The sequence below is a fragment of the Lygodium microphyllum genome, chromosome 23 (genome assembly GCF_053477565.2).
Source record: "Lygodium microphyllum isolate KBCC chromosome 23, Lygodium_microphyllum_v1.1.10, whole genome shotgun sequence".
NCBI classification, from domain to species: Eukaryota; Viridiplantae; Streptophyta; class Polypodiopsida; order Schizaeales; family Lygodiaceae; genus Lygodium; species Lygodium microphyllum.
Window position 1 is genome coordinate 10,425,076 of NC_141157.1, and position 288,358 is coordinate 10,713,433.

The following is a 288,358-nucleotide window of genomic DNA, read 5'->3' on the forward strand; positions in this document are numbered from 1 at the left end:
TTATTGATTTTGTATGTTGATCAATTGATTTGGAAGTATTTGGGAGTGTTTTGAATAAGATTTATTAGGTTTGAGAATCTCATGATAGTTTTTAGAGGAGATATGATGTTCTGATATGTCCTGTTGATGTCGTGATAGTGTTTGATAGGTTCTGATTGGTTCTGTTGAGCTTCTATTTTGTTCTAATTTCTTTCTATATGAGGTTAGAATAATGATTGATAGAGTTTGAGAATGTCTGGAAGATTATTTAATGATTTTTTATGGTTTTGAATGGTTGTAGTTAAGCCAAATGCTTTCTGTATAGTACTGGAGACCCTCTGTTGAGCTTCTGTAGAGACTCTATCTCTATTCTATTTATGTTCTATATGCCTCTGTAACTGTTTTGTTAGATGAGGGTGTAGCTTGGGAAAGTTTTCTGACCTTGGAAAAAGATGAATACAAGTTCAAAATAGCTCAAAGAAGTGGAAAAAGTAACTATTGAAGACTCAAGTAAAGTTTAAAGTGGCACTGACACTATTGAGCTACGAAAGGACATTGTAGTGGCTCTGGTGACATTTCATATCAGACATACCTCTTGGGAGGGGTATCCACAACCAAAGAGGGGTTATGGATGAGTATTCTTGATTATTCCCATGTATCATTGAGAGAGATCATGTATGAGAGAGATGAAGAGTGAGAGATCATGAGAGAGACTATGCAGACTATGACACTATTGAAGATGAATATTATGTGATGATTTTCATTCAAAGTGGAGAATTCCTTTGTGTTATGTTGTTCTTTTGATGGTTTCTATGAATAATATGAAGAATGTATTGAAGTTTTGTTGTGATAAATCAGTGGGAGAATTGTTATATGAAGCTACGTGAAGATTTGAGAATATTGGTGTTGTTTTTCCTGTTGTGGTTGATTAAATTATGTAGAACATGCTTGTAAATGAGACAAGGACAAGGACAAGGAGAAAGAGAAGGGGAAGGGGAAGGGGAAGGGGAAGGAGAAGAAGAGAAGAGAATCAACTCAAAAATAACTCTTAATTTTTATGTCAAACCTAATTGTCATCACCCAACCACCCATAGTTATTGCTTGGAGAGTGAGAAGATTGAATAGGGGGACAATGTGAGATAGATTTCTCCCAATTACCTATAAAAATTTTATTTTAACTGAGTACTTTGAGTTAGCTCACACCGAGTAACATGAGCTTGATTCAAACATTTTCCCATACAATGTTTTTTTCACCAACTATTAACCACTTCTTGCAAATTAAATTAACTTAAACACTCATAATATTCAAGGGGGGTCTTGAAGCAATGAAGTAATCCTTCGTCCTATCAATCCATTCTTCTAGTTTCTTAGAAACATCATTTCATTCACCATTAAAAATTTTGGGCTTGCATTTACATAAGAAGGTTCTTGATGAGTTCCTATTGGAGGATAAGAACATTTTCCATGACTTCTAATTGTTGGCCTTGTCATGTCATTCCTAATTGTGGGAAAATATTTGACAAAGATGGCATCTCTTTCACCCATGTGTGTTATTATTTTCAATCTCTAAATGCTCACAAAAATTGTTAATTGACTCATAAGAGGTCTTAAAGAAGCTAAAGGTGGCTGCCATAAATGTATTTTTTGAAGCTAGTATGCTTCTCAAAACCACCAAGTTTTGAGAAACTTTGGAGGGATAATAATCCATTTACTAGATTTCAAATGAATTTTTGCTTTTAAAAAACTCAAATCACTCTTTCAAAGAAAGACCATAGTCCAAAATGCATCCAAATATCTAAAAACTTCACCCTTCTTGATGAATTGAAATCTATACTAACTAATCCAATCCTATACATCACCAAGTCCCAAGCTACCTCTCACATAGCCAAGTCATAGCTCCAAATCTTCTACACCTCTCAACCCAATTCCCATGAATCAATAAAAATACAAATGTTTCAAAGGCTATATTGGTCTCACCAAACTCACTTTCTTGTTGGAGTCTCACCACCAAAAGAAAGCTCACTAGTCTCACAATTCGAATATGGATCTTGAACCTCTCGATCGATTGGCAAATTTTATTTGCTTCCTTCCAATGTGGCCAAGAAAGAAGAGAAAAAATAGAGGAGAATAAGATTGTATTGTTTCTCTTCACACTCTCTTTTCGCTCCCTCACATTCTCTCTTTTTCTAATCAAGCAAGGGAAGCTTCCCACATCACATGGTATGTGAAGAAATAGAAGAAGAAGAGAAGGGAATTGACTAAAAAATATCTCTTAATTTTTATGCCAAACCTGGTTATCATCACCCACCCACCCATCATTATTGTGGAGCATGACCACAACCTCAAGTTCCATGCCTCTTCAAAGCCATAGACATAGTCTTTGGGATACAGCTTTCACAAGCATGCATGAATGGTCATTAACTCTATCTCTCTCTCTCTCTCTCTCTCTCTCTCTCTCTCTCTCTCTCTCTCTCTCTCTCTCTCTCTCTCTCTCTCTCTCTCTCTCTCTCTCTCTCTCTCTCTCTCTCTCTCTCTCTCTCTCTCTCTCTCTCTCTCTCTCTCTCTCTCTCTCTCTCTCTCTCTCTCTCTCTCTCTCTCTCTCTCTCTCTCTCTCTCTCTCTCTCTCTCTCTCTCTCTCTCTCTCTCTCTCTCTTTGGATATTGTGGAAGAAAAAGGAAGAGATGGAATCAAGAGCTCAAAATTGTGCACACAAGAATGATAAATTATATTAGATAAACATGCATGCATGCATGCGCACATATGCATGTAGGTGTGAAGGGGTGTGCACACACACACACACATTGGTTATGGTGGACGCAAGAAGGAAGATACACGATAAAAAGCTCAAAATTTTGCACACAAAAGAATGAAATTCTATTGTTTTACCTATTATATTCATAGGGATTCCCAAGTGATTACTTTTGATTATCATTTGCCTTTAAATAAGGGATTGTGGAAGAAACGGATGAGAAAAACATGCGGAGAAAATGTATAAGCACCAAAAGTAAACTAACTCTTGGCCATATGCTCTAGTATCTCTGGGAAATATGTTGGTAGAAAGGTGGCACATAGTATGAGAGTAGCCATGGCGTAGCGAGATCAAGTTCTACATTCATGTCAAACAGTAAGGTTGGTAGTCATTCCTCAAACATTGTGGGCTTTTATTTTCATTGAAGGTTGAGTAATCACAAGTAGCTACACGTGATTAAAAATAAAATATCAAAGAAGTTTTTAAATGTCATGATAAAAATTAAAAATGATGGCAACAAATCCTTGGGCTAGAAAAGATAGGTAGTTTCAAATATGTATAAATTGGAGGGCTATTTTTGTTGTGAGTAATTTCTTGTTTAGACTCTTGACATCCTCCTCTTTAGTTGGGTCTATGGCACCTTATATTTTCTTTGAGTACATGTCTTGCTATTTGAATAAGATATGGCTAGTACCACATCTTGCTCCTTGGGCAAGTCCCTTTCTAAAGTCACTTGGTTGAGTTCAAGACTTGCTTATGAACAAATGCATTGCTCTTTTCTTACACTTGTCTAGTCTCTTTCTCTAAGCGTCTTTATGCTATGTAGTAAACTCTCTAAGGGTTCCCTAGAGACTCTAATTGTTTGTGAGACTATTTGTGGTGTTTATAAGTTAGTGGTGAGCATTCCAATTTTAGCCTTTTCTTATGCTAAACACTTACACTTGGAGTCTCGTAGCTTGCTTTCCTAATCCTAGTTGACTTTCTCGTAATTCTAATTGACTTTTCCATCAAGCTTGTGATTCCTTTGTGTTGAGTCCTAACCATATTTCTGTGCTCCTCTAAAGTTCTTTGAGTGTCTTGAGCCTCAAGGATCACTAAAGTTTCTTTCTTCCTATTTTCTTGATGTAAGACTTTCTCCTAAGCAACCTATATGCCTTCTTGTATTGCTCCTTGATAACCCTATCCTTATTGTTGTGCAACTCTTGATGGAGATATTCAAGATTGGTGGTAGAAACATGTAGTTTCGGTACTTAGTATCGCAACTAGGTCCATCTCAATATCAATGGGTCCTTTTGAGGTGAAGACCAATGTGGTATTACCATTTGATCTTTTCTCCAAGAAATCCACCTTTGTAGTTATTGCTTCACTACTACTCTCATGCCCTATAGGAAGTCAAGGATCTCTTAAGGCATGCTACAATCAAACTATGGTGTTCCTACATATGCTTTTCCTTTTCCCTTTCTTATACTTGTTGCCTCTTGCCTTTGGCCTCTTATCGATGATCATTCCTCTATTTTGTTCTTATCTATCCCAAGAAATTTTTAATTTGTTCTTGTATGGAGATAGAGCTCTAGTTTACTAGAGATGGGACATGTGGGTCGTTGAGAGCTCCCTTAATGATCTCTGTAAGTGCACCACCAAATCTAATTGTGCCAACCCTAGTATCCACCCCCTTTCTCTTCTGTAAAGCATTGTCTTTGTCTACCAAATACTCCTATAGTTTAATAGTTGCCTCATGTGCAATCTCCACTAAGCAATGATTAGGATTTTCTCCACAATCATCTCAATCATTATATCTTCCATTAGATTCTTTAGAATTCTAGTCATCTAATTGTAGCACTATATACCTAAGAACATTACGTGGAGCATCTGGGCTTCAATTATTTGATCTTCATCCTATATGGCTACAAACTACATACATCTTGATTCAATGTGAAAGGGTGTATCCATCTCATGGTAACTTCAATAGCCTTATGGCTCTTGTCATATTGTGTCTCCATCTCATGATTACTTCAACAGTTGATGGTTGTTGTCAAGAGGCTTGCACTTTCTTGAGCTCTCTCTTGATTCCTAGTGCTTCCTCCTCCATCATTCTACTTGTCAACATTAAAACATGCTCTAGTACAGGACCCTGAGATGTTTCCACCATCACAGTTTTAGTCTTGGTAGAGATTCTATAAGATTCAAAAAATCAACACACATTCACTTATCAATATCACCCCATGATCTATACATAGATTTTCTTGCAGTAGATTTCCTAATTTCTTGGTGTTTCTCTTGGGCCTCCACACAGGTATTAGAACATTGGTTTGAGGTGCTTGTCTTTCAGTTTGCTTTAGCCTGTATCAATACCTACAACTCACTATTTCAAGGTAGTCATGGTTTCCCCTTCTTAAGATATGATGTGATCTATGCTTGCTCCAAGGTGGTTTAATTGTACTTGAACTTCTAAGGGTCACATTCAGCATTGGTCCCATTGGATACCAACCCAACCAACATACAATCCAGCCCATCAAGCATAGCTTGCATGTTTTTCAGCACCTTATTGTGGACTCCTAGGAGCTGCACACACTCTTGTATAGCCTCCAACATTTGGACAACACTCTTGGGCATTGGGTAAAGGCTCCCACATTACAAACTTGGATTTGAGCACCACATTGAAGTGATATTCTTCAACCATTCCTTGTATGAATAGGGTAGAATGCTATCATAAACCAAGGACAGCCATGTCTCTATATATAAGTGCTCATCAATGATGCTATTATAGCCTATGTAGTGATGTTGGATCATTGGAGTATGCTTGGATGATGATTTGAGGTGCTCTTGCTTGACTTTGAGCTTGCATTGCCTCAATTTAGTCATTTTCATTGTTGTATATAGTTTTTGGACAGCAAACTTTGACAGGGAACACTTTATGCCTATCATGTAGTGATGTCATTCGGCTATGCTACATGATTATATGATGCTAATCTAGTATTGGATTATTGTTGGATGCTTGGCACATGAATGAGGTGATCATTGGGCTGATTTGACATGCATTAACTCCACTTTAGTAGACCTATTATTACTATACACAATATTGGACAGCTACCCTCTACAAAAGTGCTTTGTAACTAGTGATACTTTGGTGCCAATCGAGCATGCCATTGAATTCATTGATGCATGACATTGATGTTTCACATTGAGATACACCTAGATATGCTTACGGTTTTCCTTGGCCATCGACTTTGAGATTGGTTACATGTATTTGAGCATTGACCTTATGCTTTGGGTTCAACTTATGAGCTTGAAGAAGATATTGGGTCTTATGCTCCCAAATGTATGTCACATATCTTGGATGTTTTTATTCTATACACATGATGTATTGAGCTTTTTTTTTCTCATATGTCATTCACTCTTTGTTCTAGCGGGAGATTTCATGACATTTGGATGTGGCATAGAGCTTTAGCTATTCGTAGTTTAGTTTGAACTTGTTTCAATGACACTGTGGGACTTGATTGAGTTATATAAATGCTCTTTGACTGCAACTATTTCCTAGGATGATTTGATCTTTGCACTAAGCCCACAACATCTACCTCTATCAGGTTGTTGTCAGTGATACATACAGCTCATTTGATTACATATTGAGCTTTTGTTACACTTGCTCAGTGAGTTGTGTATCTTGTAGTTCTCTTCTATTATCTTTAGACCTACTATTTGCATGATAATTATGCCTATTGGATGTATCTCACTCTAACACAGAGTTGCATGCTCAGTGATTGCTAGTTATTTGTAGATACCTCGCCTCTTGTAGGATATACCTAGTAGTTGTTGCATATTGCCTTCTATTAGTTGATTGGTCACACCTGGCTTTGGTTTTATTTCTTTAATGATTTTTATCATGCTATAATTATCAATTCATGCATCATTCATAAATGGAGATTCTTTGACTTGACCATCACTCATTGATAGTTAATGGGGACAACCATACTCTTTGCGATTTTTTCTCACTATATTGGCTGTGATTTTGAACTATTTATAGTAGCCTTTTTGTCTTGGACTATGCTTTCATTTACTACATTATGGTTGTGGATCAATGATAGTGCTATCTTCAACATTGACAAGTTGGATTGCGCAAACTACAACTATCAAAAGGAACAAATCTAGCAAGTTCTAGTGCGAAAATTATAGATTAAGCCATTGAATCAATGACATTATAATCTTCTACTTCCATTACCTTTCTTATGTTTCTTTTTCATTTGCTTTCCAAAGAGATAATGCTCATAGAAGCTAAGCTAAGAAAAAGATAGCTCAAATGACATAAATCTTTCATTCCAATGAGTGTTATGTGGCCCAAATGATACCATAACGAAATAGATGGCTACTCATCAATGACAACTACAACTGTGAGGTGCATCCTCCAACAGACCCAGAGGAGTCCTCTTAGTAGTCAATCGAAATTCATATCCATGCACATCACCATCTAGTCTCCCCATGGGAAACCTAGGACTTAGTTAAACATGGGAATCTCAGCTCTACTTCATAGGGGAAGCATGGACAAGTCACCTCTTATAGCAATCTAACGCCCACCTAAGAAAGACCACTTTGTAATCAATCAAAGGTAGGCCCTAGGCACAATCGTTGTGCATTAACCCATATCATTGACTTCATAATCCACATGTATGCTTGACCATATCACAATGCTAATTTCATTGCACACTAGCATATGCATGTGCTAGTCCTGTGCATATGTGTAGTTGTGCACTACAATAATGCGCTAGCAACCTGCACATGTGCACACACCTTGTGCACTACTATGCCACTTCCACATACCGTTCTTTGTATTCTTCTTGCATACATAAAATAGTGCACACTCGATGTGCAATTAACCATCACAACACACCCACGTGCAATTAACCATCTAGTATTTTTGGACCATTCATGCCACTCACACTAGTACTAATGACTCAGATCACATTGACTCTCTTGATCAATAAGAAAGTCGGATGATGATGCATTCCATGCTTTTTCACACTATGTCCGCATAGCATCACGACAACGGAAGTGAATATGTTCAAGCCAAAGACTTTGGAGGATGCGATTTCTTTAGCACATGATGTTGAGGATAAAATTCGTGGACGAGAAAAGCGACCGCAACTTTCTTCTTCTTCTTCACATACCATATGGTGTGGGAAGCTTCCCTTGCTTGCTTGAAAGAAATAGAGCGAGAGTGTGAGGGAGCAGAAAGAGAGTGTGAAGAAAAACAATAGAATCTTCTTCTCCTCTATTGTTTCTCTTCTTTCTTGGCCACATTGGAAGGAAGCAAATCAATTTTGCCAATTGATGGTTGAGAGGTTGAGAATATATATTCAAATTGTGAAACTAATGAGCTTCCTTTTGGTGTTGATACTGCAACGAGAAAGGTGAGTTTGGTGAGTCCAATATAGGCTTTGAGACATTTGTATTTTTATTGAATCATGAGAATTGGGTGGAGAATGTAGAAGATTTGGACCTACAATTTGGCTATGTGAGAGGTAGCTTGGGACTTGGTGATACAGAGGTTTGAATTCGTTGGTATATATTTAAATTCATTAACAAGGGTGAAGTTTTCAAATACTTGGATGCAATTTAGACTATGGATCTTTCTTTGAAGGAGTGCTTTGAGTTTTTCGAAAGCAAAAAGTCATTTGAAATCTAGTAAATGGAGGGTTATCCCCCAATTCTTCTCAAAACTTGGTGGTTTTGAAAAGCATATTAACTTCAAAAAATACATTTTTGGCAATCACCTTTAGCTTTTTTAAGACCTCTTGTGAGTCAATTAAGAATTGTTGTTGTGGGGGTTTAGAGATTGTCAATAATAAGACACTTGGGTGAAATAGATGCCATGCTTTTGACTTTGTTCTTTGTTAAATATTTTCCCATAGTTAGAACTAACATAATAAGGAAAGTGATTAGAAGCCGTGGAAAATGTTCTTATCTTCCAATAGGAACTCAAGGACCTTCTTGTGAAAATGGTTGTCTAGAATTTTAATTGTGAATGCAAGGATGTTTCCAAGGAACTAAAGAATGAATTGATAAAACAAATGATTACTTCATTGCTTCAAGATCCCCCTTGAATATCATGAGTCTTTAAGTTAGTTTAATTTGCAAGAAGTGGGTAATAGTCGGTGAAAAACGCATTGTAGGGAAAAAGGTTTGAATCAAGCTCACTTTACTTAGTGTGAGATAACTCAAAGTACTAATTTAACTTTAACGTCTTATAAGTGATTGGAAGAAATTTATCCAAAATTGTCCCCCTAGTCAATCTTCTAGGCCTCCACACAATAATGATGGATGGTTGGGTGATGATAATCAGGTTTCACATAAAAATTAAGAGCCATTTTTGAGTTGATTATCTTCTCTTCTTCTTTTCCACATACCACATGGTGTGGGAAGCCTCCCTTACTTGCTTGATAGAAAAAGAGTGAGAGTGTGAGGAAGCAAAAAGAGAGTGTGAAGAGAACGATATCATCTTCTTCTCCTCTATTTTTTCTCTTCTTTCTTGGCCACATTGGAAGGAAGCGAATCAATTTTGTTGATCGATTATTGAGAGGTTAAGGATCCATATTTGAACTATGAGACGACTAACAAGCTTCCTTTTGGTGGTGAGATTCTAATGAGAAAGGTGAGTTTGGTTGTAGAATGTTGAAATGACCTTTTTTTTTAAATTGAATGGTTGATTTTACATGATGATTGATTGGTTTGGAAGTTCTTTGAGAGTGTTTTGGATAGGGTGGAATGGTTTTGATAAGCTCATGATGTTTTTCAGTAGAGATATGAGGTTCTATGGTGTTTTGTTATGTTTTATTGATGTCCTCATAGTGTCTGATTGGTTCTGATAGCTTCTGTTTTGTTTTGTTTTGTTTTGTTTTTCTTCTATATGGAAGGATGGATTAATGATTGATGAAGTTTGAGGTTGTTTGAAAGCTCATTGAATGGTTTTTGATGGTTTTGATTGGTTTTAGTTGAGCCGGATGCTTTCTGTTGACCTTTTGTAACCCTCTGTTGAGCCTCTGTTCCTATTCTAATCTATTTTATATGCCTCTATAAGTGTTCTATTGGATGAGGGTGTAGTATGGAAAAGTTTTCTAGCTTGGAAAGAGATAAATGCAAGTTCAAAAGATCTCAAAGAAATTGAATAAGTAGCTAACTGAAGACTTAAGTGAAGACTGGAGTGAAGTGATAGTAGTGAGCTATGAAGAGTCACTGTAGTGGCTCTGGTGACCTTTCATATCAGGCATACAAGGATATTCACAACCAAAGAAGGGTTATCTTGAGTGATTATTAAGTATTCTAGTGAGGAGATTATGTACTATTGAGAGAGAGAGAGAGAGAGAGAGAGAGAGAGAGAGAGAGAGTGTGTGTGTGTGTGTGTGTGTGTGTGTGTGTGTGTGTATGTGATAGCCAATTCTATGAAAGGCAATGTATCTACTATGAGAGATTGTGAGAGAAAGCTATGGAATTTAATGCAACAAGCTTGAAATTTGGTGGAAGAAGTGCCTGCAAAAATAGGAAACTCATTAAACTAAAGGGTGAATCAAGAGTGGAAGCACAAGCAGAAGCAAGACCTATGGAGGTCTAAGAAAGAGAGAGCAAGACCATATGTGGAGACTCCAATAGTCACAATGTGTGACCTACCTTTCCTTATAGTATTTTCATGTAAAGAATAAAGAATAAAGTGATAGCAATGGGTGTCTTCCACCTACAATGTACAAGTGTGTGGATAGTAAGTAGAAGTAAATGTAGACGACTAGGCACAAGTAAGTAGCCTTTAATCCCCAAAAACCTCCCACTTAAAGGCAAATGTGCCTAAGTGTAGAGAAAACAAGAAAAAACTGACAAAGTACAATGTGTACATATAAGTACAACAGGATGAGAAATAAATATCATCTCATCCTAGGGCCATCATCTTCCTAAGGAAGGCATAATGTTCCAATGGGAGACTTTTAGTGAGTAGATTTGCAAGATTCTCATTAATCAATATCTTGATAAGCTTTATTAGCTTGTCCTCAATCACCTCTTTGGTGGAGTGATAAAGGGCAGCAATGTGCTTGGTATTCACATAAAAGACTAGATTATATGCCAACTAAATGGTACTCATAGAGTCTAAATGTAATGTAGGAGAGGCATAGTCATACCCAAATCATGAAACAACCTAACCATAGGCCCTCCTTGCAAATCTTAGTGGTGAGAAGGTAATGGGTAGTCAATAGACTCACCGCCCTACATATGGAACTACTCAAGGACTTTATGAATGTACTCTTTCTATGAAAAGTAAAGGAGTCTCTTAGAGCAAGTGCGTATAATGTGCATACTAAATATGTGAGAGGCATGCCCCATATCATTCATATCAAAGCTCTTCTTAAGCAAAGTCTTCAAAGCATCCAACTCATCATGAATACTCCCAACAAAGCCACCATATCATCAATATATAGTGCCAAAATGATAAGGCTACCATCACGGGCTTTCTTGTGTAAAGGCCCATATCACTCTAGGAATAGCCATGTAAATGCATAAAAATATCAAACTTATGATACCATTTCCTAGGTGCATGCTTAAGTCCATAAAGACTCTTCCTCAACCTACATTCTAGGGGTTCCTTAGAACATTGTATATCAATGTCCTCATGCAAGTCCCCATGAGGAAAATTTGTTTTCACATCCATCTAGTACAAGTCTAGATCCATCTGCACAATTAAGGCCAATACTAAGCATACAGCAATCATTTTGACCAGATGAGATAATATCTCATAAAAAGCAACTCCCTTCTTCTGAAACCCTTAGCAACTAATCTAGCCCTATATACTAGCTTAGGGTGACCAGGGATACTCTTCAACTAATCATTTTGACCAGATGAGATAATATCTCATAAAAAGCAACTCCCTTCTTCTTTCTTGAAACCCTTAGCAACTAATCTGGACCTATATACTAGCTTAGGGTGACCAGGGATACTCTTCAACTTATACACCCGCTTGTATGGCAATGCATGTATTCCATTGGAAAAATGAACCAAATCCCATATACAATTATTCTAAACTCAAACAAAAACAAGACTATCATGAGTAATCTTTCATGTAAAATCACCAAAAGAGTCATGGTGCATGTCATCATTCAATTGTCTAGTGCAAATAAAGCTTTTAGTCAATGCCAAGACATGATGTACATCATGAAGCAAAAATGGAGCACCATTACCAAACTACAATCTTACATCACCTATGCTAATAACATCACATACATGATCATCACCAAGTCTAATTAAATGTATAACAGTGTAATAGGTATGAAACCACTAATGATGCAAGGTAACATAGATGAAACCCCCTGGATCAAGAAGCCAATACTAAGCATAAGTAAATTGAACATCAAGTAATTAAATAGCATCAAGTGATGAAGCAACAAGTATATAATCATCTAAGCTGTATTCCAAGGCATTTATCTCTTCTATCTTAACACTAGATTTAGGAACAATGCTGTGATTATCAAGAGATTTGGCATTATCATGCACCTTTTGTTTGCTACTTTTGTGCCTATCATTGTATATTTTATGGCATTTCCCATAATAATGGCAAGTAAGCAAGGACTTAGAACCACGAGACTTGCTATGTGATTGCCCATAAGATTTACACTTGCCCATGTTGGACTATGAGTCTCTACCATGATTATTATTCCCATTACCACCTTGCTTGCCTCTCACTGCAAGTGCATGAGAAGTACATGATGCATCAACATTCTTCTTGTTCAACTTTTTTTGCCAATGAAGTACCCCCTCTACATCCTTGACCTGAAAGCCATCTTCAAGAGGGTTTGTACTCACAGCAATCTGAAAGGCATCCCAAGACTCATGCACTAGTGTGACAAGCAAGAAAAGAGACTTAACATTCTCGTGAAACTTCAGCCCCTCTGAAGTAAGCTGTGTAAAAATTAAATGAAACTCATTTAAGTGAGAAGTCATAGATATCATCCCTTCCTTCATATGAAGGTCTGTGAGTTTTTTAAGCCAACACAACTGTGTTGCAGGACTCTACTTATCATAGCGATCACAAATCTTTTTCCATAATGCATAAGCACCACTCTCAGTCTCAATGACATTGAAGTATACCTACTTTCACAATCATAGAATGATGGTAGACTTACATAGCTCATCAAGCTCTTCCCAATCATCTACATCATAATTTTTTTTACTTTATTCCCTCTAACTTCAATGTCTTGACTCGCTTCTTTTGTCCCAATACCTAGCAATGAATATGGGATGCTATAAAAATAGTAAATCAGCCCCAAAACCAAGCCATAGTATCTGAGTGCCCAAAATACATCATACAAGTGAATGTAGGCAGCTATGCATAGGTGGCCTTTAACCCCCAACAAGAACTTTTCCATCTTTGAGATGCACACTATTTTTCAAGTAATGGGAGCTAAATGACCACTCAATAGATAACTTTACCATCTTTGGTACTCACTTTCTCATACAAAAGTAAGAGACAAGACCACTCTCACAAGCACAAGTTTCACATGCAAAACCAATATATCGTAGGCTATTTCTTTCTTAACATGTTTGTTAAACTATAGAAATATAGAGGTTAAAATATTAGTTAAATATATATTTTGCAAATAACAATGGTTGTCATAGAAATCATAATAAAATTTGGCAAATCATCCTCTTGTTATAGATCAATCACATCAAATAAGGCATGCTCTATAAGCAATGGTTTTAAGATGTGAGATGTTGGGAGCATCTAAGCCCAATAAAAATCACAAATCTTTTTTATTGTAGTTTCAAGGTTTCTTGTGTGCTTGTTCTTTCACTTGGATACCACGTCTTCTTTTTAATCTCCACACTATCACTTTCCTTCATTATTCTCTATCTCAAGTCTTTAAAGCCCCTCCTTCCTTCATCTTACTCTCCTTCCTTCCATTTTTCTCCATCTCAAGGGTTGAGGGCTCTCTTCTTTCTTCCCTTCCCTCCATTTTCCTCCACCTCAAGTTGGAAGGCCCCTTCTTCTTTCACAAGCTTTCAAGGTATGGCCTCCCCAATGAAGGTTGCATGCTGTGGTCTTCTTTCATTTCACCATGGCATGCCCTCTTTCTCTATCTCACCATGGTGCCCTATGACACCCATAGTAGGGCCTACCAAGTAAGGAGCTACAATGGTAACCAATTGAAGATCCCCCTAAGCTCATCACAAGAATGTGCCCTAACACCTTGTGGGAGGCATATAATAAGGTACTACAATGGTATCCCATTGAAAGGCCTATAGAGGAGTCCATTGGGGGCACCTCTAAAAGCCCCTACTCATCCACAACCATGCAAATGGCCAAAAGGGGACCATCTTGCAAGTCTTTACCCACATTGATAGACTTGTAGGCCTTATAGAGGTCTAAACCCCTATGTAGCCCCACTATAGCTAACAACGGTGCCTAGGGTAGCCCCAACAATTGGCATCTCCACCGTTTGTGCAACTTGAGATGCTTTGGATGGCATATTTTTTTCTCTAATTTTTTAAACTTGTTTAGTAATATCACTTTAATTTTTCTATTAATTTAAATATTTTTGAAATTTTATTTTAAATTTTAAGCAATATTTTTTGTAATAAATACTAGTTATAACATCCTTTAAGATTTTGAGTTTTCTTGTAGATCTAAAATTTTTGTTTTCTTATATGTTCAAACTTGAAGGTTACCACTATGAATTTTACTAGAACTATTAAAGACCTTGTACACTTTTTTCGAGATTTTAAGCTACGACTTTACATGTCTTAGCTTTTAGTTTTCAAAATAAGTTTTAGTTTTACATTACAACTATTTTAATTGGAAAAATGTGTTGTGCCATGGTTTAAGGGGACCTCCCCAATGAAGCCCACATATAGCACCTCCTCCATCTCACCATGACAACCTCTTGGCCACCAAGCCTGATGCCCAAAGATTGTGTCTCATCCTTGGGACCAATTTGTGCTCATGAAAACGGGCTTAAGGGGGCATATAGAAGGGTCATCAAGGGCCATTTATAAGCTCCCACCCATTCACATGTCATGTTCGCATCCATCGAAACAAGACTAGGGGCCTATAAAGGGGGGTCCTAATGGCAAGGTCCCCACATGAATTAGTGAATGAGTGAGAGGGAAATCTCCTATCATCAATGCAAGTGCAAACAAGTAGGAGGGAAACCTTTAGTTTCTGGATCAGCCTTGAGAGCTTATGTAGGGGCCACAATGGCCCCTCTATAAACACCCACCATGATCGAGTGGGCATAATCTTAGGCCCTCCATGTGGCCTTTCTTCGTCCACACATGCAAAGGAAGCTCGTCTAAGACACCCCCGTAGGGTCTCCTCTAAGAGCTTGCATAAGACACCCCCATAACATTAGGGTCTTATAGGGAGGACCTAATGGGGTGCCTGGCTTATAAGGGGATCCCCGTAAGAGCCCCATATATGAGCCTCCATGCCTATTTGCACCCACACAAAGGAGCCTATGAGGCTCTAATCAGAGGCCCTAATGGCCCTCCAAATGCACTCTTCCATGCACCAAGGAGCATCCTACCTATTTTATTCTAGACTCTACATAGACTAGATTGGAGGCAGAAAGATGAGGTGGGAGGGGGATACTTTGGTGTTTCTTCCTTGTCTATGTGAGCACATATGGTTGGCAAGTAATAGCTTTAAATGGCTTTTGTAAGTCTAAAAGAGCTTGAAATATCTTTGAATGGGTGCAACATCCAACTGTGACAATTAAGAGACCTAAACTCCACATCCATTCCAATTAAGATGTCTCACATACACATTCATGACCCTTGAGGACCTTTCTATAAGCCACTTAAGCTCGTCTACACAAGCATGGAAAGGTGGAAGACTTCCTTTTCCACGTATTTGCACCCAATGTCCATGCACAAAGGGGCTTACAGAGAGACCTCAAAGGGCCTATTTGTAAACCCTACATACCCACAAATATAGTGCAAAATATAGGAGGCTTGTGGGAGCCCCATAACCTTGTGGGAGATTTTGATGGGCTCCTATAGGCTGCCATGACAATGAAAGCATGCCATTGCTATAAGGGTGGTTATGAGCTTATGGAGGCCTCCAAAGGTAGTGAGTGCTTTTCAAGGGGCCATTGCATGGGGTGTTAGGGGGCTTTTAGAGCTTCTACACATGCCCTTGGGAGCCTCAACATAACCTCCCTCATTGTTTATGTGCCAACACGAAAAAGAAGTGGTCATTTCAAGGATGAGTGTGTTTCAATTGGGCATTTAACTTGTATAATACTTTTTTATTATGTTTGCATAAAACATTGGGCATTTAGCTTTAATACTTTTATAGTACTTTTGGATTGGGTTTCCATTTAAGAATTTTGATAGAATTTTCTAAATTAAGTTGGATTGTTTGGTTGGTTAGTCAATTTATTGATGTGCAAACGTCGAAGAGGTAGTGGAAGGAGAGGCCAAGGAAAAGGGGGTATAAAGGTGCCCTTTTTAACATAGATTGTGTGCATGAATTTGATGGCAATTTTTAAAGAGTGAATAATTTTTATAAGCTAATATTATTAAACATAAATGCTTATAATGTCTTTCATTGCGGCATCTTTTAACAGTGTAGTTTTACTTCAACCATGAGGATGAGTGTGTTTCAATTGGGCATTTAACTTTTATAATACTTTTCAATTGGGTTTCCATTAAAAATTGGGCATTTAACAATTACAATATTTGTGGATTGGGTTTCCATTAAAAAACTTTTATAACTTTTTCTAAATCAAGTTGGATTGTTTGGTTGTTTAGTCAATTTATTGATGGCTAGAGGTTGAAGAGATGGTGAAAGGAGAGGCCAAGGCAAAGGGGGGTATCAAGGTGCCCTTTTCAACATAAATTGTGTGCATGAATACAATAGCAATTTTTAAAGATTAAATAATTTTTCTAATCTAACATAATTAGGTTAATAATTTATTTGATTGTGGCATCCTTTAGTATTGTAGATACTTCAATTATGAGTTCTTACTCAAGCGTTTGTAGACAACTTAGATATCCCAATCAACAGACCTTATTGTAGGCAATTTTAGAGTCACCTCTTGGAAAGAGTGACTATCCCAAAAAAAAAAAGGTGTGTCTTTTTGGATGACGAGACTATGGAGGACACAAAAAAGAAGCCAAAAATGACATATTCCTAAAGAGCCATAATGAAAAGATAAGTATCACTCAAAGTGGTCAAACAATTGAAGAGGTCTTAGTGGATTTGCAAAATTATTCTAGAGGAGAAAAGGTGCTTGTTCATGATGAGAAAGAAGACAAGGAGTAGGTGCAATATGTGAGACACCTTGGTGAGCAAGTAAAATTTGGTGTGGTGTCTAGCATTCTTGGTTTTCTTTTGTTAGAATGACAATAAAGCCTCCTATTTTTCCTTTTTGTAGACTTGTTACATTTGTTCTGCTATTTAGTCCTACTACCAATAGTGTCCCTTGGATTGATTCCTTTATTTGATAGTGTTTCCTACATGGTTTGATAATAGAGCCTCCTATTTTTCCTTTTGTAGATTTGTTACATTTTTTAGGCTATTTAGTCTTATTACCAAGAATGTCCCTTGGACTAATTCCTTTATCTGATAGTGTTTCCTACATGGAAAATGGGAAAGTTTCTAATGTCTCTAAAAAGTCCTATTTGGGGGGGTTTAAACATTACTACTCAAAATTAGGAGAACTCGATGCCTCTTTGGAGAGAGAGCAACAAGAGATTTGAAGAGGACTAGACTGAAGAATGGGTTGACTGGAAGTGCAATAAGCTTGGAATGGCAACCATCGATTGAAGAGATGGATGAAGCATATCAAGGATGGTATGCAAAAAAAATTTAATGTGTGGTATTTTTTAAAGTTTTTTATATTAAAGATATTTGATTTGCCTCTGTTATTATAGTTTATAAATGACATATGAGGGATGTACGAGTAAACTTTCAAAAAAATTATCCACTCTCTTTTGTCCTTTAATTTTGTCTCGCCATTTGGATGGCATTGTATTTAATTTCTTGCAATATTTTCACGGTTCTTTCTATATTCTTTACTTTAGTTCTTTGTATCACTGCACATATAATGGTATCTATTTCATGGCCATGTGACTCTTTAATATACAAGACCATTGTGTCAGATGTACATAGCAGGAAACAAAATGCAAAGGGAAAGAGAAAGATAGAGATAGCCATGCAAGAGTCCACACTTTCACATCATTTCTCTTAATGTTCCTATTATCAATCTTTAAAACCAAGGAGAAAACTCCCTAGTCTATGCATCAGACACAATGTGGATTTCTAAAGGGGTGATTTAATAATGAAAATAAGATAGGTGAGTCTTTGAAATGTTGTACATGGCTCCCTCTCTCTATATATAGAGATCAAGGGAAAGGTTAGGTATACAAGAAACACTACAAGGGAAGGGGGGGAATAGCGACGCCGATTTTTGATGAAAATTAGCGGGGTCACTATTTGAGTCATTATTTGCATCGCAAATCCAACTCAAATAGCGACAGTACTCAGACAAAAAACACGGCCGAAACCCGAGCGCAGCGTCTTGCGAAAGAGTTTGCAAAAGAGAGACCGAAAGAGGGTGGGAGAGGGAGAGAAAGAGAGAAACAGAAGGAGGGAGAGCTTCTCCCCGCCACTGCCGTCACCGTCATCATGCCACTATTCGTGAAGAAGAGGAGGAAGTGTATGAAGGGCGAAGAGGAGCCGTTGCGAAGAGGAGACAAAGAATCCATCTTCAAGCCTTTGCAGTGAGTACATTGCTCCCTCTTGCTTTGTTCTTATTCTTTCTCCTTTCCTTTTGTTATTTTTTGTTGGGATTAATGAGATGCATTGAGGGAGAAAGAGAGGAAATGAAAGAGGGAGAAGAAGAAAGGAAAGAGAAAAAAGAACGAGAGAGAGAGGGAATAAATATGAAACATAATAAAGAAAGAGAGAAAGAGAGAGGGAGGGAGGGAGGGAGGGAGAGAGGAGAATGAACGAGAAAATATGAGGAGGTAGAGAAAAACAAAGAGAGACCATAGTCATGCAAGAGGACATTTCATGGTTAAAAGCTTTTTGAAAGAAACTTCCTTTACCTTGACACGTTACAAGGGCCATTGCACTTGACAAGGAGTAACCAAGTCTTTACTAACGGGAAGCTCAACTCAACTCACTTGTTTAGACACCTTTAGGAGTGTTTTCAGAGTGCTAGATAGAGGCAAAAGAGATTATGCCAACACTTCTAATACGCTCATTTCCAAAGTAAGTGCTAAAGGCCCCCTTCATACATCGAGAAAAGTGAACTTGAGTAGTCAACCTAAAACTATTCTTAAGCTCACCTGGAACCATTTGGTGAGAACAACTTAAGTGGAGGTAGCACTAATAGTGATAGTCAAGCCCTTGGACCTCATGCAGCTAGGTCATCAAAAATGACTAGATCTAAGAGATGATAACCCTAAGAAGACTAGGATCTCACCTTAATTAGCCTACAAAATCACTCATAAGTGGTTGGATCATCCAAAAACGGAGTTCACGCATTGTGTAGTATTGTCAAAATTGTGATTAAATGCTTGTTTTCATATGTCATAATTGAATTGGAAGTTTGAGCACCATTATCATGAAGATACTTGCATTTATATTGAATCACATTGATTGTGGAAAACAAAAGCCTAGTTGTGCATGGTGCAACTACATACACTTGCAAGTTAGTAAAATTGGAAATTTCTAACAAAGGAACACAATATACATAAAGAAATAAATCAAAAAAATGAAATCACAAAATACATAAAGAGATTTGAGAAATAGAGGGACCAAATATTGACCGACTCTAGAAACCCCTACAATCATAGCTTAGACAAAGAGAAGAGATTGTGAAAAATGGGCCTTATCATTAAAAATATTCTTAATCTTACACAACATGCAACAGAGACCACATCACTAAATGAGCCTTACTAGCCAACAATGACAAATTAGACAACAAAGCCTTTTAGCACCTAGCATATGACACATTGAACATATGACAAATTTGGAGAGCGAGAAGTGTCTTCCTTAGAAGCCACCACTTCCTTGCCTAAACTTAGACAAATTGTTTACCGTAACGTAGACAAAATGGAAAACGATGAAGGTCGTGATGTTCAAGATCGCGAGGTATATCTTAATCAGTATGTCCCATGTCCTTACTCTCAATGCAAGCTAGCAATCAGGCGAAAGCATTATCTGTCTATAGAATACGTACAATGCTTCTGCAAGTTTCAATCGAAGATCATTGATCAGGCGATCTTAGACTTTGAGCAAACGATAAGAAAAGTGTGTATCAATCATGCATTATATTTACAAACTAATTGAATATCATATACAACAACAGTGGATGTGATCGTAAAATTTATATAGGGAGATGACGTTTCATCCCAAGGAGGAGTGTACCTATTGCGACCAATTAGAAGAGTTCATGGGCGTGCGATGGATGGAGTGCCTGAGCCAATCCATCACTTGGAAGGCACTACCCAGTCTATACCGTCAATACTAGAGGAGACATGCAACCTTTCAAACTTTTCTACAATCTTGGAGCCTAAGATGGAGGCAATGATCGATGCATTCATGCCTATGGATACTGAGATATCTAATCCACTTAGAGAGGAAGCATCCATACCATTATATGATGGGTGTCGAGTATCTCGCTTGAAGACGCTACTTACACTCCTAAGTGTGCAAGCAAAATATGGGTGGAGCGATACGAGTATGACCGAGTTGTTTAGGTACCTTCTACGTATGCTTCGTTGATTTCTTTTCGACACCATTATAAAAAACAATTATGAAATTTCAAGGCGTTTTATGATTTCTTTTCAGATTGCTAAAGTATTATATATTACCACTTGGAAATACCATGCCTGAGTCTCGTGATGATGTGCAACATGTCTTACAAAAGCTTGGCATGGACCACAACAACATCCATGCATGTGTCAACGATTGCGTGTTGTTTCGAGGAGAGTATGAGACTATGGAGACATGTCCAAAGTGTGGTGCTCACAGGTATCAATAGGACTTGCAAGGGCAAACCATCCGTAAGAAAGTTCTTAGAAACTTTCCACTCATCCCTATATACATCACATGTTTCGTACATTGGGCTTAGCGAGCTTGACAATGTCGCATGCGCAGAATAGATCCACAAATGGAGTCCAATGAATATCAACGAATTCGTGCGCATGGAGCCACATTGACTCTACCTTTCCATGCTTTGCACAAGAGCCAAGGAATCTTTGACTTGGTCTTGCTATGGATGGCGTGAACCCATTCGATCTCTACTCAACATCTTACAGTGTGTGGCCTATAGTACTTGTTAACTATAACATCTCGCCATGGTTTTCTACAAAGAAAGAACACCTAATCCTTAGCTTGCTCATTCCTGGTCACTACAAAGTCAAGAATATGGATGTCATCGATGAGCTTAAGATTTTGTGGAAGGAGGGGTCGTTGTGGAAGATATGAGCAAGCGTGATGGTCACAATATACAAGCTACTCTCATGTAGACTCTGCATGACTTTCCGTGATTCAGGGAGTGCTCAGGTAAGCAGGCTTTCGTTCTCATTGTTCATATCTATCATAGCTTGTTCAAGTTTGTGTTCACTAAATAGAGGTGTTGGGACAGGTCTGGTTACCTCAGGTTATCATGCATATCTAGTGTGTGGGCCACAGTTAGACTCTCGAAGGTCACAAACCATGAATAAGATGGTATATCAAGGACACGTCGGTTTCTTGCCGAAGGGTCATGAACTAAGGGAAAGTTTTCTTGGACGACCTCTAGCACAAATGAATGCCCAAAGCTGGTACGAGCTGAAAATGGTCCACATGAAGTTGCATCCAAACAAAATGCGATGATTCTCAGTTTTCTATGAGTTGTCGCATTGGACCCACTTACAGATCAACCACTTGCTGGATCCCATGCATATTTTCAAGAATGTGGACAACTTACTTTGGGACCACATCATAGGAAAGAGAGACACTGCAAGGGCACAAATGGATTTAAAGGAGGTAGGCAAGATGGAAGCGCTTTGGCTGTAGTCGAGTGCTAATGATAACTGGCAACTATCTCGTGCTCCCTGGGTTTTGTCCACTAAAGAAGAGCACTTTGTGAAGCATATTATCATATCTATCCACACTTCGACGAGTATGATATGTTCTCTCAAATCCGCGTTTTCTAAAGACGACCAATTATCAAGGCTAAAATCCCATGATGGCATAAGATATGTCAGGTTTATACTACGAATGGATTGTAAGTGGCCTGCATATTTTTCTATTTGGAGTGTAGTCGTTGTTTGTAATGCTTCTTCATTTGTGGCAGTTTATACTAGCGATCACAATCACAAGATGCCTCACTCCAAAAATACGCAAGGCAATTTACGAGTTGTCAAATTTAGTGCAATGGATCTCACAGAAGGAGATCAAGGCGTCCTTTATTGAATCCGCAAGGCAAGGAGCAATTGAGACGGTCTGTCTCTTTAAAAAGTACCTACCCACTAGCATGCTCACGATACAAACCCACCTCATGGTGCATCTTGTAGAAGAAGTAGACATTGTGGGACCTATCCATATGCAATGGATGTTCTTCTTGGAGCTCTTCATGAAAACCCTAAAAGGCTTTGTGTGACAATGAGCTCAGCCAAAAGGTAGCATGGCTAAAGGCTGGTTGGTGTCCAAGGTGTTAGTGCATATCGCACAGTGGACCAACAGTGGATTCAGACAACAGTATGCTATGGTCACTGAAGGATGATAATAGACTGATCAGAGATGTGATGGTTGGAAATGGGGTAGAAAAAAGGATGGATGCTGCAATGGAGGAAAAAGTGAATCGCTTTTGTATGTTGCACCATGCCTCCATGGAGATGTGGCTCGCTAGGTATGAGCAAGCCAAGAAAGATCGGGAAGAAGCGCGATCCGAATTTTGATGTAGTACATGCCACCGACCGATTCGATATCCCGAGGGCATGGAGGAGATGCCACGACTTATATTTATACGATGGTTGCATGGAGCTTTGATCGCAACCTCTTGCGAAGGGGTGGAGGTCTCCACTAAGGAGTGGAAATTCTCAAGGGGATGCAATCCAAAGGTGACCACATGTTTTATAAGCTATCATATCTAGATTTTATATGTGACAACTAATTAACTGTTTCAATGTACAATACAAAATATACAGTGTGGCATGGTCACGTGGATGACATTTTCGTATGGAGTGTATCAACAAAATGGGCTCCAACGGATTGTGGTATCATGGCAAAGTTCGAGCAAGATAGCCAATGGCGAGCCACAGATCCAAACACCGTTGTAGAAGAGATGGAGTATTTTGGAACTTGCAAAGTATTATCACAGTGGATTACCATAGCTTCTCCATGATCCTATTTGATGTGCAGTGGTTCAAAGTGGTACTAAAAGAAGCCAGGTCGCAAAATTATGAATAGTTTCACTAAGACAACTATTTGACAAGGTCCATTTGGATTTCTCGAAATAGATTCTGAAAAAAGATGGACAGATTTGGGTGACACGTTTGTATTACCGATCCATTGTGAACAGGTGCATGAACTCATGTTTTTTAAACTTTTATTACGACATAGTATATGTCATGAAAGTTAAATTCCTCTTGTATGTGATTTTGAATAGGTATGTTGTACCTTCAGCTCCCCAAACCCCCGACAACTTTGATGGTGGTATGTTGTACCTTCAGCTCCCCAAAGTGTGAGAGTACATAATGAAAGCAATGTTCCCAGCATAGATGAGGACAGTATATAGATAGAGGGGTCGTCGATATTGCAAGGGATAGAGGCCGCCCAAAGCCTAGAGCATGTAGAGGAGGTAGAATCGAGTAACAATGATGGAAAGACAAGAGACCAAGAATTCTTTGAGAACAAGGTGGACTCATCCTTTTATGGTGACCTTTCTATCGACATTCGCGAAGTTGTGTCAGGAGATTGACATGGGACCATAGGCTATGTCATACTTGGAGCATCCACCTACTCAATTTGTTGATGAATCACTTATAAGGGTACTCTATAATATGCATTTGAAATAAGATTAATTTTTTTAGCGTTATATTACCGTGCTTCGCTTGAATCTTTATATTGATTATGCTAACATCAATTTTTGTCTATGTAGGTAACCTTTGTGGATATTTGGACAGCACGATGAGTCAAGGGATGAACAACGAGGAGCTACAAGAGATCTTCACACATATGTCTCCAGATCAGATGGCTTGATTTAGAGATATGGCAAACCAAGAGCTATCTTGGACACCATCATGCCATTCTATTCAATCCACTTCAATAGGCTCTAATGCATCGGTTTCAAGTAGATGAAGTCAACGCTCCAGACTTGGGATAGAGAGAGTGGTTCTAGGGGATGTTGCGGAGACGTGGATGCAATGAGTCCATGGTCAACAGCTTGAGATACAGGTGCTACTCCTCACTCTCGTGCAAGTTTGAGAGAGTGTGGCTCACGTGGTTGTTGTGGAGGTACCGACGCAATGTCTCTGCCTCGTCATTCTACTAGATTTGCATCACTTGTGGGATTTGTCACACCTGTGAGGATGTCTACTCCAGTCACTCCAACTTTTGCTTAGCTGTTCTCCACAGGTGGCACCCCTATGGGTGCTACTCCAAGAGATACCACCCCCATAGGTACACCAAATGTACATGGGTCTCTTGGATATGCCCAGGAGCATGGCCAGGTGGGAGAGGACATGTCTTAGGCATATCCCAGAGGGGTATGGATACCTTGTAGATGATAGGACAGGAGCCGTCATCATGAATGATGAGGGGAGGAGGGTGATGGCTCGTATGAGAGAGTTGTGCCAACAAGTTTTTCAGCACAATGTCTTGGATCATTGGAAGAACATACCGGAGGGAAGAAAGGACTATATAGTAGCATCCTTGCATGAGGAGTTTTCGGTACCCACCGCAGTAGATAGGTTCTCCATAGGCTAGATGATGGAGTGCATGCGTGCATACATGTCACACAAACGATCAGACGCACGCAAGGCACTTGAGACTAGGTCCTCAAAGCCCGAGTGGTTAGACATAGATGACTGGCGCCGACTCAAGGAGAAGGCTATAGATTCTCGAGGATGTTGGACACAGCAGCGTGAGGCAGCGAGGGCATGACTAGAGGCAGGAGTGGTCCATCATCTTGGGAGTGGCGACCATATCTATGACTTATCTGGAGGACTTCGTAAGTTTTCCTTTTGTTCTTTTTGCTGAAGATGGAATGATAAAGGGGGCTCCAATTACTTCTATGTCTTGAGCATAGAAAAAAGTCAGTTGCATCTGGATGACATTTAGGGTAGAAGAGGTAGACACAGACTCCACTAGCTTTCGGCAATGAAGGCATTGTAAGCCATTTGTGGTCTTCTAGAGATCTTCATGTGTGCAGATAGGAAGCCTAGTATGAAGCTTCTGCATTTTTTTGCAATATCGCTTGTACTTACAATCGTATTTCTAACACTAATAATTTGTTTTCTTTGCAGCACTCCATTATAAATCTGATCCCACCGGCCTGGAGACTCGATATACAGAGAGACACGGTCTCACTGCATTGATTGGTAGATTATATGCACCTGGCGGCCCATTAAGTTACTCATCTTTCTTGTCCGTAGTTACTAATTTTAATTAAAATGCATTATTGTATGATGGACTGATATATAGTTATTTCTTTTTGTGCAAAGTTCGTTCGATGCTCCTTTGCGGTGGGACGAGCTTTCGGATAGTGAGGATCTATAGCTCGCACTTGGATCCGTGGAGTGCACATCCTCTTTTTTTTTTGTCCTATGATTTATGTAGACATTTTCTATGCATTATGTTATTATCATTCTTTTGTATCTTGCCATGATTCCATTAGTGCTTTCATTAAGTGATCTTGTGTCTATTTTATGTATCAGTCTAGTTGTGTATTCAAGTACACTTTGCCTTCATTTTGATGACCATTATACACCTTATTGTAACTCTTTTGTACAACCCAAATACAGCACATAGTGCTACATGTGGCAAGCAGCTTGTTGCCCTACCACCAAAAAAAAAAACTATGTAACCATCGCTATCAACGTCGCAAATCTACTGCATGTGTCGCTAACGACGGTTCTATAGCATCGCTAATACCAACGTGTTTAGCGACAACGGGGACAATTTTTTTTATGAACAATTTCGTCGCTTTAAACGTTGGTATGAGGCCTGTATCTTCTAGTGAAATAAAGATCGGTTTTGAAGTATAATATGATTATGAAAAGAGAAAATATAAGCCTTTGAATAGTTATTTTAAAGTTAGATTTTCTTGGGTGACTCCCGGACCAAGGAGAAGACCCCTAGCCTATGTTGGCATAAGGAGAAGATATTTGTTATTCAAGAAATAAAGTTGATTTTTAAAGGATGATTTAATAATGAATAGGAAAAAGGTGAGTCATTGAAATGTTGTACATGGCTCTCTCTCTCTCTCTCTCTCTCTCTCTCTCTCTCTCTCTCTCTCTCTCTCTCTCTCTCTCTCTCTCTCTCTCTCTCTCTCTCTCTCTCTCTCTCTCTCTCTCTCTCTCTCTCTTCTCTATATATATATATATATATATATATATATATATATATATATATATATATATATATATATATATATATATATATAGTGAATTGGAGTCTTTTCCAGGAGACCATGTCCTTATATAGGAATATATATTGGAAAAGACTCCAATTCACTATACACACACACACATGCATGCAATGTGTGCGTACTCTAAAAATACTCACAAATGCACATACATTATAAAAAGAGATATAAATTTCCTCGATAAAATGATATTTTAATGGTTGAACACGTGCATATAATATATGCATATTTGAAAACATCCAAAAAATGTACATATACTATAAAAACACACAAATAAAATATATACACATGTACACATATATTCATGCACACACATGTGCAAACCTGTATACTCATGTATACACATATGCACACATGTCTATTCAAATGTAAACATATGAGCAAGAGAAAAAATGGAGAGAGGAGGGGAGGAAGAGGGGGACAAGAAAATTTGATGAGAAAGAGATAAAACTATGAAAGAGAGAAAATAGAAAATAAATGAGAGGAGAGAAAATAGATACAAACTTATAGAACATACATGCATACACACACATGTAGACACATACATCCATGCACAAACATATACCTGCACACATACATGTATACATACACACATGCATACATAACATGCACACATACAAGGTGAAAAAAGATGAGAGACATGGAACTCAAGAAAAAAAGAAAGAAAGGAGATGAGATAAAAATGATAAGAGGAAGAGAGGACACACACACTTATGAGATCATACAAATGAAAACACATTTATTAAACACACACATTTATGAGATCACAATGAAGAGAGGACACACACACTTATGAGATCACACAAATGAAAACACACTTATTAAACACACACATACATGTATACATACACACATGTGCATGTATTGCATACACATGCACACACATGCATACACAACATGTACACATATGAGGTGAAAAAAGATAAGAGACATGGAACTTGAGAAAAAAAGAAAGGAGATGAGAGAAAATTGATGAGGGAGAGAGAGGCAACACACACACACTTATGAGACCACACAAATGGAAACACACACAATACACACACACACACACATATAGATATAGGGAGGAGAGAGGAGGAGGAGGAGAGAGAAGGGACATGAGAGTGAAAAAGGAAGGAGAGACAAGAGAGAGAGAGAGAGAGAGAGAGAGAGAGAGAGAGAGGAGAGAAATATGATGAGCTTATAAGACTAGATAAACATAGACATGCATATAAATCACACATATACATATGTACACAGTTAGCTTCTTTATGATTCAACCACTCATAAACCTTCCTGCCACATGAAACATGCATTAGAACATGCAAAGTCCCCAACTATTATTGACATTAGTCCTCCAAACCTCAATGCTAAGAAGCAAATGAACATCAATGCAAAGCATCTAGAGAATCTACATGCACAAAGTGCATAGTACCTTTTGATGTGTCTAATAAGTGTTGTTCCAAGCCCAAAAGAGGTTTGAAAATGTTTTAATGAGATGTTTTCTCATATGCCACATTGCCATCATACAAAATTGGGATCTCCTCCACTCTCTCTATAATGCTTGTATTCTGAAGCAAACGATGTAACACTCGATATTGGCCCCCCGAAGACATCATGTACTCAACCACACTTGTAGCATAAGAGGATGGATGTATCCTGTCCTCTTCCACATCAAGCATGATTAGGATGATTTTGATTTTTGCAATATCCAAGAGGAGGGGTGGTGAGGCTTCCACAGTGATTGCTATTTTCTCAATGCTGCAAGGGCTTTGGGTGAGGTCTATAGTGGGGGAAGGTTGCAACATAGGCCCATTTTCGTATTTGACAAGATAGTCTTGCGAGACTAAGGTGTCTAGAACATACACCTAGCCAATCTCATGGTCATTGTTGCAATGGGAGAGCCAATGTAAATAGCTTAATGGTAAAGTACAACCTTGCCAAGGCTGGGGTTAAGGGCTTGAATCCCTTTTTTCGCTATAGAAGCCACAAGTAACACATCTACTTTTGAGGCTTATCAATTTGTTATTTCAAAGGTGAGCTTTGTGTGTGTGTGTGTGTGTGTGTGTGTGTGTGTGATGTAGAAAGGGAGACTGAGAGACATGTGCCACATGAAGAGAGAGCCGCAAGGAGAGGGGGGAGAAGGGACAAGTGTTTGACATATATTTATCTTCACCAAATATAGGAGCATCCGCAACCCCTTCTTTGATGAGAATGATCCCATCCCACATGCACTCTCTCTCTTCAACCATCCTGACCCACATGCACTCTCTTTCCCTGGGGGGTCCACTAGGGTTTACCGTATGGTACCACATGAGTGTAAGGGAGGGGATCATTAAGGGAAGGAATGTACATTTTATAAGGTAAGGTCCCATAAATAGGGGGTAGATAAGGGGTATTTTCATATATTTCTTGCACACAGGTGATGTCTCCTTATTACTACTAGTGAATCCCCTGTGTCTCTTTCACATACCCTAAACCCTAAATCCAAATAACTAACATAGATGCGTACGTCAGTGACGCCTTTCTTGGCAGCAAAACAATCCCAACTCACACACACACACACACACGCACACACACATACACACAGAGTCTCTTCATCCCCTCACTGGGAAGTCCACCTTATAGAACATGTACGATACCATGTGAGTTCAAAAGAAATGATATTATATTTAGTAAAATTTACAGGATTATATTTACAAAAAGGGTTTTTAAGTTATAATTTGAAAAAAATACATAAGTTTAGTAAAGTAAAAGGGATCATTTTTAAGGCCCTATAGCTTTGAAGAAATGGTATTTCTTAATATCCTTTGAACACACATCATATACATGATTTCTTATAGGTGGACCCCCCGAGATCCCCTCCAATAAAACCCATATAACTAACATACTAATATATTGTCATATTAATTATTAGATTGATTAATTAATATTACTATACAAATATATTATTTTATATAAAAAGATTAAATTTAAGATATTAATCAATATATAAATCACTTAATATTCATATACTAAGATATCACTTCATACTAATTGATGAATATACTAATATATTGATCAATATACTTATCAATTAATATATTAATATCTAATAAATAGTAGTACTTATTATAATTAAAATAATTAATTATTAATAATTAATATAAAGTAGGTATTATGAATAAATAAATTAAAATACTATTAATTTAAAATAAAAGATATTAATGAATTAATTACTTATAATAAATTAATTAATATTCATGAACTATTAATATTGATATATAATAATATATTAAATAATAAACTAAGTAATATTAATATCAACTAATGGACAAGTGAATTAACATCAATTAAATAGTTAATTAGTGATATAATTGATATTACCTAATTGATAAATTAATTAACTAATTAATAATTTAATTAATATTATGTAAATATTAATTCATTTATACATGTATTAATTTATTTTAGTATTAATTTAAAATTTAAGTAATACTTTAATATTAATAAATAAAATAATTTATTTTCATTATTTAAATATTAATTAATTTATGCTACTATTAATATATACTAATTATTATTATTTTATATTAATCACCTAGATAATTTATACGTATATTAGTTTATTTTAATTGATTTATACATGGAATATTTTATTTAAATATTAAGCAATTAGTTAATTAATAATTTAATGTGTTTATTAATTAATAAATTAATTAGGTAACAAGGTAATATTAATCAATAAAGTAGTTACTCATATTAATTACTAATTAACATGTTTAATAATTAAAATATTAACTAAGTAATATTATTTACTATTAATTAACTAATCGTTAAGTAATAAACCAATTACTAATTGATATCAATGATTTTAATCAACCATTTTTAACAAATGTATTAACTTAATTTAATGTTAGTTAATAAGGTAAATAATAAGTCACTTTAACTAATCAATTAATAAATTATTTTATTAACTATTAATTAATTAACTTAAGTAAATAAAATACTACCAATATAAAGTAAGTGATACTAAGGAAATAATTTGCTATAATAAACAATATTAATTAATAAAGTAATTTTTAATATTAACTAATTAATATATGTAATAATTAAGTTATGATTTTATTAATGTAATTAACTATTAATAAACTAATTACTAAATTATTTCAATCAACTAATGTATTAACTAATTTAAGTATTAGTTAATAAGTTAAGTAAGAAGTTGTTTTAACTAATAATTTAATTGATTATTTTATTAATAAGTTATTTTAATTAATATATTATTTTGATTAATAAGCTAACTAATAAAGTATTCTAATTAATTGGTTAATTAGCTATTTTACTAATAAATTATTTTTATTAATAAGAAATTTAAACTAATTAATTAATTAATAACTAATTAACCAATTAATAAATTATTTATAAAAATATTTTACTACCTAATAATTAATTTTCAAAGAAGTAAAAAACACTCACACTTTGAGAGTGAGAGAGTGTGTGTGTGTGTGTGTGCGCGTGCGCGGGGGGGGGGGGGGGGGGGGGGGGGGACACTACAACATATAGACCCAATAGCGACGTTTAAAGCGACGGAATTATTCATGGAAAACATTACCCCCGTCATCGCTATTCGCGTCGCTATTAGCGACGCGATCGATTCGTCGCTATTAGCATCGCTATATGAATCGCTATTAGCGTCACTAATTGGATTACCGACGCTAATAGCGACACATATAGCGACGGTTGCATAGCAAATTTTCGAAGCAAATAGCGACAGTTATAAAGGGGGGGAAAATTAGGTGGCAGGGCTGCATAATTCATTTGCCAATGTCAACTACACCTAATGTCTAAAAATTGTGTATCAGATTATCAAAAAAAAAATGAATCCTTTGATTGCAAAAGCAAGATATAATTAATTCGAAAATGTATTTTACAAGGAGCTTTTTCATCACTTGCTTAGGCTCGAGAAGAAAAAGAGCTTATGATTGCCCAAGAAGAAGAGCTTCACTTCAAGCTTTCATTATAGTCAGGACCCTGAGGTATGAATAAGTCCCATTGATATTCTGCTCACTCCAGCTTATTCCAAACTTGTTCAAGTCTTTTTGGGGGAGCATTTGGACATCTGTAAGAGTTATACCATGGTGTTGGAGCCAGAAACACTTATATAGGGAGTGGTAGTGTCTCTAAGCTCTACTTCTTCCTTTTTGTTTTTACCTACGTCTAAGTCATCTTCTATCTCTTCTTTCTTGTCTTCACCCTCAATCTCAATGGATGGAGGTGTTTTAAGATCAAAAGAATCAAGCTCATCCTCCCCCTTCTCAAACTCCATTTCTTGAGCTCATACTAGTTACTGTACTCCAAGTAGATCCATGAAACAAACGAATTTCTCTTTACCAAGTGATTTGGTAAAGATATCGGCTACCTGGTCTTCTGTCTTCACATGAAGTAGATCAATTTGTCCTGCAAGTACCATTTCTCTTATGAAATTGTAATGAATCTCTATGTGTTTGGATCTAGCATGATAGACGGGGTTGCTAGCTAGCATTCATATACACCTCAGGTTGTGTACATAACCCTCACGCTACTCTATATATACCTCTTCAAGCAAGTCACCATTCAGGAATGCATTTTTGACATCCATTTTTCATAATTTTCAGCCCTTAGAAGCCACTAATGCAATGACTATTCTCACCATTTCCATCTTGGCAACCGAGCTGAAAGTCTCCTCATAATCTAGGCAGTATTGCTGTGCATATCCCTTTGCAACGAGCCGGGCTTTATACCTTTCCAACGAACCATCTGACTTGCATTTCTCTTTATAAACCCATTTGCTTAAAGACATCGAGTACCTCATCCTTGTACTTCCGAATGTACAGCCATGTGTATCAGTTGAAATCATCTATCCAACCGACACTAGATTCTTGCAAATTTTGTTCTGCCATCTGTCCAATCGACAATAGATTCTTGGTAATAGAAGGTACATGTAGTACATCATGTAGGCTCTTCTTTCTATTGTCATAGCTGCAGCAGTCTACCTTCCTACACTTGTGGGCTATCTCGCACTCGTGCCCAAAATCTTTCCATCCCTTTCAATTCCAAGTCTTGCATGACTTCCCGAACAACGTCCCTATGAAAAGATCTTTTTAGGATGAGAAGCTCGTATCCGCACCGCATTCTCCTTATCTCCCGAAGGGCGATAGTGCTCAATTTCTATCTCCTCTTCTTCTCTGGTGGTCGTTGTGCTCTATGGGGAGCACCTGTTGTTGCACTAGAGGAGGCTCCACCTTGTACTCCAAGTAGCGGGCTTTGGCATGAGGCCTTCCCATGGCCGAGAAACGGGGACATGCTTGCTTGGTGCTTGCCATGCAAACTTGAGGAGGGCAAGATGGAGAAGAGACAAAGATTGGGGTTTCCCTCCTTCTCCTTTGTAGTTGTCCCCTCTCTTTTAGTGGATGCGGTGGCAATGGTAGTGGCAATGGCAGCTTCTCTCTCTCTCTCTCCCTCTCTCTCAATCTCCCTTGTGTTGATCTGTCTCCCTTCTTCTCTCTATACATCTCTTCATCACGCGCTTCTCTCCTTCTTCTTCTTCTCCTTCACGCGTTCTCTCATTCTTCTTTGCAGTTGTCCCCTCTATTTTTGGGGTGGATTGGTGGTGGCAGCTCTCTCTCTCTCTCTCTCTCTCTCTCTCTCTCTCTCTCTCTCTCTCTCTTGCACACATTGATCTCTCTCACTTCTCTCTATACACTCTTCATCAACAAAAAGAAAGAGAGAAGTAAAGAAAAGAGAAAAACAAAGAGAGAAGAGATAATACACTTACCTCAAAGCTTGAAGAAGAATCCTTTCGCGCTTCTCTCCTTCTTCTTCTTCTCCTTCACAGGTTCCCTCCTTCTTCTTTGTAGTTGTCCCCTCTCTTTTTGTGGTGGATTGGTGGTGGCAACGACTTCTCTCTCTCTCTCTCTCTCTCTCTCTCTCTCTCTCTCTCTCTCTCTCTCTCTCTCTCTCAATCTCCCTTGCGTACGTTGATCTCTCTTACTTCTTCTCTCTATACACTCTTCATCAACAAAAAGAAAGAGAGAAGTAAAGAAAAGAGAAAAACAAAGAGAGAAGAGATAATGCACTTACCTCAAAGCTTGAAGAAGAATTCTTTCACGCTTCTCTCCTTCTTCTTCTCCTTCACGGGTTCCCTCCTTCTTCTTTGCAATCCCTCTCTTTTTGTGGTGGATTGTTGATGGCAGCAACCTCTCTCTCTCTCTCTCTCTCTCTCTCTCTCTCTCTCTCTCTCTCAATTTCCCTTGCACATGTTGATCTCTCTCACTTCTTTTCTCTATACACTCTTCATCAACAAAAAGAAAGAGAGAAGTAAAGAAAAGAGAAAAACAAAGAGAGAAGAGATAATGCACTTACCTCAAAGCTTAAAGAAGAATCCCTTCATACTTCTCTTATTTTTTTCTCCTTCGGGAGTTCATTCCTTCTCCTTTACACTTGTCTCCTCCCTCTTCATGGATGGCAGCTGTGGCGGCGGCCTCTCTCTCTCTCTCTCTTGCTTGTTTACAAACCTGTAAAATGCCATGCTCGAGTTTTGACACTTTTTTATGAAGCCCCTCTCTCTCTTGTTTTTTATTTCTCTCCATCTCTCTCTTCCTTCCCCTCCCTTCTTCTCTCTATTTCTCTCCCTCCTTCCCTCCCCACTCTCACTCAACTCATCTCATTGCAAAGACAATCAAAGATAGAAAATAAAAAGCTTAAGAAACAAAGATATTGAAAGAAATCTCACCCCACCTCTCTTTATCTCTCTCTCCCCCCTCTCCCTTTACTTTTCTTTATTAACCTTCTCTCTCATTCTCTCATTGTTTTCCTATTTCTCTCTCCCTCGCTCTCGCTCTCTATTTTTTCTCTCTATCTCTCTTTCTCCCTCTCTCTCTCTCTCTTCTTTTCACTCTCCTTTCTCTCTTTTACCTCACCCTTCTTTTCTACCTCCTCCTCCTCTTTTCCTTCCCTCTCCCTCTCTCTATTTCTCTCCCCCTCTCTTTATCTCTCTATTTCCCTTTCTTTGTTTCCTCTCTCTTTGTTTCTCCCCCCTCTCTCTCTCGTTATTTCTCTCACTCATCCTCTCTCCCTCCCTTCATCTCTCATTTCTCTCTTCCTCTTTCTCTTTGTTTCCTTTCTCTCCCTTTTTCTCTCTTCCTCTCCCTTCATTCTTCTCCCTCCCTCTCTTTCCATGTATCTCTTTGCAAAGAAAAATAAAAAAGAAAACAAGAGAACACAAAAATAAAGCAAGAAGAGGTAATGTACCTACCTCAAAGGCCTGAAGATGAAACCCTTTGTACCTTCTCTTTGCACCTTCCCTCCCTTCTCCGTTGCACACTTCTCTTTCTTCTTCATATATAGTGGCGGCGGCGATGATAATGGTGATGAGCTCCTTCTCTCTCTCTCTCTCTCTCTCTCTCTCTCTCTCTCTCTCTCTCTCTCTCTCAAAGCTTTAAGCTTTCTCGCTCTCTCTTTCATTCTTTTTTGCAAATGTTTTCTCGACAAATGTTACGCTCGGGTTTTTGAAACTTTTTCCTCAGACCGGCGTCGCTATATGCGTCGCTAATTATAGCAACGCTTTTAACAACACCGCTTTTTTGTGTCGCAAATGGCCGTCGCTATTGCCCCATTCCCTTGTAGGGGGGGTGTATTCGTGTAGGGGATCAAATTTCTTTTCCCTCATAAGGGGGTGCTACTTAGTTACAAAGGGAGAAAATTTTAATTCCCGCTCCCCTCCCCCACAATTAGAAGGTTGTTAATTGTTACTTAGTAAACTAGCTAATTAGCTTATTAGTTAGTTAATTACTTATTAAGTAATTAGTAATTTAGTTTATTAGTTACTTTATAATAGCATGTTAATTTATAATTCACTTGATTAATTTATAATCACTACTTATTTACTTTTTTAATTAGCAATTAGTAATAATTAATTGGTTATTAATTGAATAATATTAATAATACTAATCTAATAATTAAGTAATTGTAATTAATTTTAATACTTATAATTACTAAAAATTAAATAATAAATCAATTGATATTAATAATTAATTAAATAATCATTATAGCTAATTAACTATTTAATTAATAATTAATATTAATTAAGTGAATAATATTTTTAATTAATTGATCATTTAGTTATTAATTAGTACTAATTAATTAATTAGTCATTATAATTATTTATTTATTTAATCAATAATTAGTAATAAGTATTCAAATATTAATTAAATAATAGTAATTAATACTAATATTTCAACTTTTAAATGATTGAATATTTAAGTAATTAACAATGAAAATTAGTTATATTTAGTACTAATTATGATTATTTATTAATCTAATAATTAAATAATAAATATAATTAGTAATTTATTTAATTAATAATTAGTAATTATTATTCAATTATTAATTAACTAATAGTAATTATTAATAATATTTATAATTTCTAAAAATTAAATGATCAAGTAATTAATAGTAAATACATAATTATAATTAGTACTAATTATGATTATTTATTAATATAATAATTAAATCTAATTAATTAAATAATACTAATTTACTAACAATTAACATGAGATACCAATACTAGTAATTAAATAAATAATATTCATACTTAAATTAAAATAATATTATCGTTTACTAATGATCAATTTATTGATATGAAAAATTAGTGAATATAAATAATTACTTCTAATGAATATATTAATGTTGTTAACAATTAAATTTAAAATTTTACTTAACCCCATCAATTACTAATAATTAATACCATGTAACCTAATTAATACAATTGTAAATCATTATATTTAAAAATAAATATAAATTATTATTAATAATTAATTAATTAATACTTATCTAATTGAATGAAGTATTAATATCAATAATTAATTAATATTAATTTATTTAATATTAATTGGGATAATTTAAAAATAGTAATCTAATTAATACGAGGGTATTTAATTAATACCATCTAAATTATTACTCTCTAAGAAAATTATGTATTATTTGTCAATTAAGTAATTAATATATTATTTATTAACTAAGTGACAATTTAATACTAATAAAATATAGATAGAGAGAGAGAGTGAGAGAGAGAGAGAGAGAGAGCGGGGGGGGGGAGGGAGGGAGGGAGGGAGGGGAAGGGAGGGAGGGAGGGAGAGAGAGAGAGCGTGGGACTTGTGGAATTTCTCCACTCTCAGAAGGTGGTGAAAGGGACTCATGGATTTTTCCTTCGCGGAGAAGAGGTGTCGGCATCTCCTTCTTGGGCGAAAAATAAAACCACAAATCCACTTGTGTCTCTTTTTACACTCGAGAAGGGAATGTCGTGCTAGCAACACCTTTTTGGGAATTTAAAAAAGCCACGTGGACTTCTAGCTTTCTTTTTTAGTCCAAGAAGGAGTTGTTTTGGCGCGACTTCTTCTTAGCAAGAAAAAAGGCATTATATTGCATGCTCTCTCTCTCCTCCTCTCTCTCATCACTCTTTCACTCTCTCTCCCCCCCATTATCTCTATTCTCAAACTTATGGATTTTTTTTTCGCCCAAAGAGGGTCATCAACATCCCCTTTTCGGACAAAAAGTAAAGCCACAAGGAGACTTGTGACTTTTTTCTCCACCCAAGAAAGGGCTGCTAGTAACCCCTTCTCGAGAAAAAACTAAAGCCACAAGTGGACATGTGGCTTTATTTTTCGCCCAATAAGAGGCTGTCAATGATCCATTCTTAGTGAGAGAAAACTACACATATCGCATGCTCTCTCTATCTCTATCACTCCAAGAAGGGATCGTCAACAATGATGAGAGAGATAAAGAGTGATGAGAGAGAGGGAGTAGAGAACGACAGCATGCAATATATGCAGTTTACTCTCGCCAACAATGGGTTGTCCGGAGCCCCTTATCGGGCTTGGAACTTGTGATTTTAATTTCCATGCAATAAGGGGCTGCCAACGATCCCTTCTTGGCGAGAAAGAATTACACATATCACATGTTGTCTCTCCCTCCCTCCCCCTCTCTCTCATCACTCTTTCTCTCTTTCCCTCATTCTCTCTCTCCTTTGCCTATAAAAGAACCCTTTCTCCCCTTGTTCACATTGTGAATCATTTCTATGACTCTCAATGTGTGGCTCTCTCTCTCTCTATCTCTCCCCTTTCTCTCTCATTTTTCTATAAAAGAACTCCCCCCTTGTAATTCAAGTTCGTGGTTTCTGCCCTCTCTCTCTCTCTCTCTCTCTCTCTCTCTCTCTCTCTCTCTCTCTCTCTCTCTCTCTCTCTCTCTCTCTCTCTCTCTCTCTCTCTCTCTCTCTCTCTCTCTCTCTCTCTCTCTAGGAGAGTCTGTACATGGATTTGTTCCTATTACCACAATTGGTATTTGATGGCAAGAAATCAAGCAAGCAATATAGCTGCAAGAAGTAAATATAAACCCATCCATCATGGCCAGATCTAATTTCAAAAGACAAGACCATATCACCCTTTTTTAGGGTGATGAAAGCATAGGAGAAGGTTTAGTCCGTCAGATGTTTCCCTCGCTGGGGTTGCTTCTTGGAAGAGTGGGAGTTCTTGTCACCGTCATGCATCAGAGAGGTGTGAAGACCCATGGCATAGGCAATACTCAGATTGACTTTGAGGAACACACAATTGTGCAATGACCAATGGAACAGAAAATAAGTAGCCCCTCTCTTGAGTTTTGTTATGGCTGCTTTATCTCGCCCTCTTATCTTATTTTGGATCATTGTTTGTAGGAAAGAGAACGATGATCAGATGAGTCTCCCGAGGACTTTGACTTGCCTCCACAACCTAGAGCAGGATAGGCTTTGTCACTGGCAACAGGCAATCGCAAGGGGGGAGTTGCCTTCCAAGACCAAGGAAGAGAGGAACACAAATGTGATCATTGACATCCACCATCATAGCATCAGAGAGTGATACTGGATGAGAAGAGCAACGACCATCAAAGCATCGAGTCCTTTAGTACACAATAAGGGTATAGCCACATGCAAAAATCAAAAGAAGCGAACGCAAAGAACTGAAATGGAGCAGAAGACAAAGGTCGTGGATACGACTAGTAAGACTACTCTCATAATCACTTGCGATAAACGTATTGTGCAAGCTTGCATGGAAAACCAGTTGGAAATATTAACAGTGAGTGCTTATAAGAGATGGTGACATGATATTATGGTTTTTATTTCTTTACATTGATACGGGTATTACTTCATTGTTTTATACAAATGCACACATCCATCCCTTTGCCAACCATCCCATTATGTTGTTTGGCTTACATGCTTATAATAAGACAAGTCAATCAAGGTACAAGCAACTCTTAAAGAACTTTTTTTAGCAATGGGTACATTAGAGGGATGGGTATATTCATAATATCATTGAAGACTCCAAGACACCAATGTAAGGGGGTTGATGATACAATTAGAAACGAGTGGGACCCCCATTGGCTAAAGAAGCATGAGGACTTTGAGGCAAAAATCAATGGTACCGATTGGGCCTTTTTGCCAAATTGCATGTTTTATGTTTGGGATGGTAACCATCGGCTCATAACATGGATGAATGAGATACACACATTTGAGTGGCCCTAGACCATAGGAACTTAACATTTTCCAATGTCTTTGTTGCTTACATCATTATTAACACAATTGATTATTTGTAACAGCCTTTTCAGATAATGCGAGGCAACATGTGCGCATTGATTGTCGCCTTATGAAAGTGATAAGTGTGGCAAAGGGGGAGATTTTGACAGCTATATCTCATACAAACAGGTATGCAATGAACCATTTTCTCATATGCTTGGAATGCCTTTATTCACTAAAGGCCATGTGAATGAAGAAATATGCATGAAACCCTAATGTACAATGTATGCAGGCTGGCACAAAGGGGGTTGTCCATACCTCGTATCCAGGCCTTGTCTGCAAAGCAAGAATACTAGGGTAGGCTAACCATGCAACTATCTATGACTAGTTGATGATGTAAAGGCATAGGTGCAAATACACGAAAAGCCAACGCCCATTCCCACATGGTACAAGATACCATTGATTGCACTCGCCCACATCATGTGGAAGATAAGTAGTTCTTCAAGGCTAACTTAACTATTCATTTCACTCTTACGTGTTTTTCTCCAATGCAATAACATTGTCCTTAGTTACCAAGTGCATGACAAGTATGTTATGGCAGTATGACCAATTGAATAGAAACGGACACAACTCTTTGACTCTAAGTTTAGAACCAAGTGGGATGACGTATACTACAATGTTAATAATGAAAAGCTCATCAATATACTCAACATTTGCTAAGAGTTGCAGATCCCAGTCAAACAAAAGTGGTATTAGTAAGTTGCTATCTCGCTACACTTGCCATTGATATGTACTCAAACTACATTGATCTGAAGTAACAATGTTTTTCCCAATGTAGGATTGTCTCATGCTTGGAGTGGGGCTCCAAGATCGGGGGTGTGTTGAACAAGGAGAGAGTATACACATTGGAATCCTCAAAGCTAAATGAGGCAGATCACATAAGGATATTGAAGGCCATGGAGAGTTCTGATTGGAAAATTTGAACATTGATGGGTATACTTGAACGCAGGTTATTCTCGTTCATCTATATTATCTGCATTGTAAATCCAACGAATTAATATTAAATAACATAACTTTTATTTGAGCAAATGAAAATGGATTGTTTCAAAGTTAGGTGAGACAAGAGACCTTTTGGGCTATGTTGTAAGATGGCGAAAGGGGACTGCTTTTGAGTTGGGAGGACTATTATAACATTCGAGTGGAGCATGATTTGTTCTTCCAATACACACATGAGATAAAGAGAAAACATAGAGAGCAAATGTTTCACACCATCTTCTATGATTTCAAGTCGAATGAACATATAGAGTCACAAAAGTTATCAAAGCTGTCAACATGGAGGCTTTTGTACAAGTAGTTCACAATATCATTCTCTTATAGCATGTTTGCGATGCTATCTTGCCATTCCATTCCAAAAATGTAATGGTGCCTTTGTTTGTCAAGTTCATGTACGAACAAATATAGACAGGGGCTATAAAAACTCTATTGAGAGAATGTGAGGAAACTGGGTGGACCTGTAGGATGATCGATGCACATATGAGTATTACTAGATAGAGCAAGAGTGGGATGAGGACATATATCAAAGATGCCCTATCTTCCTCGACTACCCAAAAAGTGAATACCCCTCCAATGAGAAAGGTTTATACCAAAAATATTCAAGGAAAAAACAAACACAAGAGACACAAGGTTCTAGAGGCATGGTAAGTAAAATGAGTTGCATTCTTAAGAGTAAATTGAACTTTGTTTTCTCCTAATAAAGAGGCTATGATTGGTTTACATGAAACTAATTAGTAGTGCAGTCATTAAAAAGAAAACAGAAGAGCAAGTGCACACCTAATATCGTCGAAGAAAGGCCAACAGGTAGAGATCGGCCCTCATCACCAACTAATTTGGTTTCTCCACACTCAAAAGGTTTGATGTTTTAAAGTACTATAGCCTAGACATCTCTTGTATTTCTATAGTGAAAATATTTTACTAAACGTGAATCATAACCACTAGCCAAAGCATGGTCTTGATGATTAATAGCACTGAAGAGCATATCACAATCTCAACGATGCAATAAACAACTCACTCAAGCAATAGAGGTAAAACAACTAAAAGTTGCAAATTTGTCATTTATTACATGTTCGTTCATATTGTTCCAAAGCATCTATATTGTTCCATGCCTTAATGTGTTTCCAATGGACCTGATCTGTAGTGGAAGACACCACCGAGGAGGTTCATGTCGTTGGCATGGATAGAAGGATAGAGAAAGTTCTTCCAGATCTTATAGCGGAGAGGACTACCTTACACATCACTATAGAGAGACGCACAATAGCGACGAAAAGTGGTGAGGCAATAACTAAGGATACGCCCTCATGTCCCACTAACATGCGTATTACAGAGCACCGAGATGGTAAGCTTGCTTATGTAGAAAACTCATTATGTGAAAGCATGTAAACTTTCTTCATCATCGAAGTAATAACAAGAATGTTTTGTACTCTGTAGAGGGTGAAAGAACTGAAGGTCTTGGATTTGCAGTGATAGTGGATGTGGCTCGTGCACAGAGAGGTAAAGAAACGATGCTCATGAATTTCACATGCCATGATAAGATGACGTGAGAACTTAAAAGCATTCTATCATTATACTATATTAATAGTGATGTGTTGCCCTCTGTAGGGCAGGAAAGAATGCATGAACATGGACTAGCCATGCTAGGGGGATGTGGTAGCTACCAGTAAACAAGCGTGACTCATAATGTCAACAGGAATGGTCTGTCTTCTTGTAGGCAGGAGATACAATTCAAGATTATGAACCTATAATGGTGGAGGACATGCCAACCATAGATACGGGTGAACTAATGTGCCTCAAGAATATTATCTATAGTAATATTTTGAAAGAGAAATATGTTGTTAATTGTGCGGTCATCGTGGAAGCCCCCTCTGCAAGACATTGTCTCCCACGAAGCTACAATGGTACAGGGTGTGCGAGCCTTTCACACAAGTAAACAAACGTGTCTCAATAATATTATCTATAGTAACATTTAGTAAGAAGAATATGTTGTTAATCTCAAAGTCAATATGCAAAGATCCATACTAAAAGCCGCTTGAAAGACCCCTTGCAAGTCGTTGTCTCCCATGCAGCTACAATGGCAAAGGTGGAGTGGCATACTGTTCTTTTTGAACCATTCAAGACAGGAAATGCATTACGAAGTGATTAGCCAAGTAAGGTGTTCTCTCGATTGGCAAAGGCATTGCACAAGGTCAACCAACACAAGAGGATTGAGATTGACAAAGAAACCACAAACACAGCATGTGATATCATGGTGGTTTGTCTCCCTGAAGATAGTGTCGTGTATGGATTGGGGGATGGAATCCCATCATAGATCTCCTATACTGAGGTAGAGTTAGTAGATGCCATGCATCTAGCTAATCGTGTGCTCAAGAACACATGGATGTTACTTTTCCTTGCCACAACACATTCCATAGTAGAGCTCATTGAGCAGCTTATGGAGATTGGACATCAACGAATGGAGTGAAGGGAGAAGTGTTGGCCCTTACGCATGGCGTAAGTTGTTCATTGTGAGACAACGAATGGAGTGAAGGGAGAAGTGTTGGCCCTTACGCATCACACTTACTAGCTCCATTCAATGAATGCAATTGCTAAAATTTGTATTTCTTCATGCTTTAAATGCTGGTACATGTGATTTATATTCTAGCGTACATGCATTTGGATATCACTTACAATAGAGTTATCTCTCTAGAGTTTGCAAAAGATGACATTACTATGAATAAGTGGATGCGAGATATATCAAGATCCATAGTGAGAAGTCAGTATGAGATCCAATGTTGTTGAACCATTGCAAAGATGTTTTGTAGACATTTAGTAGATTCATAATCCCTTATATGAATATCACATACTGTAGGTGGCATGCAACACAGTAGGGCTTTTTGGAGCTCGTTGTTACAAACGTACACAAAAGAAGGGAACACCAGTTTAGATTGCAATGCGGAATTTGGTGACCGACAAATTGCATGTCTATGTCACTTTGCCAAAGATAGAAGATTTCTAAGAGAAAGGGTAACATGTTTACATAAACTTATACAATATTTGACTATAATCTAGTGCTCTTTTTTGTCATACCAATGCATGGATGCTCACCTTTCGACATACGCATATATAGTTACCTCCCACTAATTGTGTTTCATGTGAATGGGGTGCTTCTATATAGACAGCCAAAGCAAAAGGGATCGTTATCGATAAAGCTCCTAGAAGTGGATAGGTATTGGGTGATTTTGTGGTCAAGGCTCGCAAAGTTTTTTAAGGAAATATCCACATTGTTTGACATTGCCATTTGGAGCTCAATGAAGGAAGGCAACTTAAGCGAGCTATTCCAACTATTTAGAAGTGAATGTGTGAAGCCGTCAAAGCAAGCACCAATCTTTTTATTTTAATATGGACAAGGCAAGTACGTAGCAACTTCCACAACCACTTTTTTCGAAAGGAGTTACACAAAACCCCCCTTTTTTTTAATGTTTTCATAACACTGATTGGCTACACTTCAGCCCAACAACTATACTATTTGTGGATGATAGCATAGAGAAGATGCAAAGGAACCCACCCAATACTTTTATATACCCACCCCATTTGAGAGAAATCCCATGGACACAATCCTCCTAGAGCACATACTTGCCTACTTGACTGAGCTAGCATGCTTCCATGGTTGAGTCATAGACTTTGTTAGCAATCATCCATTCCACCCTCCAGCAATGAAACTCAATTGACATTTGATGTGGATGATGAGTATGTACTTTCAGAATTATTTGATTGTATTGGTTTATAAGCGCAATGAAATGAGGATGAGAGAGAAGAGGATAAAGGGAGAGGAATGTGCAAGTAAAGGAGATTGTACATACCACCTTCACTCAATTGCAGTACTATTATATGTGTTAAAAAAGTATGTGCAAAATATCTAGGGAAGGGTGGAGTGTGGATACATGTGTGCATGTGAATGTATATGTGCACAATGGATTGTGTAACAATGAGGTTGTCCCAATATTAACTATTTGAAATTTTTGAAAAACAAGAGATATCACACATTATTACAATAAGTGTGACAAGCGGTTTAATATTGTATCCTCTTGTAGTAAGTCCACAAAATAATGCTCAATTGAATGTAGCGAAAACATGTGCAATATTGTTTCACTTATGTGTACACAATGGAAGTGAGATGATATATAGGGATATAATAGCAAATCACACACTTAAAAGAGAGAGATACGTGAATGTATATATGCACGTGGGAGTAACAATGTTATATTCCTTTCGCCTTAATCTTAATTACTAAAAGTGTCTAAGACAATGGATCTCATGCAAACCCTTGATTCTTGCAAAATTAAGAGGGTTGTGAAAAATGGATGCATAAACCTTGCAAAATTAAGAGGATGAGAAAGAGAGAAGTTGTTAATTTTGTGTGTGTGTGTGTGTGTATGTGTGTGTGTGTGTGTGTGTGTGTGTGTGTGTGTGTGTGTGTGTGTGTGTGTGTGTGTGTGTGTGCGTGTGGAAAGAAGTCAGGCGGTACCCAAATACAATGTCCAATACAAATTTTGTGTGTGTGTGTGTGTTGAGAAAGAGAGAATAAAATTAAGAGGATGAGAAAGAGAGAAGTTGTTAATTTTGCACACGCTACATGTTATTGGGAGAGATAGAGAGAGAACGAGAGAGATTGGGAGGAGGGACAATGGAGAGAATAATTGATGGGAGATGGGGGAGAGAGAGGGTGTGTGTGTGTGTGTGTGTGTGTGTGTGTGCGTGCGTGCGTGCGTGCGTGTGTACTTGAGGTACTTAACATTTGGGGGAGGGGAGGGAATATGGAAAGAAGATGAGAGAATATGAACACACACAGAATTATAAAGAGAGGAAAGATAAATTTTACGTGAGAGAGAGAGAGAGAGAGAGAGAGAGAGAGAGAGAGAATAAGAATAAGAATAAGAAAAGAGAAAAGAGGAGGCAAAGAGAGAAGGAAAAAGAGGAGAGAAAAAAGCAATCATGAAAGTGGGGAGAGAAGAATAGAGAGGGGGAGAGAGAGAACAAGAAAGAGGAAAATAGAGGGAGTAAAAGGAAAGAGAAATGTCTTTTTTAAATTTAAACCTTTTTTGACACAATTTTTTACTTGAGAGAGAGACACAAAGACAAACGTAGAGAGAGAGAGAGAGAGGAAATATAAAAATTGAGAGAGAGAGAGAGAGAGAAAATAGAAAAAATAGGGAGAGAAGAAAAAATATATAAAGAGAGAAAAGAGAGCAAGAGAACAAAAAACCGAGAGAGATACATGCAGAGAAGAAAAGAAAAAAGAGAAGAGAGAGAGAGAGAGAGGAAATAAAAATAGAGAGAGAGAAAATAAAAATATGAGAGAGGAAGATAGAAAGAAAAAAGAAATTTAAAAAAAGAAGAGGAAGAAAGAAGAAAAAGAGAGGAGAGAGAAAAGTAATGATCAAAGTGAGGAGAGAGGGCGGAGAAGAAAAGAAGAGAGAGAAAGAAAAAGAAGAAAAAAGAGGAAAAAAGAGAGAGAAGAGGGGAAGAGGAAGAGAAAAACCTTTTTTTAATTTAGACATTTTTTGACATAGGTTTTTACTTGATATAAATGGTGCACAGATCGGTCGTCGTATGCGTGCGTAGTGAGCTTCAGAAGGTCCCCAAGAACAAAAGAACTCTACTTTTTGCACAAAAATCAATGAAGAAAGCTTGCACGACATGAACAAGAGACCAATTGGGTGCAATCTCCCCCCATGCCTTGTGTGAGTGCTCCACAAAGCATGTATTTTATATATTATTCATCGTCAAGCTCAAGAAATAGCCCAATTTACAAAATAGCACGCTTTAGCTTTTGTGTTTGCTTTTGTGCCACTAAAGAATTAAAGCTATTGGGCGCCCAAGAAGTCAGGCGGTACCCAAATACAATGTCCAATACAAATATTTAAATCGTGCGCCCATGCGCATACAGAAATAATAAATAAATATCAAGCGCTTTAATAAATAAGCGCGACAAAATATAGGTGTCATGCCTAAGATACGCACCCATCAAAAATTGATTATAATTTGAATACACGCTAGCCTCCAATGCTTTTCCCACTGCCACCACTGCTTGCTCTATATATCAACTGAAGGATTCACAATTGTTAGAAAAACAATACAATTAAACCAACAAAAGTGAATACCTAGCAGTCTTCAGCTACAAAAATAAATTGGTTAGAAATCAATCCTAACCTTAATTTATTACGAGTGCGCACCCAAAACTCATAAACGTTTATTAATTTAAATATGTATTTTACGGAATCACCTGCTATGGAATCACCCATTACACATTAAATTAATAAAACGCCCGAAAAGGATAGATGTCCCCATCGACTTCTTGCACAAAGAATCCACTTTGTGTATAAGTCCTAGTAATAAAATTATACGGAATTCATTGCAAAACCTCACGAAATCCACCGTGGAATATGCCTCCTGGCATCATACCCCCGGGGTGGGATAGCAATTGTCCTCAATTGCTATTAGCTCAATGTGGAGCTAACAATGTGGGGAAAGTACTTAGGTCTCTAGCGTGCATTCATTGGGCCTCTTCAATAGGATGATTTTTAAACTTGACCAAATATCTAGAATATCTACGGCCAGTTCTAGTGGTCATAAAGTCAGTATCTATAATAGTTTCAGGCTCAAGGATTTCAGTTTCATCATCTAACAAAGGAGGCTTTTCATAGATAAGGTGTACAAGTAATTGTCCTTTAAAAGTTAGTAATAAACTGATGTGGAAGGTGTTGTGGATTTTCCAATGTTGTGGTAATTCTAGTTTAAATGCATTGTCATTGATTTTGTGTATAATCTTGAATGGTCCATAAAATCTAGGTGCTAATTTGACAACGGGGTGTTTATCTACACTTTGTAATATGCGTTTTTCAATTCATAACCAAACATAATCATCAACTTTAAAACTCATAGCCTGTCTTTTCTTGTTTGCTTGTTTTGTGTATGATTGCTGGGCTTTGGCAATCATATCTTTAACTTCATCAAAAATAGTAGCATGCATATTAGTAATATCATCAGTAGTTTGAATTTTGTTTGATAATGATGTAACAAGTGTAGGCAATCGATATCCATAAATAACTTCAAATGGTGCTTTCTTTGTAGTTGTATGTGGTGTGTTATTATATGCAAATTGAAGTAAATGTAGATATGTATCCCATGTGTGTGATTTTGAAATGGTGTAAGCACGCAAAAGATCTAAAATAGTACTGTTACTAGCTTCTGTTTGACCATTTGTTTCAGGATAAAATACACATGAAAAATCAATCTTTGTTCCTAAGTTAGCAAACAAGGTAATCCAAAAATTATTGCAGAATCTAGAATCATGATCAGAAATAATGACTTTTGGTAAACCATGGTTAGTGAAAACAGTTTTCAAAAACAATTGAACAGCTTGAGATGCAGTTAAAGTTTTCTTGCATGGAATAAAATATGCTTGTTTGCTAAACATGTCTACAACAGTCCAAATCATATCATGATTAGCTTTAGTGTTAGGTAGACCAATGATAAAATCCATTGAAACCTGTTCCCATGGTCGTGATGGAATGGATAATGGCATTAGTAAACCATATTGTTTACCATGGTATCTTTTAACTAGTTGACAAATTAAGCATTCAGATACAAAGTTAGATACATCAATGTCCATATATGGCCAATAAAAATCTTCAATCAATGTATGCAAAGTAGATATAATTCCTCTATGACCTTGATATGGAGGATAATGAATTTCATGCAAAACAAATGATCGAAATGGAACAATCACATATAATCTTTTTTCATAAAACATAAATCCATTAGTGTAAGACAATGAATCAATAGGAATCCAATTATTTGCAACTAATTGATTTCAATCAGCTTGAAAAGTAGGATCCTGATGATAAGTATCTTTCATAGGAATGAGGGAATCAAATGATATCATAGAAACATTTTGAATTATCGGTCTTCTACTCAAAGCATCAACAACAATATTCTCTTTTCCAGGTTGGTATTGTATAAGGGGATGAAAACTTTGAATAAAACCGGCCCATTTAATGTGTCGGTCAGATATTTGCGGTTGACTAAGGAGATGTCTAATGCTTTGTTAGTTAGTTTTGATCATGAATTCAGATCCCATTAAATAATGAGTTGGCATACTTGGCAAAGTATCCAAAGTAGTACCAATGTCGTCATCGTCTTTCGTAAAGTCCGACATTTCCTCACGTTCTTCATCTTCAATTGCTCCCAGACAATTGGTATGGACGGATGGCTTTTTAGATTGACAATTGGTTGCTAGATGTCCAGGTTGATGACATTTGTAACAAACTATGGGTTTTGCTTTGGATACATTATTGGTAATGGCAAGAAGTTTAGGAATGTTGGGATTTGACTGAAGAGATGGCTTAGGGTTTGGATTTGTGTTTGATAGTAAGGCAGGTGGTCGTGTCCAAGATTTGAAGATGGAAGGAAACGACTTTGATTGAATCTTCAAAAATTTGAATTGAATTGTTTGGAACCATAATTACCATTAGTTGGGAATTGTTGTGGTCGCTTGTCTCGTCCACGAATTTTGTCTTCAGTGTCATGGGCCAAGAAAATTGCATCTTCAAGGGTTGTTGGCTTGAACATATTGACTTCTGCATAAAAATGTCCAAGTAGGCCAAACATAAACTTGCGTTTATGAGTTGCTTCAGGTACATCTTCGAGCATATGTAGTTGCAATAGGGCATTCCAGAAACGTTCAGTGTATTGGGAAATAGGTTCAGGATCCCTTTGTTGTAGAAGATCCCATTGCTTAATGGCTTTTTCATGGAATTGGGGAGGAAGAAAATTCTGCAAAATTTTCTTTTGGAAAGTCTCCCAAGTAGTGGGACAATCAACGCTTTTACGAACCACAGTCCACCATAAGGATGCTCGGTCAACTAAACGGTTAGTGACACATTTAATTTTGTCTTTCTCGGCATATGTTTCTTCATGGAAATAATCATCAAATTGACTGATAAAAGCAAGAACAGCCTTTCCATCTCATGATCCATTGAAATGACAAAATTTAAAGTTTCTTTTACTTATCTTTGTTTCTTTCCGAATAGATTGGGCTTCAAGTGTTGCATCAATGGTACGTCGTATAAGATCTTCAGGTTGCGATCCATCTTGGTCAGTGGTAGATCGTTGCAGATTGGCCAATTGAGCTTGCAAAGCTTGGTGTGCTCTTCGTTCCTCTTGTAGCTACATCATAATCAAATCCAACTTTTGCTCCATTGTTGGTTCGGGTAAATCTCCTTCAGCCATAAGATCATCCATGTTTTGTTCAGTTATCCTGCAAAATTCCAAAAGACCTCACACACTCGAAACCTTGTTAGCGGGATGAGCATAGCTCAAAGGCGGGTTTACAAGGCTTGTATATTTTTTTTTAGTTTGGCTTTTGTAGTATCTCTCCTTTACGATTGCGGAATTCGTTGTCACAACCGTCTTCCAAGAAAAGAATTGTGCGTATAGACTGCGTATAGTCTGCGTATTGATGATTGATTGCTGTAATCTGCTTCTGTCAGTTCACAGGTGTGAACAGGGGCTTTCAGAGATTGTATGTATATTTAGTGTTTTATGTTACAAATTTTATAAATTACTTTTAGTTTTAAGTTTGATGAGAGAGAAAGAGAATAAAGAGATGAGAGAAAATAAACTTTAATAAAAGGTGAACAAAGAAAGAGAGAAAAAATTAACATAGGGAATGGGAGGAGAGAGAAAGAGGGAGGGAGAGGAAAAAAAATTTTAAATAGAGGGAAAGGAGAGAGAGAGGAGAAATTGATTGTTAAGCTATCTCACAGCAACTTCGTTTGCCACTTTGTAGCAGCTTATTACAAGAGATAAAAAGTTAATATTATAAAGGCTTTGAATTCAAAAAATCTTTTGGATTTATTCCAAGACCCATATGATATATAGAGTTTCCTTTCTAATTTCTCTCTATACATATATAGAGTTCTCTCGTATTATAAAAAGCACCTTATTGCATTGTCACAACTAATATAAAGCATCCTTTCGGCCATGTGTCCCAATTCAATTGAGAATTAATAAAACACAAGATTCACTACAAGATATAGGCCTTATACCGACGTTAAAAGCAACGAAAATGTTCATAATGAAATTTGCCCCCGTCGTCGCAAAAAATAGTGTTATTGGCGATGCCATAGAACAGTCGATATTAGCGTCATTATCATCGTCGATATTTGCATCACAGATATCGACACAAATAGCGACGCTGATAACGACGCTTTGCGACGCATTTTGCGACACTAATAGCGACGTGTGCAGTAAATTTGTGACGCTAATAGCGACGATAACAGAGGAAAAAAAGTATGGTAGGGCAACAAGCTGCCCTTCCACATATAGCACTATATGCTTTATTTAGGCCATACAAAATAGTTTCAATAATGTGTACAATGCTCATGTAAATAAAGGCAAAGTATACTTAAATCATAATACTAATACATGAAATAAATACATGAAATCGACCAGTACAATCATGGCAAGATACTACTACTATATAGAAAATGTTTACACAGATCGCGTGACCCAAAAACAAGAGTATGTGAGCTCCAAGGATCCAAAGGCGAGCTATAGATCCTCGCCATCCAAAACCTTGTCCCGCCGCAAAGAAGCATAGAACAAACTCTGTAAAAAAAGAAACTACACATTAGTCCACTATACGATAATATATTTTAATTAAACTTAGTAACTACGGACAAGAAAGATGAGTGACTTACAGGGCCGTTGCATCCATACAATCAATCAATCAATGCAGTGAGACCGTGCCTCTCTGCATATCGAGTTTCAAGGTCGGTGGGATAGCGGTTTGTAATGGAGTGCTGCAAAGAAAACAAAATACAATTGTTAGAAACGCGATTGTCAGTACAAAGGATATTACAAAAAAATAAGCAAGTAGAATAAAAGAAAAACTTACAAAGTCCTCTAGATATGTCTTATGGCCACGCCACTCCCAAGATGATGGACCACTCCGGCCTCTAATCGTGCCCTCGCCGCCTCGCGCTGCTGTCTCCAACGTCCTAGAGAATCTGTAGCCTCCTCCCTAAGCTAGCGCCAGTCGTCCACATCTAGCCACTCGGGCTTTGAAGCCCCACTCTTAAGTGCCTTGCATGCATCCGATCATCTATATGGCATGAATGCACGCATACACTCCATCATCCAACCCATAGAAAACCTATCTCACTACAACAAAAAGGCTCCATAGACGCGCTTGTAGACGCAATATTTGAATTATGTTTAAAAATATCGGGCGCGTCTACTTACACGTCTACGTGTCTACAAGCACGCTTATAGTGAAAACTACACGTGCATATAGACGCGCATATACACCCGAAGATAGACGCAATTATAGATACGCATATACACGCGCATATACCCCCGAAGATAGACGCAATTATACCCAAAGATAGACGCAATTATCGATGCGTATATACACACGTATATACATGCGCATATACACGCGCACATACATGCGCATATACATGCGCACATAGATGCGATTATAGACGCGGAAAACAATGTATGAAAAAAAAACCTCAAAGGAGATGTGGTTGTTTAATGCGAGTACATCTACATGCACGTCTACTCTGTGGATCAGACGCACTCTTACACGCGCCAGGTCCACAAAACTCAAAAAAACCTATGAGGTTTTATGGATCTTCAACACTTGCGCGTCTACGAGAGCGTCTACTCTATATATCAGACGCGCTTGTAGACACGAATTAGCAATGAAGCACAAAATAAAACTAGGAAAAGCAAGCAACAACTAACATACCCAAAGCTAAGAATGAACCAAAATACAACTCAGAGTAAACACAAAGAGAGAGAGAGAGAGAGAGAGAGAGAGAGAGAGAGAGAGAGAGAGAGAGAGAGAGAAGAAGGACTCACCTTGAATATTTGTTGTAATGGGCAGCAGCACAACTACAAACTCCTTCTTCTCCTCCATCTCCTTACTCTTTGGCTGTTCTCCTCGTCGCAACAAACATACCAAAAGCTAAGAATGTAGCAAAATATAACTCAAAGCAAAGATAGAGAGAAAAAGAGAGAGAGAGGGAGGGAGGGAGGGAGGGAGGGAGGGAGAGAGAGAGTGAGTGAGAGAGTGAGTGAGAGACAAGAAGAAGGACTCACCTTGAATCGGTGTTGTGATGGGCGGCGACAGGGCTACAGACTCCTTCTCCTCCCTCTCCTTTCTCTTTGCCTCTTACTTCCTCCTCTCTTTACCCTTTCTTCTTTGCCTCTTCCTTTCTCCTCTCTTTGTGTCGTGTGCCTATCAAAAAAACCCAAAAGAAATGCAAGACGGGACTACTTTGAAAAGAATGGCACACCATCAATATTTTTTAAAATTTTTTAAAATTTTAGTGCGTATCTGTGCGCACGTCTATAAGCGCGTGTATATAAAGCACGAATTGCTTATAGACGCGCTTATATACGCACAGCTAAACGCACTTATAGATGCGCATATACACGCGCTTATAGATGCGCATATACATGCGCACATAGATGCGATTTCACTGTAAATTAGACGCAAATATAGACGCGCAATTACGTCTATATTTTTTTAAAAAATTAAAATTTTAATGGGCATCTGTGCGCGCGTCTGTAACTGATAGACGTAAAATTCGTGTCTATTTACACACTCTTTTACACGCGCATACAAACGCGATAATAGACACGCCCGACTTTGCGCGTCTAACATGCGTGTCTATGCCTCGTTTCTATTGTAATGTCTACTGCGGCTAGTACCAGAAACTCCTCATGCAAGGATATTACAATGTAGTCCTTGCTCCCCTCTGGTATGTTCTTCCAATGATCCAAGAGGTTGTGCCGAAAAACTTGTTGACACAACTCTCTCATGCGAGTTTATACGTGCTAGAGGTGGTCCAAGAAAATCTTTCCTGAGTTCATGACCCTCTAGCAAAAAAGCAGTATGTCCTTGATATACCATCTTCTTCATGGTGCGTGACCTTCGAGAGTCTAACTGTGGCCCACACAATGGATATGCATGATAACCTGAGGTAACCAAACCTATCCCAATACATCTATCTAGTGAATACAAACTTGAACGAGCTATGATAGATATTACCAACGAGAATGGAAGCCTACTTACCTGAGCACTCTCCGAATCCCAAAAAGTCATGCATGGTCCACATGAGAACGACTCGAATATTGGAGGACTGTCGACCATCGCGCTTGCTCATATCTTGCATGGTGATCCCCTCCTCCCACAAGATCTTAAGCTCATCGACTAATGGACGAAGATACATGTCCATATTTTTCACTTTATAGCAGCCGAGAACGAGCAAGCTAAGGATGAGATGTCCTTTCTTCGTAGAAAGCCATGGAGGGATATTGTAGTTGACAAGGACTATAGACCACACATTGTAAAAAGTTGAGCGCAGACTGAATGGGTTCATGTCATCCATAGCAAGACCAAGCCGAAGATTCCTTGGCTCTCAAGCAAAGCCTGGGAAGGTAAAGTCAATGTGGCTCCATACGCGTGAATCCGCTGATATTCGTTGAACTCCATGTGTGGACCTATTCTGCGCACTTCACGTTGTCAAGCTCGCCATATTGGATGTACGAAACATGTGGTTTATGCAGGGGATAAGCGAAAAGTGTCTAAGAACTTTTTGAGGGATGGTTTGGCCTTGCAAGTCCTATCGATACCTATGAGCACCACACTTTGGCCATGTCTCCATAGTCTCGTATTCTCCTCGAAACAGTATGCAATCGTTGATACATACCTGGATGTTGTTGTAGTCCATGCCAAGCTTTCGTAAAATATGTCGCATGTCATCATGAGACTTAGACATTATATTTACAAGTGGTAATATATGATACTTTAATAACCTTAAAAAAATCATAAAACACCTTGAAAAAGTATAAATTTTTTTAATGATAGTACCGAAAAAAAATCAATGAAGCATACATACAGGGTACCTGAACAACTCGGTCACACTCGCATCGCTCCACCCGTATTTTGTTTGCACACTTAGCAATATAAGCAGTGTCTTTAAGCGAGATACTCGGCACCCATCATATAATGGTATGGATGCTTCCTCTCTAAGCATATTAGAAGTCTCGACATCCATGGACATCAATGCATAGATCATTGCCTCCATCTCAAGCTCCAAGATTGTAGGTAAGTCTGAAAGGCTGCCTGTCTCCTCTAGTATTGACGATATAGATTGGGTAGTACCTTCCAAGTGGTGGATTGACTCAAGCACTCCATCCATCGCACGCCCACGAACTCTTCTAATTGGCCGCAAAGGGTACACTCCTCCTTGGGACGAGATGTCACCTCCTTGGATAAAAAATTTGCCAGCCACACCCAATGTTTTTGTATATGGTATTCAATTAGCTTGCAAATACAATGCATGATTGATATACTCTTTTCTTACCATTTGCTCAAAATCTGAGATCGCCTGATCAATGATCTCAGATTGAAACTCGCCGAAGCGTCGTACATGTTCTGTAGACAATCAACGTTTTCATCTAATTGTCAGCTTACATTGAGAGCAAGAACATGAGACACACTGATTAAGATACGTCTCGCGATCTTGAACATCACGACCTTCATCGTTTTCCATTTAGTCTACGTTACGACAAACAATTTATTTTTGTTACCATTCTTTTTTTCTTTTTTAAATTGTTTAGAAGGGATTTCTTCTCTTATAACTCAGCAAAATTAACGTATGTAAAGTCTCCACCCATCCACAAATCAACATATATCGGAGTGTTTTCCGTCTCGTAGTATTGCACCGGACCTCGCCACCACTCTCTCTTTGTTTTTTATCCATTCATTCACTTCTCTCCTTCCATCTCTCTCTCTCTTTCTCTTTCTTTATTATGTTATATGTTTATTCTCTCTCTCATTCCTTCTTCATTTTTCTCTTCTTCTCTCTCTTTTATTTCCTTTAACAAAACACATCTCTCTCTCTCTACCATTACCACTAAAATAAACAAGAAAAGAAAAAAAAAACAAGAAACAATTTTTTAAAAACTACTACTACTACTACTACAAACAAGAAAACCACTACTACTACTACTACTACTACAAACAAGAAAGCCACTACTACTACTACTACTATTACTACAATCACAACTACGACTACCACAACAATAAACTCCTACCACTACCACTACCACTACCATAAACAAGAAAAGAAGAAAAAATAAAAACAATAACAACAACAACTACTACTACTACTACTACAATAACAATAAACAAGAAAATAAGAAAAAACTACTACTGCTGCTACTATTACTACTACAAATAAAAAAACTACTATTACTACTACTACAATCACGACTACGACCACGATTATGATTACCAATATACATGATTTTTAACAAAAACGAGAAAAAAAAAGAAAAAAAAAAAAACAAAGCAAGAGAGAACAATACACTCACCGCAAAGGCCAAAGGATGGATTCGGCGGCTCCTCTTTGCCCTCTGTACACTTCCTCCTCTTCTTTGCAAACGACAACGGCAGCGGTGAGAAGCTTTCATTCTCCATCTTTCTCTCCCTCTCCCTCTCAAATACAAGATGGAGTTCGCTCTTTCTTTTGCTCTCTCTTTTGTTCGTTCAAGCAAAATTACACGCTCAAGTTTCGGTCCACGTTTTTTGTCTAAGCATCGTTGCTGTTTGCATCGCATTTGCAACACCGTTATTTTGCGTCAACAAACATCGTCGCTATACCTCCATATCCTTGCAGTGATTTTTCCACAATTATCATGTTTTCCATAGTTAAATTTTACTCTGATTACCAGGTAGAAAAAATGTAACCAAAGTAACCTTTGCAAGGCCATGGTTTCTCATATCTAAATCATATCAAAGTAAAATCACAATCCTAACCATCTTTTCACGCCACTAAAAACTTAAGACTAATGGAGAGGACAACTTGAACGCAATACAGAAACTTTATATTTAGAGATGGGGATATCCCAATGAATTCAAATCATAAAGACCTGCTACGATACACAAATCAATTGCTGGTATGTGCTTGCCACGTAATGGGTAATGTACAAATCTGTAATACTTTTAACAAGTCAATGTATGTATGGAATGTATGTACATAAATGTATGCCCTGGGAGAAAGGAAGCCAGGCCAGTTCATCAAGCGCTTTCATGGGCATAAGAATTTTCAGCGAATTGTCTGAAGCCGTTGCCGAATCCCATCTCTTCGTCAGCGATCTGTAACTTCGAACTGAGGAAATTTGAACGGGGCTCGCGAGTAGCAGCAGGGGAACAGGAAGGGAAGGAGAGGGGAGTAGAGTACGTATACACGACACGACCAGGAGGAGTATGTTCAAGAAGAAATTAAGAGGAGGGTAGAACAAGGGGGCCTTCTTTGTATGATAAGGCTTGCAGAGTTCGAAGGTGGTGGTCGTCTGAGGAAGCAGGGGAAGATTAAGAAAGAGGAGGATGAGAATTATTGGTGGCAGTACTGCTGCTATAGTCAATGTTGTAGTAGTGGTCATCTTGGAAGGAGGGTGGGAGGGGGATGAGGGAGAGCGGCGGGAAACAGCAATTGCAGGGGTGTGGGCATCGCACTGGTCCGATCCTCTGTTTCGAATCGTTGGCCGTGGCACTGCTTTCCGCCTCGAGCTCATCCATGGCTTGATGGATGGCCTGCTTTGCCGCCTCTGATGCTCCCTGCAAGCCATTGCCACCACCATTACGAAAATTTGAACAGCTTCTCATAATTATCACGGGACAGGTAGAATAGACGTGCCTTTGCTGCTTCACGAAGGGGTCCCCAACATTCCACCCTGTTGAATTCCTTCACATTGGAGTGGAAATATACCCAGACAAGTGCCTCTTCCAATTCTGAATCAAACATACAGAACAGGGCGAGTGTAAGACTGGTCTTTTTGACCTGCTTGATTAGCCTATGCAAAAACAAGAAATGTTTGTTCGATAAACAGTACCTGGATGCTTCTCGAGGAGGCTCTGATCTCCATGTCTGAATGCTTCCAACACCTGGGAAAGTTCGTGTTAATACTCACGTCCACGTGCAGGCAGTTGCCAAAAATTACAATTACAACATTATTTGCCGATCTTCCTTACCACCGGAAGCTCCTTGCGAAATATGTAAAACCTGAGCTTTGCTATCGCATCAAGAAGCCAATGGCCGCCGCTTATGTGGCAATGGACGTGCAACGCCATAGAGCCCTGGGACTTTTTCCATTCGGCCAGCACCTCGTCTCTCTGCAACCTGCTATACCAACCTTGGATCTGGTGCGCAGTCGGCCAAGAAAAAGGACATGTGAGAGAGAGAGAGAGAGAGAGAGAAGTGTGTGTGTGTGTGTGTGTTATATGCACCTGGGCCTTGTTGATGGATTGTGAGACGGCGAGTGTTAGCTTGGCAGTTAGGTCGCTATGGGTGAGCGTGTAAGCGCGCGGCAATTCATCGGGGTGCTTGTCTTTGCCGTCTCCCAAAAACAGCACCTTCAGCTTCGACGCCTCGAAGATCGCAGGCCCAAACAGCCTCGCCACCTGCCCCATATTAGTATTGTTCAAACAAATTCAGAATACGTTATCGACCGTTAACCCCAATCGAACCTAACCTAGCTTCGCTGCTTCATTCATTGCTTCTTACCACAACTGGTCGAGACGTCAATGTGAAGCCATCTGGGACGTCGCCCCGCAGACTCCATAATGGCTGCCCAAACCATTGGGACCTCAACTTGTGCAGGGAGGTGAGTTTAAACCTGAGGCCAAGGGCACTTATCGTTCTACTGTGACTGCTGGAAACCCGACACCTGCTGCTCCTGGGAATCGTGGACCGCGCTTCCGCGGCTCCATTACTACTGTTGCGAACCACCGCCGCTGAAGATGTATTGCTGCTGAATACAACAGCTGCTGCCATGCTCGTATTAAGAGCCGAGCAGATGCTTTTCCTCCCACAAATCCAGTCAAACACAAACAGGTAAGGGCTACAGGTTATACAAATCGTGTGTCATCAGACGCATCAACCTATAGAGGAGGCGGAGGTGGAGGAAGAGGAGGAGGCGCCGGAAAAGACTTCCTTTCGTTTCGTTTCTGGAAGGATCTTCGAAGAAGAAAGAAGAGCGGGGAAGGAAGCGGAAAGAAAAAGATTGGCAGGAGGGCTTCTTTTTTTCCACGTTCGTTGGGCGAGCCTGTGAAGGAGGCGGGGCCCACGAGGCGGGTGGGCAGTTGCGTGCAAAAGAGAGATCCCCCTTCGTCACCAAATTCCTGTCGTGTTATCGTTTTCTTAACGCCGTGGCATTTACAAAGTACGTGGCCTCTCTCATTACCAATCCCAAACGCAAAGCTTTCGTCCACGTGCACGCTCACTGCCCTGGCCCTTGAGCCCGTGGGAGATAGTCCCGACTCCCGAGTCCCAACTCCCAAGGGCCACGTCACCTCGTCAAAAGCAAATCCCTCAAAAAAGGTCAAACTGGGATATTTAATCAGAGAAGATTGTGTATCAAGAGAAAATATCGTCTTCATTGTTGCTGAGAGCGCTTTCAAGCCTGAAGGGGGGGTTTTATGAGACCTTTCAACACTCCTCTGCATCCAATGCAATTTAATGGCCTTAACGGGCTATTAAGACCCTTGCCACATGGCTGCCATAGCTGCATGCATGCACAAGCAACAATGTTTGGAGAACGAGGTGATCCCATCGCTAATGATCGAAATAGGAAGAAGCAAGCTATAGCTAATGGATCAACCATGGACTTCGATCCTACTACTTTTAGCCCCGCAATGGTAGAACTGAGCTTAACTACACGACAACAAAGCGAGATTTTCGAAATAGCCTAGACATGCTTGAGGTGGATAAGTCGATTCTGCGAAACAAGCTGCTATCAATTAACACAGAAGAGCAGAGGCGACAACTGAAACACAAAGACCCTTCAAGGCCAATGTCAACATCTCCCTCGATCGAGTCCACAAACAATATACAAACTTCTCCACAATTAGTGTTTTTTTTAAATTTTATGGGCACATCTCCAATTAAAGACACTTTTGACCACTCATTCGAAGCAACTTACCAAGGTAAAGCCATGCTCCTTCAATATCGATTTATTGGTAAATGTATTTTTATGGGGTTGCTCAATATTGTTGGAAAGCGTAATTGGATTCTAGGATGTGTTGTGGGGTATAATGGAAACCTTGTCCTCATGATGCCATGGTCACCATCCTTTGCTCCAAACTCAATGCTTCAATATCAACACCCAGTTTGGATCACTTTCCCTAACCTTCCAGTATTGCACAATGAGGAAGTCAAGCACACAAACATGCATTTTCTCCACATTGGATCACACCCTCGCACTCAAGGCAATTATTGAGGAGGGTAGATGCTATGAATGTGGTGCATTGGAAATCTTAGCCCGCATTTAGGACTACCTTGTAGAGATTGTGGGGACAAACTACTGTAAAGCCAACAATCATAACTATAAGGTTGTTAAGTTCTTTGAAGGGTACACTTCCTTGGTTCCTAAATAGATAGCAAATAGATTGTGCAAACCTTTTTCAAAACAAGGCTATGTGGGAGACATGTGGCTCTGACTTCACTCAATTTGTCAATGACTATTTCAACAAGGGGGAGTTCAAAACAAGGCTATGTGGGAGACATGTGACTCTAACTTCACTAGATTCGTCAATCTAGAGCCCCAAAAGGAACATCAAGAAAAATAGGGAAACTATTGCAATAAAATCTATCTTGTCACACCAACATGCATGTTCTTCATACTTTAATCAACCACAATAAGAAAAAGAACACCAATCTTCACAAATCTTCATCCAACATCATATGGTGAATCTTCTATGGATTTATCACAATCGATCTTCGACACATTCTTCGTATTCCTCATAGAAACTATCAGAGAACCACAACAATGACACAAAGGAAAGATCAACTTTGAATGGAATTCATCACATAGCATTCATTTTTTATAATCCTCATAGTCTTTTTCTCATGTAGATACAATATTTCTCATAGAAAATTGGCTCTCTCTCATACTCTATCTCTCTCACATATGCTCTCTCTCAATAGTACATTAGAATAACCAATAATTACTCTTAAAATCCTCTTTTAGTCATGGATACCTCTCCCAAGAGGTATGCCTAATATGAAGAGTCACCCACCAGAGCCACTACAATGACCCTTGAAAGCTCACTACTGTTACTATCACTATAGTCTTTAGTTCAAGTCTTCTTCAACTATTTCTTCAACCTATCTCATGCTTGTGTTCTTCCTCTTCCAAGATTACAAAACGTTTTCCAAGCTAAACATCCATCCATTAAAACACATATTTCAAATAGAGACTTACAAAATAGATACAAAAGCTCTATAGAACACTACAAAAGGTCTACAAAAGGCACAAAAACCATACAGCTCGAAGCAAAAGCACTTCAATTCATCCAAAACCTTCCAATATACTCTCAATCATTCCTCACAACACTCATTCACAATCTCAGCCTCACAAACAGAAAGAAAATAGATCAAAGCATAAGCAAAATAGACCTTATCAGAACCAAACAAACACATTACTAAACCTATCAAAACATCATATCTCAACCAAAAATCATCATGAGCTTCTCAAACATACTCAACCCATCTCAACGCACTCCAAAACACTTCCAACACTTCTAAAATCAATCCATAAACCCCTAAAATTAACCATTTAGATCACAAAAATAACAAAAATCAACTTTAAAAAAACATGTTAATTCAATCTCAACATATCCCCACATCTAATTAGGGAGTGTCCTCATGACCTTGAAATAAGGAAGAATACTAAGCCCCAAAAATAGCTCAATACTTTTATCTTGAACTTTGATTAATCAATATCCATGATCCAATCTTAATTCCATCAATCTCAAAAATAATCTAGATCTATCAAAAATTTTTATGAAAGGAAAACACCTTGAAGCATAAACCAATTTTTAGCTTTCAAAATAAAACCAAACAAATTAGTAAAGGGTATAAGAGATTCTTATATTCTTTTACAAATCTTCTAAACTTTAGCCAAATCCATAAATTATCTTCAAATCTTTTTTGCTTTCTCGAACCATATCTCCAAATCAACACAAATCAAACACATCCACATACTAACACATAACGCAGAAAAATCTTAACGACACCCCAATAAGGGAGAATGAAAAGAAATACCATTAAAAGCTCAGTCCACTAATTACATCCATAAAGATATCATCAATGAAGTTGTTCTCTTTTAAAGGTCTAATGATTTCAGAACTTATCCATGGAAAGGGATTCATCTACAAATATGTTAGGAGGATTTTGAAAGAATTGTAAACAACACATCCTCTCCACAAGAACATGATACCTGCTTGGAAGACAAAGGCCATGGAAATAGAAGATATACATATGATGGGGATCAATATCCACATTGGCATTCATGCATAATTTTGGTAATGGCTTCTAATCATTATGAGAATGACGATGCATGTATGCTAGGGGCCAAGCAAAATGAGCAATTAATCTAACTAAAGGATTAGTAGATTGATGATAGATCTGGGAAAACTACAAATAATTCTAATAAGCTTCGATAGGAGTCTGTAATCCCCTAGAATTACAGGCCAATAATTAACATGAGGTCCTATCAATGAATCAGTTTGGCTCCACCCTCTTCATCTAGGTATCTACAAATCAAAACCAAAGTGGTTACTAACCAACTAAGGGGAGCTAGGAATAAAAGTTGTAGGTGGAGGAAGAGGAACAATCATCGAGGAATGAAGGGATGGATAGGTAAAATCGTAAAAAGAAAAAAGGGCTAGAGATGGAGATATGGGTAATCTAACTAAAGCAGATAAGAAAGGAGTTAGAAAATAGAATGGAAAAGTGGAAGGGAGTATGGTAGACGATGGAGGATAAGGAGGAGTAGAAGAGAAAAGATGATCCACAATGAATAGGCAATGAGGAAAGATAGGAATTCGGGAAGTACCTTACAGTTGGAAAAGACGAGGAGAAATAACATAGAAAGTCGTTTGAAGTAAGGATAGATAAGAATCAAATCTATGGGCCATCTATTGATAATAAGCAAGGGAAGGCATTAATGGACCTAAAACAGAGTAGTGATTATAAGCTTCAAAGAAGGATACATCAAAAGGGGATTGTTTAGAAACATGGGCTAAAAGATCCTTCCTTAGTTGGTTAGTATTTAGTAACCGTGCAGGAGCTTTCAATTGTCTCCGATTCAATACCACATACTCTATCATGGAATACCAAGAAACCTCAGTACATGTATCCACTTTGGGAGAATAAGCTTGAAAAATCTTGTCTATCTATAACTCCAAGTGTTTGACATAAAGAACAACTTGTAAGATAATGTCCCCCACACACCAAGACATATCCTCATTATCTGGAATTAGAATATCACCTCTAAGATGCATGTAAGACATCAGCATGGTGTCTGGTATAACTGAATCGACAAAAACCATTCTTTCAACTTCTGCTAGGAGATCTAAGGACCAAGCACCACTCCATCCATCCTCTGAAGGATGCAAATCCATTGCGGACAGCTTCATGTAAAAGGTCAGCTTTTGTTATTGGTAGTGCATAGAGAAAGAATGATCTGGCAAGATGTATTCCATAAATTCCTCAAAACAAGACCACAAAGGGCCCATTCTAGATTGAAGTTTTTCTACCTTAGCTTGGAACAAAGGACACAAGGTTGCATTATGTTGGAGAGCAGTCAAGTCCGTTAGCTGATAAAGATGATACTGATGGTATATTAAGACTTGGAAGAATGGAGCATAACTAAGCCAAGTGTTCTTTGAACTCCTCAATCTAGGTATTCTGATGCTCAACATTACAATTTTCTAATTGTAACTCCACTCTTTGGATAGCAATTAAAGCTTTAAGCTCTTAGGTTTCGTGAAAAAGATGATTCTTATCCTCATTGACAGTAGCTACCTGAGCCTTTACTTCAATCAATTGAGCTTGCAAAGAGGATATTTTCACTTTTTGGGCTTCTAGCAATCTAGTCTATGACTCCATTTGTTTGAAAAGATCGGAAAGAGCTTCCTTAGCTGAGGCAAGCTGAGTATTAGCCTTATGTAACTCTTCCTTGGAGTGTAGTGTCTCCTTGTGGAAAGAAGAGAGCACAACTACTGCTAAACACAAGTTATAATTGCTATAGCTATGGAACTCTAAATGTCTTTACACAAGAAACGAATTGTGTCTCCTACTACTAGGCAATGTAGAGAAGGAATTGGTATGTCCAAACTACCATCTTTGTGTGCCTTGAATAAATTGGTAGTTGTAAGGCATGTAGGAAGGGTAATGCTTGATGTAGCAGGGATCGACACTAGAGGAACGGAAGTAGGAACTGTTTCTACCACATGCTTTAAGCACTTTCTCTTAATGACCAAAGGAGGGGAGAGTCATGATCTTCAGGGATAATTTCAGAATCTTTAATTAAAGGAAGAGAAACCACTAGGGGATTTTTGAGCAGTGGTAAATTTTTATTTGCAGGGGTAAAACATGTCAGGAAAACATACAAGAACCATACGTGACATTAGTCACATTACCCCTAGTTACCCAATAAAGTGTTGATCTATTTTCGCAAGGAAATAGGAACTCCAATCAATGGTTATGCCCTTAAGCACCATTCTAGAATCAATGAATAATTCCTTGGACATATAATTAGATGGAGTCTTGGTAGGCATAAACCTATCCTGAAGGAACTGACATAGCTGTTTTAAAAAAGGATTAGAGATCATGGAAACACAAACTTCGGATATAGTGATGACCCATTTAGCATCCAATAAGTCCTTATTCTGTCACTATAAGAGCTTCAAAATGTCAACATTGGAAAAGAGTTGGTGGATTGCCGGAAAGGGTTCCCCACGATAGAGAAGAGGTAAAGCATTTTCCAATCCTCGAGGTGTCATCAGAATAATGGTACCTTGAAAAGAGCCCGACTACTTGCTATAAGAGATTAAGAATTCATCACACAAGGTAGGATCATTAGGAATGAGTGGCGATGAGAGAGCCATAAAATGGGATATATTGGACTTAGTAATAAGGTTTGATTCTAACAACTGATGAGAATAATCTCGGCTAACCAAAGGAACATATTGGGCTGCGGGAGGAGTTCGAGGTGACATTCAGATTCGAACAAAACACACATCACACAAATGGACACAAAGGAGGCCTACAAAATAGTAAAACCAAAAAAAAAAAAAAAAAGAGGATCAGTTCATCCACAATATAGAAGACCACCTTAAAAAAACCACATCCTTAAAAAAAATTGGTATGAGACTTATCCACACATGTGACCGATAGCTTCACGAAATGCAAACAAACATGCATCTTGATTCTCATATCAAGCAATAAAATAAAAAAGAAATATATATACCATAACCCAGACTACATCAGCATGACCATCAAAACATAAGAAATACCACAAACTACACCACAATTGACATAATTGGACCAAGTCCAAGACAATATTGACTAAGTAATATACTACATCACCTTCATTTCCACATATCATGTTCATTGATTAGAGAAAGGGGGCTAAGGGGGGGTTGAGTGGGGGGTAAGGAAGAGGGAGAAGAAGATGAAGGGGAGCTACTAGTGTGGCGGGCAGGGTGAGCCAGTAACATCGACGAGAGAATGAGGCTATGGGCAAGGCGTGCCAATGATGGTGATGGGAGAACACAATGGTGGGTGGCGCTGGGGAGGGCATTGAAGGAGGAAGAGAGGGTGGTGAGCAGGGAGAGAGGGAGAGGAAGGGGGGAGGGGAGAGGGGAGAGGTGCAAGGAGGGGTGGGGGACGAGGAGACAAAAAGAAGAAACAGAAAAGAGAGAGAGAGAGAGAGAGAGAGAGAGAGAGAGAGAGAGAGAGAGAGAAGAAGAAGAAGAAGAAGAGGAGAAGGACGAGGAGAGGGGGGAGGGGAAAACCGAATGGGTGGGTATGTTTTTTAAAATATGAATATTGTAAAAAAGAAAAATTGGATGGGATTAAAAATTTGTGGCACCAGGAGTGAATAGAAAGGGAGGAGTGTGGGCAGATCACAACCACAAGACGTTGAACTTGACCACACACATTTCAAGGTGAAAATCAAGCATCATACAGACACATAGGGCCACGAAACAAAAAAATTACGAAAAAATTAATTAAAAAAGATTCAGGCTACAAATTGATAGGCAATAAAAAGAAAAAGTGAGCATGACAATAGCAGAAATAGGATGGAGAATAGGAACAATATATTCGGCATGAAAAATATGCATTCATATGGAAAAATTTAAAAAAACCTCTCGAAAATGAGATAAAAAATTAATCATGGAAATTTCATTTGCTAGAACAGAGTGAGAGAAAAAGAAAAAATGTCTAATTTGATAAGAAGGCAGGGTTATCTAATCAAAACACGGATCTGGTGAGAAACAAGAGCATTCACATGAAAAAAAGACAAAAACGCTTACAAAAAGTAAAACAAAAATTAATTCAAGAATATCCATAAATCGAAATAGAGAGCAACAAAAAGGAAAAATGTCATGGAAGAGGTGTGTGAGGAGTTTAGTAGGTCAAAATGTGGCTCCTTTGTAAGAAACACACATTCACATGAAAAAATGTCAAAAATGCATAGAAGAACACAATCAAACATTAATAACACAAAATTCATGGGTCAGAATAAAAGGGATTAAAAAGAAAAAATGTATGGTTGAATGTGTCAAGGTTATCTAAGAAATGCACCATTCCAACAAGAACAAAGTGTAATCACATGAAAAACAACACAAATCACATAAGAAAAGACCCGCAAACGTGCAAAAATTAATAATGGCCAATTCATGCAATGAGGGGCTATAAAAAGAAAAAATATTCAAGAGAAGGGAAAAATTGTGGCTATCAAGTCAACCTGCAATTTTGTGAAAAAGATGTGTTTGCATGAAAACACATCTAATTCACAAAACATTCTCAGGATGAACAGGGTTGTAAGGTCATATTTTAATTTCGGTGAGCATAGGATACGTTTACATAGAATAACAATTAAACAAGGAAAAAGGCTAAAGGAGCAAGGAAAGACCCCGCGGACGAGGTAGAATAGGATGGTTGGGTGGAAAAGGGACCTTAACATGGCATACATAAAATACAATATTGTTTAAAGATCAAATAGTGGGGTGTTCATGAATATATGCAAATGAGATGTGCAAGGATGTGTCCCTACACTTAAAATCTTTATGGACTAGTTTGTCTAATCAAGAAGGGGACTGAGCACTTGACCATGACCCAAAACCTTGCATCCCCACACTTAATATATATAAACATTTGGCCTGTTTAGATGGTTGATGTGGATCGTCATTGACATACTAACAATCATTGAAGTTGCTCACAGTAGATACAACAACTTACCACAACATGTATCCAACATAGACAGACCATGGAAAAGCATGTAGGAAAGTAGCATTGTTGATAAAAACTTGTTAAATTCTCGATGATGAAGAATATAGCACAGTTCAATAAGTGCTCATGTAAGAATGATAGATCAATCTCTTGCTCCACGGCTCACATCACTCAAAGAGGAAGGAAGGAGAACCCTTAAGTTTTAACTCACGCCTAGTTGAGAAATCAACAAAGGGAATGATGCAAAGGAAGTATGCCAGTATGCACAATTAAGGGTGCATCAGTGCATCCCAATTCATCTAGCATAGGTGCAAGAAGGTAGGTCAGGGACCCTTGCAATGCAACACAAAATAGAGTGATGTATCCAATCGTAATGGTAGAGACCCATCCCATGTGTACATAGAAAAATGGAGATATACCTAGTGTTAGTATCATAACGTCCCTCACTCCTCGCCTCTCAGAGTTAATTGAAGAAAAAATCAATCACACTCGGGGCCCCCTCTGTCTCACACTTTGTTGATAGATACAGGAGGGCAACAATACTCACTTCCCCATCTATTTAGGATGAAAGCTCACATTGCTCAAGGTGATGAAGAGCAGCTTTGTCTTGTCGATGATGTCAAACAATATCGATCGATGAAGAGGCGGCCAATAGATTAGGAACTTGAATTACATGTAGAGGAGGTCGTAGAGCCCTAAGAGGAACACCAAGAAAAATGGGAAATCTACTACAAGAAAATCTATCTTGTCACACCAACAAGCATGTTTTCATATTTAATCAACCACAATAAGAAAAACAATACCAATCTTTATTAATCTTCACGCAATATCATATAGCAATTCTCCCACGAATTTATCATAACAAATCTTCAACAAATTCTTCATATTCTTCATAAAAACCATCAAAGAACCACAATGATAGAAAAGAAAGATCAACTTTGAATGAAACTCATCACATAGTATTCATCTTTCATTATCTTCATAGTCTCTCTCATGTAGATACAATGTATCTCATAAAAAATCGACTATCTCTCATACTCTATCTCTCTCACATATGCTCTCTCTCAATAGTACATTGGAATTACAATGAATAATCCTCAATAACCTTCTCTTGGTTATGGATGCCCCTTCTAAGAGGTATGCCTGATATGAAAAGTCACCAAAGCCACTACATTGTCCCTTGAGAGCTCACTACTGTCATTGTCACTTCAAGTCTTCTTCAACTACTTTTTCTACTTCTTCGAGCTATTCAAGCTTGTATTTTTCTTTCCAATATTAAAAAATATTTTCCAATCTAAATATCTATCCATCAAAACAGATTTAGAGGTAAATAGAGGCTTACAAAACAAAGGCAGAAGCTCTACAAAAACGCTTCAAAAGGTCAATAGAAGGTATAAAAACTATATAGTTTTTCTTGGAACAAGTCATGTTATGAAAGGAAATTTCCCTCTTTTCTCCCATAACAGTTTCTTTTCTTTTTCTATTTTTCTCTTTTTTTTCATTTTCTTTTCTTTTTTCTACCCTCGAGGGTATTTCCACATTTTCTCAAAGACCGGGTCAACATGACAAGGACCGAAGTCCTTTCCTCTCATGACCTTTTTTTTATAAATAAGATAAATGGTAGAATACCATGGATCGGTATCAACCTCGCCACATCAGTTGGATTGAATAGAAGAGTAACTGATCAGAGGCAAGGGGTGGAGGCAAGGGAAAAAAGAATGATGCCACCCATCAGGATAATAATGACAACTATCAATAGCAACATGAGAAATAGTAAGGAGCGACACCCAGCAACTATTAGCTATGATTGTCATGATCCCCAAGGAGAGTAATACTTCTTCAAGCAGCAACCATTAATCAAAAAGGGATCATCATAGGCATCGATGATGTATACATAAATAGAGCCATTAGGGTTGATAGAGCGAGTACCTTGTAGAGGCCCATTCAATGCTGTTGGAGCTTCTTTGGAAACTTACCAAAGTGTGAATCATAAACAAGGACTGGGTCACCTTCCTTGAATTCTTTGTGCTTGATAAAGCTGTCATAGTAAGTCTTTCACAAGGCCTATGTAGTTTCCATACATTGTAAGGCCATTCTACTAGTCTCATCCAAATATTCCAAGTGTAGGAGGTAGTGTTGTAGGGACTCATCATCTCCCAAGCGCTCCTAATAGCCACTCGCAACAAAGAGAGTAGGTTTATCTCGATAGGGAAGATGGCTTTTATACCATACACCAACTAGAAAGGTGTCTATCATGTAGCAGCCTTATGGGAGGTTCAGTATACCTAGTCGATCATCCTAGTTACAACGATGTGTAGAAATCATCCTTGTTAGGATTGCATACATGATATGATTACTAACTTCAACTTGGCTATTTTCTCTGAGTAGTAAGGTGTGGACTTGTGAAGATGAATCTTGTAAAGCTCTGTTAGCTCTTCCATAATCCTGTTTAGAAATTAAGTGCTTCTGTCACACTGACTAACTCTAAGGGGCTACCAAAGCAGGTGATAATATTTTCATACAGGAACAGGGCCACACTATTGTCGTCGTCTCATTTGAGAGGTTTGGCTTCACTACTTCATCACATAGTCTATACATAACAAAATGTATTGATTTTGCTTCCTTTTGGTTGGAGGATCGATGGGGCCCATGAAGTTGATGCCCCACTTCTCAAATGGCTTCAAGGGAAAGATGGGCTATAGTAACATGGCATTGGATTTGGTAGGCATTCCCATCCGCCGCCGCTGACAAGCATTACAATGTTTGCAATAGTCATAGGCATATTTATGCAGTGTAGGCCACCAATAACCTACGAGCAATACCTTTCTAGCTATTGCTTCTCTCACAAAGTGTCCACCACATGACTCGTCATGGCATGCTTTAAGCACAATCCTGATCTCATCTCTTATAACACGTCTCTGCAGCACTTCATATTTGCCTCTCTGGTACAAAGTGCCACCTAGTAAAGTGTAGGGGGCTAATTCTAGCTGAAACTTCTTCTTCTATCTGCTAGAGATGCCAAGGAGGTACTATTGTGTGGCCAAGAGGTTGGCAATATCGACGTACTATGGGATTATTATTTCCACCAAAAACAAGAAAGCATTAGGGAGGTCCACATCATCATGCTCCACTTCTTCAGTCTAAGGGATCTGCAATAGGTGATCGACTAAAGCATGGGAGTGATAAAGCTTTGTAACCACTTCAAAATCAAACTCCTAGAACAATAGTATCCATCTCATCATTTGACCTTTAATTCCTGCCTTATTCATCAAGAAGGATAGTGCATCATGATCCACATAAAACTTAAAGTACATCAATAGTACGCAGTGTTGAAACTTCTCCAAGGCAAACACCATTGTGAGGCATTCTAACTACATCACTATGTAGTTCCTTTGTGATTAGTGACCTTATGGCTTGTGTAGTAGATGCACTAATCCAACTTGGAGGAGTCTTTATGGCATGAGACTGCACCTAAACCTTCTACAGATGCATTAGTGTGTACATGGAACTCCTTCCTCCAATTAGGAGGTTGCAGGATGGGTGCCTCAATCAAAGATTGCTTCAGAGTGTTCAAAGCTTCTTCACAATCATCTGTCTAATTAAACTCTATATCTTTTCATAAGAGCTTATGTAGGGGGATGCCTTTATTGCAAAATGAGCAATGAATCTTCTATAGTAGCCCACAAGGCTAAGAAATCTCCTCATCTATTTTTGGTTGGTTGGTGCTATTAGAGCTGCAATCTTCTAAATCTTGGTAGGATCTATTGCTATCATTGTGCAAAGACAATGTGGCCTAGCAAAACTCCTAAAGAGACTCTGAAGATGCATTTGTCGCGGTTGAGGTAGATCCCATACTCCGAGTATCAATCAAAGCACTACTCCAAGTGTCTCCAATACACACATATTATGCTGTAAACACAGAAATCATCCTGGTATACCTTAATGAAATCATGCAAGTGATTTTGAAATATGGCATCATCACTCTTTGAAAGATAATAAGGGCATTACAAAGCCCCAACATCATCACTCTATCAGCATAGATTCCCCATTCTATTATGAAGGTTGTTTTGGATTGATCTTCTTTTGCTATGTGGACTTGGTTATATCCACTAAATCCATCCAATAAAAAATAGAGATCATATCCCGCCATTGTATCTAACAATTGGTTTGTGAAAGAAATAGGAAAATGATCCTTCTTTATCTTGGAATTCAACTTGCAAAAGTCCACACATATTCACAGCTTTCCATTCTTCTTAAATACTACCATGATGGGCGAAACCCATTCACTATTGGCCACTGGATAGATAAACTCAACTTCAAGGAGCTTTGGTAACTCTGCTTTCACCAAGGTTGAGTAATTGGGATTCAAGTGTCTCTATCTTTGCCTCATAGGTTTGGTATTGAGCTCTAGGTCGATGTGATATTGACACACCGTAGGATCGATCCCCTTCAGGTCTTTATACAACCATGCAAACACGTCCAAAATCTTCTTTAGTAGGTTGCGCAAGACTAACAACTCCTTTTCTAGAAGATTGGTACCCACCTTTCAGTGACATTCAATGCTATCTGCATCCACAAAAGTTAATTGCTTTTCACTTTCCACTTCGCCGATGAAGGTTCCACAAATTGCTTCTTGGCATAGATATAGATTCGAGTCCTTCAAGGGGAGTGGCCTCCTCATCTGATGCTCTACTAGAAGTGGCTTCTTCCTTCAATGGTGGCTGGCTTAGCTCTTTGGGATGTCAAAATGGTATCATGGCTATTTTAGATTTTGTGGGAGAGTTAATTACCTCCTAACTCGAGGACTCATCTTCTAAGGATGCATCTAAAAACCTCACATAATAGGGACCATTTGAGTTCTATTTGGGTTGCAGAACTAGTATTTATTGGCAAGGTGCATCATCATCATCCTTTCTTGAGAAGGGTAAATTAGGATGACAAAAGCCACTGTTGAAGGAATGCTTATTTTTCTTAATCCATTTCTTATAGAGGTTTTTCATACGATATGATTCATTTACTAGTCCAAAGGTACCAGAGTCATTCTATCCAATAGCATGGGATCTTGACCACTGAAAGCTTCTGGGAGTTTCTCCTTGTTAGCATCCTCTTCAAGCTAAATAGACTCCTCCACCTCGCTTCCATGATCTTCATCTTTACTTTCATCATCGTCCTCTTTAGACACTGGCTCTACCTCTGTAAGGACTCTATAAGAGAAGAACATGCTCTCTATTGCATCTTCTACTTCTGCTTTTGCTTCTGTCTCTAGCTTTGCTATGGCCATGTAACAATGAGAATAGTATATCCATGTCTCTATCTCATTGTTAGAGGTAAATTTGAAAGTCATTTCTCGAACTGATGGAAGATATTCACCCATTGACAAGGACTCTACTTCTTTTGGGAGTTAGCATATAGTGTTCACTATCAGGGACTGTGCCTCTATTTTATTGGGAAAGATGTGTTTAACAGCTTCTTCATTTGTTGATGTACCATCTGTAACTTTTTTGGAGGAGTTTCGATAGAGAAAGATCCATTATCTTTTTGTGAGCCATACAACTTTACTACCATCTGTTGGGTCCTTTGCCTAGGGTCAAGGTCCCCTTGAACTAATCTGTTTGTGCTCTTACTTCAAAAAGCCATGGTCTCCCTAACAACAGAGGCTATGAGGTCCCATGGGAATTTGGCTTCATCACCAGGTAGGTCAGCCAATAGTCTCTTCGTGTCAAGGTTGTCTTCACATTTATGGGGGAATGCCCAAAGGCTTAACTATACTTTGGTCTACTAGTCTAATAAGCCTTTGCGTATGATGCATGCCTTGTAGACCTAGATCCTTCATTGTCATATCCATTATTATGTTCAATGATGAGCCTCCATCAATCAATGCATTTGCAATAAAACATCCTTTAATCCAAATGCCAACCTCGGGGGGGGGGGGGGGGGGGGGGGGGGGGGGGGGTACCGAGATCTAGAAAAGCATTAGCCACATCCACTTCTTTTACTAGCTCTAAGGCCTTATTGGACTTTGTGGCAGCTGTGGGAGTATTTATTATTCCATATCTTCTTGTTAATATGCTTTTCGATTTCTTCCAATAGCTAGGAGACAACATCAAAAACTATTAGAATGTTAGATTTGGTTTGAATGTGTCTAGGTCTTTGACCAAGTCATATTCTTTGATAGGATCCACAGGCTTCTCCAGCTAGCTAGGGAATGGGGCAACACCCACTTCCATCTTTCTGTTTTCTTCCAGAAGCGGCAATATATGAACTTCTTCTCTCATTGGAGGTACTTTTGCATCATCTATCTCTTGGACCTTTGGTCTTACTTCTTTAATTATCTATGTATCCTTCTGTGGCACTAGACTACTATGTATTGCATTATTTTGTTTTGTACTATTCTATTTCTCTTTTGGAAGATTGAACTTCACAATTTTGGCATAGGGAGTGTTCTATTTTTGGAACACTCCCTATGGGTTCTCTTTGGCATAGGGAGTGTTCTATTTTTGGAACTATGGGTTCTCTTTTCTTGGTATGCATTATTGCAACAACTTCCAATTCCACCAAGTTACAGGCAAGTTATTGGGTCTTTTGTTGATCATTGGTGGTGTTCACTTTCACAGGAGCTAGATTGGGATAGTCTTTTGTTGTGTGGCATTTTCCCTTATATTGACTGCATAAGGGCTTGTAGTCTATTGACTTTCTAGGGTTTGGACAATTTGGTATAATATGACCATTTTCTTTGCATTCATAACACTCCACTTCTGATCTCTGGCCACTATCAGGACTGTCTTCGTTTGTAACTTTGAGAGGGAAACCTCCTTGGGCTAAAATTAGGACCGAACTCTCTAGGCTTTGGTCTGATATCTTGGGTTGTCATCTTGGATTCCAATGAGTTGAATCTTGCATCCTTTTTTCATGCATTTCCTCCTATAGTACTAGATATATTGGCAATATTCACCTTCAGTGTTTGCAATTGTTTTGTAATCACATCCATAAACTCTTTCTTAATGCTTGCAACTAAATTGGACAAATAGTCCTTCAAATTTTCTTCTCCTAGAGTACTCACAGTAGAGTTTTGGGAAGTCTTTGTAATCACTGCATAGATTGGTTGAGTTGGTCTAGAGGGTCATTTGTTTTGATTCTGATTCTGAGCTCCTATTGAGGCTAGTGGTTGTTGGTTCCACTTGGTAGGGTTCCACTATTGATGTTGAGTTTCCATTGGGAAAACTGTTTAAGGCCACTACTATTGTTGAATGATAATTTGAGATACTATTGTTTGCAACCACTATGGATTCGGTGCATTGTACCACGACATTGTTTGCATTTGAGAGTAAGGATAGGGAACAGTCCCTAGGACTGCATTTAGTGGGTATACCATACCTGGCATGGGAGGAGGTAATACTCCTCTTCTTGAAGTTATCAACAGTCTTGCTTCAACTTCATCGTACAATCTCGCACCTTCCATTATAGCTTGTAAGTTAACTAGTTTTCTCAACTCCACAAACTTACAAACTTTTGGTTATAGACCCTTGCCACATGGCTGCCATAGCTACATGCATGCAAGTAATAGTGTTTGACGAATGAGGTGACCCCATTGCTAATGATCGAAATGAGAAGAAGCAAGCTATAGCTAATGGATCAATCATGGACTTTGATCCTATTGCTTCTAGCCACAATGGTAGAAGTGAGCTTAACTACATAGTAGCAAAGCAAGAGTTTTGAAATAGCCTAGACATGCTAGAGGTGGAATGGGAAGAAGCAAGCTATAGCTAATGGATCAACCATGGACTTTGATCCTACTACTTATGGCTACAATGGCAGAAGTGGGCTTAACTACATGACAACAAAGCAAGAGTTTTAAAATAGCCTAGACATGCCTGAGGTGGATAAGCCGATTCATGAAAAACAAGATGCCATCGATTAGCACAGAACTGCAAAGGCAACTATTGAACAAGAAAGATCTTCAACGCCAATGTCAACGTCTCCCTTGGTCAAGTCCACAAATGATATGTAAACTTTGCCACAACTAGTGTATTTTTTTATTTTATAGGCACACCTCCAACTAAATAAGATTTTGATCGCTCTTTCAAAGCAACTTACCAAGGTAAAGCCATGCTCCTCCATTATCGATTTATTGGTATTTTTATGGGGTTGCTCAATATTGTTGGAAAGCACAACTAGGTTCTAGGATGTGCTGTGGGTATAAGGGAAACCTTGTCCTCATGATGCCATGGTCACCATCCTTTTCTCCAAACTCAATGCTTCAATATCAACACCCAGTTTGGATCACTTTCCTTAACCTTCTTGTATGACACAATGAGGAAGTCAAGCACACAAACATGCATTTTCTCCACATTGGATCACACAATCACACTCAAGGCAATTATTGAGGAGGGTAGATGCTATGAATGTGGTGCATTGGAAATCTTGGCCCTCATTTAGGACTACCTTGTAGAGATTGTGGGGACAAACTACCCTAAAGTCAACAATCATAATTATAAGGTTGTTAAGTTCTTTGAAGGGTACACTTCCTTGGTTTCTAAATAGATAGCAAATAGATTGTGCAAACCTTTTTCAAGACAAGGCTATGTGGGAGACGTGTGGCTCTAACTTCACTAGATTTGTCAATGACTGCTTCAACAAGGGGGAGTTCAAAATAAGGCTATGTGGGAGACATGTGGCTCTGACTTCACTAGATTTGTCAATCTGGAGCCCCAAAAGGAACACCAAGAAAAATGGGGAAACTATTGCAATAAAATCTATCTTGTCACACCAACATGCATGTTCTTCATACTTTAATCAACCACAATAAGAAAAAGAACACCAATCTTCACAAATCTTCATCCAACATCATATGGTGAATCTTCCATGGATTTATCACAATCGATCTTGGACACATTCTTCGTATTCTTCATAGAAACTATCAGAGAACCACAATGACACAAAGGAAAGATCAACTTTGAATGGAATTCATCACATAGTATTCATTTTCATAATCTTCATAGTCTTTTTCTCATGTAGATACAATATTTCTCATAGAAAATTGGCTCTCTCTCATACTCTATCTCTCTCACATATGCTCTCTTTCAATAGTACATTAGAATAACTAAGAATTACTCTCAAAATACTCTATTGGTCATGGATATATCTGCCAAGAGATATGCCTGATATGAAGAAGCACTAGAGCCACTATAATGTCCCTTGGAAAAGCTCATTATTGTTACTATCACTATAGTAAATCTTCAGTTCAAGTCTTTTACAACTACTTCTTCAAGCTATCTTGTGCTTGTGTTCTTCCTCTTCCAAGATTTCAAAACATTTTTCAAGCTAAACATCCATCCATCAAAACACATATAGAAGCAAATAGAGGCTTACAAAATAGATACAAAAGCTCTACAGAACACTAGAGAAGGTCTACAAAAGGCACAAAAATCATGCAACTCGAAGAAAAACCACTTCAATTCATCCAAAACCTTCCAACACACTCTCAACCATTCCTCACAACACTCATTCACAATCTCAGCCTCATAAACATAAAGAAAATAGATCAAGGCAAAGGCAAAACAGACCCTATCAAAACCAAACAAGCACATTACATAACCAATCAGAACATCATAACTCAACCAAAAATCAACATGAGCTTCTCAAACATACTCAACCCATCCCAAAACACTCGAAAAAACTTCCAAAACTTCCAAAATCAATCAATAAACCCCTAAAATCAACCATCAATCTCACAAAAATAATACAAATTAGCCCAAAAAAACAAGTGAATTCAGCCCCTCAACACAATCACTACTTCAATGAGGGGGAGTTTCCTAAAGAAGCAAATGTCATACTCGTTAAAGTGCTTTCCAAGTTTGCAACAAGGATCAAGGTCACACATTGGCAACATTTGACGATGTTAAACATGTCATATAAACTTGCAACAAAGGCACTAGCTTTGCATATTAGAACACTTCTTGCTCACATACTACACTTGCATCATATATGGATTTATTCATGAAAGAAGAATCTGGGATGCCATCTTAAATCTTGCTGCAGGAATAGATTGACCCCTAGCTAGTGGCTAAAGTTGTTTTTTCTTATCAATCTCGATTTTTGGAAAAGCATATGATCGCGTTTCATGAGACTTCATCATTTTACCCTTTGGCAATGAGATTTGGCCAAGGGATTCAGCCAAATGATCAGGACCTTATTCTCTAATGAAGTATCATAAGTGCAAGTCAATGAGATGCTCTCCAAGCCCTTCTCTCTCAAAAGATCAGTTAGTCAAGGGTACCCCATTGTAACCCTCTTCCTTGCTATGGTTTATAAACCCTTTGTTAAGGAGATTGGACTAGTTGATCCAAAGGGAAAATCTAAGGGTTTTGGCCCTCCTAGATGGTTGTCAATTCATCTCGCAATTCTTTAGTAGGCTCTACAAAGTCAATTAGAGACTTTGACAAATGCATTTTAGCTTTTCTCTAACCTATTAGGCTTTGCAATAAGCAAACCCAAGAGATAGAAATCACTAACATTAGACAAAATAACACAAAAAATGGAGGCTAACCACCAAGGAACTATAATGGTTACTAAAAGTTCTGGGGAAGACTAAGGAGGAGTGGCCCACCTCATATATTGCAAAAAATGTGCATCCCCTAAAATGCCTTCAAATAGAGAAATCAGAGCTCCTAGCAGACTCTCAAAGGAGAATTGACTTCAAACTATATCAAAGTTGTATCTTGATGAGGACAATGGGATATTGAAGAACTAAGTACCCCAGAACCAAGATGAGGACTTGGAAGAGACGACTAATAAGAATTTGGGCAACCCCTTTCAACAAACTAAATTTAGTATTGTGAAGAGTCCTCACCAATAAGCTACAAACCAAAGAAAGACTGCACAAGTGCAAATTGCTCTCACCCTTATGGCCAATTTGTCAAAAAGATGTTGAAACAATCTAATGTATGACTTGGAAGTGCAAACTAGTCTCACCCTTATGGCCAATTTGTCAAAAAGAGGTTGAAATAATCCAATGTATGACTTGGAAGTATAATGCTTCCAAGGTAGTTTGGAAGGAAATAGGAGAATAGATAGAAAGAGCATGGTTTCATGCAAGGTTCAACACAAAGAGCATCAATTTTGGAAAGACCCTCAACTTAATGAGGGCTCGCTTAAGATTCTTAATGTTGTTAGAATACTAGTTACTAGACCACTATGGAAACATAGAAATGCTCTTGTTTTTGGAAGAGTTTCTCAACATATCCCTCTTAACATAACTTCCAATATGAGCATGCTACAAGCTAGATAACCTCCAATAAGGCTAGGACCTAGAGGACACTCCAAGAAAAAATGACAAAACTTTGAGTATTCAAAACATAGAGAAAGAGTTCATATTGCTACTCACACTATTATCCATATCCAAGAAAAGTAAGAGGAGACATGTATGTTGTGCCTCAAAGGCATGTTAGGCAAGATTCCAGATAGTAACAAGATTAGAGGCAACTAATCCTACTAGGCATCAACTAGAAAGAAAGCTTGATGAAGACTAATCTAAAATGAATATGATGGAAACCAACTAGTCTAATGATGGGGAAATATATAGCTATGTAGCCATAAAAATAGTTAGAAATAAGAAGACTAAAATTGAGTTTTAAATGACTATGAGAATTAACAAAGGAAAGTGGGTTATGGTTGAGCAAGAAAGCAAAATAGAGAAGGAAAGTTCAAATGGGAGATTTTGCTTTAGGAGTCAATGAAATTCCTTATAGTTTTCTTGAGGATCTTAAGAGTAAAAGGTTAAATGTTACTTATGGACAATTGCTTTGATTGAATCTATATTTGACAAGACATTGGCATGGGTTGCAATGTTATAAATGCTTAAGTTTGTAGAATCACTAAAGAGACATTACTACAAATTCATATTAAGATAACAAGGCATCCCATGCATTAATGTTTAAATGGATAACATCTCAAAACTAAGATGTTTATGGATTATTTAAAATCTAGAAATTAATGTTGGAGGTCAAAGAGCATGTTTGAGATTTTCATGTAATGCCTACAAAGTTGGGAGTATGCCCTCTTATTTTGGGCAAACCCTAGTTGATTTTTCTGCAATTATGACAAGACTAGTATAGAAGCTAATTGGGGATTTACTTAGACAAACCCACTCATCGGGGCTAATCGTTGACATGAAAATAGGATATGTCATTCATGATGGACATGAAAGTGTGATTGAAAAAGAGGAGGCTAGCCATATAGGAAGCTCTATTATTGATTATGAGGATAGAGAATGGGGAGCCTACATGCATTCTAGAGATGTTGACATTTTTTTATTGTAAATTCAAGGCTCAAACGAGAAGAGGAAGGGTAATAAGGTTGAGAAAAAAAGTGAATAACTTGCTAGAAATCAATATGGAGATGCCTAAAATAATTAAATTGTTGCAATGATCCAAGTTGGTTTGCTATTAAATCTTACCAATTAAGAGGTACTCATAGCATTGTGCCTCATATTAACTTAAAGGAAGGATGCAAGTTAGTAGTTCAAAATCTAAGAAGTCTTGGTAAAATTTAAGAAGATGTGCCTAAAGTTAAACATTTGAAAGTTATTGGCCTAGTTTACTTATCCCATTGATGATTATGCAAAATATGTATCTCCTTTTGTGATCGTACCAAAAAATAATGAAAAATGGAAAGTGTTTGATTTTTAGCCACTTAATGTTGTAACTAAAAGGGATTACTATCCTCTTCCATTTTGGGATGAGATCCTTTACAGTATAACAATGGATATTATTGATACTTTCAAATCAAAATAGCAAGAGGATTTTAAAAAGGCCACTTTCATTAGCTCAGGTGGTGTTTTCACCATAGGGTAACGCCTTTTAGATTGATAAATTCTTATGTCCACTTTTAAAGATGAGTCAATTAAGTATCTTCCCATCTTATTAGAAAATAACCAAGAGTATTTATAGATCATTTGTGTGTATACAACACTAGAGATTTACATGTTGAAAAAGCTTAATGAGACCTTTTGCAAATTGGACCAAGATGCGGGACCAGTGAATCTTTAGAAATGGAAGGTGACAAGAACTAGATTAATACTTTTGAAACATGAAGTATTTGCTAATGGAATTTCACTAGGGCCTAGTAAAATTGAGGTATTATTTTTAATGCACCCTTCCAAACTACCAAATCATTAATAAGCTTTGTCCACAAGCAAAGATATTTATCAAGGTCTTTCCATATATTGGCTAAATATGTGGATCCCTTCAAAAGGTAACTCAAAAACATCCTTTGGTTTGGACACAAGTTAAGAAAAACATCTTTTCAAATAAAGGAAAATTTGAGTACTTTACCAATTCTTATGTCTCTAAATTGGGACGAGCCTTTTTTCATTATCATTAGTGATGAAAAAAATGTTGTTGGGGCTATTCTCATGTAGAAATGAAAAGCAATATCTTATATGAGACTTGTGTTCTATATAAGCAAATCTCTTGGGGCAACGAAAAATGCATGGCTAAATTGAAAGATAGAGCCTAACTGGAAGCAAGAGCTATGGCAAATAGAGCAAGAGAGCAAGAGAGCAAGAGAGAGACACATTGTATGTGGAAACTCCAACAGTCACAATGTGTGACTGACCTTTCCTTATTCATTAGTCATTAAAAGAATAAAGAATAAAGTGATAGTGATGGGCATCCACCACTTGTAGTATATAGGTGTGAGATCATGGTGTGTATAGTAAATATAGGGCGCATGCATCTTTACCCCTGACAACCTCTCACTTAAAGATAAATGTGCCTCAAGCGAGGAGAGAACAAGAAAAGTGACAAAGTAAAAATGTACATGAGGTATAACTCGATGAGAAATAGAGGTCATCTCACCCCATCATCTTCCTAAGGAAGGCAAAACATTCCACTGAGAACTTCTAGTAAGTGAATCTACCGGATTCTTATCAATTAAGATCTTGGCAAGCTCAATAGACTTGTTCTCTACCACCTCCATGATGATGAAATGATAGCACACCTCAATGTACCTTGTATTCGCATGGAACGTCGGATTCTTGGCCCCAACTAAATAGCACTCTTGGCCAACAATACCAAGATCTACCACCAAATGACCTAGACATAGGGCCTCCTTGCAAGCCTCAGTGGTGGCTACAATATACTCCACCTCAGTAGTAGATAAGGCCATGCATTTCTACACCCTCCTGGACATCCAAGAAATATCACCTTTAACAAGGGTAAAGATATACCTAGATATGGACTTCCTAATATTTGCATGCCTTGCATAGCCAAAGTCAGTGTAACCCATGACTGTAGTATCCTGAACACCATAGCAAATGCACATATCTGTAGTGCCTTTCAGGTATTGCACGATATCCTTCATGGCATCCCAATGCCACCATCCAAATGTAGCCATATAGGATACAAAAACTCCCATTGTAAAGGCTATGTCAATTAACTGGCTATTATGGCATATGCATCAAACTACCCATTGTAGATGCATAAGGGATCCTGGCCATCTCGACATTCTACTCATTTGATAAGGGACAATTAACCTAACTAATCTTCACATTGGAAGATAAAGGGCAACCAATAGGCTTAACATCTTACACATGGAATTGCTCAAGCATCTTCTCTATGTATGCCTGTGACAAGTAAAGGACGCCTTAGAGCAATCGTGCATGATGCGCATACCAAGAATATGTGAGGCCTAACCCATGTCCTTCATCTCAAAGCCCTTATTAAGCTAAGTTTTCAAAGCATTCAGTGCATCATGAACTCTACTAGCAATCAATATATCATCAACATAAAGTACCAAGATAATAAGGCTACCATCATGGGCCTTCTTTGTATATAAACACGAATCCATAATATTGTGAGTATATCTTGGGAATACATGAAAGTATCAAACTTATGGTACCATTCTATAGGTCCTTGTTTAAGGCCATAAAGGCTCTTTCTCAACTTGGACACTAGGTGTTCCGTGCCCTTTTCCATAAAGCCCTTAGGCTATTATAAATAGATATTCTCATGCAAGTCCCCATGTAGAAAAGCCATCTTCACATCCATCTGATAAAGTGAGTCAAGTCTTAATTCCAAAGTGTATGCAATTCAAGGATGGTCAAGAAGCCACTAATGTGGATTGGATGCTCAAAAAAGGGTGGGAACCCTAGAACTTTGTATAAAAGGATAAGAGATAGTGAAAAAGTCTATTCACATGTGTGCAAACTTGTGATATTCATGCTTGTGTTATCTTTTCTTGCAAGAGAGAGAGTGAGTGTGAGAGTGAGGGACATTGAGTAAGAAGCCTTTACACCTTTCTCTTCTTTTTAATCTATTCTTTTGGACATAGCAAGTGATATTGAGAGTGTGTGAAGTAGGGAGAGTGAGAAAGCAAGGGATGCAACAAATGAAGTTTTCCTTATCTCTCTTTAGCTTCTTGAGCTACCCTTGGTGGTTCATGCAAGTGTAGCAATGAACAAGTGAGGAGACAAACGATTGAGTGTGTGTATGGATCATGGAGTGCAACTTACTAAGCAAGCCATGACAATGTGGTAAGTCAAGGTAATTTCATTCACTATGTTTGTACATGCATGTAAGTAGACTAGGTGAGAGATAGTCATGTTTTTGGTGCATCGAGACCCTTGAACTAGTAAGGGTGTCTCCATGGTCCCAATATTGATGTGTGAATACAATAAGAAGGGACTAAATCACTTGTTCTTGGTAATTTGGACATTGGTGAACCATCAAGGTAAACCTTTCCAAATTTTAATAGATTGTAGAAGCACTCATTCCTTTATTTCTCCAAAGTGTGTACATGAACTAGGCATAGATGTTGCACTAGTATCTAAACTTTTGGTATAGTTAGAAAATAGAAATAAAGTCATATAATCATAACAAACTAGGAATGTAGAATTTGATCTAAGCAATGAGCCCACTAGTATAAGATTTTGTATCATGAACTTGGGCACCTATGAATGCTTATTAGAAATGGATTGGCTAACCCCAATGATGCCCATATTCATTGTGGAAGAGACCAAGTCTCATTCCAAAACCTAGAACAAAAGTAAGTGACTACTCAAGATAAATATGATAAGCCAAAAATCTAATTAGCCAAAGCTTCACAAATAGAACAAGAGCTAAGAAAAGGATTACATTATTTAACTAATCACAATAAAATCAGTTAAGATAAATAATCAAAAGAGGAACCTTTATGGATAAAGGAGTATGTAGATGGAAGAGTTAACTGAACTTCCACCTCAAAGGGAAGTTGACCTTGAAATTGAGCTAGGACTAGGAGCTACTCAAGTTGCAAGAAAGCCTTATCAAATAATGTCTATCCTTAAGGCTATTGAGTTGAAAGAATAACTCAATAAATTATTGGATCAAATATACATTTGACCAAGTAATTTGCCATGGGTAGCCCTGATCCTATTTCAGAAAAAGAAAAAGAAAATACTTCATTTTTTGCATTGACTATTATGGGCTAATCTAGGTCATAATTAAAGAAACAAGTACCAATCCCTAGGATTAATGAGTTACTTGATATACTTCAAGGAGCAAAGATCTTTTCAAAGATTAACTTGAGGTCTAAGTACTATCAAATAAGAATAAAAGAAGAAGATATCCACAAAATTTCCTTAATACAAGGTATAGCCATTATGAGTTCATTATTAAGTCTTTTGGGCTAAATAATGCTCCTACAACCTTCAATAGATTGATGCAAGATATCATTTGACTTTATCTCAATGATATTGTTATTGTCTTGGTTGATGACATTTTGACCTATTCCAGAAAGATAAGGAAGATGAGCCACAACTCTGTATTGTTCTTGAAACAATGAGGACACACTAGCTTTATGTTAAGAAGGAAAAGTGCACATTCTTCAAAAGATAGATTGAGTAACTTGGGTTTATAGTATCAAAAGAAGGAATTACATTAGAGCTTGCTAAGGTCAAGGATGCATAAGAATAGCAACCCCCAACAATGGTCAAGGAAGTGCATAGTTTCTTAGGATTGATCAAATGGTGCCTAGTCTTTACCAAGGATTATGCACCTTGATTGCCACACCCCTCACCGACTTGCTAAAGAAACAAAATTACATGGTATGGAATCCAATTGAGTGATATAGCTTTGAAAGAATCAAGCAAAGTTTAGTAACTAGCCGTATTTTTTAGCTTCCTAACCTAACCCAATGATTTGAGGTTGTGACGAATGCAAGCTCCCTCACATTGTGTTGTCTAGTTATGCAAGAGGGACATCCAATTGTTTATTCCTCAAGCAAGCTAAAGACGCATAAAAGAAACTATACTATCCATGACTTAGAATTGCTCTCTATGATCCATGCTCTCGAGTTTTGGAGACATTACTTGCTTGGTAAGAATTTCAGCTTGGCAAAAAAATCATAAAAGTCTTAAATGGATCTCTATCCAATTGGATCTAGACATGAGACAACAAAGATGAATCGAAATCTTACAAGAGTATGACTTTGCTATACACTACTCTAAATAAATCATGCGTTTTGTATCGATTTGTAGTCCAATGTTTTGCCCATCCCATTTCTAACAAAGGATGTATCCAAACATTTAGGTGGCTAGCACCTCGTATCATATACACAAAGAGCTCCTCCTCAGCAAAGTGTTGTGGCTCCTATGACTCTCCTATATCCTAAGGATTGAACCTAAGATGCATTATCTAAACATACAACACAATCATAACATTGTCCACTCTTTTGTCTTTTGTTAGAGTGTTCCAAGAGATAATTTTGTTTTCTCACATAAGTGTCCCAAAGAAAATCATTCTATTCTATAGCTTGGGAATTCTCACACGCTCTCATCATTGGTCGATCATTTTAGCAATCAAGTGCCATGCATCCAGGAGATTTTCTCTTAATATCATGTTTAAATGTAGATGCAATTGGAGTGACATATAGTGCTCAAACAAATTAGTCACAAATCAGCCATCATATCATGTGCAAAAACATTCTTTCAATGATTTTCTTTCTAATGTATTACTGTGTTGCTCAAAAACAATACCAAACTAATCTGTGCTATTAGCCCAAGAAAACAAAATATAGTTGCGGATGCTTTAAGCAGCAAGAAGGCATTCCCCAATACTCTCATTGTTGCAAAAGAACTCTGAAGGGTAAGAATCACTAGATACATAAGTATCAATGCAAAGTAATCCCATCATCCAATTGACAAAAGAAAAATATGCAAAAAACACTAAATATCAATGCTTAAGAACGAATGTTCAACTTAGGGAAGGATCAATATTCTAAGTTGCAACTCAAGTACTGAGACTTGTCTACTTCTCTATTGAGGAAGAGCTTATGTACTTTAAGAAAAGATAATGCATTCCTTCTACTCATAAATTAAGAAAGCAAATACTCTAGGAAACACACAACTCCTCATCCTTGGGATATCCTAGCTATGCTGAGACATTTAATGTAGTTAGGAAAAGCTATCATTGGGAAAATCTTAGAGGTGGTATACTTAACTATGTCACTGAATGCCTAAGATGCCAAAGGGTGAAAGCAGAGCGTATTAAAATGCCACATAAACTTCAGTCTCTCAACATTTCTCAAATGAAGTGGGAATCATTAGTATGGATTTTGTGGTAGGATTTCCTTTGAGGATATAACTCTACCACGATGATTATGGACATGCTAGCAAATATTTATTATCTCATTTTTGTCAAGACAAACTGTGAGGCTTCAGATATCACAAGGTTGTTTGTCAAATAAATCTTTAAGATTTATGGGTCTCCAAAAAGGATTATCAATGATTAAGATTCTTTCCTTACTTCTAGACTATGAAAAAGATTATTTATTTGAAGTTATTGGTCCATAGCTATACTTCATATCACCCACAAATCGATGGCCAAATAGAGCAAGTGAATCTAGTCAAAGAAGACATCCCAAGGGATGTTGTTGCATAGAACCTAAGTAATGTATGCAATGTCTATACTTGGTGGAATTTGCTTACAATGCCTCTTACCACCAAAGCATTAAGATGACTCCTTTCTAGGCATTGTATGAGTAAGAGTGTTTAACCTTGCTCAACTTCTTCAATTCAATAGTAAAGGTAGAAGCCTCCAAATAGATACTAGTGGAGATGGATGAATAAGTTAAGGCCATAAGAAAATATATTCAAGTTGCTAAGGATCACCAAAAAGCCTACACTGATCTTGGAAGACAAGTGCAGATTTTCAAAGAAGGGGACATGGTATTTCTCCATGTTCACCCCAAAGAAGAGCTCACTATCATTGGGTGGATCCAAGAAACTAAGCCCATGATATTGTGGGCCTTGCAAGACCCTCAAGTACTTAGGAACCAATGCATATAACTTGCAACTTCCCAAATACTTAAAGATCCTCAATAGTGTTTATGTTAGTTTGCTAAAGGCATATGTATCCAACCATGACCATGTACTAGATGATCAATAGGTCATTATGCTGAGCCAAAGGAATCCTTGAGCTCCAACTTGAGAAAATACTTGCTGTAATGGAGAGAATCCTTAGAAGTAGGACTTTAATGAGATATGTCATCTAGTGGAAACACTTGGATTGACAAGCAACTCTATGTAAACAATATCCTAAGTTTCTCTCAAGATGAGGACATTTGAATTTCTTCAAAGGGGGAGAGGATGTAATATCCTAGAGCTAAAAATCCCATGTGAAAGGGGACTAAGCTCAAATTCATGAATCTTAGTCGTTAAAAAGAAGAAATTAAAACAAAAGCCTTTTGTCAGCTCCTGTAATCTACCCCATCATCATTTGTGCCATCATCATCAACATCAAAAGCTTCACCTCCTACTTATTGTAAAATCCCTCAACCTATGAAAATATTAATCATGAAGTTCAATCACACTAAGGTAAGCACATTCAATTGGGAAGCATGACGAGAAAAGCAAGCACAACATCCAACCGTAAAGCAGCATGAGAGAGAGAGAGAGAGGCTAACTAAGGCTATAAAAAGCCTTAATCCTTAAGGCTTAGTGACTATTTGGGAATTTTTAGATCATTGGACATAGAGAGAGGGTGTTTGTATGTTTGTGTGTTTGTTTGTGTGTGTGTGTGTGTGTGAAGAGAGAGATAGAAGGGAGAAAGAAAAATAGAGAGAGAGAGAGAGAGAGAGAGAGAGAGAGAGAGAGAGAGAGAGAGAGAGAGAGAGAAGCTAGAGGAGAGTGAGAGAGATAAATAGGGAGGAAGAGTGTGTGAGAGAGAAAGAAGGAATATAAAGAGGGCGAGTAAGAGAGGAGAGAGAGATTAAAGGAGAAGAGGGTCCCATCCCTAATTTAGAGGATCAATCCAACTCATCTCATCCTCCTCCTTGTGAATCATCTTGCCTCCATGAATCACTCTCCTTGCTCCATCCACCTACTTCCAAATCAATCCTAACTAAATATCAACCCCCTCTCCATTTCCTATTGCTATTTGTCCATTCATCACCTTTACCAATTGTTGCATCTCCTATTTTCCATCCAAAATGTGCCCAAAAATACATTAAAAACCTCAACATTTGTCATATGACTTCCTTTATCCTACTATCAAAGTTCACTCCTCTTAAGTCGAGACATTGTTCTTGACCCAACCCAACCCTATACAACTTCTAGAGTCTATCCTGTAGCCATGACTTGAGCATGCACAAGTCCTAAACAGGATTGAAAATGGCTCAAATGAGAAGTGAGATGAGGGACATGCTAAAAGAATTGGCATGTGCAAGATGGCCCCAAAATGAAGGAATCTTAGAGTTGGAGGAGAAGTAGCACATATAAGTAATATTCCCATCACGTTAACTCAAGTCTAAGTGCCACCCTTGTATTCTGAAAAGTATTTTTAGCATAATCATAATAATAGAAATATTAGTTGAATTAATGATAAAAACCTAGATTGCAATTACTTGAGTCTCAAGATTCTTTTGCACACCCTAAGAATCAAGTAGATGGATGAAGAACATAGATGCTCAAGAGAAAATTCCAATAGGAATAACTCCTCCTGTGATGATACATATTCCCTACTTAAAGATTTCTAAACAATTGGATGTTTATATTGCATTGATGAGATGATCAATTGAGAAAATTTGTCGTAAATCAAAGTTAAATTCTATATCTTTTGAATATAATCTTTATGTGATAAAAAATCTCAAGGAAGTTAAGATAACTAAGGATATTGGTGAGGTACTATCCTAGTTATCTCATAAAAATTAACTACTAAAGAGAGATTGATTTCTCAAGCTAGCAAAAGTTAGAAAAATTTCAATCCTTTCACTAGAAACCTATTTAGCAAGGGTTAGAAAAATTTCAAGCCTTTCACTAGGTCTAGCAAGGCACCTTGATGAGGATTTCACTCTTGAATAGAAAAATAAATCTCCGAAATTGAAACAAAAAAGAAACTTTAGTTATACTTAAACCTTTTGAAGAAAGAAGCCCTTGAATGCTTCAAATAGAAGTGTCATCTCATTCTTTTTGCTCAGATTGGGAATAAAGTAGACGAAAGGCATCCATCGTAAAGCCTAAGACCCAATATATAAAGCCATGAATTGAATCAAGGGAAACCTATGCTTGTAAGGTCAAGGCTTTGAAAAAAGTATTTATACACAAGTAAACTTATCATACTACTTGTGGTATTGAAACAAATGTTTGAACTATTTGTGGATTCTAAGAAATAATTTATCAAATACACGTTAACTCTTGGATGTGTTCACTCTTCCCCCAAGGTTAGTTATGCTAGGGGGGCTCTGGCTATAATTCCCCTAACATTCTAGAACCAGCTAAATCCCTACAAGTTTTGGTTGATCTCTTGGAAGGCCCTGATGTTAGGTAAGGGCGAACTTTGTGGGCTTATTTTTTACATTTGGATGGAGTCTTGATATGGATTGGAACTATTATTGTAATAAGAATAAATATAATAAATTTGAACAAATATGTTATTTCTAAAAGGACTATTTTTTCTTTGTTGTATTCATGTTCATGCTTAGCTTATGTGAAGGGATATTGTCTAATGGGCTAAATAACGAACCTATTTTTATATGTCAAACTAAGATGTGTCAAGTTAATTAGAAAGCCAAAAATACTCATCGAGGGAAGTGGGTGGTTAGATCCCTGATGGATCTTTCCTACGGCAAAGTGATCTCAATTAGTCAAGAGCTTTCACAAGAAAATTCAAAATGCTAGATTGGGACAAGTTAGGAAGGGCCAAATGCTGTCTCTCCTAGTGTGTCATTCTAGATGTCGACTGGTGTCATTTTAGGGGATTGAAGTTGAGACTATACATTATAGGTACAGGGGTTGACACATATCACCCCACCTTGTTTTCTTTTTCCACTCTCTTTGAGCCAAGTGCAAGAATGGTTCAGTGGTGCACAGATCGGATGCTGTACGCTGGCAGGTCCCCAAGAACAAAAGAACTCTACTTTTTGCACAAAACTCAAGATAGAAAGCATGCACGACATGAACAAGAGACCAATTGGGTGCAATCTCCCCTGTGAGCGCTCCACAAAGCATGTATTTTATGTATTAATCATCTTCAAGCTCAAATAATAGCCCAAATTACAAAATAGCACGCTTTTGGCTTTTGAGTTTGCTTTAGCACAAAATAGAAATAAAGCTAATGGGCGGGCGCCCAAAGAGTCAAGCATACCCAATACAATGTCCAAATACAAATATCATAATCGTGCGCCCATGCGCACACAAAATAATATATAAATATCCAACGCCTTAATAAATAGGCGACAAAATATAGGCGCCATGCCTAAGGTATGCGTCCATCAAAATATATGTGATAACTCGAATACACACTATCCTCCAATGCTTTCCTCTGCCACTGCTGCTATCTCTACACATCAATTGAAGCATTCACAATCGTTAGTAAAATAATACAATTAAACCGACAAAAGTGAATACCTAGCAGTCTTCAGCTACATAAATAAATCAACTGGTTAGAAATCAATCCTAACCTTAATTTATCACGAGTGCGCACTCTAAACTTATAAACATTTATTAATTTAATATGTATTTTGCAGAATCACCCGCTATGGAATCACCCATGTACACACTAAATTAACGAAACGCCCGGAAAGGATAGGCGTCCCCATCAACTTCTCGCACAAAGAATCCACTTTATGTACGAGGCTCGGTCAACAAAGTTTACGGAATCCACTGTAAAACCTCACGGAATCCACCATTAAATATGCCTCATGGCATCATTCAATCCAATTTGAGGGATGACAACAAGTATGTCACCTTAAAGATTATGCTAAATAATGATGACAAGAGACCTTAAAGTTGTTATTTATATATTAGATTTTCATTGGTCTTTTTGCTCCATAACAACAACTTGTTACGTGAGGTGCCATGTGTGACACTAGTCGCATTATGCCTAGTGGATAAATAACTTTCGTTTCTAGTGAGCATATTATTAGAGAGCATTATGCAAATGAATTATTTGTATATTTTATCACAGGAGTGCATTTTAGCATTTAGAAATTATTATTTTTGTGCACTTCTATTGCACGAAATTTTTATATGTTCATATGCAAAATTATTGTCTTTGCAACATTTGTACTAAGGCCTAAGGGCAAGACAAATATTGTAAAGACACATTTATTAGAATTAGGTTCATTTGATAAATTAGATCCAAAAGGATGTAGTTGTGTAAGGAAACCAAAAAGCCCAAAAGGATGTTTATCACGATTTTTTAGCATAAAAGCCAAGAAACAAATCCATAACTACATGTATGAGGGAGGTGCTCGCTTATGTAGAGGGGGAGATTGTAGCCATTCTCTTGTTGTGCACTATTGCCTTTATTTTCTCTCTTTATGCGATTTGTGCTTTCTCAATTTTTAGTTAATGTTTCCTATTATATTGTGAAAGGCTACACCAATCCTCTTCTTAGCTTCAATCACCCTACTTTATCACCAACCAAAACAAGTAAAAACAAATATATATTTAAAAAATCAAAACACTAAAAGAAAGATAGAAAAAGCTCCAACTTTTTGAGTTTTATATACACTCACTACATCTAGATGCCATCAAGGTATTGATGCCTCCGCTACTTTATTAAGTCCCTAGTCCTGCCCCTACTATGATCTTGGGACACACAAAGAGTAGGATATCCAAAGTTCACTTGACCCAAACCCCTAAATTCACTACACCATACCATAACCATTGGGTCCTCAAGGATTGAACATGCCCATAGAGCTTTAGCATACATGATTTGAAATTGATTTTTCAATTATAATTTCTCTCACACCATTTTTTATACTCATGTAGACCCCCCCACCCCCCAAGGAGAGCACTCTAAGCATCAAGAACCATGGAAGCATTCCCTTTCCATTAGAGCGTCAAGCAACTGACATAATTTGATCAGGGGAGTAATGCTACTCATCCATGCAAGAAAGGCATAAAAGAAGAGAGCATCAATGAGAACATTAAATGGAGAACAAGTATCAACCCATGGATCATGAAGCTTAATTTTTGCCATTAATCAATAACCAACTTTTTGGCCATCGATCTTTATTATTTAAAATTCATTGTAAACTTGAGCATTGAGCTCTCTTCCATGTGAAGGTTGATGTACCACAATTGTTGCCTCTAAGTAGCTTATCACATCTCACAAGCAAATGCCCTAAAGGCAAATGCCACGAGCTGAGGATCATAACCAAATGGAATGGTCCAAAAGTCTAGGGTAAAAGGGTAAAAACCCTAATCATTATAGTCATGGCTCTCTTTCTCTATGTTCTTCTCTCCTTGTTCCCCCCATCATTTTAGCTTGAGTGAGGGTGAGGTAGCAAGCTTGTGAGAACTTGAGCTCAAGGGTGCATGGGATTCTCCCCTCTTGCACTTTAGTATTCTCTCTTCTCTCTTCTTTCGCTTGTTTGTTGTTTGGAAATAGAATTGAAGGAGACAATTTGAGAGAAGGTATAGACTATGTACAATGAAGGAGAGGCCATTGGAGCTTTTTTCTTACTTCAAGCTCCCATTCTTGGGATAAGAGTGGAGCTGGAGGAGAGGGAGCATAGGGCTTGAATATTGAGCAACTTAGGCAATATATATGTGAGCCATTAAGTGGAGTGGAATAGCTTGAAATAAGAAACAATTCATCAATGGTGAGTACCTCAACAACATGCACGGCATCAATCGGTACTTATATGAGAGATAGGGGAGTCATTGAGTGAGTGGAAACACTTCAGAAAATAAATGGTTTTTCAAGTCTTGTTCATTGAGCTTGAGTGCCTCAACAACATGAACACCAACTTGAGTGCATTGACAACATCTACATAGACATGCAAGGTATTGAGGATTAGGTTGTAAATATTAATTGCCCCCATTCAAAACATTCAATGACTTTCATAGTAGATCCCTTACAGACTATGCCAACATCCATCAAGCATGGATATATGCAAACACATGTTAATAAACAATGCTTTGCACAAAAGAAACAATAGACATACATATGTAAACAAAAAAATATATAAATCATGCAGCCATAGGCTTTCACCCAACAATTAGACAATGGCCTTTTCGATTGTGCAAAGTGGGAATCAATCCTCTCTTAGGCTCTAACCCTGCAATGGTTATCCTAATGGTCAAGCTTATTTGCAATTGTCACTTCTATATAACATATAATTGACCAATCCACCACACCTCCTACTGAGCCTACATGTCACCTCTCAATGCTCCCTAAACCTTCTCTTTTTCTTTCCTTTTTTTTTTTGAAAAATAAATATCTCTCATCTCAATTACCTTCACTTGGTCAAATAGGTGAGTCTCTTTAATGTTGGCATGCTCTTTCTCTTTATCTCTCTCTCACAAGCTGTGCATTAAAGGCCTTCCAAGGTTCTCTCTCTCTCTCTCTCTCTCTCTCTCTCTCTCTCTCTCTCTCTCTCTCTAGTAGTGTGTGTGTAAAGAAGGTGAAGAAGCATCATGAGACATTGCAATTGTGTGCACTAGCATTGCCCTCCTTCTACAATTCTCATCACGCCTAGCCTATTGGCACCAATGCTCTCTATGCATTGAAGTTAGCAGCACATCTACTAGTACAAGACTCTATCAGTTATGTGGGCTTCTTGACCAACCAAAGAAATCATTCCCACACCCTTTAATGACCTTTGCAACCTATCCATTCTTTCTATTGTGGCCTGAATTGATGATTGAATTCGACATGTGGATGTAGATGTACCTTTTTGAGCAATCAAAGGATCCAACTCCATGTGATTGGATAATTGTCATCGAGTGATTGTCCTTTTGGTTAAAGCTTATTCAACGGACCGAATTTGAGACATGGTTGCAATTGTAGCATCTTGAACTACTAAGGCTATGGCTCTCTACTAGAATTTGAATATTATCATGGAACATTTGCACTTAATGATGCTTTTGAAATGGCATTTGTATCTTCTTATGGGATATTTGCATTGAATGAGGGTTTTAAAATGCTCCTACAAGATGGAAAATTTGGCCTTTTCATCTCCACAAGTTTGCTTTGATGTCGTTAAATGCCTGTTTAGGCTTTGATCTAAGTCATTGACAACCATCTTCCATTGGAGCTCACACTCCTAGATAGCCCTCATCTTAGCTTATGTCGACTACGATCAATCTAACAAGCCCTTACTCCTTTGCCACCTAATGCAATAGCAAGACCGTGCTTAGCCTAGTAGTTATATGTTCATGGGCCTCCTCATAGCTTGCTCCTGATTCCATGATTTGGAGATATGCATTTGCATCCATGTTGAGATCACCACAAGGGGATGTTCAACCTAATAGTTATATGTATGTGGGCCACCTCATAGCTTGCTCCACATTGCATGATTTGAAGACATGCATTTGCATCCATGCCGAGATCACCACAAGGTGTTGTTCAATCTAACAATTATTATATGTACATGGGCCTCCTCATAGCTTACTCCAGGAGGTTGCATGAATTGGAGACATGCATCTGCATCCATGCTTAGGTCACCGCATAAGGGGCTTGGAAGGAGATATTTTCATGGGAAGCACATTGGTGGATATGTATTGCAAGTGTGGCATGTTTGCAAAGGCACATGAGGTGTTTGCCAAGCTCTCTTCTCATGATGTTGTCTCATGGCATGTGTTGATTGCAAGATATGTTGATAATACACAAGGTGAGGAAGCCTTGCATTATTTTAGGCAAATGCAGCTAGAGGATGTTACTCCAATTGTGGTGACATATGTTTGCTACTTGAAAGCGTGTAGCTTAATGAAAGCCTTACAAATAGGTCAGTAAGTCTATTCTGAGTTATCAAAAAGAGATATGGAAATATAGTTATATGTTGGAGTAACACCTGTAGATATGTATGCTTGTTGCAACCTGCTAATCAAAGCTCAACGGGATGTCCATACAAGATGTAGTCTCATGGGCTACCCTTATTTCATGGTATGCCTAAGATGGGCTTGGTAACGAAGTGTTCAAATCTTTTAAACAGTCATGTTTGGAGGAAGCTTCTATAGAGTTTGTGTTTATCATTCATTGCTTGAAAGCATGTGGTGCCAAAAGAGACCTTGAAACATGCGAGAATGACACACAAAATGAGGGAATTAGGATTAGAAAATGACCAATTTAAAATCAACACACTCATGGACATGTACAACAAATGTGGCTCCATCACAGAAGCCCAAGAAGTGTTTGATAAGCTTGCTATTCGAGATGCAATATCATGGAATGCACTAATGATGGGGTATGCTAATCCTCAAATTGATTACTTACAAGTGCAATGGATTGAGTTCAAGTGATGTTGACAATGAGAACTTTAACTTGATTAACTATTGTGTGAATTGCCTCTTCACCTGCATCTTCCTTCTAATTCATGAGTCGAAGGACTTCATTGAAATAATGCATAAGTGTATTGATGAGCAATACATGTCTGTGGGATGTTGTAAGCAATGTATTAATGTATCGATGAGCAATATTAGTGCTAGCAATAAAAATGAGGTATTATTGTCATGCTCACATGTGTCTTTTATGTTTTTGTTTTATTTGGTTGTTATATCATGCAATTTATTATTTGGTGGTTTCTTTGTAATTGTGCATTTTTGTACTTGAGTTTGTGGTGTACATTAAGCTTTTAGAATATTCCATGGATTTGTTGATACATAATGCGTTTTCAATTACTTGGTTTGATTGAAGTGAGATTCTTGCAACTTGGGGGTGCAATTCTCCTTATGCTCAATATATTTATTTCACGTTTGGTATGCGAGGTGCAAGTATCCTTTTAATATTTTAATTTAATAATTCAATGTTATGTACTGTTAATTCATGAATTGATGAGAAGAAAACATAATCTCAAACTTCGCCCCTTTATGCTCTCAATGTATCTCATGTTTTATACGTGGTGCAAACTTGCTTTAATGCTTAAATGTTGTATCCTTTGAGTTCATGAATTTATATAATTTTTGAGAGACACAAAGTACACACTAGGAGGTAAACTCCTTCGTAGGTACACGTTGGAGAGGGATGTCTATGCATGTCCTAAAGCAAGTGATCCACACAAAATTATAGGCATGCATGGAGGGCTTTTGTAAATGTTAGTGCATAATCTAAAAGATAGAACAATTTTCACTCTCTGAGTTGTTGAATTGGACGATAAGTGATATTAAAAAAATAAAGAAAAATATATCTATACATGGAGTTTAGTATGCCCTATGGATAATATCAACAAATTATTCCCAACTCACATGATATATTCATATTTAAATTAGGTACATGAAATGAAATAATGTGTGAAAAGATACATGTAAGTATAGACTTTCGAACTACACATACACACACACTCGGTCCCAAGCAATTATCCGTATCCATGGGTCTCAAGCCTCTAAAGTTTTTCGAACATATAAGTCTTCATTAACTCCACTCCCACCACTACTCATTATCATGTTCGCACTTAGTTGTATCTAATGGAGAATATTAGGATGGCATAGATAGTCTATGATAATGATAAATAATTATTGGCCTTTAATTTTCAGCGATAAGAAAATAGCCACCTCACAATGTGATTATTTTCCTTCGCTCACCAAAATACAAAACGAGTGAGATGTAACCTTGCGTGCTTCGCAAGAATGCCAATCGCGCCGGTAAGCGGCTAGTTTCTGTTATTGTCCAATTTTTCTCGGGTGCAGCACCCCAACCACGATTAGCGGTTAGCGACGAGCGTTGTTAGCCTAGGCTAACCAAGTATCGTTTGGACTTTAAACTTATAAGAAGGTGGGATTGTGACGAAGAAGCCAGAGGTTGGAGCGAACAATGCTTCGCCTGGTAGGAGCAGCAGCGAGAAGTAGAAGGATTCCTTTCGGCTTGTACCGTCGTCTTACGCTGCCGTCAGCTAGCTGCCTCTCAAGTTCTCTAATCGAGAGGCAGGCGGATCTTTCTTCCAACAGTTATCCGATTCCTTCACGTGGTTACGGCAGCGGTCCTTATCAACAAGCAAGGAAAAAAACAGATGACGAGGCTGGCAAGCGGTCACTAGCTGAGAAGGAACAAGAGGACACAGAAGGTGAGACAGGCGTGTCAGATTTTCAAGAAGAATACGAAGAAGCAGAAGATGGTTGTTTGTCTTCCCAAGGAGAAAAGGATTCAGAGAACGAAGATGCCGAAGTAGAAACAGAGAGTGAGGAGTATTTTTCAGATTTGGATGTGGAAGAGGTGAATGCAGATGATGGCTCTGTGTCATGTGTTCAGATTGCCGACATGACCAACGTTCCAGATGAATTGCAGGTATTTTTGGCTCAGCTTCTTAGCTTTTGAGTTGTATCCGTTATGGGTGTGTAAGCAAAGTATCATCAGCATGTAGTATCGTGTCTGCATTAGTAAAGATATATTTCTGGTTGGGCTTCTTAAATCATAAACAAAAGATGCCTTTTTGCTGCATCTGTTGTGGGAAACTATTGTTGTATAGGAACAGCCTGAGGAGCAACTTGCAGTCTACAAGTTGGGGAGTGCTGTTCGTCTTTTCTGGTGATTATTTACAATGTTATCCTGTAAGAACAGACTGCAGCAGTCTCCCTCTCTCCAATGGAAGCAATGTGCTCGTATTTGATGAGTATAAATGGGATAAGGAGGGAGAATCCTATAAATAGGGAATAACAATTATATCCAAATTATAGGTCAGCCAGCATTTGATGTGGCAAAAATAGCAATCGGTCACATATAATATACCCGACACTCGATGAAATGCACTCTGGTTGGAGGTTTTGGCACCCAAGATAAACACTATGACACCTAGGATATGTACTTTGCTTACATTCATATCTTTTATTTGGTACTTTCCTTATCTGTTATATCCTTAGATATTTGGATGGGTGCTAGCATCATTGGTCATAGTGGTTATGAAGTGACTGAGTGCAAATGAAAATGCAATCCATAGTTGAAGTTCTACATGATATGCCAGAGATATTGATGGTCGTGGCGAAAAAGCATTAAAATGGCTGAAGATCATGATACATTTTGTGCCAACTAAAATCGTACACCTCGAGATCTTTGAGGTATGATGATCCTTTCCAGATTACCAAGAAAATTAAGTAGTGTATCTAATGAGTTGGATTTATCTTTGGATATATATGAGTTCACCTAATTGTGAATTGTTTGAATGCATGACTAGGATAAGGTGAACTGATAGTCGCGATTGAGGAAGTCCTGCAACTCAAGGACATGGCTAGCTATCTTCCACTTGAATTTGAATTGGTTCTTGACTATAGGACTAAATGGTCTTGGCGGACTATTTATCCTAAGTATTTGGTCAAGTGGAAGAAGTACTCAAGGCAGAGGCTACATGGGAGTCGGTACATTCATTGAAGAGTCGTTTTCCACACTTCGTTCTTGTGGATATCGCTGAGGACAACAATCATTCATAAGGGGAGAAGTGTTACATCCTTGGATAGTTAGACAGACTCTAGTAGCATTGGTCACAATGGTCATGAAGTGACTTAATGTGAATGCATGAAGGCCACTTCAGGGTTAGGATAGTCGAGGATTCGAAAGCTTTAACTCATTGCTTTAGGGCAGCCATGGCTTTACTCGAAGAGGTAAACATTGATGCTTCTTCTCAGCCTTCTTGGACTTGATTCAAGGCTTCATTGGGCTTGTTTAAGCACCATAGAGTGCCTCTTGAGCTCCATTATAGTCAGCCATAGTAGCAACAATGTGAATTGTGCCTGTTGCTGTTGCTCCCATTCTTGATCAGTTTGACTCCTCCCCGAGCTCTTGGACACTCTTGGCAACCATCTTCAAGTTTCCAAGCATTGGTATGTTAGCTTTGCACATCATTTTGGAGCTCCCAATCCTTGTTACTTGTTGTATACAGCAACAGACCTACTATTGATAGGTCTGAATAGGGTTTTCTCATTTATGAGTTCACTTTTACCTCTATTGATGCTCCTATGTATATGTATTGATATTGGGATGCTTCATAGATGCCTTGAGGTGTTCATTGGCTTGCTTTTAGCTTGAATAGCTTAGCTTTGATAGGGTTTTACTGCTGTAAATATAGTTGGCAGCAAGCTATTTGATTGTGGAGGTTATATTTATTGACATTTAATGCCATTCGAGTACTTCGTTGGATGTGTTGATGTATGATATTGATGCTATACACCTAGACATGCTTATGGAATGCTTTGAGCTTCACATTTGAGCTTGATTACATGTCTTGGACCTTTGGTTAGTTGCTACAATGATCGTTCACTTACAAGCTTGAGGATTTTATTAGGTTTTATGCTTTCGGCTATTTACTTGATGTATCTTGGATGCTTGGATGTTATGTATATGATGTATTGAGCTTGTATTGCTTAGTTGGTATTCAATTTTGTTCTAGTGGGAGTCACTTGAGCTACTTGGCTATTTTGCATTTGAGTAGAGCTTTGGGCTTTATGTAGTTGAGCTTTTTTCATTGAGACAGTGGGACTCACTAAGCTATGTACATGCTCTCTCGATGCTTATTGGATGCAGTTACTCTTCAATGGGCTGATTTAATTCATGCTTTGGATTTGGCACCTATCTCTGTTAGTGTGATGTTAGTGATGTATACATACTACTTGGCTATGTGTTGAGCTTTGTTACCCTTGCTCAATTGGTCGTGCATTTGGCAATTCTCTTTTATTCTTGCTGAGACCTACTATATGTATGATGTCTATGCCTACTGGATGTATGGTTTATTGACACATTGAGGTGTGACAAAGCTTGGTACTAGTTCTATGTATCATTATTGCTAGTTGTTTTTACATATTCTATTTGTTGCCGGAAATACCTAGCAATGGGAGCTTGGCTTTTCTTGACTGATTACTCACAATTAGTTTGGGATTCATTGTTGCATTTATTATAGCAATGCCGTAATTGGAGGTTTATATGCTTTTTATGAGAGGATGTTTTGATTTGACCGTTTATTACTGGCAGTTAGTGGAGAGCTCTATACTTTGAAGTTTTCTTCCGTTTAAACTTTGTCTTAGCTGTGATTTGGGGTTGATTTGTAGTTATTTACTGCAGCCTATCTTCTTGTACTGTGCTTTCGTTTGTTGGCGTGATGGCTGGTGGATCCAATGACATTGCTCTCTTTAATATTGATAAATTGGATGGCACTAATTACAGCTATTAGAAGGCATAGATATGGCAAGTTTTTGTATAAAAATTGCAGATTGAGCCATTGAGACACAAGGGTGTAAAGCCCAAATGCTTTGATGGGGAGGATTGGGTTGAATTGGATGGGCTATGTAAATCTATAATCATTTTGTCACTCTCCAAGCAGGTATTCTACAATGTTGTCTCTGAAGGACAGATTGCTTTGCAGTTATAAGAGAAGATACGAGATGTCTATGATAAGTATTTCATTTTATTTTCAACCACTTGTCTTTGCAAGGCATTAATCTTAAGGAGAATCTTCCACCATTATTCTTGCTGGTTACATTGTTTGAAGCATGGGACACATTTCCTACTGCTATGTGTGTAAATATGCCTATTGATGGGTTGAAATTGCAGGATGTAGAGGGTACATGGGTACATTAGTTGAACGAAGAAGTAAACAAAAAGAATGCTAATGCTTTCTGTAGCTCTCATGCTTTGACAATTAAGAGGTAGTAATGTTAAGAGCGGTAATGACCGCTGTGCGAGAGACTCTCAGAAGTCTCGTTCTCAGTCACGTGGATAGTCTTGTAGGAAGTCTCATGGCTGTAAGTTTGTAGTAATGTTATTATTGTGGTAAGCGAGGTCATATTCAGCCATAGTGCCAAAAAATGAGTGATGACAAGCACAAGAAAAAGGAAAAGGACAAAGTGAAGGAAAGGAACGATTTTATCCCTAGTAAGTTCAACATCAAGATTGAAGGGATTAATGTAGTGCAAACTAATTCGAATGATGATTACATACTTACAACTTCCTCCCTTGATGTTTCGTAGTTGACTGATATCTCGTCTGCTTATACTCAATGTTGGTTGATTGATTTAGGGGCTTTATTTCATGTTACCCTTCATTGAGAGTGGTTTTACTTCTATCGCAGCATGACAAAATATGTCAGATTGGGTAATGATTTGGCATTGGATATTGTCGTTTTTGAAGATGTATGGTTGCAGTTTGCTTCAAGTAATATCTTTACTTTACATGATGTTCACCATGTTTTAGCTTTGATAAAGAGCCTACTCTTTACATGATGTTCACCATGTTTTAGCTTTGACAAAAAGCCTACTCTTTGCTAGATAGTTGGATGATGCGGATTACTTTGTATCTTTTGTTAATTCCTCATGGAAGATTACCCGTGGAAATCTTGTCCTTACACGTGGTGCCAAGTTTGATAATCTTTATCCCTGACTTGTATTTGGGCCTATTGACTATGTTTTGGTAGTGCTACAGCATCACATGTATCGTTATGGCATCGTCGCCTTGGTTACATATCACTAAAGGGAATGAAAATGCTTATCTGTTTGCAGTATCTTCTGTTTTTTGACTATAAATGTTTTAATTTTTTGTGATCATTATCTTTATGGCAGACAAACACGTAGTTTGCATAAGAAGTCTGGCATTATGCGTATGGGTGAGCCTCTGGCTCTTATTCATTTTGATATTTGTGGACCTATGCCATGTTAGTTGTTAGATGGTGTGAAGTATTTCGTTATTTTCATTGACGATTACTCATATAAGTTATGGTTATATCCCATAAAGTAGAAATTGAAAGTATTGGCTACGTTTCTGTCTGGGGTTAGGTTGACAAGCGTATGATTTGACAATGGTGGTAAGTATGTATCTAAAGCCTTTGAGTAGTATTGTGATGAGAGGGGTGTTAAGCATCAATCGACTGCCCTGTATAACCCGGGCGAGAATGGTATGGCTAAGTGCATGACTAGGACGATTTAGGAAGGAGTTTATAGTATGCTTAGCTAGGCAAGCTTACCGCTGTATCTTTGGATTGAGGCAGTTACTATTGCCGTACATTTGATTAATAGATTTCCATGCACTGCTAGTAGCTATCAAGTTGAAAAGAAGGTATGGTTTGGAAAATCTCCATCTTATGCTCATTTGCGTGTCTTTGGTTGTAAGGTTTTCTACCATATTCCCAAGAATAAGCACAATAAGTTGGATCTTAATTTAGTGAAATGCTTAGCCAGGTAAGCTTACTGTAGTGCTTTTGGGTTGTGGCAGTTACTACTGTAGTACATTTGATTAATAGATTCCTATACATTGGTATGGTCTGAAAAATTTTCATCGTATGCTCATTTGTGTGTCGTTAGTTGTAAGGCTTTCTACTATGTTCCCAAGGACAAGTGTTATAAGCTAGATCCTAAGTTTGTAAAATGCATCTTTCTTAGTCATGGGAATGTAGGTGAGATGGGCTATTGCCTATGGGATCCACAGGCTTGAAAGGTAATTGCAGCCATGATGTTGTTTTCCATGAAGAGAAAATGTATAAGTAGCTTGAATAGGCAGTTGAGATAGGTAGGGTGATATTTTAGAAGGAGCCTCGTGCTCTCATATAGCGAGCTAGACAGCTTGTGGCATCAAATACTCTAGTGGCCCATGATCTTGATGTTAGGATAGGATATATAGGCTCCATAGCTTGCTATGAGATGTTCTACTAGAGATGGATATTCTCTTGAGCGATTTGCTCCCTCTACAAAATATTTATGGTGACCAATATTAGTGAGTCTCTTACTTATGATGAGGCCATGTGCAAAGGAGACAGTCACTCTTGGGAGAGGGCCATGTTAGACTATGACTCATTGTAGACAAATCATATGTGGAAATTGGTTCCTTTACCTAATGGAAAGTATGCTTTGCTTTTGCAAATGGGTGTACATGTTGAAGAGTATTCTTGGATGCCTCAAGCTAGTGTACAAGGCTGGATTGGTTGCTAAGGGTTTTAAGTAGGAGCATGATGTTGAATTCAATGAAGTCTTCTCTCCTGTAGTCAAGATGACTACATATGTTTGGTATTTGCTTTGCCATGCAAATGGGTGTATAAATTAAAGGGTATCCTTGGACACCTCAAGCTAGTGTATAAGGCTGGATTGATTGCTAAGGTTTTTAAGGAGGAGTATGGTGTTGATTTTGATGAGGTCTTCTCTCCTGTAGTCAAGAAATCTATCTTACACTTGGTATTTGCTTTGGTTGCTCAGTTAGATTTGGACCTTTATCAAATGGATGTAGAGACGATTTTCTTGTATGGGAACTTGCTTGATGAGATTTATATACAGTAGTCTAAGGGCTTTGAGAAAAAAGGAAGGAAACACCTAGTGTGCAAGTTGAGAAAGAGCCTTTATGCCCTTAAGTAGATACCTAGAAAATGATATCACAAGTCTGATGCTCTCATGTATTCACAAGGATATACTTGCAGTAATATGGATTCATGTCTACACACGAAGAAGACCCGTGATAACAACCTTACAATTTCGGTGCTCTATGTGGATGATATGTTGATTGTTGGGAGCACTCATGATGAGTTGGATGCTTTGAAAAGTCAGCTTAAAAAGAGCTTTGGGATGAAGGACATGGGACAAGTCTCACATATATTCTTGGGATGCCTATTATGCGCGATCGCTCTAAGGGGCTCTCTTACTTGTTGCAAAAGGAATACATTCAAAAGGTTCTTGAGTGATTTCATATGGAGGATGTTGTCTTTTATTTTCTCATGTGAAGGTTAGTCAGGTTGATTGTCTAGAGTTTGATGAGCAGACGACTGAGATGGCCAAATTTCCCTATGCATCCATAGTGGATAGTCTGATGTATGCCATGATAGCTGCTCGTCCTGATATAGCGTTTGCAGTGGGAGTTGTGGCATAGCTATATGACTACACGTGGCAGGCGGCATTGAGATGCCGTAAAGGGTATCATGAGATACCTTAAGAGCACTACATATATGTGTATATGTTATGGTGGCCAGGATACTGGAGTCGTGGGATACACTTTGATTATGTAGGACATACAAACTATAGGAAGTCCACCTTTGGCTATGTCTTTATCTTTGTTGGAGACGCTATTTCTTGGATGTCCAGAGTGTACAAATGCATGGCCTTACCTACTACAAATGCAAAGTATGTTGTAGCCACTGAGGATGCATGAGTCATGGAATACACTGACTTTGATTATGTAGGACATGTAGACAATAGGAAGTCCACCTCTAGCTATGCCTTTACCTTTGTTGGAGGTGCTGTTTCTTGGATGTCCAAGGTGTAGAAATATGCAGCCTTACTTACTAGAGGCAGAGTATGTTGTAGCTAGTGAGGCTTGCAAAGAGGCTCTTTGGTTAGGCCATCTAGTTGCAAACCTTGGTAGTACGGATGTGGTCCCTACACTGCATTCGAATTCTATGAGTGCTATTCAATCGGCCAAGAATGTGGTCTTTTATGCGAAGACAAAGCACATTGAGGTGTGTTACCACTTCATTAGAGAGGCCGTTGAGGTCAAGTCCATTGAGCTTGTTAAGATCTCAACTGACCAAAATCCTATAAATTTGCTTACTAAAAGTCTCTTAGCAGAATGATTCACCTTCCTTAAGAAGATGATAGGTGTAGGATGGGATGACGTCTTTCGTCATCCTATTATACTTTATGTACATTTGTACTTTGTCAACTTTTTTGTTCTCTCCTTACTAGAGACATATTTATCTTTAAGTGGGAGGTTACAAGGGGTAAAGGCGCCTGTGCCTATGCTTCCTGTGTATTCACTACACTTATATTATCTACATACTTGTATACTATCGATGGCGGGATCCACACACTTGTACATTGTAGGTGGCAGGCGCCCATTATTGTCCTTTCATTCTTTATTCTTTCAATGGCTAATGAATAAGGGACTTGTTGCATCTGCCATAGCTTGCACCTCCCTTGCTTCCGCTTGCTCATGCTCCCACTCGAGCTTCTCTCTTCAAAATGTATGAGGAGGGAAGAAGAAATAAGAGAAGGAAGGAAGAAAGAGGAGGAGGTAGAGTCTAGAGGAGCTGTAGGAGGTAGTGAGGCTTGAGCAAGAGGAGGAGACGATTATGAAGACAAGGGCGGAACTAGAGAAGAGAATGTATTTTTTCTTTGGATAACGTGGTATTCCCGTTTCTTGCAAGATTCCGAAATACCATTTTCTCGACCATGTTTTGGGTTGAAATGGCCGTCTTGTTTTGGGGCCCTTGAAACATTGTTTTGGTGAACTATGAGCTCCACTAGCCTCTAATGGCCTTTCTCTCACTTGCATGGGTATGTTTTGCCAAGTAGCAGTCCTCTAAATGCATTTTTCAGTAAATTTTAGCCCCATTAAAATTATTGTTAGAATATTAGATTTGAAAGTTAATTGAATTTTAATTCTTGCCCAAAAAAAAAAAAAAACCAGTCAATAATTAGATTGGGTAGGCCAATCTGTCATCCAAGTATCTATGAGCATTTGTTAGCCCTTGAATTGGCATTAATTGATTAGTTAATGCCTAGTTCCTAATGTTACCATTGTGATTACTGGCTTATGAAATATTTTAGGCCAAAGTCTATCACTAGGTAGTATTTGACTAATATAACTTATTACAGCTTTTGCCTTTGAACTCACTGACTTCTAAAGGTCCTTGGCTCACCATTGTGAAATAACTAGCACATCACATGTGCATTTGATTAACAACTTAATCAAATGCTAAGCAAAGCATAGAAAATTCACATCCTCGTTTGATAGACCTACCCCTTGAAATCCTTGTTGTCCTTGATTGCATTGCAATTTGTCAAAAGCATCCATTGCTACTATTGGAAATACATGGTAGCATCATTGTTAAATAACATATGCTCCTATTGCTGAACCATGCTCATGCCCTCTACATGTTTAAAATTCCAGCCACTTAAACCAATTTAGATTCACATACATGAATCATAATCGTTAGCTTTGTCAGAACCATAAGGGATGCATCCGCATGCCAAAACATAACACTATTTTGACTACCAAGGCAAACTAATGCAGAAACTGAGCGTAAACAATGCCTCATAGTTATGATGTATGGGTACTCATGCAAAGCATACATCAGCTCTACAAACTATATGTTACTCAAGCAAATGTACTTTTCTTGCACCACCTACAGATGTATATTGCATATCATCCATGTATCCTATACATGCCTTTCAAATGTTCAAATGTACATTCCATGTATTTCATACATATCAATAACCTTGGAAATGTATAGTTTCAGGGCCTAGGTGCAAAACCATACACATTTGCATAGCAACTCATAGTGACTAGTACATGGAATAGTGCATAGTACCCCGAAATGGTGCTTTGGGGCTCTTGAAATGGGATGGCCTATTAAGAAACCCCTTTGGTAATCTTCTTCCTCACTTTCTAGCATCTGAGAATTGCACATTGCTCCCTCGACAATTGTCCTTCACCTTCCGTTGATTACTTTGATAGCCCATTGCTCAGAGGACTGCATTTTGCTCCGTGTAGATTCCCCACAAGTGTTGCCCCGGATTCAGATAGGACAATGCAGTTGTCTTTTGAGCTTCGGCTCCATTGTATCAACTTTTATTTACATAGCACGATTTAGTGCTTCATCATCTTGTTCTTTTGTGTTTTTTGAGTTTCTCTTTTCTCTCAAGGTTTGTTGTACACACACCGTGTTTCTCCATGCAAATCCTACTCTCTCTTTGGTTTGTCACATATTTTGACATGAAATCACAGCATACCAGTTATTCTGACATGGCCGTTTCGGTTTAATTTTTAAAATGGGGTCGGGGAAACTATAGTTGCATTTAGACATGTTTGGAATTTTTTCTAGATGTCTTCAGACGTTTGAAAAACAGATGTCTGAAAACCCCGTTTCAGACATGGCATTTAAGAAAATAAAATAAAAATCCGACGACTTAAAGAAAAAAACAAGCAATTGCTGGTTGCCTTTACCGGATGACTATTCCCTGAGTCCACTCAACCTGGAAAACACTTTCTTGACTGGAAACGACTGGAATCAGCTTGCAGGGATTGCATTTGGCACGAACTGTGGGGAATGCAGCTCCCTACTGCTGCCCCAAACTTTCTGATCACACAAGGTAAGATCTCTCTTTCTCTGTCTCTCTCTCTCAGCCTTTGAAGTTTGAGTAGTGCAGTCTGCAGTGTATTCAGCATGGGCCTTGAGGCCTGCATTCTCACTATTCACATTGGCCTATCTCTTTGTTTGTAAACTCTCTCTCTCTCTCTCTCTCTCTCTCTCAGCCCTCAAAGACTGCAGATTGCAATATGCACTGTGGAGTGTGTAGCCTGCATTGTTAAAGCTCAAGCTGAAGCCTACAACTAACAATGTCATGTCTACGTAAAATTTGTGTTAGGTTTTAACTTTTGAAGATGGGAGGAATGCAAAAAACTAACAATGTCATGTCAAAACAGTTGGAAAAGGGCAGAATACATGTAAATGCAAAGTGGACATACTTGGGATGGTGGCCTGCTATGCAAAAGGGCAAATATTTTGGGATTGACAGGTCTTGGTGTGGAAAGTGTATTGCGGCACCACAAAGTGTAAAGGATGTATGCCACAGATTGCATGTGGGTGTTGGAGTGCAAGACTCCACTGCAAACATTGATGTAGCTGTGTCAGATTTGGGAGATGCTTCTCATGTCGGCCTTAGCAATGTAGATGTAAGTGCTACTGTTAGGCAGCTTGGGCAGTCGAGCTCTCAAAAGTGTGTGAGTAAAAAAAAGAAAGTGGCCAAATCACAGGGTGCTTTGGTAAAAGCATAGGATTTGCAAGTACGAAAGGAGGCAGATATTGTTGTTCGTCGCTTCTTTTATGCAGAGGATATCCCATTTTGGAATGCTAAGAGCCTGTATTTTCTTGGTATGCTAAAGGCAGTTGAATAGGTGGCTCAAAGCTATAGACCGCCTTCATACAATGGTCTACGCACAAAGGACCTTGTTTAGGAGGTTAAATGCATTGACCGTGAGTTGCTTGATAGTAGGGAGAAGTGGAAGAGATACGGATGTAGCATTTTTGTGATGGATGGTGAGATGTAAGGTGCAGACCTATTATAAATGTTATGGCTATATCCATTTATGGTTTAGCTTTTTAAAAAATTGTTGATACGAGTGGAGAACACAAGTCTAGGGAGTTTATCTTTGGCATCTTGAAAGATGTGATCCTTGATATTGGGCCAAATTATGTAGTGCATGTATGTATGGATAATGCAGCTAATTATGTGAGGGTTGGGGATTTGATTGAGTAGGACTGACCTAACATCTTTTTTACTAGATGTACATGCCATTGCTTGGATCTTCTTTTAGAAGATGTTAGAAAGCTTGCTTGGATTGTCCTTGTGCTTGCTAAAGCAAATAAAGTTGTGACATTTGTTACACTAAAGCATACAATATTGGTAATGTATTGCCAATTCAGCTAGAAAGAATTATTAAAGCCATTGAATGCACATTTTGCTTACATGCTTATCATGTTAGTGAACTTATTGGGCTTGGGTCGTATGGTTGTTTGTGATGCTTGGGCAAGAAAGTAAGCTTCACATATAGTGAAGGAAATGGAAGTAGCTAAGATTGTTTTGGGAGCAAGTTTTTGGAATGATGCTAAAATGTTTTAAAGATTTGTGCGTCCATTCTTAAAATCCTTCATCTTGCTGATAGAGAAGGAGCCACTATGGGGCTTTTATATGAGATGACTAATCGAATGATAGAGAATGGATTTCTTGGAAGGAGTGGCTGATTCTAGGGTGTAAGAGATCAAAGGGCTTTGTGTGGATAGATGGGATATGATGCATTCACCCTTACATGCTATATAGCCTTTGTTTTGTATCTTATTTGAAGAGTGAAGAGTCTTAATAGTGATAGGGAGGCGCATGAAGGATGGATGATAGTGATAGAAAGGTATATAAAGTATGATGTGGATATGCAAGGTGTATTATGTGATGAGCTTGACATGTACAAGTTGGAATCAGGTGCATTTTCTCGGCCACTTGCAAGAGATGAGAAAAGAATGCATTAGGGTGTAAAATGGTGGGAGACATTTGGGCCATGTATTCCCAAATTGCAGCAAATGGCTGTAAGGATACTTTCACAAGTAACAAGGGTCTCGTGTCTCCCCTTGTGATAGAAATTGGATCACATTTTTACTTATTCAAACAAAGAGAAGAAATAAGTTGCTTCCAAAATGTACAGAGCAACTTGTATACATTCATACAAATCTTCCTCTTATCAACAAAATTAAGGAAAAAGACTATGAAAAGATGAAGGTTACACTGGACATGCTCAATAAGGAGAAGGATGATGATAGATTGCTTGTATTGCAGCAGATACGAGAGGAGGAAGAGGACATTGTAGTCTCATTGTCATAGAGGGGGGCAAGCACTAGTAATGTTTCTAGCTTGAGTTCTCTTGGTTGTCATCAAAGGGAGGAGGAGGATGATGATGGTGATGAGGAGGAGGAGGAGGAAGAGGAGGAAGGGAAGGAAGATTGTACTCTTGAGAATGATGAAGATGAGTAGATCAGTTGGCAGTAACTAGTTGCTGCTAGTTGGTCACTGATATCTAGCATCCATAGACTATAGTCTATAGTCTTGTTACAAACTAGTCATGACTTACTATAGTTTAAATGTTAGTTTTGGTTGTTTCTTTTGCGTTTTCAGTCTCGTATGTAGTTAGCATGCCTCTAGTATCTATGGTAGTTTTGTAGATTGTTGGCTTGATGTTAGTTTCTTCTATATTGACTTAGACAGACTTTAATATTTTAATTTGAGTTATATATTGTTTTGTGGAGTGTGGATGTATCTTTTATTTTGAAATTAGCACATGGTATCTATTATGATTTATCTCAATGTTTGTTTTGAAGATGCTTGTAAGTTTAATATTTTTCTCGTAAATTATTAAAAATATGTTAAAAAATTAGGGTCATGTATGATTTAGGTCCAGTGGTTTGAATCATACTTGTTTCATACTTTTGTACCGTTTGTGTTTAACATTTAATTCACGTATGAAAAAACTATGGGAAAAACAAAATTTCGAGATTCTAAGGGGAATAAACATATTGGGTTATCCAAAGAAAAAATGCGTTCCCTTCTCTAGTTTCATGCTTGTCTTTGCAATTGCTTCCTTGCTCAAGCCTCACTACCTCTTGCAAATCCCTAATTCCCTCCCCTGTTGTCGGAGGGGTTTTAGTCGAAAGTGTTGAGAGTTGTCTCCTGCCACATCAGCACTGCCACCACGTGGCAGTTTTCCCATGTGGCTGCAATCGCGGACTATTTGACTGCAGTCGACTGCATTAAATGCAGCCGACCTGGCTATTTCAGGCATTCTTTTCAGCCTTTTTAAGGCTGAGTTTCCAGCAAACTTAAATACTTGTATCTGACAGATTTCAGCCTGCTGGTGACAGAGACAGTACTCAGGGCTAACGGAGATTGAGGCCCTCAAGGCGGAGACATACACAGCTATTCCCTTTGCACCTGTGTATAATTTTGCATCCTTATACAACATTCTTCACTACAGATTTTTTGTGTTTCACTGTCTCTTTCTTTCTCTCTCTTTCTCTTCTCTCTGTTCACTTTGTGTTACGGTCATTTGCTTCCGCATTGCTTCACTCTGACATGGTATCAGAGCATTGAAAGACTCACCTACGGTGGACCTATTTGAAGAGGAGTTTTCAATGCGATACAAGGTTGCGTTTCCAGGTGGGTTGTGCATCAGAACAAGGTTGAGGCAAGCATGGGCGTGCGAAAAAAGAGAAGATTTTCTGAAGTTGTTGCTGTTTTTTTGCTGTTAGAGAAGGAAGGAGGCTGTGTTTTTGGCCTTCAAATGCAGATTTTACCTTTTCATCGCCTTTGGTGGACTGAAGAAGGTTCGGGACACAGAGACAAGAGCCAGTTAGATGGGGTTTCTTTTGCATTTGTGCAAGCATTGTAGGTGAAGATGTCTACAGAGACTAACGTGGAGTTTCGGGCGACAGAAGGTGCCTGTCTTACTGGCTCTTCCATTAGATCAAAAGCTTGATGGCGATGATTACCGCATATGGCGTGTGATGATGTTGGCCATATTAGAGTCTTATGATTTGGCGGAGCTTATAATGGAGGAGATCAATTGGCCCTCGATGAGAGATGAGTCCAAACTCTCTTGAAGTGCTCGTGCGGAGTTGACCAAGGCCTAGTCTCATTGGGATAAGCTGAATGCTGGGATCCGTTCTTTTCTTTTTTTTGTCTTGTATAATAGCCATGATAGCCCATATAGAGCACTTGACGGTGGCTCGGGAGATATGACTAGAGCTTGACCAGGTGTACAACCGGATGATCCTTATGAAGGGGGTTTCTTTGGAGGTGTACATGCAGACCTTGTCCGTTAATAAGCCTTCTTTGCTTTGGGAACGGATCAACAAGCTTTGGTAGCTTCAGATGTAGGTTCAAAATGCGGGGAAGCCCATTTCCTTCGAAGACATAGCGATCACTTTATTGTCCCAGTTGCCGCCACGATTCGATACTTTTTATTCCGCTCTTATTGCTTCAGGGCGGGAGTGGACTCTTGTTGGGAAGAGTTAGTTCCTATGGTCTTGGACCAAGAGGAATAATTGAAGGGACAGAATGCTTCCAAATCGGAGGCATTGATTGGTCAAGTCTCTCAGAAGAAGGGGAAGGACCAAAAGAAGAAGGAGGAGGATAACAAGTCCAATAAGGACAAAGAGAAAGAATCGACATGCCATATTTGTGGTAAGACCGGCCATTGGAAGAAGGATTGCCCTAACAAGGACAAGAAGGACACCAAGAAGAAGGACACGAAGGATTCTTGAGCGGGGGTGCACCTCATCAGTTGCTTTTCTACACTTAGCAGTCATTGAGGACTCTACACCGAAGACTTCTGATGCTGCGATGATAGCTCCCCAGGCTTGAGATTGGATCGTGGACAATGGTGCCTCACGGCACACAACTCCTTCGATAGTTGGTGTTGCCCATTTGCGACCCTTGCGTGGGCATATTCTCATCGAAGACAACTCTTTTGTGTCTTGCTGCACGGGGTGAGATGCAGTTGATCCTAGATGGACGCGGTGGTACCCACACTTCCGAGGTATTGCATGTGCTAGGTTTAGGGTATCATTTGCTTTTGGTACATAAGATTTGTTCTCTTGGTCTCTTGGTGGAGTTTGACAATCATGCTGTTCGAGTTCTTGATCATGGATCAAGGAAGGTTCTCTCTTCAAGGTATTTGGAGAATGGCATCTACAAATTGAAGTCTTCTTCCGCTCTTACCTCTCTTCTTTTTACATCTCAAACACAGTTTGAGCTATGGCATGCTTGGTTTGGCCACCTGAACTATGAGTATCTTCGGAAGGTGTCGCGAGGATCACTTGTTCGAAGTTCGCTGGACAGAGTGGTAAGCCAGCATCTTGCATTCGTAGGAAGCAACATAGGGATGCGATTCCCAACAAAGCTTTGAGGCGGTCTACTTCACCTATGGAGCTTGTATCTATGGATCTTTGTGGCTCGATGAGGAATGAGTCCTTCAAGGAGCTTGTACTTCATGTTGATATAGATGACTACAATAGGATGACATGGGCCTACTTCTTGACACTGAAGTCGGAGGCTTTCTCCCACTTCAAGGATTAATTTCTCTTCGAGGAGAACGGATTGGGCTAGAGATTGAAGACCTTGCGATCACGCAAGGGTGGTGAATTTGTTTCTAATGAGTTTGCTCATTTTTGTGCAGATAGAGGTATTCACTAGGAGTTTGCTAATACCAACACTCCTCAAGAGAATGGCATTTTGGAGCGGAAGAAGTGAAGTGTGATCGAGATTGTAGGTGCTCATACCCAGAAGGTCGAAGAGACGAAGGCAGCCCTACACCAGAAGTTTGAGATGACGGATTTAGGACTCATTTCTTTTTGGGCGCCATGAGATTTATCAGCCTCAGAGGGGGATTTTTATCTCTTAGCAAAGATATGCACATGAGCTTTTGGTGACTTTTGAGATGGAGGATTTGTAAAGAAATACTTTGATACAGAAGCACAAATAACAATTGTACGACAAAGCACAGACTGATAAAAGAACACAATTAGGGTTAGGGTAACTCAGAGACAATGAACACAGAAAATAACTGAAGTGATATAACTTTTGAATATACAATGCTCATGCAGCAAACACACTATGCAATGAATGAATACTGAACCTCGAACTCCTTTATCTCAAGGATTAGGGCAAGGGTAATGAGCTAGAGAGTGTTGTACTCTGAATGGATCTCAAATCGCAGCAAGGCAGCCTCCGGATGTCGAACACCAGCAAATGCAGCAGTGAGAAGCTAGATCTGCTGTAGATAGTCGTGAGGAGAGAGAAAGACCAAAAACGCAGGTTGCAGGAGAGAGAAAGACTAAAAACGTAGGTAGGACAGCTTGCAGGAGAGAGAAAATTGCCAAAAGTAGGCTGGATAGCCTGCAAAAGTTGGGTGATAGTTGGAGGAGAGAGAAAATTGCTAAATGCAGGCTGCAGATGATGTGGCAGGCAATACGACAACAAGTTTGTTTAGGAACATCATTCCCCCCTGACTGGGATCGGCTTCAAACTGCGAGAAGAGGGCTGGAAATCAGGCCCCAACTGATGTAGACAGCAATGGACAGCTTCAGTTGAGATGTCCTCCGGGAACGGAGTGTGGGCAACAAGTTGAAACAGCTGAAATCTGCAAAAACGAGATTGAGGGCTGAATGGAGGGCACCATACATATTTGTAGAAAGTTTGGGCCCTCCCAAGTGGGTTTGTTCTTATGGGACACAGAAACTCTCTAGGATTGCATTTCTTTTAAATAAACAAGTTTTTTTCATTAATTAAGCAAGTTTTGGGACTGTTTATTTTTAGCTCAACACCTCCTCTCAGACCCGACAACGGTGACACGAGAGAGATCTTATACCTCAAGGCGTCCCACCCCAAAGCAGCCAAAGCATCGGACAAAGGGTGTACGTCGGCTGCCCAATGGCCTACTAAGATTACAGAGACTATGGTTATCTTACCAAGGTAGCCTAAGTGATCACCCCAGAGAGGACAAGGCATTGGACAAAGGGTCCACATCGGCTGCCCAATGGCCTACCAAGCTCTACAAAGGCGGATGGAATCAGCTATGGACTGCTCTTTTTTTGTTTTTGTTTTTTTTTTTGATAGATTTAGCATTAAGTGGGAGTTCAAATCAATTTTCGTTCTATTGAGTATCCATGCCCTAAACGGGAGAATGATAAAGGATGGTCAGATGCAAGACCTTCACAAAACAAGCATACTGTTCGTACCATTACTGGGTTCAGTGAAGAGGAATAAGGCTAAGGTGTGGATATAGCAAATAGGTAAAGCAAGCAAGACAAGCAAAGCAAGTAAGCAAGCTAAGGAAAAACTGCCTTGGAGACTGCCATGGGAAATGCCACGAATATGGCGGATCCAGAGTTGACCACTCCAAAAGACCGAAGAGGGATAAATACACAAATGTGCATGTTTACATGAACAGAATGCCAATGTATCGGGTAATGCAAAGAGCAATGCAAGATGTCATGCTCACGCAAGATGCAATGTAACGGTGCCACTTGGACAGTGCCCTCGCAGGGGAATTGTTCACTTGCCCAAGCGTCCTTTTACAATCATATTATCGTGATAGTGTGGATGAAGTTATAAATGTCCATAATACAATACAGAAAAATAAATGAATGAATGTCCAAAAAACTGTAAGCATTATCATTGTCATTGGTAAGAGTAGAAGCCGCCCCCTCCCAAACTAGAAGGGAAAGAAAGAGGGAAGCACCCTCTCCCTATCAAGTTGAAGAAGTAGAGGAGGATGTATCCAAACCGATCTTGGGTAACAGGTATTGAAGAACCGGCCGGTTGACCGCTTTGGTTAAAATATCTGTCAAATTACCAGATGTAAGCACAAACTCTAGACGGATAGTGCATAGCTCAACCTGCCCTCTGGAAAAATGGAAGTGGACTCCCACATTCCACGTTCGGGGTGTAATGATCGGATTGCCCATAAGGGCAATGACACTCTGGTTGTCGCAGTAGACAACGGTAGGAGAGTCGCATGGGAAATGAAGCGTTGCAAGTAAACTCCTCAGGTAGATGGCCTTGGTGGTGCCATCAAAGAGAGCCCAATACTCAGTCTCGGCCGTGGAAGCCGCCCACGTCTCCTGCTTACGGCTTGACCAAGAAATGGGAGTCGTGCCCAAGGTAAAGAGGTAGCCGCTATGAGAACGCTGGCTGTCGAGATCTCCTACCCAATCAGATCAGTGTACCCCTAAAAACATAAATCAGAACCATATGTCAAGCCATAAGAATAAGTATACCGTAAATAACGCAACACATGGAGACATACAATCCAATGTGACATCTTAGGTGCTGTAAAATACTGATTGAGTATGCTAACTGAGTAAGATAAATTTGGCCTAGTGTGAATTAACCAAAGAAGTTTTCCTACAACAAAGCGATAGGTATGTGCATCGAAGGGCTGTCTTAGGATATCCTTTGACAAGTGGACAGTAGGATCAAGAGGTGTGGCCACTGGCCGTGTCTGATCCGAAGTGTGTTGTTCCACTAGCTGAAGTGCATACTTTTGCTGTGATACAAAAATACATCCCCCAGAACAAACTATCTTTATCCCCAAAAAATAAGACAACAAACCAAGGTGTGTCATCTCAAAAGTAGGGCTGTCTTAGGGTATCCTTTGACAAGTAGACAGTAGGATCAAGAGGCGTGGCTACTGGCCGTGTCTGATCCGAAGTGCGTTGTTCCACTAGCTGAAGTGCATACTTTTGCTGTGATACAAAAATACATCCCCCAGAACAAACTACCTTTATCCCCAAAAAATAAGACAACAAACCAAGGTGTGTCATCTCAAAAGTAGCACTAAGCTTTGCCTTGATATAGGGCAGCAGAATCTGAGCATGTGATGAGTAAGTCGTCAACATATAGTAGGATATAGCTGATCCCCTCCGCAGTAGATCGAATATATAAGTTCGGGTCATAAGGGGTAGAATGGTATCCATGAGTTCTTATCATCCATCCTATGGAACCAAGATTGTGGTGCTTGCTTCAACCCATAAAGAGCTTTCTACAAGCGGAGTACGTTATTCCTCAGGTTTCCTGAAGGAAAGCTCGGTGGTTGCTCCATATAGACTTCCTCCTCCAAATAACCATTCAGAAAGGCACTACTAATATCCATTTGATATATTGGCCAACTATGATGAGCGGCTAGCACGAGAAGCAACCGGAAAGATGTCAACCGCATAGTAGGAGCAAAGATCTCTTCATAATCAATGCCATGCTTCTGTCAAAACCCTTGAATAACAAGGCAAGCCTTGTATTTATCTAAAGTTCCATCAACTTTTAGCTTGGTCCTGAAAATCCACTTGTCCCGATGACTTTCTTGTGGTTTGGACGATCCAACAATGTCCAAGTCTCATTTATGTCAATACTCTTTAGCTCCTTCTCCATGGCCTCTTGCCATTGAGGGTGCTGAAGAGCGTCTTGCCATGCATTTGGCTCAGAATGCGCCATGTAATCGGCTGTAAATAACGACGCAAATGAAGCCTGAGGAGCAAACCGGATAGATCTTTTAGGTCCCTCTAGAGTGGAAGCCGGTAGTAGGATCCCCAAATCTTGCATGGTTTGCTGGTACCAGCGAGGTAACGGGTCTCACGGAGGGGGCTTGGGAGATGAAGAATTTATAGGAATGTCAGGAGCAAGAAGTAGACTATTCTCAGGAGTACGATCTCCGATGATCTGGAAGGAGGAATAGGATTAGAATCTTGTGCAAAGGATTGCATAATATCCCGCTTGTCAAAAACGGCATCCCTCCTAATGATTACCTTGTTTGTCCAAGGATCGAACAAGCGATAGGCTTTCGCTTCAGAGGAATATTCGATAAAAATAAGGAGTTCAGCTCGGAGAGTGAGCTTTCTTATCTTATCATGAGGGATATGTGTGTAGGCATGACACTCGAAAACTTTGAAGTGGTAAATGACAGGCTGAGATCCAAAAAATGCTTCATACGGGGTCTTTTGAAGAAGAGCCGTAGTTAGGCACCGGTTGAAGATATATCGAGGAAGTACATCCACATGTATCGAGAATGATCATCCACTATAAAAAAAAAAGTACATCGCGCTATTCAAGGCTGCAATGGATGTCGGCTCATAAAGATCAACATGAATCAATCTAAGAGGCTTCTCAGTACGATGTGTAGACTGTTGAGGAAATGGGTTATGGTGTTGCTTTTTGAGTTGACAAGCTTTACAAAAATCACGAGCTTGTTTTAGGCGAGGAAGGCCCTCAACCAGCTCATGGCGGGATAACTCATAAAGAGAGTCATAGCCAATATGCCCTAAGCGAAAGTGCCAAAGATGCTCATTGTTCGTAAACTCCCGAGATGTGGCTAATGCGTGAAAGCTGTGGAACATGGAGCCCTCGGCTATCGGCTGGGTCAAAAAGTGTCATGTGACAAAGGCCATTAGGTTGTGTCTCACCGTGAGTAATCACTAAGCTAGTCTGAGACTTAAAGATCTTGATTGTGGTTGTGGTAAAGAAAACTACGTGCCCCAACTGGCAAAGCTGTTGAAGAAGTAACAAGTTCACCCCAAGCTAGGAGACATGGTATACATTGTCTAGTGAAGCTAGATCCGGACCCTTGTCAGTGGCAAAACTGATGCTACCTTGAGCCTGAATCTTGACGGAGAAGTTGCTTCCTATGCAAACCCGCTCGGTTATAGGGGCTCGGGAACGAAAAATGTCCGCTATAGGAGTCATATGATGTGTAGCTTCACTGTCCACAATCCAATCAAGAGCTGAAGTGCTCAGCTATGACGAGTGGGGCTTTGCGGTAACCTCGTCGGGAGACAACTCACAGATGTGGATGAGACTTGCATTTGATGTCTCTATGAAGACGATGTGGGCCTTTGCAAACCAATCAAACAAGCCCTCTGGAGTTGAGAACGTTATTGATTGAGATGGTTGAGCAGTGGCAATATGAGTTTGACTTTTAAATTGCCCCTTGCCATCACCTTGCCTCCCCTGCTGGGGGTTGCCCGACTGAGGGGCGGGGGTGTGAGACTTGGATTTGGGTGTTGTGCCTCTAGCCTTTGAGCGACTCTCGTCGTCAAAATGACCAGCCTTTTGACAATGTTGACAATGCATTTTCTTTTAAGGTACATTTTGCCACCCTTGTTTGAGTTGTAATTGGGAGTTTCCTTGGGATTCCTCAGATGGATTTTGTTTTTGATTTTAAGTGGAGGTTTGGTTTTGTTTGCCCTTCCCTTGTTGCCCCTTTTGAGAATGAGCAATGAGAGTCCCGTCTGAGGAAGAATTCATATGAAATTGATCGAATAACCGTGTGTAACACAACAACTGACACTCAAATTCATTGAAAGTAAGCATGGTAGGAAACTCTACCTTCCAAAAATTGAAGTATTTCTTGGGAAATTTGTTTAGAAACAACGTGGCTTGATCGTCAGAGGACTTGGGAGTGCACGTAGTGGAGAATTCGGCAAGAAGTTGTCGATACTCAGCCAACTTGACTTTCAAGTCGTCCTAGTTTGTAATTTTAAAGAGTTGGAGCTCATGGTCAAGATTTATTCGATGGATTCTATCCTGAGCCGCATAGCGGCCAGTCAAGTGTGCCCATTGCTCTGACACTGTGTCAAAATGTTGAAGTTGAGAGTGAAACTCAGGCAATAAGCCTTGCATCAGCTTGATAATAGCAGAGGCATTTCTAGCCTTCCATGAGCGGACAACCTCGTATGGAACAAGTGCGGGATCAGGTTGGGGTTCCAACCCGGGCACAAGATCCCATAGGTTCTGGAAGTCAAGGACATGTCTCATCAAGTTCGGCCAAGTGGTAAAGTTTGACCTGTTTAAATGAGTCTTATCATTGAAAGCGTGCTTGGTAGAAAGATGAGTTGGAACCATTAGGTGTCGGAAAAGTGGGATAAGATGGAGGTGGAGGGTAAGATGGTGGTGGTGGGTATGTCTGATAGGAAGAATGAGGGGGAAAAGGTGGGTAGGCAGAAATAGGCTAGGAGTGTCCAATGAGTGCCGATTGATGCGGAGGCACTGGAACATGAACGTTTCCATAAGGTGTCAATGGAGATGGAGGCATTGGGACTCAAAAGCCTTGTCCAAAGCTTGGTTGGGTCACAACAACATGACCAGGAGGTCCACTAGGTAATGCTATAGAGGTAAGCTGTGGTACCAATTGATTCACACTCGGAGAGACTGGGGGAGGGGGGGGGGATACGCAGGCTGCAATGATTCCAAAAGTGTATGAGAAGTAGGTGGAACACCACCTGACTGATAAAAGGATGAGGTTCTAAAGACAATGCCTATGTTTCCATAACCCCTCGGTGTGGTGTGATGTGCAACATGAGGTATTTTGATAGGGGAATGTAAATAGTGTGAAAGGAAGTGGAGAAGCAGCGGAAGAATGTGGTGGGATGGGTGGGTTTTGAATTTGTGGTGTGAAAGGTGCATATGCATTTTGTTCATTTTTACCATTTAATGATTGAAAATGAAACGATGATGATGATGATGATGATGATGATGCACCATGCAATATAGAAAAAGGAACACCAAATTGATTCTGATTTTGAGAAGTAAACTAAAAAGAAGGAAGGTTAGAAGAAGAGTTACCTAGCTTTTTCTTATAATCCCCACGACATGTGCTAACATATAAGAATTGGTCATCAAGAGAACCCTTTCCATAGTCAATGGATTGTACCCTATCTTCCTCATGATTTCTACCAATATATTGCAAAGTAGAAGAGGTAAAAGATGAAGGAACAAAAGACAAATCTAAAGTATCTTGCACCAGAGTGGACGGAAGAGGATGAAAGAATGGAACATACTCGGTATCTCTTTCTCCAACAGGGGGACCCATCCTTGAGGGAGGTCTTGACGGTCCTGCAATATCATTAGATTTATGTGCAACATCTGAAGAGAGAAATTCATGCATACCTTCATTGAGTAGCTTCTCTTGAAGGGCAATCCTTTGATCGAGCTCCTCAATCTTCTTTGCTTTAAAGTCCATGATCACATGATATTCTTCAGTGCAATGCTTGTATAGCCTTTCTACCATGTTGTCAGAAGTGTCTTCCACCATGTTGGAACTAACTGAAGTGATATAACCGCTAAATATACCATGCTCATGGAGCAAACACACTATGCAGTGAATAAATACTGCATCTCGAACTCTTGTATCTCAAGGATCAGGGCAGGGATAATGAGCTAGAGAGTGTGTCATACTTTGAATGAATCCTAAATCGCAGTAAGGTAGCCTTCGGATGTTGAACACCAGCAAATGCAACAATGAGAAGCTAGATCTGATGTAGATAGTAGTGAGGAGAGAGAAAGACTAAAAACGCAGGTTGCAAGAGAGAGAGAGAGACTAAAAACGCAGGCAGGACAGCCTACAAGAGAGAGAAAGCTGCCAAACGCAGGCGGGACAGCCTTCAAAAGCTGGGCGACAGCTGGAGGAGAGAGAAAGCTGCCAAACGTAGGCTGCAGATGACATGGCAGGCAATATGATAGCAGGTCTGTGCAGGAACAATAGTCACTTGGTTGGGATCAACTTCAAACTGTGAGAAGAGGGCTGGAAATCGGGCGCCAACTGATGTAGACAGCAATGGATAGCTTCGGCTGAGATGTCCTCCACAAATGGGGTGTGGGCAGAAAGCTGAAACATGTGAAATCAGCAAAAACGAGATTGAGGGCTGAATGGAGGGCAATATACATATTTACAGAAAGTTTGGGCCCTCCCAAGTAGGTTTGTGCTTATGGGACACAGAAACTCTCTAGAATCGTGTTTCTTTTAAATAAACAAGGTTTTTTCATTAATTAAGCAAGTTTTGGGACTGTTTAAGTGAAGCTAATGCATTTTTAGCTCAACTGGATTGTCGGTCCATTTCTACTCCTATGGATCCGAACAGGAAGGCCACTTCACACGCAGATTCTCCTTTAGCAGATGCTACTTGCTACCATCAGTTGATTGGTTCATTGATTTGGCTCCTCAACACAGGGGTTAATCTATGTTTTGCTGTAGGTCTCTTGGTTGGGTTTATGAGTGTATCTCAACACGTGCATTGGTAGGCTACTCAGAGGATACTTCGGTTTCAGAGGGGAGTCTCCGACCTCGGGCTTTTCTATCTAGCAGGTACAAGTGCTTTTGATCTTGTTCTTGTAGGTTGGAGTGATTCAGATTGGGTTGGTGATGTGGATCACAGATGGTCTACTATAGGTTATTGTTTTACCTTGGGTGCTGGTGCTATCTCTTGGAGTAGCAAGAAGCAGCCCATGGTAGCCCTATCTTCGACTGAGGCAGAGTATTAAGCTATCTCTTCTACCTTATGTGAGACTGTGTGGCTTCGGCGCTTGTTGGAGGAGCTTGGTTGCCCCCAGATTTGTCCTACTATCTTGCGGTGCGAGAATGAGAGTTGCATTGCTTTGGCATGGAATCTCGTATTCCATGCCTGGATGAAGCACATAGAGATCCGGTATCACTTCATCAGGGAAAATCTTTTGGATGTGACCATTGATGTGGAGTATTGTAACACTAAAGACAATGACAATCTTGCAGATTTGTTTAGGAAGACACTTCCCTAGGCTTTACTTCATTGACATTCCAGATCCCTATATCTGTTGCCTTGTCTAGGATCTAAGAGGGGGTGTTGAGAGTCATCTCCTACCACATCAGTAGTGCTACGTGGCAGTTTTGCCACGTGGCTGCAGTCAGTTGAATTAAATGCACTGACTTGGCTATTTCGGGCATTTTATCAGGCATTCTTTTCAGCCTTTTTAAGATTGAGTTTCTAGCAAACTTCAACACTTGTACTTGACAGATTTCAGCTTGTTGGTGATGGAGATAGCACTCAGGGCTGACGGAGATCGAGGTCCTCAAGGCGAAGACATATGTAGATATTCTCTTTGCACCTGTGTATAATTTTGCATCCTTATACAGCATTCTTCTCTACAGATTTTCTGCATTTCTCTCTCTTTCTCTCTCTCTCTCTTCTCTCTCTATTCACTCTTTGTCACGGTCATTCACTTCTACATTGCTTCACTTTGACAGAAAGGTCGTATCCATCGGGGATCAGAGAGAGAAGGAAGTAGAGAATAGGAGATAGAAGAGAAGAAAAATAATAGACAAAAGGTACACAAGATAAAGACAAAGCTCAATGAAGCAAAGCACTATGTATTGATAGAATCTGAGAAGATAAGCAAAATTTTTGTCTAGGACTAATTAGAAGCAATCTTCAAGCATTAGATCTCTTGGAGCTCCTCGGTGGACCAAAAATGCACAACAAACACTAGCTTCTTCTCTGCCGCTCAAATCGCAAATCTGATGATTTTGTTGGCTTCGAAAAGGGGTAAAATCTAAGGATTCATGGTCAGAATTCTCCTAGATCACTCTTTCTTCTTCTCCTCGTTCGGAGTGCTATTTGCTGCCTATAAACTACGAACGTGCGTCATGCAAATTCGGAAGCCTCTTCTTTTTGTATGAGATCTCTCTCAAAACTGGCTGAAAAAGCCACTTACTTGTTGCACGTCACTCTATTTTGAAAGTTTTCTACATTTTTAAAGGATATTTACAAGAAATAATATTAAAAATGGGGTAAACTTGTCCAAAAATCTCGTATTTTGCAACTAACCATACTATGGATACTAGTACTAATGACTAAGATGACTTTGACCCTCTAGATGCATAAGAAAGTTGGATGATGATGCACTCTAGGTTTTTTCACACTATGTCCACGTAATGATACAATATCCACCCCCTTTGAATTTGCACATCCTCCGGTATGTACCAAAGTTCTAGTTGTTACCGGATTTTGAGTCCTCCTTATCCTTTGCAACCATATCCTTTGTTTCTTCATCTTTCATATGTTCCTAGCTAGCCCTTGTATCATGGCCACTATTTTCTTTCAATTCTGGCAACTCATAGGCAGTAGATTCTTGTCTCTTGAATAATTTGATTCTTTTTTTACTATTGAAAGTTTTATGGCTATCCCATCTAGCTCATTTAATGCATAAGTAGCAAACACTTGTCTTACTACATAGAGTCCAAACCATCGTTTGAAGACTTTATGCATGGCACTATGCTAGTTGTCTAAACTGCTGTCATAAACCAATACCCAATCCCCATTTTGTATGGTTCTTGGCCTCAATTTATGTCTTTTGTCAAACCGTTTCTTGTTCTGTATCCTTGTTGCCCTTGACTTTGCAATTGCTGGATCTATGTCTTTTATTTTCTTTCGAACTGTCTAATATGTAAGGCCAACAACTCATCTCGATTCAACTCTTTCCAAGGTAGCACACTCCATGTGATTGCTATCTCTTCTATTGGCATGATATGTTTTTGACCATATATCAATTCAGCAGGCATATATCTTGTAATAACACTATGAGTTATTTCGTCAGCCCACAAAGCATAAGGGAGTAATTGTGGCCACTCTTTTACCTTCTGTCCACATGCTATTGCCAATGCCTTCACAATAGGTGGATGATTTCTTTCACTTTTGTCATTTTCTTCAGGGTTATAAGCTGAAGTTAAAGCAAGCTTTATCCCTAGCCGTGCAAGGAAATCACGGGCTTCATTTGCATCTAGTTTACCCCTACTTGCTATAATTTTTTCCACCTAGCCATACTGACAAAAGATCTCTTCTAAGAGAAAAGTACTCACTGCATTTGTTGTCTTGGTACGTAGAGCTCTCCCTTCCATTTGATTAGTCAAGTCTTCATAGGCAAGTATGAGATATCTCATTTGCCAAAGACCAATAGGCACTGTGACTAAATCCACCATCCACTTAAAATGAAGAGACAAGGGATATGTGGATTGCCATCCATCTTGATGTCTCACAGATGAATACATTTGACATGTCGTACATGTTTCCACAAAGTGAGCAACATCCTTATACATGCCTTGCCACCAATATCTTTCTTTACCCCAAGCATCTCTATGGCCAGCTTGGAAGCTTTCATGAAATTCTTGCATAACGTTTACTTGTGAAGCTCTTTCACCCAAAACTTGCAATGGCATATCCTGTTTCTTCTTAGCATGTTTCCACAAGTACCGATCTTTCAAGAAAAACCCATAGGCTTTCCTCTTGATCTTCTTAAACTCCTCATCCGACTACTGGTCTCTTTTTGTTAATGTGCTGAGGTATTGACCAATTCTCAGCTACTCTCCTGCATATTTGTCTTCCAGAAACACTTCTACACAAGATACATAACATCTAAAGTGTTTTCTCTTTGCTGTCCAAGCTTTTGTTAGTGATGTAGCAACTCCTTGTATTGCTAAATTCACTCTTACAGCACTTGTACTTGATAAACCAGCTGCTGTATTTACTGCATTTAATATTGTGTTCTTCCTCCTCATCCATCATCCCATCTTTATTCTCATAGCGCGCCTGAGATAACATGTTTGCCACTTGGTTATCTCTTCTTGCAATATGCTGAAATTTAGGGTTCAAAGATTTGATGTATTCAATCCTCTGAAGCATAGCAATGCCCGATGTAGCATTAGTAATCATACCCAATACCAGCAAACAATCAGTCTCAACGACTATACGAGCACCCATAAAATACTCCTTATCACATTTAAGGGCTGTCACAATTCCCCGTAATTCTCTTTTTACTTGTGGATGTCTTCTTTGCCGTTCGGTTAATACTTTAGCACCGAACTGAATTGCATATCTTTGCCCTTCCCCCTCATCTTGCCCAATTGCCCATCCAATCCCGATTGGGCTTGTAGCAACAGTAATAATGATGGGCTTCCCATGTGAATAATCAACCTTTCTCAATGTAGGAGCAGATTTCAAGAGCCACTTCAAAATTTTCATTGCTTTCTGATGCTTCCTTTCCTAGTGAAACCTTTGACCTTTCCTCAAGAGCTGATATAGAGCATTAGCTACATGTGCAAAGTGAGAGATCCATATCAAATAGAACACACATGCACCCAAGTATCTACACATCTCAGATGCATTCGTGCATACATCTTGTATTCTAATCAATCCCATCTATTTGCATTGGTGATGGTCTTTGCCCATAGGGTCCACACATATGCCTAACAATAAAAATCTCTTCAACTCCAAACACTGACTTTTGTCGAGAAAGAGTTAAATGCACATTTTCTAGACACATCAAAATCCTTTCACAATCAACAATATGGTCTGCAACAAATTGTTTATACCTGTGAGCATCCATCTCTTCATTATTTTCATCCACTGCACACCCTTTGATTTGAACATCATCTAACAAGGGCATTGTCAATTGTGGTATAAAATCCTTGAGTACCCTATTCATAGCATTTGTCATGTGTGCCATAGAGTTTGTTGCACCGTGTGGGAGAGTACATTTCCGTACTAACCCCAAAGGAGTCTTCATGGTTGTGATATCCTTGCTCTCAATTGCATGCTGAAACTGATCATACCTCGAGTAAAGGTTACCCAAAGAATAGATCGTTGTGCCTGCAAAAGCCTTTGCAAATTCATCAACCATAGGACCTGCACCCGCATTTCTTATGGTCACTTTATTGACTGACTGCATATTTTGAATAAATCTCAAAGCCCCATTTTTTTTGGGCACAGTAAACCAATGATTTGAATACGGGGCTGACCAAGATCTTCATGCGAATCTATTCATTTAGTAAAGTCATTATCTTTGGCAAGTAAGCTTTAGGCACTAGAATAGGCCTCAAGTTTCGTGGTACATGTAGCATAGTAAATATTACCATAGGAGAGACAACATTCAGATCTAGACAACCTATTTTAGTTGGCTGAAATGCAAATGTTTTCCCATGCCTAGCCAACATCTGCATAAAACAGTCTCTTTCAGCATGCAAAAGAAACCCTTCTACACCAACTTTCAATTCTTGTAATGTTTCAGCTGTAAATTGATGATCTATATCTTTAGGATCTCACAAACTTGGCTACCTTGAAACTTTCTTATACAGATCCTCATTGTCTAGTGGAAGTGGCAAAGCAACTGGTTTCACCTTTTTGTCAACCGTCTTATACTTTGTTCCCACAACTGCTTTAGCCCATTGTAATCCTTCCTGTTGAGCAAACAATGCTATAACATCATACATGTCCAAATAACATAACGACAACACTCTATTTTCAGCCTCATTTTCTACATGTATGGTTGCTAAAATTTCAGCCAGTGTTAGTAATATTCAGCCCATAAAGAGGCCTGAAATGCCTTCATTTTCAGCTAACAACCCCAATGCTTTTAGTTTCTTAGTAGTCCGTTTCATAGATATGCGTTTAGCCTTGCACATAGCTTCCATAGGCTTAAACCAACATGAACTGTTTGCTGTAAACTAAGAATAACCAGTAGTAAATACATGCTTCATTCCATCAAGAGACAAGTATATTCTCTGAACAACACTACTATAGCCCCACATTACAGCAATGATAAATGAAAATTCGAGTCTTTGAATTTCCTTACATTTGGAGGCAAAGGAGATTCTCAAAGTGTATCATGATTAGCATGATTAACACAAACGGTAAGAAATTGGATTACTTTTCTCCTATCCTTGCTTCTAACTCTTGCATAAGCAGAACCATCATCAAGCACCTTTGTTTTCATACGCACTCCTAAAATATAGGGCTGTCTCAAAATCACTGCATATGAGGAACTATCTTGTACAAAGAAATGCTGCTCTTCTTGTACATCACCAATCATCACTTTTACATTAGGACATGCAACATAGAGCTTTCTCGAAGAATTATTTGCAGCCCTTATATGCCAACCATGATCAATGTCCACAAGCCATGCACCATTCTCATACAATCCAGGTTCAAGGACATTAATTTCGGACTTGTGGTCAAGCAAAGCGACATAAGGAGTTTCACGCTCCTTTATTTTCACTACCGTTTCAGTGGTAGCCCTTGCCCAGTGCTTGTATAATGACTGCAAGGAATAAATCCTAGAGTCTCTTCTCCATATTGTTGCATTTGCCTTAGTCCACCATGCATATTATTACAAGACAATGCATTTTCAGTCACTTTTTTCTCTTTTCCACATGCTCATATTCAGCTCGAATGCCCAATAAACCAGTTTCCTCTTCAAATTGTAGCAATACACTAGTGGTATCACCAAGAAACTGGCGCTTCCTCTTAATTATGTCAATGATTTCGTCATGAAATTCTCGCTTGGCAATGGCAAGCACCTCTTCCAAGGTGAATTCCACTTGACTGTTTAAAATTTGCTCTTCAAGAATCTTCTTAAGATCCGTGGTTGTCTCAATATCAAACTGTAGCTTATATCCCGGTTGTTTACCTTTCTTTTTACCCTCTTATTTGCTATCCTATTTCTGCTCTTGTCCAACCTCTTCCATAACATGCTTGGGAGGTGGCTGATTTGTAGCTTTAGGCTGATCCACACTTCTTCTTGTTTCTGTCTTAGATGTCCCTGCATTATCTTTATTTCTCTTTCGTTTCTCTTTTTCAAGTACATCTGTGTTTTGCACATTTTGCTAAATATGCACACACTGAATATGCATCTACCAATGATTCCCAACAACTAGTTATATCACGAATGTCTTACCTTGTATGAGATATTTCACTATTAGTAACTTTCCTCTTTTCAGGTGCATGTAAAGCATTTGTTCATATTGCAACCTTTGGATCAACCATCACTTGGCTAGGCATTTTATCCAACTGTAGACCAAAAGTAGAAGCATAAACATCTGCATAAGCATTTCGGACAAGTAAGTCTTCCAACAACTTTTGCATACTTTTCTTTCCAAAATTCAAAGCAAGACGCAATCCTGTTTCTTGTGCATGGATCTTGCAATCTTTCCAAAAGATGAGCTGTCCTACCAAGGCCTGTTGATAAGCAACATAATCCTTCCTTTCATACTGCAAACTATCACACCGCATATATCTTTTCCTTGGTTTAGAAGCGGTTGCTCATCCCCTTTCCTCTTGTCATTTCTCATCTAATTTTGCTGCCGTCAATTGAAGATCCCATATGCCTTTAACCAATTTATCTAATACATCTTCCTTGATAGTGGAAACAACAGGTGTAGCCATAGGGTTAGCCACAAAAGTGGGTGGCTTATTGGATACATAAACTATTTTGCCCATAATAGTGGGTAAGCTAGATATATGCAATCTTTCTCTCCTTCTATGCTTTTTCACCAGTGTAGTAACAACTTCCTTAACTTGCCTTCACTTTGTTTTAACCCCTTTCTCTATAGTCAAATCCTCTAATAAATCATCAAGCTTCTCTTGAAGCTCAGGATCTGTTGCTTGTAAAAACAATTCAATTTTCTAACTTGTAAGAGCTTGCTGTTTTGCAAGATCTAACTGCTCAAATTGACTTTCTAATTCTCTTAATAACACTGTAGCCATAAGATCTTGAATGGGTTTTAAAACCCACTCCTGGAAAGTCTTGCAAGTACAAATTGGTGTCTTCAATGTAAAATTCTTCCCTGAGTGTCTTATTGAAAGCTACCTAGTTAGCATCCTGCATGTACAATTCAGTAACTCGGGCTTTCAATTCATGTATAGTATTGGCTCCATACAAGTTGAGCCACCTCAAAAAACTCCATCTTTGGAGCATAGATATGCAAATATGCAGATACATTCCTGCCATTAAATAATTTCATCTCACACTCTACTGCCTGTAGAGCATTTATCACAATAGTTTCCGTTTGAGCAGAAGCTTGCATCACTTGTTGTTGTTGTTGTTGTTGTATCTATATAAGCATGTTCATATTCTGCACTAACTGCTGCAAAACATCACTAGAAACTATGCTTGAAGGTTCTCCCATTCTGTCTTTCCTTTTCCGACGATATTTCATGTCGGGTTCACCAATGTCGGAGGGGTTTTAGTTGAAAGGTCATATCCACTTGGATCAGAGAGAGAAGGAAGTAGAGAAAAGGAGATAGAAGAGAAGAAAATGAATAGACAAGAGGTACATACGATAAAGACAAAGCTCAATGAATCAAAGCACTATGTATTAATAGAACCTGAAAAGATAAGCAGAATTCTTGTTTGGGACTACTCAGAAGTAATCTCCAAGCATTAGATCTCTTGGAGCTCCTTGGTAGACAAAAAATGTACAACAAACACTACCTTCTTCTCCGCTGCTTAGATCGCAAATTTGATGGTTTTGTTGGCTCTGAAAGGCGGGTTAAAAGCCAAGATACTTGGCTAGAATTTTCCCAGATCACTCCTTTTTCTTCTCCCCGTTTAGAGTGCTGTTTGTTGTCTGTAAATTGTGATCGCGCGCTGCAAGAATTCGGTAGCCCCTTCTTTTTGCATGAGATCTCTCTCAAAACTAGTCGAAAAAGCCACTTGCTTTTTTCATGTCACTCTATTCTAGAAGTTTTCTATATCCTTTTAGGATGTTTACAAGAAATAGTATTCAAAATAGGTTAAACTTGCCCAAAAATTTTGTATTTTGGAACTAACCATACTATGGACACTAGTATTAATGACTAATTTGACATTGACTCTCTAGATTCATACGAAAGTTGGATGATGATGCACTCCAGGTTTTTTCACACTATATCTATGTAGCGACACGACACCGCTCTCTCGTGCGAAGCCTTCTCCTTTCCTTTTCTTATTCCTTATTTTCTTCTAAGTTTTTTTTTTCTTCCATCCTTTTTTTTCTTGATTCTTATTTTCTTATTATGCTCCTCCTTTCGTTTTCCAAGTTTTTTACTTCTTTCCCATTACCTAAGCCCTTAATCTTTAAGGCTTAAACCTTAAATCTCTTCCACTTTTCATCATTTCCTTCTTCCATATTGAAAGTTTAGAGCCGAGAGTTTGTAAGTTTTAATCATAGCGTTAGTTCCATTTTGGAGACATGTTACTCCAATCAAGGGATATGAGGGCTTTGTTGGATCGAAGAAGTGGCTGTGCAACTATTGTGGATTGGAGAAATTGGGGAGTGTAATCCATGTGAAAGGCCACTTAGCATGCACCCCGAGCAAGGATATTGGGCCTTGCACAAATTTGCCAGCAGAAGTAATGGTAAGTCTTCATCTTTGGTATCGAAATTATATGGGGATTTAGCTACAAGAGGATGAATCCTCTCATCCAACACGATATAGGGATAATGAAGCATACGTGGGACAAGGAGAGACTTGTAGATCTAGTAGCACTAGCCAAATTGAAGGTGCTAGTAGCTTATAAAAAAGAAGGGCATCCATATTTGTATTAGGTCCTAGTGCAAAAAGGATTATGTTGCTATGTTCTAGTGGTAGCGGGCAAAGGGGCTCGTTACATGGTGCAAGTGTTTATGCAAGATCTTAGAGGCAGACTATTGCGGAGACAACTAGGAAGCTTACGTGCTTGCTCATTAAGTATGCCATCCCTTTCAATGTGGTTACTATATATCAATGAAAAAGGATAATTAGACCAGTGAGTTGCATAAGGTGTGAGTGGAAAGGTCCCTCCGCAAATATTTTCTGCATATGAGAGCTTCGAAAGAAAAAGTCATCCATAGAGGTTCAATTGGAGCCCTTGAAGGAGACATGGGTGAAATATGGATACACAATTTTATGTGATGGATGGTCGAATATACATAGAAGCAATGTATATAATATTTTGGTGTCTTCATCTAAATGCACCATGTTTATTAAGGCCACTGATACCTTTGTCTCAGGTCTTACTATTGCACGAGCTTTTGTTTGGGAGCACATGCGATAGGTTATCATAGATATGGGAGTCCAAAATGTTGTATAGCTAGTGATAGATAATGGGAGCAACTGTGTATCCATGGGATGTATGCTTGACGATGAGTTCTCTAGCATCATAGTATGGACTCCATGCACATCATATTGCCTTGACTTACTAATTGAAAACGTTGGGCAAATATCTTGGGTGGATAACCTCTTCAGGACAATAACAAGCATGGTAAGATTTGTAAAGAGGCCATTCGTCACTAGTATGTTTCGAACCAATAGTACACTTGAGTAATTGAAGCCCTTTGTCACTAGATTACTCATGTGGAGTGAGAGAGTCTTCAAAGGCTCTTGTATTTAGATATGTATTGAATTAGAGTTGGTGGGTTGAGACAAAGGTATTGATGAAGATTCTCACTTCTATTTGCATTATCTTGTGTATCATTGATATGGAGGGGAGTACTTTGGGCCTTCTATATAGGCATATTGATAAAATTAGTGCGGCCTTTCTTCGCAACAACTCCTAACTTATTTTATCTACGATTAATTATCCATCGCTCTTAAGGTTTTGATGAGATACATGCAATGTGGAATGCAGAATGGGCTGGTTTCATAAACACATCCATGTTGTCATGTATATATTGAATCCCCTTCGGCATAGTGAGGAGCGATATACTAATGAGGAGTTGGAGGAGGACTTGATAGAGTACATGAGACACCTCATAGGAGATAATCTAGATATGATGAGGAGAGTAGATGATGATTTGTTGACATTTTGTAATCATTCTCTTCATTTTGGCCAACCCACAACTAGGCTTGGAGACGCGTAGCTTCAACCGTCTCTTAGTGGGATAAATATGGCAATTGTGCTCCTACTTTGTATGTGAGTCATGACTTTTATGTTTTGATAATCTTATGTATTATGTATCAAAAGATGATGTACGAGCAAGATAGTAGGGTTTGCAGGGAGAAACATGGAGTAAACTCGGCAAACATGGAGAAGAGAAGATAAGAGAGAAGAATCTCTGATGATTGGAATGATGAAGTTTTGAATTATGGAGTGAATGTGATACAAGGAAACGAGGGTGCCGTAGCACAAGGAAGATGATGAAGACAGCCACGAACCATGAAATGCAATGTCCTCTTGAAGGGGTGTGAGGGTAGTGGAGAGGCCGGAGAGAAGAGGTGACGAATTGAATGAATCTACCGTAAGGAATGAATGAGAGAGTGGCCTATAAATAGGCACAGTCAGTCTAGGGCGGTGTTCCTTTTTGGGACTGCAAACCCTAAACGCAAAACACAGAAACACAAACTGCGGGTGAAGGATTTCTCAACATTATGCAACCTAGATTTTATAATCTATTGTCTATTTAAATGTTGATTTTGCGGCTTGTCTATTATCTAACCTCAATATCTTAAATTTGAATAGAAACGCATTGCCATTCGTCTTCTCTCGCAAGATTGTAGTTTAGGGTCTAGTAACTATTGAGTACTAGTAACTCCTAGTAACTATTGAGTAGTTATTGAACTTTGGACAGGTTATTTACATGTCATAGTTACATGTATGTTGATTTTACTTATTATATATCTTGGTTTCATTGTTCTTGATGTCTTAACCATTGAGTCTTCACTTGTGACACTTGTTATGAATCATGATTTTGATCATATGATATGAAGACTCGAAGTTTTGTATGAAATTTAGATACATGTTGTTGTAGGCATTGATATATTTATATATCTATGTAATAACACATCCATTTTAATGTATAATTTGAAACACTATTTTACCGCTTTTAAAATTTGGCTAAAACTTCGAAACTCCAGTTTTTCTCGTTTCCGAAACTCCCTCATACTATGGAACAATGATCCCAATGGGACAAATATTATTAGTATACCATACTTTGGGTGCAAACGGAGTGCATCTGAGATCCACTATATGATTGAGTTGTCCATCATAAGGGGAGTGGAGGTGCAACCTCTCCCTTGAGCATCACATAATAATCTAGACTCTCTATGCTCTATGGAACATGAATGAGCCCTATCCAAAAGTGACTCTAATTTAAAAACATCAAGATAAAGTGCATTATTGAGGATGATCTGCTAGGTCATGCTTCTCCAACATTCTTTCATAGGTGAAACAATCTTGAAAGTTCACCAAGTAGCACATGGAAACTTTACCTCCAACTTCACTTGCCCCAAAACCTGCACTAAGTTTAATGCATTTTTCCCTTTGGATTACACAGAATTTTGAAACTTTCACATTGCTGCCAAACATGGTACATTGGCTTGCCCCTTGACCAACATTCACACATTGACTTCCAAACACACATGGGTTAGCAAATGCATTACCAAACATGCCATTTTGTGCCTCAGCATCATGCCAACATTTCTACACATTGGGTTTTCCATTTTACCTACCATACCAGATACATTGGGCCTTGCATACCATTCATGGGTGGCTGCATACCAAATACATTTGGTCCTTGCATTTCCATGGCTGAAGCATTATTAGCCATTGCTTAGAAAATTGAACCACCACTAAAGTATCTTGGGTGGCCCACATTAGCATGCATGTATGCTGTCCAAAAAGCATTGGATTGATACTTCTAAGTTGGCCTCGTATATGCATCAGTTGCCCTATGAACATCATTTGCTTATGCTCACTATCCACATTTGGAACATCATGCTGTTGCATTGTTTCTTTCTTCGGTACATCTTACTATCCCAAAGCTCTTGAAAATGATTTTTTCTTCTTGCCTCTATTGCCCTCCTTTGGGGAGTTTAAAAAGTGCATAAACCGAGGATCAGTTGCCAATTGTACAAACATTTTAATCCCTCTCCTTCTTGTTGGCCATTAGCTTCAAGAGGCCTAGAAGGACCCACTTCTTGTGCGATCTCCTCGTTCTCAGCTCGTTGCTCATGCTGCATGCCTTGTCTAAGATCAGGCATGGCATTGCCCCCAACACTTCGTATAATCTCAAATTGAGAGGTATTATATCCCATCTCATTGTATGAAGACATTCTTGTTGTAATCCTCAGCTGATTACAATTCACTAAAGCCATGTTGACTTCCAATTAGGTGTCATAAGTCCACCAATTCAAGGGAGTTAATGGTATATCGGCAATGAAACCATGAAATCAGCCTTCCGTCTTGGAATAACTTGATTAAAAACTAATTATAACTAACAATAAAATTCACACAAATTGAAAATACAAATGTTATCACTTAATGTTGAACATTGGATATTTTGTTGGCCCCAAAATTGACGTCCCTGGTGGTATTTCTTTAACTTTTATTGCTAAAGGTTGCAGTATACTTAGATCCAACTTGATCTCCTTCAATCTTCAATACATCTTGTTATTCATAGCAACATTAAGCAAGCCTTCAAGCCAATTTACCCATTGGTTTGGTTGTTGGGTATTGGCCTTCAATTTGCTCCTTGGAAGACAAATTCTGTCTCAAACTCAATGTTGGCTAGCTAGCCTCTTGAAAGTCATTGAAATCCCATATTTCAGTTGTTGAATTTCAAGTACTAGGCCCTAAATTTTGAGCACTCCTTTGGAGGTGGCCAGTAAATCCGATTTTTGTTGTAAATTAGGGCTCAAAAGAAGCAAAAATTCTTCAATTACACCCTATTGGAACTGAATTTGATTGAGATCTTGTGAGGGAAGCTGTGAATTGGCTAAGAAAATAGAGAGGAAGCTAGAGAGAGTGAAACCAACATTTTTTCTTGGATAAAGTGGTAAATAACCTAATTTAGCACTAATTACAATAAGCATAAAATTCACATAAACTAAAAATGCACACTTTACCTCTTTAAACTTGGATGTTGGATATCCTGTTGGCTCCAAAACTGACACTCCTTGTGGCATTTCTTTATCTTATATTGCAAATGAAAGGAGTACAACTGAGATCCTTTGATCTCCGCCTTTAATCCAAGTACCTCGTGCTATCGAAATTGACCAGTAAGCCTCCAAACAAATTTGCTCCTTGGTTTGCTTGGAGATTGACCTTCACCGTGCTCTGTGAAAGACAAATTCAGCCACAAATTTGATATTGCATGATTGACGTCTTGAATCTCTTTGAAATTCTTTAATTTCAGTTGTTGAAATTAAGTCCTAGGCTTCAATTTTGAGTACGTATCTCGAGGTAGTAGTCAAAACCTTAATTTTTGTTGTAAATTAGGGTTTACAACAGAGATTGATTGAAATGTCTTCCTTTGATGGCTCAAACTGTTGGAAAATGCTGAGATAACTTGAGAGATGTCTAGGGGATGAGAGAGAATGCTGAGATAACTTGAGAGATGTCTAGGGGATGAGAGAGAATGCTGTAGAGAGAAATTTCAAAGTTTCATCGTGAGAAATGTTGAAAAGCTACAACTCCCTTGCTCAAACAGCCATGGAAGTTGTCACCTACAGCTTAGGACCACTATGAAGACTGCTCTCCTATCCTATATGCTATCGTTTGCAATAGAAGGACATTGGGTTGCTTTCACTTGCTCTTGGAGGTCTCCAAACTGTTGTCACATGTTGTAGGACTAATCCTTGGTAGTTGCAAATCACATTAGCAACCTCTCCTTGCTCTCTAACAATCTCCTTTTCTCTCAAAATGGTTGGAAATAGACTTCCACCAGTCCCTAAAAACGTTTTTTCACTTGCATGGGCAAGTTTTGCCAAGTGGCAACCTTCTAATCTTATTTTTCAGCATTATCCAGCTTATGAAAATTAATTTAATAATTATTTTAGTGCTCAAAAAATTAATTTTACGAGCCAATCATTAAATTAGCTATGCGAATTATTAATTAATTAATGCCTAGTTTCTAATGTTACCATTGACATTAGTGGCTAATAAATTGGTCTACATCCAAATTTGACACCGAGTACCACCTAATACCTGTCCGGCATAACTTATTACAACTTTTGCCTTTGATGCCCACTGCATTCTCGAGGTTCTTGGCTTGTTATCATGAAATAATTGCCATGTGTATCATATGTGCTAAATAACCTTGCACATTTTATTAATAACTTAATCAAATGCTATCGGCAAGATTAAAGCATCTTAAAAATTCACATCCTTGTGAGAAAGATAAATTTTAGAGTTTGATTGCCAAAAGTCATTGAAATTTGGTGCTGCCATGTTGTGAATGGCTAATTGATTGTAGCACATCATCAACAAGAGGCCCACATGCAGCTATTTGCCCTAAGTGGCCCCAAAACTGCTGTCATTTGCTTGTAGACAGCCTACAAGGGCTGTCACCTGCATCCAATGGCCTCTTGATTGATTGGGGGTAGCTTATTGATAGCCTTCAATTGCTAGGTTGATTTCCAATGGCTGGAAAATTGCAGCAGCAATTGTCTTTTCTCCTCTCCTCCTCTCCTAACCTCCACAATGTTGAAATGAGACTCTACTAGCCTCTAATGGCCTTCCCTTTAGTTGCATGGGCAATTTTTGCCAAGTGGCAGCCTTCTATATGCATTTTTCAGCCCAATTAAATTTATTTTCAGAATGTTTTTAATTATTAACTTTTTTTTGCTCAGAGAAATAATTTTATTAGATAACAATTAAATTGGCTAGATCAATTTATTGCCAAGTATTCTCGAGCATTTATTAGCTTACAAATTGAGATTAATTAATTAATTACTACCTAGTTTTTAATGTCACCATTGCTATTATTGACTAATAAAATATTCTAGGCTAAAATCCATTACTAGGTACCACTTGGTACATAACTTATATAACTTATTACAAGTTTTGCCTTTGACACCCAACACTAACTTCTAAAGGTCCTTGGCCCATCATTGTAAAATGACTAACTAGCTTATCGCATTTATATCTCACATTTGTATATTTGATTAACAACTTAATCAAATACTAAGCAAAGCATAAAAGATTCACATACCTGTGGCAGATGGACACCAAGAAAATCCCTAAGTTCTTGGAGATTGAGGTAGAAGGGCATGGGTTCAGACAATAGATTATAGTGACATGGCAGGTATGGCAATGCCTTCATTGCCATGAGTTTGTGCACGAGGCTTTTGAGTGCACATGTTATAGGCCTAAGGCCATGCAACAAGTGATTGTACATGCAAAGGGTGATGGTTTCATCTAAGTCCAATGAGTTCGGATAGAAGGCAACCAGGGTACCACTAGTCTATGCAGCCTCAACAGCCACAATGGTAGCCCCTCCTCCAATCTAATATTTTCTTCTTCCATATCTTAATCTTTGTTTTCTTTTTTTGGTATGTGTGTGTGTAGAGAGAGAGAGAGAGAGAGAGAGAGAGAGAGAGAGAGAGAGAGAGAGTTTGTGTGTGTGTTGTTAGCCTGCCTGAGTTAGTCATGTCAGTCAATCATCTCCTGGTTGTGAGCTCCTGTTAGAGTTTGAGGGAGACATAGGAGCTTTGGTAATTTAGGTGCATTTTCTTTATTCGTTGGCTTTCTATGTGCATTCCTAGGCTAGTTACTGCTTTCCACAACTTGTTTACACTAGCCAGACATTTTCATTGCTATCTAGGGTTTTTTGGGGGTGTCCCCTATTTTTTCTAACATTTCTTTCTATGTGACCAACATTTAATGCTGGTTGGCCAGCATTTATGGCCTCTCTTGGATTAGGTCAACCAACTTTTTGGTGCTCTTGCTATTTATAGTTGCATCCTCCCACTTGGCAGGCACATACACTCTTCAGTCTTCCCTTTGCAGGTGCACACTTTGACACTCTGACTCTCCATGCTTGGTGCTGCCATTGTCATCAGCCTAATCTGGTGCCCTCAAAGACGCTTTGGGTTGTGTGCAGGGACTAATCAGTCCATCACCATTGTATCAACATTCTTCTTTAGTCACTGCAGTATTCTTCCCTCATCTTTTGCTTTCTCTTTTCCCCCCTCTCTCTCTCTTTCTTTTTACTTTTCTCTGTGTTTATGTTTCTCTTTTGTTATGCCCTCTCACTTGGTATCATCACCCAAGTGGGGACAGTTTGGAGATTTATTCAAAGAGTAGGTTTTCATTGAGCAGTCCAGATTTTCAAAACGCAAATTTTCAGCTTGTGTTTATTGCGCTTACATCTCGAACAAGTTGTCCACACTATGTGTTTTTACCCCTAGGCAACCATGCAACTGTCACGAGGACGTAAAATTTTGAGATGCTTTAATCTTGATGATAACATTTGATTGAGTTATTAATCAAATGTGCAAGGTTGTTTAGCACGTGATGCATCTAGTGGTTATTTCATGGTAATAAGCCAAGGACCTTAAGAATGTAGTAGGTATCAAAGGCAAAAGTTGTGATAAGTTATGCTAGCTGGGCTTTGGGGGTTAGTTTATGTCAGTTTTTACCCTAGGACAATTATTTAGCCAATAAGAGTTGGTGGTGACACTAGGGACTAGTATTAATTAATTAATTAATTCCAATCTAAGGGTTAACAGAGCTTGGGGATCACCCCAGGTTGCAAATGGCCTAGCCAATTTAATTATGGATGGGTACATTTAATTTTGGGTAGGGTTAGGAGGGCTAGAATCAATTTTCAGTATTATTTAATCATGAAAATTAATTAAATGACTAGATAATGCTGAAAAATGGGTTTAGAAGGCTACCACTTGGCAAAAATGCCCATGCAAATTGAGAAAACGTTTTTGGGGACTGGGTTTCAGATGTTTAATTAGTTTACAACTTGGGAGAGAGAGAGGGACTTATTGGTTCATTTTCTGATCATTAGAGAACAACATTTGCTTCAGAAGATAGCCATTTGGGGGCCTCAGCAGGTAGGGGACAGTAGGGAGTCACCTTTCGAGGGCTGGCAATAGCATTGTTGATCAGGTGATAACATTTTGGAGGTGCTTGGCAGTAGATGACTGTATTAAATGCAAATTTAGGGTTATCTCGTGAAGAAAATCAGATTTCTCTCTTATCTTAGCTTTCTCTCACCTTCCCCAATCTATTCTCAAGAGATCTTAGCATTTTTGAGCAATTTTAGCACATAGCCAGCCAAATTTGGTGAAGAGTAGAGAGATCTTTGTTGTAAACCCTAAATTTTTGTATAAATTAGGGTTTATTAGTCACCTTGGGATCCATGCCAATAAGAGAATGCATTGTACACTGAAATCAGCACTTGAAATTTGCGGAAATGACAGGGTTCAGATGCCAGACCATCCATTATAAATTGGGGCAACATTTGGCTAGTTAGTGGTTTCATTTATGCAATTCCTAGATGAAAATCAAGGGGCAATTGGCCCAAGTTTCTTGCCAATTGTATATATAGCAAGGGGCTTTTGGATCAACAAAGGAGATTGTGAAATCTCAACTTTACTGAATCTATCAGCAATTAAAGTCAAATAAATACCGAAAGGGGCGCTATGGGGCCAACTGGGTATCTATTGTCCAAGATTATTAAGGTAAATTGTGCATTTCAATTTATGTTTATTTGTTGATTGCTATAATTAAGTGCTTAATCAAGGAATTACTACCCTTTCAAGAAGGAGGGCTGGTTTCAGCGACAGTCTCCAGGGACTAGGTAAACGGCTTTTTTGCATCAGAGGACATAAACATTTATGTTTTGACCAAAACATAGATTTGCGTTTTTGTTGGTGTTCAGTCCTTGCCCCAGGTGTTAGCATATTTCTATAGGCAACAACTTTCTCCAATAAAAACAAAAATTGCAGCAAAAGCAAGGAAAAACAACAAGATATAACTTGTTATCAATGTGGTCGCAAAGGGTATAAAAAGCTCGATTGCAGGTACTTTAAAAAGGAATAAGAATGCAAGAAGCATACTAATACAAAAGGCAAAAAGAATAACAAGGATGACAGCTCTACCCCTAAAGAGACAGAAAAAGCAAATGTGGTATCTTGTGTTATTGAGGAAATAGAAGAGGATAAAGATACTGATTTGCTAGTTGCATTTTGTAGATCCACATGCTTTGAGAGTGGAGAACATGTATATCACTAAAATAGATGTGATAGATACTTTGCTATCGGCTCATGATGGTTTGTCTCACTCGTGGATTGTTGACAACAGTGCTTCATTTCATGTAACTCCCATCTTTGGAGTGTTTTTCTTCTTATGTAGATATTGAAGAATCATGCATGTGATATTGAAGGAATGGACATCATACACCTGGCTCTTGAAAATGGTCAAGAATTGATCCTTCATGATGTTAGGTATGTACCTAGCATCATCAAGAAGAGCTTGCTTTTTGTTGGGTAGCTAGATAACAAAGGTTACTTCACTACTTTTGGTCTACTGCAAGGCATTTCCTAGAAAGTTTGTTGTAGTTGCTGAAGTGCAGTCACACATGGAGTTATGGCACAAGCGTCTTGGACACATGAGCCAAAAGGGTTTGCAGGCACTTTTTTTACTTGGAAGAGTTGATGTGAAAAACTCAAAGCTTGACTTTTGTGATAACTGTGTTCTTGGTAAACATGTAAAGAATCCATACTCTCATGGAGTCTCTAGGAAGGCATGTATCTTGGATTTAGTCCATTTTGATGTATGTACCATGTCAATAAAAACTCACAGTGGTTTCCATTATTTTATTGATGACCCTTCTAGAAAGCTATGGGTTTACTTGCTTAAGTAGAAAAATGAAGCATTGGATACTTTTAAAAAGTTTTATGCATTGGTTAGTATCCAAAAGGGTTTAAAATCAAAATGCATAAGAATAGATAACATAGGAGAGTATGTATCTAAAGAATTCAATAAGTTTTGTGATGTCAATGGGATTAAAAGATAGCTTATAGCTCCTTACAATCTATCATCTAATGGTGTGGCTGAGTGAATGAATCACACGTTATGTGAGAAGATTCGGTGCATGTTGTCCATAGCTAATCTCTCGCAATCATTTTGGGGAGAGGCACTTAAAACTGCGGTGCATATTTGCAACTGATCTCCACATCGTGCACTTGAAAGTGGCATCCATGAAGAGGTTTGGTTTGGTTAACCTGCTTCATATGACCACTTAAGGGTCTTTGGCTGCGAATGCTATGTACATGTATCTGTTGATAGGAGAATCAAACTTGACATGAAATCTCACAGAGGCATCTTCATAGGTTGTGGAGATGAAGGTGAAATGGACTATAGAGTTTGGGTTCCAAGCAGGAAAAAGGTGCTTTGGAGCTGGGATGTGGTATTTAATGTGTCAAAGCTATTGAAAAATGTCACATTTAATGACTCATACAAAAAGAAAGTTAAATTTCAGCATGATTAGTTACTTGAGCAGCCATTAGCCACTGAAAATTCAGCTCCTTTTGATGCTAATTATGACAATCAATGTATTATTATTGAGCCAGATAAAAATGGGCAGCAAGGGGATGCTGAACATCAGCTTGAGTACCAAAATCAGCATGCTGAAAATGAATTACAGTAGCTTGAAATTGTATAACAGCAACCTGAACATGTAGTTCAGCAGCCAAACAATGAGGTCATTGACATTCCCTTGGATGTGGATCAATTACTTGATAACACAAATCATTGGGTAAGAAGGTCTACTCGTGTTAGAAGACCTATACAAAGATTTGATCCTTCTTTGCACTACATTTTTCTCACAGATGAAGGTGAGCCTCTTAAGTATAAAGAGGTTCGAGAAGATCTAAAAGCCTATGCTATAAGGATACACCTCATCACCAATTTGAGGTTCACCACATTGATTTAAAGCATTGGCAAGAAAGAGAATGGGATGAAATACTCTACGACATCTTGGGAGAAGATCCCAGTTTTCATTTCTCTCCCCAGGTAATAGATCTTGATCCCCCAATATCACCTTCTCAAACAATAGGTCCTCACATATGCAGATGCAACTCTCTTGAGCTAGCTGCACAACATGATCGTGCTTACCTTGGAGCATGGATGATGACCTCTTTTGCTTTTCTTTGCTAAGATCTTGATTTTCCAAATCTTTGTCCTTCAACGAATATAATGGAACACAAGAAGTAGTAGTAAATGGTTGTTCGTTTCTCTTGCCAAGGGCAAGATAATGTTGTTGTGGAAGAGGAGAAGAACGTGATGCCAATTCTTTAAGTTCTTCTTCAGGAGGAGGAGAATGTGGAGAGGCATCAGAAGACCGAGATGCATAATTCTTGGTTTGATCTTTAGGATTACCAAGTTGAGACTGTGAAGTAAACTGGCCTTATTATGTGAATTAAAGAAAAAGTGGGAGCTAGCTATGAAAGAAGAAATGAAGTCATTGTATCAGAATGATACTTGGGATTTGGTTACATTGCCCAAGGATGGGAAAGCCATTTCTAACAGATGGGTCTATAAAATCAAATATGTGGATGACAAACCCAAATACAAAGCCAGACTTGTGGCTAAGGGCTATACACAAAAGGAGGGCATTGATTTTTAGGAAGTGTTTTCTTTTGTTGTCGAAATGACCACTCTTCGAGTTTTATTTGCCATTGTAGCATCTATGGATCTTGAACTCGATCAGATGGATGTTAGAACTGCATTCTTGCATGGTGATCTGGAAGAAGAGTTGTACATGAAACAACCCGAAGGCTTTATTATACAAGGAAAGGAGCATTTGGTATGTAAGCTTAAGAGAAGCTTGTATGGTTTGAAACAGGCTCCTAGACAATGGTCTAAAAAGTTTGATGCCTTCATGCTCTCACATTGATTTAAAACGAGTAGTGTAGATCACTGCTTATACATTAAGAAGGCTGATGATGGAAGCCTTATTATACTTGTGCTTTATGTGAATGATATGCTTATTGTTGGTAAGTATAAAAGCCAGATTAATGCATTGAAAAGACAGCTGAATTCAGTGTTTTCCATGAAGGATTTGGGTGCAACTGAACATATTTTGGGCATGTGTGTGACACGAGATAGAGAGTAGCAGCTTTTATTTCTCTCACAAGAAAAGTACATCAGCAAAGTACTTGGTCGTTTTTCTATGGCTGATGCTAAGCTTCTTGGTGTACCTTTTCCACCTTATCTTAAACTTAGCAAGGCAGATTGCCCAAAAGATGATAAGGCAGCCAACTCTATGAAGGGTGTTCCTTATGCTTCAGCTTGTGGTTCACTCATGTATGCTATGGTTGCCACTAGACCTAACATTGCTTGTGCAGTGGGAGTTGTAAGTAGGTTTATGTCAAATCCTGGCAAGGCAAAAGTTGAGATTTTGACTTTCTTGATTTGCTCTAGTAGAGGATTGTTAAATTGCGAGGGAGACATTCTAGTCACATTAGGGAGGTGATTTTGGGATTTATCATGATATGATGGGACCTATTACTATTCTTAGAGGGCTTCGCTTTTCTAGTAGGTACTTAAAACTTTATTGGCAAAAGCTCCTTGTTGGGAGCTCAATGGCTTTGTTATTGGGGATTGAGCAGCTGTTGATTAGGATGCATGAGTGAGTGAGTGGTAATGGCTTGCTATTCTATAAGGAGGAACCTTATCTACCAGATGGGAGAGATGTTAAGATTAGATACTTAGAGAATGTCATATGCAACTTGTGTCAGTCATCCAGGGTGACATGCCTTTTATAAAATAAACTTTTTGTTGTCCTAAAATGAAAAGATGTGTTGAATGTTGCATCACAGGCTTTCTGTTGTGCTAAAATGAAAAGAATGTGTTGAGCACACATGGTAAAATCTTAAATTTGTCAAGTTAACAAGGCTGAGATGTGAAAGTGTTTCCCTGGATTCTAATGGATTGCCTAGAACAATTCAGATGAGCCATGGCGCTCTTTTAGTTGTTCGTTTTTCACAAAGATGGGAGAGGGTTTTGCAAATCATAATTTTGCAACAGAATTGGCTTATCAGTTTGAGGACCCACGGATTCTTAGGGACTCTATGTATGCTTAGTAATTTTTGAAAATTTGTGTTTGGGAAGTAGGAAACAACTTCAAGTTCGAGTTGCTCAGTCATCCTCGATCAGAAAACCAGATAGAGAGAACCAAATTTTTCCATGTGGGCAGTTGGTTAGTCAGAGACAGTCTGCCAGATATTGGAGCCCTGATTTGAAGGGTCATACATTGCCACTGTCCTTTGGTGTGCATTATAGCTTGTCCAATATTATTTACTCGCATATAGCTTGTGTATAGTAGTGCCTTGGCCGAAGGCTACTATCAGTTCTTCTCATGAGATTTTGTACTACTGATGCTGTGAATCTGAAGTGTGATGTCCATTTGAGACAGGAAATGCTTAGTTTCCCAAGATGTTGGAAGTTTATTAAATTTTGCGGAAGGTTCCATCTTCTGTTTTCTGAAAGCTTGAAACTTGTACCCAGGAAATGCTTCAAGATGACTATGAGTTTGAGGATGTAACTGAGGATGATGCTATGGAGGAAGCTTTAGAGTTATTGACATTAGAAGAGGTACAAGAAGTGCTCAAAGATGTACGTGCAAGGGATGTTCGGACATTTGCTGTTCATGATAGATGTGAGTGGACAGACATGATGGTTGTGGCAACTGGAAATTCTGATCGTCATGTTCATGGAATTGCAGATGCTCTAGTTTATAAGGTTGGTATCAGTTATGATTTCTAGTTGCTCAAATGCAAACATGATCGTGTTATCAAGTTAAGACACTTGGATTCTATGTTCCAATGCAAGTATTGTATTTCTGTCTTCAATTTTTAGGCTCTTGTGTGCATGACTTCTTTTTAGTTTGAGAAGACTTAGTTGATAGAAAATGGATTTTTGCATCAACCTGTTAAGTGAAGTGAGAAGCTGTGAGAATGATGTATGCACGTAGACAACTCATAAAGCAATGGCTTGTCAAAGTTAGATTTGGCATGCCAGAAACGTTTCAGTTTTGGTTCCAGCTTTATATTTGATGGTATAACCCTGTGGATAACAATCACGCTATAATGCATGACATAGGAAGTATGAGGGGATTACAAAGAGGACTTTACATGTATTGTCTTTTGTTCAAAGATCTTGTGATGCTGACATATCATGTTGATGCACAGCCAGTTGTGCATGGAATATATGGCGGTTTAATGCAAATTAGAGTGCATATATTTGTATTAGTGGAGATGTAAGCTGACATATCATGTTGATGCAAGTGCACAACCAGTTGTGCATGAAATATATGGTGGTTTACTGCAAATCAGAGTGCATATCTCTGTATTAGTGGAAATGTAATGGCTTCTTATTGTTTTCAGCATACAGAGACTAAATGTCTGGAAGCATATGAGAACAAAGGGTTGCAACGTTGTTAAGGCATCCAAGGAATTGGAAATTCCATCTTAATACAGTTGCCTATGTGCCTATAATAGATGGAAGAGAATTGATTGCTGGTGTAATCAGAAATTAGGTTTTCAATGGCTATGAAAGTATGATTGAAGTATGATTCAGACCCCTGGGATGGATCATATGTTGCCCTAATTTTTAAATAAAAACAAACATTTAAAAGAGCTCTAACTTGAAACTTGCCTCGAATTCTAAACATTTCAACAAAGCTTACAAAATATAAATCAAGCATAACAGACATTGATATTTGACAAGGGCTATGTGATGATGCCAAAGTTTTCTTCTTTTTTTGGATGAGGGGTTTTTTTTGGGAAAGGGGCAGGTATGCTATACCCTTTTCATGCGTTTTCAGATGTCTGATACGTTGTTTCATACAAGTATGAATCCAACTATGAGTAAAGCAGTGAAGAAGAAACAGGAAATTTGTGTGTGAGCTGCTCAACTCACCTCCCAGCCTTGGCATGATCTCAATACTAAGCAAGTGTAAGCATGTCTGCGACATCACCCACTTACTTGGCTCTACCTTGTGCTTTACTGCTGTCAACAGTAAAGCAATGAAGAAGAAACAGGAAATTTGTCCGTGAGCTGCTCAATTCACCTCCCAGCCTTGGCATGACCTCTTTTTTGTACTTGATTAGATCAATCCTAGCAAGTGTAAACACGTCTGACACATTGCCCACATACTTGGTTGTACCCCATGGTTGCACACTTAAATTGGCATGAGCCTGCAATTTAATAGCCTAAGCCCTTGATCACAGGTAACTGGTGTGCTATCACTTCTGCCTGTAACCAGCCTTCCTTCCGTGGATGGGTGGTAAATCCTTGATTACAACTTAATTACAGTTGGGAGATGAGAGAGAATACCGAGGAGAGAGAAAATTCAGACTTTCTTCTTGAAGAACTGAAGAAAATGTGCCGTTTATTGCTGCTGCCCTGTCTCAACAGCTTGTAGATGCAAATAACTGAAGAAAATCAGGCATTTATTGCTGTTGCCCTATCTCAATAGCCTGTAGATGTTGTCACCTACTGTTGATTGGTCTTCTCTTGCCGTTGGCTACCTCAGAAGGTCTTCCGATGGCTACAAATTAGACCAACAGCATCTCCTTCCTCTCTCTTGCAAGTTGAATACACTAAAAATACCTCTCTCCAACCTCCAAAGACGTTTTTCAGTCTTGTATGTGTCAAAAAATGACGTACTAGCGAGACAATAGAGTTTGCGGGGAGGAACTTAGAATGAACTCGACAAACACTGAGAATAGAAGAGATCAGAGAAGAAACTTTGATGAATGGAATGATGAAGACTTGAATCATGGAGTGAATGTGATACAAGGGGCAAGAGTGCCGTAACAAAAGGAAGATGAAGATAGCCACGAACCATGAACCGCAATGTCCTCCTGAAGGGGTGCGAGAGTAGTGGAGAGGTTGGAGAGAAGAGGTGACGGACTGAATAAATTAGCCATAAGGAATGAATGAGAGAGTGGCATATAAATAGGCATAATCAGTCTAGGGTGGTGGCCTTTTTTGGGGTTGTAAACCCTAAACACAAACCCTAAATGCAAAACACAAAAACGTAAAAACACAAACTGCGGGTGAAGGATTTCTCAACATCTCCTCTTAGGCCCAAAAAGGGGAATAAGAGAAGAGTGAGGTGGAGATACAATGCTACATACTGAAGAATGCTCATGTAGCTCGTGCCACTTGGACAGTGTCCCTTGTGGGAAAGTTATTCACTTGCCCAAGTGCCCTAGTACAAAGATGATGAAAACATGCAATGGATAGGAGGAATATCAGACTTTGTGTGGTGCTGAGAACCATAAGGATATGCCTGTACTCGATCTCAAGAGGTGGCTCCATGCTGACCAAGGAACGAAGAAGATCCACTTTGTAATCTGAGAATACCACCTGAAAGGAGACCTTTGAAGATAGTCAGGAGAGTGGATGAGCTGTAGAACCCGAAACTCAACCTCGGGGGAGAAGCCACTAGCTCCGTGATTCCATGCTGGAAGGAATATGAAGGCCTAGCCACCAAGTCGCTGCTAAAGATCCAAGGGCCCGAATTTAGGTGGATCCTCTAGATCCTAGGTATGAGTAGAGGAAATGATTGCTCAAAGGAGAGCCACTCCTCGAAAGTGAAAGGTGATGGTATGTGAAGAACCTCATGGCATATAGGGTCCCTTTCAGAATCGGAAGAAGTAGAAGTAGAAGCCCCCTGTGAAGCCGAAGAACTGGAAGCCCCCTGTAAGGGCGAAGTAAGAAAACCCTCCTCTGAATCCCAGTCTAAGAGAGAAAGGGAATCCAACCACTCATGGCTCACGGACGATGAAGCATCTGATGACAAAGGAAGTGCTGCTGGTTGTATCGAAGAAGGTATATGGGGCTCGGAAAAAGAAGTCAGAAAGAACCCAAAAGTGGCCTCTCGAATGTGAGTGGAATAGGATGGGAAAGGAGGCTCAAGATGAGCCAAGGGTGGGAAACAATCACGGGCTCTTAGGAGAGTGGACCATGGAGGAGATGTGGGCCGTGGAAGCCACTGTACTCGGAAGTGGGTGAGGAAACCTCCAAGCAGTGGGGTGGTCTCCAGGAGGGCTTATTGCCTTGGAAGGTCTTAGAGTCTCCGTATGCTCGAAAGGACTTAGTGCCGTCGGGTGCGGCTTATTGCCTCAAGCATAATACTCTGATAGCCAATGCAGAACAATCTTTGTGGCCCAGAAAGGAGAGGTGGCACAAGGAGTACTTGGTGAAAGATGCATATACTTCGGAGGGATGGGGAGTAAAGGTCGAAGTTGGCAGTCTTTGGTGGGATGACCGTTCGTACTGTAGTAGTAGCACCCAGTAGGACAATTTGTTGATGGAGACGCCATGGTACCGGTGTGGCAAACTAGAGAAGGAAGCGTGGGAGGGAGAAAAAGGATCTCTCCCAATGCACAGCATAAATGATAGAGAAATCAAATGTTGATGCCGAATCCGCACCGGTCTTTGTTTTCTTTGATGAGGAAGATCATTGTGGGAAAATGTAGCCAAGGAAGGTTGGATCTGATGTAGATGATAGTGCAGGAGAGAGAGAGACTAAAAACGCAGGTGAGGAGAGAGAAAGACTAAAAACGTAGAAAAAACCCAGTAATAGTAGTTGGCATGCTAAAATCAGCTCCGAATAGTGTGTGATAGGTTGGAAATAGGCGCCAGACTGTTGTAGACAGCAATGGCCAGCTTGGACTGCGATGTCCTCCGTGTCCGGGGTGTGGGCACCAAGCTGAAATACTTGAAATCTGCAAAAACGAGATTGTGTTTTAATGGAGAGTGATCAACAATAGTTGCTCTTGCAAACTGCGGGTGGAAGGCTAGAAATAGCCGCCAAACTATAGATGACAGCAAGGGATAGTTGAGTCTGCAACGTTCTTCGAGAAAGGGGTGTGGGAAGCAAGGTGAAAACACTTGAAACCTGCAAAAATGAGATATTGATGCAGTGGAAGAAGAAGAGAAGTGGATGTTGAACCTGCCACCGCCCACTGGTCTTTATTATCACTGGAGTGGAGGATCTTTGCCATTGTTTGAGCATATCCAGCTCTGATACCATGTCAAAAGATGACGTACCGGCGAGACATTAGGGTTTGCGGGGAGGAACACAGAGTGAACTCAGCAAACACTGAGAATAGAAGGAAAGAGAGAAGAAACTCTGATGAATGGAATGATGAAGACCTGAATCATGGAGTGAATGTGATACAAGGAAACAAGGGTGGTGTAGCACAAGGAAGATGATGAAGACAGCCATGAACCATGAACCACAATGCGCTCATGAAGGGGTGTGAGGGGAGTGGAGAGGTTGGAGAGAAGAGGTGATTGACTGAATGAATCAGCCGTCAGGAATGAATGAGAGAGTGGCCCATAAATAGGTACAGTCAGTCCAGGGTGGTGCCCCTTTTTGGGGCTGCAAACCCTAAATGCAAAACATAAAAACCCAAAAACGCAAACTGTGGGTGAAGGGTTTCTCATCAGCATGGGTATTTTTGACAAGTGGTAGCCTTCCCAAATGGTTTTTCTAGCACTATTCATAATCAAATATTAAATTTTAGTCTTTAAATATCGAAAATTAATATAATAATTATTTCTGCAAACAATTAAGTTTACTAGGTAACTTCCATTCTTGGGTGTGTCTGCGCTATCTTTGACAATTAGATTGGCGTTAGGTACCATTAAATGTCACTTCTCTAGTGTAACCAATTGACACTTATGGCCAAATGAATGACCTAGGCTAACAACTGGCAACATATATCACCAAGTACATGTGCGGCATAATTTATAGGAACTTTTGCCTTTGACATCCTGTGATTTCCTTAGGTCGTGGGCTCGTAAATTTACTCTAATCCCAATTATACTTACATATGTAATATTTACTTCACCATGTGATAAAAAATTAATCCACATGTTAAGTGAGGTTTCAAAAATACATGTCCTCATGACAACCCTCCCCCTTGAAATCCTTACAATCGTCCTCGATTGCATTGCAAAATGCATCAAAAGCAAAGTACTGCACTGGAATTTTCATAGAGCATAATAGTTAACACAACATTGCGCACTGCTGTTCAACCATTCCATATGCCCAACATATGTTGAAAATTACTAGCCAACATAACATGACATAATACTCACAAAGAATCTCAAAAACATTGCCAAATTATCATGTGACATGCCCATTTCTCATGAGCTTAACTCATTTGGCAAAACCAAACCATAGTATAGCAAAAACCAAGCATAAATCATGGCTGAAACATCAATGGCATCATAAGATATGTTGCTGTCCACAAAACCAGCTAAATACCATTGAATATTAATGATTATATGTTAAAAATCAACATTCTATAATCAGCCCTTGATGATCATTAACTGATGTTACACCAAGCATAACCAATGCCATACCCAGCATAACTGATTACACACCGAGCATAATGGATGCAAATGTACAGTTTCAGAGCTGCAGTGAAAACCATACTGATCTGCACACCAAATATAGTGACTAGTACATTGAATAGTGATCTCTTGGCAAACATACTGTTCAACGACAGTACCTCTAGAGGCGATGAAAAAGCAAAACCTGCACTTGTAGGTTGAAAACTCAAACTTCCTCCGCGTCAAACAGCAGTAAACAGCAGCAAATCCACCACCTGGACTCCTTTCCTGTGCACCCACACTTGCTTCAGCCTTGTTTCAAGGCGCAGCCCTCCTGTCTGCCCTTAAACGCAAAAAACACAAATTTATGTCGCGATGGAAACTCCTCTTCAGGTTGATTCTACGCTCAGTCAGTCCTCTAACACTGCTTTGATACCACGTCAGAGTGCAGTGGTGCGGTTTGGCCACCTGAACTATGATTATCTTCGGAGGGCGTCACGTGGACAGCTTGTTCGAGGGTTGCCGGATATAGTGGTGAGCCAGCAGCCATGTGTCTCTTGCATTCGAGGGAAGCAGCATAGGGATGCCATTCCCCACACAGCTTCGCGGCGGTCTACTTCACCGATGGAGCTTGTCTCTACGGATCTATGTGGCCCTATGAGAAATGAGTCCTTGCGTGGGAGCTTGTACTTCATGCTGATCGTGGATGACTATAGCAGGATGACATGGGCCTATTTTTTGGCATTAAAGTCAGAAGCTTTCTCACACTTCAAGGATTGGCTTCTCTTTGAGGAGAACCGATCGGGCCGGAAGTTGAAGACCTTGCGATCCGACAAGGGCGGTGAATTTGTTTCTAATGAGTTTGCTCGGTTTTGTGCAGAAAAAGGAATTCACCAGGAGTTTGCCAATACCAACACTCCTCAAGAAAATGGCATTCTTGAACGGAAGAACCGCAGTGTGATCGAGATGGCGGGCACCATGATGGAGCACCGACAGACCCCTCAGGTTCTGTGGGCCGAGGCTGTGGCTACTGCCGTTCATATCCTTAATCGATCCCCTACTTCGGCCGTGGAAGGGATGACCCCGTTTGAGGCTTATTTTGGGTCGAAGCCAGGTGTTTTTTACTTCCGGGTCTTTGGGTGTGATGCCTATGTTCACATTCCCAAGGCTCACCGTGATAAATTTGAAGCAGCGTCCCGAAAACAGGTATTTGTTGGCTATAGCTCCCAGTCCCAAGGCTATCGACTGTATGATCCCGTCAAGCGGGATGTGTACACTAGTTTGACTATGATTCTGTTTCTGACACAGAGTCTACTGTTCCACCGGTCAGCTCAGAGGAGTTACCACCGGTGGATATTCCAGAGTCTTCTACTGATGGAGAGAGACGAGGGGAGGTTCGGCCTCCTCGTCGTTGGGCCCGTGACACACTCACTCCGTGATTCAGGGATCGAGGGGGTTCCTGAGGAGTGGGGACCGCAGGATGGTCCGCGGCGGTCACGGCGGCACCAGGCACATTCTACGGAGCTTGTTTGCTCTAACTATTGTTTGATGACCCGTGTTATGCAGGATCGAGAGCCCACCTCTGTGAAGGAGGCTTTACAGTCCGCACCATGGAAGAAAGCTATGGAAGCCGAGCTGGAGGCTATTGAGAGGAATGGCACTTGGTCACTCGTGCCCCGCCCCTCGAATAAGAAGGTGATTGGCATCAAGTGGGTCTTCAAGACCAAATACCTTAGCGACGGTTCTTTGGATAAGCACAAGGCTCGCCTTGTTGCTAAAGGTTTTGCACAACGCCCAGGGATTGACTGTCATGATACTTTTGCCTCCACAGCTCGTATGCAACCATTAGAGCTGTTCTTGCTTTGGCTAGCCATAGGAGATGGCCTGTTTACCAGTTGGATGTGAAGTCGGCCTTCCTCAATGGTGATTTGAAGGAGGAGATCTATGTTGAGCAGCCGCCTGGCTTTGGATCTTCAGATGGGAAAGTCTACAGGGTGAAGAAGGCCTTGTATGGCCTCAAGCAGGCTCCGCGTGCATGGAACGAGAAGATTGATTCGTTCCTCCAGTCTCAGTTGGGATATCGGCGTTCCAAGGCCGATCCGCAGCTTTATATTCACACTTCCGAGGATGGTTGTGTGCTTTTTGTCTTATATGTTGATGATTTGATTGTCACAGGTGATGATGCACAGCAGGTCCAAGAGACGAAGTCAGCTTTACATCGGACATTCGAGATGACGGACTTGGGTCTAGTCCATTTCTTTTTGGGCCATGAGATTTATCAGTCTCAGAGGGGGATCTTCATCTCTTAACAGAGATATGTACAGGAGCTCTTGGTGTCTTTTGAGATGGAGGATTGTCGGGCCCTTTCTACTCCTCTGGATCCGAACTGGAAGGCCACTTCCCATTCAGCTTGTCCTTTGATGGATGCTTCCCGCTATCGTCAGTTGATTGGGTCCTTGATTTGGCTTCTCAACACTAGGGTTGATCTATGTTTTGCTGTTGGGCTCTTGGCAGGGTTCATGAGTGAACCTAAGACGGTGCATTGGTAGGCTGCTCAGAGGATACTTCGGTATTTGAGGGGGACGTCTGATTTAGGGATTCATTACCTCGGAGGGACAGATGGTTCAGATCTTGTACTTGCAGGTTGGAGCGACTCGGATTGGGCCAGTGATGTGGACCACAGGCGGGTCTACTACAGGTTATTGTTTTACCTTGGGTGCAGGTGTTATTTCATGGAGTAGCAAGAAGCAGCCCATGGTAGCCCTTTCGTCTACTGAGGCGGAGTATCGGGCCGCGTCTTCCACCACATGTGAGGCTGTGTGGCTTCGGAGATTATTGGAGGAGCTTGGGTGCCCCCAGACTCGTCCTACTTTGCTGCAATGTGACAATGAGAGTTGCATTGCCTTGGCACGGAACCCTGTTTTTCATGCCCGGACGAAGCACATAGAGATCCAGTACCACTTCATCCGAGAGAAGCTTCTGGATGAGACCATCACTGTGGAGTACTGCAAGACGGAGGACAATCTTGCGGATTTGTTTACGAAGGCACTTTCCCAGGCTCTACTTCGGAGACATTCCAGATCCCTCAGGCTTCTGCCCTACCCAGGCTCTGAGAGGGGGTGTTAGAGATCACAGCCTGATCAGGGGCAGCAGGGCAGGTACGGTGGCAGAGTGCAGTCGGACAGGTGTGCAGTCGGACTGCACAGTCGGACTGCCACGTGGTAGTCCGACCAGTGCAGTCAGTCGGCGGCGCCCTGTTTTGTCCAGATTTTGGCCATAAATAGCCGACATCCCCAGCAGTCTCTCACACTTCTCTGCTCGCAGATTACAGACCGGTGACACGTGCAGATTCCGTCTCTGTTCGCAGATTTCAGACAGGAGACAGTGCAGACTGCAGCGGACTTCGAGGTGAACAGCAGGTTGCATCGTCGAGGTGGAGACACGCAGTCCAGCGCACTGCGCTCGTGTATATATCTGCATATCTTTGTATTCAGCACACTTTATACAACAGATCTTCATCTTCCACTGTCTCTTTCTCTCTCTTCTCTCTCTGCGTTCTCTCTCTCTCAGTCCTACGCTTCCGCACCGCTGCACTCTGACACTTGAATGCTTGCTGAATACATTTGAGATCCACTGCTTCTAGAGCTGTCCATTATAAGAAGCAGAGGTGCTAGCTCCCTCACAAGCATCAGGTAATACTTTGGACCTTTGCTCTGCTGAACCTGATTGAGCCCAAACTAAAGTCGGCTCTAACTGGAAAGCATCAAGGTAAAGCTGCAACAATTGAGAATGTTTTGCCAAGTCATCCTCCTCCATCCATTTGGCATCCATTGGTGAATAATTCTGAAACTTCACCAAGTACCTTCTGGAACCCTTACCCTTGATCTTCCTCTTTTTGTGTGTCAAAATCTGCTTTGGTACTAGTATTTCATCGAGCTCTGCAACCTTCGGCTGAATTTCAGCAGATACATCCTTTGGCACATCTCCATGAAAAGGTCTTAGCAAGCTTACGTGAAAGGCATTGTGTATTTGCTAGTGTGGGGGCAATTTCAGCCTATAACATGTATGACTGATCCTCTCCAACACTTGAAATGGACCATAGTATCTCATAGATAGCTTTGGATACAATCGCTCTTTGCCCTTTATCTTTCTTTGTGATCTGTCTCTCTTTCCAGCCCTATTTTTAGATTTGCCTTGATTTTCAGTTTTATTTTTAGATTTATCATTTTTCTTAGCCTTCACCTCTTTGACATGCGACTTGGCATCATCATCTTGGAATCCTGCATCCTTTCCACACAGCAATGTGTCGCCTATAGTAGCAATTTCTAAAAGTTGAGATATGCTGGAAACAGTGGACTTAATGCAAAAAATCTAGAATACCCTTTGGCAAACCCAAATATACTTCTCCACTTGCTCATGGAGGGGTATTGTGCAATAAGAAGTAACTAGTAACAATACATCCCAAAACTTCTTATTGTACTGATCCAAGTTTTTGCAATCTTTGGAATTCAACTAATTCCAAGTTGTTATAATGTCTATTTCAAAGGTACTTGTCAAACTTGTCAACCAATTTGAAGGAAACATTTGCTTGAATTGGATCCAAGTGGTAGGTGACTTACCTTGAATAAGAAGTGTAGTCCACCACTGCAATGCATTTCCCTTAAAAAATGTGGCTACCTTGCGTATCTTAGATGCCTCTCTGAAGTTGCCTCGAGAATAGGCTACGTCAAATAGCTGAACAAAAACAAGTACTTTTAGCCTATCTTGTGTACCATTGAAAGGCTCAAACTTCACGCTTTTGCCACCTTCATCATAGTCCTTTGCGGACCTATGGGAGTTAAGTTATTATAAATTGTCTGCTGCAAAAAGGGTGCATCGGTTGTATTTGCATAAAAACCAGCACAATCTGAAGCACCTACATGACCAGCACCAAATCCTTGTGCTCCAATAGTCCCTGGGTGTGCCGATACATATCCATATGGCCCGCTTTGTGCCCCAAGCATCATGCCTATCTTGTGTACCATTGAAAGGCTCAAACTTCACGCTTTTGCCACCTTCATCATAGTCCTTCGCGGACCTATGGGAGTTAAGTTATTATAAATTGTTTGCTGCAAAAAGGGTGCATCGGTTGTATTTGCATAAAAACCAGCACAATCTGAAGCACCTACATGACCAGCACCAAATCCTTGTGCTCCAATAGTCCCTGGGTGTGCCGATACATATTCATATGGCCCGCTTTGTGCCCCAAGCATCATGCCTATGCTGCCATACATGGGGTTAGGCATTCCACTTGCATTACCCGGATACATTGGGTGTAATGAGCCATGCATTGGCTGCTGCATACCAGAGGGATTTGTGCCATACATTCCCATATGTGGTGCTTGTCCAATCATAGCATGAAAAATGGTACCACCACCAAAGTATCCTTGCTGTCCCATGCTTGCATATGCATAATTGCCTTGTTGCCTATGTTCCCATGGGTTGGCCCTACCAAGTTGGCCATGCATTTGTACTTGCTACCGCACGGATACCAACTGTTTGTGCTCATCAAGCATTTTGGACTCTTCTAAAGAAGACTTAGGCATTTCCTTGTGTTCTTGTGGCTATCCCGAAGCTGTAGAAGGTCTCTTCTTCTCTTTGCCTTTGCTGTCCTTCTTTGGGACATTCAAGAATCGAGTAAACTGGGGATCCTTTGCCAATTTAGCAAAAAGATTTGCTGCTGTACTCATTCGATCCTTGAAGCCATCATAAAATTCTTCAGCCCCTTGCTGGTCATCAACCTCTTTATGCATTGAACTGCCAACATTTGGTTCATTTCCCACATTTTCAGCATGCTATCCATGTTGAGAACCATGCCCAATGTCAGTCATTGCATTTCCCCCTTTACTACGTGATTGACCAAGGAGTGATGCATCCTCTTGACTTGATCTTGTATCACCATGTGAAGACATGCTTGCTGTAATTCACTGCTGAGAATAATTTCAGTAATAATGCAATAGTCCCAAGTTGCAAACAAGTACCACGGGCCCACCAATTTAAAGGATTTGATGGTATCCCGGCAATGGAACCGTGTAACTAGCCTTCCTTTTGTGGATGGGTGGTAAATCCCCTGATTACAACTTAATTACAGCACCAAATAATAAATGCAAATTTAAACATATAAATTTACCTACTGATCTTGGACATCGGGCACCCTATTGGCCCCCAAAACTAGCGCCCCCTTTTGTATTTATTTAACTCAATTGAAGAAGAAGTTGATGTACAATGGGATTCTCCCAATCCCTTTCAGTATTCAAACTCCCCTTGCTGTTCAAAATGACCAGCAAGTCTTTAATCTGATTTGCCCCTTGATTCGGCTAATCAATTGGCCATCACCCGCTTTGATGGAGATGGAAAATGCCCCAAATTCAATTATTTGCTGCTTCCTCCACTTGAATAGACTAAAAACAACTTCAGCCCTATTGAATCCAAGTCTTGGAGCTTCCAATTTCTTGCAAGCTTCTCTGGGTTATTGCTAAACCCTAATTTTTGCTCTGCAGATCAGGGTTTACTGCAGAGAAATCTGAAATTTCTCAGCCTCTGGTGATCTCAATGCTACAATCTTTGGAGCAAGGCTGTAGAAAGGTTGGGAGATGAAAGAGAATGCTGAGGAGAGAGAAAATTCAGATTTTTTTCGCAAAGAACTGAATAAAATGTGCCGTTTATTGCTGCTGCCCTGTCTCAACATCTTGTAGATGCAAAGAACTAAAGAAAATCAGGCATTTATTGCTGCAGCTTTGCTTTAACAGCCTGTAGATGCTGTCACTTGCTGTTGATTGGTCTTCTCTTGCCGTTGGCTGCCTGAAAAGGTCCTCCAATGGCTGCAAATCAGACCAGCAACATTTCCTTCCTCTCTCTTGCAGGCTGAATATACTAAAAATGCCTCTCTCTAGCCTCTAAAGACGTTTTTCAGCCTTGCATGGGCATTTTTGACAAGTGATAGCCTTCCCAAATGATTTTTCCAGCACTATCCATAATTAAATATTAATTTTCAGTCTTTAAACACTGAAAATTAATCTAATTTGGTGCTCTGAAAAATAATCTAATTGGCCAATAATTAAATTGGCTAGGCAACTTTCATTCCCGAGTATCTCTGCGCCATCTTTGACCATTAGATTGACGTTAGGTGTTGAGAAACCCTTCACACTTCACCTGCATTTTGCGTTTTTGGCTTTCTGCGTTTTGCTTTAGGGTTTGCGTTTAGGGTTTGCAGCCCCAAAAAGGGGCACTATCCTAGACTGACTATGCCTATTTATAGGCCACTCTCTCATTTATTCCTCACGGCTGATTCATTCAGTCCGTCACCTCTTCTCTCCAGTCTCTCCATTGCCCTCATACCCCTTTAGGAGGACATTGCAGTTCGTGATTCGTGGCTGTCTTCATCATCTTCCTTGTGCTACGACACCCTTGGTTCCTTGTATCACATTCACTCCATGATTCAGAATTTCATCATTCCATCCATCAGAGTTTTTTCTCTCTTCTCTTCTCTTCTCTTCTCTTCTCCATGTTTGCCGAGTTCACTCTGTGTTCCTCCCCTACCATGTCATCTCTCTCCTCGAGGTTGTCATGCTTGCGTTTTTAGTCTTTCTCTCTCCTGTTGCCTGCGTTTTTAATATTTCTCTCTTTTGCAAGCTGTCCTACCTACGTTTTTAGTCTTTTTTTCTCCTGCAGGTTGCTCTGCCTGCGTTTTTAGTCTTTCTCTCTCTTGTTCCGTGCGTTTTTAGTCTTTCTCTCTCCTGCAAGCTGTCCTGTCTGCGTTTTTAGTATTTCTCTCTCCTCACCTGCGTTTTTCTATTGGTTGCAACCTCTTACTGCTAGTCGCAGCCTCCTTCCACTGGCAGCTCACTTCCAGCCCTTCCACTACCCTTCCACCCCTTGAGGCGGACATTGTGGTTCGTGCTTCACACTGCTCTCACACCCCTTGAGGTGGACATTGCGGTTCGTGGTTCATGGTGGCTGATCTCTTCCTTCTTCAACAAGGCACATTGTTATTCATGGCTTTTTTACCAACAGATGACTAGACTACTGGGTGCTTCTATTGTGGCATCACTGAACACACCACCGATGCTTGCCGACTTCGACCTTTGCTCCCCACCCCTCGGAGTATATACATCTTCCACCAGGTACTTCTTGTGCTACCTTTTCTTTCTAGGCCATAGAGATCGTTTTGCATTGGCCATCAAAGTACTATGGTCAAGGGAATAAGACGCATCTGATGCGCACTAAGTCCTTTTGAGCACATAGAGGATCGATTGGTGCTATGATCTCCTGGACATCGTTGCAATGCCAACGGCAATCTTCTACCACCTATTTTCGGGTATAGTGGCTACCATGGCCTGCGGTTCTGTAATCCGCTCCATCGAGAGACAAGATTGTTTGATACGTCTCCTCGTCAGTCCACTCCTTCAAGAGACAATGGCTACTCGACTCCTTCGTCTTCTTTGGCTACCCAGTTCGCTCCTCTGAGAGATAGCGACCGTTGCCCACCTCTTGCTCATTCTGAGCCCTACCGTTCCCTACCCTCGACTACTCAGGTTTGAGAGGCCACTTCTGGGAGCTCTTCGGCACCCCAGATACCTTCTTCGACACGACCCGCGGCACTTCTTTCGTCATCAAACATTTCGGAGTCCGTGATTCACGAGTTTTTGGATTCCTTATCTACTTTAGAGTGGGATTCAGAGGGGGATGTTATTTCTTTGCCCTCAGAGGGGGCATCTACTTCTTCTTTGACTTGAGCAGGAACCCCTCCACCTCCCACCTTAGAGGGGGAACCTACTCCACATGAAGTTCTTTACCCATCCTCTACTTTCTTGGGGTGGCTGTCTTCGACCAGTCATCTTTTCTACTGATATCCAGGATCTTCAGGTACCATCTAGATCGGGACCTCGGAGGTTTAGCCGCGACTTGGTGACGAGGCCTTTGTATTTTTTCCAGCATGGATGCACGAAGCTAGTGGCTTCTCTCCAGAGGTTGAGTTTCGGGTTCTCTAGTTCACTCTGTCTACTGTTCTTTACTGTAGGCTTTCTTTCCGGTGGAAATCTTGGATCTTAGGGATACTCTATATCTTCTTTCTTCTCTTTTTTTCTTGCCTTGGTCGCTTGGTTAGCATGGAGCCACCTTGAGAGATCGAGTACGGGCATATCCTTATGGTTCTCGGCACCTGACATTCCTCTTATGCATTGCATGTTTTCATCATCTTTGTACCAGGGCGCTTGGGTAAGTGAACAATTGTCCCACGAGGGACACTCTCCAAGTGACACCTGCTGCATGAGCATTCTTCAACATGTAGGATTGCATCTTTACCTCACTCTTCTCTTGTTTCCCTTTTTGGGTTTGAGAGGGGGTGTTGAGAATCCCTTCACCCTTCACCCGCAGTTTGCGTTTTTGCCTTTCTACATTTTGTGTTTAGGGTGCGCAGCCCCAAAAAGCGGCTCCATCCTAGACTGACTATGCCTATTTATAGGCCACTCTTTCATTCATTCCTCACGGTTGATTTATTCAGTTCGTCATCTCTTTTCTCCAGCCTCGCCACTATCCTCACACCCTTTCAGGAGGACATTGCGGTTCGTGGTTCGTGGCTATCTTCATGATCTTCCTTGTGCTACGGCACCCTTGGTCCCTTGTATCACATTCACTTCATGATTCGGAACTTCATCATTCCATTCATCAGAGTTTCTTCTCTCTTCTCTTCTCTTCTCCATGTTTGCCGAGTTCACTTCGTGTTCCTCCCCGCAAACCCTACTGTTTCGCTGGTATGTCATCTTTTGACATTAGGTACCATTAAATGCCACTTCTCTAGTCTCACCAATTGAGAGTTATGGCCGAATGAATGACCTAGGCCAACAATTGGCACCAAATACTACCAAGTACGTGTGTGGCATAACTTACAATAACTTTTTTCTTTGACATCTCGTGATTTCCTCGGGTCTTGGGCTCGTACATTTACTCTAATCCTAGTTACACCTCACATGTGCAACATTTACTTGACCATGTGATTAAAAATTAATCCACATGTTAAGTGAGGTTTCAAAAATACATGTCCTCATGACTCTACCCCTCTGAACCATATACATGTATATTTCGTAATACATGCATGGTCACAGCTTGTTTAGTATTTCCTTGTAAACATTAAATTAATAAGTCAATACTTTTATTTATTTTGTGGATGTTACACTCATAGTGAACACTTCTCCTCATTAAGAACAGTTTTAGTCCTTGAAAAAAAATTGAGAAGTTCAAACTTGAAATCGAGAAACCTGTTCTAAATGGTGCTTACACGCTACCATGATGGGCTTTCTTGTAAATAATCCTTCCACTATACTAAGCACTGTTGGTAAATGATGTTCCTTATTCATCTTCTATGAACATCTAAAAGACTGATGGCAGTGATTACTTATGAAAGAGTTTCACTATCCAGTCCATTGAGTGGGGATTATTGGCTTCACCTAGTATTTCCTTAGCTTTCTTATATGAAAACTAGATGCCTTACTTATGACAAGCCGTTGGAGCTTGTAAGTCTTTCCCCTATCTTGTAAAGCCTTGTGAATGACCACGATACCTAGGAGATAGCTTTGGACATTGTCGTGTTTCCATTGTTTAAGATCACTCAGATAGTTTCAAAATAAACTTGCTCTCCTTCTTGAAATCTAGAGGTCTTCCATGAGGCCCAACATAAGTAGATGAATGAATGCTATAAAAAGAGTGGATAGAATGATCAAAGATAGGTAGCCAATGATTCTCGTGGGAGTGGGATAGCTTATACCTAGGAGATAGCTTTGGACATTGTCGTATTTCCATTGTTTAAGATCACTCAGACAGTTTCAAAATAAACTTGCTCTCCTTCTTGAAATCTAGAGGTCTTCCATGAGGCCCAACATAAGTAGATGAATGAATGCTGTAAAAAGAGTGGACAGAATGATCAAAGATAGGTAGCCAATGATTCTCGTGGGAGTGGGATGAGGGAGTAGTTAGAGAGTAATGTCCACCAAAGATGGATACCAAGTGCTGTAACCACTAGTCGAAGCTGAGAAGAGGCTGTAGATGACTGGACAATAGTGTTGGATTAAATGGACAGCTTGATAGACAAGAAGTGAAGTAGAGAGTGGGAGTGAGAGTAGAGACACAAAGAAGCATCCAAGAGTGTATCAAGGTGTGCTTGTTTAGAGGCGACCTTTTCAACGAGCGGAATAATCTTATAGATAAGGATGGATCCAAAATACTTAATGAAGCTTCTTGTATTTTTGTGATTGTTCTTTTTTGAAGAGAAATGAGTCAACATATAGAGTCTAAAAATAGTGGTCTGTATAGCATTGCCTTTTTTTGAGTCTTTTGGCAGCTTGTTGACAAAATGACCATAGTGCTTCCCCAAGCTACTTTGCAATTGGCAAATGCTGCAAAAATTTGAAACTATTTTGTATACACAAATTTGACATAGGACACTTGAATGTCCATTGGGGAGGGAGTGGTGCTTCTCCCCATATATTGGCTAATAGAGCAAGCAAGAGCCTTGCTAGCATTTTTTCTTCATGTATGGTAGCCCACAAGTTGAGAGAATAGTAGAGCTTGATTGCATTGAGACGCTCGTCCTTGGTGACCCTGCCAAGGAAGAAGACCAACTTGTGAGAAAACAGGACTGACAATGGAGGAGAGAGAAGTGAGATAGTGATAGTGAGTGAGTTGCAACAAGAGAGCAGAGTGTACTTGTTGATTTGAAAAGCTGAGTAAAAGTACAACTTAGTTTAGGTCATGGGTTGACCTAACTAGCCTTCCATCAACTAACTAGAGTTAGGCTAAATTACTCCAGTTCCTAGTGTCCCTACTTTAATGTCTAAAGACACTAGGTACACACACTACATTGACACTTGAATAAGTATCCACACCACACAAAATACATTAGGCACTGCCCAAATTTACCAAATTCTAACACCCCCTTGTAGTGCCAATATATCATAGAGTACAAGAATGATCAATCACCAAAGGGATAATGCTTCATCATATGACATACAACAAAGGCCACCAAAGTAGAACCATGGATACCCAAGTAGTGGGTGCACAAGCCACTACAAAGGTGCCTCGGAGAGAACTTGATGTCAATGTTAATTGCATTAGCTTTAGAAAATAGAGAAGAATCATAGCAACTCTCAATGTCTGCCAACATTGTCTCACAGTAGCATAGAAAACTATCCTATCAAAAATACCTTTGCACATACGTGACCATGGATTTTTTGCCTTTGGCCAAAGTGCCAAAGTGTTACTTTATGTGAGCTCAAATTAGGAGCCAATTCGACTCTTTGTCAAGTCACAACCCATCATAAACCTGGATGCCAATCCTAGCTCTAGGATTTGAATTTGCCAAACTTCGGTTGATGCATTAAGGATGTCCCTCTCTGGAACGTGTGCATCGGTATACTTGTACTGATGAGATTGATCTACCCCATCTCACCACCCTCTCACCGCCTCTCTAGCATTGGAGAGTTGAGGGATGACCACATCACTTGTACTAGAAAGCAAAAGAAGGACGGGATGAGAAGCCCCTGTCTCGATCGAAAGACGAGGATCTCCTCTTTGCCTTGGATATAGGATCTAAACCAGAGTGTGAGTAAGAGGATGACTCAATAGAAGAGACCTGATCTTGCTTCCCCTTCTTCTCGTTCTTCTTCCTCAAAGGTGCTAACTCTTTTTAGTCCTTCTGTAAGTGTCCCTTCTCACCATAGTGATAACACTGGGCCTTTGACTTCTTCTTGTCTCTGTGAAGCTGCAAGAGCCTTACCAGGATCTGTATAATGAGACAGAAATCTGCCTTGATGCAAAGTTGTCTCATGCTCAAGCAACATGGAGGACATATGGGTAAAGCTTACAGGTGTCAAGGATGTTTGAACTTTGTGCACTCAAAGCATTGGCCACTCCATCAAACTCTGAGGGAAGCTTGTAGAGTACTATCCTTACAAGATGTGCCTATGGAAGAGCAGATTACATGTGTTGAAATTGGTCTTGTACTTGTGTAAGATGGAGCAAAGATGATTGATTAGTATCCTTAGGCTCGAACTTCATTTGCTGGGCTGTCCATAAAGTGTCACTGCGCGCATGGTGGAAGGTGTCTCATACAACATTTGAAGCTTCGACCATGCTTTTGGAGATGTCCTATAGGAGGTAACCGTTGGTAGAACTTCTTTGGAAATATATTGAAGAAGAGCAGAATAGGTATGTGCATCATCCGTATCCCATGTAAGCACAACTTTCTTATGATTGTCCTCATCAACACCTTCTAGAACGGAAAAAGGACGATGAGGATGCGGAATAGCTCTAGAAACAATGTTCCATAACCGCTTTTGCATGAACTAGGGTTTCATAATTTCACTGCAAGTTAGATAGTTAGGGCCATGTGACTTATCATCAATAGAAGTATACAGAGGAGCCATTTGGAGAGGATAGGAAGAGAAGATAGAGGACAAATGGTGGATAGACAGAAAAGATAGCCAAACCAACAGCAAAGACTGCACAAAATGAGAGTTCACACATAATGGAAACCAAAATCTAATCAAAACAAAATGGCGACTGCCGCAAAATGATGAAAACACAGGTAAAAACTGTTAGAAATAGCAAAAACGCCTTGTAGAAATAGTCGCACAGCCAGAGTTAGGGTCAGAAACCAAAAAAACAGGTTGATGGAGCAATGAATGCAGCAAACTGACGATTACAGGGCTGAATGCTGACATAGACTGAAAATGCAGATTTCTGTGTAGAACATGTAGGATGCAGTAGATCACAGATAGGCTGAAATCAATCAGCACCAGCTCACTTGGTTAGAAGAGGTGAAAAAAACCTATAATCAGCAGAAACATAGCAGCCTGAACCTAGATCCTACAATTTGATACAATGTGAAAAGTGGATGCAGCAAGAAATAGATTGCTGAACACAAGACAAAGAGAAAAGAGGAACACTCTGGAAATGGAATCATATACCAAGAGATGAGACAATCGCATACAAAAGTGAGTCATTGGCTGCATGGGCATTGGCATTGGCTCCTCTCTTCTTTAGGACCTCTAGGTGATGAATGACAATGACTGAGGAGGAGCACAATATATAGGCAATGAATATGCAAAAAACAAGAGTTGGCTGGCCATCATTAAATGATGGCTGATTGGCATAAAATGCCCTAAAATGCCACAAATAAAGCACAATAAAGATGCCTAAAATAATTGAGATGTGTCCAACCCAATCTAACATGCACAAACTCACACATGAGCTGACATATCTGGTAACAAAGGCTGCCTTGTACTCTGCCTCACAAGACGAGGTAGCCATCATAGTTTGTTTTTTGCTTAGCCATGAAATGCATGAATGGCCTAGAAAGAAACAATGTCCAATAGTAGTTTGCCTAGTGTCTGCATCACCAGTCCAATCTGAATCACTGTAACCTTGTAAGTGCAAGGTTCTCCCCTTGGGAAATAATATTGTATGTGACTGAGTACCTTGCAAGTATTTGCAGATTCGCTTAACAGCTTGCCAATGGATGGTCCATGGGCTATGCATGTATCTGCTCACTTGAGATATTGCATATTGAATGTTAGGACGTGTGTTGCAAAGGTAAATGAGGCAGCCAACGGTCTAGGTGTAAATTGCAGTATCATGCATCTCTTCACCATCATGCATAGACGACTTTAAGCTTGGCTTCAAAGGAGTGCACATAGGTTTGCAATCTTGCATATTAAACCTATATAATAGCTTATCCATCTACTGTGATTATGACATGATGGTACTATATTGATTTTGGGTGAAGTGAATTTCCAAATAGTAGTGTAGACAGCCCATGTTTGACATAGCAAATGCATGTTTTAATTCAGCCTTGAAATTTGCAAATTTTCCCTTTGTAGGTCCAGTGAGCAGTATGTTATCCACATAAAGGATGATAACTAGCAAGTCCCCCTCTTCATTCTTAATCTATAGAGTGGGAGAAGTTGGACTATTTTTGAACCCTTTGCTGACCAAATATGCATCAATTTTTGAGTACCATGCAAGAGGAGCTTGTTTAAGACCATAAAGAGCTTTTTGCAACTTGCAAACCATGTGCTATTTCCCTTTGATCACAAACCTTGGAGGTTGTGACACATAAATATCCTCATGTAAATCTCCATTTAGAGTGCTGTCTTAATGTCCAATTGATGTACTTTCCAATGGTAATTTACAGCCATTGCAATTACACATCTCACTGTATTCATATGGGATGTAGGAGCAAAAGTTTCCTCGTAATCTATGCCTTTCTTCTATGCATAGTCTTTTGCTACCAACCATGGCTTGTACCTATCAATTGTACCATTAGCTTTATGTTTGAGTTTAAAAACCCACTAAGTGCCAATGGGTCTCTTGCCGGGTGGTTAGTCCACAAGATCCCATGTAGAGTTAGTGGCAATGGAGTCTCACTCCTCACTCCTCTTGCATGGCTTGTATCCAATATACATCTCACTGAGCTTTGTCTAGGGAAGTAGGCTCATCATCATCTAACAATGAGCTCATAAACACATGCTCATCACAATCATCTACTTCCGTTATATCAGCCAAATGTGCCCCCCCACATCATGTGTTGCATGTTTGGCAGCCCTTCTAGTGCGCTGAGATAAAGGGGCATCCATTTTACTCTCCTGGAGAGTTTGTAACAGCCATCTTTGGACCGTGTTTGCTGCATTTGCGGCAGCCCTTTCATGTTGAATTGCCGTCTCCATTGCAGGTGGTAAACCTCATCAATACCTTACTGTTCGGGAGCATATGGAGCAGCAACAGCTTGCTGTAATAAGTCTGTCCTGCCATTCACAGCAGATAGGGATTCCAAAGAAAGTGGTAAAAGGACTTTAAAGGCATCACCAATGTCATGGGTGGCTGGCATTTAAAATTGGTCATGTGAAAATGCTGTATTTTCAGCAAATATGATATCCCTATTGACAAAGATCTTCTTGCTGGGTCATACACGCAATAGCCTTTGCTTTCCGAGCTGTAGCTAGTAAAAATGCATTTTATAGTCTTATCATCAAGCTTCCCACGAAGCTCTTTTGGAACATGCGGGTAGGCTATATAACCAAATACCCGAAAGTAGTCAATTTTGGATTTCTTGCCATGTGAGGCTTCGAACATGTGTGATCATCTTCATGGTGAGAAACCACTTGTTCAATTTGCACACTTTATTTAGGGTTTTGCACTGATAGCCCCAAAAAGGGTTGGTGTCCACATTTTGGTCACTTTTTCAGTGGGCTCCCACACAGTCGTGCGCCACCCTAGACAACTTGTGTTTATAAATAGGGAGTCACTTCTTTTATTACCACCTCTCTCTCTTTAGTAATTCTTCACCACCTTCTTCAGTCACCACTACTTCCCTTCTCTCACTAGCTCCTTCCACTATCCTCACACCCCTTCAGGAGGATACAATGATTCGTGGCTCATGGCTGCCTTCACCCTTCCTCTTCTACTTCAAGCGCCTTGTTCTAGCATTAGGCCTTGCATTTGGGATATTTTTCACTCGGCGTCACCATCGTCTGCTTGGCTTTAATACCCTTTTCCATTAGGCTCCACCTTCACTTGCATTTTCATTGTGGAGATCTTTTCCTGGCCTAGTGTCATCATCTCTAGCTTGGCATCATCATCCTAGCCTTTGGTGACAGTCTATATCGCCGAGTGTTAGTGATTTCATCATTCGTCTATCACAAGGTTTGTTGGGACCTGCATTTTTGGAGCTTGGCTCCTCCATCACTTGGCGGCACTCGTCTATCATAGTGGTTGTTGGGACGTGTGTTTTTGTAGCTTGGCTCCTCCTCCATCACTTGGTTTTACTCATTTGTCACACATATGAAGTTGTTGGGACCTACATTTTTGCAGCCTGGCTCATCTTCCATCATCCGGCGTCATCATTATCCACTTGGTGTTAGCATCTAGGCTGCTCCCCTTGCATTTGATAGCTCTGGCACTCTAGGATTTGCGTTTTGTTGCCCAGATCACTCCTTGACATCAGAGGATTGCGGTTCGCTTTCTTGACAGTTGGTGATCATCTTGCACATTTTCGATAGCATTAGAGGACTATGGCCCACTCCCTCGACAGTTGTCTTTCACATTGCAATGATTACTTCGATAGCCCATGGCTTGGAGGACTATGTTTTGCTCCCTTTACTGTGCAGATTTTCCAGAGGTGTTGTTGCTTGATTCTGACAGGACAATGCACTTATCTTTTGAGCTTCGGCCTATATAAGCTTTTCTTCTCATAGCATGATTCAATGCATCATCATTGTGATCTTCTTATGTTTCTGAGTTCCTCTTCTCTCTCAGTGTTTGTCGTATACACTCTGTGTTACTCCTTGCAAACCCTATTGTCTCTTTGCACCGTCCCTTATTTTTGACATGGTATGAGAGTATACATGTTATTTTGACATGGTATTAGAGCATACCTGTGATTTTTGACACTTCAAAGCCTTTGTGGGTACACAATTCATACATGATTTGCACATTGAAGACCTTGTAATCAAAATTTATGTTGCAGCCCCTTGCTTTTCAATATACAATGAGTCATCTCCATGAGAGTGCGATTCTTTTTTTCAACAACTCCATTTTGATGAGGTGTCATTCGAACAGAGGCTTGATGCGTAATGCCACGATCCAACAAATATCTCTCAAATGCATGAGACATGTACTTCCCCTCTTTATCCGTGCGAAGTGTCCATACTTTTAAACCAATTTCAGTCTCAAGCTTTGCCACAAGATGTTTAAAATGCATGAACACATCAAATTTGGCCTTCGGTCTATACACCTATGTATACCTTGAGTAGTCATCAATAAATGTAACAAAGTAAAGATGACCCCCAAGTTCACGTGTCCTCATGGGACCACAAACATCGGAGTGAATAAGTTGCATTTTTTGGACAGCATGCAATGCACCATCCTTTTTGAAGGCAAACATGTGAATGCAACATACATCCCTCACATGTATGAGGAGGTGGAGTCTCCACTGGATGCAAGACTGTATGACACTTTGAAGGGTCATCAAACTCCCAAAGCTCATATATCCATAATGGGCATTCCAAAGCTCTGTATTTTGCAAAGCGGGTGTAAGACTAGTAACTGCTAGAGCATCATGAGATTGTCTGTCATAAGTGTCTAACAAGAATAAACCCTTGTACAGGGTGCCGCATAGCCCGAGTGCGTAGTTTATCTCTCTATTTGTGACAATGCATTTGTCATCCTTAAAGACGACTTGAAAGCCATGCTTATCAAAGGCAAAAATAGACAATAAGCTATTTGTAATGCTAGGCACAAACAAGACAAATACGATGTGCTTTGCTATCACCCTTATCTATGCTTACCTTTGCCAACTCTTTGCGAAGATAGGAGATCTTGGCCTCATTACGGATTGCAAACATACACTCAAGGATGTCCCATGTTGATTTGAGGTCTTGCAAGATTCAATGTGCGGAATGATCGCCCTTTCTACTGACAATGCTATCGAAGAAAGTGCATAAGTATCCTTTGAATCTCATTTCTTTTGATCCTCCTTAGGAGGGGGAGGAGGGGCAGCAGCAGCAGCAACAACAACAACAACAACAACAACAACAACAGCAAATTGTCCTTGAGTATGACGTTGAGGTGTCTGAGGTGCAAGACCTTTTGGTCGCTGTAGGTCACTTGCAACATAGTCCTACAAGTCCATCACAACAAGAAGGTTGCAGACCATAAAACTCCACAAGGGATAGTTGGAGCCATCAAGTTTGTCCTTCTTAGTGAGGACATCAAGAATGTTGCTGTGATCATTATTTCCGTGAAATGCCACGCTGTTAGTGATGAGCAAAAATCTACAATTAAATACTTCATGTTGAAGTATAATGTGTGTATTCAGAGTACCAAAAATTCCACGGGATTATCAAACAAGTACCAAATTGTTACACAAATGAGTAAGTGTACACAATGACACCCAAATCAGCACTTAGCCACAAGAATAACAGCAATGCACTGCTGTACACTATTGTACCATACCTGCCTCGTCATGCGTGCCCATAGAAGTACAAATTCCAGCAATTTAATGCTTACTCTCCCTAAAATATTTGAATTTTCCGAAAATTTCGTGCTCAAACTGACTGTAGCAGCAATTAAATGCTGTTGTACCACTTATTTCTTGCCTTAAAGTGCATGTAGGGCTAAAGCCCCAAATATCTTCATGAAATTTCAAAGAAATTGAAGAAGTTTTTACCATATAGCTAGAATTTCTGCAGAATGTCACTCTTTTATGCTAGCACAGAGCAGCAACTGAAATCTGCTTTGGGTTGTGTGCCATAGCTTCTATGCCAAAAGCCCCAAATAATGTGGACAAATTTCGAGGAAATTGTGCAATGTTGGCTCTTTGAGTATCAAGGTGCATGTGGGAAGCCGATTTGATGAAAAGTCCCAAATGTCAGCTGCCTCTAGATGCACGTATAGTTATCAATACCTTCGAGGTTTGATGATAGCTTAATGGGCTAAGCATGCGGGGGAGAGGCATTGCTAGAGTAGAGGTGGCAGGATTGGTTGGCAAGCGGCACTGGAGAGTAGGAAGGTGCCATTGGTGGTAGCAACTACAAGAGCAAAGATGAGTGGTTAGTTGGCACAACGATGCATTGGAGGCGGCAAAGAGATGTAGAACAGTAGGTTGTAGATGACGCAGTGGGCGGTGCTCAACTGGCGGGTGTAGCTACAAAGTGACAGAGTAGGTTGATGGCATTGCGGGAGTGTTAGGCAAGAGGCGGTGAGCAGGTTGCATGCAGTGCTTGTGGACAATGTTAGACAAGAATAGCGTTAGTAGTGCTTAGGTTGGTGATGGCTAGAACCAAGCAGCGTTGGCATAGCCAATGTTTTGTATATCAATTGTTATCGAGACGTATTGGCTCAATGATTCAAGCGGGATTGGTTGGCCGGCGCCACTGCAGAGTAGGGAGGTGTTTTCGGTGGTAATGGCTGCAAGAGCTGAAAACAAGCGGTTAGCTGGTAGCGACGTGTTAGAGACGGCAAAGAGGTGCAAGTCAAAGTTGTAGACAACGCAATGGGTGGCACTCAGTTGGCGGGCGCAGTTGTAGAGTGGCAAAGAAGTAGATTGATGGCATTGCTTGAGCGCTAGGCAAGAGGTAACGAGTAGGCTGCATACGTCGTTTGTGGATAGTGCTGGACAGGAGCAACGCTGGTAGCACTCAAGGCGATGATGGCTAGAAACAGGTAGCATTGGTGTAACCAACCTTTTGTATATCAATTGTTATCAAGATATATTGGCTCAATGATTTAAATTAATTTGATGCTTGTATACTTTGAAAGGCGATTTATATTATTTGAGTGTTTCAAAATATGATTAGGTATTTATATTTCTTTTAAAGGGTGGCCAATGGCCACAATGCCCTATAATTATACTTGAGTTGTCATTGACGAGATGCTTAACTTAGGTGGTCAAATTGACAAGAAAGCTCAGATGACTAAGATCTTTGCACTTAGATAGTCACATTGACTTGAAGTCCATATAATGAGTGGTTTCAAAAAGTGAAAACGTATGCTCAACATCAAAGAAACAAACTATAAACTGGTGAATCTATATAATAAATTCAGCTCTTCAAAATCTAAATTTGGTAACTCGTAAAATTTAGGAGATTACTACTTTTGAAAGTTGCTCAAATCAAAATTCATTCGTGTCGAAGACTCCAAAATTTTGCAAGGAATAATTTTGTCATTAGCAGCTATAAAAAATTCTTAACCATTTGAGAGATTTTTAGAGTAGGAAGTTTAAAAGTTTTTTTCTCTAGAAAAGTGACGTTTGATATGTAGAATAGGATGTGTCATTTTGAAGAGACAAGTGTCCCTACACTTGTCATATTTGTAGCCTCTACGTTCCATTTTTGAGTATCCAAGTCCTATACCTATATATTAGAGGTCTCTCTCTTCATTTGAAATAAGCTTTCATGCTGAAAACTTTAGCCATATGCTTTGTACTCTCTTATCCATCTCTTATGCAAGAGGAACTTTCTACTTAGCTTGATCTAATTCAAGTACTAAAGAAGAAAATCAACTTTTTTCTTGGAGTTTGTAGAAATTAAGATTTCAAAACTCTAATTTTTAGAATTGCAATAAATCAACCCTTTTGTATATGGTTTAGACACTTAGTGGTCGTGGTTTGTTTTAATAAATTATATTGTAAAGGAGGAGGAGCCAATTCTACCCTCAACCTGGTATGGACTCTCTCTACTTAGCTTGATCTAATCCAAGCACTAAAGAAGAAAATCAACTTGTTGCCTGGAGTTTGTAGAGATTAGGATTTCAAAACTCTAATTTTTAGAATTGCAATAAATCAGCCCTTTTGTATATGGTTTAGACACTTAGTGCTCGTGGTTTGTTTTAATAAATTATTGTAAAGGAGAAGGGGCCGATTCTATCCTCAACTTGGTGTGGACTCTCTCTCTCTCTCCCCTCCCCCCCTTCCCCCCCTCTTCCGCGCCTAATTTTCATGGTGATAATTGGTTGAGTTGGTTAAGTTCAAAGTATTTTTATTCTCATGTTTTTCCTCGTTACGCTTTTACTAATACTAGAGCAAGGATTTTTTCTTGCAAGAATATTTTTGGGGCAGTAAGATCTTCGGGCTAGACTTTCTCACCATGTCAAGAGATGAAGAGGAGAATTTTAGTGAAGAACTGTGAGGCTCCTGATAGTATATTTGTATGCTTCTCTGATTATGAGAAGATACAAAGATACAATGAGTTGGAAGATGATCCAGAAATTCAAGCTCCGATGGAGGGAAGGGCTAAAGTATGGGCTGAAGCAAAGGTCTTTAAAGATTTTCTTACTGAGAAGGCTCTTGAGACAAATGGTATTACAACTACGAGGGCCTATGTCAGCATGAAAGGTATCAATGTTATTAATGCAACTAAGTCTATGAAAGGTAATTCCTCACTTATTATTTGAGGATCCACCCAAGTGGTGACTTCAAAGTCTCACGATACATAAGCTGCCTCCTCTTATCCCAAGAATTCCTCTATGGAGAAGGGCAAAGAGAAAGTCAAAGAACCGGCTATTTCCATGGTAGTTGAATTTTGAAAGATGCTTTTAGTAAAGGAAAATAATGTTAAAAGAGACTTCAATCTTGGAGAGAGGAGTATCAAGTTTGATGTCTGCTATGGTAAGAGAGATTCTTAGAAAGCTGTGTCTTTTATAAGATAATTTGATGTTGCTTTTGGTGGTGAAGATTATATAGAAAAATCAAAGATTAGGATGGTTAAAATGAATTTGAAGGATATTGCTTGAAATTGGTGGCTCAAAGTTGTTTAAGAGGGAAAGGAATTCAAGTATTGGAAAGAGTTTAAGGAGATGTTCAATAAGAAGTTTTTACCTTCATTCTTTGAGGTCCGTGTGTAACAAGAATGGGATGAGTTGAAGAGGAATTCAAGTGTTGGAAAGAGTTTAAGAAGTTGTTCAATAAGAAGTTTTTGCCTTTATCCTTTGAGGTCCGTGTGCAACAAGAATGAGATGAGTTGAAGCAAAGCCATGGAGACAATATTGAAATATATATCAACAAGTTTGTAGCTATTTTTATTAAATTTACATCTCTTAATGAAGTTCCTTCCAATATGGAGATGAGAAAGTTTATCCATGGATCATTCAATGGTATGGCGAGAGGTCAAGATAATACACCTTGATACTTTGGAAGCAACCCAAGACACGGGTGGCCCTAGAGGGTAAAGAAGTGCATATGCCATGGATGCTTGGTAAAGCCTCAAAAGAAGAATCACAAAGAAAGAAGACCAAGATGTTTGAACAAAAGAAGTTAGAGAAACAAAAACAAAAGCATGGAGGTATACCATCTTTGCCATTCAAAAAGAAGCTAACATGTCAACAATTAGTAGAATATACAAGAGAAAGACAATGTATCTCTCGTGGAGAAAAAGGACATATGGTTGGTCAATGTCCTAATAATGCAAAGCAAAAAAACTAGCCCTAAAAGACACCTCAAGCGAATGTTGTATCTAAGGAATCCTTGTAATAGGATGCAACTCCATTAGAGAAAACAAATCTTTTAATGGCTTGGGGTAAGATTGCTAATCAATCTGTTCTTATTTATTTTAATGCAGGAGCTGGATATCATTATATTCATGCTCAGATTATTGAAGCTCTACATTTGGCAAAAGAGAGGTTTGGAACACAAAATGTTAGGTGTTGCTTTTCAAGGAATGAAGTCTGAAGTTATTTCCATTCTTGGGAAACTTCGAATTGAGATAGGAGACTATATAGATCATGGGAGTTTTGTCATGGGAGATCTTGGTCATTGAGATGTTGTATTAGGAATACCTTGGCATACAAGAATAGATTCAACGATAGATTGGAATCAAAATAAGTTTAGATTCTCATTTAGGGATAAAAATGTATCTTTCGATGTGGGAGTGGAAGGGAACTCTATTTCCATTTTATCCCATGTACAAATAAATAGAGCAATGAAAAGCTATTTCCTCGTACTTGATTTTTATTAAATATTCTAACAAAGAGTCTAGAATTGAAGAGTCCATCTCAGATATGAATGAAGAACAAATGAGTTTCTTAAAGGAGTATGAGGATTGTTTTGCAAACATTTTACCTTACCAGTTACCACCCGAGAGGTTAGAAGATCATTACATTAATCTCATTCTTGGAAGTTCACACCTTCGAATAGGCCACCCTATCATGTGAGTCCAATATAACAACAAGAGGAGATTATGAAGCAAGTGAATGAGCTCTTGGAGAAGGGTTTAACAAGACTCGGTTTCTTATCTTTTTGCTCTCCAATTCTCTTGGTGTAAAAGGAAGATGGATCTTAACACGTGTGTGGACTATAGGGTCCTTAACAAAATTACAATTTGAAATAGGTTTTTCATTTCAAGAATTGATGATATCTTGGGATAGATTGGATAGATCTAAAGTATTGAACCGAATTGACTTGAGGAGTGGCCACCATTAGATAAAAATTGCTCCTCAAGATATTCATAAAACAACAATGAGGACAATTTTTGGTTTGTATGAGTTTCTTATGCTACCATTTGGTATTGGCAGTGCTTTTGCAACCTTTAATAGAATGATGGAAAGAATCTTTAGAGTACATTGGAAGTTTACAGATACTTTTTTTGATGATATCTTGCTTCATTCAAAAGATGAAGAAGAGCATCAACAATACTTGAAAATAGTATTTTAAGAACTTCACAAACACAAATCTAATGTAAATGACAAAAAGAGTGAATTTTTCAAATATTGCATATTTGTGGAAAGAAAAACAAGGTAGTCGAAGCTTTGTTAAGAAAACCTCAAATTTATGCAATGTCTATGATTTACCATACAAATTTTACTAGTATGAGGGACATATATGTTTTTAATGAAGATTTTAAAATCATTTGGAAGAGTTTACAACTTGGTAAAAGGATAAACTCTTATGCTATCAAAGATGGATTTCTTTTGACGGAGAATAAGTTATGAGTTACCAGAGATTTGAGGCCTAAAGTAATGGAAAAATGTCACGTGACTCCTTAATGGCTTATTGTGATATTTTGACCATAAGCAAGGTACTTGAAATATATTTCTTTTGGCCAAGTCTTCGGCAAGACATTAAACAATTTGTCAAAGAATATCTTGTGTATTAAAAGATTAAATTTTATTGCCAAAAGCCTGTAGGGCTTTTGCAACCATTACCAATTCCAAGCCAACCTTGGGAAAGCATTGCTATGGATTTTATTTTTACCTTACCAAAATTAACAAACGGCAATGATAGCATATGGACTATTATTGATAGGTTTAGCAAACGAGCTCATTTCATTCCAGTGAAGAAGACTATCAAGTCTCAACAGATGGCTAGAATAGTTATTCAACAAATCTTTAAGTATCATGGGTTACCACAATGAATTGTAGGTGATAGAGATTCACGAACGAGTAGTCTCTTTTGAAGAGCTCTATTTGAAAATTTGGATACAAAGCTTACTTTTTCTTTTCCTTATCAACCTCAAATAGGTGGTTGAAGTGAGTCAACCAATCTTAGAATATTGAAAATAATGAAGTGCTATTGCCATAAAGTCAATCAACAATGGAAAAAGTATTTACCTTTGGTAGAATATACCTATAATAACACAATTTATACTTCTATAGGTAAAGCAACATTTGAGATCATATATGAAAAATCACTCTTACTTTCTATTCTTAAGACAAAGGAGGAGATATTTCATGCGGATAAGTTCATGTGTGATATGGATATAACTTTTTTCCAAGTTAGATAAGCTATCCAAATATCTTGAGAAAAACAAAAGAAGGCAGTAGATAAGCATAAAATGCACTCAATTTTACAAGGAGATTGGGTGAGAGTGAAATTTGACAAAGATCGTCTAGAGTTGTCAACATTTGACAGATGGGTCAACTCATCCGACCCGTCTACCATATGTGGTCCTATCTGGACCTGTCTGGTTTGATCCCTGTCCGATTGCGTCGATTGCGCCCTGTTCTCCCATACGCCTATGGCCAAACGGTCACTAAAACAGTTACTTGTTTTGACCATTTTTCTCTTTTTTTTTCATCATTTTTTTTTTCTCTCTCTTGAATCTTTTGTCTTCTTTCTTTTTCTCTATTCTTTTTTTTCTTTCTTATATTTCTTTTCTCTCTCACACAAAGACTCAAGAGAAAAGTTTAAAGATTGAACCAACAAGTTTAAAAACTCTCTCTCCTTCCTTCTTCCTCTCTCATGATTCATCCATCTCTCTCTCTTATATACACACAATAGCACAATGCAACCATCCTCTCCCATGGATGATGGGCCACCATTCAAATTTTAGAATTTCAAATCTCTCTCTCTCTCTCTCCTAACCCTAAAACCCAAAGCACTCTCCCTTTCTATAAAAATTTTCCCCTTTCTTTTCCCCCCTGTCCCCCGTCCTCAATCTCATTCATTCTTTCAAGTTCTCCATCCCTCCTCCTTTCAAGCTCTCCAACCTTTCTACTCTCTCAAGCTCTCTCCTCCCTTAACCTCTCAACCCTTCCAACCTCCTCCTCTATCAAGCTCTAGCCTCGCTCTACTCCCTCAAGCTCTCTACTCCTTTAAGCTCTCTACCCTTTCTTCTCCTTTCTTCAATCATCTCTCCCTCCACCTGTGACCCTCTAGGCTCTCTCTATACATCATCAATGGCACCTCCTCTCCATGAGACCCTTTGCTTGCATTGTGCCTACTATGAACGAGTGAAAGAGAAATCCAATACTTGCAAGTGGCAACACAAGTATTGCCCAAAGCTTGAAATCTCATCTGTCACTCGCTTTCTCATCCACCTTTGTAAATTAGGAGGAGAGACTACACCATGCCTCGGTATTCTCGACGATGTCTACGAAGATTGTCGTCGGAAATACTTGCCATTGAAGCAATGCAAAGGCCTTTCAAGGGCAAATGAGGAGGTGATCTCTCCGATCATGATGTCTCGGATGCGGAAGAAGATCCTTCTCCAATTGTCTTAGTTTTCTCCATTGGAGGGGCCTCTTCTATCCCATCTAGAAAAAGTCATTCGAGTGATGTACCTATGTTCAAGAGACAAATCACTCTTGCCCAAGCAAGGGGTTAAGTTTTCGGTCCTCTCTCCTTTCTCAATGAGAGGCAAAGGTAAGTAGAAATAGAGATTGCATGCATCATAATTGAGTGAAATCTCTCTTTTCATATTCTCAAAGTGGATTGATGGAAGTAGATGGATGCGAGAGGTATCGTCATTGTTGTCGCTTTCATCTATAAGGTGCTTGGCATGACGGACATGAAGGGGGCTACTATTGTCCTCCTCTATCATCTTATGGTGGATGCAATGGAGGAGATACAATCATCGACCATCTTGAATGGGAATGTCTCTTTTTCATGGTATTATTTTTATTTCTTTAAAAAAAGATTCATGCTTCTTTTTAGTTTTAGACTCTATAATTCATGTTGTCTCACTCTCTTTCTTTTCAAATTTCACCTCTAAATCTCCTTCCAAATCTCTATTCTCTTACACCTATTGTAGTAATATCTTAGATACCACCCATAAAAGAGATGATATCTCTTTTTGAGAAAGAAGAGATGGGAGTGGAAGAAATGACTCATACATGGGTTTGCGGCACTCTTGCATCGCGCATTCATAAAATCCTCTCTTTATGGATGCCAATATCCTTGTTGATCGTGATGTCTTTCTTTCAAAGACTTTGGTGGAAGAGCATCACGGTGCCTTCCTCCAAGAGCTCATCAATTATAGCAATCAGAGGGGTACTACTTTCACATCTACCATTTGTTGAAAGCGGAAATCATTTTGATGAAGCCCCCCTTTTTGGTGGGAGTCATTTGGCTACCAATTGCTCTATCTCCAAAGAGTGGCCTTACGCATTCATGCACAGATTTTAAATCTCTTTTCTTTTTTCATTTAATTCTAGTTACAACTTGCAAGTTTAAAGTTTAAACTTATTTTTTTTTCATATGGTTTAGGATTGTTCATCGGGTGCATGTGAGAGGAATTGATCCATCTATTCTCTTGTGTACACCAAAATTCGTAATAAACTTAGCACACGACAATTGGAGTGACTTATTTATTATCATTTCAATTTACATATGCTACGTAATATGTATGAGATATCTATGGCAAGACATGTATCGTATATTCAATTTTTCTACTTTTTAGTTCATAACTTTATTGATAGATTATGAAATATATTTAGAGAAGTTTCATTTATTTTTTTTAAGTTTTTCATTTTTTAAATATATAGATAAATGTGGATTTACTAAAGATCTCTAATAGCATATTTAAAAGTGTCACTCGTGAAAGAGACTTGGAGGAGGAGCAAATCTATACGGAGCTTTACTTGAAGCTTAAGAAGATAGATTGATGGGTCTCTTACACTTATGCCGTGCCCATATTGTTATTTGTCCTTGCGCCGGTAGTGATGGAGCTTCCACTTCGGCATCCACATTGGTCTCTCATGATGCTTGTAGGGTCCTTACATACCACACGAGACGTGGGAGTGGCTCGAGAAGTACTCTTAGTTTGGCTCAGGAGGATATACCTATCACTGCCTCTCACATACAACTTGGAGAGCCCAAGTATGATGATGAGGGCAATGTCGTTAGTGAGGGTGATTTTGTTGAGAAGGGTGATTGCTCTTGAAGCGGCGATAAGGATACTTCCATCTTCAATACCGAGTGTGATATGAGCATCTAGAGTAATCATGTATTTTGATTCGGATTGAGGCATATATGATGGCTTTTATCTCAATCCATTTCTGTATACTTTTTGTGTGAGATTGTATATTTGGCTCATAATAAAGTTGTTGGTTTCATTATTCATGCTACACTCTTCAGTCTTGTTTCAAATCTCTTTTGCACTTTTGACTTAAATCTCTAAGTTTATGTTTTAACTTTTAAGTCCAAACATTAAGCATAGACTTAAAATTATATATGTTTTTTCTTTCATCGGACGTAGGTCCAAGAATTATTAGTCCGATTAGTACCGTAATGCTTTTCATATCTATCTTTTGAAGCCTTATAAAGAGTCTTTGCCATTGGAACGTGTAATAGAGGATCCACTTGAGTAGATAAATAGGAGGAGATATTTCAATTAGAGCAAATTGTATTTCATATGATCAGGAAACAAGGAAGAAACATTTTCTAAAAAATTAATTTTGAAATTTCAAAATACTCTCATTTAGATTCTAAATGGATGTTAGAAGAGTATTTTAAAGACCTTTCAGAAATATTTGTAGCTTATGAAGAAGTCGTGCGATTAGAAATACTTCAAGCAGCGTCTTGAGAACAAGACAGATATTAAGAGGGAGGGATGCAACCAACCTTTTGTAATCAATTGGTACCAATACATATTGGCTTAATGATTCAAATCAATTTGTTGCTCATGTACTTTGAAAGGCAATAATGTTATTTGAGTGTTTCAAAATATAAGTAAATATTCATCTTTCTATTTAAGGGTGGCCAATGGTTAGATCACTCTATAATTATACTTGGGTCGTCATTGACGAGATATCAAAGAGAAATTAAAAGTTTAGTTAGGTAGTCAAATTGACTAGAAAGCTCAGATGACTAAAATTTTTACACTCAAACAGTCACAGTGACTAGAAGCCTATATAATGAGTTGTTTCAAAAAGTGAAAACACATACTTATGATCAAAGAAACAAACCATGAACTAGTGAACCTATATAACTAAGCTCTACAGAATCTAAATTTTGCAACTCCTAAAATTTAGGAGGTTACTATTTTTAAAATTGTTCAAATCAAAGTTCTGCAAAGGCTTCGAAAATTCGTAAGGAATAATTTTTTCTTTAGTAGCTATCTCAAATTCTCAAAAATTTGAGAGATTTTAAGAGTAGAAGGTCTAAAAGCTTCTTTCTCTAGAAAAGCGACTTGTGGCATCTATAATATGACATGTCTCATTTTGAAGAGATAAGTGTATAAGTGTTCCTACGCTTGTCATTTCAGTAAACACATGCAATTTGTAGCTTCTACTTTTCATTTTTGAGCAGCCAAGCCCAACATGTGTATATTGAAGGTCTCTCTCTTTATTTGGAATAAGCTCTTATGTTGAAAATTCAGTCATATGCTTTGTACTCTCCTATTTGTCTCTCATCTAAGAAAAACTTTCTACTTAGCTTGATCTAATCCAAGCACTAAGGACGAAAATCAGCTTGTTGCCCGTAGTTTGTAGAAATTAGAGTTTCAAAACCCTAATTTTCAGAATTGCAGCAAATTATCTCTTTTGTATATGGTTTAGGCACTTGATGCCCGTGGTTTGTTTCAATAAATTTTTGTAAAGGGGGAGGAGCTGGTTCCCCTCTCAATGTGGTGTGGACTCTCTCTCTCTCTCTCTCTCTCTCTCTCTCTCTCTCTCTCTCTCAATTTTCATGGTGATAATTGATCGAGTTGGTTATGTTCAAAGTTCTGTTATTCTCATGTTCTTCCCTATGCTTACAGTTGGTGATTAAATGATGGGCATTAGTCAGTAGCTTGTTATAGGAGATGTTGGCGGTGGCTGCATGATAGGTGGCTAAGCTATGGCGAGCTCATTGATGAGCGGCCCAGTTGTGTGGGATGAAGGATTAGGTGATGGCTCCTCCTCCTCTTCCTTGGGCTGAATGTTGGTTAGCTGTAGTAGAATCTTATCGGAGTGGCACCGGCTGACGGTGGTTGTTCAAGATCCATGTGGAGAAACTGCTTTGATACCAACTATGAGAAAACAAGACCAATAATGGAGGAGAGAGAAGCGAGTCAGTGATAGTGAGTGAGCTGCTGCAAGAGAGCAGAGTGTACTTGCTGAAATGAAAAGATATTGATAGGGAATTGTTAGAAATAGCTGAAACCCCCTCCAAATAACATAATCTGAATCAAAAGAGATTCGAACGTTGTTTTGTTTTCATGGCGGATAAGGGAAGAGTGAAAGTACAACCTAGTTTAGGTCATGGGTTGGTCTAACCAGCCTTCCACCAACTAACTAGAGTTAGGCTAACTTACTTTAGTTCCTAGTGTCATTACTTTAATGTATAAAGACAATAGGTACACACACTATATTGACACTTGAAAAAGTGTCCACACCACACAAAATACATTAGGCACTGCCCAGAATTTGCAAATTCTAACACGACCGAGTTTTTCGAGTAGGCAAGAGCCCAAAACAACACTAGCATTTCATGTAAATGCATATGTCTAGCCAATTGAACCTACAGCCTCATGATTATGAGTGCAGTTGTTAACCTCCAAGCCAACACTTGTGGCATGACTATACTTTAAGTAGGTCATCACCTTTAACATCACTATTTTCATTACTTTTGGATGAACAACACATTCTTAGTAACCAAGTGTTTAGTCTCTTTCTTCATTCTTGGGCAAATGATTTACTCAACAATCATCTCCAGTGTGGGGACACGGGAGAATTCCCACACTTTCTTTGATCGCTAGTGAGTAACTCTCTTCTAAAACTCTTGCTAGAGCCTTTGGATCTTTCATAGTTTCTCTTCTCTCTCTCTCTCTCTCTCTCTCTCTCTCTCTCTCTCTCTCTCTCTCTCTCTCTCTCGTGCAGTTATTGGTTCTTGTGATTATGAAGATGTGTCAAAGTCTAATTTTCAGTCATACTATGAACTCAAGACTTTAATGTTTGTCAAAAAGAGCTGCTATGCTTAAGTTTCAAACCCCTATTCTAATGAATGTACTATCTAGACTGGTGCTTAAGTTAACAAAATCAGCTGAGCAATCAGATTTCAGGCCTTTTATCACCTGAAAATCAGAAATCTCTCTCTTCTGGCATTCTCTCACCTTCTCCAGCTTTTGCACAGTCATTCTCAGCGTTTCTCGGCCTTTTGGATCAGTATGTCACAAAAAAGAATAGGTATTTGTTAGCATTGCCAAAAGGCTGGCCATTTTGATGACGAGTGTCGCTCAACAGCAAAGTGTAGTTCACCTAAAACTAGACTGTCTTTCCCTTCTAGGAACATGAGCAGATTAGGCGAGGGCACTTCAATCCCATCTTCAAAGCCGAGAGGGTGTTATTCTTCACCTCAGTAGGGTAGATCCATTGCTCACATGGCAGCAAGACTGTCTACCCTCTCTTCACCGAAGGGGTTATCTAATTGGTCGGCCAATGCCACTGGTATGGACTTTGGTCCTTAGGCACTCCTTAACTCCTTTGAGGATAGACTCGATAAGTCCCCATCTTTTTTTGAGTGGCCCTCATCTGGCAGTTACAAGGCTTTTTGCCTTGGTTTTACCCAAACCTAATGTAGACAAGCAGGCTATTAAAGTGTATGTTTCACATAAAGGACATTTTAAAAAATGTATCTTGATTTTTGGAGGAGTTTCATGTATTCCATGCCTAGGGGAACTTTTTGTTGATATAGATGATTTGTTAGAGGATTTGGTCCAAGTATGTAAATGCAATACGTTTAGTCCAAGTCCGTACAATTTATCGATTTGTGGTGGAGATATTTGTCTCATAATTGTATGACTGATTTGTATGGCAGTGTCATACCTGTAAAACTGATCTACATTATGCTGACAGGTCTGATTTTTTGTTTTTAAAAAACAGATAAAGAAGAAGGAACATGTAAAATCTACCCTTTATCCAACCGTAGAGGGACAAGCAGGAGGAAAATGGCTAGTTGTGGATTGTGGTAAGCATTTTGTGTCGGTTACAATGGCTATTGGAAATGAACATTGCATGATATTTTAATGTGTACGAGTCGTATTGTAGTTTTTTATTAGATACCACAATTTATGCTCTTATATTTGTTGACTTGTGACAGGTAATATTGTGATACATGTCCTGAATGAGGAAGCAAGATCTTATTACAGGCTGGAGGATTTATGGACTGGTGATGTACAGCCCTCAACAACAGACCAGGTATTGGATTTAGGGAGGGAGGCATATCTGCTTAAGGTGAAAGTGGTGCATTAGACCGGAAGTGAATAAAATTGATCCATGATATATCTCATTGTGGTAATCATAAGGAGAACAATAAAATAATCAGTAAAAGGATATTTTAACTTATGTGTACAAGGATAGTATTATGGTGGAGAGACCTCAATACATCTATGATATCCTGTACCAATGTGAGTCTTTGAGAGAGGGTCTTGTTGAAAAATCATAGCTCAGATGCTCTTGTGTTCTCCTAGCACAAAGATCTTTGTGGCTTTGTCAAGTGTCATCCAAGGTGCCTTTGCTAGGGTTTTGTGAGGCTGATGACAGCAAGTGCAAGTGGTGTGCCTAAAATGACATCTTTTGTTGGACTTATGAATGCTCTTGCCACATTTAATTGGATACTAGATCTCATCTTTAGACCACACAAGGCATTTGTAGGCACCTTCTTTGAACGTGATTGTCTTCTCAAAGAATGTGGGAGAGCATAGGAAACATTTTGACATTGTGTTCAATAAGTTATGTGAGCTTCGGTTGGTAATTAATGACAAGAAAAGTGAGTTTCTATTGTATGAGATCCGCTTTTGGGGGCTCATGGCCACCTTTGAGGAATGTGTATGAGATCCATAGATTTATGGATCTATGTTTCTATCACAGAAAGTATGTGCATAACTTTGTTGAAATTACATCTCTACCATTGCATGTTTTGTAGAAGAAGAGTGTGCTTGCTGTTTAAGTGGACACCAATGGAAATTTCAGCATTCGATAATTCGAAAGAAAAGATGGCTTTGGATCTTATGCATGTGTTGCCCAATATAAGGGAGTCATTTGTTGTTCAATGTGAAGCACGTGGAAAGTTGAAACAACATAGGAGTTGTTTTGATGCAGGATGGCCGAGTAGTGACATATGAGAATCATATTTTCCATGGTGCAAAGAGGAATTTGCAGGTTTATGAGAAATAATTGCTTACATGGAAACACTATCTCTTAGAGACTGATTTTACAGTGCAAATAGACTATCAAACATTGTGCTACATGTGCTTCCACTCTCTACATTAAGAATGAGAGAGGGGGGGGGACTTACTAGTTATCATTCTCTATGTAGATGATATGCAACTCATTGGACCAAGAGAGGATAGAATTGCAGATTTTAAGGTTGATTTGAAACATACTTTTGCAGTATTAGATATGGGTTGCTTACACTACTATTTGGGAATCCAATTCACCCAAAATCAACATGGTATCATCATGTCACTATCATAGTATGTGAACAAGCTCTTGCATAGGTTTAATGAAACTAGCCTTCCTTCTTAGAGAGGGTGGTACTAAGGTGATTCAATAGTAATTATAGCAACCATAAAATTCACATATGCAAATGGATGGAGTACAACTAAGATCCTCTGATCTCCTTCGCTAATCCAAATGCTCCTTACTGTCATAAATGGCTAGCAAGCCTCCAAACGAATTTTGAATCCAATGCTGGCCAAATAAGCTTGTTGCAAACCATAAAGAGGCTTATATAGCTTGCTAATCAAGTGCTCTTTTTCTTTCACCAGAAATCTTGGAGACTGTGAAACATAGACATTCTTATGAAGGTCACCATTCAAGAATACTATGTTTATGTCCAAATGATGCACTTTTTAATCATAGTGTTCATCCATAACAATAGCACACCTCATTGTACTCATGTAGGATATAGGAGAAAATGTCTCCTCATAATTAATGCTTTTTTTCTGGGCATAGTCTTTTGTGACCAAAGATACCTTTATACATATCAATGGTGCCATTGGCTTTGCGCTTGAGTTTAAAAACCCATTTGGTGTAAATAGCTTTTTTGCCAAGAGGCAACTCAAAAGAATCTAGGTACGGTTATGGCAATAGAGACCAACTCTTCTTATGTGGTCTGTAACCAATGTGTATCTTATTGTGCTTCATCAAAAGAAGTAGGCTCATCATCATCCAAGAATGAGCTCATAAACATATGCTTATCAAAAGGAGCCTCTACTTCCATAGTCTATAACAACTATCTAGGGACTGTTTTTGTTGCATTTACAGCAGCCCTTTCTTACTCAATTGCATAATTCACTTTGCAGTGCATACCATGATCAATTAATGGCTGTTTGAGGGCATGTGGAGCAGTAGTAGCTTGCTGTAATACATCTGTTTGGACATTTATAGTAGGCTCGGATCCCAAAGCGTGTGGTAGAAGAACTTTAAAAATGTCATTCAAATCACATGTGACTAGCATTTCAAACTGGTCATGTGAAAAGACTGCATTTTCAGCAAAGATATCATCCCTACTGCCAAAAACTTTAATAGTGCATGGATGATATAATCCATAGCCCTTGCTTTCCGAATTGTAGCCAACTGAGATACATTTTAATGCCTTATCATTGAGCTTTTCACGAAGCTCTTTTAGCACATGAGCATAGGCTATGCATCCAAACACAAGGAAGTAGTCAACCTTCAGTTTATTAATCTCATGCCAAGCCTTAAAAGGGGTTATAGTTTTAAGTGCCTTTGTAGGTGTACGATTGAACACATGATTGGCACATTATAAGGCCCTCAACCCAAAATTTATGTAGCAACCCCTTAGATTTCAATATGTATCTCGTCATCTCTATGAGAGTTTGATTTTTCCTTTCAGCCATACCATTCTATTGAGGGGTCATCCTCAAAGTGGCTTGATGTGTAATAGCATTGTCAAGTAAAAATGTCTCAAATGCACAAGACATATATTTCCTTCCTCTATCCATGCGAAGTGTTTGTACTTTTAGATTTGTTTCATATTTGAAGTGTAGCATAGGAACCCTAGGTAAGCAAGGGTATATAAGGGAAGGTAAGGTGTGAATGAGCTATAGAGCAAGGCAAACCCTAACCCTAGCCCACATTGAGGCTATATAAATAGCCTAGAGATCACTTTCAAATGCGGAGAGAGTGTACTAGTTGTACTTGTGAACAACTCATTAAGCAAGATGTTCTTCTTGTACTTGAGCTTTCTCCTTCTCATGCTGCCATTCTGATATTTCAATATGGTATTAGAGCCATCTTTCATTAAAAAAGCTTCCTTCAACTTCCATCTCCCATTAAGTATATATGAGCATGTCCTTTCGTCATCATATCTCTTCACCTCCATAGCTGCTTGCTATACCCGCCTTTGTTGGAAGACCGCGGGAGAACAAAAGAAAGCATGTCTTACCTAGCTTTTTTCCAGAGAGTTGCTCTCCAACACAAGGCACTTCACATCAAACCCCAACATTTGGTAACGAGGAAGGTGATATTGTGTGTTATCCCAGATTAGTGCAGTTTTGGACAGCGTGGAGGTTGAAGTAATGGCACGACTTGTAGATGACAGATTTATGGCAGCCATCATAGGGCTTTGTTAGCCTCCCAAGTGGGGTACTCAATCCTAGAAGGTTTTCTTAAAATTCCTTCTTTGTGAGCAAAACCCCAAGGAAAATCAGAACCATAGCATGCCACAAGAGCAGCGCAATTGAAGCTAGATGGATAAAGATCATCATGCAAGCTTGCTAGTTTGCTACAAGATGAGGGCAAAAGCCAGCGAATTGTAGTCTTTTCCAAGAGACCATGTCCTATCAGATAAACACAGAGATGTCTTTTGCTTGTAGTAGACTTGATGGAACAGATTGACATCTTTTGGAACGTGCAAAAAATGAATGCCTTATTACCATATTGAGCAAAGGGGACTGAATAACATCTTGAGGCCTAAGAGTTTGCTAGTTTGCCACGAGATGAGGGAAAAAGCCAGCAAATTAGAGTCTTTTCCAAGAGACCATGTCTTGTCAGATAAACACAGATACGTCTTTTGCTTGTAGCAGACTTGATGGAATAGATTGACATCTTTTGGAACTTGCAAAAAATGAATGCTTTATAACCGTATTGAGCAAAGGGGACTGAATAACATCTTGAGGCTTAACAATTTATCTTGTTGGCAGACATAGACAAAAAGCTTGAAGCTTGTTTTTCTTCAAGTTTCTTTTCATTGAAGTCATGAACAATAATTTTAATCATTGACCGAGCAAGGTTCAAGCTCATTGTAAACTCAGAGCTTTTTGCCCCGAAAGAAGCTCTCAGTTAGCATCCAACTGGTAGACTCCAACACAAGCACTTCACGAAGCTTGGATACTAATGTTTTTTTGAACACTATTGATCAAACCACTAATCATTGCTTGATCGTGTGATGTGCCACTTGATTCTTCATCTCCTTCTCTATCTGTGTCATCGTCCAATCTCCTGTATGAGAGGTGTGAAAGAAGAACACATAGTTTGGTCCATTTGGTGGTGCTAGTAAATGGACCTTGCCACTCCTTGACTTGTGAACCACGAAGATTCCCACCTCCAGGGTTAGTGGAAACTCTCCGCGCTCCGAAACTCTCAGGTAAGACCATGAATGACTGTGAAAAAACTCTTGTGGTAGCAGTTATGCCTGTCTCGGGAAAGTGTGATAGGCGGTATGGACAGATGAGTTGGTGACTATGTGGGGGGGGGTCACCTATACTGGGTGGAGATCAGGGGGGCTGATCGGCGGGGGGGATGGTGGTGAGGCGGAGGGGGATTGAGGGATGGTGGGGTAGTCGGAGACACAAGGCGGGTGTGTGGGGGGGGGGGGGGGTCGGAGGCTCTGGAGAGGGGTGCTATGGACTAGGGTCAAGGGGGGACCGTGGGGGGAGGGTGTAGGGGATGTGGACCCTCGGGTGAGGTGGCCTGTGACGCCTCCGTGGGGAGTGGATGTAGAGGCCTATGGTCTTGCCAGGTGGGCTGAGAAAGGAGGGGCTGTGTGGTGCTCTGCCAAGGGGGGACGCTCGCCCTCTTGCTTCCTGCTGTGGTAGTTGTGTCTGAGGGGTTGACTACGGTCCCCTTCTACCGTCTCCCTCTCTATTGTCTCTGGACCCATGTAAAGCCGTCCGCGTCCACCTGTGGGCTTGTCGGCGAAGCTGCCTTGGCTCTTAAGCGCGTACAATTTGGTGCCTAATGCCCAAAGTCATGGCATCGTAAGCACTGCCCTGGTTGCCCAGTCACAATAACCTGTTATTTGAAGGAGCGTCCACCTCAATCTCCAGAAACGGTGGTATATTGTTTGTCTCTTTTACTGCCACCTGTACCTTTGGGACTCCTACAACTATTACTGTGTCTACGAAGGATGCAGGAAGGACAGTGTCGAAGAGTCGTTCAAAGTTCACGAACTGGGGATACTTTACTGCCAGTCCAAGGAAGAGTAGGATGATCGGATGTATGAGGAACCTATTGTGGAGCACGAATGCCTCCACTAGGAAGGCACTAAACTAGGGAACTATATAGATGATCCCCTTCATGGAAGCATAGGGTGAACTGGCCACTAGCTCACGGGTTGTGTCTAACGAGGTGAGTCGTGCCATGAAAATCCCTTTCCCCATGAGAATCGCCTCCACGATCTGCGCAGTGCCAATGTGTAACGTGGGGTGAAGCCAATCCCAAAGCTGGGCCTTGGATGGAGAGTGTCCTATCATTAAAAATCGTTGTTTCTTTTAGCTCTGGCATTGTGGCACAGATTGCTAAGAGTTGTTCCTCAGAGAGAATGACGCGCAAGGTATTTGACTGGAGGGCACTCGCAAAATGCACCGGCGTCTGACTAGAGGTTTCCATTGCGTGTCCCTAGTGAGAACCTACAAATCACAATGCTGTACTACCAGAGGGGAAAGTGTTACTGCAAATGAAGGGAGCAACCCGCCGGGGGGGGGGGGGGGGGATTCTGTTTTCCGACGGTGGCGGAGGCACGAGTTGCCACTGGTGACTGCGTGTGACTGGAGTTGTACGGCTGGGGGGCTTGGAGCCGGAGAGTGAAGGACATTAGGTGTCACGAGGACGTAAAAATTTGATGCTTTGCTTATGTTTAATTGATATTTGATTAAATGATTAATCAAATGTGCAATTAAAAGATGCACATGTGAGGTGCAAGCTACTTTTTCACAGTTGACCCTGTGAAAACGATGGGTGTCAAAGGCAAAAGTTATAACAAGTTACACTTGTTTGATTCTAGGTGAATTTTTTGGTGTCAGTTTGCCCCTAGGACCATTAATTGGCCATTAAGTGTCAGTGGTGACACTAGGGACTAGGCATTAATTAATGGATTAATGCTTGTCCAAGGGTCAATTAATGCATGGGACCACTTTGGGTTGCAAATGGCCTAGCCAATTAATTTTTGGATGGGCAAGGTCAATTTTCTAGGCATGGATTAAGGGGTCTGAATTCTGAAAATTAATTAAACGGCGAGAAATTGCTGAAAATGGATTAAGAGAGTTGCCACTTGGCAAAACTTTCCCATGCAAGTGGGGGAAAGGCTAAATAGGGCTGAACGGAGAGGAAAATCTCGTTTTTTCATTTTGGAGTTGTTGGAAAGAGGTATTGGACTGTTGCTGCCGCTTTTGAGGCCAATTCCCAGCCATTGGAGACCATTTTGGTGATGGAGATTGCATATTCTTGACCTTGGGAAGCTAGCAATTGCTATTGATGCACTTTCTCCTAAAGATCACAATCTCTGATGCTCCTATTGTTGTTGGTGCATCCGTTTGGGGCTAGTACAGCAGGGCAGTTGCTGATTTTGATCAATTCTTCGCGACAAATCTCAGAATTTTCTCTCTCTACAGCATTCTCTCATCTCCTTCAGCCTGTGCTCAGCATTCTCAGCAATTCTGAGCCATTTGGAGGAGATTTCAGCCATTTTTGGTAGGTTGATCTGTAATTTCTATAGTAAACCCTAATTTACAGCAGAAATTAGGATTTAGCAGCCACCTTGTTATCCGTGCAAGAGATTGAAGGCTCAAGGAACTGAAATCAGCAGCTGATAATTGAAGATTATCAAGGGATTTTAGGAGCCAGCCCATCCCAAATTGATTTGGGGCAGCATTTAGCCAACCAAGGGTCAAATTGGAGAAGAAGTCTTGGGTGAATCAAGGGGCAAATGACCCAAAAGGCTTGCTGGTCATTTATGACAGTAAGAGCAATTGGTTAGCAGGAGGAGATTGAAGAATCTCAAGTTGTACTCCTTTCAATTGAATGAAAGCTAAAGAAATACCGCAAGGGGTGCCAATTTTGGGGCCAACAGGGTGTCTACTATCCAAGAATGTTATGGTAAAGTGTGTATTTCATTTTATGTGCATTTATTTATTGCTGCAATTAACTCTTAAATCAGGTTATCACCACCCATTCTAAGAAGGAAGGCTGGTTTCAGCAGGTGTTTGGGGCGTCAAACCGGAGCCGCAGAGAGTGGTGAGTCTGAATCATTAGACGGGGGACAACGCAAGGGAGATTGTAACCGGCATGTTCACTGGGAAGGGCGGTAGTGTACAACCAAAATATATAAATGCTTTCACCCAATTAACAGTCGCTCACTTTACCTGAACTTAAAGACACAGAATCAAGAAGACATATAGGGAGCTAGAATGCTCCTGTTGTGACATAGACACCTTGTTGGCCCCTAAGTTAGGTGCCCCTTGCGGTATTTCTTTATTTTAAAGAAGAGAGAAAGTACAATGGGCTGTCTTTCACCTATTCAGGGTGAAATTTGGTAGCATAACAATACAATTATTGACCCAAAACAAGTTGACCAGGAGGGGAAACTCTGCCCAAGTCTGAAACTTTTGGTTGGAGTGCAGAATTGACCATTTCAGCCTGCTGTAATTACTGGTTCAGACCTGTTTTGAAACCTGTTTTCAGCTCTTATTGTTCCTGTACTGTTCTGCATCATCTGTGCCAAGTGCCCCTTGATTCTAACATCAATTGGGCTCTGAAGTAACCTCTGAATAGTCCAAAATCAGTCTTAGTGCTGTTTCAGACACTTGCTTGGTGAGGTTACCACCCTCACCTGTTCCTGCTGTGGGCAGCAAACAACTGCTCCTGTTCCTGGAGAAAGGAGGCTCTTGCCTCATGCAAAAACAGCATATTCCCACACAACTGTACATGAATTAGCAAAAAGCCCTTGATTCTGAAGCATAACCATACTATCAGGGAGAGAGAGAGAGAGAGTAGGGAGCAGGCTCAACCCTCTGTGCATCATAGACAAGATAGGCAAGCTCTCCAATCTTCTCCATCAGCCACTGTCCATCCTCTCCTTCACAAATGAGCCCCTCTCCCCCAAAAACTGCACGCCAGCCCCTCTTTAAAGAGGAAAGTGCACAAATTTGTGCCAAATGGCAGCACTGGAAGGTGTTTCCCGTTCTAGCCTTCCGGTCTAAAATTCTCCATTCTCGGTGCAAAATTTAACCTTAGCACAAACAGACCAGAGGATTAATCCTCGTGCAAAAACGAAGATAATGACGTGAACAGATTCTGAGGTCCAAAAATAGTAACTCCCTAAATTTTAGAAGTTGCTTTCATTGCATCCCAGTAGTCTTTTGACCATCTTTGCAGACTATGGCTACATCCAAATTTGCAATATAGCTCAACTGAAAGTGAATTTCCACTGATGACCCCACATGGACTAATCTCTTGAAGATTTGTCCATCTTCACTTTGAACTAGTCTCTTCCAGGCTAGTTCTTTAGCACACTTGTCCATATACACTTTCACAAGCCTCTTCCAGGCTTGTCAATCTACAATGCCATCAGTCTCTTCCAGACTTGTACTGGACCTTAACTGTCCAGTCTTGACTCACTGGACATTCCTGTCCGTTTCACATACTGGCCATGCAACTCAGGCGTTTAGATTTCAAGAGGGATCCTTCCAAAAAGAAAAACCAAATAAAGTAGTAATAAAGAAATCAGCAAAAAGATAATAGTTGTCACAGTCTTGTGACATACCTCCCTCTCGAAATCGCAAATTTCCTCGTTTTCATGAATGTCATGCATGCTTCCAGCTAACCCAATGAACTTATACTTGGCAGCACATGTACAACAGATACATGCTATCAGTCAACGTTGTGTACTGAACACACTGTTAACACATGTATGTTCTAACTTTGAAACATAGCAGACTATCGTCATGTGACTCCACATCACTGTTTCCAGATATAGTGGCCGGTACACCACAATGATATCCCCATAGTGGCAGATTCTCATTTGATGACTCCACATCACCCTGACTAGAGATCTAGTGGCTGATACATCAAAATGATATCCCTACTGAGTCAATTCACAGGATACATGCCCGATCGAGTAACCATTGTTACAACATGTATTCAATTCAATAGAAGTAAAAACTGTATTCTTGCAAGCAATACTTACTTCTTTAGCACTGAGAAAACCATATGGACACAAGTGTTAACCTGTACAAAATCTGTTTCTATACCTCATTTCTTTCTTGAGCAATTGTCACTTTGACAATCTATTTCAGCTTAGAGATACAAGGGGTCAAGGTAGGTTGCAAGCGAAATGTTTCAAGGTAAAGTTCCAACATGTTAGGTGAATCTGCAAGTTCACCTTCGTCCATCCACTTAGCATCTATAGCTGGATAGTTCTTGAACTTAACCAAATAGCTTCTAGCAACCTTGCCTTTCACTTTCCTTTCCTTGTGTGCCAGTACCTGTTCTGGAACAAGAATTTCATCAAGTTCCTCAACTTTGGGCTGTTCCTCAGCTGGCATATCTTCTGGCACATCACCCACATAGGGTCTAAGAAGACTTACATGGAAAGCATTATGAATCTTCCAATTGTCAGGCAATTTCAGCCTATAGCTGACATCACTAATCTTCTCTGTTACTTGAAAAGACCCATAGTATCGCATACTAAGCTTAGTGAAAAGACTTTCCTTGCCTTTTCGCTTCTTTAAGCGTGCCTTTTCAAACCGCAATAGTACCCAATCACCAAGTGAAAATATCAATTCACGACGGTGATGATCAACAGCTTTCTTTTGCTTTGCCTGAGTCCTTTCAAGGGCATGCTTAACTTTCTAATACATTTTCCCCATACTCTGCACATACTGATTTGCCTGAAAGATCTTATCCTTTGTATGCGAAATGGGAGGAACCTTTTTACCACCTTCAACAATTTCAAAAGGGGCTTTGCCTGTTGACGAATGCATAGTATTATTGTATGCATACTCGACCAAAGGCAATTACTGCTCCCACTTTGACTTGTGCTCTGACACATAGCACTTAAGCAGATCCAAGACAGTAGAATTTGCCTCTTGTGACTGTCCATCAGTCTGTGGATGAAATGACGATGAGAACTTAAGCGTTGTACCCATAATCTCAAAAATGCCTCTCCAAAATAGACTTGTCATCCGTGGGTCACAGTCACTGACAATAGACTGTGGCATACCATGATACTTGAAGACATTGCATATAAACAAACGTGCCATCTGATCTGGTTTTATCTTCTTCCTGACAGGAATGAAATGAGCCTGTTTGCTAAACCTGCAAATAATAGTCCATATCCCATCATTTCCTGTTTGTGTCCTTGGAAGATCAAAGATAAAATCCATAGCTACACTTTCCCATGGTTTATCCGGAATAGGCAATGGCTGTAAAAGCCTTGGTGCTTTTTGCCTGTCAAACTTGACCTTCTGGCAAATCAAACATTGCCGCACAAAAGCATCCACGTCTCTTCTCAAAGTAGGCCAATAAAAGAATATCTCTACTGCTTTGATTGTTGCATCAATACCACGATGCCCTGCATACGGTGGAGAATGACTCTCTGTCATAACTTTCCGTCTCAATGGCATAGTCACACATAGTCTACCATGCATCAACATGAAACTATCTTTGAGAAGATAATGCTCATGATGTTGTCCATTGACAAGCTGATCAAACATCCTTGCAAAATCTTCATCATGAGCATACTGTTCCTTCATATCATCAAGCTCATGATGATAAGGAATTGATACAGCTGAAATTTGTGGCTTCCTTGACAAAGCATCAGCCACAACATTCTTTTTGCCTTCCACATGCACAATCTGAAAATGGAACATTGACAAAAAGTTTGCCCAACGCATATGCTTTTTTGACAGCTTAGTTTGAGTTAAGAAATAACGCAATGTCTGATGATCTGTCTGGACAACAAAATCTGCCTCAAGTAGGTAGTGTTTCCAACTAGAAAGCGCATGAATCACAACCAGCAATTCTTTCTCATAGACCTGCATAGTCTTCTCTGGCCCTCGCAAGATTCTGCTTTCATAAGCCACTACCCGGCCATCTTGCCTTAACACTGTACCAATGCTATTGCCACAAGCATCACACTGGACAACAAATGACTTCCTAAGATCTGGCTGAATGATCACTAGACTAGAAGTCATCTTTTCTTTAAGAAGATTAAAAGCTGAAATCTCTTTCTGTGTCCACTGGAAAGAGATTCCTTTCTTCTGTAAAGCATGTAAAGGTGAAGCAATCTCTGCAAAATTGCAAATGAACCTCCTGTAGTAAGAACACAAACCCAAGAAGCTTCTAATATCATGGACAGTCTTCAAATCTAGCCATGTTCTAATTGCTTCAACCTTAGCAGGATCCATTCGGACACCATCCTTTGACACCATGTACCCCAGGAACTGGATTTCTTCCAAGAAGAACTCACTCTTCTTGCCATTGATAAGCAACCTATTACTGCAAAGCTCATCAAAGACTGCTTTCAAGTGTTCTCTATGCTCCTGTTTATTCTTTGAAAAGACAATCATGTCATCAAAGAATGTACCAACAAACTGCCTGTATGGACGAAAAATCGTGTCCATCATTCGATTAAATGTAGCAGGAGCATTAGTAGGTCCAAATGGCATTACCAAGAACTCATAGAGACCAAACGTGATCCTAAATGTAGTCTTATGCACATCCTCTCGCTTAATCCTGATCTGATGGTATCCACTCTTCAAATCTATCTTGCTGAAAATTGACGCTCCTTCCAAACGGTCAAGGATGTCGTCAATTCTTGGAATGGGGAACCTGTTCTTGATGGTACTCTTGTTCAACGCTCGATAATGTATGCACATGCACCAAGAGCCATCCTTCTTCTCCACTAAGAGCACTGGTGAGCAAAAGGGAGATGAACCTGGCTGAATCAACCCTTTTTCCAACAGCTCATTCACCTGGCTCGATCTCTCTTTCTGTTGGGCTGCACTAACCCTATACGAAGGTCTATTTGGTAGGCTACTACTTGGCACCAAATCTATCGCATGATCCTCAGACCTCTCTGGTGGCAACTGTGATGGTAATGAGTCAAAAAAACAATCACTGAAATGAGACAAGAAAGCAGACCTGTCTCTATTTAACATAGAAAAATTTGACTCATCAAAAATCTTTGACATCATGTGCAAAAATCAAGTACGCAGAAAGATGATTCTTTATTACAGATGTAATGGCAAAAGCCGATACAACAGGTACAGACTCTCCTTTAAGCTTCACATCAAGCACATGAGTTTTTCTCCTATGTTTCAAAGTCAGTGTCTTGTTAAAGGCATCCAACACACCATGCTTTCTGTACATCCATGGCATTCCCAACAAGACATCACAGCCTTCAAGTGGCATGATATAAAATTCTTCTGCATCAACATAAGACTGTATATGAAGACGCAGCTTTCCAAGAATGGGTGTCATAGACTCTGAGTGGCCAGGACATGCCAACCCTGCCTCTACTATGTAGCCCATCTCATATGCTTTGATGCCCAAAGTAGAAGCCAACTCTGGTGAGATAAAGTTTGCCTTAGCTCCAGGATCAAAGAAAATAAGTACATGTTGATCCCTAACTTTACCCCAAGCTCTGCAAAGCTCATTAGCGTCCGAGTGTGGCTTGTCTCCCAGCATATCTGGCACTAAACCTGCTGAAGGTTTGGGCTTCTTTCCTTTCCTGTCCTCTTTATCATCATCAGCTGGTCTCTTATTCTTGTCCGGACAATTAGACGCAATATGACTAGTCTGCTCACAGATAAAGCACTTCCTCTCAGCCATTAAAGCCTTTCTCTCTTCAAGAGACTTGCGCACAAAAGGTTTCTTTTGGTCCTTTGATTGCTGTCCAAAGAACTTGGCTGGCTTCTTCTTGAACTGCCAAGATTTACCTATGCTTTGAGAAATCTGAGAAACCTGTTTACCAAATGGCTTCTTTGCTGAAAATTTCTCAGATTTATCCTGTTTAATGCTGCCCCCAAAACCACTTGACTGTCCCAACAATAATGCATTTCCTGTGCTGGCATTCTCAATTAACTGAGTCAAAGTGGTGACCTTTGTCTTTGTACAATAATTCCGGAGTTCCTTGGGCAGCCCGCAGCAATATTTCTGCCTGTAACATAGGAACACTAATAGGTGGCATAGGAGTTGCCGGACCACTGATTACAGGGCTTGTAGACACAATACTTGCTTGCTGATTTTGATAACCAGCCATACCAAAAGTGCCCTGTGGCATGCCAAAACTACCCTAAACTCCCTGAAATCCAGGCTGCATGCCTATATTGCCATACATGGGGTTTGGCATAAAACCCTGTGTACCCCCAAACACTGTTCCTGGTACATAAATCTGGTTTCCAGGCGCATAACCAGCCATACTCTGAAATACAGATCCACCTCCAAAGTACCCAGGATGTACAGAGGTCGGTGGGAAAACGTGTGGTAAAGCCTGAAAACTGTTTCCCTGTCCATTTAAACCAACATTTGGCTGCTGTAAAGTGGTGAGCTGAACTGGCAATGCCTGTGTAACTAGTGTTTCCGCCACCTGTTCCTGGACAGTCGGAACCAAACTTGGAGTCTCCATTGACTCCGCAAGTTGCCTTGGTGTTTCCACTGAATCTGCAGCATGCTTACCCTTATCCTGGACCTCTACTAGATCCCAAAATCTTTGCAGATTGCCCCACTTGCTGTAAATGAAGGGAGGGCTGCAAAAATGCCAAAAACCTTGGATTCTGCATCGCTTGAGTAAACATACTCACAGCAGCAACTAACTGAGTCTTGAAAATGTCTTCAGCCATAGAAGAAGCCGTATGAACTTGTGGCTCAACCATAACAGGAGGAGTAACAAACTGTGAAGGTCTAGAAGACTCTCCCACCTCATGAACAACAGGGATCTCCTGGGATGAAGACACTTCCTCTCTGGTGTCTTCCTTTCTACAGCTATAATTCACAATTCTATGTCTTACACCCAAACAAACCCTGGCTCACTCTTTAGGAAAAAAGTGATTCAATCCCGGCAATGGAACCATGTAACCGGCCCCTTCACTGGGAAGGGCGGTAGTGTACAACCAAAATATATAAATGCTTTCACCCAATTAACAGTCGCCCACTTTACCTGAACTTAAAGACACAAAATCAAGAAGACATACAGGGAGCTAGAATGCTCCTGTTGTGACATAGACACCTTGTTGGCCCCTAAGTCAGGCGACCCTTGCGGTATTTCTTTATTTTTTAAAAGGGAGAAAGTACAATGGGCTGTCTTTCACCTATTCAGGGTGAAATTTGGTAGCATAACAATACAATTATTGACCCAAAACAAGTTGACCAGGAGGGGAAACTCTGCCCAAGTCTGAAACTTCTGGTTGGAGTGCAGAATTGACCATTTCAGCCTGCTGTAATTACTGGTTCAGACCTGTTTTGAAACCTGTTTTCAGCTCTTATTGTTCCCTGTACTGTTCTGCATCATCTGTGCCAAGTGCCCCTTGATTCTGACATCAATTGGGCTCTAAAATAACCTCTGAATAGTCCAAAATCAGAACTGACTTAGTGCTGTTTCAGACACTTGCTTGGTGAGGTTACCACCCTCACCTGTTCCTGCTGTGGGCAACAAACAACTGCTCCTGTTCTTGGAGAAAGGAGGCTCTTGCCTCATGCAAAAACAGCATATTCCCACACAACTGTACATGAATCAGCAAAAAGCCCTTGATTCTGAAGCATAACCATACTGTCAGGGAGAGAGAGAGAGAGAGAGAGAGTAGGGAGCAGGCTCAGCCCTCTATGCATCATAGACAAGATAGGCAAGCTCTCCAATCTTCTCCATCAGCCACTGTCCATCCTCTCCTTCACATATGAGCCCCTCTCCCCCAAAAACTGCACGCCAGCCCCTCTTTAAAGAGGAAAGTGCACAAATTTGTGCCAAATGGCAGCACTGGAAGGTGTTTCCCGTTCTAGCCTTCTGGTCTAAAATTCTCCATCCTCAGTGCAAAATTTGACCTCAGCACAGACGAGAGGATTAATCCTCGTGCAAAAACGAAGATAATGACGCAAACAGATTCTGAGGTCCAAAAATAGTAACTCCCTAAATTTTAGGAGTTGCTTCCATTGCATCCCACTAGTCTTCTGACCATCTTTGCACACTATGGCTACATCCAAATTTGCAATATAGCTCAACTGAAAGTGAATTTCCACTGATGACCCCACATGGACTAATCTCTTGAAGATTTGTCCATCTTCACTTTGAACTAGTCTCTTCCAGGCTAGTTCTTCAGCACATTTGTCCATATACACTTTCACAAGTCTCTTCCAGGCTTGTCAATCTACAGTGCCATCAGTCTCTTCCAGACTTGTACTGGACCTTAACTGTCCAGTCTTGACTTACTCGACATTCCTGTCCGTTTTACATACTGGCCATGCAACTCAGGCGTTTAGATTTTAAGAGGGATCCTTCCAAAAAGAAAAACCAAATAAAGTAGTAATAAAGAAATCAGCAAAAAGATAATAGTTGTCACAGTCTTGTGACAGAGATACTAGGGCGAGGGGGGAGCAGCACGAATGGGATGCAGGCGGGAGGAGCCACAAGGTGGGGGGTGGACACAGAGGGGCAGCGCAATGGCGAGGAGGGAGAGGCGCAGCACACCGCGGGGAGAGATAGACGAGAGGACTAGGGGATTAGAGTGGAGAGGCGCGATGGCAAGTCGACGAGAGGCAACGGTTTGATAATGGCGGTGAGGGAGCAGCGATGCGCTAGTAGAAGTTGATCCTCTTCATCCATCATTAGCGCCATGACTTGTGAGAAGCACGAGGCCTTAAATTTACACGCAGTCCATGTGGAGAGGGACACGAAGAAGTCCAACTCCCACCATTGGACATGCAAGTATTGCGGGAAGCGCTATATAAGTGATGCAACTAGGCTTCTCCAACATCTTTCCAAGACGGGGAGGGAAGTTGCTCCATGCAAGGAGATCCCTCAAAACATTGCGGAGGAGATTCTCACCAAGATAAGCAGGGGATCCACAAGAGAAGAAGGAAGTGGCTTATCGGCACCAACTCCTATGCCTACTAACGAGGAAGCATCGAATGTGGGCATATCTTCAACTGATACGGGATAGGCCTCTACCACTGTTGGTGGGAAACTCCACATCCGCATCCGGCTCTGGTAAAAGACAAAGAGTGAAGGCTCATGCGGTGTCAGAGAGGCAATCCTAACTCTCTCAAGCTCCCAGTCATGTACGTGGATCAATTGCCTTTCTTAGAGAAAGGCAGCAACTTGCGGACCTTGAAATTGTACGCACTATGATTGAGTGCAATCTTACATTCAATGTCCTAAAGCAAGAGCAATGGAAAAAGATAATAAAAGCCATTGCTAATGTGGGTCCATGTGAAGGATGGGCCAATGTCGCATACAACAACATGAGGCTGAAAAAGATTGATGAAGAGAAGGAGAGGATTGATTAAGCCCTTGATCCTATTCAGGCTGCATGGATAAAATATGGTTGCTCCATTCTCTCCGACAGATGAAGTGATCGTAAGAAATGGGGCATCATCAACATACTCGTCTCATGTCCACTTAGCACTTACTTTTTGCGGGCCATAGATATTGGCAAGAGAGGGAGGAAAAGAACGGTTGTATTTATTTACCACCACATTCGGCAAGCTATCATCAAGGTATACATTGCCTTTTAAATTTGTTTCACTTTCTTTCATTATGATAATTGATTTATACATAACTATCTATCTCCCTATTCTAATTTCTCTCTTATATCTTTTTGGATTATCTCTTTCCCTCCAGGTCCCAACCCCCATCTCTCTTCATTCTTGAATCTTGCAACTTGAAACTTGAAAGACTCAACTCTCTCTTTCTCTCTCTAATCTCCAAGTATTGTTAGTATACTTGTAATTTATAAACTGTAGTTGTAGGTGGGCCCCTCCAATGTGGTTTTAATTGTTATTGACAATGCATCGAATTGTGAGTGCATGGGCCATTTGCTTGGGGCTGAGTTTCTCACAATTGTATGGACTCTATGTGCAAGTCATTGTTTGGACTTGCTTATGAAGGACATTGGGAAGCTCAAGTGGGTGAAGAGGGTGGTCCGCAAAGCTATATCAGTTGTCAGCTTCTTCACAGTAAAGGTAAAGGTGCTTGCAATGTATTGTGAGCATAGCACATTGGAGTTGAAGAACGCTTCTTTAACTTACTTTGCTTACATGTGGTTATTGCTGAAGCGCCTTTATGAGGTGCAGTTTGCCTTGCACCAGACAGTGGTGTCCACTCTATGGAATGAGTGGGATGAGCATGACACAGAGGAGGCCAAAGCCTTGTAGCGCTTGTGTCTTAATGGGCAATTTTAACAAAAATTTCATGTTGTTGTCATTGTGTCGTGACTCCCTTTTATAAGGTGTTACGTATGAGTGATTGTGAGTCGACCATGGGCCTTCTCATTCACCTCTTTAGAGTGGCATTAGTGGAGACACATGCTTGTACAGTGATCACAGAGACACAATGTGCACATGTTTTAGAGATAGCAGAGAGGAGATATGCATGGATGCATAAGCCCATCCATGGTTTTGTCGCATTGGTACATCCGGCCTACAAGTTGCTGGCGGTCATGGATGATAAAGAGTTCATTCGGACCAACTTGCTTATTTGACTCATGTGGTCCATGTGGATGACCACAATACAGTGTTGGAGGAGCTAGGATGCTATGTAGACCATAGAGGGCATGTGGCTTTCGCTTCTTCCACTTGTTGGAGGAGAGAGTCACTTGTGAAGCCTTTATTTTGGTGGCAAAACTTTGGATACGCATTGAAGACCCTTCAGCCCTTAGCTACGAGGGTCCTTGCCTATGATTACTCTTCAGGTACATATGAGAGAAACTGGAGTGCCTATTCTCTCATTTACACAAAGATTCACAATTGGCTTAGCACACGACAATTAGAGCGGCTAGTCTATTGCCGCACTAACTAATGCATAATGAGGGTTGTGATGAGCATGGGTAGTCTGAAGCTGGTAAAGTTTAAACACTTAATCATAAAATTTAAAATTTGTTATTTTAAATTTTGAATAAGTTTATACTTTACAATTTAGTCTCTAGCATTTACAATCTTACGTGCATTGTGTAGGTGAATTTTGATGCATTCAAGTTGATGGGTAACACTCTTCCGAGTGTACATTAGGAGATGGACAAGGAGGAGGAGGCGATTTTTGCAAAGCTCTATAGAGAGCTTATAGCAGCAGATACTTGTGACACTCGCAATCAGCGTGCTCATAGGTGAGGAGTTCGAGTAGGCGGTAGCAAGGGCATGATCATTCGACGCCCTCCAACAAACATATATAAGGCGAGGCTCTAATAGCTCACATCTTGTGCCTCATGATGACATTCCCCCCTTGCCTACATAGCCACCACCTAGGGAGCCATCATTTGATGATGATGGTAACCTCATCAATGAGGATGAGTACGAGTGTGTCTCATCATCCGATGTCAGGGAGTCATCTTCAAACTCTCTTGATGAGCACTCAAATGGTTTTGATGATGATGATGATGATATTGATGCCTCATCATAGATTCATAGGTCTCTCTCTTTTTTGTATCTATTATCATTGTATTCACATGCATGATGCCACTATGATACACTAGACTGTAGTTGTATCGCATGTTTTGCACAGCCCATGCGACCACGATGGTTACCCTCATGTATTCATCTTATTTTGTAATGAAATGGTTATTTACATTTTAAACATGTATTCTATCATTTAATGATTTCTGGTTTTTTTTAATCATGTTTTTTTTTTCGTATTAATATCGTATCATACCTTATAAAATCATAAGGTACCATTTAGTACCGTATTTTATCGTACCGTACTGTATCATACATTTTCTACCTAACAACTATGGTTGGAGATGCAAGCCTTCGCGGTCTCTACAAATCATTGGGACATATATCTTTTGCAACAAGGAGATTTCGCACCATAAAGCTCCATAAGGAGTAATTTGTGCTATCCAATTTATCCTTCTAAGTGAGGACACCCAAAATGTTGCTGTGATCGTTGTGACCTTGGTTTGTCATGTTGCAATTAAAGAAAAAATTCAGCAGCCAAACACTTCCAAGCTAAAGTGTCAAATGTACTCTCACGAGCACCAAAATCCCAACATGGGATATATATGCAAGTACAAAACTGTCCAAAACTGTCAAATGCTTGAAATGCGTGCCAAGTCTACGTAAAATAGTCCCAAATCTGTAATACACAACAATTCATTGTTGTAGCACTGCTTATTCTTGGAATGTGTGTCAGATGACAAATTTCAGCAAATTAATACTGAAAATCTACAATTTGATCCAAATAGAAATTGAATACTGTTGTTGCACTTGTTTGTTATCTTGGGATGCATGCCAACAAAAATCCCCAAATTTTCCTGTGACGCTTAAGAAAGTGTCTACACGGCACAAATTACATTGGGCATTGTCGAGAATTGGTAAATTCTAAAATTTAGTTCAACAAGCTGTACTCAGCCAAGAAGAAATTAGAAAGCAAGTAGAAGACCTACTTGATCATGAGCTAATCAGGCCAATTAGCTCACCATTTTGTTCATCAGTTCATCTAGTTCAAAAGAAGGATGAGACATTCACGATGCACATTGATTATCGAGCCCTAACAAAATCATTGTGAAGAATCTATATCCTATTTCCATAATTGATGATATTTTGGATTGTTTAGTAATTATTACCGGATCGGGATAATACCAATGATACTATTGAACATTGTAGAACATCTAGGAAAATTAGAGATCAGCATGCATTGATCTTCTTTAATAATGAAGCACAAGCCAACTTTATCTCCACAAACTTTGCAACTCATCTAGGCATCAAAGAAGATGAGATAGGACCCATGGGAAAAGTTAGTATGGCATGTAAGGGCCATGTAAAGCTAGTCACACCTATGATTGGAAAGCTTCACTTGCATATAAAGAGTTATGTGGATAGTAAAGAGTTTTTCATTGTACCACTAGAGGCTTGTGATTCTTAGCTTAGTATGCCTTTTTGCCATCATGTACATGTAGTGATTGACTTTTGCACCAAAATTATTATTATTCAGCGTAAGGGAAAGCCCCATACCTAGTATGTAAAAGTAAAAGGGAATCAGTCCTTGTTGTATCAACTTCAGCTATTTCTAGAGTAATGAAAAAATCATCTTTTAACGTGCTTGGTGTTTGTCAAGGATAAAGAAGATAATGTAAATGCTAAGAATGTATCAAAGTTGGATAAGGGTCACATGTTATTTTTGAGAATGCATATTGTTTAGTTTTCTTGATCATATCCAAGATAGCTACTAGTAGAAAGGCCAAACGATCATACCATTGATTTGATCCTTGGCAGTAGCTGTCCAAATAGGCGACCTTACAAGAGGGTGAAAACAGCCCAGCAAGAGCAAATGATGAGTCAAGTGAATGAGTTGTTAGAAAAAGGGTTGCTTCAGCCTAGATGAAATTTCCCCCTAGAATCCAACCTGCACACGAGACTCGATGCAAGCCAAACTCACAACAAAAGGGATTGGACACCATGCTCACATCCTAGCCATAGAGCCAAACGAGCTTATTCTTGAGCCTAGAAGCTAGTAGTACGCTGGGTCATAAGTACATCCCAAGGGTTGGCGTTCCATACCACCATCCCACACCATTTGAGTGTACGGATGCATCGGTCAACAGGCAAAGAGTCGAAGAGTCAAAGAGTGGTAATCATACAACGAATGTGCACAATAGGGATTTTGAGTCTTATAAATAGACTCAAATGCCCTAACCCTAAAGTGCTCTTTGTTGGGAATAAAGGGCCATCGTGCCTTTTATATGTACATGGATATGAGCACACCCTTAGCACATTTGTACTTTCATATATATCTATATAAAAACCTAAAGAGGTACACTAGTCTTTGTACCCAAGAACATCATGTCTCACTCACTACTCTACACACACACACACAATCTCTCTCTCTGCTATGAGAAAGCATTGTGTCTGGATCCTCATGCTCTCTGTACTAACAAACTGGTATTAGAGCTGCAGTTAAGGTGTTCACGCTTCTCAGAGTCCATGCTGGTCAGCTCGTCATTGTTCCTTCAATGGACAAACATGCGACATCTCGTGCAGTCACACACAAGTCAAAACGTTGTTTTCAGAAGAGTCGCAGGCGAGTAGCAATCGGTAGGTCTTGGGCTGTAGACATCACGCGAGCAGGTGATAGTAGTAGCTATGCGTGACGGGGCAGTAGTCGTGACAGGCAGGACGTGACAACGAGCAACCAGGACCGAGCAAGCGGAGGCGGACCAGGTCTCTAGCTGCACAAACGACGCCAAACGGGCGCCGCGTGAGGCTTCAGTGCATGAGACATATCCAGCGCATGGCAGCCACCAATTGCACAGTCGCATCCTTGGTTTGCGGGTCAATGGATCCCCCCCCCCCCCCCCTCCCTCCAACTTTTTTTTCAAAAAACAGTTTTTCTTAAAATCCCTTTTGTCCCCTTTCCTTTGCAGGCATTCATGTGTGTAAGCACAGTTCAGGATTTTGACCAGATTTGTGCTAGAAATTTGGGGATTTGTTCAAATTTGATGCGAGCAAGACACAATAGTGATATTCGTCTCAGAAATTGCAGGAATTTGACATTTTGCCTCCAACATTTGGGGGTTTTCATGTACATGCAAGAATTGGGCTGAAATTTTCCCAATTTCTCGACATTGATGCACATAAGATCTCGTGCAAATTGGGGCTTTTGCTGTTTGGGTGTAATTTGTGCACCATTTGGTCATTTTAAGTACATGCAGATTTAATTCCATGCAATTTGGACATCTAGCACTTGGAAAAATTTGGGGGTTTTGGTGAAATTGCTCTATTTTGGCAAAATTGGCCTGTTCTATGCATGTCAGAGACAGTGCAGATGTATGATTGATGCTTTGAGCACAAAAATTTTGGGGCTTTTGATCGTGCTTGTCAAATTTTGTGCCCGTGGGTGAATGTACAACAGAAATTGTAGCTAAAATTTGGGACTTCTCATGTAATGTGATGTATTTGTCCTTGGAAAAGCTGTAATCAGTTGTGGAGTGTTGTAGCACAAGGTTTAGTGCTTCTGAAAATTTATTTGCAGGTCTGAAATTTCTGCTTTTATGTGGTCATTTATTGCTGGTTGGTACTTGGTTGTACCTTGGTCACTTGTGTGATAGTTTGGGCTTGCATTTGCTGAATTTTTTGGCCACATTTGGGCTGAAAATCATGACTAGCAGCAGTGACAGCAATCATCTCATGCACATTAAGAAGCTTGAAGGAGCACATAACTTTACAGTCTGGCAAAAACAGTGCTATAATATCTTGTTGCAGAAGAAGCAAGCAAAGCCGATTAAGACCAAAGGGGCAAAGCCCACAGATATGGAAAAGGAAGATTAGGATGAGTTAAATGAGCTTGCACGCTCAACCATCGAGCTATCGATTTTTTATGCCTTGCTTTTTAACATTGAAGGTTTGGATTCTGCCTATGCTATTTGGACTCGATTGGAAGAACTGTATGCATAGAAGAGTGGCACAAGCAAAGTTTATTGGCTGAAAAAGCTTATGGATTCGCGTATGAAAGAGGATACAGCAATGTCTATTTACTTGAGTGAGTTTAACTCCATTTTCAGCCAGCTGGTTGCCTTGAAGTTCATAATTGATGAAGAATTTAAGGCTACGTTCTTGCTTTGCACTCTACCATAGAGTTGGGATACATTCAGGACTTCTATGGGCAATTCTGGTGCGATTCTTTTGTATGTTAATGTAGAGAGTGCTCTACTCATGGAAGAAATAAATTGGCAGAACAATGCATCCAGTAAGTCTTCTAGTGCTTTGCATACTAGGGACAAATCACAGTAGAATGCAAAACTGATAGCAAGGAACGCAGTAAATCACGTGGTAAGGATATTGAAGGCCATCATTGTGGCAAGAAGAATCACTTTAAACGTGACTACTACAAATGGAACAAAGAGAAAGGAAAGGGCAAGAAGACAAATGATAGCAAGGAAGAGAAGAAAGAGAGTCAGCCTAAAAAGAGTAGTGTCAAAATTGAAGAGGTGAATGTAGTCACTCATGACAGTGAGAGTGGGAATGACATACTATTGGTCTTCACAATTTAGTGCACATGCTTTACTTACAAATACCAATGATGACATGCATACTTGGATTCTAGATTCAGGTGCTTCCTTTCAGGTCGCCCCTCATCGTGAGTAGTTTTCTGACTATACAGGGGATCGACATGGTGTTGTCCATCTTGGGGATAACTATGTATATGACATTGCAAGTATTGGCAATGTGTAGTTGCAATTTCAGCATGGTTTTGTCTTCACACTTCAACATATACGGCATGTACCTCAGCTCAAAAAGAGCTTGATTAGCACAGGGCAGCTAGATGACGATGGATTTCATACCACCTTTGGTGATGGGAAATGGAAGTTCTGTAAGGGATCTAGAGTGATTGTTGGAGATTGTAAAAGTGATACCTTGTATTTTCTCCATGTATCTAGTACGCATGACCATGTTGTTGCCGTGACCAAGCAGCCAAGTGTTTCTTTGTGGCATGGCTAGTTGGGACACATGAGTCAAACTGGAATGAAAGTGCTTTTCCGTTTGGGTTAGTTGCCTTGTCTTCGTTATGCTTATTTTGAGCATTGTGATCATTGTGTTTATGGTAAACATGCACAGACGTCTCATAAGAAGTCTCTTTCGCTGAAATCCTCTCCTCTAGAGTTAGTACATTTTGATGTATGTCAAATGCCAGGGTTATCTTTAGGGGGGAAGAAATACTTTGTCACCTTTGTGGATGATGCTACACGGAAGGTATGGGTTTACCCTATTCGTAGCAAGGACGAAGTGCTTAACAAGTTTAAAAAATTCTTGGCATTGGTTGAGAATCAAACTGATAAGACACTTAAGTGTCTCCGCTTTGACAATGGTGGGGAATATGTGTCCAAGGTCTTTCAGCCATTTTGTGACAGCAAAGGGATAAAGAGGGAGCTCACTACCCCTCATAGTCTGTCCCAAAATAGTGTTGCAGAGCGTATGAATCGGACCATTCAAGACAGGCTCCGTACAATGCTGTTACGTGCTACTTTACCTCATGGTTTTTTGGGCAAAGGTTGTTATGATAGTCGTACACTTCATTAATCAGTCACCAAACAAGTATTTGGGGGGGTGGGGGAGGAGGGGGGAGTTCCTCAAGAAGCGTGGTTAGGCAAGCCACCTTCGTATACACACTTCAAAGTATTTGGTTGCGAAGCATTTGTGCACATACGTAAGGAAAAACGCAGCAAACTTGAGCCAAAGTTCTCTAAATGTATTTTCCTAGGATATGCTGATGAAGGTGAAATGGGGTATAGATTATGGGATCCTGAGAAAAGAAAAGTAGTACGCAGCAATGATGTTATCTTCCGGGAAGATCGCATGCACAAATAGCGCGAATGAACAAAGAAAGTCCGTAGGGTTATATTCCAAAAAGAAATACCTTTTGGACAGCAAAATGTACCCATTGTACAGCAGCAAATACCTGTTGTAAATGAACCTGCAAATGCAGAAAATAATGTTGGAAATGATCAGCCACTGGATGTGCAGAAACAGCCAGGACAGCAAGCTGTTAATGCTGATTTGCAGGCTGAAATGCTAGGAAAGCAAGCTGAAAATGGAATTTACAGGCTCAACAGCCAGCAAACAATGATCAATTGGGTTAGGAGATCGTCTAGGGCTACTAGACAACTTGATAGATTCATTCTTGATGCAAACAATGTGGCTGATTATGTCATGTTGACAAACTCCGGTGAACCGTCTTGCTTCAAGGAAGCAATGGACAGACATGACAGCAAGAATTTGTATAAAGCCATGTTGTCAGAGATGGAATCTCTTGAAAAAAATGGCACTAGGGAGTTGGTGCAGTTGCCTAAAGGGCAGAAAACCCTTCCATGCAAATGGGTTTACAAGATGAAGGTCACTTCTAGTTCCTCGCCAAAGTACAAAGTAAGATTGGTTGCGAAGTGATACAAGCAAGAACATGGAGTTACTTTGATGAGATCTTCTCTCATTTAGTCAAGATAACTATATTGAGAACCATTTTGGACTTGGTTGCAGCTGAAGATATGGAGCCCATACAGATGGATGTAAAGATTGCATTCTTACATGGTGATCTGCATGAAGACATATATATGCAATAGCCTGAAGGGTTTGTTGCAAAAGGAAAAGAGAAGATGGTATGTAAACTCAAAAGAAGTTTGTGTGGGTTGAAACAAGCACCAAGAGAATGGTATCATAAGCTTGATATATTTATGCAGTCTCAAGGTTTTCATAGAAGTCAAGTGTATCACTGCTTGTACACCAAGAAAGCAGTAGATGGTAGCCTGATTATCTTGGTCCTGTATGTTGATGACATGCTGATTGCTGGTAGAGATACGCATGCCTTAGACTCACTGAAGCAAAGTCTTCATAGCGACTTTAACATGAAGGATCTTGGTGATGCAAATCACATTCTTGGCATGCGAATACTCAGAGATAGGTCAAAGGATTAATCTATCTATCTCAGTAGGAGTATATCTCCAAGGTTTTGCAACGTTTCAATATGGAGGGGGAGGGAAACAATTGGGGTTCCATTGCCTCCATATGTGAAACTCAATGTAGAGGACAGCCCTACATCTGATGATGAGAAGGCTGAAATGGCCAAGATACCATATGCTTCAACTGTTGGCACTTTGATGTATGCTATGATTGCTACACGTCTTCACATTGCCTTTGCAATGGAAGTGGTTAGCAGATACATGGCAAACCGTGGTAAAAAGTATTGGGAAGCAGTGAAAGGTATTATGAGATACCTCAAAGGCACAAAGGATTTGTGCATCTGCTTTGGAAGGCAGAAAGCATCTGTCGTTGGCTTTACGGATGCAGACTACGCTGTTCATGCAAACTGCAAAAAGTCCACTTCTGGGTATGTGTTTACCTTCACAAGAGGAGCAGTCTCTTGGATCTCCAAGCTACAAAAGTGTGTTGCATTGTCTACGTCAGAGGCATACAAGAAGGCTTTATGGCTTTCACGTCTAGTAGGAGAGCTTGGCATTACAAAGTTACCTATTCTCCATTGTGATAGTCAAAGTGCTATCATGCTAGCACGGAATCCCATCTTTCATGCAAAGACGAAGCACATACAGGTGAAGTATCACTTCATTAGAGATGTACTTGACAACAAAAGCATTGAGCTTGTCAAAGTAGATACAGATAATAATCTTGCAGACCTTCTCAGGGGTTTGCTCATTGCCAACAGATGATGGGAATTGGATAGGTATATGTATCTCAACTTTGTACATACCTAGACTTAGCTGATTCTTTTCTCCTCTTAAGGCACATTGCCTTTAGGTGGGAGATTATGGGGAATAAAGGGCCATTGTGCCTTTTATATATGCATGGGTGTAAACACACCCTTAGCACATTTATAATTTTATATATATATATATATATATATATATATATATATATATATCTAAAAACCTAAAGAGGTACGCTAGTCTTTGTACCCAAGTCTCAAGAACATCGTGTCTCACTTACTACTCTGCACACACTCTCTCTGCTATGAGAACGCATTGCGTGTCTCGATTCTCGCGCTTCATGACCACTATGACCAATGCGACTAGCACCTATCCAAATATCTAGGGACATAACATTTTTTCCCTTATGAATGATTGCTATCCTCAGCTATATCCTCAGGGATGAAGTGAGCAAACAGCTCTTCAATGAGCGTACCAACTTCCAAGTAGCCTTTGCCTTTGGGTGGTTTTTTCACTTGATTGAATACTTTAAATAAATCGTCCGGCGGGATTGTTTAGTCCTAAGGTCAAGAATCAAATTCTGGTTCAAGTGGAACATAACGAGCAGTATCTTCAAGTCATAAGACTTTCTTAATTGTGGCAATCTACTCGCCTTGTCCAAGTCATTCTTTCAAATAACTCACATGGAACACAAGTTGAACTTGAATTCAAAGGGTAAATCGTGATCTTTGGATAAGCTACTTATCTTCTTGGTAATCTCGAAAGAATCATAATATCTCGAAGATAATTTATAGCATTTTCTAGTAGTCATTGAATTAGAGTCCTTTGGGACATTAAAGTAAACCCACATGCCTTTTTGAGATCTCCCTAGGTGTAGTTAGCATAAAACATGGCATGATCATGGGTTGTTTTAATACTTTACCTAGCAATTGTCAACATCTCTTCCATATCATGCAAAAAGTCAATCACAAATTGTATGTTTACCTTCTTGAGCTTTGTAACCATTGGTAGTTTTGGCTCATAACCGTACATAAGCATAAACAAGTTATAACTAGTAGCCAAATGCTTAGCATAAACGAGCTATAACTAGTAGCCAAATGCTTAGCACTATTATAATTAAACTCAATCTAAGAAAGATAACACTTCTAATCAAATTGTCTATGGGAGACATGCATATAGCATATCCTCCATGGTTTGATTCGTTCGTTTATTCTATCTATTGGTTTCATGATGTTCCAAGGATAACAGGGATAATGAAGTTTTCCGTTTTTGAAAATTTGTTTGTCAAAAATGGCCAATGAATTTAGGATCCCGATTTTTGCTAATCAGTCAACCACAACTGAGATTGTGTCATGATCTCAGCTTGTATAAGACAATCCTACTACAAAATCCATAGAAATATACTCCATTTTCTATCGGGAATTTGTAAAGGATGCAAGATTCCCACTTGTCTATACCATTCAGCTTTATTAAGCTGACATAGTGGGGACTCGTGCACATAAGATTCAACCATACTCTTAATACGTAGCAAGAATAATGAGTAACCAAGGCAAATGTCTTGCCAGGGTATCCAACGCTCGGCACATTATGACACTAATATAAAATTTTCTTACTGATATCTTGATCATCTGGCACACATACTTTGTCTTGTTTAAAAAGTAACTCATTACGAATGAAATTCTTTTCTATCATCTTTCTCTGAGTAGCGAGCTTTTGAGTGTTCAAATTGCTAAAACTTCCCATGCTACTAGATCCCTTTTAAACTAGTTGCCAGATCTTACCAAAGTGAATATTATTTTGGCAACACCCTTTGAGAGAAGATAAAAATGAGTCGAAATTTCAAAGAAGGATGAGGCATAGACCTCAAGAATTCGACTAAGAGCATTGACAACTATATTAGTTGGGCCCTTTCTATAGCGAATTTCAAAGTCAAATTCTTGCACATGTTGTGCCCATCTCCCTTGCGGCCATGGAGATCAGGCTGATCACATAGGTATTTTAGTGAATGGTGGTTTGTTCAAATAATAAACTGGGTGTCATATAAATAATGATACCATAATTTAAGTGCAAGGATGACCTCTAGTAATTCCTTCTCTTGGGCGCTATAAGTGTTTGAGCATCAGTGAGCTTATGGCTCTCGAATGTGATAGATCGGCCATCTTGATAAAGGACAACACCTAAAGTATAGTCACTCGCATTATATGAACTTCTCAAGGTTTATTCGTATCAATAGTTTGCAATATCGGTGCAATGGTAAAGTTTGGAAATATTGATCGAGCTCACTAGTCCAAGCAATCTGTGGACTAATGTGTGTTTTCTTTCTTCGGATACTCTTTATTAAACATGTTAAGGGATATTGATGATGTAGCATCATTCTTGGGTAACTCAAAAGTTGTACTTTGTTGAATTTACTAGCTACTTCTACAGTCAACAATATGTGCATAGTCCTTTATGAATTTCCAAAAAATGGATTGAACACCAACCCATGTCAAGGCTTGGGTTATATCTCCCACCACCAAGCATACTTCTTTCCTTGTAACATGATTTGTATATGTTCACTGTGCTAAGCGTCATCAAATTGATATAAATCAGAATGTGCAATCCATTTGGCCAGCCATGAATGATTGAATCAATGTTCATCTCATCACATTTCTTGTTTTCTTCTTTAAAAGGATCGGATGCATCAAAAGAAGATACCTCATGAGAATTCATGATGGTAAGAGAGGAGGAGTAGACCAAGAGGAAGTAAGAGGATCCATAGAGGGACAAATCGTGAGTATATGTTGTTCAAGATTGAGTGAGAGAGGGAAAGGGTACTAATGGAGAGGAGACTGTAAACAGGCTGCATTAAATGTAAACTTGTTTAGTCTCTTTTTTTTGGTTGGTTGGGGTTGCTTCTTCTAAGAGTTAAAGGTTCTAACTAGAACCTTGTAAGAAGAATAAATACACTTATCGAGTCAAGGAGAGAAATCAAAATTCGGCAAGACTTTGTCCATGTGCGCAAAGAAGGATAGGAAAGTTTAAAAAAATTTGTGTTTGTGCAGCTAGACAGCCTTGTGATCACCCTTCAGCAGGCCATGTGGGCTAAACACGTTTAGCGTTAGTCTTCACTAGGTGGAAGAGTCTAGTTGTTGCTAGAACTGTTCGTGCCTAGCCTACCTACGATCAAGCCGCCGCCCAGGAGCCTGCAATAACATCCGATGACCAGGGGTGGACATGTAGTAGTCATAAGACAAGGGCAAGCGCTCAGGCTTCAAGGGTTCGAATATATACTCTGTGTGTGTGTGTGTGTGTGTGTGTGTGCGCTCATCAATAGTTTAATGTCTCCCCTTGCTCATCTACAATCAATGACTCTCGATGACATTATGGTTTTCTTTCCACACGACCATTCCATACTTGTTTTCTCTCTACATGATCATTTCCTTCAAAACAGTCTGCCTCTTTCTCTCTCCCCAATACAATCTTTCTCTCTCCATGACTTCCCCATAGATTAATAATAAAAGTATTCTAATAATAAACGTAATATTAGCATTAAAATTAAGGATAATACCAACACAAACATTGAATGTTAACATGAAATTAGCATTCAATGTCACATTAACATTAAAATTAATGATAACATGACCATTAAATATTATTATCAATTGAAATTCTGATGCTTATCCATACCACGAGGTTTCAACTTTTGGCATCAGTCTACCATAGCCCTTGAGTTGCAACTTCCCGAACTTGGATCATCAAAACCGTCAAAAATCCTTTTGTATAAGTATCCCTCCAACGCAAAATCCGAGCATTAGTACAAAACAAGAAACATACCTTGCTTTCCTACCTAGCACTTGCATTGCATGCCCCCTGTGCATGCCTCCCTTGCCAACAGTGTCCCATACCACCCTTAACAATATAAAGGCATGCCTATCAAGCATACCATCACGGTTCTGTGAGCAAAAGTGGTCTCGTGCATGTCTTGAGATCTCATGTCCTCAGATCTCCCTAGGATCCAACCTACACACAAGACTTGATGCAAGCCAAACTAACAATAAAAGGACTGGACATTAGACTCATCTCCCAACATAGACCCAAACAGGCTCACCCCCAAGCCTAGGAGCTAGTAGCACTTTGGGTTACAACAGCATTCCAAAGGTTAGAGTCCCATACCACCATCCTACTCCATCTCACTGTAGAGAGATATTGGCGAATGGGCCAAGAGTCCAAGAGTAGTAATCATGGAATGGATGTGCACAATAGAGCATAGTTATGCGAAATGGCCTAAAATAGGACTTACGAAGAGACAAAACAATTAAATGGGATCAAAATCTCTTGAAACACGTTTCTTGGACTAGAACGTTTCATAATCCCAAAACGATTGCACATGGTGTTTCACACCAAACCCGAAACGTTTCGAAAAACATGTCAAGACATAAAGAGTCTCCATGGAATGGGATGCAATATTTATGGTAAAAAATTAGAGGTTTGTGCCCTTATAACAAAAAATTATTTTAGGCCACAAATGTGCCATTTTGAGTGTAGATTAAGTAAAATTGGATCGATCATTTCAATCACAACCTTTACAAGCAAACAAGGATCACCTTTTCAATCATGACCTTTTAGAAAAGCAAAATTGTAATTCTTTCATATGTGAACATTAAAAGTGAACAATTGAAACAAGGATCTAGGCCACAATTTGGTTTCAACTACAATTTGTCAATCAAGACCAACACTAAAGACAATCAATTATGACCAAGAGAGAGTTTGATCTCTCTCTCTCTCTCTCTCTCTCTAACTAAGAACTTCTTCCATCTTATAGCATCATGAATATTTTCTAACTCATCACTGTAAGTTTTTGCATATTGATCAATTTAAGTTTTCAAAGCAAAAGTCTTTAAACCTTATTAACTAGGATATCATGTAACGTTTATCTTCTCTTGATGATGTGGCGTTATCATTCTTGTTTCAGTCCCTTTGAAAATTTCAATTCCCATTTCAAAGTTTCCCTCAACTATGCAATAGGGCCTTGACTTCTATAAATAGGATTAGGCTACCCTAACCCCGAAGTGCTCTTATTGCATTCGCACCAAGTCACTTCATGACCACTTTAACCAATGCTAATAGTGCCCATTTGGATGTCCAGGGATATAATACCAACATATCTTCCCTTTGTTCTCTAATGCTTTTTGTGAAAAAGAAAGATGGCTTATGGCATATGTGCATTGATTATTATGCTTTGAACAAAATCATGATAAAGATTTGGTCTTCGATCCCTTGAATTAATGACATTTTCGATAAATTGCAAGGGCTAAATATTCAGCTATATTGATTTAAAAAGTGGATATCACCAAATTTGCATTAGAACACAGGATGTTCCAAAGGCAACTTTTAGGATACCTATTTTGGATTGTATGAGTTTCTTGTCATGTCTTTTGGACTTATGAATACTCCTGTCATGTTTAATTGGATGATGGATTGCATCTTTAGGCCACAGGGCAATTATAGGCATATTGTTTCATGATATAATTGTCTATACTCAAAGAATAATACAAAGCATAGAAAGCATTTTGATATTGTGTTCAATGAGTTACATAAGCATTGGCTAGTAATTAATGGCAAGAAAAGTGAGTTTTTCTTGCATGAGATTCACTTTTTGGGGTACATTGTGTCAGCTGATGGTATTCACATGGATCTTGCAAAGGTCAAGGCAATACACTCATGACCACATTTGAGGAATGTGCGTGAGATCTATAGCTTCATGGGTCTATGTTCTTGTTATAGGAAATATGCGTATAACTTTGCTGAAATTGCACATCCACTACATGCTTTGTCGAAGAAGGGTGTGCCATTTAAGTAGATAACAATGGAAATTTCAGCATTCGGCAAGTTAAAGGAAAAGATGACTTCAGATCCTGTGCTTGTATGGGCCGATTAGTCCTTGCACATAGTCAAAAGCGTTAGTGAGGGCATTGGATCAAGCTGAAAAACAACGATAGCACCTTGATGGAGACGGACAAAAATGTTGCAACGCGTTGGAGCACTTCAAAAGATAGACGATAATGATTTGTCCCTTAACTGTTCCCTACCTACCATTGCTATTGTAGCAGGGAGAAAAAATAGGCGGACTGCTAACTGGGCGGACCTACCAATCCTGGCCAACTGCAATAAATGCAATCTGACTGCATTTAATGCAGCGAAAATGATGAGTAGTAGGTCCTGGGAAAAATCATAGCTTTGGAGCAGATTGGGACTCATCACTTGTAGGCAAATAGGTAGGCAAATAGGGGTGGTTGAGAAATTCTTGAGTGACACAAGATATGCACACTAAAATGAATGACTAGGTCTCGTAAGCAGGAGATGATAGAATGACAAACTAAATATGGCAGGCTAGCATTGAGATGGCTGAGAAACACCAATTTTTGCTGCAACTCAGGGTTTGGACAGCATCTTCAAACTTCTAGAAATGGTTGAGGAAGCTATCTGAGAGATGAGAGATGATTGAGGAGAGACAAATTTGTCAAATTTGTCAAATTTGTTGCGAGAACTATGCCAAATTTGCTGTCATCTACAGCCAGCCAGCATTTTAATGTTGTGGCCAGCTTTTTTTGGCTTCAAAAATGTTGGCTCCTGCCTTAGGATGCATCGCCTACAGCAATGCAGCCTTTTGATGATGTTTCCTGGCGCTAGGCAGCCTCTTAAGTGCAGCAAAACCTCCTATATAGCAGTTGCCTGATTTGTGGCTGCTTCTTGATAGCTGATTCTCTCTGTTCAGCTGCTGGCCACCTCGCCAATCACAACCTCCATTAGCCCCCGAACAGTCTTCCTTTAGTTTGAATGACATGTTCTCTCCTTGGCTGCCAAGTGGCACAGCTTCCGAAGTGAAACTCAGCCTCTAGAATTAATATTCAGCAACTAATAATTGGCTGAAAATTAAATTATCTTCTTGTTCTTGCTCAATAAGTGGGTTGTGCCCTTCCACATTTAATGTGTTAAAGCCCTTTGAACTTGAAAGTTGTTTTAAACTTTCATTTGTGTTACAACTGGGGCCCTTACCTTGTGGGGTGGCAAATAGCCACCATGCTTCTTGAAAAGAATAAAATATTAATAATGTTAAACTATTATGAAAAAAGAAGAAGCAAGAAATTGAGAGAGCATTGAACTAAGGTTTCACATTATCTTTGTTCCTATTCTCTCCTCTCACAATTGTTCTGTGTCATTGTCTCTCATTGCACATCACTTCTAAGTTCTACCAATTCTAATACATACCCTCTAGTATGCCATTGCATCACAGGATGCCTCTTTGCATGACAATGGTGTAACTAACAAGTGTCAACACTAGAGATGAAGGTTTCAATGATCAATTCTCCCAACTGCACCAATACTCATGAGTGCTTGTTTCCCCTTTCCCTTGAATTATCAATCTCTGGGTCCTCAGTTTGAACCAAGTTTTGGATTGTGTATTGTCCACTTTCGCATAGAGCAATACAAATTGTTCAAATTGAAATTGGGAAGAAAGAATCTAGATGTATACTTGATGGAGTGTATTGATCCTGGTCAACTTGATGACAACGTTTTTACACATTCTTTTTGTCTTGTATAGATGAATAGTCTTCGATTACAATCGAATATGGTTGTGTGTGTTTGTTTTCATAAGACATCTATAACTCTATGGTGACTTTTGAGGGGTGAATGGACAGCAATGCTTTTGTTCTTACCATGTTAAATGTGTCCTTACGCATTATGGCAAAGGTTAACCTTGAACATAGTTGCTAGGAAATGTGTTTTCTAACGTTAGGAAATGTTGGAAACGTCAGCCCGTTTCATAAATGTTAGAAACAATTGAATTTGTTTTTCAGCCCCCAAACATTAAATGTCCGTTTTTAAATAAAATTGTTTCGTTTTTTTAATTAACGTTTTTAAATGTCCAGCTCTTGACGAGTCACGACTCACGACCAAAAAAAAAAAGACGATCACAAACATTAAATGCCCTTTTTTTAGACATTTCGTTTTTTTCTAATGTTTTTAAATCAATAATGTTTGATGAGTCGTGTTTTTTTCAAAACCTTTCGTTTTTTTTCTTAACGTTTTTAAATTAATAATGTTTGACCAGTCATGACTCACGAAAAAAAAGAATGATGATCATCAAGGCTTAAGCTATTTTAATCCTTGACGAATCATTATCCAATCGTGGAGTTTGGACTTTGGACGAATTGACAATTTTGTTATTGGTGAATCGTGGGAGCTGCGTTTCTCAGTTGTGAGTGATTCGTTATTGCCCTTGAGTCCAATCATGGCCTTCTCCCATATGCGTTGGTTGTTTGGCCTTCTCTTGCACATGGTAAGTCTGGATTCATAACTGATTACTCTTTTTTCTCGTATTCTTTGCAAAAGGTAACTGCTGTCCATGAACCATAAGAGGCTACAACCGTTAAAAGCAATCTGATTTCAGATTTGTGATTGCTATCCGCTCATAGCCGAATCCAATCTATTTAAGGAATCACACCGAATGAGTGTGATGCAACTTGCAAGTCCTGAAACCTGACAATGAGAACCTTATAGATACACTAAGGATTTAGGAATTATCTATTTGTTATTTTCCTATTTACATTCTTCTTTTCCTGCTCTTTCTTCCTTTCCTCTTCTATTGGTTTGGAGATTGGACACATGACATGTCCCAGTGCACATAACTACGGTCCATGATGCCAAGTTTCCATATCCATGGATGATGGTTTATTAACTACTTTTCTATTTGTTAAAAAACTCAGATTTTGGTCATGCCAAGGAAGGGCACTCCTTTGTGGAGTAATGCCATTGTTGATACTTTAAGATATGGTGGAAGTGGGACAACAAAATGGGTGTGCAAGTTTTGTGCAAAGCGTCACCATGGTGTGGCACAAAGATTGAAAGCTCATCTCTCACGAACAAAGGGCTTTGGGATTGGACCTTGTTCAAGAGTGCCCAAAAATATATATGACAATCTCAAGTCATGGAAAGCCCAAATGTTGGGCACATTTCTGTTAGAGTGAATGCATGGGATGAGCTAGAGCCAAATCTCTCGGCAATTCCAGCATCCCAGAGGACCTCTCCTAATGTGGACAATGAGGGTTACTCTACAAAGGAGTCACAAGCTACAGGTTCTTCCTCCATGCAAGCCATGCTCTCAGCTAAGAAAACCGCACTACCCATACACAAACAAGGAGACATGGAAGTATCATTGTCAAAGGCAAGTGTTGAGAAAGCTGCTAGAGAGATCACAAAGCTATTTGTACAATGTGGTTTAATTTTTTACATTCTTTGGACTCCTCAATGTACATCGGTAATTCATGTCATCTCTTCCATTGGGTATGAATGGAAGGGTTCGAAGTATGAGATATTGCGTACCGAGGAGCTTTGCTATGAGAAAGAAGCCTTAATGAGAGATCTAGAGCCTTTGAAGGCAACATGGGAGAAGTGTGGATGCACAGTGCTTTGTGAGAAGTTGTTTGATGTGTGGAAAAGAAATGTCTACAATATATTGGTTTCTTCTTGCAAAGGCACTATGTTTCTACATGTCATAGATGCATTGGTTGTAGGTACGGTCATCACAAGTACATACATATGGTCTTATCTATGACAAGCAATTATTGATATAGATCCAAGAAATGTCATGCAAATGATTGTAGATAATGCATCAAATTGTGTAGCCATGGGAAAGATGCTTGAAGAAGAGTTCTACCATTTTTTACACACCTTGTGCTACATATAGCCTAGATCTCATGATTAAGGATGTAGTGAAACTACCTTAGGTGGATCATATTTTTTCCATTGCATGTAGCATGGTTAATTTTGTTTCCAAGAGACTCAAGGTTCTTAGCATGTATAGGGCAAATCATAGTTACCACGAACAAGAAACGGAGGAAAATAGGAGATGAGGGACCGTGACGAGAATGGGGACCTAAAATATATATTTTTTCTAAATATAATTAAAATACCTAGAAAGAAACTAAACAAATACAATAGCTTAACTCAAAAACCTTGTAAAAATATGTTATAAAAGTTTAAAACAATATATAAACCATGAAAGTTGAAACATAAATAAATAATGAATACTTAAATTGAAGAGTAAAAGCAATAAATGTCAATGTCAAATGGTAACTAAGAAATGTTGTATGACTTAAAGACTAAAGTCCAACAGTAAATAATGAACAAGAAATAATACAAATTGAGAAATATAGTAAAAGTTAAACCTTAGAAATTATAAATATCATATGACATAAAGACTAAAGTCCAATAGTAACCACTAAATATTAAGTCCTTGGATTAAATACTACAAGAAATATTACAAGCTGAGAAACAATAAAACTAGTGGACTAAAGACTACAAAAAATAGTGTAAATAGTACAAATCTATGATACATGGCGTCCCTTGCATTCCATCCCACACGTCATCCCCCGTCCCAAGATGCATCCCCTTCAGATGGACCACTACATGGAAACACATCCTTTTTAAGACACATTGGGGGATTTCATATTTGGGGACGAGATCCTTGCGTTCTAGGTCCACATCCCCTACGTTCCCTATATCTGTGAGACAAATAGTGATTTAGATTTTCTTAAGCCTTTCACAACAAGATTTGGATATGTGTTTACTATCTGTATTTTATTACATGATCATGAAAGATGATTGGTAGGAGAACAAAGCTAGCCCAGTAAAGAGCGTGAATCTCATGTATAGTATCCTCACATTGACAAACATGGAGGGAAGCACCATCAATCTTCTTTACGAGGTCATGAATAAAATTGGAGAGACCTTGGACACAAATACTATATCATTAACTTTTAGGTACACATTCTTTTAGAATCAAGATTTTATAAAATAAAAAACCGCTTTTATTTAAAAAACATTCTCAAAATTTGGTTTTTTTTTTTCAATGAAGGCGTAGGGATTTGAAAGACATGGAATTCGTTACATAGACCCATCCATATTGTTACCCATATTCTTCATTTTCTATGGAGGGATGAGCAATAGTATGTCAAAAAAAAACTAAAGGATGGATGGAATGAGTATATAAGCAAGATTGTGTGTGTCGATGATCATATGTTTTTAAAAGTAGTGGATGAATATTTTCTTTTTCACAATCGAAGCGATGTATTTGGATTAAACATTGCAGAGCGTAAAGGGACTTAACTATAGGGAGTCTCTTGATCGGAAAAATATGGCATCGAGGGACTTATCTTGATAAAAGTAAATATGTGATTCATCACCCGAATCCTACAATACATATTACTTTTTTATTTTTATATAAGCATTGAATTTTCTGTCATAAGATTGTAGCTCTGGGTCTTGTAAGAGGAATCGGAGTATATGGGCTTTGCTTTATACGAAGAAGAAAAATAAACTCTTTACACTAAAATCGGAGAGATTAGTCTTTTGCCATTGTAATCTATAATTGCTTAAGCAAACAGACTATTTGATTAAGCCTTGTCAAGTGAATCTTAACAAGATAGATATCACAAAATGCAAAGAAATGTCAATTATTTCATGTGAAGAGACAGATATCTATACTATGTTATATAAGGAGATTACTACATCTTGTGTTATGTGATTTCGGAGAGGAGCTTCAAGTGGTATGAAAACTTTGGATGCATCTCTAGCTGTTGAGGATGCATTTAAAGAGTTTTTTGAGTAGTAGCAGTGGGAATGAGACTGATGACATTGAGTCGAGAGATAAGGAGATGGGTGTGGATGAGCATATGGATACCATTGAGGCTTGACTCAAGATTTTAATTTAGGACTTAAGATTTAGACTTTAGGATATTTTGAGTTTGAGATTTTTTATTTTATTGTCGTTTGAAGTTTAAACATGTTTATTAGTAGCTTTTATGATTCATGTCACATGTTGTATGTCACATGGTCCATGGATTCATTATGATGCCATTTAGATACATGGATTGGTATTGCTATTTTGATATTGATTGCATTTTGTATGTTTGAGCAAATCTATGGCATCATTCTTCTTTTATATTCATGAAATATTAAATCTTAAAAAACAATCATACAATATGGTATACTGTATATGTATTATATAAATTGTTCGTCTATTGATTGTTCACTTAGATTTAGTATACAATGTTGAATAAAGTTCAAAATATGTTTCGTTGTGGTCCGTCAGGCTTGCATGAAACTTGCATATATAGAAAGAAACCAGTTTCTTTACATTTTAGGAAACTTGCATGAAACTTTGGAAACCCATTTCATACCTCCTGTTTTTGAAACCCTAGGCAACAATGACCTTGATGGAGCTACTAGTCAATTCATTATGGATTCTTAGATGTGGATGTTTAAATGTCCTATGTGTAACCTCCGCGATAGTCAAAGATCATCCAAGCACAAAAGTTGGTGCATGAGACCTCCATGCCCCCATATCAATGGTAAATGACTTCTTGACGAGGTACTTTTCATTCATTATCTCAGAGGTTTTGTAATGATTAGTTAGTAAGAAAGCCCAGTTGTATGAGTAAATGAAACTTTCTTTGGGCCGTAGGATCTCTATTGACCTTGATGAAAAGGCCCTAGTCAAGTCGTAGGTTTTTCATTTGACACCAGATCTTAAAGTATCTTGTGTGATAATTAAATCTTGAACTCCATTTGTACTTTTGTTGATCAAATATGTGATCATTTTAACTTTTGTGGTGATTCAACCAATGGGCTCATTTGGTGCCTCAATGGGACCATGAAACTCTACTAGTATCCTAGGATCTTGAACTTGCTGTAACTGTTATATGGTATTCAGTATGTGGCAGAGGGCATAATAACTTGCGCAACCATTGAGTGCAAGTGCAGTCCGTGCTTGATGATCTGCACAATACATTGAGAATGCCAATGATTACTGGCCTGCAGTCTGCACTTGATTTTCTACACGAAATATTCGAAATGTCTAAGTGCTAGCCTTCACCATAATCCAGATGAGTTTCCTAAAAGCATGATGATGACTCTGATTTAAGACACATTGACATGTACTATAAACTATATTCAAGGTACTGCAAATAAGTCCAGATTACCAAGAGGATTATGAGAGTACCTTCCCGCTTGCAGACGTGAATAGATAGCAGATCTGGCCTTCACTGATGTTACCGTTCCCCTAGGATTGCTGCCCAAACAAAACCCACTTTTGTTGAGTGCTCTCAACACATGGATGGATGAACAAGAAGTAGCAACTGAGGAACAAGAAAAAGCTTACCATCCCTATGCCAAACCTATCACCTGGCCACATGGATTTACCTCTAGGATATCCGCATTCATTGTTCTCCCACATAAGACATTTGACAAAAAAACACAACAATATGGACTATGCTTCAGTGAACAATTGGATGGTTGAATGAATGCATGTATATACACTTAAGTATTCAAGCTCAAGTTATTTTAGTTTTTGGTCACGTATGCTAGACAAGTTTCTGGTCTAAGGTTAGCCTGTCAGTTTATTTATGGAGGATATCTACAAGTAGAGGAAAGGAAATTGCACATTTTGAACTTTCTTTGACTACGAAAATGTGATCACAGGATCTGGAAGTGATGCTTGAAAAAGCTGGTTTGAGGATGGTTACCCGTTAAATTAATTGTACTGGCATAATTGGCATGGTTGAACACAAGGAGCAGAAGGTGGTCTGCAATAGCAAGCAGAAAATTTGTTTCATATATGACCAACAAAATGGAGCTGCAACTGTGGGGAAAGTTGGGAGGTGTGAAGTTGCTTAAACCGAAGTCATGAGGGAATGAAACCACAGGCTGAAACGGTTCTGCTAGTTCAGTGCTTGCAATAATACTTCTCTTTGATATTTTTGTTGAAATGTTTTTGGAACTCTTAGCATTGGTCACTTTCACTGCAGAAAGTTCTGTTTCATATGTGATGGACAAAATGCAGCAACTGTGAGCAAGGTTGGCCACCTGAAGTTGCTTCAATCAAAGTTCAAGTGTCATTCCTATTGTCTTTCTTGTGGTCAGTGATCTGTAAGATTGCAGGGATAGCCCCTCAAAATCAGAAGGCTTTAAACTTGAATCCTGAACCAAAAGCAACCAGAAAGGAGGCTGAACATTGGCTCTGGGAGGGCACCCCTTGTGTTCCTCTACTAAGACAGCTAACTGCTTGAATCATGAACAACAAAGAAAGCATGGACAACATTACCGTTCTAAAAGTATTTTCTTTGTTTCTTGTGTTTTATCACTACACCCTGGACAAATCTGAATTTGTGTTGTACACATCATGTAGACTCTTTTCTGTTTAAAATGTAAACTAGACAGATAGTAATTATCTCACAATCAAGAAATAAAAGTTGTGCACAGAATCAAGAGGGTACCTGATTAGGAAAGTTGACATGCAAATGATATTTTTTAAGAGTCCTAAAACCTGCTACTATCAACTTTGTCAAAGGATGTTGAAGAAATGTCATGGCATAAAGCCTTTCATGCCCAATTGCTTAGTCAACTTATGTTCCTACTATAGTTGTCCATGTCCGATGGATGGATGGACTAGTCCAATCTGTTTTGTCTAGTACGACTCATCCAATGTTGTATGATGATGCCCATTTCAAATTTGACTGTGTTCTTGTTTGTGACCATTTGGGGCTTCTTTTGGGCTTCTTGTAGGTGTTGTTTAGGCTTGGTCTCCCACAATTCAGGTGCACACCTCCAAGATCTCTCTCTCTCTCTCTCTCTCTCCAAAAAAAAGCACCACCCACAGTAGTTTCTCTCCCTCTCTTACCCTCTTCCATTTAAACTTCAAATTTCAAGCTTGACTTTCAGGTTGTGTACTCACAAACTCTCTCTCAAGCTCTACCCCATACTCCCTGGAGTTCTCCACCCCCTCTATCCTGCAAGCTCTCTATGCTCCCTATGATGAAGCTCTATGCTCTCCAGCCTCTCGTCTTCAAGCTCAAAAGCTCCCATCCTCTCTATCCTCGTCTTCAAGCTCTCCAACTCGCCATCCTCTATCATCAAGCTCTCCATATGCAAACTCCTATCGTAAATACTCAAAAATGTTTCAAGTGTATTATTTTAAGTTCTTACGCTCTCCATATGTAAACTCCTATTGTAAAGACGAAAACATTTCGAGTGTATTGGTATAAGTCCCAACATTTAAGTATAGGCCTTAACTTCATATATATACTTTTTTTTTGCATTAGACACAAATCTGAGATTTATTAGTCCGATTAGTAGTCTACTAGTATTGATTTGTACTAATTGGATGCCATTGCATGTGAACCATAGTTCATACCACTAGTTGGCATATGTTTTGAATCATCTTTGGAACAATTTTGAAGATCCTTGGAGCTTACAACCTCCTAAATTTGAGTAGATAGTCAATCTAAGGGAGCATAAGTGTTGAAAAGTATATAGCCTATTAGATGTGAATGTAGCATGATTGAAGGAACATCACAACATGCATGTATATGCATCTCCATATGTATGTATCTATGTGCCCTTGTATTTTTCTTCAACATCTTAGTAAATGATATGGCAATGCCAAGAGAAAAGTATGGCCAATTATTATAACTTTATTGTACTTTTGAGCCAACAAGACATGATTGTTTATGAAAAGGGTATCATAATATCACATATGCTCTATGCTTAGATGATAGCCTTTATCAAGCCTTTATACATCCTTATATGGTGTGTATGTATCATGCCCCATATGGAAATATAACCATTTACCAAGCTACATACTAGTTATGAATGTCTTGTTGCCTTAGGTGGTTATATGTAGACTTTGAATAGTTCCTAGCCACTACATAAATGGCCAATGCACATGGATATACATATGTATAGTATATGATTCTTTGCCAAGTATATAAGCATCAAATAAATAGACTTGTGAAAAAATATACTTGAGGTGTTCACTCGAGGGTAAGTTCCTTTTCCTTCCACCTTTCGTAACCACTTTTGAAGTTTAGCAACATTAAGTTTCCATGAGCACACTCCTTGCATTCCTTGATTGCACAAGGTTTTGGCTTGATGAGCTTGTGGTTCTAAACATTTAAATCCTCTCGCTAAACACAAAATCCACCCTCTAACATGAATTGGCTTGTGGATAGGATAGCCAATTCCAAGTGCATGTGAAGCTTCAATACCAATCTTGCAAGAATAGTACTTCTCGGATAAGGAACTCTTGTTGGACTCCCTTGGAGAAGAAAGAAGTTTCAAGCATTGAACATTGGTGATAAGAATCCCTTCAACTATTGAAGTAGTGGTGGATCCTACTATCTCTTCTTTGCCATGCTTGAAGAATACATTAATGTAGGTGATTCACCTTAAGGATACTTGTCATCACATTTGGGACTCTTGCAACCCCTTGGAAGTTAATGTACACCCCTTAGACCTAAACCTAAAGAAATAAGATACTTCATGTGACTTGTACATTTGAGCATAACTTAGTTGAGATTCAAAATTCCTCAAAGCATATTCCAAGTCTAAGGAATCACACTTGGCGGTGTATTTGAAACAACCATATTCCACCCTCTCCCTTGTTTTGCTCTAATGTTTCAACAATCTTTACTTTGCATGAGTTGCTTCTAAAGTATCCACTCTTTCCTAAAATGCTCCTTTGTGCATAACCCACCCTTGAGATGGCTCAAGTGGAGGGTAGGATTCTTGCCCTTGGACATTTATTGCAACTCTTTACTATACTCTAATTACATTAATACCTTGGACTCTTTGTACCACAATGCTAGCAAGCTTGATACTTAACCTTTAAGGTTTAATAAATTTAACATAAAAATATTCAAATATACTTGACATTGAGCTCTTGTTCTTTGGAGTAATTGTTTGCCAAAGAACACACTCCTTGAAAGCAACTAGTGATAGAGACTATTAAGGTCCTTGACATCTAAGCTCCATGTTTGTGCAAATTGTAAGGCACCCAAATGCTCCAATGCAATACCATTAACCATAACCTTGTGGTGACTACATTGAGGATAGGTTTTGACTATCTTTTGGCTTTCTAGTAATGACTTTCACAAATATGCTACTCTTAAGCACAACACACCTTGTCAATGACATTGACCTTGTAATTGGTCCTCAACCTTGTTAATACCTTTAAAACCTATCTTCCAAGCATTGAAAATATCCTTTTTGTAACCTTGCGTATGCCTTGAAGCTACTCCATATCATGAAGGATATTAAAGAGACCACTTCAAATAAACCTTAAATCAATTGTCTTAACTTATTAGAATACAAAAATTCTCACAACTTAGAATGGGCCTTTGTGTACTTGAATTACACTCAAAAACTTGGATTGTAGTAGTGAAACCTAACTAATCCTCGAGGATAGATTTTGGCAATGTGAAGATCCTAGCACTAATCCTAAAGCATTCTATTAATGCTAGATAGTTTATTGTGAGACTCTAGATTTGAGAGATTTATTGGGTCATAATAGCATCACAAATTCTTGTGACAACCAAGAAAGCATAGCTCTTTTCTCAAACGTCATCTGTGAGATAAGACATTGATTTGACAACATCAAAGAATAGCGATTAGTTTAGATAGTACATTTATTTCTATACGAGAAAACATTGATTGATTTGACCATGGGAAATAATATTGAGGATAGAAAGAACTAAAATGATGCCATTATCCAAACCTTGAGAATCCCCAAGAGGAAAGGAGCGAAAACTTATGAGTGCATTATGCTAAGTGTAATAGTTGCATCCAAGAAAGTAATCAAGACAATCCCATCAAGTGAAAAGCACTTCAATCCACTTGTCTTAGACACCCTTGTCTCATTAACAAACCTCGATATCAAAACAAACACCAAAACATGATAGCCTAAAGCCAAATCCAAAGCTTGATGTTGTTAACTCGTTGTCAAGATCACAACCCTACAACTTAAAAGTGAAACAAAAATGAACTTAAGGACAATCAACACAAAGCATGACCAAGCCTTCCATCCCTAGCCACCTTAATTAAGAAAGCCAAGACAAAACTCGTGTTTCATAGGTAGAAGAATTAGTTGCCCTTTTAATAGAGAGACACTATTGACCTCCAAACCCTTAGGAGGCAGAGATGAAGATCTTTATGCAATTCATCAATAATGACTAAACTAAAGACAAAGCATGCTTTAAGACTCTTCTAAGAGGGGCATGAAGCAAGATTAGCACATCTCGCTAACCTCTATTGACCTCATTGCAATGATTGAAAGCCTACAAAGATCTTGCCTTAGAAACTATCTAAAAATGTTGAATATTGAAATCACTAAAAGGAAGTCGTTTGAAAACAAAAATGGGAGTTAGAATACTATAGGTTTTAAGTAGTATAAAAGTGGATGATACTCCATGCATACATTGTTTACCCTCATTCTAAAAATACTCATTGGCAACACATGAACTAATGAAGCTATTATTTAGCTAGCAATCAATTTACTTACAAACTTAAAGTTAGCAACACAACCAAGGAACAATCAGAATCTCGATTCTAGTAAGGGAGATTGATAAGTACAAGGTTAGAGAAGACTCTTACAACTTTTGAAGCAATTTGAACAAGTCTATGAGGAGAAACGACGTTCCCCATATAAAAGGGCAAGACTTCATTTACACATCTTTACGCAGCTGACAAGGCCACCTCCCCACCTTGAAAGTATTGTTTATTAAGCTTTGAAGTAGTTTATGTAGTCTTTTAGTCGATGAATGTTGAACAAAAGCAAAATGAAAATTTTTGGGACTATGTGACAAGTGCTAGAGGTATGTTCAAAAGAATACCATTCAAAGAGCATCTGGTCTTCGTCAGATAGATAAAGGTTGAGGGTCTCTTATAAAGACATTGCTAGAACCTCCAATCTAGATGGAAAACATCTAAGGAATGTATGTGTATTTGAGGAAGTGATAAGGGTAGATAACGTGCTCATAGAAAGAAGCAAATGCAAGTTGCATGCTTCAACTCAACAGTAATCTATTAAGTGACAGAAAATGTGTATTTGAGGAAGTGATAAGGGTAGATAACATGCTCATAGAAAGAAGCAAATGCAAGTTGCACGCTTCAACTCAATAGTAATCTACTGAGTGACAAAGAAAAAGTGAACGAATCAATCTTTTTGCAAGAAGTAGTAGCCTTAAAGAAAGAACAAATGAAGATTAATACCTATGCTTTCTTACCAAATATGGTATGGATTGTAATGGAAACCACTCTACCATCAATTTGCTTAGAGCCTATAAATGGAGTCCATAGTTTGACCAATCTCTAAGCCAATTTACTAGAAGACCATGGGGAAAAAAGGCAAATTTTATTATTTAATAACTTTTCAAATTAACTAGTTTATCATTTAGTGATACCTCCTTAGGGGGTTTTTAGTATTTTGAATTCGTAATATATGATATACATTAATGATTTTATTATAAATAACTTTCTAATGTAAAATTTCAAACCTATTGAATTGTAAAGAATTTAAGTAAGTATTTATGTAAATAATTAGGATATCTATAGAAATACTTATTAGGAGGAAATAAGATTAGGAGAAAATGAGACTCCAAGGATTTTACCAGCTTTAATTTATAGATTTATTCTTCAAGTATACATATTTATGAGAAAATGGATCTTATAGGCTTTTATCAGATTTTACTTGATGAATTTGTTCTTCAAGAAGACTTGATTAGGAGAAATGGAATCTTAGAGGATTTTAGTTGATTTACTTGATGGATCTATTCTTTAAGTATAACATTTTTGGATGGGATGAACTTAAGCACCTTTAATTCATGAATTTATTTTTCAAGTATATGTGCATAATTTACTAGAATATGGGGAAAAGATTACTTTAGAATGATGAAGTAACATGGGAGAAAAGTCTTAAGTAGTCTATAAAGATGAAGATATGAATAGTACTTGATACACTAAAAAGTGTAATGTGCATAAGACAAGCAATAAAATTTAAAATTATATGGCTTGTTGAGAAGGATTGTGAAGAAGATATTATTTGATTTACATAATGATACACTGCATTAGTAAGATGGTACATGCTAATAGACTATTACAGTAAATCAAAAACCAAACCAATCTAGAAATCATAAGATATAGGCCTAAACGAAAATTTAAACATTGTGATCCGACTAACTCACAAACGGAATGTGTCCTATGTGGGCAGAATTTCAAAGGTGGAGCTTCATGGTTTAAGGAGTATCTTGTAAAAATACTTGAGAATTTTATTGCTTACACCAATTGTCCACATCTAATCTAAAAAGTCTTGTTTTGGAAGTTTTAAGAGAAAAACATGTAGAGAATAAAGGAGGCCAAAAGAACACATTGAGAAGTGAGGAATTGATGAGGCAAAGGGTACTCTATGTGTTCAAGTTGGAAGTAGGGTTGTACATTATCTTTTGTACATGCATCCAAGGCAAAAACTAGGGGTGAATTTTAATTCATAGCTTTTTTTTTCCAAAGGTTTTCTAGGTTCGATTGCTCAAATTTTTCCCAAAAATACTCAAAAGGTTTTTTTCACATTATTCACCCAATTTTTTGAACTCTTTTGTCTTTGACAAATAAAACATCCACCAACCTATTTACAAGCAAAAAAACATGGGGATCCCTTTTACCTTGCATAAAGTTGGTGGAAGTGTCTCTTGTGATAGAGCTTATGTTAAGAAGTACTGAGGATGTCTTAAAAAACAAAATAACTTAATATCAAATCTAAAGTGGACATAGGATTTTATAGTGTAATATTCTTCTAAATGTCATTTGAAACCCGATATTTTAGTATGTTTTAATGTATGCAGCTAAATTTGGATACACTTTGCAAACTGTAACCGAATATACACTACATTGGTGGATAGAATTATAGTAGAGCTAGAGACACATCTAACAATCCCAAGTATTTTACCTTGTGCCTTGTTATGGATGCATGATTGCATTGGATGGATGCACAAATAAGTACATGTGCCATTGGTTAATATAATCACTATATATCCAAGAGGCAAAGTTGTTTTTGAATCCATTAATGTATCTCTTCATGAAAAGACTATTGGTCTCGTGAAAGATATGTATGAGTGGCCTGTAGCAAAATTGGGGAGTAAATAAGTACAACATCATCAAGATGAAATGTGCCATTATGTCATGTTGCTTAACTTCCCCAAAAAGAGCTTATGCATCTAGCATTCGGGCCTAGAAAAGACAAGTGAAAGCATGGTTAGGTGGCATGAAAAAGTGGTGTTATTGACATGAGTTTTTAGGTAGTTTATGGAGCTAAGTTTAAAGACTCTAAAAGAGGAAAAAACTTTAGGAATTACTTTCCCACATTCTTTTTCTTTTATTAAAATGCAGTTATAACAAAAGACTAGTCCACCATCACTCATCTCACTCTCTTTTTCAATTATGCATAACTGAAAGTGCACACATACTCTCTCTCTCTCTCTCTCTCTCTCTCTCTCTCTCTCTCTCTCTCTCTCTCTCTCTCTCTCTCTCTCTCTCTCTCTCTCTCTCTCTCTCTCTCTCTCTCTCTCTCTCTCTCTCTCTCTCTCTCTCTCTCTCTCTCTCTCGTGCTATAGGCATTCAAGCCCAATACAATGGATTCTCAATGGGTATCACACATTGGCCTACGTGAAGACTACTATTGTGAAGGTAGAGCTTAATATGAATGTAAGAGTAAGTGGTTCAAATGGCCGCAAGAAAGAGGATATGGAAACTATACGAAATTATTGGGCTACAATGCAATGGAAGCATCCAAAGAATAAAGAATATGATTACCCAACCATGGTATGTTGATAACACGAGGAGAGAAAAGATCTGTTTAGTTGTGGCAAATTGGTGGATCTAACAAACATAAGGCATGGATACATAGACTCAAAAAGGCTTTTCAAGGATCTTTATAACGTCCTAAATTGAGGGATTTTCAACCTCCTATATTGTAATATGATGAAGGATTCATGGCCAACATCTGGAGGACATTCTTTCCAGTGATGATAATGGAATGAAGATACTACTTAGCATGCTAAAGGTTGCAAAATAACTTGGTATTCACAAAAGAAATATGATTGTTACAAATTCTCGATTACAATTTGAAAATTATGGAATATTACCCTTGGAGACATACCACAAGCGGATTGGGACATGTGCAGTTGTCATAAATCCAATCCACTTGCTTATTTCCATTGTTTCTTTTTTTTTTTCTTTTGCTTCATATTGGTTAAGGCTGTATATACACTTCGCCTTCTTTTCCTTAGAAAGCACATCTTTCAAGTTCAAATATTAGATCGTATCTAGTGAATCTCTCTTTTTTAATCAAAAAAACCATTTTCATGTTCATAGTAGTTTTCTTGTACAATGAACACTTCTCCTTCTTCATACACCATTTCTCATTTTTAAAAATCACTTTTTTGTTTTAACTCAATTACATTACTAGTACAATGCTTTATCTTCCTTGATCCTTATTATGGTTCAAAGCATTTTTACAGTATATATCACTTCATCTTCTAGAGATAGCACTTTCTCTTCTTCACAAGATATTTTCTCGGGTTTAGATACTTCCTATTTTTTGGAAAGCGTGTTTTCTTCTTTTGTCAATAGTTTTTCCATGTCCTTGCATATCAAGCGCTCCTAGAAAAACAATTATATTTATCAATAAACACTTTATGGTGTGCAAATCAATGATCTTGTATTTGAAAAAAAGTACTTAGTATGCAAAAAATGCTTTTTTTTTATTATGGAAGCATGTTTCTATTTGCAAAAGCATTCATCTATTTCAAAAAAGCATTTGTCAATTTCAAAAAGCACTTGATAAAATCAAAAAGTACTTGTCTAAATTAAACACCACATTTTTTATTTTGAAAATGCTTTTTTATTTTCAAAATCACTTTTCTATTTCAAAAAATAAATTTTTATTATTTTGGAAAACACTTTTCTATGTTGAAAATCTCTTTTTTATATTTGAAAGCACTTTTTGTATATCCAAAAGCACTTTTCTATACTCGAAAGCACTATTCTATATTTGGAAGTTCTTTTTTATTTTCAAGATTACTTTTCTATTGCAAAAAGCATGTTTAGATTTCCAAAACACTTTGATATTTTCAAAAGCTCTTTTCTATTTCCAAGAGCAATTGTCACTTGTTTTTATTCTTAAAGTACCTTTTTTACTTTAAATTTTATTATTTCCAATCATGATTTACTTTTTGTATGTTTGTACTAAGCTTAATCATAGAGTGATGACTTTCTATTAGAGGAAACTAGTCATAAGCACTTATTATTTCCTAGAAAACATATATAGCATAATATTTTTTTGCATTGTTGCATGCATGCAAACCATGTCCTACTAGCACACTCAATGGTGAATTGTGGGCCCTACTATGAGCAAGTGCACAAATATATTCCGCAATTGCTTGATGACTTTAGAAAATCTTTATGACTATTATAGAATACATGACTATTATGACTATTTATAATGAAATTTTTCTTTCAGCCTAAAGTTTACAATTTTTTAAGGATTACATGACTACATGAAGTGGGATATAAAAAGGTGTATCAAGGGTAAGATGTTTATTTTTCTCTCTATATGATGTTTACAATTGTTCAAGCTTTACACCAAGCATAATATAGTAGTATTAAAATTTTAATAAAGAGGCTACATTGAGCAATACAATGTAAAAAGCATAAAGTGTGCAAGTTTCTAAATATATACAAAAGATAATATTAAGACATGTCCTAATTGTTTATAACTAGCCCTCCAACATGTTCCATGTCTTATATGACCAAGAGACCAATCCTCATAAGTCTGCATTTTCCCTTTCCCTAGTGCATTTCCTGCCAGCTCCATGTACCTTACTTGCATCTTATTTGTTTGTTGCCCCTAGGGATTGGACTATGTATACTCTGCATGGTTTGAGAACTAGGATCATTTGTAAAGAAATGGCCCCAGATTCTCCATCAAAAATATTATGAGCATTATTTCCCCTACATATAAGTAAATACATCTATTCCTGGAATAACCAAGTAGATGCTTCTAGGATTACCATAGACTTTTGCAAGTGTAACATCCACAATCACATAATTGCACTTGGTAGAGGTGGGGCAATATTTCTAGAAATTACCCAACTATTTGAAGAAAATTGGCTTCCCCCTTGGAAAGAGAATGCTCACCACTTTGCAAAGCTCCAAACCAAAAATCCCTTATATAAAATTTCTACCCAACAACATGCATTGATCCAAGACCCTTAGAATATTATCTAGCTTTGAATAGCTCCGCAAATACAAGTTTGCACATAGACTTGCATGGTAAAGCAGTGCTTCATATCATGGCACACATAATATGTTTTTGCATGTAGTCTTGTTTGTATTACATCTTCAAGATCCAAGATGGGTAGTGGATGGCTACTGTCATAAGAACAATAGAGCACATTGTTCAAGTCTAGGAGTAAGCTAGACTTGTTTGACCCTATAAAACCCAAGTGGTCTCTCAACTAACTGTAGGTGGCTTCCTATCAATTTGTATCTCTTCTATGACTCTCACCCAGGGTACCCTTTGAATCCCTAAACCAATACGAACGAACTATTACAAATTAAATATAATAATAAAGTAGCATGAGAACAATACAAATGGCATAGGGAAGATATAATAATGCAAAAAACATAACAATGCATAATAAATAGAAGTTCTAATTTACCCATTACCATTAAACAATAAACAGGGGATCTTAATATCAAAGACAAATAAAAAACATTGAAGCATTAAAGCTTCATACATGCCCTTGACTTAAACATATGAAAGTGTGTGGGCAATGGAGTTGGGGCACTACCTTTTTCTTTGTGTGATTTTTCCCCTACTCATCAACAATTGTGCAATCAACATCCATATTTGTGTTTGAATGTTATTCTATCATTATAAAATTCTCATATTTTCCCTCCTTCTTAGTCTATGTAGTTTGTTTAATCCCACCTTCTTCTCCTCCATATGTAGTATGTCTTTAGTAGTTGGTAATTGTCCTCCTTCCTCACCCATTTATGCGTTCCCCTCAAATGAAACTTGTCTACTACTTCTAGCCCCACCCAATCATGTCTTAGTAGTTGGTTGTTGTCCCCCTTCCTCACCCATTTGTGTGTTCCCCTCAAATGAAGCTTCCCTACTACTTCTAGCCTCTAATCTGAATACAGAGCCAAGACACCCTTCTAGGGTTTGATGAGCAAATTTAACCAATGAAATTCTTTAGAGACCCTACTTTCCATCTTGAACTCTTTCTCATGCTTGCATGAAAATGAGAAGCCCCTTGAAAACCAAACATTATGAATAGTTAGAATCAAGTAATGATAGTTGTATGTTAGTTTTTTTTAACTAATATGACCGTGCTTATTATTTTCATTGCTAATTGTAGGGACCCATGCCTTTGCAATTTCATGTATGGACATCTGTTGCATCTAGAGCAAATCCACATCTGGATTATATTCCACCTAAATGAACTTAAGCCCTAGAAGCATTCTCAATCTATAGGGTGGAAGTCATAGTTAGCACCACACCTCTCCTCACCTAATCTACCTTGACCTCTACAAACTTGACATATTGAGCTACATTATCAACATTAGCAAATGTTATTTCATACAATTTTTGTGAGCAAATACCATTAAGAAATTATTTTCAGTAGTTTTTGTAAAGCAAATACCATAAAATCACTTTAAACATTTCAAAAAGTGCTGTGGAATCACTCAAAACATTTCAAAAAAAGGATTTAAGATTCAAAGTACATGTAAGGAGAAATTCACTTTGAATATCTTGAAAAGTACTTTTGGATCACTCTAAACAGTTTGAAAAGCACTTTAAGTTTTAAAGCAAATCAAAGTTAAAAAATCACTTTAAACTATTCAAAAGTGCTTTTGTATCACTCAACATTTAAGAAAGCACTTTAAGATTCTAAGCATATCCAAGTGGTATTTTGGACATGGTAAAGCACTTTTGAGATGTATAAATGCACTTTTTTTATATTAAAATCATTTTTGGTTGGATTCAATAGTTAATCTAATATTATAAAAAGTGCTTTTAATATATATAAAAGTACTTTTGTGTCTTAAAATTACAAAACTACAAATTTACAATTAATAATAAAATTAGAATATAATGATTGGAGCCTCAAATTAGCAAAATTGAGCTAAACAAAAGCAACAAATGTTCACTAGTAATGTTCCTTGCCAGTGTTTGTAGAGAGAGTTGAGGGGTCAACACCACAGTAGGTGAATCCATCCTTGCACGAAATCTTTCTTTGCAATCACACAATTTGTAGTCTAACCCGACATTTGATTCATGCAACTCCATGAGCCTTTACAACAAGCACTCCCTCCTCACATAAAATTTCATCTCTGGCTTGTTCATATTGTGCCTTTATTAAGACCAAAATGTCTTACTCTTGTAATTAAATCTTTGCCCTTTGTTGTAGAACATTTAAATCAAGTGAGATCTATGGAGACACAAAACTTCTATCCGATACTATGTTTGGAATTGAGCACATTGACCAAACTTTTGTTGTATCTTCTCCAACCTAAGATATCCCAAAGTTCAATGCAACACAACCTACACAAGTAGGTCCATTGACCTACCTCCAATTAGCAATTTTCTGATCGCATCTCCTTGATGAAAGCTTAATATTTCTCAATACATTGCCCTAAATTAGGGCCTAGGCAATCTTGTGACATTCTAGCCTCTCCCTTAGTGAAGGCATTCACTCGTGAACAAAGTAGGCAAATTTGGTGGGTATCTCCACATTGCTAGGGATACCTTGGCACACTTTCTGGTAAATCAACTAGTATTTGTCCTCATCCTCTCTTTCGATATATTGAGGAACAACCTCATGCTTTGTTTATTCTCCACATTGAAGATTGACAACTAGTCATGGTCTTCTATTGGAGGTAGATCTTGGGGGAGCTTACTCTCCCAATTCAAACCATAATCAACATGCAAATCCTTTGCAAAGAGGCAAAACTCTAAAAGATGAATGTATTCAAACTCATGCTTCAATGGGAGAAAGGAATCCATATATTTCTTGGATAGGGTCTTCATGCTAAGGTCAATTAGAGAGAGAGAGAGAGAGAGAGAGCTCCACCTATCGAAGAGGAGGAAACATAGATGAAAAGATCAACATGTTAAGAGCATCGAAAGGACAAAGAGTGGGGTGTCCAAGGTAGAAAGGCTACATTTTTTGCTATCATGGCCACAAGCACTTGGAAAAGTTGGAAATCAAAATTTGTATACATACTCATAATGTATTTTCTTTCCCTCTTTTCTAATTCACATTTATTTAAGACTGATAGCACTTTCTTCAAAACCTCCAAAATGGCAAAATTTTGGTACCACCTAACCATGCTTACACCCCAATATTCTAGTCTAAGTTTGGCTTTTGCAACTTTCCAGCTTATCCTCCCCATCAATATTAAAGATCCGCCTGTTTCTTTTGTACCATATAAACTTGAGTCATTGCAACAACCAAGCTAACCTCCTCATGTCTGGCTTGGTCAACATAAAAGGCTACAACCATCCCAAAGTTATCGTTCAAGTTGGCTTGCCTTATCCACCTCGACTATTTTCCATACAAAAGCCACATGTAGGTCATCCCAAAAAATATGCTACTTGGATTCTTCAACACATCCACAAAAGGGACACAAGGGGATGACACTAAATCTCTCCACAATCTACATGCAAAAAGGTAACTTCTTCACAACCAATCACTATTGAAGCACTTTTAGCTTGTAAGACGATGTGGCCTTCCAAGATTCTTCTAAGTATTTTTTTCCATGTAGAGACTTTAGCCATGGAACACTCTTTCACTAAGATTGCAAATTTAAAGAAACTATTGGTAATGGGGCTTTATAGTTCCGCACACACTTGCAAGCTCAGAGTTGTTAACTTGTTGGATTAATCAAGTCCATCATGATTGAGTCATCCATCCTAAAGATTGAGGAAGGCTAGTCATCAGCTCTTGACCATAAAAGTGAACCAATCCAAGACTAAGCTTTTCTTCCATCTATGTTTCAAGATAGTCAAAGTTCCAAGAAAAGAAGAGGTTGGAATGGTTCACATACGATAGTGTGTGTAAGACCTATACTTCCTTATAGCTCCTGTGGTCCCATCAAGTTAGTTATGATATCCTAAGGATAAGAGAAATGGAGGTGCTGGATGGGATAACTTGACAAATAAGGCAAAATGTATGAGTCTCTTTTGCAAGGATCAAAGGCCTAACATGTATTAATCTTGTCTAGGAAGACATTGTAGCATGCCCAAAACTCTTAAGAGCTGTAATGCTTCAAACTAGAGTTGTACATGTAATTAGCTTTCATTAAATGATGTTCAACCTTTATACTACAATTAAATATGGAGCTTTCCTCACTTTATCTAGTTATGAAAGTATTGAGAAAAATGATGGATCTTGATAATATAAGGTAACAAAGCCTCAAATCTCAAAACTAGTAGAATTTTCCCCTTCATAGTCTAGATATGTGAAGCCCTTTTTGAGTATGAGCACTTGATTGTCCTAAAATTTGTGTGTTTTAACTTGAAAGTTTTTAAAACACTACTTATAGTAGAGAGAAGGTTTTTTGCATGTGCGTCCATTTAAGTTTGTACTACGTAATATTCCACAATCCCATCCAAAATATAGTTTATTTCATAGAAGGTTATTTGCATGTGTTATTAGCTAAGGACCTCATGTGAAGGCTATAATAAGAACATGAGTGGTCATGGCAAAACACGGCTTAAAATTATCGCAATGAAACTATTTTGCTGAACCTACGATGATTTAGTTATAAATACAGATGCTACGTCCGTCTGCCTAGAGAGTGTGTAGGCTAACACGAATTGTCTCTTGCAATTTGGTGTCTAGTGTAAATAAATATCGTCTCATGAGGCTGTCCCGCTGTGAGTGATTCAAACACATAAAAGCGGAGCAGGCTAGTGCTCCATCGCAACATCCTCGGAGAGCTCGTTTGTTGCTTTATATAGCACATGCCATCAAATATTGTGGACTTGTGATTGATTGAAAATTTTCGAGATATTGTGGACTTGTGGTTGGTTGAGAATTTCCAAGTCTCAACAATTGCACTGATCCCACTTTCTTTGCCATAGGCCAAACATATGAAAAGTCTCTTTGTGAAATTGAGGGATTCTTTTCTTTGTAGATATAAAAATGGAGTGCTGATTTTACACACGGGCGCACGCACCTGGTGTGTGTGCGGGTGTGGGTGTGGGTGGGAGAGCTGTGCTTGCATGCACGTCCAGTTCTCTCTTTTCTGCACTTAAAGGAAAAGAATGCAGGCTCCTTTAAGTAATAAGGAATCATGAGCACTCACCAGCAGAAGACCTAATGAAACTGCAATGCTGAGTATATCAATCCCTCCAACTTTCCAGTTCAGCCTGATAATCCCTTCTCAAAACAGGACCTTTATGATAATTTAGTGGTGATCTTTGAACACAAACACCACGGAGAAGTTCAAGCTTCCCATAGCAGCAAACTCTGCTAATTTTGACCATGGTAACCCAGTTTTAAGGATACAGAAAAATTTACAGCTTGATTAAGAATCCGCAAAACTGTGCCACTTGGATGAAGTTCCTGATGTGTTGGAAGAGCCACAATCGCTTGCAAAACTTGCCAACTCATCTCATCAACAACCTGCAGACCACATCTTCTAGATCAAATTACTCATGCACACACATTATCAATCTACTAGCAAATGATGAACCCTGACTGATTAAAAATACCTCGCCCCAAGCAGTGAAGCTCCCATTCCACTCCAAATGATCTTCTAAATTGAAGAAAAACTCGCTAGTTCCCTGTTGCAGTTATTAAATTCTTATCAACCACAGACACCTACAACCTCTATTGGCTAGGTAACTACTCGAAAACTTCTCCATTGTCTTCACCAACTATTTGTTCTACAGTAATACTTCCAGCCCAATCACCACTAAACCAGCACCCATGCTTAAAATTGGCCCGTCTTATATAGTTCAGTGATGAAGGGTCGATTTTTCAACAGCTCTTTATTTTGGTGACCAATTGCAATATGTTTCTTTGTGCAGTAGGGAGGCCCATCTTCTCCTTGGTCCCTTTTCGCCTCTTCTATTAATTCCTTTGATTTAGTATTTCTAATATTTTCAGTATTGAAATTTAGATATCCTTGCTGCTGATTAAAAAGATCACTGGACTTTCATAAGCCTGAAAGCATTGAAGGTTTGGTTCTGACAACCCAATATACATTACATTGCTGCACATCCTGTTCTCGATGCTCTACTCTTCCCTAAGGGTCTTTAGATATCCTTGCTGCTGATTAAAGAGATCACTGGACTTTTGTACGCCGGAAAGTATCAAAGGTGTGGTTCTAACAGTCCAAGATACATTGCACATCCTATTCTTGTTGTTAAAGAGATCACTGGACTTTCATAAGCTTGAAAGCATCCTAGGTTTGGTTCTGACAGCCCAAGATACGTTGCACATCCTGTTCTTGATGCTCTACTTTTCCCCAAAGGTCTTTAGATATCCTTGCTGCTGATTAAAGAGATCACTGGACTTTTGTAAGCCTGAAAGCATCAAAGGTTTGGTTCTGATAGCCCAAGATACATTGCACATCCGGTTCTTGATGCTCCACCCTTCCCTAGAAGTCTTCTACCAGTCACAAAAGAAGATGACCAAGAAACAACCTCAGTTCTATGAGTTGTTATAAGCATGCACCTTCTATGAGTTGTTATGAACATGCATCTTGTGGCAGGGTGCTCTAAATGGATGATCAAACTAAGTACAATGATTGCTTCTCTTTAGAATAGTTGCCAGAAAACGGAGAGAACTTTTAAAAGTACACAAACTGAATAGATGGATTGATTGATAAGTGAGATGATTAATGAAAGTGCAACTAATAGGGCCTGACTATATAGGCCAAAGTATCTACCCAAACCTTTGACCTTTATTTAATGATAAGTGGTGTAAACGGTGTTCACACCTAGACATGCTTTTATACACACTAATGCATGTTCATACAAAGGGATGGATACTAACTAACAAAACCCCCTTTAGATCATGGGTGGCTGCACCCATGGCAAAAGAAAAAGGATCATGGGAAGGTCTTACCTCAATAGAGGTAGTGTCTAATCTCATACAACAAATTCTAATAGGAGATTATATAGAGAAGAGAGATACTTTTAACTGGAACACAGCATGGTCTACCAATAAGCTTAGGGAGCCAAAGCAAAACATGGTTCAGAGGTGCATGTGCATGGCTCAAAGGTTGTTGACCAAAGGCCAGCATGGTTTCAGAGGCATTGTGCACATGTCCAAGGGCATGATCTAGAGGTATATGCACATGGCTCAGAGGCTAATCAAAAGCCAGTATGGCTTAAAAGGCACAATACACATTATCAGAGCCCAAACACTTGAAAATGGAAAGGTGGTTACAAACCCATCTCTCCAACCCCCCTTCTTTGTGTATACCACACTGGTACACACCCATCTCTCCAATCTCCACTCTCTCTTTGCACTGCACTGCTGAATACACCTCAATTGACGCGCACACTACCTAAGTTCTTCCTCTTGCGCCCGTCAAACTGATATCAGAGCATTGGCAAGAGAGTGCACGCTTCCGGAGGATTAGACGGGTCGGTCTCTACATGTGAGTGTGAGCCGACAAGCAGTCGAGCTCAATCGGTGGTCAATCTGACTAGTCTATGCCAAGTGTGACCAGTCGGAGGTCAATTTCTGACCAGACGACAATGTTTTACAGGTTGTCGGCACTAGGTGACGAACAGGGCCACAAGCCACAAGCACATGGCAAGCAACAGGCTATCATGGGCAGTTGATGGCAGGAACATCACGCACAAGAACAAACAGCAATGGCCGGCATGTCAAATGGACATGCGAGAGCAAGCGATGACCAGGCGATGTCCGCAAGTCAACGGCACATTCAATGTTTTTATTCGTCATTTTTTTCTATTTTATTGTTATTATCTGCAGTCTTCCCTCTGCTCATTGGTGGAGGTTCATGGACACAAGCATAGGGCTAAGATTTGTGCAAATTTACACCTAAAAATTTGGGGCTTTTCCCTGGTTTGATGCTGCGCATGCAGAACAATGACATCTAACCCAAAAATTGCAGACATTGTGTGCATTTGCTTCAAAAATTTGGGGCTTTTCTTATACAAGTGCAATTTTGCTCAACTAAGCCAATTTGATTGTGATTTGTGCACTTATGGCACCCGAAATTTGGGGGGTTTACAAAATTTGTGAAATTTCTGCAACATTTGCCCATATTTGACACTCGAGATGATGAATCAATGCAATTGATGTAGATTTATTGCCAAAAAGAAAAAAATCGCAGTAGTGATGCATTTTGAGACGATTTGTGCTATGACAGTGAAATTACAGCAGATTCACTGTTGAATGGGAGAAATTTGGACTTGGGATGTATCAAATGTTGTAAAAGGGCAACTTCTCTTGGTACATGTATTGCTAAATGCTCATTATGCAGTGAAATAGTGGTACATACAGCACTTTTGTTATATCAATTGGGCATTACAATGATGTATTATTGAAGTGGGAGCTATCATTTATGCATATGTATCAAATTTGGTTCATGTACATGCTGTAATCAGCTCTTGGGGCTGAAACTGCAGCAAAATATCTGCACCTTGGACACTTTTGGAAGTACAAGTGTGTGCTTGCTGTTATATTCAGCAACCTTGCCATTGGCTGAAAGTATTCAGCATTTTATTGCAATCTTTCATTGCTGAAGATGGTTGGCAGTGCATCTCCATCTGACACAGGATCTTTTTGAAATTTATAAATTTGATGGCAATGGCTTTGATCTTTAGAAAGATCATATGCAAGGTATACTTTTTCTGAAGAATTGCGATGATGCTTTGGTAGAACATAAACCTATTGCTTTGCCAGATGTGGATTGGGCTAAAATGAATAAGAAAGCCATTACTTACATTAAAATGGCCGTCACAAATGATATCTTGGTTGATATCAAGGGACTTACCACTGCTTACGCAGTTTGGGAGAAACTCAAGGCTACATATGAGAATACAACTCCTATCAATCAAGTCCATCTCATATGAAAGTTAGTCAACTTGAAGCTTGATGAGTCTAAGCAAGCCTCAGAGCATTTAGATACTTTCACTGGTATTTTGAGTCAGTTGCAAGAAGTAGGCTTGCCGGCTTTTGATCCTAAGCTGAGGGCTATTTTCTTGCTCATGACTTTGCCAAATTCATGGAAAGCATTGTTGTGTCATTGAGCAACAACCCCAACTTGACATTTGATGGTGTGCGTGGTTCTATTCTCAATGAGGAGATTAGACACAAAGCAAGTGGGAAAAACAGTGAATCAGCCTACAATGTAAGAGAATGAACTGAAAAGAGGTCAAATGCTACAAATAAGAACAAAAATTGCAGCAAAAGCAAGGAAAAACAGCAAGATGTCACTTGCTATCAGTGTGGACACAAAGGGCATAAAAAGCCCAATTGCAAGTACTTTAAAAGGGAGCAAGAATGCAAAAAGCAAGCTAATGCAAAAGGCAAAAAGAATGAGAAGGATGACAGCTCCACCCCTAAAGAAACATAAAAGGCAAATGTGGTCTTTAATGTTGTTATTGACGAGATAGAAGAAGATAAAGATGCTAATTTGCTGGTTGCATCTTCATATCCACATACTATGACAGTGAAAGACATGTATATCACTAAAAGGGATATGATAGATGCCTTGTTGTCTACTCATGATGGTTTGTCACAATCATGGATTATTGACAGTGGTGCTTCATTTCATGTAACTCCATCTTTGGAGTGTTTTTCTTCTTATGCACAAGGTAACCTTAGAAAAGTTTACCTAGGGAAGAACCATGCATGTGAAATTGAAGGAATGGCCACCATACACCTCGCTGTTGAAAATGGTCAAGAACTGATTCTTTATGATGTTAGATATGTACCTAGCATTAAGAAAAGCTTGCTTTCTATTGGGTAGCTAGACAACAGGGGTTACTTTACTATCTTTGGTGGTGGAATGTGATAGATACAAAAAGAATCTATACTAGTCACTAAAGGTAGTAGAAAGGGAACTCTATATTATCTTCACTGCAAGGCACTTCCTGGAAAGTTTATTGCAATTGTAAAAGTGCAATCACACATGGAGTTATGGCACAAGTGTCTTGGACACATGATCCAAAAGGATTTACATGTACTTTCTTTACTTGGAAGAGTTGATGTGAAAAACTCAAAGCTTGATTTTTATGATGACTGTGTTTTGGGAAAACATGTAACGAGTTCATATTCTCATGGAACCTCTAGGAATGCATGTATCTTGGATTTAGTCCATTTTGATGTATGTACCATACCAATAAAAACTCATATTGGTTTCCATTATTTTGTGTCTTTTATTGATGACCATTATAAAAAGCTATGGGTTTACTTGCTTAAGTAAAAAAGCGAGGCCTTAGACGCCATTAAAAAGTTTTATGCATTTGTTAGTCTCAAAAGGGTTTAAAATTAAAATGCATAAGAATAGACAATGGGAACGATAGTGTATCTAAAGAATTCAATAAGTTTTGTATTGTCAATAGGATTAACAGGAGCTTACATCTCCTTATAATCCGTCATCTAATGGTGTGGCTAAGCGAATAAATTGCTCTTTCTGTGAGAAGATTCGGTGCATACTGTCCATAACTAATCTCCCACAATCATTTTGGGGAGAGGCACTTAAAAGCATGGTACATATTTGCAATCGATCTCCACATCGTACACTTGAAAGAGACATCCCTAAAGAGGTTTGGTCTAGCAAACTTGCTTCATATAACCACTTAAGGGTCTTCGACTACGAATGTTATGTACATGTACCTGTTGATAGCAGAACCAAACTTGACATGGGATTCCACAAAGGCATCTTCATGGGTTATGGAGATGAAGGTGACATGGACTATAGAGTTTGCATTCCAAACATGAAAAAGGTGCTATGCAGCTGAGATGTGGTATTTAATGAGTCAAAGTTGCTGAAAAATGCCATATCTAGTAACTTGGACAAAAAGAAAGTGAAATTTCGGCATGATCAGCCACTTGAACAGCCATCACTGAAAATTCAACTCCATTGGATGCTAGTTATGATAATCAGTGTATCATCATTAAGCCAGATGACAATGGGTAGCAAAGGGATGCTGAAAATCAGCTTTGGCAACAAAATCAACATGCCGAAAATGAATTATAACCACCTGAAAATGTATTACAGCAACCTGAAAATGTAGTTCAGCAACCAAATAATGAGGTCATTGACATTCCTTTGGATGTGGATCCAGTACCTAATAACACAGATCATTGGGTGAGAAGGTCTACACCTGTCAGGAGACCTATACAGAGGTTTGATCCCTCTTTGGACTGCATTTTACTCACAAATGAGGATGAGCCTCTCACATATAAATAGACATTATCGTGTGAATTAAAGAAAAAGTGGGAGCTAGCTATGCAAGAAGAAATGAAGTCATTGTATCAAAATGATACTTGAGATTTGGTTCCATTACCCAAATATAGAAAAGCTATTCCTAACATGTGGGTCTATAAAATCAATGGTGTGGATGGTAAACCCAAATACAAAGCCAAGCTTGTGGCTAAGGGCTATACACAAAAAGAGGGGATTGACTTTCAGGAAGTCTTTTTTGTTGTTGTCAAAATGACCACTCTTCGGGTATTGTTTGCTATCATAGCATCTATGGATCTTGAACTTAATCAAATGGATGTTAATACTGCATTCTTGCATGGTGATTTAGAAGAAGAGTTGTACATGAAACCACCAAAAGGCTTTGTTATGCCAAGAAAGGAGCACTTGGTATGTAGGCTTAACAGAAGCTTGTATGGTTTGAAAGAGGCTCCTAGACAATGGTATAAAAAGTTTGATGCCTTCATGCTATCACATGGGTTTAAAAGAAACAATGCAGATCATTGCTTATATATAAAGAAGGCTAATTATGGAAGCCTTATAATATTTGTGCTTTATGTGGATGATATGCTTAATGCTGGTAAGCATAAAAGCTAAGTTAATGCATTAAAAAGATAGCTGAATTCAGCCTTTTCCACAGACTTGGGTACAACTGAATGCGTGTGAGAAGAGAGAGAGAGCACTAGCTCTTATTTCTCTCACAAGAAAAGTACATCGGCAAAGTACGTGATCGTTTTTCTAAGGCAGATGCTAAGCCACTTGGTATTCCTTTACCACCATACCTTAAGCTTAGCAAAGCAAATTGCCCAAAAGATGATAAGGCAACCAACTCTATGAAGGGTGTTCATTATGCTTCAGCTTGTGGGTCACTCATGTACGCTATGGTTGCCACTAGACTTTTCATTGCTCATGCAATGGGAGTTGTGAGTAGGTTTATGTCAAATCCTAGCAAAGCACATTGGGAGGCAGTGAAATGCATCTTCCGGTACCTTAAGGGCACACAAAGAAAATGTACTTGCTCTGGAAAGGACACGCTAGATTTGCACGGATATTACGGTGTAGACATGGCAAGTGACTTGGATACTCGCAAGTCTACTAGCGCGTATATATTTATCTTGACTAGTGCGGCAATTTCTTGGTGCTCTAGACTACAAAGGATAGTAGCACTTTCTACCATTGAGGCTGAATACACTCCAGCCACTCAAGCTTCGAAAGAAGAAGTTTAGCTTAGTCATTTGGTCAAGCATTTTGGGTTATCCACCAAAACACTTGTACTTCGATGTGATAGCCAAAGTGTTGTGTGACTGGCTAAGAATGCCATGTTTCATGCACATATCAAACATATTGATGTGCGGTATCACTTCATCAAACGGGTTCTCAATGATGGTAACTAAGATCAAAACACAAGATAACCTTGTAGATGTTCTCACTAAAAGTCTTGCAAAGGCTCAACATGAGCAATGCATTCAGCTAGTCGGAGTTGGTTAAAGGTTCGATTAGGACCTTTAAGTGGGAGGTTGTTGGGTGTAAAGGCCCTTACACTACTCATGTGTGTATATTTATTTACACATGTGAACACACCCTTGCAGGTGTAAGTGTACCGTACCCTAAGTAAAAATGCATTCCTTTATTCTTTGTGTATATCACACTCATACACACCCATCTCTTGACTGTCCACTCTCTCTGTGCACTACACTGCTGAATACACCTTGATTGACGTACACACTACCTGAGTTCTTCCTCTCACACCCTACACATTTTTTGCCCAATGTCAAGGCAAGCACCTGGGCAGTCTTGAATGTGTTGTCGAAGACTTTGATTTGATGGAGATAGGTGCCAACATGAAAATCCCCAAATTTTAGTGAAGAAAGTCGAAAAGCTTCAAATTCATGTGAAATTTTGAAACCAATGTGATAGAGATCATTTTGCCCTGAATTACATGTAAAACACCTCTCTTCTATTGGATGGAAAGTCCCTTAATCTCCATGTGTATAAACTTACGAGTGTGAACACACCCTATTTGTACCCTAACATATAAATACATTTTATTCTTTGTGTACCATCACTAAACCGGTACATTCATCTTGGGATTCTCTCACTCTCACTCTCAGCACTACTCCTGCTCCATTTCTATCTCGCACTTCATTGCATAATCATCCCAACAAACTGGTATCAAAGTTGCGGAAAGAGTGTGTGGGCTTCTCGAAGATAGTGCGAGTCAATTCTACGCATGCAAAGGAGTTAGGCTGTTCACCTTTCAACCAGTCAATGGGCAGCAAGCGTTTATTTTGACCAGTCGACTAGTCAGTTTCGTCAATTGCATGGGTAACATGCCAACTATCGTTTCAACCAAACTGATCAGGTGCACGCAGACAACATGACCTGGCATGAGGTGACAGCCCATCGGTTACTGTGGTGACTCAACAAGCACAGAGACCAGTTATGACGGCAAGTGACAAGCCGGGCTGCTGCGACAGCAAGTGACAAGTCGGGCAACTACAATGGCAAGCGAAAGTTTGGGCACCTGCAATGGCACGCGATAGGACAGATCACACGCAACAGACCAGCGACGACATGACTCAATAGGCAGGTCGGCAAGTCAACAAGTGCCACTTCAACAGCTCTTTTTTCGTCCCTTTTTTTTAATTAATTCTTGCAATCTATTCCCCTTCTTATTGACAAGCGTTCACATGCATAAGCATAACTCCCTGATTAGTGCATTTTTATGCCCGAAAATTTGGGGGGTTTTCTAGATTTGATGCTGGTCATGCATAATAGTCGCATTGGACCCAGAAATTGCAGAAATTGTGCACATTGGTCTTGAAAGTTTTGGGGTTTTTCATGTATCAGTGAAATTTTGCTTAGCTGAGCCAAATTTACTAACATTGATGCACATTTGGACCCCAAAAATTTGGGGCTTCTGCAAAATTTTGCTAAATGTGCCTATTCTATGCTCTCGAGAACACATATTACTGCAATTGGGACAGATTAACCAATGAAAATTTTGGGGCTTTTGCTAAAATTTGTGAATTTTGGCAAAATTGATGTGTGAAATGTACATTGGAAACATTGTTGAAGCAATCTTGGTGCTATAAGCAATGAAATTCGAGCCTATTATCTCCCACTTTTGAGGTTTTTGAAGAAATTGCAAAGAATTCTAGTGTTTCTATGTATCAAAAGTGCTTTTGGACACATATGTATGAAGTACACATGTTTGGCAGCTCCCATTGAGTTCATATACTGCTGAATATTCACGGTGCAACAATCTTAGTGATCACTTGCAGATTTAGGATTGTTGCAAATATATTTTTGGTGATATTGCTGAAGTGGGAGTCACCTTGCAATGGTATATGCATGGATTATATGCTGAACTCTCAATTATATTGTTGAAAGTCATTCCTTCTATTGTTGTATATGTACTTGGATCAAATCTTGCTCTTATCTCTTGAAATTTCTGCTGAAATTACCAGAATATTCAGCCTAATATTTACTGTCATAAAATATAGCATCGGTACTTGGCACTTTGCTGAACAATGGCCACTAATGCTTCTAGCAACAGTGACACTAAATCTCTTCTTGAAATCAAGAGGTTTGATGGCACTAGCTTTGACTTGTGGAAGGACAGGATGCAAGGCATTTTGTTTCTTAAGGACTATGATGATGCTCTCTTGGAAATCAAGCCTGCAGCTATAACAGATGAGGATTGGGCTAGACTCAACAAGAAGGCCATTGCATATATTAAAATAGTTGTATCTAATGATGTACTTACAAACATTAAGCGTCTTGATACAGCTTATGCCATATGGAAAAAGTTGATGGACACTTATAAGAATACAACTCTAGTAAATCAAGCACATCTCATGCGCAAGCTTGTGAACATGGAGTTGGATGAGTCTAAGCCAGCATTGGAGCATTTGAGTGCTTTCGTAAGGATTTTGAGTCAATTGCAAGACTCTCGATTGTAGCCCTCCAATGATAAATTAAAGGCTATTTTCTTATTGATGACTTTGCCTAATAGTTGGGAGTCTTTGGTTGTTTCACTAAGCAACAACCATGCTTTAACCTTTGATGGTGTTAGGGTTTCTATTCTCAATGAGGAGATCAAAAGAAAGTCCAATGGAGAAAGCAATGGTTCAGCCTATCATCTTAGAGGCAGGTCAGAAAAGAGGGGTAATGCAAGAATAAAGGGAAAAGTAGGAGTAAAAGCAAGGGCAAACAGTAGGATGTTACTTGCTATCAATGTGGGTATAAAGGCTGTAAAAAGCCCAATTGTCGATACTACAAGAAAGAGCAGGAAAGAAAGAAACAGCAAGGAAAGAAAAAGAAAGATGATAGTGCTCCCTCAAAAGAAATTGCAAAGGCAAATATTGCATCTAGTGTGGTCATTGAAGAGCTCTCTGACACTGGAAAAATACTTGTTGCAGCCTCATGTAATGATGTGGATGTTATGCCAACAACACGTGATATGCACATCACCAAAAAGGAGGTGATTGATACCGTGTCACTTTTATTGATGATTTTAGTAGAAAGTCATAGCAAAAAGGAAGTATCAGATGCTTTTAAAAGGTTCAATCTTTGTTACCACAGAGAAAGGGCTTAAGTTAAAAGCTATAAGAACGGATAATGGAAGTGAGTATATTCCTAATGAGTTTAAAAAGTTTTGAGAGATGCATGGCATCAAGAGGGAGTTGATAGTCCCTTACAACCCTGTATCAAATGGCGTGGCTAAAAGATATAATCGCATATTTTGTGAGAGAGTCAGACACATGCTGTCCATAGCTAATCTCCCAAAGCGATTCTGGGGAGAGGCTCTTAAAATTACAGTTCATGTATGCAAACGGTCTCCCAATCATGCATTGAAAAATAGCATTCCTGAAGAGGTTTGGTCTGGCAAACCTGCTTCATATAACCATTTGCGTGTCTTTGGTTGTGATGCCTTTAGTGCATGTTCCTGTGAATTAGAGGACTAAACTAGACATAAAATCCATCAAGGGCATCTTCATGGGATATGGAGATGAGGGAGAGAGCGGTTATAGAGTTTGGCTTCCTCAGGACAAAAAGATAGTACGCAACCGAGACGTAGTATTTAATGAGGCAAAGTTGCTAAAAAATGCTACACATGGTGACCTTGACAAAAAGGCTAAATTTCAGTATGAACAGCCAGCCATTCAACAACCATTAGTAGAAGATTCTATTCCTTTTGATGCTGAAAATGAGCAACGACCTATTGTGCTACAGCCAGAAGATAATGGACAGCAAATAGATGCACAGGATGGAATAGGACAGCGAGAGGAACATGCCGAAAACAGGTTATAGCAGCAAGAAAATGCTGAAAATCAACCACCAGGTGATGGTGTGCACATACCTAAGGATATAGGCCCATTGCCTAACAATATAGATCATTGGATAAAAAGGTCTAGACTCTACACGTATCAAAAGGCAACACAAAGGTTTAAGCAAGAAACTGCTGAAAATCAACCACTAGGTGATGATGTGCACATACTTGAGGATGTAGGCCCATTGCCTAACAATACAGATCATTTGGTAGGAAGTTCTACGCGTATCAGAAGGCAGCCACAGAGGTTTCAGCCATCTTTGGATTGCATTTTATTGACTGATGAAGGTGAGCCTCTGACATTTAGAGAGGCACAGTCATGTGAAAACAAGAGAAAGTGGGAGCTTGTTATACAGGAAGAGATGAAGTCTCTATATGCAAATAACACATGGGAGCTTGTGAAACAGCCTTCCTTCCATGGATAGGTGGTAAATCCTTGATTACAACTTAATTACAGCAGCAAACAATAAATGCAAATCTGAAAACACAAATTTACCTACTGATCTTAACAATGCGCACACGACTGGCCCCAAAATTGACGCCCCTTTCGGTATTTCTTTAGCTTTATTGAAGAAGAAGTTGATTTACAATGGGATTCTCCCAATCCCCTCCGCAATCCAAACTCCCCTTGCTGTCCAAAGTGGCCAGCAAGTCTTGAATCTGATTTGCCCCTTGATTCGGGCACTTAATTGGCCTTCACCCACTTCATAGACGATGGAAATGCCCCAAATTCAATGGCTAGCTAGTCCTCCACCTGAATTTAGCTGAAATTCACCTTCAACCTTGAAAAATCCAAGTCTTGGAGCTTCCAGTTTTTGGCACATTTTCTGAGGCTACTGGTAAACCCTAATTTCTGCTATAAATTAGGATTCACAACAGAGAAATTTGCAATTTCTCAACCTCCATGCTAAGATTTTCAAAGCAAGACTGTGAAATGGCTGGGAGATGAGAGAGAAAGCTATAGAGAGAGGAAATTCAAAGTTTTGTCACGAAGAATGACTGAAAATCAGTCAAATGCAGTTGTTGCCTTGCCACAATAGCATTTAATACTGTCGCCTATAGCTAAGATATCCAAATCAGCTGTCACCTTGTACCTAGATGCCATCATCCAGCTGTGGAGGGTCCGAATCTTCAATCGCCTCCTCAAAACTCACTCATGGCTGGCTGCAGTGGCTGAAAATAGGCTGGCCATGGCTGGTCACAGCTCTCCCACATTTACTACAGCCAAAATGATCTCGTTTTTTCTCTTCTTCAACAATTTACCAACCTATATGGGCAAGTTTGCCAAGTGGCAATCTTTCCAAATGGTTTTTCCAACATTATCCATCATTAAATACCAATTTTCAGCCTTTAATTACTGAAAATTAATCTAATAATTATTTCAATGTCTAGAAAAATAATCTGACTGGCCAATAATTAAACTGGCTAGGCATCTTCCATTCCCAAGTCTCTCTGTGCCATCTTTGACCAATAGATCGGCGTTAGGTACCATTAAACGCCACATCTCTAGTATCACCAACTGACACTTATGGCCAAATGAATGACCTAGGCCAACAATTGACACTAGATACCACCAAGTACCTGTGCAACATAACTTATAGCAACTTTTGCCTTTGACATCCCGTGATTTCCTTGGGTCTCAAGCTCATAAATTTACTGTAACTCCAGTTACACCTCACATGTGCAACATTTACTTAATCATGTGATTAAAAATTAATCCACATGTTAAGTGAGGTTTCAAAAATACATGTCCTCATAACAACTTGTACCTTTGCCCAAGGATAGGAAAGTTATCCCTAACAAATGGGTTTACAAGGTGACATGTATTGATAGGAAGCCCAAGTACAAGGCACATTTGGTTGCTAAGGGTTATACACAGAAGAAAGGCCTACACTTCCAAGAGGTTTTTTCACCAGTGGTGAAAATTACTACACTCCGTGTCTTGTTTGTTCTCACAACATTGTTGGATTTAGAGTTGGATCAAATGGATGTAAAGACTGTTTTTCTTTAGGGTGACCTCGATGAAGAGTTGTACATGAAATAGCCCAAAGGTTTTGCTATTCCAAGGAAAGAGCATTTAGTTTGTAAGCTGAAACACAGCTTATATGGGCTGAAACAAGCCCCTAGATAGGTGGTATAAAAAGTTTGATACTTTTATGCTCAGCCATGGATTTAAATACAGTCATGCAAATCATTGCTTAGACACAAAAAAGACTGATGATGGAAGGCTTACTGTGCTTGTCTTATATGTGGATAACATGCTAATTGTAGGAAAGCATAAGAGTACTTTAAATGCTCTTAAAAGGCAGCTGAGTTCAGCCTTCTCAATGAAAGTTTTGGGGGCAGCTAAACACATTTTAGGCATGCATATTAAAAGAGATAGAGGGCAGCACTTGTTGTTTCTCTCATAGAACAAGTATATCAACAAAGTACTTGATAGATTTAATATGGTCGATGCTAAGCCTCTTGGTGCGCCTTCACCATCGCATACAAAGCTTAGCAAAGCTGATTGCCCAAAAGATGATACAGTTGCTACTGCAGTGAAGGGCATACCTTATGCATCAGCTTGTGATTCTTTGATGTATGCCATGGTTGCAACTCGCCCTAACATTGCTCGTACTATGGGAGTTGTTAGTAAATTCATATCTAACCCTTGCAAGCCACACTGGGAAGCAGTGAAATGTATCTTTAGATACTTAAAAGGCACACAAGAAAAGTGTATATGCTATGGAAAGGATACACTAGAGTTGCAGGGATTCTATGATTTAGACATGGCAAGAGATCTTGACACTAGAAAATCTACGAGTGGGTATGTCTTTACTTTGGCCGGTAGGGCTATTTCTTGGTGTTCAAGGTTGCAGAAAATTGTAGCACTAAGTACTACAGAGACTAAATATATTTCAGCCACAAAAGCTTCTAAGGAAGCTATTTAGCTTGGTCATTTGGTCAAGGATTTTGGTCTTTCTTCACATACTCTAGTGCTTGGTTGTGAGAGCCAGAGTGTTGTATGTTTGGCTAAGAATGCCATGTTTCATACATGTACCAAACACATAGATGTTTGGTACCACTTTATTCGACAAGTCTTGGATGATGGACTTGTCACACTGACTAAGGTCAAAACCCAAGATAACCCTGCAAATGTTCTCACTAAGAGTCATGCAAAGGTTCAACATGAGCATTGCATCCGATTAGTGGAAGTTCGCTAGCTTAAAGGTACCACTTCAGGCCTTTAAGTGGGAGGTTGTTGAGTGTAAAGTCCCTTTGGGTGTAAAGTCCCTTAATCTCTATGTATATAAAGTTACAGGTGTGAACACACCCTTATTTGTACCCTAACATATAAATACATTTTATTATTTGTGTACCGTCACTAAACCGGTACACTCATCTTGGGATTCTCTCACTCTCACTCTCAACACTGCTCCTGCTCCATTTTTGTCTCGCACTTCATTGTGCACTCATCCCAACATCTTCAAAAGAACATTTAACCTAATTAACTAAGGTTTTCTTGAAACCTTATCTCTAACAGGATAAAAATCAAGAGGGGGATGACATGGAGCTGGGTCACAGTAGGTCGGCATGGCAAGAAGACAGGCAGCACGTGGATGATGATCCATGGGATTTGCCAGCATCAGGCAATGCATGGGAGCTATAGGCGTCAGTTGAGTGACATAGATGTGAGATGATAGACAGGTGACAGACTGTCAATGCATGAATAATAACTAACTGTGAGTACTGGACGATCTGTGTGAGAGCACATGGAGCAAAGGCTAGAGGAGCTGTCCTGGATCAGGGGCAATGCCATAGGGATGAATAATAACTAACAACTGTGAGTGCTGGATGGTGTGAGTGCGAGCACATGGAGCAAAGGCTAGAGGAGCTGTCCTGGATTGGGGGCAATGACATGCTCTACAGTGACAATGCGGGAGTTTGCTAAGGATAGCACATGGGATTGGAGCACAACATGCATAAGCTGTTGGTGGGCTATGCCTTGCACACATCTGTACTACAGTTGTACTACATGATTAGAGGATCATTTTTGGTAAGAAACTGGGTTATTTGCATAGCTCTACAGAAGATGAGAGCATCCAAACATGGAAAGATCTCCAATTTTATTTACAGAAAATTTTACATGGACCAGAGTGTAAGTTAAGCTAGTCTGGGATGGACAATTTCATCTTGATCTGCCTCAAATAATCCTCACCAACCAAGCCACAAACACTCCACTGAGCCGTTATCAAAGAAGATGATGCAATGCTGATCATCAACATTTAGATACCATGATCATCTATGATTCTCCCTTTGACCTTGATGGCTTTTTGCAGCCATCACAGGCCACTGTTATGCTGCCTTTTCCAACATGCAGCCCAACCCTTCATCAATAAAAGCATCTTGTTTTTAATAAAATAAAAACTACCAACCCTCTTTTGAAATTTTCCCATGTTATTAGCATTAAAATCCAGACTATGAAAAAGCGGCAAACAAACCGGACTGAAGAGAAGCATCAAACAGCTGCTGACATCCTTCATGAACTGCTGCCAGGACTGCCCTGCACACGATCTTTAGGCAAACTGCTGCCATTGCCATGACCTGTGTCACCATGTTCTGCTAGCTGCACAAGTGACCTGCTGCTTGCCCTGGCATCACTAGCCATTGGTTTGAGGCGAATGGCTGCCATCCCCATGCTTGCAACATCATGTTCTACTGGCTGCAGAAGCAACCCTGCTGCTTGCCCTAGCATCACTAGCCACGTGGCTGTCCCACCACATCATCCTGCCCTGCTCAAGATCAAGGGCACTGTCTATTCTTCCCCAGTACAATTGCGGCTGTCCTCAATAGCATAGCCTCCTCATCCATCAAAAGCAAAGGATAAGGAGCTGTTGCCAAACCGAGACTCATCAAACCACACTAGCTCATGCATGGGCTAACCAAATATTGAAACTCCTCCCACTGCATACCCTTTATGTACTCGTGAAGCAACACTGGTTTTGGCATCAACAAATCCTAAAGTCTGTCAACATCCACCAACTCCAGCTGCTCCTAATCTAAGGTGGTTGCAGGAGTAGGTCCATGATACCCAGCAAGATTATTCACATGAAACAGCAATGCATCTTCAATTAGAAGTTCCTCAATTAGAAGGTAGCTGTAATTGATAAGTCATATCACTTAGCTTCTTAATAAAGTAAACATGCCCCTTCTTCCAAGGTGCTAGCATATGTGAACACTCGCTAAACTTCTCTGAACACTACTTCTGGATCTTGAGATAATACCATTACCTTCCCAAAAGATCAACTTGCACCAATGTTTGTCAACCACCTTGCCTTGTTGTTACACCACCACGATATTCCCCTGAGCCTACTTCAACTAATCTATGTCTACAATCAGCTGATCAGCCACATAGTTCTTAGCAGAGTTCTCCAAAAACAATTGAAGGTATTGCTAAACAGTTGTCTATATACTAAAATAGTAGCTGTTTTTTGGTAGAGGCATCAATTGTATCATTGACCACATGCTCGACCAATGCTAGATACTCCTCCCATGAAACCTAATGATCTTGACAGTAGCAAATAAGTAAGGTAATCATGGTATGATCAGAAATCTACATCTATCCATAAGCTTGTGGGTTGAAGGCCAAACAAAGCCTTCCAAAATGCACTAGTGAAGTTAGAATCACAATCAATACGATCCTCTCTGGCAAGCCATGCTCACAAAGAATCCCTTTGATATAGAGTTGTGCAAGTTCTGCTACATCCATCTGGGCTTCACATGAAATCAACCTCAATTGCTTGCTGAACCTGTCTTTTATGCCCCTTTGTAACCTAGTGCAAATGCACTAAGGACACTTCAGGATTAGGACAGCTGAGTCCTATTTATAGGCATCGAGGCATATTGTGCACATTCATTGTGTGATCACCACTCTTGGCCTCATGGCCCATTGGCCAACGCATCCATAGACTACGATGGTGTGGGTTGGTGATATGGGACGCCAATCCTTTGGATGTGGTCATGGCCCAGAGTGCTACTAGTGCCCATCCAAATGTCCAAGGACATAAAACTATCCACCACTTTTAAGATGGCATCATTCTAAATCTACTTGCTCTTTGCAAGGCTGGTAACAAAATCCATCAAAATCTCCTTCAAGGAAAATCTCGTATTGGTAATAGTTGTAGCTTTCCCGCCACTTTTCAGTTGTCTAATTTTGAGGACTTGCATGGAAGGCATCCCTCATGTATTGGTGAACTTCTTGTTTCATATGTGGCCACTAGAATTCTGCAAAAGCTTCTCAAGAGTGGGACCTTCCCTGCAATGTGCCACATATAAGAAACAACAGCCAACTATGGAAGGAGAGAGAAACAAGAGAGTAGACAGTGGCAATGTGTGAGCTGAATGAGGGTATAAAGTACTTGCTTCCTAATCTAAAAAGATAGATGAAAGTACAACTAAGGTTCAGGTCTAAGGTTGACCTAGCCACACTTCCAACGACTAACTAGAGTTAGGTTTATTTACTCCAAAGCAGAGTGTTACTACTTTGATACCCTAAGACACTAGGTGTACACACCCTACATTGACACTTTAATAAGTGTCCACACCACACAAATTACATTGGGCATTGCCTAGAATTAGCAAATTCTAACACCCCCTTGCATAGCAAACCTCAATGTGTTTCCTATGAGCATGAAACACGAGATTTTGTGCTACTATCATAGCACTTTGACTGTCAGAAAAATGAGTGTAGGACCCTCCAATGAGATCTTTAGATCAACCAATAATCTATATTGGTGAACAGTTGTGAAACTTTACCCAATGGCTTATGGAAGCTTTAACTTTGACATTTCCTCTTTATGTGCCAAAATCTGCTCAGATACCAACATCTTATTCAGCTCCTCTTCATTGGACTGAATTTTAGCAGATACATCCTTAGGCACATCACCATAAAAAGGTCTCAACAAGCTCACATGAAAGGCATAGTGTATCCGCTAGTGTAGAGGCAATTTCAGCCGATATACCGCATCGCTGATCCTCTCTAACACTTGGAAAGGTCCATAGTTCCTCATTCTGAACTGTAGATACATTCTCATTTGCCCTTTCATCTTTTTCAGCCTTGACTTTTCAAAATGCAGCAATACATAATCACCCTTTAAGAAATACAATACACATCCATGGTGATCAGCTACTCCCTTTTACGTTCCTTAAGTTCTCTGAAACGCATAGCTGTAATAAACTATGGCATCTTTTGCCTACCATGCTTCACTTGCTAACATACAATGCATGTCCGATCTTTCATCACATGCAACCCAGTGTGATATTCCATACATCACTGATTCTCTCATGTACTATCATCGTTATCAGCTTGTTGATAGGACAGTTCCTAGCGATGTGTCCCTCCTATTCACATGTGTAACATTTATTAGCAGCCCTCAATTCTCTATGCTCTGCCACACTTTTCGGAGGTCTTTGCTGCTGTTTTTGCCTCTTTTCAGCCTGATTTTCAGATCTGCCATTTTTCTCAGCCTTCATTTCCTTGACATTTGACTCATCATGGTCTTAAAAGCCGGCATCTTTTCCACACAGCAATCAAGTAGCAGTTTCTATAAGCTGAGACATGCTTGAAACAAAGGATTTAATGCAAAAATCCCTGGTTCCTTTAGGCAAACCACATACATACTTCTCCACCCGCTCATGAAGGGAAACTGACCGATAAGAAGTGACGGGCAGCAATGCATCCCAAAACTTCTTATTGTATTGCTCTAAATTCTTGCATTCCTTTGCATCAAGCTTGTTCCAAGCTGTCATGATGTCCACCTCAAAGATACTAGTCAACCAATTCGATGCAAACATTTGCTTGAATTGTACCCATATTGATGGTGCTCTACCTTGCATCAAGAGCGTGGACCACCATTGCAATGCATTTCCCTCAAGAAAGTGGTTGTCTTGCGAATCTTAGAGGATTCGGTAAAGTTTCCCCCCGAATAGGCTGCATCAAACTATTGAATGAAAGTCAAAGCTTTCAGCCTATCTTGTGCACCCCTGAACGGTTCAAATTTCACTGCTTTTCCACCCTCATCATAGTCTTTTGCTTCCCCTTTGGGAGTCAAGTTGTCATACACTGGCTGCTGCAAAAAGGGTGCATTTGCTATATTACATCATGACCAAGCCCAAATGAAGCATTTGGATGACCAGTAGTCATTCCTTGAGCCCCATAAGCATTCGGGGGTGCAGATGCATTGCCAAACATTCCACTTTGTGCCCCAGGCATCAAGCCAATGCTACCATACATAGGGTTTTGTACATTTTCAGCCATACCCGAATACAATGGGCCTTGCACACCATGCATCGGCTGCTGCATACCATAGGGATTTGTGCCATGCATTCCTGTATGCGGCCCTTGGCCAACCATTGCATGAAAAATCGTGCTACCACCAAAGTATCCTGGCTGCACCATCATAGCATGCATTCCCGGCTGTCCCAAAAACCATACGATTAGCATTTACATCATGAACTTGCATTTGCATTTCTTGCCCAACTGGCACCAACTGCTTTTCACCACGAGCATCTTTAGGAGCATCTTGAGAAGCCTTTGGCTTGTTCTTCGGTGCATCTTGCTGTCCTGAAGTTTTAGAAGAGGATTTTCTCTTCTTGCCCTTGTTGTCCTTCGTAGTAGTGTTCAAAAACCGAGTAAACTAAGGATCTTTTGCCAATTCAGCAAAGATATTGGCTGCTGCCCTCATTCGAATCTTGAATGCATCATCGAATTCCATTTCCCCTTGTTGATCATCATCCTCTTTCTGCATTGAGGGTCCAACATCTTGGCCTTCAGCCACATTTTCAGCATGTTGTCCATGATTCGTACCTTGTCCAAGATCAGGCATTGCATTTCCTTCTTCCCCATGTCCAAAATGAAAAAACAAGATTTCCCTCTCTGTTCAGCCCTATTTAGCCTTTCCCCCACTTGCATGGGAAAGTTTTGCCAGTGGCAGCTTTCTTAATCCATTTTCAATAATTTTCAGCCATTTAATTAATTTTCAAAATTAATTAATTTTGAAAATTAATTCAACTCTTAATCCATGCCCAGAAAATTAACCTTGCCCATCCAAAAATTAATTGGCTAGGCCATTTGCAACCCAAAGTGGTCCCATGTATTAATTAACCCTTGGACAAGCATTAATCCATTAATTAATGCCTAGTCCCTAGTATCACCACTGACACTTAATGGCCAATTAATGGTCCTAGGGGCAAACTAACACCAAAATTCACCTAGAATCTAACAAGTGTAACTTGTTACAACTTTTGCCTTTGACACCCATCTTTTTCACAGGGTCCTTCGGCCTTCAACTGTTAAAAAGTAGCTTGCACCTCACATGTGCAACACATGTGCATCTTTTAATTACACATTTGATTAATCCTTTAATCAAATGTCAATAAAACATAAGCAAAGCATCAAATTTTCACGTCCTCGTGACATCATCTTTATCCACATAGTTCTCAACACCACACAAAGACCGACATCCTCAGCCTCCTCTTCCTTCTTCAACATTGCCATCTCTTCTACTAAGAGATTGTTGTAATACATATGTTTTTGTTGTCCAACACACCATCTACATTAGCACACACCCCTCCTTGTCGCCTAACAGTTCTTTGCCTCGAGTGACCGATTTTCAACCTTCTCTGCTAGTACACTACTCCATTTACCAAATTTCAACCTCCAACTGCTGTGTTTTGGTGACTAGCCTCCTACCATTCATTATTCATCACTCTCTCATCTCCCATTGGTGGTTACAACACTCAGGATCCATCTCCGGTGGACGTCACTCTCCAACACTCCATTGCTCTGCCCTTGGGCATTATGTACACTCTTACATTCATTTACAATATCCATTCACTTCAGAGTTTCTTCTCTCTATGTTTGTCTCTACGTTTGAGTTTTGCATTTTGCGTTTTGCATTTAAGGTTTGAGTTTTACTTGTCACTATCTGAGTCTTTGTGTTTCAATCGTGGTCGTACATGCCATGTTTCGTTAGTGTAAACCCTAGCATATCTTCACAGCACTTTCCATTCTTTTTTCCTTTATTTGCATTGTGGATAGCCTTGTTGAATGGCTGTCCCACATCAATCTTTGGCTTATTTTTGAGTTGCCATTTTGCTTCGCCTTTACTTTTGTATTTAAAAAGCATAGCTTTGTTACCTCATTGTGTAGCAACATTCTTTGGAGTCTGTTCCTCCTATAACAGGAGGCCAATCAACTCTACAAATGTGAGGGGCTGTTGTATACCCCTCAAAGACAAATTTAGCGAAGTGTAAAACCCAAGATAAGACTTTGGAAGAGAGTTCAGGGTGATGTTGATCATCTCATCATCCGTCAATACCTCATCAATATTTAGTATCTGCTCTCTCAAATCCTAAATGTAAGTGAGGTGATCTATCATAGCATCACCCTCATCCATCTGTACATTGGCTAATTCACTTCTCAAGCAAGAGATTATAGTGTCATTGCGTCCTACAAACATCTGCTCAAGGATATCCCAAGCTATCTTTGAGGTCTTACATGACCAGTTCTAAGGTATAATTGTCTTCATCACTGAAAGAGCAATCAAAGATAAAGCTTGTGCACCAAGTATCCAATGTCCAAGATTGATTGGTGACATTTGTATTTCAATTTATGTAAATATTATGCTTTCTGTAAATAGTGTTGAATCAAGTCATTACCACCCGTTCCCAAAAGGATTGGTTGGTGTCATAGTTCCATTGCAAGGATACCATCAACTCCCTTGACTTGGTGGATCCATGGCACATGATTGGAAGTCAAAAGCATTGCTTTAGTGCTGAGATAATATTCAATTGAGCATTAGAGTAAAAATGTATTAATACAATGAGACAGGATCAAGCAGTGATAATGCCTCTCACTTTGAAAATGCACAAAATAAAGGGGTAAATGCAATGTTTAATCTTGGACAAGACCATGCAGCCTGGGCAACAAGTTGAAAATGTTAGTGTAGACCAAAATGTGAGTCCTTCAAGGCCTCTTGATACTGATGACCAGCAAGAAAGTGAAGAATATGATGTTCAGCTCAAATATCAATTTGAGGACAGCAGCTAATATATTTGCTCAATTGGCAAAGGATCCTTAGTTCACTCAATTTTTGAGTTTTTCAAGGGAGGGCAACAAAAGCAAGAAGAGGAAGCCATCCTCTAGAGCTTCAGGTTGGCAAGATGTATTGAAGGAAGGGCCAAAACTGCCTCATGATGCCCAATGTAAACAATGAGCAAAAGCAACTCATTCTGATGGGACAATCGATACAAATGCAAGGCCAACTTGGCAATGCCAATCCATTTAATTATGGGCAACGAGGCATGCATGCTAACATAACTCAGGGTCAACCAAAGATTATTGAAAACTGCTTGAAGAAAAAAATTAGGAGTATCAAGAAGTGCAAGTGAGCACTTCTCAGAATCAGTAGTATCAAGAAGTGCAAGTGTGCCTTTATGATAGTCAACTACATGCAAGCTATGAAATAATAATGACCAGCAATTCAAGACCTTACTTTGGCACAAGATTCAGTTCCTATGTTCATTTTACTCCTTAGATGAGGCATAAGCTGGCAACTCACTGTGATCAAAGAGATTGTGCCTTTTCTATTAGGCACAAGAGTTTCCACAGGCAGCAGATTCACTTGTTGCTTTCCACAAGAATATAACCCACCTTGCAAGAGGGCATACCTGCAAGTGCATGATGCTTAAATCAAGCCAGAAGTAAGACACACAATACAGTACAGTTCAAACTTGACATGCTAGCATCACCCTTTCCTAGGATCTTCATGACCCTCATCATATGTCTCCCCTGGAGCCTCTGCCCGGTAGAACGCACATCCATCAAACATGCCTTTTGCCACTAATGACTGTGTTTTCCATAGATTACAACAATGTAAGTATCAAGGACCACAGCGAAAACTCCATCTCATCCTTGAAGAACATGCGATAGTCAATTTAAAGAGAAAATAGCTACCTTCAGGTATCTCACTGTCTTTGGAGACGCCTGCCCAAAAAATTTGACCTTGATATCCTGCAAAAGAAAATAACTTTTGTTTCCATGCAAAATAAACCGTTACTGAAGTAGCGGAGCCCTGAAAAAGGTAAGGTCCGTACACACCCCGTATCTGGTCGAAAACACCAACAACTCGGAATAACCTGGAAATTCCAAAAGGACCCGAATTGGGGGTATCAAGCAATTCAAAGCATAGAGAGATTTTTCCCGAATCAGAGGAGGACGCAATGAACCACGTGAAAAACCCTCAGGTTCTATTTCTCAATTTCAGACCAGCTAGTTAAAACATCCAGAATCACAGTAATTACCATCCAAGTAAGCCTCCGAGTAACCAATAAAAGCTTCGTCCCGCATGTACCCCGGCAAGCGCCCAGAAGAGATACCAACTATGCGACTACTCATCAGCAGCACCAGCGCCGCAAGTTGGCTCAATCGTTGATGATGCCACATGATCATGGTGGTGTTGGTATTGCTACTGCTACTAAATTTACTTGCTTCGCACGCACGAAATTCATCTGTTTCGCTGTGGCAGGCATATAATGCAGTCTATTACGAGGAGGAGGAGCGGCCGCAACGTTTGGCAGCTCCGATCCGATGGGATGGACTGATCAGCGACAATATCCATGGGGCCACGGCGCAAGTTCGCTCTCTCTCTCATGAAATGCTGAAGCATATCTGCACCCCGCGCTGCCCTCACGGAGAGGCTCGGCCTCAGCACTATCTCCCACGGGGGAGTTGGGATCAACGGGTGTCGTTGAGGCCCAAAAAAATGAGTGAATCTTTACCTCTACTTTTTAGCAAAGTAAACCCATACGACATAAAAAACTCGTCCACCAATAGTAATCCGAACCAATTGGAAAAGTGGGGGTTAACCAAGAACTATGCCTCGAATTTTCATGTGGTTTGTTGCGACGATTAAAAATAAACCCATTCAACTTTGTAAACGCAACTAGCCCAGTCTGACGGAATTGATTGCGTAGGCTGCCAATGCAAAGAGACGATAGATTCTGTGGGGCTCACCTTTAATGGGGCATTCAACGAAACCGCTTGTAACGTCCCGAAGTAAACTAACTCTAATATGAGTTTTTGAATTGTAGATCAAAAGTAAACCTAGCCATTGTGGTAAACCCGGCCTTCGAAGTAAACTACGCTAACTTGGAACCGAAAGCCAGTAACTCTCGGTATAACCCATAGGAAACTCTTGGTATAGCCTGTAGGAAACTCTTGCACACAGGGCACAGGGTGCATTCCTAAGATATTTTGAACAGAGGTATGTTGCCCATATTGCTACCAAATACGAGCTCACGACATCATCTGAACTAAGGTTTGAGGTCGTTTGCCATTTGCTGCTCATGGCTTCCACAATAAGGTGCACATCTCTCTCTCTCTCTCTCTCTCTCTCTCTCTCTCTCTCTCTCTCTCTCTCTCTCTCTCTCTCTCTCTCTCTCATGTTTGCATTGGACACATTGTGACATTGGCATGATATTTTGGTCGTACATACATATATAGTCAACACCCATGGATTACGAAAAGTGACATTGAGATCAATGATCTTGACACCGAGGAAGAAACATCAAATGGATCATTAAGCGATGAGGCTAAGATGCTTGATTTCTTTAGTGGAGACAATGATTCGACACCACAAGAAAGCACTATCAACGCACCAAGCCTAGCTATCTATACCTCATCAAAGTACTTCTCTTTCGATAGAGAGAGTTATGGCTTGATGGTCAGTGATTTGAGCGGGCAGAAGGCCATCACATTGGAGGTGCTCAAGCAACTCCATAAAAGGGAGTTGCTCGACTTGAAGAAGTGGAAAAGGATCAGAGAAGGTCTTTGCATTGGTAGAAATGGCGATAGACACATTATATTGGCATTGAAATCAGAGCCATCGTTGCGCATTGCATGTATAGAGGAGTGGGAGAGCATATTCCTTGAAAATCACATAAACAAGGTTACAGGAGCTCACGAGGGTATCAATGTCACAATTGATTCCATCAAATCCACATGGTGTACTAACTTGAGACGGCATGGCATTCCTCTTGTGTATGTGAGAGATCTCATCGGTGGGTATGCTTGCAAGGTGCCCACAAGGCCCCATTGTTAAGACGGCCCATTTTTATTTCATGGGAATGTTCTGGAAATAAGAGCACCCATCTTGGAGCTTACTGTAGATAGATCTCTTGTCGAGTGGAGGCTTCAAGAAATCATGCTTGAACACAAAGTTAGGTTGAGCAAGGTTCGCTCGACCAAAAATCATGGTTTAGGAAAGACAATAGTGGAATATGCATGTCATCGCAATGGTAGAGAAACTCGAAAGGGCTTCCAAATCCGTAGGTTGCGAACCTCAAAGAAATGTGGTTGCCCTTTCAAGGTGCAGATCGAGTATAAAGACAATCTCCATGATGTCACTATACAGGTCCATGGACCACACAAGGGTCATGTACCTGGATCTCCTACTGACTTGTATCACTTGCCGATGCATCAAGCTGTGATTGATTGCTGCAAGGATCACCTGTTTGACATTGGGACATGTCACCACGTCGCCAAGATGAGCCTAACCAAGGAGCAGTTTCATTTGAAAAATGCATCTCCGTTGGATCATGTCATTTATAGGTTCTTCATGATACCAAGGGAGGTGCAGACACTATCATACCAAATGCGAACTGAAGATATGTTACCTTCTAAGCCATTGCTCTATGATATTAGGTTGCTTTTGAGCGTCGATGTTCTACGTGTCCTGCAGGTAAACTTTCGAAGGATGATTGGCCGGCAATGTATTTGGAGGCTCTCCGTCTACGAGATCAAAACAAGGTATTTGTCATATTCTCATTAATGTTTATACGCTGCAAAAATTAGTACATCTATTTGATAGTGTCATCTACATGGTCCTTTAGGTACTCTATTGCCAACCATACAATCCTCATGCAAAAGAGGACAATGACAAACCATTTGTACTGATAGTCCAGGGCGAATGGATGTTGCAAATGAGTAAGAGGTTCTCAAAGAACAATGCTTGGGCAATCGATAGCACATTCAAGACCAATGTGTTTGGTCTTCCGCTTTATGTGGCAGTTTTACCAAACCAGTATGGGGTGGGTATCCCTATTTGGTTTATGTTATGCACTAGTAACAATGGTTCAAACCAAGAGATTATGGCTTTGCAAATCACCATAAGACTAGTCCTCTCTAGGATGGGAGGTATTCGCCTTGCTGCCCTGATGATTGATAAGTCCCAACCAGAGCTGGAGGCACTCTCAAAGGTTGTTCTGGAAGACCCTCATTGTTGGACCACTGACTACCTTGGTGGCAACAAGTGTCAGCATGCATGCCATATTATTCTATGCTAGTTCCACACAAAGAAAGCATGGGTTGAAAATCTCTTGCCACAGATACACCTTTTCATATTTGTTTTACTTTTAAGCATTACCTTTTTGTGAATTCCGTGAGCTTGACAATTAGTACTTCACACGTTCTTGCATGAATCAAGGTCCCTACAGATGAGCGCGATCATGTCTATGCCTCTTTGTCCAATCTTATGCATTGCCCTACAGATTCGCAGTTTGATGATATGTTTGAGTAATTGCTTCATCATTATTCTGCTCATCCAAATGTGATCCGATATGTTACCAATGGATGGTGTGGGAAAGATTGTATTTGGCATGCAAGATGGCCCAAGTTTGGTCGCATGTTTCCACATGGCAATGTCGACACAGCCAACCTCATTGAGAGACTTTGGCAATATATCAAGTACACTCTACTTGATGCTAGGATCGACAGGTCCATTTTGGATCTGCTGCATGCCCTTGTTGGTAACTCGTCATCGGGGTCTAGAATGGGTGGATCGGCACTGGAGTTTTTCAAGCAAAAGCAAGAGATAGGTAATGTGGTCAATTTCCATTCTATTTCCACATTTCACCTTCCCTTGAAACACATTGTTGTCTTATACATGTTTGTTATGCCAGTCGATTTTGAGGGCTTCAAAGTCTATGGATCAAGCAAGAGTCATACGGCTAGATTGGCAGCAGGGGAGAAGATTCTTCAACGGTATGAGCAAGATCCCTCCTCTCTTCAAGTCATTAACGAGGGGATCATGCTGTTTAAAATAGCAAGCACAACCCAACATGCAAAATGGTATCATGTAAGTGTACAGTCAAACTATTGTGATTGCCTTGATTGGTCGACTGACTATAAACATCTTCATGGTTTGAGGCTCATCTTGAAGAGCCATTTTTCTCACCTTCATGAGGTTCTCCCCATCATCGATGGTGCACATGCCTTTGATGACATGAAGGAAAGACCAAGTGGCGATGAAATCCCAAGATTGGAGAGACCAAGTTCTGATGGTGGTGTGTAAGAAGGGGATCTCGTATCCTCCATCGCAAACTTTAGAGGGCTCCGTCAAACGATCGAGGATGGGATTCCATCCTACACACCGGCACAGATGGATGCTTGTATACGCCAATTGGAAAGTGCTAAAGAGTCTCTTATTCACATATTCACTCCAAAGAAGATTGACATGCCTAGGACAGGCGTGATCTATCAGATCCAGGAAAATGTCACACAGACACACCTAGGGCATGGCAAGAATCATCGTCCTCATCCAAATGGGGGGGGGGGGGAGTCCTCATCGCAACCCAAGCATCCATCTATCACAGGTGTGTTAAGGCGCAAAGCATCAACAAGGGAGGGGCCGTGTGAGGTTTAGCCCAAAACCTCGCATATATATATCCTCATTGCTGCACCAAAACATTTTTTGTGGACCCTCTAGAAGTGTATTTATGCCATACTTGCCATGCATTGCTCCCCCTATCCTTGCCGTATACTCCTTGTCCCCAGCGGGGCCTATCTTGATTGGCAGGGTGATGCAACTGTATGGTGAGTCCTACATTGGCACTTGTAGCATTTTTTATTGCACCTACACCAGTGAGAATGAGGAGCGACAATTTGCTCTCTCATTCCCTGATGGGTCCACGATCACAGAAGTTTTGGCATCTAGGTTCAGGATGTTTGTATTGTACACATGATTGTCCATTTTAGTGGAATCCCATTGACGTCTCATTGTTGATTTTGGCGTCTCATTCTTGCATCTGTTCTATTCATTGTCCAAATACTAAAGCCTAAACCATTAACCCCAAAGCATTAACCCTATACCATATCATAATATCCTAAAGCATTAACCATGTGCTCATTGCGTGAGGATGCGAAGATGTTTGTTGCTTTCGTTCTATTCATTGACATAATAAACCATGACATAAAAAACCTTGACACTAAAGCTTAAACCATTACCCTAAAGCACTAATCCCAAAGCATTAACTCCAAACCATAGCATAAGAGCATTACCTTTAACCATGTGCTTGTTGCGTAAGGATGTGAGGATGTTCATTGCATTCATTCTATTCATTGACATAAGAAACCTTGACATAAAAAACCTTAACATAAGTCCCCATGGAATCCAAATACTAAAGCCTAAACCAAGATCCTAAAGCATTAACCCTAAGCCATTAACCCCAAAGCATTAACCCTAAACCATATCATAAGATCCTAAAGTATTAACCACGCACTCATTACGTAAGGATGTGAGGATGTTCGTTGCTTTCGTTGCATTCGTAATAAACCTTGACATAAAAAACCTTAACATAAGAAACCGGAATCCAAATACTAAAGCTTTAACCAAGATCCTAAAGCATTAACCCTAAACCACATGCTCATTGTGTAAGGATGTAAGGAAGTTCGTTGCTAGCATGGACCCTTCGTTCTATTCATTACAATAACCATAAAGCCTAACACAAGAAACCATAAAGCATTAACATAAGAAACCATTTTTGCACCATTTTCAAACCATAAAGTATTAAATCCAAACCATAAAGCCTTAACCAAGATCCATAAGAAACCTTGACATAAAAAAACTTAACATAAGAAACCTTACATAAGTATCCTTACATAAGAGACCATAAAGCCTTAACCAAGTACGCGACAACAACCAAAATCCATAACATAATCCACGTTTAATATTCATAATCCATGACAAGTGAGTAGTCCATGACTGCCACAAACCAAGTACATGTCCACAATCGAATAATCCACACAAGATCACCTCTCCAATACTCCAAGTGCCCATTGGTGAAGGTCCTTCTTCAAAGATGTAACATATGTGGCATTGAACCATTTTCTTGTTAACTGCAATACGATAAGTTGATTATGGATTGCCAAATGCACACTAGACCATTCAAAGTCGCATAGCAAAAGGCAATTATACCAGTATAGGCTTACCCAGTTCTTGGTTGGTTTCCTAACCACGCTACCCTCGATAAGTAGTCTTATGTAAGCCATCACATTGAATCGATAGTCTACTACATTTGTTTGTTGAGGGACTTGTGAAAAGAAACGCTTCATCTTTATGTGAACAACCCTATGTTACATTTCTAAGTGATAACATTACTTTAACACTATAGTGGCACACCTTAATGTGGACGAGCTTCATTTTATCCACGTCCGATAGAAACTTAGTACACTATGGGTCTGTACAACGCCTCGATAATGCAAACACGGCCCTGAAACACACACATAAAAGCAATGAACAGAATACATATGTGACACAACATATTACATGGATGCATATAGATTATTAAGATACCTATGTACATAGGGTAGACACTCCGTAAAATCATTGCATCCCAACAAGTCAAGGCACAGGATGGCGCCTTGATCACCAGGTAATTTGTCAACCCTTTTTAGCATAGGATTGAAGACCACAAATAGGCGCCAATGTAACCTATACATCAAAGATTGCTATTAAACTCAGCGCATCAAAGGGCTATGATTTGTCATTTCCATTAAGTATGTATGCAGAAACTGCAAACCTCACAAGCACTAGAAGAAATATAAACGTAGCCCTCGTGGGATTGCAGCCATCAAAGTAATTTCTCAATGGCACACCATCATCTTGTGGCTCGACTATATTGATGTATAGAAACTAGAGACTATCCACGAAACATACATCACACACGTGCTCTCTTGGAATCACATACTCCATTCAACTATGAATGAAAGCCAAAATTAGTTTAGTAAAATAATAAAACCCCAAGCCCTAATCATCAGGCAAGCACCAAGAAAGCTGTAACCAATTTAGTAAACTTACATGGCGAACAAATTCATAGTACGGGTGGATGCTTCCTCTACGCACCGCAATGCATCCAACAAAGCATGGTCAACATCCACACGGAGTTTTGAATATAGAGCCACGAACTCAGTACGTACAGAACTCTCTAACCTGAAATAATACCATAAAGCAACGACACACAATGCAACCAAGCACAACTACAAGAAATACAATACATAGAAAGTATTGCAATTAATAAGAACGCACCTTAAGGTGGCACTTTTTTGCCCCCTCGTCTTGACAGGAGAGCCATTATGAAATATGTCAACCGAACTACATCCAATTATGAATATGCAATGGGGCGCATCGCTTGGATACTCAAGAGGGGAGGAGATGGTGATTGAGGTGGGTCGAGGTGACAAGAGGAGCGACGTGAAGTGCTTACTCCCCTCGCCCTGCAACGTCATAACCATAACCATAATATAACCATAACCATAACCTTGATATAATCCATTACATAATCCATAAGCTGTATTTCATAACCCTAAAGCATTAACCTAACATAACCATAACATAATCCATAAGCCATAATCCATAATCCTAAAGCATTAACCTAACATAACCATAACATAATCCACAACCATAAACCGTAACCATAACATAACATAACCATAACCTAACATAACCATAGCATAACCTAGCATAAGCATAACATAATCATATAACCATAACCATAAGCCACAAACTTGCCCATAAACTAACCTGAAATTTCATATTTCTAAGGAAGACAACTTGTGAGTGAATACACATATATAAAAAATGATAAACTCAAGGCCAAGGTAAAAAAATTGCATTCGCATATGACACTATAGAAGGGAAAACAATATCATATAAGAGACTTACATGTTTTTCATAGCCATCCGCTATCCGACTCTGAGTTCTCTGCACACGCTCATCTCTTTTGGAATCATATTTGTCCATCTGTCTACTCACAAATGCCTCCACATACTCCTGCCTCTCCATGGTATGCTCAGCATCTTCGAGCAACTCCCATAAAGAGCTCGCTCTCACATACTAAGCCTTCTCGTACTTACTCTGGGCCAAACTCATCTTTCTTTCAAGGTTAGAGAATCGAGTCTCTACCTGGCAGTGCCAAGCACCAACGGTATGGCGAGCATGATGTGTGCCTATGGGGCAGCCGGTCTTTTGACATGGAATATCAAAGTGGATTCCATGCTCAGTCTTCAAGTGCTCTATCATCCTTGCCCATCTCTTTATGTTTATATGCCTCTTCGGACAAAGAATATCAACACAGCACTAACGGACAAGAGACCCATCAGGCAATGTGATCTCCTTGTACGGTGGATTTTCCTATGTCAAATGACATTCTATTAAGTATCACAACATCTTAGGAGTGTATCTTGTGATAAATGAATCTAACTACATAAGTGTAGCCTCCAAGCTTACTAACAATATCGAAAGTAGAATAAGCACTTACCTGAGTGTAGCTCGGCACATCTCTTTCGATGGATGTCTGAGATGCACCTGTCGCAAGAACCCCTCTACGAGCATGTCAAGAAGATGATGCAACCTAAAAAATGTAAACCAAACCACACAATACGTGAGGAATCAATAATGAACGTCACAAAAATCCTAAACTAATATTAAATAAGGCATCTTACTCTCGTATTTTTTCACGAATTAGAGGCATCAAACGAAGAATGGCTGCGAGTGCGTGGAGTCATTTACCCGATGTAAAAGCATGCCTGCCTACTCATAACCATAACATAATCCATGTCACATAACATAATCCAATACATAATCCATGACAAGTACATGACAACAAGAACTGAGTAGTTTATAACTAATCGTAACCAAATACATGTCAACTAAGTCCAAAGGAAGTGAGTGCTCCATGACATAATCCATGACACACTATCGTCCATAACTACTCGTAATCCATAACAAAATCCATGACAAGTACATTACAACAAAAAGTGAGTAGTTCATAACTACTCATAACCATGACATAAACCATGTCCATGTCAACAAAGTCCATAAGAAGTGAGTACCCCATGACATAATCCACGACACACTATCGTCCATAACTACTCGCAATCCATGACATAATCCATGTCACATAATCCATGACAAATACGTTACTTGGTAGACAACATCGTGACAAAATATAAAAAGCCAAAGCATACGGCATGTTTAGAGTGCATGAACTTCACGTTTAGAGCGCATGAACTTCCAACAAAAGGGCCCCATGACGTTCACGAGCAAATTAGAGTATTTCGACATTGAATATCACATTGACGCTAGTCTAATTCATTTTATTGATCGAGGCAATCAACCAAGAGCGAGAGACCAAGACAAAATGAGACAAGGTGTGGCAATTTATGAATAGATAAAAAATCATTACTTGGTGACATGAAAAGGTTACAACATTCTAATCCACCGTACTGCCTTGAATCCTTCAGAGGCACCAAAAATACATAATATGGTGTCAACACACACAGAATTTAGGATTCTCATTTGTTGCATATTGAGACATAGATAGTGAAGTGTAAGACATCTACGAAGAAGACAACATGATCATGAGCATTACCTTCTGTCCTAGCCCAAGCCCATCAAACAGAGCTCCCCCAAGCCCACCAAAGCGTGCTCGAACAGTGACTAGCTGCAAGTCATAGGCCTCGACACTATCTCCCATGCTGCAGGTAACGGGACGCGGTTGACCACCAATGTGCGCTCCAGGTGTGCAGAGAAACGTTTGTTTCCTTACTATCTCCCAATAGTGTTGACATCGTCTTCTCCTTCTATGAAGGGTTGCATGCAGGCCCTCTCCCATAGAACGCGCACAGTTGCATGCAGTTCTTCTCCCACCGCAGAACGCGATGGCATAGGCTCGTTCCACAGAACGAGCAGCGCCTTCCACAGAACACGCAGCTCTTGGATTGACGTCAAAACACGGAGCTCTTGGATTGACGTCAGAATACGCAGCTCCTTCTGTGCAGGTTGCGGCGAGGATATGCGCAGGCTCCACCTCAACACGCGAAGAAGGTGAAGAAGAACGTAGAGACACCACAGTGCCTCCTTTCGAAACACAGGGCGCAGAGATGGATGAAGAAAATGAGAAACACATGGTGCAGAGATGGACGAAGCGATTCGTTGGCAGTGCTGTATTCTTTGGGCTGACACCAATTATAGGGAGTTAAGGCATCTCCAGCTTCGTATGCGCACATAAGGCTCAAGGGAGACCCACTATAATCGATAAAACCCGCCCTTTTCCAGCTGGACAAGTTTAAAATTGTGGGCGGGTTCACGAATTTGGGACGAGTTTACTTGTGTATGGATCAACGTCCACGATGTGGTCGAGAGGATGGGCCTCAACCATAGCCATTAATCCCAACTCCCCGGGGTCTTAAAGACCCCATGGGAGATAGTGCTGAAGGAAGCCGAGTCCATGTCATCACCACTTCCTCTCGGAACTCGGATCTTGACACTCGTAAGTACATGGGCTTCCCGATATTGAAATTAGAGAGACATTACATACACTAACTAAAGTTACACTAGTTAGAGACGTGACATTTGAATTAGTATATTGTAATTAGCAACATTAGTGTATAGAATTAGCAAGGTTAGTGTATAGAATTCGTGTAGGGCCCACACTGTCATCCCTCCCCCCTAGACGACTAATCAATTACTTGATTAATAATTGCTTATCTACAAAATGATAAATATTTAGTTAATTGATTGGCAATTTATTATCTACTTAAGATAAAGATTCAATTAATATGTTTAATACTAAATCATTAATAGGCTATTCATTGATTAGTAAGTTTGGAAAAATTATAAGCTAGATGATTAAGTAGTGTGTTTATAGGTTCGTAAGCTATTACATGTAGGGTTGGTGTGTTCATTAGATTAGTAGGTTATAGGCTATAATTAGGGGATTTGTTAGTAACTTAGGCTCAATGTATATTAGGAGGTTTATTGATATATTGGCATGCATACGATAAGGATGTAATTGATTTGATTTGTAGATTAATTAATAGTAGGTCAATGGGTTTATGATTAATAATTCAATAGGTACGCTAGTGAGTTTAGAGAGAGTAAATTAGTATATTAATTGGTACGTAGATTAGTATCTACGTAGTGAATTAGTATGTTTTGACTTATAGGTTAAGGGTTAGCTAGTAGATTAGTAAGTTCATAGGTACGTCACTATATTCCTTGGTCTCCAATGTTTTGCATTAGAAATTTTAACTTCTTTAATTAGTGGATATAACCAATGGACTTAATTCATCACTTGATTAATTCCCTATTAGAGTTAGGAACCTTAATTAGTAAAATCAACCACTTTGTAATGGTGGAGATACACAATAACAAGGAGCTCAAAGTGGTGGAAAGAAGGCTTAGGGTCTTTAAATTTTGTAATAAACTTCCAAAAGATTAACATGAACCCTTCAAGATGTTTGGATAAACCATTACAATGTGGTCAGGGTACATTATGAGGAGCCTCTCATAAGATATGGATAGGAGTGTTAAAGCTTAGGCTTAGCACCCAAGCTCACCCTTTCATCAAAATTAATGATCCAATGGACTAGCAAGCTAGAAGAGGCACTAACTCATAGAAAAAATGAGGTACACAAGGAGTGGTTATCCCCAAACTAAGCCCATGGTCAAATTGGGATAGCCCTCAACTTAGTACTAAACTACTTAACAAAGTGGGTACCTATAGTAATATTGAGCCTATGAAGAGATGACTCCCATCAGCCCAAATGAGACACTATCTACCATTTGTACTAGGTTTTCTTAAGCTTAATTTTATCCTACTAGGCTAAAAAGTTTGAGTTTTAGGACAAAACAAGAGGATTAGATTGTTTCTTAGCAATAATCATTAGATTAGATAGGGACATGAAATGAAAAAGTTGAAGAGGAAATTAAGCTAAGAGCAAACAAAGTGAAAATGGATGGCAATAATAAGCTAAATTTTACTAAATAAGAACATAGTGGGTTGTTATCGTATTAAACATGTCTCAAAATTACAATCTAAACATGGTTGCTAGAAGACCTTCTAACCTTGGCAACAATTATGAAATTTGTATGATAGCTTTTTCAACACAAACAAGTTATATATTGAATGTGGTATTGTTGTATCCTACTTTGTACAGGGCAAAGAAGCCATATGGTAGTTGCAAACAACTTTTATGATCATTTCTATAATGCAAAACAAGAGGTATGATGAATGTAGCACTTCAACAATGTAAAAATTAGGGGTGAATTTTACTGCGAAGGCTTTGTTTTGGGTGTCAAGGCTAAATTTTAAAGCTTAATTTGTCAAAAACTAGCCCCTATATCCCAAAACTTGGGTATTTTGACTAAAAATCCATCCTACAATAACCCAAAAACAAGGGTTTAGAGCAATGTTTTTCCCAATTTCCTATAATCTTGGTCTCTTATCAACAAATGATTTGCCTGCCTATTGACACTTGAGAAATCACAAGGCTCCCTTGATTTTGCCCTCACTTCAAGTATGTCTGCTTCTAATGAGTAGTCCTCGATTAATTAGGATGCTTTCCTTGTTGAGAACATGTAATGTCCATGCAACTAATGCATGTGCACGATGAGACACCAACATCACATCACATTACAACATGTCAAGATCATGGATCTTTGATCCTAACTCCATTCATTGACTCACTAGAGACACAACTTGTGAGTAAGTCAATTGAGCTTAATTCTATGTTTAAGTTAATGATTTAGGATGGAACCTTGTCAAGCCTCACTTCTACTTCAAGATTCGGACCTTGTGTCAACAACAAGCATCCTCAACTTGTGAGATGTAAACAAAAGAGAGACTCACATACATGCATGAATGTGGCATGAGTAGTTGCAGGTGAGGGGACATCTCACGTTAGATGTGAGGTCCACATTCCTTCTTCGAGTCATAGAAGGAGACTCTATGTGTTACAAATGAGGCACATCTTGCACATTGTCTCAAACCCATGTTCACTCTCTAGGCCACAAGAGCAAGGTCACCATGGAGCCCATTCTATGACCAAAATTCAATAAAGCAATTGATGTCTTCTTGAGCCAAACAAACCTAACCTTGAGGCGCTAAGAGAGGAGGCTCATACACCTACCTATGAGGTTTCAAGGGCATCAAAGTTAAAGGTTTGTCTCTATTTACTTATGATCAACATTTAGATGGCTGTTTAGGTAGTATGAGGGTAGTATGTGACTTGATGATTATGTTAAGCTTCTTTCTTCATCAAAATATTAACCCTATCCCTCAAACATCAATGATTGAATGTTGAGGCTCCTTGAGATAGTGGGACACTTACTTCATGCACATGCTCTCTTGATATGTATTGGATGCAGTTAACCTACAGTGGGCTAATTTGATCACTTACTTTGGACCTGGCAGTTTTGTCTATCAATGTGTGTCAGTGGTATTTATATGCTTCCACAAGTTTTCCATGAGTGAGAGATTTAAGGGAGTTCACTTGGCTTATATTTGGAAGGGATACTTTATTCAAGTTAGGTTCAAGGCAAGTGTTGTGGTTTCACAATAACATGTTTCATTGGAAATTTATAACCCTATCTTCCCATCTGATAAGCATTAATAAATTTCACATCTCATTCCTATTGCCATTACTAGACTTTGAGTTTCTAGTAAATACATGATAGTTAATTGTGTTGTGTATACCTTTTATGAGTATTTAGTGCTAACATATATTCTTATCACTTACTTTGAGTTTGAAAATTTGGATGTGTTAGTCATATCTAAAGCAAACACCTGATAGATAAATGTGTTATGTATACATTTAATGAGTCTTTAATTGGGAAAGGGAAACATAAAAGAAGGGGAAGGGGGAAAACACATGTACTTTTTGGTTATCATTGGTTGTCTCAATTTATTATAATTTTGGTGGCATAGTTCACATGCTACAAGTTGTATGGATGGTGCTTAGCATCGTGATTTACTACAATACAAAAATATAAGTGGTAGTGATGATGAAGCCAAGGATGAGTATGCTAACAGTGATGATGATACTATGAAGGTGTGGATCAATGTTAGGTATGTGTATTGGTTGATTGCAATAAATGTGCTAAATGTGCATTTGCTATCCTTATTTCAGAGTGATGTTAACAATGATGTTGGTGATGAGGTTTAGAGGAAAAGAGAAGATAAAGGAAGAAGAAGAGGAACATTTAGATAGTGCAAGGAGACTAGAGGAGGAAGGTGAGGAGAATATTGAGCATGGAACGGATAGTGGTAAGGATGGTGAGGTTGCTATAATGATGACATTAAGTATGATGCTCATTGTGAAGAGGTTGAGCAAGAACATGTTGTTGATGCTTGCAATGTTGAGGGAGTGATGATGACGAGTAGGATGCTAAGACTAAGGACAAAGAGGGAGGCCAATAAGGAGATGTAGGATGCCTTGCTAGTGCCAAATTAACTTGCGTCCCCTCCTTGCAAGATCCATTAGTCACACTATCCCTTTCATCCAAACAAAGCTCCACAGTGTCTCTTATTTTAGGTCCCACCCACTCAACAAATGTAGAGTGCTTATTTTCATGTTGGTTTGGCAAGTGTGGAGATCAAGAGAGGAAGGAAACCTAAGATTATATGTGGGTTGAGGGCTCAATGGGACTAGGCATATTAAAAGGCCTTACATTTCACATTCCTAGCATTGTGTTCTTTACAAGTGCCGGTATTTTTATGGCTTTGTTTTAATTTTATTATGGCTTATATACTGCAAGCTGGAGCATGATGCCTCCATTGATTTTGAGAGCATCCAATGGGATCAAAGGTGAGTTTCTTAGCATGCCACTAGCACGGGAGGCAAGCACATTGAGCATAAATTTTTTTCCATATGGATTCCAATATGTTGTGTGGGTGAATATTGTGGGTTCCCTTTGGTATACAATGGCAAGCTCAAGGTACCATAAGACAAAGAAGATGCTTACCACTCCCACTCTATAAGATATTCATTTAGTGAAGAATGTTCGTCCTTGGCAAGTCCTTCTCACCTTTAGTTTTTGTCATGCTTTGGGTCTTGTCGTTGTTTACTTCTATTGTGACCATAGTAACCAATCAAGGCACATCTAGCTTTGATTAGGTTTCATGGAATACCAAAAAGCCCAAAACTCTAATTAGTAACCTAAGTCAACACCAAATGGAATGCCCACTCAAACAAGATGGATACATGCACACACATGACATACTAAATAGTGGATGTGAAGTAGACTATAGATGGACTACCAATCGATCACATTAAGTAGGAAAACTTTGGATTTTATTATCGAAAAAAATATATCCATCATAAGTCGAGTGGATTGATCATCTTGCTCCGAAGCATAATAGACATATCCAAGGTTGCAAAATACAAAGGGCAATTTAATCAATGGAGACATTTCATAAAATAGGAGGCTATTAATTTATATGAGCTAGATTGGGGGTTCACTATTTCTTAGTGGCTTGCACACATGTAATTGTGCCTTCAAACCATTTATACATCATTTCTTCTAGTGGCATGCTCTAACTCTCTAACATGCTTTATAGCCGTTATTAGTGGACCAAGCTCCTACCAATGACCTAAGATTTTTCACTTACAAAGTACCTAATACCACAACCCCTTGATTGTGGAAACATCCAGAGAGGAATACAATTATATATTATTGTGTTGATTTATGTGCCATGATTTGCGTAGCTTTTATGGACAATACTACATGGATCACTACTTGCCACTGGTTCATGTAACTTATTCTCAAATTAGCTTACAATGAGCAATTGTGTTGTAGAGATCCTACCAAAATTTTTGTGCTTTTTAAAAAATTTGTTGGTTGCTTCCACTTGGGAGTTAGTTATTGTTTGTGAAAATGGCTTCATCATGTGTTGGGACAATAAACTTTATAACATAAACATGGTACAAATTTTAGTTTGTGGAAAGAGCAAATGCAAGATACCTTAATATAAAAGAAGCAGTTGAAGCTAATAAGAGGTATAGATGCAAAACCTACAAATATATCTAAAGAGGACTTGAAGGAGTTGTGGATACATTGGCTAAGTCCACTACCAAAGTATACCTAATAGAATCACCTTTTTTACCATTGTACATGACTTATGGAAAATGTAATGTGAAATGTATAAGAAGGAGACTACTTTCAATAAAGTATACCTAATGAAACAATTCTTTGAGTTATAGATAAAGGATACTAATATCACTGCCCACCTTGATGAGTTTAATATAAGATTCAGCCAAATTTAAGCACAAAAACTAATGTTTGAATGAGTTTAATGTGATCTTTTTACTTTTTCCTTGCTTGAATCATGGGACACTTTTAGGATAGCCATCAGTAATGAATTTTTGTGTACCATTACCTTTGGTAGTTAGCCATGGAAAGTCTAAAAAGGCTCAATTGTTGTAGCTAGAGGAACCAAATGTGGAATCTTTATTCTCTTCATGCATCCATTGTAAAAGATCATGTAATTCTAGTAATTGAGCAACCAAGTATATTTTTGTAGTATCATCAAGTATCTCATATATCTAAGAAAGAAATGAACATGCTTTCTCATTTTGATTGACTTTTGTTTTGTTTTTTTTTTAATATCTCCATATGCGAACATTATATACATGGTAAACATGCTCATTGATCCCATAAGAGGAACTTAAATAGAAAAAGGAGTGAGCCACTCGACTTACTATGCAATGATACATGGAGGCCTATGCCTACATGATCTTTACGGGGCTATGCCATTTTATTATATTTGTTTATGATGCATTATCTTACTTCTTTATATTTTTGGGACTTGCAAAATATTAGTTTAGAAAAAGACTAAAGTGTCTTAGGACTAATAATGACGGAGAGTATGTCTCTCACAAATTTAGAAGTCTTTATCAAGCACATGGCATCAAAAGGAAGCTCGTTGCACTTAGAAATCCTCCACAAAATTGTGTGGGAGAATGCATAAATAGGACCATTAATAAATGGGTGCTAACTATGCTTTCAAATGCTAGTCTAATTCAAGGATTTTGGGTTGAAGCTAAGATGACATTGTACATTTAATAAATAGGTCACCAAATACTATGTTAGATGATGGCATTCCTAAGGAGACATGCAAGGAGCTTTCATATAATCATTTAAGAGTATTTGGTTGTGAAGTTTATGTGATTGTGCCAAAAGAGAAGCATAATAATTTGGATCCAAAGTCAAACAAATGCACCTTTATAGGCTATGTGCCTTTGGGATCTACAAGCATATCATATGTAGTAATGATATGGCCTTCAATGAGAAAAATATTCATAAATAAGCCCTCAAGGAAATGAAAACAAGAAGAGCTATTTCCAAGATGCATTGCCACCTATTTTATTAGCCCAAAGAGAAACACTAGTACACTAAGCATAAAAAGAGAGGACTCAAGTGGTACTTCTTCTAGCGAGCAAGAAGAGACATATTTGTTGAGCAACAGCTTGAGAGCCCTATGGTGCTTCATGAAGAAAGAGTGGAGGCTTAAATTCCCATCCAAACTCAACCCGTTATGTTATGGACATCTACATTTGTATTTTGTCCCCCTAACAAATTTCAACCTAAGGTTGACTATGCGATGCTAACAAATTGTGGGGTCATCTTACTTTAGATTGTGGAGCCATCTTGCTACAAAAACCATGACATGCTTAAGTGGGAGCTAGCTATGTACTAAAAAATGTATTCTATCCTAAAGAATAAGACTTGGGGAAGATGACTACTATTCACACTATGCTTGCTATAATGGCATGCAGTTGGATGTAAAAGTGGCGTTCTTAAATTATAACTTCCATGATGAGATCTACATGTAGTCAGAGGGCTTTGTGAAAAATGGCAAACACAAGCTTGTTTGCAAGCTAAAGAATAGTATTTATAGCTTGAAGCAAGCCCCAAGGGGATGGTATAATAGGTTTGATGCCTTTATGCAACCTCATCAATACATAAGGCAAATCACTACTTATACACTAGAAAAGCTAAGGATGGTAGCTTGATAGTGTTGATCTTATATACGACTAAGATGTTGATTGCTAGGCTAATATCCTCAAGAGAAGGTTAACGAATACCATTGAGATGTAGGATTTGGGAAGCCAATTATATTCTTGATATCCATATAATCAATGATAGAATAAAGAGATTGCTCTATTTGTCCCAAAGTCATTATGTAAGCAAAGTATTACAATGTTTCAATATGGACAAGGGAAGGCAAGAAGTAATCCACTGCCTCCATACATGAAACTTAGTGCTGATGATTGTCCCGAAGAATCTCATATGAAAAGGTTGAAATGGGCAACTTTCCTTATGCAGTATGTATGGATAGTCTCATGTACACCATGATTTTGCTAATTGCTTAGATATTACATTTACAATGGGAGTTGTGAGTAGATGTGAAATCTCGACATTAAATATTGGGAAGAAGTGAAAGGAATCCTAAGATACTTGAGTGTTATAAGTGATATGTGCATATGCTTTGGGAGAAGCAATAGTGGTGTACTTGGATATACATATGCAAATTATGCAAGGAATGTTGATATGTCTTTACCTTGTATGGTGGTGCAGTCTCATGTATGTCTTAATTATAAAAATGTGGGGCATCATCTAGTTCTAAGGTAGAGTATGTAACAATCACCCACATAGGCATGCAAAGAAGATATGTGGCTGACTTGTCTAGTGAGAGATTTGGGCCTTGGAGAAGACATGACATTATTGCATATGATAGCTAGAGCCTCATCATGTTGGCAAACAATTATGTGTTTCATGTGAAGGCCAAGCAAATAGAAGCGAAGTATCACTTCATTTTGTTGCTCTCCCATCTCTTTTGTTAACCTAACTATGCATGTGCACACTCATTCTTTATTTGTTACATGTGTTACGTGATAAGGCAATAAGGTGCTACTCATAAGAAAGCTATTAAGGTACCATGTGTGCAACATCCTCTATGTGCATGTATATGTGTGTATGTGTGTGTGTGTTCTCCATTCTCCAGGTGACTTTATTATAAATGTGAATATGGAAGATTATTTTTCAATTTGGGCTTTTGAATATGTATAATATCCATGGCCCAAGCGACTCCATTGTAAATGTGAACATGGAATGCTATTTTCCAATTTGGGCTTCTTAGTTATTGAGCCAAATGCACTAACAATTGGGACTTTGGATGGACTTCTATTGTTTTAGAGGATGCAACTCACTTTGGTGATAATCTCTCACCTTGTCTCTCAACACTCCACTTTAACCAACCAAGCATCCTTCTCTTCAAACCAAGAAAGCAAGAACACAAGACTAGCTTCGAGGTGTAGTGAACTCACTAACTTATCTTCTTCCATTGTAGTCTAAAAGCTTAAAGGCTTGAAGTTGGTTCCACGACCACGATCAACACGATCTTATGTCATCACTCCTTCGCATCTGCCACCAAGCACACCAACAAGTTGAGAAGCTAGTAGAGAAAGAAGACAATGAAGAGCTTCACCTTCCCTTAGTCCCTCACTTAACACACTTCTCACTTACTCGCTCTCATTCACTCTCAACAATGGAGGCAAGATGATATAATAGAAAAAGGGAATAAAAAGCTTCAATAGTTGTACTGATAGAGCTTCTGCAGCATGGATACACCAAAAGGGTAAACACAACTAATACCTCCCACCCTTATATAAACACAAATTAAGGTTAGGATTAGGTCTCCTCCCTAGGATGGCGCACCGTTTTAGGGTTAGGATTTCTGCCCCACTTTGCATTTTAGGGTTTCCGCCACTATGAATTAGGGTTTGTACCATCTTTTGGGTGTCCTACACACTTTGTGAGATCTAGGCCAGTCAATCCTCATAGCATCCTTATACCTTAGTCTAATTAGACCAAGCTTATGCCAAACTAATCACAAATACATATGTGCAACCCACTCAATACTTGTGGGTGCGGTAAATACAATGTGCACGAGAGTGAACTTGGCTCTCACAAAATAATACATCCATGATAATATGGTATCCATGAGTATAACAATAATACACAAGTACCCAAAATAATACAATGAAGCTTTATAAAATTATAATCCTTCCAATAAATAGTATCTGGTACTTGCACTTTGACTTTTCTTTAGCCTTCTTTGACTTTAGCCTTCACAAAATATTGTTAACATTAGTCTCCTCCTAAACGAGTGCCAATCCCATGGCACTCCCGTCAAAGGTAGACGTGGAATGCTGGGAATAGCCCTGATGAAGTAGTCTTGATGGAGAAAAATAAAGGCTATTGATGAAGAAGTTTTTTGCTAATGAAGAATGATGTGCCTAATGATAAAGACTTGGTACTGAAGAAAATGATGCTATAGATTATGCCCAAAAGATAAGGCTTAATGGTGAGGGAAGGGCTAGGACGTTAGAGATGGAGCCAATCGATTGAAGCCACTAGATGCACCTAACTTGAGGACCTCTAGGTGCAGTGAAGTGTGAGTACACCTAACTAATCATGCAGCTTTTGCTCTCTTTTCTTTTCTCTTCTTTTCCCTTTTTAATTTTTATTTGTATTGTTTGTATTTTTGTTTTTTATTTGGTTTATTTGTTTTTTTTGTTCTTTTCATGTGGATATACAAATGATTCACTCCTCAGTGAGTGACTACAAGGTGTGTGTGAAAGACAGTCTTTGCTCAAAAGATATGGCTTAAGGAAGGTTCGGAGGTACATCGGTGATTCTAGATGGAAGGGATGTGTATACCAAGCAAATCGGATGTCCACCATATCCTCAAGTAAGGCCACATCGTAAGATGGAAATAGTATAGCTTGAAGAATAAGTCTTGCAATAGCAATGCAGTCAATCCATGTGTTGATATGTTGACGAAAAAAGATAGAAGACCATCCTCTTAGGGAGTTGATGGCTACTGTAAGAGCTTGACTAGAGGTAGAGATAATTGCAAGTAACTACAAAATGCAGGATCCGGGTGATTTGAGTATAGTTTAAGGAAATTGTTGATAGAGAGTAGTAGATCACACAACTAGAAGTGATAGATTTCACTCTCATACAGAACATTGATATTGGGAATTTTGAGAAAGTTATTTCTACTATGCTTCTCAGCATCACAATCTCTTCCATATCTTCTTGGATAAGGGCAATGGAGCACATCTATCTTCTTATTTGAGTAGAAAAAGGAAGAACGGGCCATTTCATATGCTTCAAGGATAGGATATCTCCAATTTGGTTGAAGCTTCCACACCTCCCATGGATTTTTAGTGAGATACTCCCTCACATCCTTTTCCTTGAGAATCTTATAAGTTGCTTTCAAAGTTGATCTATCATGTTTCTTCGACCACTTCCTGGCTATATTCTCTCCCACTTTGACGAGCTTTTGCACTGTACTGAGTGGTAAGGGTTTTTGAATTTGGTATATTCATAGACATTGAAATAAAAAATGATAGTCTCCTCCTTCTGCTTCTCATGATAGATTTAAATGGGCTCATCCAGATCCTCTCTTTATGCCTTGACGTGTTGCATGTCAATGGGATACTTTAGCACATCCTGAGGTTAGCTTGAAAGACTTGAACCATCCTATCAAAGCACTCTTGGACCTCAAGTGCCATGTCGAGTACTAGTGGTGGTTCTTGAGTTTCCTTCATAGCTCCCTCATGTTCAACAAAATCTTGGGGGTCCATGTAATCAAAAGAAGGAACCATGTCCTCAAGAGGCTCTACTGCAATGGGGTATTTAGAAAGTGACTCATACTATATGCCACACGACTCAATGGATATGGGTTGCATCATTCCTACATCTCTCAATTCTTGATTATTATAGCTCATGTCATGCAAGCACTCAATCATCTGGCTTCTAGTTGAGTCCAAGATCAATAATGTGAGCTCCTTCCCTCCTGGTCTCAACAGTTACCAAGGCACATGTAGCAATTCCCAATTGAGCTTTGAGCTCCTCCATATCGTCTGTGCTTCTAGATGATATAGTGCAAATGGCTTGTTAATAGAGCCCTTGTTGTAATGACAATGCACATCTATAGGTAGCTACATGAAGTTTAAATTGATGTTTGTTATGAAGGGAATTTTCCAAGTCTGTGAGAAGTTGTTGCAATATCTCCTCATAAGCTCTATTGGCTCTCTCTTCAACTTGATTGACAATAGTAGTTAGACTTGTTCCGATTGTATCTTGTAGCTCGATGAAGGCTACTTTCATCTGCACTTGAGTTTGATGTGCTTTTGCTAACTGTCTGGTGAGAGCTACTATCCTTGCCTTTTCTTCCTCTAGTTGGACCATAAGATCTTCAGCCCAAGCATAGGTAATCTCTTCCCTTTTTCTCATGATCTCAACTTCTTGCAACCACCCTCTTAGCCCCTCCATCTCCTTGTTGTGCTCTATAAACTGGGTTTGTAGATCATGTAGCTATTGGGTTGAGTACCTCAAAAACTCTTAATGAGTCGTTCTCCCCTTTTTTTTTTCATTCCCAACTTTTCTTGAATTGCCAGTTCTTTGTCGTGGATTGCTCACTCTTTGTCCTATTTTTGCTCCTCACATAAGAGCTTTAATGGACCAAAACCACCCAAATCTATTAATGTCCTTGTGCATTCTTTTGAAGTAGTTGAAGCCTCGATAGGTTGTTGTTGTTTTGTGGCAAAAGTCACTATAACATCTTCATGTTGTTTATCCCTTTCCAACGCATTGATCTTGGCCTGCATGGTCTGTAAGGTGGCCTTGAACATCTAAAGATCCCTTAGATCGAGCACTATCTCTTCTACCATAGCCTTTTCCTTTCCTTTGCTAGAATATCTTGCTCCCTTACAAATTTCTTCCTCAACTCCCTATGAGTTGGAAACTTCCTTCCTCCTCATGTTCTTTTCGAATTATTTTTGCATTGTGTGGTTAAGTTCTCTTTCCCTTAAGGAGAGCTTCCTTCAAAGACTCCTAGATGGCCATGTGGTGCTCATTTTGGAATTTTCCTTTCTTATTCCTTGGCTAGCTCATTTTCTTGAGGGGCTTCTTAGTACTTGGCTCGTGTTTTTCTCTTGGCCTTTTGTCTTTCTTTAGACCCCTCCCTACTACTATGGGAGCCACCAGTAGGATGTACATAAAGGTCTTGGGATTAGGAAAGTGATTCTTATGAGTATCCTTGATTAAGTTACTAGCTAGCAATTCCTTAAGGGAGGCATTGGGGTCTACTTCCATGCCCTTACTATGAAGTTCTGCTAGTTCATGCATCTCCTTGTGAATGAATTATTTGCTTATGCATTCATCTATGATCTACTCTTCGATGGGGTCATTTGTCTCACAATCCTTACAAAATAGTGGCTTTGATTTCAACAAGAATTGAGATATGATTTGGAGCGATTCTTTCAAGGTTGCTTGGGTCCAACTTAGGAGATGATCCACTCAACCTGAAGAGGGATTGGATATGTTGTAGATATTTTGTATTTCGCAAGGTCCTCTAGACAAAGAGTTATGATCTATGTTGGAGGCTTTAGGTCCCAAGAGAGTTGGGGGGGACAAAGTGCCACGAGGAGTAGAGAAAAGGGTCTTAGGTAGACTTGAATAAGGTGTGATAATTATTTCAACATGAAGTTTCATAAACCCATGAGTGCCCTCCTTTTGAGTGAAAATGCATACTCTAGTAACCTAAATTTCCTTGATTTCCTCAGTATAGAAAGTCTAAGAGCTTGTTGTAATGCAACATGATATGTGATGCATTGGGAATCTTATTGTGATCCTATGTTGCATGATGCAATGCCAAGGTTTGCGCAAGTGGCCTCTATGTTGCAATCACTTGCTTGCACTGCAACCATAAGCACATAAGTCTTTGTATCCATGCAAGTGTGACTACTATCAACATTAAATTTTAGTATGCAATGCAATTGCAATGATGACCACATGTGGATCCCTCAAGAATGTGATCACCTTGAAGTGTTAATAGGATTCACTTGGAAATTGAGGTGATGCAACCTCCTCATCCACTTTGGTGTGACTACTCACTACATTAAATTTCAGTATGCAATTGTGACTACAATGGTGATTACATGTGGGTCCTTGAAAAGTGCAATCATGTTGATGCATTAATAGCATTCACTTGCAAATTGAGGTCATGGAACTCAAGTACCCACTCCTATGATTATACGATGCAAGCATCAATTGCATGAACACTTTTTTTATTTTCAATGGCAACGTGTTGTTAATGCAAGTTGGGCCTGATACTATTTCAAGAGACCTGATCAAAGTCCTTTTGCAACTAACTCATGCATCATCAAGCTTTAAAGGAGAAGCCATGAGGCTTCAATTGTGGGGCATAAACCAACATCAATTGTCATTTCATCCACTTTTGGAAGCCTCAAACCCCACAATTGATGTTGTCTTTTAGAATGGCTACCAATTGGAAACTTGAAAAGGTGACCAGTTTTAGAATGGCAACCAAAACAAATCTATACTACTTTATGATTCACAAATTTCATAGGATTACTTTGATCTTGCAAGGCAACCAGACAATTTTTGCCAAACCAACATAGTTTTACTAAACAAAAAAAACTTTATTTCATAAACAAATTGTTTAAAAAACCAACCAAAAATGACAATTTTTTGGGCTAACCAAGCTTGGATTCCTTTAAAGTTTTTATTTTTCAACTTTGCAATAAACAAACAAATGACATATAAAAGATTACCCCAAAATAGGATGGATAATAATCTTCCATGGATGGATGGATGGATTATCTATACCACTTTATAATGCACAAATTCATAGACCTAATTTGATCCTACATGGCAGCCCCACAAATTTTTCCAAACCAATATCTATACTATCTCTTAATTTGAGATCTATTGAACCTATAGCCAAACCTGATAAAATCCTATGTGGCACACTTCCCAAGCACCATGACAAAAAATATGAGTTTATCTTCAAAAATATTTTTCCCAAAATAGCAACTTACCTCTCTCTCTCTCTCTCTCTCTCTCTCTCTCTCTCTCTCTCTCTCTCTCTCTCTCTCTCTCTCTCTCTCTCTCTCTCTCTCTCTCTCTCTCTCTCTCAATGTCAATGAAGTAGCTAGAGGAGTGCAAGAAGAGGTGACAAAAGATTGCAAGAGGAGAGCATGTGCCATAGGTAGGAAGAGAAAGGAGGTATCCATGTGAATGACTCCTCAAGAGCATCATGGACCAATATGTTGACCATTCTTTGATTAGGCCTAACCCTAATATTCATGCTATTGCAAAAGAGGTTGCACAAGGTGATCAATCAAGATCAAGCTTAGGATATGTACTCGGTATCATCCCCTGATCCTATGAAAAGTCTTCGCAATTATAGTGTTTTTGACATCGGCCATTAGCCACACAAAACCTCTTTCAAAAAATGCAACAATGTTTTCCCAACCATTATCCCCACCAAACAACAACTATGGTTGATAGATAAGAATAGGCTAAGGGAAGATATCATCAAAGCTTAAGACATCCATCAAGCTGACTGCAAATAAATTTTATTGTCCCTGTGTGAACTACAACTACTTCTATTGAGATTGCAGTTGGGTTGCTAGGGTCTATTGGTATTTCTCCATCTCAATACAATTTTAATCAACTAGATTCCAAGCTGATGATCAATTAGGCAGTCCTACTATGTATGTAATAATCTTTGTAGTTGCAAAACATGTCGCCACTTGTCTTAATCAAGGTCTTAGTTTCACGAAAATATGGGACTGGACAAGCAAGCATAATGATGGTAGAATTTGCTTAAATAGTGAGCCTAGCATGCATGTGAAAATGGATAGGGATTAATTTAGTAGACTTTAGGACAAGAGTGAATCAGATGTATCTTCTACCAATCCTTTGAACATGGATGGCTAATCTTTCTAATGTATTCAAGCTTCTAGAAATTTTGGTGTTTTTGTTCAAGTGATATGCACTCTGAGTTGAAACTTGTAATTTTATCTCCATTGCAATGGAAGACATTATTTCTTTCCTTCAACTTTGAGGTTTTTTTTACTATACTATAACCTTTTACCCCAATATATAAGGGTTCTCTCTTGGTTAGGCACATTTTGCAAACAATTTGCCCAAACTTGGCACCTTCACACCCTAGTGTGATGATAATATGCCAAGACTGTTAAGAAGGTTGTGCATTTCCTCAAACTTTTGCCAATTAGGCAAAAATTTGCATCTAAGCTCATTTCAAAGCCCTCACTGCCTACAGTTAGTGCAAACACAATGAGGACATGCTTTTCAAAGGTGTGATTTGTCTAAAGAGGAGACAAGGGGAGAGTTAACTCCCAACCTCTTTGCCAATCATCTCTCACCTTTTTTTAATGTCAATTACTATCCTTCCATCCACCATATCTATATACAACTACATATGTATAGATACAAATATGCATGCACATATTTAAAATGTTGCAACCTAAATCAAATCGCAAATGAAGCCTCAATCCTTAAGCAAACTCTAAATTATACATACATTCATTACAATATAGAAGTGAAAGTTTGATTGATCTTGTCTTACCCTATATGTGACATGTATGATGATCCCAAACTTGCCAATTTTTATTGATCTTGTGTTACCCTATATGTGACATGTATGATGATTCCAAACTTGCCAAGTTTTAAAAACAAATGTATGAGCTTATATAGATAAAACTTTCATTAACCTTTATAATTTCTCTAAATTGTGCCCATGCATGTGCGAATGTGCACACACACACACACACACAACGTGACCTTGCTCTATCTATATGTTGTTACATACATAATGATGGAAACACATAAATATTTGTTCCTTTTGACACACAAATACTTACATGGCACATACACTCATTGCATGGAGTTTTCTCCTAGAGCTACTCTACACACACACACACACATTCTCTCTCTCTCTCTCTCTCTCTCTCTCTCTCTCTCTCTCTCTCTCTCTCTCTCTCTCTCTCTCTCTCTCTCTCTCTCTCTCTCTCTCTCTCTCTCTCTCTCTCTTTGATTTAAGTCAAATGTGTCACATTAAACTTTTAGCTCTATCTCACTATACAATCCACGTATGAATAAACTTCTCAATGATAGATCACTGTCAACATTCATACCTCCAATTATACTATTGTAGCCTTTCACACTCTCTTGACGCACTCGAGGCTCACCAAAAGAATTAGGATCTCACTCGCATGCCCATTCTAATGGACATGTTGAAGCAACTAAGAAAAACTTATTTTGGGACTACTTGCATGTGGTTCGTGTTTGGCAAGTGGTGAAGAGATGGTTCAAGGAAGCAAATTTGAACAGCAACTTTGGGATGATGATAGCCTTCTTTGTTGCAAATCCAGCTAGACTGGACGAGAGCACTTGGAGACTATCTAATTTGGTCTATGGGGTGACTATCAAGTTCATTTGGTTGAAAAGGAACAATGTAGTTTTTAGAAATTCCAAAAGGGAGTTACCAAATAGATGCATTAGTCAATTATAGCTAGAAGTTTTGACTATCCTTAGCGCTACCAAGAAAAATCATTTGATCTACAAGCTACTTTACAAAAAAGCTAAGTTGTAAGGCCTAGTGCCTTGTTGCATCGATAAGATGGCGTATCTTTTTATTTCTCACAATTTTGATAATACATGAGCGCTTATATTACAAAAAAAAAAACTATTGTAGCACAAATCAAATCTAAATAACTAAATAAACATTGCAACATGGATGCACAAATACAACACCTATCGTTTGTTGAATAGAACATACATGGGACACATAAAGGAAATAAAATTATAAAAAAGTGATTATTTCTGACCCATTAAATAGGTTGTGGAACACTTTGTACTCACAAAGAGAGAGAGAGAGAGAGAGAGGGGGGGGGAGAGAGAGAGAGAGAAGAAGAAGAAGAAGAAGAAGAAGGATAAGAAAAAGAGCAGGAAGAAAGAGAAAATGATGGAGAGGAGGAAAGAGGAAATAGAATAGTCTTTTTTAAACTAAACCTTTTTTAATATAATTTTTTAGTTAGAGAGAGAGAGAGACAAAGGGAAAATATATAAATTGAAGAGATAGAAAATAGGGGGAGAAAGGTGAAGAGAGGAAAGCGAAAAATAGAGAGAGAATTAAAAACGTATAGAGAGAAAAAAGAGCGAGAGAAAAATTGAAAGAGAAAGAGAAAGGAAAATAAAAATAAGGAGAGAGAGAGAAATATACAAAGAGAGCAAAAAAGAAAGAAGAGAGAGAGGGGGAGAGGGAAAACATAGATTAAGAAAATTTGAGAGAGAGAGAGAGAGAGAGAGAGAGAGAGAGAGAGAGAGAGAGAGAGAGAGAGAGAGAGAGAGAGAGAGAGAGAGAGAGAGA

At 39.2% G+C, this 288,358-nt stretch overlaps 3 protein-coding genes and 1 pseudogene across 12 annotated transcripts; 2 read left to right on the forward strand and 2 right to left on the reverse strand.

The window, feature by feature from the left end:
* Positions 1 to 55,880: 55,880 nt before the first annotated feature.
* On the reverse strand, positions 55,881 to 58,055 carry LOC148015869 (protein STAY-GREEN homolog, chloroplastic-like). Of its 2 annotated transcripts, none has more exons than XM_087664601.1 (6): positions 57,565 to 58,055; positions 57,288 to 57,461; positions 57,033 to 57,200; positions 56,894 to 56,945; positions 56,694 to 56,792; positions 55,881 to 56,614 (listed from the first exon to the last, which is right to left on the reverse strand). In XM_087664601.1, the coding sequence occupies exons 1-6, from the start codon at positions 57,832 to 57,834 to the stop codon at positions 56,373 to 56,375; spliced, it is 1,005 nt and encodes a 334-aa protein (XP_087520727.1). In that variant the 5' UTR covers positions 57,835 to 58,055; the 3' UTR covers positions 55,881 to 56,372. The 2 variants fall into 2 exon arrangements, with proteins under 2 accessions (XP_087520727.1, XP_087520726.1); XM_087664600.1 differs by having other exon boundaries at positions 55,882 to 56,618; positions 56,698 to 56,792; positions 57,565 to 58,054.
* Positions 58,056 to 95,319: 37,264 nt separating this feature from the next.
* LOC148015870 (Lojap-related protein) lies at positions 95,320 to 221,413 on the forward strand. Of its 6 annotated transcripts, none has more exons than XR_015688080.1 (7): positions 95,320 to 96,008; positions 142,559 to 142,792; positions 180,512 to 180,596; positions 180,729 to 180,826; positions 219,471 to 219,640; positions 220,750 to 220,991; positions 221,076 to 221,413. XR_015688080.1 is itself a non-coding variant. In XM_087664156.1 (6 exons), exons 1-5 carry the CDS (start codon positions 95,538 to 95,540, stop codon positions 219,594 to 219,596), a joined length of 1,014 nt encoding a protein of 337 aa, XP_087520282.1. In that variant the 5' UTR covers positions 95,320 to 95,537; the 3' UTR covers positions 219,597 to 219,640; positions 220,750 to 221,413. The 6 variants fall into 6 exon arrangements, 4 of the variants coding, with proteins under 4 accessions (XP_087520282.1, XP_087520283.1, XP_087520285.1 ...); XR_015688081.1 differs by having other exon boundaries at positions 220,750 to 220,982; XM_087664156.1 differs by having other exon boundaries at positions 220,750 to 221,413.
* Positions 105,727 to 108,199, forward strand: LOC148015871 (uncharacterized; annotated as a pseudogene).
* A 15,103-nt stretch (positions 221,414 to 236,516) lies between the features above and the next one.
* Positions 236,517 to 260,726, reverse strand: LOC148015872 (peptidyl-prolyl cis-trans isomerase-like 3). Of its 4 annotated transcripts, none has more exons than XM_087664012.1 (7): positions 260,267 to 260,720; positions 260,064 to 260,101; positions 259,920 to 259,976; positions 259,715 to 259,812; positions 259,525 to 259,633; positions 236,885 to 236,956; positions 236,517 to 236,795 (listed from the first exon to the last, which is right to left on the reverse strand). In XM_087664012.1, exons 1-7 carry the CDS (start codon positions 260,412 to 260,414, stop codon positions 236,643 to 236,645), a joined length of 675 nt encoding a protein of 224 aa, XP_087520138.1. In that variant the 5' UTR covers positions 260,415 to 260,720; the 3' UTR covers positions 236,517 to 236,642. The 4 variants fall into 4 exon arrangements, 2 of the variants coding, with proteins under 2 accessions (XP_087520138.1, XP_087520139.1); XR_015688057.1 differs by having other exon boundaries at positions 236,719 to 236,795; positions 236,885 to 237,782; positions 260,267 to 260,726; XR_015688056.1 differs by having other exon boundaries at positions 236,719 to 236,795; positions 236,885 to 237,785; positions 260,267 to 260,726.
* Between the last annotated feature and the right edge of the window lie 27,632 nt (positions 260,727 to 288,358).

Coding starts and splice junctions, on each gene's coding strand:
- LOC148015872 (XM_087664012.1), bottom strand. CDS start 260,414: ATGATCATGTGGCATCATCAACGATTGAGCCAACTTGCGGCGCTGGTG. Junction 236,957..259,524: donor GCACAATCTCTTTGATCACA/GTGAGTTGCCAG, acceptor TAACTGCAACAG/GGAACTAGCGAGTTTTTCTT. Junction 236,796..236,884: donor GCTTCACTGCTTGGGGCGAG/GTATTTTTAATC, acceptor TGTGGTCTGCAG/GTTGTTGATGAGATGAGTTG.
- LOC148015869 (XM_087664601.1), bottom strand. CDS start 57,834: ATGGCAGCAGCTGTTGTATTCAGCAGCAATACATCTTCAGCGGCGGTG. Junction 57,462..57,564: donor TGACGTCTCGACCAGTTGTG/GTAAGAAGCAAT, acceptor AATATGGGGCAG/GTGGCGAGGCTGTTTGGGCC. Junction 57,201..57,287: donor AATCCATCAACAAGGCCCAG/GTGCATATAACA, acceptor ACTGCGCACCAG/ATCCAAGGTTGGTATAGCAG.
- LOC148015870 (XM_087664156.1), top strand. CDS start 95,538: ATGCTTCGCCTGGTAGGAGCAGCAGCGAGAAGTAGAAGGATTCCTTTC. Junction 96,009..142,558: donor ACGTTCCAGATGAATTGCAG/GTATTTTTGGCT, acceptor ACTTGTACCCAG/GAAATGCTTCAAGATGACTA. Junction 180,597..180,728: donor ATGGCTAGTTGTGGATTGTG/GTAAGCATTTTG, acceptor GACTTGTGACAG/GTAATATTGTGATACATGTC.